The following is a 288,358-nucleotide window of genomic DNA, read 5'->3' on the forward strand; positions in this document are numbered from 1 at the left end:
GGCTGCCTGGAGTTGAGACGCCACAATGATCTCCAACACCTTGCCCAAGAAGGGGAGGTTTGTAACTGGACAAAAATTATTTAAGTCATCTGGGTCCAATGAGGACTTTTTAAAGAGGGGCCTAATAACTGCCTCCTTCAGGCATGGGGGCACCACCCCCTGCTCTAAAGAGGCATTCACCATCCCCACCACCCATGGACCCAGTCCCTCCCTATAAGCCATCATCAACCATGAAGGCAAGTGTCAAGGACACACGTGGTAGGCCTCGACCTTCCAAGCAGCCTGTCCACCTCCTCAGGCAACATAGTCCAAAAACCATCCAATATAACAAGACCAGATGGTGCGTTGGCAACATCCAGTTCCAGTGCAGCAAAAATCTTGGCATCCCAAAAATCTTGGCTCCGTATTGTCTCCAATGTTGTTTAATATCTACATGAAACCACTGGGAGAGATCATCAGGAGATTTGGTGCTGGGTGCTATCAGTATGCTGATGACACCCAAATCTTTTTCTCCATGTTGGCATCATCAGGAGAGGGCATAACCTCCCTAAATGCCTGTCTGGAGGCAGTAATGGGCTGGATGAGGGATAACAAACTGAGACTGAATCCAGATAAGACAGAGGGTACTCATTGTGTGGGGTCGAAACTCGAGAGACAATTTTGATCTGCCTGTTCTGGATGGAGTCACACTTCCCCAGAAGGAACAGGTATGCAGTCCTGGGGTGCTTCTGGATCCAAGTCTCTCTCTGGCGTCCCAGGTTGAGGCAGTGGCCAGAAGTGCCTTCTATCAGCTTTGGCTGATACACCATCTGCACCCGTTTCTTGAGACAGACAACCTCAAAACAGTGGTACATCTGCTGGTAACCTCCAGATTGGTTTACTGCATTGTGTTCTATGTGGGGCTGCCCTTGTACATAGTCCGGAAACTACAGCTGGTCCAGAATGCGGCAGCCAGGCTCGTCTCTGGGTCATCTAGGAGAGACCATATTACTCCCATATTGAAGGAGTTACACTGCCTGCTGATAAATTGTGAGGAGAAACCTAAGTATGTAGTACACCGCTCTGGGCCCCTTGGAGGAAGAGCGGAATATAAAATGTAATAAAATAAATAAATAAATAAATTTATCCCATATAGGGAAATGTGTGTTTTGCTGTTCTTTATTGCTGTTTTGATAGCTTCTGTCTAACAAAGGACTGAGAGAGACTGAGGATATCTGAGACTGAATGTCTTAACTTTTTAATTGTTTGTGTGTTTGGGGCATGTAAAGGTTGTAAAGGCAGGGGGGGAATGCAAACCTGAGTTAGACACTGGCATTCTCCTCACCCCATCCAAGTCAGTGAACCTATTGGTTATAGAACATTGGTTAAGTGGAGGGACTGGGACAGGTCAATTAAGGCAAGGAAGTTCTAACCTGTATGAAAACAGTGAAAATGGACACTGGGATGGCCTTCAGATTTGTTTGTCTTCAAGGAAATAAGCATATAGTGGGACAATGACTTGGTATAAAGATGAACACATTGCCTTTTTGTTTTATTAGTAGTGATGTAAATAGGCATTTGTCTAGATCAGGAGTAGGCAACCTTGGCTCTCTAAGCTGACGTTGAACTACAACTCCCATTATCCCTAGCCACAATAAATTGTGCCAGAGATGATGGCAGTTGTAATTCAACAACAGTTGGAGAGTCAGAGAGAGATGCAACCGGCAAGGCCAGTTATCTAGGCCTATTAGGACATGTGGAGTGGGGGTCAAACAGGCCCCTTTGTTGTTCAGTATCTATGTTAACTCTTTAATCAAGTGGCCTGCAGGGCTTAGATATACAGTTGTCCCTCGCCAATCGCGAAGGTTCAATTCCTGGAAACACTCGTGGCTGGTTAATTCGCAGTAGGTGAGACATTGAATTGCATGGGAAACGGGGTTAGGGGAATAGTGATCAGGAAAGTAGCTGAAAATACAGAAAAAATAAAGAAACCACCCCCTGACCCCCAGAAATGACCCTGGGAAACCCATGATAGGCAAGAGATGACTGTACACTCCCTGAAGTTGGCAGACAGTTGGCTTCCTGTTCTTTTATATGCAGATGACGTGGTCATTTTGTCCCAGTCACAAGTGGGGATGAAAAGAGCTCTTAAGGTCTTAGCCATCTATTGCAAGGAAGAGCAATTTGACATTATCAGAAAACTAAAATCTTGGCCTTCTCCAATAGGAGAAAAAAAAATACACAAATTGAGGATTGACAGTCATAATATAGAGCAGATTAAATGTTTTAAGTATTTGGGGGTCGTATTTCAGGATTCTGGGAGGAATACCATCCAAATTAGATATGCTGCTGCTGCTCAGGCACAGAGAAGTGTGTCAGCAACTCTCAACTTTCATAGGTGGCAAGGAAGGATGTTCATTCCAGCTGCCATCAACTTATTCAAGACAAAGTCGATGGCTCAAATGTTATATGGGGCACAGCTGAAACCCTATGTTAAATATTTCCTCCTGGAGCAGGTCCAAGCCAGGTTCTTAAGAACATTATTTCTGACCCCCAAATGTATTTCTAATGCCACTCCGAGACTGGAAGCAGGCATTATCTTGATAGAGGCCAGAGCTTGATATTTAATACTAATAAACTGGACAAGAATCACAAGAAACCTTGTGGTTATTGGATAGTCACTGCTTGAGTTGGTGGGAGAACTCTGTTCAGAAACTCTGCATACCTATGGTATTTCACCTGAGGCAATCCTCTCTGTGGGATTGGTCAGGGCCAAATAACTTATTAAATGAAAGATTGGGGATATTGAGTTTCAGAATGACCTGTCCAGAACATCTAGGTCATTCCACCTGCTCAGCGGTGGGATGAGAACTCGCCCAACAGATTATCTATACTTCCTCACCTTCCCTAAACATAGATTGGCTTTCTTGAGGGCCCATATGAATGCCCTCCCCTCGGAACTACTGGCTGGCAGACATAGCAGAATTAACCCTGAGAAGATTGAGTCAGTGGTCTTAGGTGAAGGTTAATTGACCCTGTTTTACATAACCTGCCAGGATGATCAGATGAATTCTATGTCAAATATGTGTAAACAGATGCGAATCCATTTATCACACACAGAGTTGTGAAATTCTGTTGTTCTGCAATACAAGTTTGACACACTCTGCTCGCTAACAGTTAGATCCAGTGTACAGATCGAACTTGTATTAATATAGCCAGAAGTGCACCTTAGGGACCCAGTCTGGTCCTCTAAGATCTGGGGGAGCATCCAAATAGCCGGGGAAGGTGGCCTCCGGCAACGACCCTGTGCCAGCCCCACCAAAGCTCCACTTAAAAAAAACACTCTTAGCACGGCTGAGGGTTGGGGTGCAGAGCAGTTCTTCTCCCCTCTCCCCTGGCAGCGGTGGGGTAGGAGCAGGAGCGACGCTGCTCTCATGTGTTTGGGCCAGCATCTTTAAGTAAATGTGAGGTGCACCTGTGTAGAGGAGATCACCGTCAGCCTGTGACATCACAAGCTTGCAATGATCTCTCAACTGCACAGGAACACCTCACAGTTGCTTAAAGACACTGGCGCGAATGGATGGGCATGTCGCTCCTGTTCCCACCCCACTGCTGCTGTGGGGGGGGGGTGGAGAAGGGCCGCTCTGCTCCTCCCTCCCCCGCAGCCACGGTAAGAGCTTTTTAAAAAGCAGAGCTTTGGCGGGGCAGGCCCCCCAAAGGAGGTTTGGGGAGGCCCGGACACCCAAATTACCTTGGTGCGCCCTTGAATATGGCTATGTTTAAATTTTACATTTGTTTTACATGTTTTGATATTGGCCAAAGACTGTAATAAAGACTGACTGACAGTTGGAGAACCAATGTTGCCTACTAGGGGTGTGCACTGAACTGGCTGGTCTGGTTCGGTTTGACTCCAAACCGAATCTGAACTGGACCAGGCCAGTTTGGTCCAGCACCCCCCCCCCCCGTTTTGGTTCAGTGCGGGGTTTGTGAACTAAAAAAAGTTGTTTTTTTAAAAAATTTACTCCCTCCGGGAGTGTTGTCTGAGGAGGCAGCGGGGTGTGTGTGTTTGTGTCCATTCCCCCTGCTGGGCTCCCTTCTGTTCCAAACCTGCCCGTTTGGCCATTCTTTGGCCCATTTGGGCCTCCTCCCAGCATGGTGGCCATTTTGGAGACTGCCGTGCCTGCACAATGGATCTCTACGTGGCCTGGGGCGGGGTTCAGTCTGGGGTCGGATCGAACAGGGGGTCATTCATTCTGACCCCCGACTGCCGAACCTGTATGCGCATCCCTATTGCCTACCCCTACAGGAAAACACATTTCTTGGTGATGGAGCTGCTGGTGGCTCTTAAGATACCTTTGTAAATATGACATATATCACTGCCTATGTTCTTAATTACCTGGCCATTTATTTTCCTTTCCAGGAGCAAATGCAGTTTATCTATAGAACTTGTCTGGAGACTAGATCATCTTCTGAGAAGCCGGGAATCCTGGAATCTCCAGCCTTTGAAGGTGATGTCCTCTAGTTGCCAGGAGGATCAGTGAAACAGTTTGTGACAATTTTGAATTATCTGGACTAGAAATAGTTGGAGAGGAGGTCGATGGGCCGTGGAAATCATACTGTTGATTTAGGGGATCTGATGCAATATCATTGGTTTGGGGGCTGCTTGCACTAATTAGTGACTGCAACATTAGTGGTTCTGCTGTCTTCTTATTAAGTCTATGTACTGCCACAATGTTCTTCATGTATAGTTAATAAACCAAAGCCATTAAGTATCCTTCTGTGCTACACCAAACAATGCTGCCTGTCTTTGGGCTTTTCACCATCCAGGGTGAAGCACTTAAGGTGATTGTGCCAGAGCAGGTATACAAGTATGCAAATTACAAATATACTTTCAATATATTGCTTTGCAGGGCACAGAAATGTGGCACTGTCAGGCACAGAAGACACATTTGTCTCCTGCCCAAGAGATGCTGAGGGAGGAAACCTTATTAGCCTTGGCAACCACTGCAGCAGTTGAGAAACTTGGGAATGTGAGTCACACAGATGTTCCAAGATCAAAGATGGTGGTGAAAGGCATTTTGTTTTCCTAGGGCTCCAAATATCTTAAGGCCAGCCAGCCCTGTTTTCCATAGTATAAAGGGATCAAATATCCATATAGAAAGGGGATGTTCAATTTAAGCAGAGGAGGAGAAGGGTTTGAGCAGAAATCAGGGCTGCAAATACTGTACTTAGCCTTAGACCAATGTCAGATTCAAATGGTTCAATGAAACAAAAGCTAGAGAGCATGATTAATTTAACCACTAATTCGAAATGCATCTATGTGTATTTCCACTTGTGATTTCAGGGCAGGTCAGTCACTGTATTACTGATGTTGGTAGTGGTGGGGGTGCTCATCCCTAAATATGGAGAAATAAATAAGCCAAAGTCATTGTCCCTTTTTATCAAGTTCTCAGAAGAACAGATAAATCACAAAGGGCCAGTTATTTACACAAAGCAATTAAACATAAGTCAGTTTACAGAACAGGGCTAAATGGAAGCACTGTATATTGGGAAAAGTGGATCTCTGCTCTAAATGTGCATGGGAGTATTAACATGCCAAGCAAAAGTGAGAATATTTTCAATAGGGTACAGAGAAGCACATCAAGGAGTTAAGAGAGGAAACACATAGAAAGGGCAGAATGGTCCAGTTTAGAGGAACTGGAAAAGAAAAACACAATTTTTAAAAAGTCACAACCACCTCATAGGTAATTTAATTTTATTGCATTTTATAATGCCATTGTCCATACAGATTACATGCAGCTAGATCTACTGTACAAGGGTTTACCGTCTGCCAGAGCAGACACACAGAAGTCCAGAGTACAAATACACAGCAATGCTATTTCCTTTATACAGGGTGGAAATATGGCAGTGTGAAGCAGTAGAGAAGGATGGATCAAACCGTTTACAGACATCCTTCCCCCACCTCAATAACCTTTCCCTCCACACTGACTTACCACCTGCTAAAAGGATGATCACATCAAACCAACAAATGTGAGGAAGAAAAAACCCACAATATTAAGGTCACTGCATGTCTTGCCCATTTCTTGCCCCTTCCTGGGTACCAGGAGAAGGAAAAGACAGTGGACAGAGTGCTGACATGCCACATTCCCCCACCCTCCCACCATATGCTGGGTATTTGGATGAGGGAGAAGAGATCCATTTGCTATAGAGAAGGTTTAATTAGAAGATGCCCCTGAGGGCCAAAGTAAAAATATTACAAATGAACAAATCAGGTCATTTCAGGAGACATATTAACCTCCCATTTCCATTCAATGAGATCAGTGACCCCCTGGCTCATGCTGAACTGCTAAGCTTGATATGGTTTCAAAAGTCACTAGTCATTGGTTCTTGGGTGTTTTTCTGCCACCTGAGATTGTGAGAGATCTGGAAGACAAGAATGCCAAGTGGTGAAAAGCTCAGAGAAGCAGAGCCTCAACTCTTTGGGAGGGCCAACAGGAAAGCTGCTCCATACAGTATACAGTCAAGGTGATAGGCAGGGCAATGGATCCCCGGGATTTCATACCTATAGTAAAGCAGCCCCATTGCAGTGAACATCAAGAGAATTCCAAGCTGACAATTCTTCAGCACTTCGGAATGGTCTAAATTTGAACCCTCCATGCAAATTATGTGAGTGCCCACATTTCTATGCAACAGAACACCTGGAAATTCAGGGTATTGATAAAACAGGACAGGATCCTGTGGATTCTTCTGAGTGGGATTTTTGTCTCTCTCCTTGAAAAAATATCTATATTAAAAATTATGTAAACAAAATACAAAACTGAAAAACACACACCTTTGGTTTAATACAAATGTGTTTTGTTCCTGTTCTTACTTCTTGAACTCCTCTACCTCCCAGGAAGTGAGGCGGGAAGGGAAACTATTACACTGGTGTCCCCGTTTATTCTCGGCAATGGTCTCTTTACCTCCTCCCACCCTAAACATTTCTACCAGCTAATTTACAGAAAGAAAACAAACCAAAGACAACATAGAAAATTGGAACAGCATCCAAGTCAAGTCAAAGAGAGATACAAGAATGGCTTCCTAAATTCCAGAACAAGGGGGAAAAAACCCTTCCTAAAATATTCCCTGCATTAGTTCCATCACAGGATAGTTAAACAGACAACAATAAACTAATTTTAGTAGGTTTTCAACCAGCATATATAGCAATATATACATACACTATCCTGCCACAAGTTGTGTTTGGTCTTTCCCATACTACCCCTTTAAAAGCCATTTTGAGGTAACAAAAACCATAAAATATTTTAAAAATAGCTACTATATGTAGTTGAGTGAAAGTGTTGTGAAAAGTTGTTTGTGCAAAACAGATGTACCTAATGTAATAAGAACTCATGGAGGTTTGGCAGGGCAGGGTTACTTACAGCCAAAGAAAAAGTCTGGGGGTGGGGGTAGGTGTGGCGAACATACAAAACCATAAGAACATGAAGCCACAAAGAATAAATTATACTCTTCCTCCAAGGTGACATATGAAACAATAATAAATGGGCACATTTGACAAGGTGGACAAAAGCACGTGGATATCTTGGTTGCTTAAGAGAAGGTCTAGCAGGTCTAATCATTTTCTGGACAGCTCCATGTGTGTACATGCATTTGCATCCACACAATAGCCCAGAGGTTACCAGTCTGTGGAAAGGGCCAATAATGACAGAAAATAAAGTCTGCATAAGATATCATAGTTTTGGTACCCATTGCTACAGCTTTGGATAGAGTAGTCCATCAGTCTAGGGTACATAAAATTGTTATTCCTCATTTTAAAGCTCAACCTTACTGGGAAAGAGGCCAGGAGGGATCATAGGCTGTCCAAGCTTATTCTATGCTCATTAATACAGGGTAAATCAAAACCTGGCATTACTTGAAGTCCTTGTTTCCTAGCTATTTCTAATCATTAAGTCTCCCTAGGATTTGTGCCAGTGTAACTAAACCATGGCCCCCAAAACAAGGACAGGGTGAGCTGATGTGCATGTGCTCTATGGTTGCTCCCATCAGTCTTAGGTCTTCCCATTTTTTCCATCAGTTCTAAGGAGCATGCACTGCAAGGTTGGCAAGTTCTGCTTGGAATTCTCACAAAAAGGGTGAACATTGCAGAGATAGAAAATTACCTGGCAGGTAATTCAGGAAAACCAATTTACACATACAGAGAGAGAGAGAGAGAGAGAGAGAGAGAGAGAGAGAGAGAGAAAGAGAGAGAAATCCAAGACCTGAACAAAAGAACAGACCATGTAAGATAACTTGAATCAGGTCTAAACAAAAGGCAGCAGGTAAAAGCGAATGTTGCTAGCTGAAACTAACAGTTAAAAAACCAAGAAAGAAAAAGAGCAGAGCAAGTTTAACCAAGCGCAAGTAGAGGAAAAACAATCCCAGATCAAATTGCTTTAGGGAACAGCACATTAGTTCAGTATCACTAAGTCACACATTCTCGTCAGTATCCCTTTAGAGGAGTCTTAGTATTAGCCACGCAAGTTTAAAGGTCTAGGAAAGGACAAGTTGTCTGAGATAACTGCTGGGAAGATCTTGATCTACTTCTGGCAAAGTCAGTGAGAAGCCTACTATTCATAAGTTTGGGATTCACTTCTCTATATTTTTATAAATGCAGATCGTGTGTGTGTATGTGTACAGACCTGAGTACATGTGGAAACCTAATAACATCAAAAGAGCTCTTGCATAAAGCATGCAGAACTTAAAACAAAACAAACAAAAACAAAAGAACCCAAACATCAGAACCACTCTTGCTCTGTGGTACACTTATTTCATGAAGGCAGTGCAGTACCACTGCATACTGCTAAAGCTGTAGAAATGAGCAAGATAGAAATCAGAGCTTAGCTGTCCAGAAGTCCTTTCTGGGAAAGACAACATGAGAAAAACAAAACATGGTGCAAAAAATGGTTTTGCATCCAGCCACAGAAATGCCTCTAGAATATACACAAGTTGGAGGATTGGATCCCACCCTTCAAAAGCTTATCTATCTTATATTATCCAACTCTCAGGTACTGGCTGGTTCCCATCGAGGCTAGGAGTGGATTCAAAGTCCAAAGAGATTCTAAACAAAGCCAACCACAGAATGACAAATCTACACCATCCCATACTGAAAAAGGTCTGTAGCAAAATCTGAGCTTTAACATGCAAGACAGTGATAACCGAAGATACTACATCCAATCTTTAAAGCTGGTAGGTTGCAAACTAGGAGAAAATTGATCATCTGGGATTTTGAGGGGGAAGGGATTACTTACTTGAGAAACTGAATATTGTAAGAGTGTCTGAACATACAGTTTCCCATCTATGTTTATTTATGCTAAAGCTATGTTTAAGCTGTACCTCTTCAGGAGGGGCCTGGCATAACAAATTCTCTCTCTTTCTTCTTCGCTCCTATACAGTATATAAATTCCTCCACATAGAAAACTAGGTGTTGGGAAGAACACTTCTCCCTGACACCTAGCTTTCTACATGGAGATAACTTTATACAGAAGAGCACTTAAGTCAAATGAGCCTCCACCTGTATACTGAAATAGTGCCATTCAGTTTTACCAGCTCAATGAGACTTAGGCTTAAAACTATCCTCTGAACATTAATATGTCACATGAAGGCCCAAGAAGTTATAATTGGCAGAAATGGCGAACAGGGTCTTATGGTCTGGGAGAGGAGACATTCTGGGTCAAAATTAATTTCACATATGGGCCTGGGAGCCCTACATAGGCAGTATCTTTTGTACTTACAATATGACAAAAGTGTCCAAAAGCCACAATATGGCTTCCACTGGAGCCATAATTATGCCTAATCCTAGGAGAGATTACATAATCTCACTGGAAAGTACCCCACGAAATTCAACGAGGTTCTGTATAAAGATAGGTTTCTAATACAATGGCAATGCAAGCTACTGAATCCATTATGGCTTCAGTTCCAGAACTCAGGGCCAGTTCATTCATTCAGTGAAATTATAGTAAAGCTTTTTCTGGACTCCACTTCAGAATGCAAGTGTATGTTGAGACTCACTGACATTGTATATCTGCTTGGCTCCCCCCATGGGGTGGAGGGAAATCTGCTCAGGAAAAGAAAGTAGCATGTCAAGGAGAATGGTTCTGCCTAGCCATCTCCCTGATTAGGTCTTCCCCCACCAAACATGAAGCATTAAATAATGTAATTCCTCACCTACATACTGAAGTTGCAGCCCAAGAGGGTACACTAGCATTTTAGCATTTAATTCTACTGAACACAAACTGGCTCTTATATGTCCAAGACTACAGCAACAATTCAGCACTGGTTATCTCTCTCCCAATTGATTTAGGACATATTACCCACAAGCACCATGGTTCCTTTTCTTGGGCCTCTCCATTTAAGCAGGTCAAGGCGAACAAACCCAAACAGTGAGGCAGAGGTTTTGGTTTAAACAGAGAGTTATATTTCTAAAGAGAATCTTCCCACAAGTGAGGATGGTTACAGTTCAGATCTCAGCTGTACAGTACCAGGAAACACCACTTTAATACTGGTAGAACAACATATACAATGGACACCTCAGGACCAGCTGCAGGTGCCCAACACACAAAACGGATATTGTACCAGGCAGGAGCAATACAGACTGAGGTCAGTGAGTCAGGATGGTGGTATCTTTGAAGATTTCAAACTGAAAGCAGCTGCCTTAGTAGGAACTGAAAGAAAATAAAGGCTTGGATAAAAGAAAATAGTTCTATGGTATAACCGCTCAGTTCTGGAGTGATTTGCAGAGTAACCCAGAGCAATATAGCAGTGCATGGTGAAGAGTACTGGATTATGATGCAGCAAGATAAAGTTCTAATAAACATCTTGCAGCATGAACAACAGAGTCAATCTATACACTACAAAATAAGATGGTAGAACTCCAGAATGAACCATTTCAGAGTGCAAGGTTCATGTTTTCTTAGTGCTCCTCCATGTTGGAAGAAAGCTCCCTTCATATAGTAAGGTAGTGTATCAGGGAAGAAAACTATGTGCCCTGATGCACTAAAGCCCTACTTTACTATATTCAAGGAATTATTTACATGGGGAAGCATTCCAAAATATAACCACTGCCCCCTCCCACCCCCCATACACACACCTGCAGTCTGAAGTGGTTTAATCCAGAATTCTATCATCTCATTTTATGTGATGTCTAGATTGGCTCACTACTTTGAGAGGCTACAATGAATCTGCTATGAACTTTTCAGCAATACCTGCTGCTCATACAGTGCCTCAAAGAACAGTTAAGGTTCCAAATAATTTTGGAGGATGAAGAGGAATAAGGACAATAACCCCCTTTGGAAATTAAAAAATAAGGACAACAGTTGTTGAAAACAAGAGAAGCATCTCAAAACTGTGTAGCAAACAATAGCGAAGAAGTTAATAGTTAAAATGAAGGAAAACAAAAATGAAATGGAAGCAGGTTCAGAAGAGATCCATGGAATGCAACTCCTTGGTAAGCTCCACAGCGTACCCTTGGTTAAGAACAAACAGCAAACAAAGCAGCAATCCATGATTCTGGTCTATCTTCATTAGAGACATACAACAGCACCTGTAAACTTTGGTTTAAATAATAACTTAAAATCAAAAGAAAGTGACAAAAGGGCTAAGGGGGTGCAGGATCTTTGAGAATTTCTGTTTTTGGACGATGCCGGTTGGAATAAATCAAAATAAAACACCAAACAAAATGAAAATAAAAAAGTGTTTTGGTTTATGCTTCTTGCCTATGAAAGGTCTTTGGTCAATGGTTAAGCCAATTGTAAAGCGTTCTGTAGAGGGCCCTAGGGAGGCATTTATACATGGTCCCAAGAGGAAAAGTGAGGTGGGATGTGTGTTTGCTCAAACTAAGGATGGGAACATTTTCCCAAGCTGCTTCTGGAGTTGAGTTGGGCCCTGAGGGATGGACAGAGAGTAAAAAAGGATTATGAGGTATTCTCAGCTTCTGCACTCTAATCTTGGCCATCTTTATGGGACTTTAAGATGAAGCCACTTGCTGGCAGCAGTTTCTCCGGAGGTTTCCTAAAAGCAACTGTAATTTGATTCACATCCCTTTAGGCACGATCACTTCCAGTTTAGTGCAGCATAGAGACCATCTCTCTTTCTTTCAATTAGGCACACAGCTCACTTCCCTTCAAATTGGAGCCACTGCCTCAATTCTTCTAGGTAAAATCTCCAATTTTGCTCTGCCTGTTGTAGAAACCAGAAAGCCGAGCAGGGAAATGCATGATTAGTGGAGACCTCTAGTGTAGAATCCAGGAAATTGAATCTCCAAGCATTGGTAATTTTCAGAGTGAGGATTGTGGCTATTCTTTCTGCTGTGGTTCAGGAAAGGGAGAGTATTTTTTATTCCCACAGCTTTGAACTTTGTCTAAATTGGATACGATCTGGCATACTTATGCACACTATTTAGAAAATTGAGTCAGAAGGAACATTTCAGAAGAAAGTATAATTGCTATGTGTGCTTAATACAATTGAGCATAGATAAAATTGTCTCTCAAGCCATACAGAGAGTGGGGCAAGAGCAATCTCTCTTGACTTGAGGAGTAAGCTCATCTTTCACCAGCAAATCCTTTTTAAAAAGTGTGTGTGTGTGGCGGGGGTGGGAGAATGGCCAAGGAGGTGGCTGGAGATCACAGTGTGTAACATTCCAGAATTTAATAAAAAGCAAGAATTAACTGGTGTGACCCACCAGGGAGCCTTCTGGGCGCTACCTCCATTGCAAGAATGGAGCAATGGAGTGAGAGGTGGTTCAGAGATGCTGCAAAGATTAATTAAGGATCCTCTCTTTTTTTGACAGATAGGATTTGATCTTGGTGAATAGAGATTTGATCCCATTCACCTTTCATCTACAATCATAATTGTGGGATTGTATGGGGGAAAGAGTGCCATCTCATATACTTGAGGAGGTAAAATAGAAGTTAAAAAGGCATAAGAACTGCCAGTTGCTTTAATGAAACCCTCTGTGCTAAGCTTAAGATTGGGGTGGGTGGGGAGGGGAAACTGTTATCATGGCAAAAGGCAACTTTAAGTAGAAGTCTTAACACCATTAGAATGCACTGTGCTGGGGATAGAGAGATCAATCGTTTTGCAGGAGACGTAGACATTTTGGGGAGGTTAACTTCCTCCTTACCAAAAAGGCATCAACTCTCACCTTACCAAATGCCCTGAATTGCAGATGCTTGGAGCTATGAAAAAGCATTATCTAACCCTGAAATGCAGAATGGTGCAAGGAATCATAAGACCTTAATCAGAAATATATTGACATAATGGCCTTGGGGCCAGGGGCGTAGCTATAATTGAACGAAAGGGTTCAAAGAACACGGGCCCCCAGCTCCTGAGGGCCCTCCAGTTCCATCCCTCCCTATTTTCTTCATTGTCTCCCTCACTCTGGGGGGCTGCCTGAGAGAGGGATGAACACGGGACCCCTGTCTCCACTAGCTACGCCCCTGCTTGGGGCCTTAGTCTCAGGAAGATATCCAGCAACCTGGTCTGTGACAAGCTTTGGTGTTCAAACATGGTTGTGGTAGTTTTCTCTCCTGACGCAAAGGACTAGGTACATAAGAGAAGATCACTCACTGGTTTAGGAATTATCCAAGTTGCCAAGTGCCAGCTTGTCTTCCAAAAAAAGTGGCAAGTGTTCTCAGCCAGGCCTTAAATGAAAGTTGCAGAGATTGATGGGGATGGGGGGCACAAATGAGCCTGCTTTAGAAACAGACTCCTCAGAAGCATAGAATTCATCTTCCTTTAACTCACTGTACCCCAGTCTCACAACGTCCAAAACAATTTACCTCCAGCAAATGCAAAGTCACGGATGTACCAAGGAGGAGCTTTGGGTTGCTCTCTCACATAGGAAGGGCAAAGGACCTTTGGAAACCTGTTTTCTGTGATGAGGAAAGACACTGGGAATACACGTCTTCCTTTTTTCTGTAGTGTAATGTGAGGCAAGAGACAATAAGGAGACAATATAAAAGAATGCTGGAAGGGTTTTTGGTTAACACTGTTCACCTGAATGATGTACTTCATCCCGATTATAACATTTTGGAAACATCTTGTTCCCCCTCAAAATTAGCTTGTGTCTAGGTACTAATGGCTAGTACACCAGTTGTGGAGTGGAATATATTTCCACTAGACGCACTAATGAGTGCTTCATAACTTTGCTGCATACAACTGTCAACTCTTTCTAGCCATTAGCTTCTCTACTGGAAATATATGCTACCTCACAACTGGTGTGCTGGCCATTATAGATCTACATATATATTATATTCTATTGCTTTGAGTTTTGCATGGTCAACCAGCTCTTGGTTTGATTTCTAGAGCTGCACACATTGGACTGCCCCCTTCCCCCAGCCTCAAGTGCTTCAGATTTTGCTGGCTTTGCCAAGTCACTCACCTCCTACTAGGCCTCCCCACCTCTTCTCCCCAACCCCATATAATTGAGCAAATGACATGTTTTCTGGCCTCATCCCCAGAGAAGTGTTAGTTAAAATGGGACAAAATGGAAACTGGGAGGAGCAAGCAAAAACTTCATTTCGCAGAAGTCAAAAGTCTTTCCCTGAATTCAGTCTCATGCTGGGCCCCCATCGACTTGCTCTCCAATTGCCCAGGTGTTGGCTTCTGGTAAAGTTTCACAGTATGTGATGGTACAGAATAGACATTCATCCCTGGGTTTTGTGGCAAGTAAAGCTTTGTGGACTGAAGACTGGCTGTTGAGCATGACTGGTTAAAGAAGGCTGCTTCTTGAACTTGCAGGGGTGCAAACACAGGTTGGAGAAAGAATAACCAAGTGGTTTTATGTGTGGCAGTGAGAGACCCTTTGGCTGCACGCTGACCTACAGTGTATTCATTACACTCAGCTGGGTTTTTCATTTCTCTCTCTCAGTCAGGAAATGAACAGATGTTGGGACAACATCATGGCCACCGTAGGGGTCTTGTTTTCCACTGATGTTCCAGTATGTATAGATGGTGTTAAAAGGGTGAGAGGGGACTGTGTGAAAAGATTCCTCCTAGTGCAAAGTTCTCAGTGGGATTAACTGGCAGGCTGTTGCAATGCTTTCCATGGGAAAGTGGGGGACATTCACAGAGGCCCATGGCTTGGATGCTGTCCCCTGTTGGACTGGATGCTTCCAAAATCTTGATTTGTGGAAACAACACGGCATATGAGCTGAAAATGACAAAACACAGAGCAGACAATACGAGACACCTTCTTTTTTATCCCCATGAAGGTGGGGTGATGGAAGGGGGAGGGGGAGACAAAGAAGTCTTCGGACAGAAACAATCTACCATCCTCGTTTACCAATTACAAATTTAAAAAAAAAAGAAAAAGAAAAAAAGAGGAAATGCTCAACTCTGGTTTTTGTTTCTTTGCACATCCCCCTCTGTGAATGTCTGTTAAGAGTCACTGGGATGTAAAGGAGGGGTACAAAGAGTGTGCCTTCAGCAAGGGTAGACCCACGGAACCCTTTTGCTTTGCAGAAGTGCCTTAAACAAGATAACGCTGAAGGTCACCTTGAGGAGGTGGGAGCCATTGCTTTGTCTCTGGGGAAGTGCTGGGCCCTAGCTGAGAAGGGAGAGCCCCTTAAGACAAGTCTTCCACTGGCAGCTCCTCCTCCAGGTCTCTGTCATCAGGAATCGTCACATTCTGATTGGTTGTGGCCATGAGAGAAACAGGTCTGCTGTCATCTTCGGTCTCAGCTGGTTCTTCCTTCACATGGACTTGATGGCTGAACAACAGGAGGTTGGAGAAAATAAGCAGAATCAGAACAAAGCTTTGCAAAGGAAAACATGATTGTTTAGCAGACTGGATTTACTTAACAGAAGCAGCAAGACAGAAACTGGATATTTGGCTGATGGGCATTAATCTTCTTACTTCCTTCAAGATCCCCCAATACTGAACACCTAAATATACTTCCCATGGCTGTTAACAGAACTGATACATCTGTGAAAAGAAATTGTAAATGGGAAGGATTTGCTACTGAGATTAGCTACCACCTTGAGCATTTTACAGGAACAATCACTATGTATTCTAAACTGGAAAAGCGTTTTATTTTTGATGATGAATGATTTTATAATATTGAATACAGTGTGAAATAATATGTTCCTCATAGAAAGTAAGCAATCTCCCCACCTACCCTACAGTGGTGCTCAGGCACCACAGCAGGACAGCATAACTAAGTTATTCTACTCTGTGCTGAAGGAATGTTCTGATATACCGTATTTTATGGACTATAAGACTCACTTTTTTCCTCGAAAAATATCCGCCAAAATTCAGGAGCGTCTTATATGTTTTAACAGTTTAATATGTTAAAACTCTGAAAAACTGGATTAAAATTAAGGTGCGTCTTATAGTCCGTAGCGTCTTATAGTCCGTAAAATACGGTATATAAACAGAAAGTCTGATTACCTTGAATTGTAAATCTGAAAATATTCATCAGCATTACTAAGAAGCCTGTTTAACACACCAGGGTCATGTTTACTCATTTGACATAGAAGCAGGCCCAAACTCCAGCTGTAGATCTTCTTATACATTGAACGTGTCCATCAAAAGCCCAAAGTCATGTTTTGTGACACAGCCTGATCAACATTCGCAGCTCTTTGCCAAACCTATCTGTTTGGCCTGGCCTTCCAGCAGGGGCGTAACTACTATCAGGCAAGGGGAGGTGGCTTCCTGGGGGCCCCCACGCCTCGAGGGGCCCCCCAGAGGCATGTCACATGACGATATACTGTGAAGTGTGTGTGCGTGTGTGTATCAGCGAGGGGCCCATTTCAAAATTTTGTCTCCAGGACCACTCCAGCCTTGTTACGCCCCTGCCTTCCAGGGTTTTTAAATAGTTGTAAATGGTTTTAACATTGTAACCTGGTTTTTCAGGGTTTTAAACTGTTTTGATTTTTTAATTGTTGTTTTATGGTGTTTTATAATCTCTGTTTTAACTGTTAATTGACTTCAATGGTTTTGTTTTAATAGTAAATTGTCCCGAGTCATTTTGGAAGGGTGGTATAAAAATTAAATGAATGAATGAATGAATGAATAAATAAAGTCCTCTGGTTCTGGCCTTTTTGCTTCTTCTACGTGGATCCTTATGCCTCCATTTATTTCTTCCTGTATGTGCCAATATTTCTCAACATAGCAGCAGGAAGGAAGGAAGATAACTGGAGAGAGGTCCATTTAGACTTACCTGTACTGCTGTGGTGAAAGCCGGGGGCTATTACTGCCATTGCTGTTGACTTGCTCCACAGTGCTGCTCACATCGTCATGGCCAACATGTAGCATGCCACTAGTGGAGCTTGTGTTGATCATAGTGGGGCTGTTCAGAAGAGGGAAGTTACTCTCAGCCAGGGCTGCCTGAAAACAGACAGAATTCAACTGATAAGCTAACTGTGGCATAGTACATTCTCCAATGACAAATGACCATTCCCCAATGACAAAGAAAAAAATTATGGCTCCTATCTGGCCAGAGGTTTCTTAAGTACCTTTCAGCAAGTTGCTGAATACAGGTTGGCAAGACTACTCAGGTTCCATTGAGACACTAAAAAATACATTAAAAAAAATAATTCCATGTCATTCAAGCCCCTATGCCTATATTTTCTAGAAGAGCTTGATAAAATAGAGAAATAGAAACTAAGCTCTTCTGAAAATCTTGTCACTAGACCCCCTTGCCCTCAGTTTTATTGCATTAACAAATACTGAGACTATACACTTGGTTTCAGGCACAGGTCACACATGTGAGCTTTGTGTGAGTGATGATGAAGCTCAGAGTCTCAATTTCACTGGCTCAGAGTAACCAAAACTCCAATTTACGACATTCATTAAATAGTTCTAGGTCAGCTAAATAAACCACCAACCTCCTAGAGTTTGTCAGCTGTAACCATGGCCATAACTCCTGCCCCACTGTCCCAAACCTGGACCATCTCCCAATCCATGACCCTACACTTCTCTGCCTGTTATTCTTATGTGGGCGGGGACTAAAAGGGCGATCACATAAATAACCCTGGAAAGCACTCAGCTGTGGTAAGGGGGTGGAGGCAGAGAGGCTATCTAGATAGTCTGCTATTGGTCACCTGTTCCTCTTTCCCAACTCCTGTAAGAACTGCATTGTTGCTTCAACAAGCAGGACAGTGAGATTCAGGCTATTTGGAGTCAGGGCGCCTAGGTTATTGTAGGAAATGGGTTTGTTTGGGTTCTCCAGTAAGGTGTGGGAAAACCAGCATTGAATATTCTGTACTGAAGTTAAAAAATAGAATACCATGAAATCACTGAATGGGTTCCAAAGTTACAGAACAAATTTTGAATATTCATCCTCTCCAGGAAGACTAAAAACCAAAAGCCAAACCAAGCCCTGTCCCTGATTTATACAAATGTAGATCTCAATGCAATCATGGTGAATGGAGAAAATAGGATTTTTAATGTATGTAAAAAGAAGCTCCTCTTCCATGTTAAGTAGCTGAGCATTAGCCAAAGACACTATATGAGTGGAAAGATACAAATTGTTCCTTCATTTGATCTTCTAAGTTGACAATCCTGTATGCAGAATAAATTGGGGGTCACTAGCAGTCATCGTGTTACACATATAAACTCTTATTCAATATTGGTATCTTACCTGGTAGCTGGCATTAAGTGCTCCATAACTAAGGCCAGAAATCATGTTTTTGACTAAAGTTGGACTCCTGTAAACAAAAGAAACAGCTGTTAGCATTCATATCCAAGCACAAAGCAGGATAACAGAGGCATAATGAAAGGAGGGCAGCTGCAAAAGCCAGGGTTGTACTCTTTCCAAAGTTTGGAATCAGGGATGTGCAAACCAGCTTGAGGTCGAGCCAGTTTTCCGTCAAACCAGTCCAGCTTGACCTCGAACCAACTCCCCCCCCCGCCTCAGAGCTTATTCAGGGGTTCTAAAATAAAATAAAATAAAATAAAAAAGAATACTCACCACCAGGGTCTGGCAGTCTCTGCCATTTCCCCCTCCCCTCCGACCTCCCCCTGCTCTTCCAAGGGCCATTCTGGCCCTTTCTCCGGTGGCAGCAGTCATTTTGGAGTCTGCCGCACATGTGCCTTGGCCATTTGCGTTGCCAGGTCATGACCCAGACCATGCAAATGGCCAGAGAAAGGGCTGAAATGTCCCCAAAAGGCCCTTGGAAGAGCGGGGGGGGCAGAGGGGAAGGGGGAAACAGCAGAGACCCTTCCACGGCTTCAGCAGCATCCCCTGAGACCGCCAGACCCAGTGGTGAGTGTTTAAAAAATATTTTTACTTTAGAACCCATTCAAGCTGAGCCGGGGGTCTGTTTGTGGGGGACAAAACTGAACATGCCCAGTTCATTTCGAGTCTTGTTTGGACTTGACCTGAATCAGGCAAACCAGTTTTGTGCACACCCTTATGCACTACTGCAGGTGCAAGATGGCAATTAGTCCCATGTTTTCTTTCTGTCTACTACTACCTAAACCTTTAGATCATTCCAACTGTGTACTAAGCTCTGTTGCCATTTGTCCTGTGCCATTTTACACACGTCCCCATAACTGATGCGAAACAGTTATGAAAATTGAAAATCTTGTCTTCTCCTAAGTTCCAGACTTCTGGTAGAAGTTTGGTAGAGATTTAAGCCTCCAGCTCAACAGTTGAAAAATATTTCTCTTTCATTTCTCCTCTCCCCACAACCCCCATAGTGTACATAAACACAGTCACACCTATCTAGTGAAGAAAACAACATTTGTTTTTGTTTTTTAACGAAACTTGTTGGTTATCTGAATGTTTAGAGCAACAGGTTTTCTGTCAACAGAACATTACCAGTGGTGCCCTGTTGTCTGTGCAACAACCACTTATACTACTGGCTAAAGAAATACACTTCTCATGCACTTTTCATACCACTGCTAGTTACTGCTTGGTCTTGTAAACCTACAAGGATTAATACCATGGGTGTACCAAAGGCATCTATAAATATTAATTATTATAGTATATACAAGAGGCTCTCTTGTCAGTTTATGCCTCTCCTTTCTGCCTCCGATATTTCCCTAAGGTTTGCTTCCAACTCATCAAGAACATCCTCTACTTATAAAAGCCAGTTACCTTGGAAGGTGAGTGAGAGTTCCATATAAGTGGTCCCACAATGAAACTCTTATAAAAACCAGGGGAAATCTGTCTCTGAAACACATTTACTGACAAAAGGATTGTATATAGCTGCAGGCAGAGAAAATGAATCCACATTTGTGTGTTATGCTCCTAAATGTACATTTGTGAGAACACAAGTACTTGTTAGCAATATGCAATAAGTTCACTCCAGGAAACTGGCACAGGCAATTGAAACATTAACAGATGAAGCAAAATCTAACACATGGTTCAGAAAAGCCTAAATCCTTGATCTAAAGATAAAGGATAAATCTAAAAGCCTTGAAATAATTCCAAGTCTCCCACAACAACAACAGATGAGCGTCTACCTCAATTATTTAAGGAGAATCATTTACTCCTTCACACAACATATAATTCACCACAAGATGTGCTGACTGCCATTAACTTTAGCTTTAAGGAAAGATTAAACAAATTCATGAAGAATATCCATGATAGCTATGTTCAGATACCATATACATGTTGAATGTCTAATATATGTTTTACCAATATGCTGGTAACACCCAAATCTATTTCTCCTTGTCATCAATATCAGGAAATGGCATTAACCCCTTAAATGCCTGCCTACAGGCAGTAATGGGCTGGATGAGGGATAATAAATTGAAGCTGAATCCAAGCAAGATGGGATAGAACCTCCTGTTCTGGGTGAGGTTTCACTCCCCCAGAAAGAAAAGGTTCATAGCTTGGAAGTGCTCTTGGACTCAGGTCTCACTCTTGTGCCACAGGCTGAGACTGTGGCCAGGAGCGCTTTTTACCAGCTGCGATTGATTTGGCAACTCCACCCATTCCTTGCAGAGAATTACCTGAAAACAGTGGTACACCAGCTGGTAACCTCTAGTTTGGACTACTATAATGCGCTCTATGTAGAGCTGCCTTTGTACACAGTTCGGAAACTTCAGTTAGTTCAAAATGCGGCAGCCAGATTGGTCTCTGGCTAACTAGCACTTTGTACTTTGCCCGGAAACATATCAGCAACCAGTGCAACTGTTTAAGGACAGGCATAATGTGGTCTCTGCGATACCCCAGAGACTCTCTGGGGTATACCAAAGAGACCACATTATGCCTGTCAAACAGTTGCACTGGCTGCTGATATGTTTCTGGGCAAAGTACAAAGTGCTAGTTATGACCTTTAAAGCCCTGATTAGCTTAGGCTCAGGTTACCTGAGAGAACGCCCTTCTCTAAAAGATCCCCACCACTCATTAAGATAATCAGGGGCAGTTCATCTGATGGTGACCTGGGATTGGGCCTTCTCAGTTGTTGCCCCTACGTTGTGGAATGCACTCCCCATGGATATAAGATTATCTTCCTTGGAGGCCTTCAGGAGAGCCTTAAAGACCCATCTTTTTAGCCTGGCTTTTAATATCTAGTTTTAATTTTAATTCTAATTAGTTTGAAACTGGTTTAAATGTGTTTTGATGTGGATGTATACTGCCCTGAGCCACTTTAGGAAGGGTGGTATATAAACTGAATTAATGAATAAATAATTTTTTAAAAAAACCACAAAGGGCAGGAGAGAAGGGCTGTTGCCGCTAAGCCCTGCTAGTGGATTTCCCAAAAGGATCTGGCAGGTCAGAATTACCAACATGATGCTCAGCTTTCGTCTTATCCAGCAGGTCTGTTCTTGCATAATCCAGATAGGTCAGTTATTGGTCAAGGATTTGCTGGTCAGACTCCACAGCTCTCATTTACTTCTCTCCTCCCCATGCTTTGTACCCAGCCTGATACTGAACTCCACTACAACCCTTCTCAAGGCTGCCTGGCAAGCTGTCAGACATACCCTGTCATCTTTGGTGGCCTTCTCTTTTGGTACTCGAGTTCATCTACAGTCCAGACAGCGCCCTTGACATTCTCCACTCGGACAAAGCACTTGTGCAGGCTCAGGTTGTGGCGTACAGCATTCTGCAAGCGTGACAGAAGGAAGAAAAAGATCATCATCAAAATCAGTGGTGGTCTTACACTGGACAGTTCCCCTTTCCACAAAACTCCTCTGCTGGCAACCATTTCCCTCCCAATCTCCTAAAGAGCAACAGTCATTAATACTGCCATTAATACAATCTGTCTCTCAACATGACACGTTATAAGGAGGGGATGCTTCAAGACTATCGTATGCTCAAGACAACATGTTGTTTATTGTAATATGTGAATTATTGTCATATTCTTCTCACCATACATTATCTTACAATATTATTCAGTTACATTCTAGGCTGGTCAGAAGCACCTCCTGTTTAGCTGCTTGGATGCTGTCCCCCCTGCTGTACAGCTGCTGCTCCTCCTAGTCATTACATCTTCTTACGATAGCAGGTGCTCAAGGAGCTTCCAATGGACTATCCTAAAGTAGGACAGCAGAAGGATGTCCTCAAGCTACTGTTAGTAGCAAAAAAAAAAAAAAAAGGTGTAGAGATAACAAGACAGGAGGAAGAGCCCATCTCCTCCCAGACCATCTATGGAAGTCCACAAATGCCAGCAGCAACTGAGAAAAGACCGTTGCTCAGACAAGGGGGGAACTACTATGTAACATTCCTGCAGAGTGTGTTGTGGAGAGAACTTTAGATTCAGTTATACTGAAAGCCAGGAGGAGGAGACAACTACGCCCTGAGCTCTGGGACACCCCTTAACAAAGAACTACTTCATGAGCACATGTCTTGGTTTCATCTCCTGCCCAAGTCAACTGAGAATGGTTGGCTGATCTTCTACAAGAGAGTCTACGTAATCTCTCATTATTGGCTAAATGCAGAGAAGAGGGAAGGAGAGAGAAAGCAAGCTAAATAATGAGGGACAGTGAATTGCCCACACCCTCTCCAGCTTCGAAATTCTCAGAATTCCACCCCCGGCCACTCCCTCTTCTTTATTCTGTGTTGTCCATCTTTACATTTCTAAATGTAAAATAAAGAAAGCACACGTACACAGGCAGTGTTGCCCCAAGAGATACCAGCTCCCTTTCCCCCCTTCCAGCTCCCTGCCATTTGCTACTGCCCCTATTTCATTACCAATTTTAATTTGCCTCTAATTAAATCCTGTGTATTTTTCCGACTCACTTGCTAATCCATGAGGGAGGCAGGAGGCTGGAGTGGAATCTCTCCGAGCTATAATTACAAAGGGCCTAATCACGTCGGGGCTCTGCCTTTGAATAAATTTCCTTGCATTAAGGTTCTCAGATTCTCTGCCTTGCAAATGAGAATGACCCCAATTTCAGGATGTTGGCCTCGGAGGGTTTTTTTTTTTTTATTTCGAGTCCTGATTCGTGATGAGAGACTAATTCGTTACGCTAAAACATTAACAGCAATTTAAAAGGTCGAACGGGGGCCGTATAAACAAAAGAGCTGGCCAAGACAACAAGGCAAGAGAGAGAGATGGTGAATAAAACCCCCACCTTAGAAAGTGTTACCATTCTTGGAAGCTCAACAAATTGGACTGTTGCCTCCAATTTTGGATACTGTTCATTTTTCAAATTCATCCTTTCCTCTTCTCCTTATTACTTACCCAACTGAATATTTGTGATGATGCAATTGTCCATCTCTATTGCTCCTGTTCTCTAAAACAGGGGAGCAGAGGCCTTACTACGCATTTTTTTCAGCAGCTCCATCTGGAACTATGTAGGAGCTTGATGTTTGCATACATCCCTCTTTATATTTAAATGGCATTAGCCGCTAGCATCCTGTTGTCAGGAAAGAATGTTTACATGCAAAGGAAGCTTCTCTCTTTCAATTCATGACAACAATATAGACAATGAGCCTAAAGGCCTTCACAAACGGGGCATGCCTATGAATGGTAGAAACACTAGTGGTTGCACTTTGCTTGGTCTTGCCACATCTGTGAAACAAGACCTATCTGCACTTCAAACAGCAAAGGACTACCTATGGCAATGGCCCCTGAGCACCTGCATCCAACACTTCTAAGGCAAAGGCACCTTCATGTGGTCCTGTTTTCTTGAGGCAGTTTTGCCTAGGCTTTGCAAGCACTCCAGGGAATCCACATAATACAATGGCTTGGACATGGTGACATCAAGGAGCCAAACAGCAGTCTGATGAAATGGCTCATACCATTGATCTGCGACTATCAGTCCAGGAGACCACTTTTCCCATGACATATGAAGTACCTCACAGCCCACTCTCAGAGTTTCTGTACTGGTGCTGCTTCAGTATAGGGTGCAGATAAGCCACAACGTTCTGTGGAGAACAATCTGTGAGCAGAAGATCTGCCTCAGGGCTTATCTGAGACACACGTGTGTGTCTGTATGCGTACGTAGCCTAAGTGACTTACTGAGTTCCAAAAGGGAAGTCTCAGGTAAGAAGTGAATTTCTCTCTTTACAGACAATCCTGATACAAGTCTATATACGTTTTTCTCTGTAAAAATGCTATGGACGCTTGTGTTGTTTTTGGCTCAGAAAATCTTATATGGGATTGATAACTGTTGAAAATGCCACAGTTGATTCTGTTGCAAACAGCAGCCTTCTCTCCAGGGGTGTACACAAACTACAGTTGGCGCACCGGTTTGGCACTGCAGGGAGGGGAGAGGGAGCTTTAAGAAAGAGGAAGCAGGTCCTTACCTGCTCTCTGCCGCCCCATGCAGCTTTCTAATAGGGTGGCGCTTGTCCCAAGTACCTCTGTGTGGTGCCAGTATGCACATGATGTTTGCGCATGCACAGGCACCATTTGTCTGGTCAGCAACACCATGCTGACCACGCAAATGGCACCTGCGCATGCGCAGATGCCATGTGTGTACTGGCACTGCACAGCAGTACTTGGGGTGAGCGCTGCCCCAGCAGGAAGCTGCATGGGGTGGCAGGGAGCAGGTAAGGACTTCCTTAAAGCTCCCGCTCCCTGCAGTGCTGAACCAGTGCGCGTACCACCGTTCATGCACACAGCCCTATTTCTCTCTTTGGTTCTGTCCTGAAACTGCTTTGAAAGGAGATATTTTCTGGCAATGAAATCAGCAGGACAAGAGGTAAGTAAAGTTTCTACCAGAAACCCACACTGGAGAGAATTTTGTCTGTGCTTCATTAGCACAGCCTTGTTGCTCTTGGCCAGATGACACTGACAGAGTTTAGGCTTTTTGCTGTTTTCTTTCTTCATTTGGCTCATGAAGGGCTTAACAAATCCCACCCCCATCCCATAGCAGCAATGCATTTTGGTTGCAAGAGTTGCTTCACATGTTACATGGATCGAACAGAGAACTAGCCTACTTGCTCTTCTGATCAGAGCCTCAGGTCTAATTTCAGTCTTGCTTAGCATCAAACTGGTATCTATGAGTGCACCACCTATAACTGACCGAGGGAGCCTATCTTACTATATGCACAAGAAGTGGAGGCTAGAAGGCCAAGGCACACATCTCTCCTGAAAATTCCACACGATTTTTCATTTCAAACAAATGGTATAGGGCTCACGTCATATAGCAATCCCATGGAAGAAAATGTCACTTTAAAACCAGCCCTCAGTTCCACATGGCCATTCTCGCTTCCTAGCACGTTGTGGGGTTTCTTTACAAGGCATATGGCCACCCCACGGGCTGATAGCAGGGTGCTGCTAAGCATGTCCCTGCTCTCGCCTCAGTGATGTGGCCGCTTGCTCCACAGAGGCCTTTTTGCTCAATTTTAATGCTGCCTTTGTATTGTGACGGAGTATTTGTTTAATGCCAGGCTCGGCTGCTCTGTTTGCTTCTTATCTTTGTCTTTTCTAATGATGTTTGCTTTATGCCCCTGGCCCAGCCTCTCTCCCCAGCTCCTGCCCCAACCATCCAGCATCTCTTGCAGCTCCCTGCTACGTGTGTGCTGCTGTCATATCAACAAAATCCTCCTCCCACCTCTCTCTTTAGAGGCACTTCTCGCTTTACCTCTTGGCACCTGTTTACTTTGCACTCACCCAGCTCCTACTACCCGAGTACCTCAAAGTGCTCTAGAAGGGAAGCTAAAGATTAAACCATCATACAAAATGAAAATGGTTTCTTTGTGAGACAACCAAGTTAATATAGTATACACTTTCACTGCAACATGTCTCAATGCGGGGATTTCTGTTCCTTCCCTTAGCAGTTTTATAATGACATCATTTTTCTTTAATTTTTCCAAAGAGGACAAAAGAAATCACATCTGGATTTTCTTGTTAAGAGAGCAAAAGGCCATTCTGAAAGAAAAATATTTTAAAGCCAGTTTTCACAGTACGGTGCTTTTGAGTAGCGGTTTTCAACATGCATTAGAGAGTTAACATTTCTGCTTTATAAGCACAAGCAATATGTGCAAAACATCAGTAACAAATGCCAAGGTAGGTATTATTCAGCTATTGCACTTCTCCTCTCCTCTCAAGCTAGAAACAGCCCAAACATCAGGCTTCACTGTCTCTGTTCTAACCATCATTTTATGCATAGCATCTTTATGGTTCTAAATAAGAGTACAGGAACCAACTTGGCATTCTTCCAAGTCTCTTCCCCCAGTTCTTCCCATGGGACCCCACTTGCAATATGCACTGGATGCTGTCTGCACTGTTATTTGTGACTTGAATAGGCATAGTGTATTTACCTGTAATATTCCACCTGAACCATTAGGGGGACTCAATGATTGGCACACAAGCTCACAGAGCTGTTGAAGGCAGTCTTCCTCAGTTTGTTTAAAATTACCTCTTCACAGACACCCATGTTGATTAACATAGTTGCTTTTACTCCATGTTTAGGGGAGAAAACACCACTCAGTCTCCTCTCCCTACCCTAAAACAAAATTGTCCCCATAGCACTTGTATTCTGACTGTTAAATGCAAGTCTTTGAGCAAGGAACGAAATAGAAGAAAGATAATTAGCCTTAGAATTGTCCACATTTAAGGTTGAGCAGATTCTGCTTTTGTCTTATGGGCATGCATAATCTTTTCAGTTGCAACCACCTTCATACCTAGGTTTTTAGGACACAAAGCTTAAGTTTCCGTGCCAAGCAGCATGCAACTTAAAAATGTGCCAAGATTAGCACAAATATCATTTTTTATAAAATGCCAGAGAAAGAGGACATACATGCTGCCATTCATTCATGCCAGGCACACACTTTCACAACTCTAGTCTTTCAGAAGGTTGTAAAGGGTTAAGTAAGCGAGATGAAGGTGGTGAAGCCAGAGAGAAAAATCCATTGGTGCAAAACACTGGGGTGAGAAAAGGTGAGACATTTGAAGAACAAAGGTTCAGAAAGAGAATGACATTAATGAAAGTATTTAAGGGTTATATCAGTCTTGCATATGCCTTTGACCGGGGAGCAGGGAAATTGCAGAGACACGTTGATACTCCATACCATGGAACAAAAACCAGCTAAGGAGAGCTGTGAGGATGAGCCTAGTTTGGAACCTCTACACCCTACAAAATTAAAATATAAGCAAAGCAACAGACTGCAAGGGCAAATGATGTTTCTCATCCTGGTGACGGCCAAGTTACATATATCTCTTCCACAGCACCATTATTCATGGTCAGTCATTCAGGCACAGCATGCCAGCCACAGAACGACTAATTTAGGAAATAGGATACAGGGCTATAACCAGGCTTCCTCACAAGATGGGGCTGCCACATTTCTAAGCAGGGCTTTGGAGAAATTAATTTAGGATTAGTGATTTCCTTATAGCTAACAGAAACTTGTATAATCCTGTTGTCCAATTATCTGTGTGTACTTTAATGTCTATGAAACATATATGTTGAATGTAAACTCTTTGCATTCACATGCAAACACACACACACACACACACACACACAGAGCAAGTTTCATGCAAAAACACTCATACAAAAAAGGCTGATTTACAGAGAGGTCATGCACGCTATAAGAAGTCAAGAACAATGGAAAATACCTTGAACTGAAACAACTAGTATATCTTTTTTTGTTGTTTCATAAGAATTAAGGATGTTAATAGTACATTATGAGCAAGTGATACCAAAAGGTGTAAAACACACACACACACACAAAATCTTATGCTATACTTAGGAAGTGAGAAATAGCTGCAGATTTTTTTCTTGATTTTATTCTTAAGTTCCACACCAATACAAAAAACAGGTCAAGAAACAAAAGTCAGAGCACAATCCAGCCAGAGTTAAGTAATTCCAGATCTCATTGTTTCCAGGAGGAGAGTGGTAATGAGCACCTGTGCAGCTTTTCTACTTAAACCAATGAGTCTTTGGAGGGGGGGGGTGCAGGGCTGGCCACCCAGAAAATGCCTCATGCCACGGTGTGCACATTCAGGATGACAAATAGAGACAACAGGGCAAGTGGTGCATGTCTTAAGTGAAGCAAGCAAATGTACAGCCCTGCTATTTGCCCTACATGCAGACTCCCTATTTTTCTCCTCAGGGCTCCTCCCTCCCTCCCTTTTACTAAGGGGTGGAAAGCGAACAGCACAATTGTCCAGCCCTGGAAAAGGGAAGAGCTGCTATGCATCTGTTTAGAAGAGAGGTGCACACGTTATTCTGAGGGTCCCTTTCACGTGTTTAGTTATTTAGCGAATAATTAGAAAAATGTATTTGTCATGTTTTAAAATTAAATATTTCATTGAAGAGGAGTAGAGATAAGGGATGCAGAAATGAAGCAAAAGAAGAAGAAAAGAAAAGGGGACAACAATGCAGGTGCAGAGGGACCTGTGAGACGGGGGTACAAAACAGATGCATGGACAGAGAAGAGGATAAGGATGTGGCGAGAGAGAGTACAATCAGTTACAGAGAGAAGGGCGAGCTAACAGAGATGGTGCTGCAGAGGAAAAAATGGAGGGGGGCAATGGAGATGCGAGTTCAGAGTCTTTCAGAACAAGTTGACATGATGAAGAGACCAGAAGTGATGCCAAGAAAGAAGCAAGTGCGCAGTATGAGGTACGGTGGGAGGGGCATTAGCAGAGCAATTGGTTCAAAAGAAAACAATGGTTTACACCTTTCATTCTCCTAGCAATTCATATATCAAGGGAGCTCCAGATGCAAATGGAACACATAGCATAGCTGGTTGGCTACAACAAGATGGAAAAAGTGGGGCCAATTCAGCATCAATTACTGCTGAATCCTCAGAGAGGAGGGGAGGGGGAGCAAACCTAAGCTAGTGGGCCTATAGGAGGTACAGCTGACCCCAGAGGATGTGTGAAATGAGCTGCAAAGAACTGGTGTATAGCATCCTTTTCTGTAGCTTCTTCTGCGGTGGTGGCATACATTATGGGATACCTTCCCCCAAGGAGATCATCCAGGCTTGCTTTCAGATGGCAATGAAGACCTACTAGTTTCAGTAGGCTTGCAACCTGTGAAAGTTGCTGCAGTTAATAATTGTCTACTATTTTCTGGTGCTGCTAGGTGGTTATGTGCCATGATGTTTTAATGTGATGTCGTAATCAAGTTTATTATTATTTTTAATCATCTAGATTAAGTTGCTAACTGAGTATGTCACATATGAAACACAAATGTATTAAAGCAAACATTTCCCCCAGTGGACCTTAGTCGGTGAAGGGTGTAGTGGTTAGAGTGCTGGACTAGGACCGGGGAGACCCGAGTTCAAATCCCCATTCAGCCATGATACTTGCTGGGTGACTCTGGGCCAGTCACTTCTCTCTCAGCCTAACCTACTTCACAGGAGTGTTGTGAGGAGAAACTTAAGTATGTAGTACATTGCTCTGGGCTCCTTGGAGGAAACGCGGGATATAAAAAGTTTTTTTAAAAAAACTGTCCGTCCAGACCAGGTGTACACAATAAGGTTAATGTTTTTGGGAGAGAGGTCTCTTTGGCTCTCTTAGTGCATCTGTGTGTGTTTGTGTTGGGATTATTTATGCATTTGAAGAGCTGCATCTACATGTTTGTGTATGTTTTCACCCTATGCCATCCTTAAGAAATTCTGAAGGTGCTTAAAGGTGGTAAAGGACGAGGAGTAACTTTAAATGGTAGACATTTTTCAGGGTTATTAAATTACTTCTTACCATCACCACCCTTTTAACATCTTGCTGTGCTCATAAGCATAGTGAGGGAAGGGTTTAGAAGACTGCTTAAAAATATGAAAAAGGTAATAATAATAAAGTCTGAGATCACTCTTGAATGAACTGGGGAAAATTACTCTACCCTTTAGCCACTTACTCTCCACAAGCGTGGCAGGATGCTTAAATGAGTTTTTTTTTTAAAAAAAAAACTCCACCCTGTCACACTCATAGCCATAGTAGCTAAAGGGCAATTTCTTTTTTCAGGACAATTTAAGCATGATAGGAGTGACAGCAATCTTGAAAAACCCTGAACTAGGGGGACTCTAAGCTGGGCAGGTCCAGAACACCACCTGGCATCATGATGTGTTTAAAACCAGAAATTTTTATTCTAAAAATTAACTCCTATGTTTTAAATGGAAGCTACCATGTCACATGTTCATCTTTTAAAAAATCCTTGGTGGGGTTTAACCAGTGGGACAGTACACTATCCCCACCCTAGTTATAGCCCTGATAGAATGTCTGTCAACTGGTGTGTCAATACTTAAAAAAAAATTAAAATAGTAGAGAAGGGAAAGCAGCATGTATGTTCATTTGTTTAAAGTGCTGATGGCTGGAGGGGCTGAGAGAGAAATTGTTTACATGTAGGGAAATGGATGTGTAACACTGTTTGGAGAGTTCATATTATATTACAAGGCATTTCCATGATGTAATACACTCTACTAATGTACTGTTCTAATGTATGGTGCTCCTGATATTGTTGGAAACACATCTCAGTATACAATAATTTGTTTTATGTTATATATTTTAAACATTTATATCCTGTCTTTCCCCTCCAATCAGGAAGCAGCTAACAATCGCATAATAAAAACATTAATTACAGATTACTAAAGACAGCCTAAAAGAGCAAGAGTGTACATGTGAGTCCACCATTCATTAAACTCAGCAACTAAAAGGAGAATCACAGACAACATTAAGAAAAAACCCAAAGAACCTAAAAATATGTTGTCAACTGGTCACAAAAACAGAATCAAGAGTTACTGGGGCACCCTACTCACTTTTGGCCTTCTGTCTGTAGATGGCTCATCCTGAAAGACATTTTTGGGGTTCAGTGGCTATATGAAGGAAGTCATCAAAGATACTCATTGAAATTACAGAGACAGAGTAGGAAATAAAAAGGCTTGATGTCCTCTGGACAGGAATATTCTAGGAGTATCCCATCTCCAGAGTAATCAGCATCCCTCTTGTCTATAAGTGTCCCTGCTCTTCTGTACTATGTAAGCAGCATAGCAACTGTGGAGAACTGGCAGCGATTTCACTTTGTTCACAGCAGATTTTGTTTTCAAATATATTTACAGAGATACTTTTATGTTTTGGTTTTTTATAGCTGTAATTTGCTCTCAGCACTAGGGGAAAGGGCAGGACAGAAATCCAAGCACTGGAGAGAACACTACATTAATATATCTGCATAGATACCTTAAAGTACAGTGAAAAACAAGGACTCTCTTAAACCTGTACTCTAAACTGTAAGCAAAACACAAAAGCACAAGGCTATATGCTGTTAGTAGCGTAGCTAAAGATATCACATACTGCTTGAAAATTTCACAGTGCTTGTATTCCCTGAAGCACTTTCATATCTGGTGTTCCGAGAATGTGATTATAGCATAGCATAAGCTATTATAGCTGAAATTTGTTGTATTGTAAATACAACAAATTTCCTACATAGTAGGAAAAATCCCTCCTCTGGCAGATGAATTGAATAGGTGTCAGCTAATAATTGCTTTCTGACTCTAGTGACTAAGATTTATATAATTCTTGAACAAGCCAGAGTGAAAATTCTTTCAAGTCTCTCATTTTGCACTCGAGTAGGTTAAATATCCACTTCTATGTTCTATCTATGGGTGAAGTTCAGTGAGTTGGTAAGTAATCCCACCCCCATAACCCACCCCCAGTATCCAAGCTTCCAGCAATTATTTACCTAAGCACAACACTTTATGGGGAGCCCATGCTAACTGGAAATGCAGGGACCTTTTTCCTTGGCTGACAAAGTAAGAAGAGAAATCCCATACATGGTTAGCCAGAAAGATCCAGGTCATTTATGAACAGTGAGCCACACCACATAACTTATGTTAGGACAGGCCTGCACAACATAAGGTCTATGGGCAGATAGCAGTGCCCTGCACTGTGGCCCATTCCCACTTCTCTGTGGGAACAGCTGTGGCCCACAAACCATTTTTAGCCTACTTTCTAGTAGGCTTACAAGATCACCTGGCATTCCATATGTGTGCCCGTCCCCCACTGCCAACTTCGCAATGCCTGGACCAATATGAACCAAATCAGGTACAGTTGTAGAAGGGACACATAGGGACACCTCAACAGCATAGTTTGTGACTATGTCATCCACCCCAATTCAAGATGGCAGATGCATCTGCCTAACCAATTTGAACCAAATTTGCTACAGGTGTAGGGATACATAGGGATGCCTCAATGGCATGGTTTGTGATGATGTCATCCACTCTGAACCAAGATGGCAGACACGTGAACATTTGAAGCGCAAATGTGGACCACCTAACTGATTTGAACCAAATTTGTTACAGTTGTAGTGAGTGACACGCAGGAACACCTCAACTGCATGGTTCATGATGTCACTCACCCCAATTCAAGATGGTGGACATGTGAATATTTGAGGCACAATTGGGCTAACTTGTGAACTGCTGGATTGATTTGAACCAAATTTGCTACAGAAGTAGGGACATATAGGGATGGCTCAAGGGCGTAGTTTGTGATGTCATCCACCCTGATTCAAGATGGATGACATGTGGACATTTGGGGTGCGTGTAGAAACTGATTTGGACCAAATGTGGTAAAGTTGTAGGGACACCTCAAACACACAGTTTGTGACGATGTCATCCACCCCAATTCAAGATGGCCAACATATGCATGTTTAACACTAAACTGGGCTAACTTGTGAAGCACCTCAGCGATTTTGGACCAAATTTAGTCCAGTTGTAGGGATAATGGAAGGAAATAGGCAGATGGTTCTTACTAGAATAACTTGTCTTATAACTATTTACTAAGTAAAATGCTTTGAGATTTTTTAAAAATTGAAAACTGGTATGACAGCTACTGCAGCCCACATTCTCCAAGAGCTTTGCCCTTGCAGGGAGACAGGGCACTAGCTGTGCTGAAGGTTTGCCATACAGCCCAGCATGCATGGAGGGAAATGGAAAAGTGATTTTTGTTTCTCTCCTCTCCCTGAAAAAGCCCTTTTTGCTACCAGAAATATTTCCCTGAGAGTCATGCAAGATTCAGAGAAAAAGTGAAGGTTAACTGAATATGGGCTAAAAAGAACACATTGGGTTAGAATATGATCAAAATGGTTTTCCACAGCTGATGTAAACAGTACCGTTCTTCTCAGTTAATAAAAATGTGGAAGTGGCCTTCAGGTTGATTTTGAGTTGTGCAGCCTTCTGTAGGAGGAAGCATCAGGGATAGAGAAGAGGTCACACAAAATGAGAGAATACCCATTTTAAAGAAGTCAAGCCAAGCTGAGAATGAGATAGAGGACTACCAGGAAAGGAGAGCTGGTCTTGCAGTAGCAAACATGACTTGTCCCCTTAGCTAAGCAGGATCTGCCTTGGTTGCATATTATCATTATCATTATTATTACTACTACTACTACTACTATTACATTTATATCCCGCTCTTCCTCCAGGAAGCCCAAAGCGGTGTACTACATACTTAAGTTTCCTCTCAGAATACCCCTGTGAAGTAGGTTAGGCTGAGAGAGAAGTGACTGGCCCAGAGTCACCCAGCAAGTATTATGGCTGAATGGGGATTTGAACTTGGGTCTTCCCAGTCCTAGTCCAGCACTCTAACCACTACACCACACTGGCTGAACAGGAGACTACATGTTTGAGCACTGTAAGATATTTCCTTCAAGGATGGGGCCACTCTGCGAAGAGCAGAAGGTTTCAAGTTCCCTCCCTAGCTTCTCCAAGTTAGGGCTGAGAGAGATTCCTGCCTGCAGCCTTGGAGAAGCTGCTGCCAGTCTGTGTAGACAATACTGAGCTTGACAGACCAATGGTCTGACTCAGTATATGGCAGCTTCCTATGTTTTTTGGAGAGGAAAGCTGTTCTTGTGGTAGCAAGCATGACTTGTCCCCTTAGCTAAGCAGGTTTGCATATGAATGGGAGACTAGAAGTGTGAGCACTGTCAGATATTCTCCTCAGGGGGTGGAGCCGCTCTGGGAAGAGCAGAAGGTTACAAGTTCCCTCTCTGGCTTCTCCAAGATAGGGCTGAGAGAGATTCCTGCCGGCAACCTTGGAGAAGCTGCTGCCAGTCTGTGAAGACAATACTGAGCTAGATAGACCAATGGTCTGACTCAGTATACAGCAGCGTCCTAGGTTCCTACCAAAGTGACAGGAGCTTTCCATGCTCCTGATTCAGTGCCTTAGCACATAACCAAAAGTGGAGGAAATGCGAACAGAAAAAATAGGTCCTTATTTCCTCTGTGGGATTCCAGCTCCCACAGTAATTACACTGTTCCCTCAGTGTGTTATGCACACTAGGGGTCAGCTCAGGTGCAGCATCCTCTGCTAACTGAACAAAGAGGAGCCTTTTAAAATGGTGATTCTCTTTATTGAGCGGGGGAGAGCAACTGGCCCTATCCATCCCCAGCATAGCATTCCTCCAGCGGCAGCCTGTTGCTGGTGTCTATCTTATGTTGTTGTTGTTTTAAGATTGTGAGCCCTTTGGGGACAGGGAAAAGTGGTATATAAATATTTGTTGTATTCGTATGGGTTTCAGGGACCAGATGCATTGAAATAATGTTCATTAGTATTATTATCAACCACCATCCATGTGGACATGCTGTAAGTGCATAGTGTTAGGAGAAACCTATTACATTTAACATGCTTACATATGCACCAAGGATTCTGCCTGAGTTGCAGATCAGCCAATCCTCCATCTAGTACTATCATCATTATAACACACACACAAACACACACACACCATAATGCTAACCTCAAACCAAACAGATCAGTGGCTGTGATATCTGGCCAAAGAACCACACAGAGGGTCCTGCTCCTGTTCATTTGGTCTCTGGTGTTGGAGATCAGGAAGGATGGCAACAAAAATAAGAGTTAACCCCCCCCACTTTCCCCCAATATTTTGAGACTCATTCTATAAAACCACAGCTAGTTCATAAACTTTGCAGACATGCCAAGATTTTACATATTAAACTGGGGATCTGCTGCTCTTACCATCCAGAAAAATGGGCATGCTACCCATGAGGGAGATGTTAGAGCATCACGAGGAGCTACAGAAGTTAGTCCCAAGAATCTTAAAGGAGCAGGTGCACTCCAATTAGTATGAACGAACAGAGGATCACAACAAGGATTAGTAGTTTTATATGGCCCACCTAGCACTCAGGCACTTTCAGATACTCTCAGTGGCTGACAGTTCTCTACAGGGCTATGAAAATGGAAGTAGTCCTGTGGAGATGCAAAAAGACTTGAGCTCAACTGCTATATTTTCCATGCAGCCCCAACAGTGTCAGGAGGGAGAGGAGCTATTTTGGATGCTTTTCTCTTCCCTTCAAGTGAAGTTTTTAAACTCCAGAAATCTGTCCCTGAGGGCTGTGCAATTCCTGGAGTTAACTCCAGCGGAAGGAGAAAGAGAACAATAAAAATTGTGCCCTCCCACTCCTCTGGAGCTGCGAGGAAAGACTGTAGAGCAGTTAAGTGTGACTCTTTCCGTCTCTGCAGTGCTACTTCCATTTTTGTAGTGCTGTGGAGGATTTCAGCCACTGAGTTTGCTTCCCAGTAGCTGAAGCTGTAGAGGTACCAGCTGTTCCCTAGTCTGATATATGGAATAATCACAAGCAGCAGTGAACAGCCAGCCCTGGGAAGCAGCTCATCAGAATCATGGAAAGAGATCTTTTTCTGCCCTGCTCCCAGAGTTATCTTAACAGGATTCAACCTGGGGCCTTACTCTTGCAAATTATTTTGTCATGTACTATGACAAAGCAACAGCCCTTTCCCAAGGACTTACAGGCAAGTTAGGATTTTGAACATTCATCTTAGAATGGATCCATATCTGTTCACTCACTTTCCACATCTGTCTGATGCCATGACATCCCCTCTCCATTCTCTTTTTCTTTAAATTTTCTTTTTATTTAGTAACTCGCTCATCTCAGACTTGCGTTCACTTAATGGGCAGCGAGTTCTGCTTGGCTGTTATCGGAGTTTGACGGCTACACAATGACTCTAGCTTCCTGTCTGAGGGAGTGATTGTATCAGGGCCCATGTGTGACACTGGCAGAATTATGTCATGTCTGGAGGATGGAATCTTATCGGAGCTCAGACTGTAAGGCAGAGATGCCCAGCTGCAGGAACATGACACAACCCCTTGAGGCTGCAGATAGCCCACCCCTCCCCATTGCTCTTGCATTCCAAGAAGGATCCCTCACTTCTGCTCTCCAGATCCAACTGAACATGCAACAGAAGCAAGGAATGGGCAAACACACAGATTCAGAGTAAAGGGGGGGGGGCTGCTCCAGGCTGCTTCAAATGATCCCTAACACACATGCACCACTTAACATATTAAGGAATACATAGAGGCTGTTCACATGAGCTGTCGTAGGGTGATTGGGGCTGATCCCAGTGCTGCCTCGCCTGGTAGCCTGAGGTCCTCCCCACCCCCGGGCTATTTATTGAACACATTTATATACCGCCCAGAACACGTCTAACTCGAGGAGAGCTGGTCTTGTGGCAGCAAGCATGACTTGTCACCTTCGCTAAGCAGGGACTGCCCTGGGTGCATATGAAAGGGAGACCAGAAGTGTGAGCACTGTAAGATATTCCCCCTCAGGGGACAGAGCCGCTCTGGGAAGAGCAGAAGGTTCCAAGTTCCCTCCCTGGCATCTCCAAGAGAGAGCTGAGGGAAACTCCTGCCTGCAACCTTGGAGAAGCCACTGCCAGTCTGTGCAGACAATAATGAGCTAGATAGAGCAATGGTTTGACTCAGTATATGGCAACTTCCTATGTCCCTAACTATTAACTAGGTGGAAGGGCATGAGTGCAGTTTTCTGCCCAGGCAGACACAGAGCCAGGCGCCTAGAGCACCCAGCTTGCGGGGGATTCCCCCCAAGGCACTGCACTCCTCATGTGGTGCCTTGTGGGATTTCTGGAGGCTGGGCGGTGTTTCCCTGGCCTCCAGATCACTGCCCTTTCCCAGCAGTGCCGCTCATGTGGTCACGGAAGCGGTGCTGCCAGAATCCTACATGGATCATCTGGTGCGGAGGTGGCAGGAGATAATATCACTCCTGCCTCCCCCTCGCCAGCCTAGGTCATGAGAAATACCTTACTTTTTCTAACATGGACATTCATTAGAAAACAACACCACACAGAGGGGTTTTCCATGAGTAGTCTGCTGAGTTTGCTGGAGCTGCACTATTTTATACCAAGAGCAAGCCCAGGCACCTGCATTTCTAGACTTCATTTCTCCCACACACAAAGCTTGCTCTCTTCCTAGCAGTGGGAAAGAGCTCGTGGCCTGGTTTCCCACACAATGCCTTCAAACTTGTCATTCCAAATCCTCCTCGGATTGCAACTGCCAAGACAGTTACAAATAAGGTGAAAAGGAGAGCAAGAGAGAGACATACACATCATTAGGATTATTATAGCAGCACTCAATGTCCCAATTGTGACTAGAGACCTACAGTGCTACAACATGATATGCAAGTGTGTGTTAGTCAGGCAATAGGCCCCTTCCTATTGTCCCATTCTACAGATAGAAACTACCAATTGAGTCTCAGCTAACATCCCATAGTTTTGAGCAGGACAGAGGATTGAGCTAGGTTCCATGAGATCTGCTTCAAGTACATGGCTGCTTTCTGCTGCGAACACTGATTCCCTTGTCATGTTCTTCTCCCCAAGGTTGTAAGCTGAGCAGTGGCAACTCTCATACACATTCTCTTCTACCTGGAGACAATCTGCATCCTAGGGAGGCCTCCCCATGCTGTGGAAGTCAGCCTGAATGGTTTCTGCTCTAGCTTAGCTAAGGTATCTTCTATTTGTTACATGCAGTGAGATGCCAGCCCCCGGGTTATCATTAACCTTATTTTCTATTTCTAGCATCTCTAACTCCCCTTCTGCTTTTCCTGTAGCCAAGCCACATGCATGCAACTACAGACCTATTTCTGCAGCCTTACAACGGAACAGATTGGTCACATGCTGTTGTCACCCACCCACACATCACTGCCCCCATCTCAGAGGCCTGAAACTGAGAACTATATTCCAGCTCCTAGACCATTTTTTTTAATTAATTATGATTATGATTATTTAAGAGTCATCCATGCAGTTTGACACACTTTAAGCTAAATTATCAGTATGTGAATTGTGCTGGGACCAATGCTGCTCTCACCGACACGAGCTATAATGACAGAGCCTAGAAAGAAAGCTATGGAAAGAGAGGGGTGTTAGTTACAGCTTTTCTACTGATACCCCCACCCCCACCCCTTGCATTCAGAAAAGAGGCATCTATCAACACCAGCTTCTTCCCTGACTGAATCTGGCTGTTTCACATGAACTGGATGCAGCACAAAACAGATGCTGAGTAGCTTATCCATCTGCTTTTACCACGTCTGGTAATGTTTGAAGAGAAAATGCTCATCTCACCTATGGGAAGTTCCAGGTGCCACTTGTAAATCCCACAGCAGGAGAGATAAGCAATCTCCCCCTTCAGGTATTACAGCGGAGACAGCAAAAGGAGATTTGCGAGGCAATCACACATTCCTTTCCTTGCTTCACTTTAACTTCCGAAGCCACCCTCAGGCACAATGAACCACACCCTATGTTAAGACCAGCTTAAAATGGGATGAGTCTCCTTTTTTCTTACACAAAAAGCAGGACTGGGGGACAGGGATAATGGGGATCAGGACTGTGGCATATTAGGAAAGGGTGCGTTTTAACACTTTCTCCCTGTGCCAAAAATAATCACCCCTCCAAAGCAGCTATGTGCAGCAAATAGCCACAGGGTGTGTTTTTTAGAGGGGAAATGACATGGAGGAGAAATGTTAATCTCCTTCTGCAGGGTCCTGATTCGCCTTGTCCCTCCCCCCATGCTGATTTTTGTGAAATCAAAATCAAAATCAGATGACACTCTGGTGTAAGTCCATCTGTCAATGACAAGCTTACCACAATGCATAATTTGGCCGTGTATTTCAGAGGACTGTATACCCTTTTTGACTATTCATCCGTTTTTATAGTGTGTGAGCACTTCACCATATGCTTTGGGTAAAGCTAAGTAGAATAGGGAACTGAACCTGGAATAGTTTGGCACCACATAAAGGCTACTACTAAATAATCCTTCTTCCAGAACAAAATCTTTTGCAGCCTGTTAACAGAGTGAATGTCTGGATATGCCAACATGCATCAACTTCTGTGTAATTCCCACTAGCAGGTCCCCAACTAGGATGTAGCCAAAATACAGCTCAGACTGCGACATATGTGGCTGGTGGCAACACCTCCCCCTTTGGAGCCTCTTTTATAACAAAAGCATCAGTCCGGTTTTATGTCCTCCAAGTCTAGCATTGTTGTTTGACACTAGGGAAAGCAGCATTGTAGAAAAGAAATGTGTGTGTCCTAAGACTGTATTAAAACCTCAGGTCAAGCATTACCTTCCAGGTAGCTGTGTTTCTCCTGAAGTAGGCAAACATCCGCGTGAACCAGTTGTAGATTTCATTCAATGTTAGCTGCCTGTCCGGTGTCTCGAGGATAGCCTGCATTTAAAGGTGAGGAAAAGTTACTCCCAAAGCATCACACCAGCACTTTCACACACCAGCAATCCTAGGTGAACAATAAAAAAGAAATGCCCGAAGATACAGCAGTATTTTGCAGGATGTTCAGCCCCCTTTTAACAACACACTTTGAAGAGCTGAAGGCAAGTTTACAAATCCATGTTTCAATGTACAATGAAAGATCCTTGCTGATCCTAAGCAGATCCAGGTCAGTTTCTGGGTGACCACCTGGAAATGCTATGTATACCACCTTCAGTTCCATGATGGAAGAAAGCAGGATATAAATGTAATAAAATAAAATAAAAACTCATGTTTTGCATTTGATGACTGCAGCATCAAGGGAGGATGTGCATGGGTGAATGGGCCACCTAATGCCACAAAAAGGTTTCATGTTGCATGACACCACCTCAAACAGACAGTTTCAATAAATGCAGGTGAGAAACAACTGACTGAACAATAAGGCTCTAAGTAATGAGTGTGCATGTGTGAATCAGCCTAAATACAGCCTCCTTTAAAAGATACAGGACCACTCAGATATGTTGCAAGGAAAACTTGCCCCAAGATTACAGACTGAAGCTGTATAAATCACAATTCATACTATTATGGCCAAATTTGCAGATGACACTACATTACTGAGGGTAGTGAAATCCAAAAGAGATTGTGAGGAGCTCCAAAAGGGTCTCTCCAAACGGCAACAAAATGCAAAAGGCAACAAAATAGCAAATGCAGTTCAAGGTAAGTGAGTGTAAAGTGATGCACACTGGGGCAAAAAAACCCCAACTTCACATATGCACTGATGGGGACTGAGCTGTCAGTGACTGACCAGAAGATGGATCTTGGGATCGTGGTGGACAACACGTTGAAAGTGTCGACTCAGTGTGCGGCAGCTGTGAAAAAGGCAAATTTCTATGCTTGGGATCATTAGGAAGGGGACTGAAAAATAAGACTGCTTAAACCATAATGCCCTTATACAAATCTATGGTGTGGCCACATTTGAAGAACTGGAAAAGGTGCAGAAGAGGGAAACCAAGATGATCAGGGGCCTAGAGCATCTTCCTTATGAGGCAAGGCTACAACAAGTGTTCCCTCTAACAGAGCTTCCCAGATGTTGTTGACTACAACTCCCATAATCCCCAAGCAAAAGCTATTGCAGCTGGAGATTCTGGAAGTTGTAGTCAACATTATCCAGCAATCCCTGTTAGAGAGAACACTGGCTACAACATCTGGGGCTTTTTAGTTTAGAAAAAAGGTGACTAAGAGGAGACATGATAGAGGTCTACTCTCAGAAATGGAGAATAGATAGAAAGAATTTTTTCTCCCTCTCTCACAACAGCAGAACAAAGGGTTATCCCATGAAACTGATTGCCAGGAAATTTAAGACTGAAAAAAGGAGGCACACAGCACATAATAAATAGATGGAATTCTCTGACACAGGATGTGGTGATGGTCACCAGCCTGGATGGCTTTAAAAGGAGCTTAGACAAATTAATGTAGGACAGATCTATTAATGGCTACTAGACTTGATGACTATAGGCTACCTCCAGGCTCAGAGGTAGGATGCTTCTGAATACCAGTTGCAGGGCAGCAACAGCAGGAGAGAGGGCATGCCTTCACCTCTTGCCTGTGGACTTCACAGAAGCATCTGGTGGGTTTCTGTAGGAAACTGATTGCTGGACTAGATGGGCCATGAGCCTGATGACTAAGACATCCATATACATTAGGGATCTTGGTACTTTAAAAACATGCTAATGTGGCTGGGATATTATTATTTAGTAGGAGATACTCTTACGAAAGTGCATACTTTATTTCACATACTGTCAGTGTAGGCCTTAAATCTTAGATTAAGCTCTGCAGAGTACTAGCTTAAACTGAATCCAACGAGTCAGACCATTCTGTCCAGCTTTCAGCTAACTGGAAAGAAGCTCCAGGCTACCATGAAGAGTGAGTGAAAGTAAGTGGTTAATGCCTCCCTTGCATGTTGCAAGGAAATGGAATTGATTGGTTGGATGGAGTAGCAACTATTACTGAAAACTAGGAATTATACCAAACAAATCTGGGCAAGTGATGCAAGAAAGCACTCTCATACTCTTACACAGAACTAGACTTGAATCTTAAGATCCTGATCTCAATTACAGAGATCAAGAGCAGCAACTTGAACTGGGTCATTCATTCCTCCTTTCATCTTTCTGTGACATGGACAACTGAGAGCAGATAACAGGTTGGTCCCCATGTTTGCTAACCTAACTCAAGAAACACAGGCACCTGGTGCCACTCATAACTGAAAACAATCCCCTCAATACTTAGTAAATATCATTTTATGATTAAAATGACCAAGGTTAAAAAGAAACAATATTGATGGTTATAAAATTATACCTAGTACTTGTGAGAGAGAATAGAGAATTTGTCTCTCTCAGAACAGGGAGTAGTCCAATGAAGTGGATAGGTAGTAGATTCAGTGGGGGGGGGAAACACCCCAACATTTATTTGTGCAATGAATACAAACTTATAGAATTCAATGCCACAGAATGTAGCAGTGGCCATTACCTTAGCTTAAAAAGGATTAGCCAGATTCATGAAGGATAGGTCTAGCAATGGCCTCTGGCCATAGTAGCCAAAGACAAACTTCAAATTCATAGGTAGAACTTTTGATTATGCAGTGCTGGGGACAATCAACAGGGGGATAATACTCCATCATGCCCCCACTCCCCATGAGCATTCCAGGGGCATCAGCCTGGTCCCTGCTGGGTACTGATCAAATCTGGACATTTGGGCTGATCCAACATTCTTATGTTCTTACACAGATCACCATGCACACCAGTGTGTCTAATGCTGAGTGTGGGGAAAGAGTTGAGCAGGAAGCATAAAGGCAACTCTTTGGCCCAATTAATCAAGGTGAAATATTTATGTATGGAAAATACCACTGACTGCTTGCTCTTGGAAGGATTTGCCAGCTCCCAGCTATCCTAAAGAGGTGGATTTCAAAGAAATTGAAATAGCAGAAATCTGTCTTTTTGCATGGGCTTTAGATGACCCCTTTGTGCCAGTAAACAGGGAATGTAAGGATTATCTCAGAATTTCCTCATATGCATATTTGTAGATGCAAACTGAAGGTATAGATTTGACCAGAGGAAAATAATGTGGTTGGTGTCATAGCCACTGGAGAGTACCAGAGCCTACCCTCTGCTACAGAATTTATTCCAATGCAGGAGATGCCTGCACAGCACAGCACCACCAGGGAAGAATATAAGGCATTTTACCCAGGGCAATTTAGCTTTTGTCACAAATGTGCTGTTGTGCACTTGTGCTGTTGGTAACTCTAGACAGAAGGTTGCAGTTCGTTCAGGCACAGTGAAGATCTACCTGCTGTACTTGAAAGCAGATGCTAAACTGAAATTTCGTTTGATATGGACCACTAAGATAAACAGATGCTTTTGCTTGCTCTCTGACGCAACAGGGAGCATGAGAAGGATTCTTATACTGTACCTTGAAAACCAACAGCTTTGTAGAGCAGGATGGCCTTCTGTAGACATTGCTCCCCACCTCATACAAATGGAACACTGTGTCCAAGTAGCAAGCGTAGCAGCCTGCATCCTGTGCCTCAGTTATGTCTACTTACAGATCTGCACTAATATCTACATCAGTGGTTCCCAAACTGGGAGCCTCCAGATGTTGCTGAACAACAACTCCCATCAGCCCCAGCTACAATTCATTGATTGTAGCTGATCTACATGACTGGTCTACATGACTATTTTTCTCTCAGCAAATGTGGCTAACTAGATCAGATATTGGTCAAATAGGCCACATTTTAATAGAAATTTCTATTATTAAGCAGATGGTGAGTGATTCTGCAGAAATGACTTCAAAATTATTTATTTTGCTGCCTAAGGTTTGGAAATCACCAAAGACAGTGAAGTGGCAGTTTCTAACTGGTGGAAGTTGAGCCTATCACTACTGCCTTTTCTGCTTCTGAAAAATCTCCCCACCTCCACTCCTTGCAGCTGAAGCTGAAGCATCTTTCACCCAGGGAACTACAAAAATACCAGGCCAGACCCACTACAATAGAACTTAGCTGATTTACAAAGTGGTGTTAACCTGATCATGCAAAGAAAAACAAAGAGGCATTGATGTCACAAGATAAGGTAGTGATGGCTGGAGATGGAGCCCCTGATTCCCAGACTCCTGATCTCTCCACAAAACAAACCACAAAAGACAACATCTAACTATTCTCTTAGCTGCAGTACCGGAATGCCAGTGTTTACTGTAAAAGGCAAAGTTGGGTGAAGCGTTCATGCCCATGCACACACACGTGCCATCTAACTGTTCAAAGTCATCAAGAGGTTCTGGAGTAGAGTGGAGAAACAAACCCACATTTCATAACAGCCAGCTTTTCACCCCATCCACTGACCTAAATTCCACTTCCCAAAGTCAGGACTTAAGCAGAATTCTAGCATAAAAACACTGGCAACTTCAACCACTTGTCATGAGTAACATTCATATTGCTAAAAGGGTGGCTGCTTGTTCTGGCACATTTGTACTTTTATCCAAAACAAATAGTTTCTCACCTGCCGGATAAGTGACGCATATGTGAAGGGGGGGCGGACATCTGCATTTTTGTAAAATTCATGATTCTGTGCAAGTTCTAGGGGAAAGAAAGAAATTTATAAAGATAAAAAGCATTAGGCAGACAGCTATTGGATAATTTAAATAAAGCACCCAGATGCAGCTTTGACTTTCTCTGGCTGCTCTCACCTGAGGAGATGGGCGTGCAGAACTTCTCCGAGTTCCTCCTGCGAATGGGCCCTACGCTGTGTAAAGTGGATGAGCTGATGACAGAAGGACCCTGCCGCAATGGAGTAATGGGCGCGGTTGCAGAGGTGGGGGGATGAGGTAATCCATCTGGGAAAGTATCGGAAGTGCTCTTGGAGAGGGTGGCACTGGAAACCAGGTTCAGCTGTTCAGATAGGATGGAGGGGAAAAAGACCACAGTTAGAACCCATTCAGGAGGCAGATGCTTATGAATAGATGGTAGTTTTCATTTTGACAAAGCAGAAGCGCTTCCATGGCTTCCATCCATCAGGTTAAGCAGATGGATGGAAGTGGGGGAGGGCCAGACATCACTGGGGCCCCATTAATTAAGTCAGTTGCAGAAGATTTATATAAACATTTCAACTAAGCAACTCAAGACCCATCAACTACAGATCCCAGTGGAAAAGACAGATTATGCTTGGATGGGAACCGGACTAATGTCTGCAATTTTGAACCCTGAAACACTTTACTAGCTACAAAGAGTCAGGTGTTAGAAGTACAAAGGAAGATCTGGAGATATGCATATACATGCAAGAGAAACCAAACATTAGGAAGGAGGAAAAGATTTAAGTGATGGTCACTTCATTTTTTACCCAATCCGAATTTGCAACTGTAAATGTACCACTAGTCTAAAAATATAGCATGGCAGTTACATAATAAATTGAGGTATTTTCAGAAGGAAATGAAGAATACAACAGAGTTTAGTAGGCCTGTGCAATACTGGATCGGGAATATCAGATCCAGTCTCATATCCCAGTTATCAGATTCTATCAGACATAATTCTGATCCAATATAGGAAAGCCTATATCAGATCAGAACTATCTGATCCGGATTAGGGAATATTGGTGAAAATATCTGCAAAAAAGTTGAAGACACAAAGACAAAGTATCTCCAAGTACACTCCCATCCTAGTTTTTAAGCATTGCACCTACAAAATCAGAGAGGTGGGGTGTGGGGCAGGGTAACCTCCCAACAAGCACCAACTGGGTCAACAGGTGCTTCCTGGGGGGCGGGGGTCACCTTGGCCACCCCACACCCGATTTTGCAGGCACCGCATTTAAAAACCGAGTCAGCAGCCGGCTTGGAGACAAAGTGTCTCTGAGACTTCTCCAACCTGGTTAATTAAATACTGGATTTCTGGTTGGAAAATCCAATTCTGATATTTTGAAGGGGTCTAAAAACCAGGATCTGACTCTTTTTTTGTATCAGATCAGATCCAATATTTTTGTTTGTGCACAAACTTGCTGTTTAGAGCAACAGGCATTTCTTGACAGAAACAAGACGATGGCAGTTTAGAATGTTCACACATTCCAATGTTGGATTATCTCAGTAAACCTTGGGCTAGTCCAGGGTAGGCAACCTTGGCACTTTAGCTGTTGTTGAACTACCACTCCCATCATTCCCAGTTACAATTTATTGAGACTGGGGATGATAGGAGTTGTAGTTCAACAGCACCTAATGTGCCAAGATTGCCTACCCCTGGGCTGCTAGTTTTACCTCTCAGCCTGAGCTAAACATCTGTAATATAGGATTAACAATAACAAAGTGATGGGGTTGGTGGTTGTAGAGAATATTTATTTATTGTGGCTGGCATCCCAATGCTGTGTGCATTGCAGCTAATGGATGCAGACCTGCACTTTCACTTTGTGCAGCAGCTACGCAACTTTCAGGGACGTATTTGTGGGTTGTAGAGAGCGCTTCTGGGAGTAGGGGAGATTGTTGAAAATTGCAATCCTGCACACAACCTCCCACAGTGCTGAAGCAGATGCACAGTTGCTGGGATGCTCACTGTTAGCTGTATGTGCACAAGAAGTCAGGAATGTGTGTATGTGTTAGGAAGTCAGCCACAATAAATAAATGTATTTTCCATACAACTACCCTCCTGTAATTGTTAGCCCTACATTACAAATGGGGGTCCAAGACAAAAAGACAGTGGTTTCTGTAAGTCGATGCACAATCCAATCCTATGCAGGTAGTAGGCCTAAACAGGAGCGAAGCCATTTTGAGTTCATGGTGAGATGAGATTTGAACCAAGGACCTTCTGGCCCATACAGTAGCTCATACAAGTCCCTAAGGACAGCAGCCAACTGCTTTTCTTACATCTCGTTTACCTTTTCCCAGCAGCATAGCTTTGTATAATTTACTGGAAGCTGCCATGGGGATGTTTTAGATCAAAAGGCTGGGAAAAGGCAGGGTAAAAATATTAACAACAAATGTAATTTAAAAAATAAAATAAAAACTTTTCACCACTGTACCACACCTCTTCCTGAAGTGAAACTGCCCAAACTGCAACTTGACTGGGTCAAATAACTTCCTAATCAAGCCTGTTGCAGGAAGATAATCAGGCCACTGCTTGTGGATTTCATTTTAAAAATAGAATTTATGCCATTGCCCCAAATGTCTCAGCAGAATATTAGAACAATGCTGTCACAGTAGAGCACAACACCCAGTATTTCAGTACCATTATTCATAGCTATATTTTAACACTGGCAGATCAGAATAATCTTTTGGATCGCCACAGCATCCACATGCAATTTCATCTTTTGCTAGAGCCAAGAGAGAAGATTGCAGTACCGTATTAAAGCATTTCAAGGAAAGGTAGGAAAATTTGAGTTAAATATCTAACCCAACATTCAATTTACTGAGTTCCTTAGGAATATCGTTCTAAGGCAGTGACGGGCATAGATTTGTTTGCTTCCTTCCTCAGATTGGTACTGCAGTTGCCTCCCTTCTCAAGAACAGGAAGGGCTTTCATAAACAAAAGGAAAACACAGTGGGAGAATAAGTGAGAAAAATTAAACATTTTTGTTAATCATATAAGCTCTTCCAGCAGGGTCAATTTGTATCATTCTTCTAGAAGGGTCACACACTTCTGTGAACAAGGGCCTCCAGGGAGCAGACATTTGGCATGTCAGCAAGCTCTCCCTCCCCTGCTGCCCATCCCCACCCGCTAGAGGTGTGTCTCAAATGCCTTGGAACAGCTGATAAGACAGCAAAAGAGACAATGGATTAGGAAGGAGCCAGAGGCACACCCTATAGGGCGGAGGCATGTTTGTATCAGCTTTGACTTCAGGATTGAGTGTCCTTTTTCAGCACTTCCAAACCCCAGCACAAAGTGCTTCAGCTCTTGCTGGTACCCCATCCGTCCAGGTAGCTTGCAGTTCTGAAAGAAAAGCAGTGGAGTCTATCTGCATGGCTGGTTTTCCAGCATGAGCTAGAGCATTACCTGGGCAATGGCATGGCCTGCTTATCCCTAGGCAGTCTTCTATGCACCTTGGTGCTTTATAACAACCTTGACTATCTAGATATGCTTTCTCAGCTATATTACCTCAAAGCTGCCTCGATCTGGCATGGTGTCAAGGTGGTTAGTTATTCTACCTGAATGGATGCAAGACCAGCACAGGGACCTGGCCTATACAGCTTGAGCCATACACACCCCTGTGAAATGCCACATGGAGATAGAAGCATGAGGCCCAGAAGAATATTTGGAAACAACAGCTAGACGAAGGGTATTGCTCTCATAAAGTAGGGATGGCTATCTGATAGCCTGGAGGCAATATCCCATTGACATGATTTTATTTGACTCTCCACAAGCATATCTGCAGAGAGAGATCACTGAATGTGCATAAAAGATGTCTGGCCTATTGTAGAGGCAAGGATGTTGGAAGGGTAGAAGTAGAGCCAAGGCTGGCAGTATTGACCTTGGCTTCCTCACATCATCATGCCCTCTATGCCAAGTCTGGAGGCTCATATGTACTCTTGGGAATTGTTTGTTCTACTCTGAATGTCACAGCCAGGATTGGCTCACCCTTCAACCACTGGGCTAAGGCAGTTTGGCCCAGGAAGTCAGCAATCTCTGCTATAACGGAAAGAAAGTCAAAGAACGATGGGTGACAACAAATACAGCAAAGAACGATGGGTGACAACGAGCCAGACCATCACTTACAGGCTGGCTGAAGGGCTTTGGCTCTGAAGGTCTCATATGGAGGTGGGCCATCATCGCCTGGAGACGCTCGCTCTCTTTAGCTAGCTGTGGAGAGAACCAAACAGAAAATTATTTGCTTTGAGGAAGTATATCCTCTTCAATGGCCAATGCACACAGTCCACATATTTAGAAAAGTGACATGGTTAACAATCCACTGAATGGCTCCCTTGCTGTCTGCATGGTCATCCACATCTCCTTTTGCTCGCTCCATCCAGCCCAAGTGTGCACATGTTGTCCTCTTGTCTTGCCTAATGCTTCCTACATGCACTAATGTGACAGCACAGGGCTGTTCCCTTTAGCTCTTGCTGTGCTCGCTTCCTAGAGCATTCCTGGAAGGGAAAAGCTGCCATCTACCCTAATTCCCCAGTAACACTGAATATTCCTGAGAGCTGTGAACCTGGCTGTGGTATCGTATTTCCAGGCCTCTAAAGAGCTGCCTTTTTCTATTGGATATCAAGATCAGGATGTGTGATGGTGTTTGCTGCTCTAGTGCGTCTGTCATCAGAGGTATGCTGTGCAACAACACAGCAGTGTGGGTGACCTCACTGTAAGGGAACCAGCTACCTAGTGCACAGACAGAGAAAAAGCTACTGGCAAATGTAGCTATATGCTATGTACAGAACTCAGTCGCCCAAAACATGCTTCATCCATTATCTTTTCACTCAGCTCTTCTTTTTCCTCTATCATGGAGTTAGTTTCCACACATCCCAGCTATCAGGATCCTTATTCTCCCCCATCTGAGCTGCTGGATCACTTCTCCTATCTTTCCTTCTGGCAGTCATTCATGTCAGTCATCCACCTCCTTCCTTCCTATGCCCCTGTGTTTCCCCTCACCTTGTCACTTGTCCAGGTTTTGAATCTCGTCTCCCTCCACACCACTTCCTTTCACTCATCTATCACTCCCATCATGCCTTTCTCAACCCACCCACTCACCTGCCCATCCATCTTTCCAGATGTGCAACATTGCTTTAATTGCATGCTCCTGGGGTGTATGTTTATTTCTCAGTGTGCAGAGAAGGGTGAAATATTCGCTGTGGCACGGGGAGAGAGTTTGAGTGCCTCAGAAGCAATGGGATCTGACACCATCTCCCTTTGTGTCACCTTCCTTTTCTGAGTGCTCCCCTCAAGCTTTGCCTCAGTTGCTCCTTGACCTGATGGGCCCCTATGCAGAATCTAGGACACACCCAAAAGGGTATTTCTCCTCTCCACTCCCCCTGCTCTGAATCCCTCCCCACAACAAAAGGAGAGGGGAGGTAAGGCATGAGCTAAAGGCAGCAGTCAGAGTGGAGTTTGCTGAAAGTTTGAGAGGCTCCGACGCAAGGACGCTCTGGCACTGTCGTGGCTCTCATTAGAGTTGACAGATCCACTCTCGTAATGCAGACACTCTTGCTGCCGACACAGCAGGAGCTCTGCAGTGAAAACTTTATAATTGGGAGCTCTGGTGGCAGCTTCTCCTCTTCACGCACGGAGCTTTCTGCTCTCTTCAAGGATTCTCTCTCCCACGTTCCCTCCTTTAAGCTCCAGTAATTGCTTTCAACCTTTTGCTTTAGTGAGTGTTTGATTCAGGCTGCGTAATAATCTTAACTCTACTTTTACAATGTTGCACTCCTTTCTATTCCACCCCCCCTTGCATGTCTGCTGCATTATCTTCTAGGCCCCGCCATTTGCAACCACTGGGTGAATTGAGTTTCCAACAGAGGCTGCTTGCACTCTGTGTTGTAGCTGGCTGCCGACTTGGCACTCTCCTTCCTCTGCCACTAATCCTGATGCTGCAGAAAGTCATGTTCTAGAAAATGCTCCTTCTTTCATCCCTGCCCTGCTTCGCACATATGTGATCTAGCAGCATGGATTTAAAAAAAGCTTCCTTCCTCTATCTATAGTTATATCAGTGCTGGCGGTTTCTGAGAAAGAGCTAGAAGGAAAGGAATGGAAAGCATTTCCCATTTATTTCCCACCTCCTGCAATTATTAGGTACCCAGGCGATTATCTGCTTTGTCTGGTCCTACACAGGTACATATAGGTACATAAGATGCAAAATCAAGGCCTTCTCACATTATGCCTTGCAATGAAACTGAAGGTTGGGAAATTTAGGACTAACAAGAGGAAGTACTTTTTCATACAGTGCGTAATTAATCTATGGAATTCTTTGCCATGGGATGTGGTGATGGCCACAGTTCTGTAATAACAGAATAAAGGTTCTGGGTTATGCAAGAAAGTTTGTTTGTTTACACACACACACACACACACACACACACACACACACACACTGGCTTTATACTCTTCACAATGCCTGCACATTTCAGCAGGCAACATTTAAACAGTTTATGGTTTTTCCACATGTCCAAATGTTCTTTGCACAACCTTGAGGAGTGAAAATAAATGTTTATAAATGTATTGGAATGGAAGACAGAAGCCATTAAATCTTCTTGACCAGTCTCTGCTCCTTAGGCTACAATATCCCTGTGCAAATATACTATGGCTTGCAAGGTTCAAGGATACTAAACAAGCCGTCCACCATTGTTTTCAGTTTCTGTATATTAGCCTTCCAAAGACAATCTCATCATCATTGGCCCATCTTTGATTTTACACATGAGCAGACAGTAAGAAAACTTGTTGCAAACTGAACAGATAATGGAAGCCTTAGACCACCGTTCACTAAGAATATTTTCCCCTCTGTGTGCACAGTCCTAACCCATGATCAGGTACACACCCACTGTCTGTGGAAAAATGAAATGTGAACAGGTGGTGTACAGAAAGCTGTGGTGATTTTCATAACTGCACTACTAAAAAAGTTTTTTTCTGCTGAGATTGTGCCAATTGCTGCTGACTGATTTCAAACTTTCATTTCTCCATGCAGTCATGGGCCACTGCCTGCAGGAAAAGATAGCCTGGAAAACATAAGCAAAAGCAGCCCTTGGATAATCCTTAAACCAGCATAAAAGGACTCTGATTTAGTCCCTTCAACACACAAGAATGCAAATACAGCCGCTCTCTGATCTTTGCATTTTCAAAATCTTGGCTTGGCTTGAACTCAGATTGAGCCATTAGATTGCATACACCCACCTGTATTTCCAGCTGCTGTACCACTTGCATTTGAACTCGACACTGAGCCGTACTCCGGTCATCAAGTGCATGTTCTGTATTGAGGTGTCTAAAATCAGAAAACATATATTTTTTAAAAAATTCATGTGAGTAGTGCTTGCACAACCAGAACTCTTTTCACACCTTTGACTCATTTGTGAGGATTCTTCATTGTGCTGGTTTAGGGCTGCAACCTAGAACTTGTTGTGCTATGCAAAGCTTTTTGTTTTATCCTTATCTATCATGTTTGCATACTGCCCTTCCTGCAAACAACTCAGGGTAGCATACATGGCATTACCTATTTCATCATCACAATAACCCTATGAGGTAGGCTAGATTAAGAAAGGGTGATTTGCCCTTAAGCACATGAGCCAGTGAGCAACATGGCTGAAAAGGGATGTGAGCCCCAGGCTCCCCGATTCAAGCGTAATACCCTCTGCACCACACCATATTGGTTTTACATATACATAGCAAGGCAGAATGGATGTTCTAGAGTTCAAGTTCTTTACTGCTTAAAGCTGAAGTCATCACAATATAAAATGGAAAGTATGTTTACAAACATTAAATCTTCTAGAATATTTATAGTATGTAGAGACAAGTCAATCAAAAGGATTAAGTGAAGATGCTGAGCCCCAGAAAGACTAAGTGCCAGGCATACAAGAGGTCAGAAAAAGAATTCAGGGTTTCCACATTCTAACTCACCCACTGTTTTTACTGCAAACTGGGCAGATGCATTATATGGATACAAAAGGCATTTTCCCTTATGCAGTTTTTCTGCTGTCAGCTCACCACTTTAAAACTCACCACTCTCCTCTCCAGAGCAAACTCTTCTACTGCCAAGCTCAGGTTCCTGACTAAAGCATCACAACCTTTTTTCTATACTGAGTTTAACAAAGCCAAAGCAAAGTCTAGACTTTAAATCCCATTTCAAGGTTTGCAGCTTTAAGCTCTGAATTCAAGCTTCCCTGATGCCAGTCAATGAACTGTAGGCAGTGCAGGGAAGAAAACTTACTTTATTCCAAGATGCTTGAGTTTAGCTATTAAGCAGCATTCCATGCGATGTTACCTTACTCTTAAGTTCTGTCAAGGCATCCCAGTTGGGGATAACAGGATGTAGCTGTCTAATGTTGGAAGGTGCCTTTTGGACTAGTCTGTTGCATATGGTAGCACAGGTGGGAGCAATTCTGCTTTTGGGCCTTCTCATACTCACAAGCAAAGGGTAGAATAGGCTTTGAAGAAGCACACACGTCTCCTGTCTATCTGCACTCAAGTCTGTTGCAGTTAGCACCTGTTGGTTAGTAACCGTGACCTCTTGGTAGTAAAAGGCAGGTGGAGGGGGCTGGCAGGATTTGCTGAAATGCTCAGTTTGCAGAATAAATCTATGAAAACACTGATTAGGCACACAGGCTGGGCTTCCTAACATCTCCAGCCCTTCCAAATGTCATTTTCAACCCCCACAACATTCTGTTCAAAGGCAGTGGGGTGGGAGCTGGGGGAGGGGGGAGAGAACCAAGTGAGGTGTATGTGTGCGGGTGAGTGCGTGTGGGGAACATGTAGTGGGAAAGCATAGAAGGGGGGGAAACTGAATAGGCAAGAAAAGAAAACCCGTCAGTTTCATCTGATGTCTTTGCTAAAAATCCTGGCTACAAAGAGATCTAATTGCAAATGAACTAATTAAGTAAACCTCTGACGAAGCGTGAAAACAATTTGTTTGACCCTGACGCTAGCAGAGGGCTCTTAGACAGCGGAGTTAATCAGTCAGTGACAGAGCCCACAAGCGGTGTCAGCAGGCTGCCGGGCTGCCATCTGTTTCTCTCTAGTTTCCACCCCCCGCCCCAGACACTTTCCCCCCCTGCTTTCCTAACATGGACGAACTATAAACTTTACCGGTCTGTCTTCTCTCTCCTCCAAAAGCCTTGTCATTTCTCTAGGTCCCGCTCAGCCTTCTCTCCTCTAGCACATTCTTTCCTGCAACCTCCACTCTTATTCTTCCCATATGCCTCATGGTGCCTGACAGCTTTTTGACATCCTCCCGAGCTCTAACTCAAAGAATGGGAGAGGAACTTAGCTCCATTTTACAGAATGGGAATAGAGGCACAAGTGCTGGGAACAAATTTTCTAAATGTCACAAGGCCAGAAATGTCTTAACTCCAGTTCTAGCAGGGCTGGGGGGCACTTTTTCCCTCTAAGAGGGATTATCAGATGCTGTTGACTACAGCTACCAGAATCCCCAGCTGCAATGGCTTTTCCTTGGGGATTATGGGAGTTGTAGTCAACAACATCTGGGAATCCCTCTTAGAGGGAACACTGCTGGGAGGGTCTAGGCCTGGAAAATAATTGCCAGGCATCTACTCCACAGAGATCAAGTCTATTTTCTGAAGTACCAAGATACCCAAACCTATTTACTGTTGTCCTTTGACAGATTGTATGGATTTCCTGCACAAATTCAAATAATCTAAGGACATGTAAAGGGGTGTGAGTGTATGTGAGAGAGAATGTGAGGTCTCCAGTGTGACTTTCAGTGAGGAAGCAAAAGGAAAAAAGTATAGTTTGAGCCAAAAAGAATGTAGCAGCTTTATGCAGAATGGGGTCACTTACTTGACAAACTGTCCCAAGTCCTCACAGAGGGTTTCACAACCAGGCCACTTGCACTCTCCATGTCCATACAGAGGGTGGGAGCCAGAGGTCTCCTCATGAGAAGAGCTGTGAAAAGGGATAGGCAGGGGGGACACAAAAAATTACAATAGAGCTGTTGAAAGGCAGACCTAGTCCTGCCTGCTAAAGCTACCAAGGAAAGCCCTGGATCAGTTACACATTATATAGTACATTTACTCATGGTCAAAAGGCTCACCCACATGGCGTACTGGATATGCTCACGTGTCATCCAGTCACCATAAGACTTAACTGAGCCATTTTGCTCCCACCTGCATCCATCTAGTATGGTTAGCATGGGCTTCATGACTCCAAGATGCTAGAACCAAAATTGCACATAGAGGCCAACAGAATGATCTTGCTCGTATTGGTTCATCTCTTAGATGTAGTTTTGCAGATGAATGCCCAAGGATCAGCAGTGACACAATGCATCTTTAACCAAGTTTAGTTGATATGCCAGCTGAAGTCCTTCTTGGGAAAATGTGATCTGACAACATGCAGGTTAGATTACTGCAATGCTGTATATGGAAAGTTGGCTATGAAGATTGATCAGAAACTTCAACTGTTTTAGCTCATAGCTGTAAGGCTCTTGATTGGTATTGATAGGATGGGATATATCTGGTCAGTAATTCAAAGTACAGGCAGACACACTAGGCAGAGTCCCACTGATGGAAGTGCAGGGCCTGTGCATTGACTCTGTCCTTCTCCAAACTGTGTCTGCGCTATGATACTGAGCACAGACAGGGCGTGTGGCTGCTAAAAATAGCATCCGCACTGAAGTGACACTCTGCCACTATTCTTATTATACTTTAATATTAATGGCATTGTCTTTAATTGTTGTGAATTATGATTGAAAGGTAGAGGATAAATATTTTAAACAAATATTTTCACCATACAATGCTGTAAATAAATCCCAGTTTAATATGAAAGACACACTGAGTTACACTCAAAATTGGAGTCATAACAGTAACTACTGAGGAATAACAAAGACACTTTCATGTTTTTAATATCAATTTTTGAGAAGCAATATTTTAGGGCCAATTTTAATTCAGAGTGCTTTCATGGACATGCCAACCATACTGTTTCCTTCAAGCAAATGGTAAACACATGAAGATTGCCTCCAAAGTAGCTGGATTTCTACTTACAGCAGCTAAAATGTGGGGCAAGCTTTTGCACACACTCCAAGCCAAAGCTTGCAAATCCTAAAGTCTTTTGAAAGTGATTGAATCGACTACTCTCAAAGTCTTGAATGCACTGGCCCTGCTGCTGCCTAGGGTCTCAGGGACATCTTTCCCCACTCCTGGCCTTCCTGGTGTGAAACTGATACAATATGCATCACTTTTGCCAGGGAAAAGCCCAAAGCCAAAGCCTTTCCCCTGGAAGAAAAGACATAAATCTCCATCTCTGGTAACTTTTAAAAAGGCACTGAAGACATATTTATTCACACAGGCTTTTAGTTAGATTTATAGTTTTAATATTTTAATATTGGGTTTTAAATGATTTTAATGTTAATGATTTTAATAGTTTAATTGATTTAATGTTTAAATGATTTTAATTGTATACCACCCAGAGATGTAAGTTTTGGGCAGTATAGAAATATGTTAAATACATACATACATACATACATACATACCAGTTTCTCATCAGGGATGCTGGAAATGATAGTCTCAGTCCCCATTTTCCCTTTGGAAAAAAGATGCTGCTGAAGGCCTGGAAATGCACATGGCTCTCATCTTCCCTTTTCAAGAACCAAAAAGCAAGCATTTTGCCTTTGGCAAAGCGAAATGGAGAGGTGGTGGCAGCAGCACCTTATTGGAGCCTTTGAGAGTGGTTGATCTAAGAAGCGCGCAGGTCTTCCTTGCTTGCTTGAAGCAAGCCTGTATTTACAAGCATTCAAATTTCCCTGGCCAAATGCTCTCAACATCTCTGCAACCCATACATGATTAACAGCAAAGCTGTCAACTAACGGTGAATGGTTGTTGTCCTTTTTACTTTGATAGAAATGTGAATTAGAGACGTGCACAAACTGAGGTTCGTGCACTGATTCAGCACTGTAGGGAGAGAAATGTTGAGTGGGATCTTAAACAAAACATTTTTTTTAAGGAGAGCAGGTCCTTACCTGCTCTCTGCTACTGCATGCAGCTTCCTGCTGAGATGGCACTGCCCCCAAGAACCTGCACGCAACACTGACATGAACATGGCATCCACACATATGCAGGTGCCATGTTCTCGAGGGCAGTGCTGATGAAACAGGAAGCTGCATGCAGCAGGAAGCTGCACGAATCGAGGTTCGTGCACATCCCTCATGTGAATAAATGAGATTCTGAAGTTTTACTTCAGTTTAAACAATAAAGTGATAGCGATACATGACACAATGGTACATGACACAATCATGGCACAGAATTCTTCTGTACTACATTGTAGCTGCTTTTTAAAAATAGAACTTTCCCGACTTCCACCTGGCGTAAAACTATCAAAAAGAGAGAAGAAGAAGTTCCTGTGCAGATGTGCTCTAACAGTACTCCCAAGTGGCTCTAACTTCTCATATTGGAGTCATTGATGCAGTGCTTCCTACCTCTGCAGTCTAGATCTATGTGAGGTTTCTTGCTTGTTTCTGCTAGTCCACAAGGCTAGCAGGAACCTACTGATTGTGCTCTTAGCACAGCTGCCTTCATCACGAGTGTGGGACTCATGACAAGGGAAAAGATCTCAACCTTTCTGCAGTATCTTTAGTTTCCTATCTATGTGCTAGAATGTCTAAATAGAAATGAATAGCATTAGTCTGGACACTACCCACAAATACAGCATTTAAGTCTTTCCCCTGTAGCTGGTGAGAGGTGGGTAAACTGAAAAATGAAGGCTGTGTCCATACTACTGTACCAATAAAAGAAGAAGGTGGTGAGCCAATGTGGTCAATGTAATCACAATACAAGGAGAGCCATCTATCTATATTATTAATTCCTGTAGACAGACCGGGGGATGCGTGGGGGATGCATGGGGATGTGGCAAGCCATGCCCCTGCTGAAGCACCTGATTGGGCAGTGGAGATTCCATATGCAGATAGGGAGAAGGAGCCTGTGGCACCATGGTGATTGGGCAGTGGGGATTCCATATGCAGATAAGGAGGAGGAGCCTGTGATGGTCAGTTGGAATGCAACTGTTACTGGTTGGAAGATGTTCCGTCAGGAGCCTGAATGGAATGAGTGGCCATGGCAGCACTGGCAGCAAGGAAGGGCCCAGTCAACCACTGCTGCTGTTTGGGGCTACTGAGGCCATTGTCAGAGGGAGGAATGCAGGCAAGGGGTGGGCCCAGGCCTGTCAGAGGCCTGAGGGGAATGAGTGGCCATGGTGGTGGCAGCAGCAAGGAATGGCCCAGTCAACCACTTCTGCTGCTCCTGTGGGGAGGAGCAGAGCTTGGGTGAGGGTGGGGAGGTCTCTGGAGCTGCAGCTTGGCCAATAGGTAGCAGCAATGGAATGGAGGAGGAGGAGTGCAGCTCAGGTAAGGGTGGGGAGATCTCTGAGGTGAGGGCAGGTGGTGAGGGGAGCAATCAAGTACTAGCGCAAGAGAGTTCCTGCACTGAAGCAGAGAGAAATAATGGTGGTGGCCAGGAGGTGGAGGGCTGGCAGGTGAAGCCCTACTGGCTGGAAGAGGTGGGCAGATGGCGGGCGATGCCCCGCCAGCCGGGAAGAGGAGGTGGGAGGCGGTGGCAGGACAGCCTGGTCCTGGCTCGCCCGCCAGGGTGAGGCAGCAGCAGGCCCTGGCCCAGCCACATGGAGGAAGCAGCGGCGGGACAGCCTAGCCTGGCCGGCAGCAGTGGGACAGTCTGGCCCGGGGGGATGGTGGCGGGCGGGGGGAGCAGCCGCTCAGTCAGCCAGAAAGCCGGGCATGGCAGTGTTGGGTGGGGGAATGGCTGGGCCCAACTAGAGGCACAGATGCTCTGCACCCAGGCCCACTAATTTTACACTAAAATGTGGAAAGACATCCATATGGTTCAATTTTCCAATGGCTACCATGTAATAACACATAACTTATTAACTGGGCCCTATGTTGTAATTCATTGGGCCTAAGTAAGAGGGGGCAAATTTCCCCACTGCCACTTCCTTGTAGTCTAATCAACTCCAACTGAAAGCAGGTTCCCATCACACATTTGACCCCACACCTCGTATGATGACCCAGTGCCAAACTGCAGCACAAACCAAGTACAAGGCCATAAATACTGTATGAACAAAAGATGTAGGAGAAGACTCTAAGACAATCTCAGCCATCATGTTCAATTCTACACAGTGGACCACAAGGCCTCATGTAAGTTAAGTTATACATCTTTACAAAATTATCCATTCTATATTTACAAGGTGCAAATAAAGGCCCATCAGCTTCTACCTGTCCCTCCTTTGTGCAAGCATGGCGTTCTGTCCATTGGGGAGGGGGTGATGGGAAATTGGAGGAGAGACCTTGGCGGCCGAAAACGAGGTAGAATTGGATGTGTTGGTGGTGAGGTCAAGTCCCTCTTGCTTGATACTGTCTTCTACAGGCTGAGTAGCAGTAACCTCTTTCCACAGCTGCTGAAGGTCTGAGGGACAAACAGCTTCACATGTGTTGTAGGGAGAGAGCAGGATGGAGAAGTGGAAAAGAAAAAAAAAATTCAAGAATCACAAATTCTCAAAGTTTGTGAAAGAGTAATCAGTTAAGCTATGAAAAAGAGACAATTTATATTAGTCTCCAACCAACGGATATATCACCTCATGAATATTTGCATAATGGCACCTGCACAGCTCACAGGGCTTAATACCTTCCTGCGACACAGAGCAGTCATACGCTGGCTTTGGTTGTGCCTTTAGTATATTCCCCTCACCACACACATGCTTTTAAAGCTAGAACCTCCGTAGTCTACTAATGGCTTTTACATCTACAATGCAAAAGTGCACACTAAGCATCTCTTAGCAATTAATACTTACCGGTAACTAATATGAGTTAAGAGGTCTTGAATATGCATTATTGCTTAAGAGGTGCCAGCTGGATCAAACCAAACCTTATCTACCCCAGCATTCTCTGCAAGCATCCCAACACTAGGTGGCCTCCCAGAAACTGGCCAGCAGCCCTTCAGTGCACCACCATCTATCTTCTATCCTTCTCTGATGCAGAGGCTAGTTACTGCACCACTTCTACATAAAGTAGGTGGGATACTAAGTCAGAGATATGTAATCAAACATTTAGAATGAACATCACAAGTGACTCTCTAGTTATCTCACTTACTAAATTTGTTTGGTTTGACATTTTTTTTACCTGCCTAGAACATCTGGGATGTGACAGGCTAATCAGCAGTATGGTTCTCTGCTGCATCCATGACCCTGTATAAGACTGAGAAAAACTACTACTGTCAGCTGTAACATGTGCAAGTGGCCTGGGATCTTTTAAATCTAAGTCTTGCTGTGCAACTAGAAAGGATGTCAGGTTATCCATAATAGGATCTCCCATGTATTGTTTTGTTTTTAATTAAAAGCATTTGGGGTGGGAGGAGAACTGGAATGGGATCATGGTGATGGGATAGACGGGCATTAAACCTTTCCCTGCACCATTTCCCCAATCAAAATTACTCTTCCCCCAAAGCTGCTGTGGTAACGTTCAGGCTCAGTTACTGCAATGTCTTGTACAAGAGGCTGCCCTTGAAAAATATTTGGAAGCTTCAACCAGTTCAGAATATGGAAGACATCCTGCTGACTGGAGGCTGCCAGAATGGTCAAATTTCTGCAATTGTGAAAGAGCTTCTTTGGCTGCCAGTTTGTTTCCAGGGACCATTCAAGGTACTGATTCTTACATTTAAACTCTAAACAGTCTGGAACAAGGGTACCTAAGAGGACAGCATTTTCCTTGTTCTGACTGGTACTGCAGCACACAGGAAGGGGAGGACTAGCCCTCGCCTCTCACACTGTTTTTCCACATAAAATTGCCCCTCTGAAGCTGAGCAGCAACTTGGGGCACAATTTTAAGTAGTAACATATAGACGGAGAGGGCTATCTTTCCATTTTCCAGTCCCAACCATAATTTGGTCTCTGTGGTTATATTTGATAGAGAGGAGGGGCTGGTTAAACTTATTTCTTATTATAAAGCAGTCCACCTCATCTGCAGTTTGACTCTAAGAGCATCCTATTTACTTGTGGTTTTAATGGGCATCACAGCTTTTACAAGTTCCTGGTTTCATTTTTGTGCTGCTGTTTCATCTGTTTTAGTACATATATTATTATTTTATTATTATCCTGCAATGTTTTATTATTGGATTGTAAGGCACTTCATGGATTCTGCAAAAAGTAAGGGAGGACTAAAACATCCTGAATTAGTTAAAGAAATGAGTTTGCCCCATCTAGTTTGGACCTCAATTCCTCAATTCCAAACTAATTTAGAATTTGTGCACCTTACTGAATGTCTTTTGGGGGCGGGTGGGGGCGGCGTATGTGGAAATCATATACCAGCATACAGTACATCTGTAATGGTCATTTAGGGAAGTACACACAGAAAATCAAAATGCCTCTGAGCCTGTTCAAAACCATTTGACCCATGAAGTTACTAGTCATACCCAACACTAGGAGCATTCTTATGAAGACTGTCAGTTTGTTTCTTAGGCAGAAGCAATTTGGAATCCGCTTGCCAGATGTGTGAGAAAGGGGATCTGTTTTGTTTTCTGACAGTATGTTAAATGCCATTCTGCAACAGGGTTTGCAACTTTTGAAGGACTCTGGCAACTATAGATGTTATTTCTTTTTATTATTATTATTATTTATTATTTATTAGATTATATACCGCCCTTCCAAAATGGCTCAGGGTTTCACATGGTAGGCTGAAAAATACACGCATGCAGCATCACCACATGCAATCTACTTTACTTTTAGAAAAGGTATTGTTTTATCTATCTGTCTGTCACATTTTTTTATGCAATAAACATACTACTTACTACCCCATATGTAAGTCCCTGGGTGGTTTACAATCCGAAAACACAATTAAAATATCAACACAATTATAGATCTTCAAATATGTTCTGTGTTATAATCTGTCTGATTTGAATCAAGTCTTTCTCCAATCGCGCTCTGGCCATTTGCCAGAACCAGTGTGGTGTAGTGGTTAGAGTGCTGGACTAGGACCGGGGAAACCCGAGTTTAAATCCCCATTCAGCCATGATGCTAGCTGGGTGACTCTGGGCCAGTCACTTCTCTCTCAGCCTAGCCTACTTCACAGGGCTGTTGTGAAAGAAAAACTTAAGTATGTAGTACACCGCTCTGGGCTCCTTGGAGGAAGAGTGGGATATAAATGTGATAATAATAATAATTTACCTTGCCGCTTCAGCCCCCGTAGTTCTTCTATATAAAGTAAAGTGTGCTGTCAAGTCGATTTTGACTCCTGGCACCCACAGAGCCCTGTGGTTTTCTTTTGGTAGAATACAGGAGGGGCTTACAATTGCTTCCTCCCGTGCAGTATCAGATGATGCCTTTCAACATCTTCCTATATCGCTGCTGCCTGATATAGTACCAGTGATAATTTGAACCTGCAACCTTCTGCTTGTTAGTCAAGCATTTCCCCGCTGTGCCATTAGATGTCTTTTCTTACATATACCAAGGGGATAATTTAGAAATGAGCTGCGGAGGGTCCTTAGGGGCATTTTTGTCTATCTCCCTAGTATGTTCATTATTCCAGGTCTGAACCAGAACATCAACATAATCACTGGCAGAACCAACCTTAAAGTCTTCCAAGCCTTCTTGGAATCCTATTGGATCCAATTGCCTTTTCAGGCAGACCATCCTAATAGGTCTTTCAACCCTGTGGTTAGGACCTAACCCTAACCCCGCTGAGGAGGCTTGTGGCTGTGAATCCAACAACCAGATGGTGGCCTGTCCATGACAATGGGGAAATCACAGGAGTCCCCACCCATGGAACACCATCCTGATCAGAGCAAAAACCAAATGAGGAGCGTGACCAGCAATGTGTGTTGGTCCCAAGGTCACTTGGGATACGCTCATTGTTGTCATGGCTACTATGAACTCTTGAGCTGATTCTGACATGTTGGTTCAAAGTGAACAATAAAGTTCCCCAGAACAATCAGTCTAGGAGACTCTGACACCAACTATGCAATCAAGTCAGTCAGCTCATTTAGGGGCTCTGTTGGGCAGCAGGGTGAATGGTACACCAACAGAAGACCCAGCATGCAGCATGAAATGGGCCTAAGAAATTGTCCTGACTCAGCACTTTCCACTTTTTGCTAGGTTGGAATTTTAACCAAATTAGCATGCTGGCTTTTCTCATATATTGATTTAATTGTTTGTCCCCACAAATTGGAATACAATATTCCTGAGGGGGGAACTGTGAGGCTGGAAAGACCCATGTGTTAAGTAAGAGATGTACAGACCAGTTCCAGTATTGCTTGTCCTCTTTTTTTGTGCTAATCAGATACATCTACCTGATTGAATATACTGTAATTATGCATTTCATGCTAGCCAATGCATAATACATGCATTCTGCTCTTGATTTACCTAGTGAGATGATCGCACTGCTTTTCAGGAGGCAAATGACAACTCTTAAAAATTAACTATCCGTTCCATATATGCATTCAGCCAGTCCTTCCCCAGAGGAGAAGACTGGCTAGATTTTGATCATCAGGGTCAGATGAATCCAGATGTTGCATTCAAATCCCAATGGAGAGAGTTTTTCTGGTTTTCTATACTAAATATAGAGTCCAAGAGTATTTCAGTACAGAACCAAACAGGCTTGGACAGGTGGTGGAAGCAGGAGGGACAAAAGCAGTACTCAGCCACTTTTTCTGTGGTAAGCAAGGTAGAGGGAAGGAGATAAACAACAGGAGTGTCCAAGTACTGCTTTCAGACTGCTACCCACCCCCACAAGCACTATCACAGCTGGATTTACACATTCATGATAGTGGACCTCAAAATGCTGAAGAACCTCATTTAGCATGATCTATGCTCAGTGTCTGAGCTGTTTCTGCTGCATTTCTTGCCTCTTTGCCAGAGAGGGGGCATAAGATTTCTCCATACATCCAAACTACTTCGTGTGTACCACCCTCCTTCAGGAAAAAAAAAGACAGAGAGAGTGCTGCAGCAGCAGAAGCATACAGGAGCCTCTGCTGATCAACAATTACTCTGTTCAGTATCAAAAGCAAATATGCAATATTAGGCCCCAGCCCTCTTCCATTAACATCGGCAGCTCAGCTCCAGGCATTCCCTGAATGGACACTAGATCAGATACAGTACATTCTGGATGAATAATGCCTAACTGATGCCTGTTCTACAGCAAAAACCAGAAGCATGCCAAATGTTAGGCCCAAATTGCACAGAAAACAACAAGCCTTTAAAATTAACATCAAACTGGCTACGCCAATTGCTGCTCTGGGTGGATGGATTACCCCCTACAGCACTTAAAGAGCAAGGAAGCGTATGTGCATTACCTTGTGGAAGGGTCTGCAGAGGAACGGTGCCTTGTCCTGGCTGTAAACTGACCAGCCCTTGTCGCTGGAGGTTTAACAGGTGCTGCTGCTGCAGCTGCTGCATCTGCAGTAGCTGTTGTTGGAATGCCAGCTGCTTATTCCCTAATGGCTGCTGGAAGACAAAATGAAAAAATCAAAACACATTATTTTCAACCCTGTAGCACAGGCCTTCCGGGATTCTCTAGGGTCTTGCATAAGCAGCCCAATCCCAGCTTTAGCCTTGCTTGCAGCCAGCACAGCTCACAGTCCTGATCTCTTGTCCTCAGTGGCCACACAGCATATAACCAAGACAGAGAGCCTTTGATCTATCAGAGCAGTCGAATGAAGGTGGGGGGGAGGAAGAGAAGAGAGTGAGCGTGCTTAGTAGAGCCCTGAAAATGCTGAGTCTCTGTCAGTTGAGCATTTCCACAGAGTCTGTGTATCTGAATTGTGCATAAAGATACAGAAGCTCTGTTCCTCAGCAGAAGCTGCCTATCCTAAACATATGCACCAATGAGAATGGACTGAGCTCCTACAAGCAACACAAAGGGCTTGCCCTCATGAGAAGAGTAACCTGAGAGACTTTTATAACAATTCCAAATGCATGCAGTAACACATGGCCACTTCATTGTATAGGCCACGTCTAATCCTGAAACTGGGATACCCAAGATTACGCTCGCTCACTCTCTGCCACAAGTATACATTTTGTGGAATTAGCAAAATGGCAGATACTCTGATATGAACTTCTTTTATGCCCTGTTCTTTCACAAGGATTGACAAATAGAAATCTGGTGGTTTATTCAGGGTTCGGAAGACAGGGAAAGTAGCACAAGTACAAGCCACAATGTTTAGCAAAGGTTTTGCAGTGTGTCACAAATGCTCATCATCAGCTATGTAGCACAGGCAGGAAATGGGATAAAACTATCAGACCAGTGTGAAAGAAAAAGAAATATTAAGTTGGAAGATTTGGATATAATCAATTTCAGTTCTACAAAAAATTATATGAAATTAAATTATCTCAAAATTCAGGTACGCTACATTGACTGATTTGTTGATGGCCAGCTATCAAGTTAGTTAGTTAGTTAGTTTATTAATTCGATTTCTATACCACCCTTCCAAAAATGGCTCAGGGCGGTTTGCATAGAGAAATAACAAATAAATAAGATGGATCCCTGTCCCCAAAGGGCTCACAATCTAAAAAGAAACATAAGATAGACACCAGCAACAGTCACTGGAGGTACTGTGCTATGGGTGGAGAGGGCCAGTTACTCTCCTCCCGCTAAAGAGAATCACCACAAAGTTGATTTGTTTCCATTTTTAAAATAGGAATAGTTAAACAATTTCTGCTTTGAAAGAGTTTTCTACAAAACTAAAATGGAACATTTTTAACTTCCAATAATTGATGTCTTAATCCAATTAATTTGATCCTAAAGGGTAGTAGAAAATCTCATCATTTTGCACCAATCACAAAGAATGCAATTGTAATTAACATACACAAACATCTCATCTTCCATTAAAACTTGCCCTGGTTTAAGACCTGCCTTAATAACCCTGACTTCCACCCTCCCAAATTGGCCAAAAGAATAATCTCTATCCTACTCTATGCTGACGATGAGGCAATCCTTTCGAGGACCCCTATAGGCCCTAAGGGCGCTGCCAACACTGTCACAATACTGCAAGAGTGAACAACTTGAAATAAACTACCCAAAAAATAAGGTCATGGCCTTCACCAGAAGACCTAGGACCCGACACTGGAATATTGACGGACACAGAATTGAGCAGGTCACCTGTTTTACATACCTGGGGGTGGTCCTTCATGCCTCTGGCTCAAGAAAGGCCCACTGTGACCACATTGCCCTAGCAGCACAGAGGAGCTTGAGGTTCCTTCGGACTAGAGGCAGCCATTACATACCTGCAGTGCTCAAACTATAGGAGGCCAAGCCGCTGGCACAATTACTCTATGGCGCCCACCCAGGATCCCCTTCCAATCTTGTTTAGGAATCTAAATTCCGAAGAGCGGCCCTACAAGTGCCTTGCTGTATCTCCAATGCCACTCTACGTTTGGAAACTGGTATGATAAAAGTTGAGGCCAACGTTTGGATGACTCACTGTTATCAACCACTGGCTCAACCTAGCCCTTTGCCCATGGGGCCTGGCCCCGCTAACTCTGCAGGACAATTTCCAATCCTCTTGGGAACAGGCAGTTTACAACGAAGTGGTGCTACTGGGCTTCTCCCCATCCCTCCTGCTTGCTATGGGCTGTGACAAGGTGAAAAGGGCCATCAAATAAAGGACCCTGGACATGGAACGCTGGGCAAATCTAAGTAGGGTCCCTGGCTTTGAACAGTCTTAGATTCACTATCTCCCCCACTGCATATTTGACATAGTTGGAAATACCAAACCACAGAAGGACATTCAGCCTTGCCTGTTGTCATGCCCTCCCTTCTGCTGTTCTGGAAGGCAAATACAGGAAGATCACATTCACAGAATGACTTTGCCCCTGTAACTCTGGGGAGGGGGAAACCATTGAACATGTACTCCTCTTTTGCCCCTTTTATAAAGACAGCCAAGACAAGCTCATACTCCCCCTACTTCTCCAATACCCTGGTCACTCTAGTCAAGACACACCAAGATGCTGCTCTCAGATGAAAATCGGACCTTCACGTACAATGCTGCCAGGTTCTGTGTGGAATGTGTGCAAGATCCGCCAGACCCTGACTGCCAGCCCATAACCTGAGTAGCAGATTTTACTACTGACTATTTTACATGTTTGCTCTGTTTCAGTTAGTTGCGTTACTTCACAGCTAGCTATATATTTAATTCTCTAAGGCATACCCATGGCTAATCCCATGTGTGGCAGCTCTCATGAAAGTTCGGCGGCAGTGGCAGTGGCGAGCTGGAGGGGTGGGGTGTGGCGCCGTGAAAACAGCAGAGGCGATGGGTAGGAGGCGGCGGCGGGGATGGACAGGGACGGGGAAAAGGAGGCAGCAACAGGCGGGCAGGGGAAGAAGGAGGCTGCAATGGGCGGGTGACAAAACGGTGACAGCATGGGTGGGGCAGCGATAGGTGCTGTGCGCCCGGCCCAGCTAGTTTTAGCTATTTTGCCTTATATTTTATACCTTTTAAGTGTTTTACTTCTATAGATAGTTGTATGTAATTAAGAATACCTATATATTTACCCTTGCTTTATCTCTATTTTATTTTATTAGTCTCCCCACAATTTTTAGAGTTGTATTTTATAATGTATAAATTATAACTTTATAGTCTGCAGCATATTAATTTTTAGTAATTTAGTTGTAGCTATTTCATGATAATTCAGATTATAACAATTTTAATGTAATATGATTTTATTGTCATATGATCTTTTATTTTACTGTATCTGTATTATATTCTGTGCTGGTCTTTGACAGTAATAAAGTTGATTGATTGCCTTAGTTTAAAAACAACAACCGCCCTTACTGCAGGCAGAGATGTGGAGTAGAAGGTTTTCCAGAAAAAAATTCCCAAACTTTATTATTCCCATTAGAAAAATTTCCATTTCTAAAACATCATTGGCTGACATCTGGACTAGCATTGTGCACATGCAGTAGTGTATTCTCTAGAACTACCGCTATGCAGTTGCATGAGCAGGGGAAGGGGAAACATTTGCCAATCTTCCCTTCCATCTCAAGCCTCAGGGACATAATTTGGTGATGCACAGTGGGCTCGAGAGGGAAGGGAAGACTGGCAAAAATGACCCCTTCTTCCCCCTGCTCAAGCAACAGCGCAGCAGTTGTCTGGAATGCACACAGCTGCACATCTGTAATGTTAGTCTTGATGTCTAGCATTGTTTCATAAAATTCATTAGTAACAATGAATTGCATGGGTGCCAATGGAATATTAGGCAAGCTCAGCTATTCAAAGTTGTAATTAATGCTTTTCAGGTTATTATACCTAGGAAGTGTGTGAGAGAGTATGTAAGTTTTACTGATTTACTGAGCCTTCCAATAAAAAAAAATTCTTTCCACAAAGTTTTGACTTTGTTTCAGTATAAAAAGTAAAGCACATGAAGTGTCTTATTGATTCTCCCCTGCATCAAATATTTCAGTCCAGCTACTAGACTACTTGAAAAACCTTTGAGATACTGTGTAGGAAATTAATAGGTGGTAGGGTGCGTGTGCATGCACACATGCTGTATAAAAGACAGCAGGTCAACTAGAATGCCAAATCAGATCATAATTTAGGGCATCAGGAAAATTTGTTTCTTTTTAAAAGGGAAAAATGCAAGTTTTATGCAAATGAGGGGAAATTTACATGGGGGGATCCCCCCCCCCCCGCTAAGAAAACCCACATCTCTGACTGTGGTGGAGATGGGGTAACCACCAGCAAAGGGCTCCCAGTTGCAAATAATATTCTGTGCAACCTTGGGGAAGTTCCACAGAGACTTTTCTGTTGGGTTAGGAATCTTCTGTTACCCTCTCATGCAACATAAGAATCTTTTGGTTTGGGAATGAGTAAGGGGCAATAGAAGATGGATATGACCTCCAGTTCAAGTCAGGCCAAGCCTGAAGGGGGTTGTACTCAGAATTGTGGCTGAGTTATTGGGACTGAGTAATTCAATGAAAGGAGGGAGCTTGCATTTCATACATACCCCACCTTGAAAACTTGTCCCATCCCTATCTGCAGGGCTAACCTCTACTTCCTGCACTTTAGTTCTATCCAAGCTTCTTCTTTTGGATTCTATTCAATATAGCACCTCCTTTTCTGTAGTCCAGTCACATACACTTCCAGTCCCCATCAAAGCGTAGCCAAGCTTCACTTAGAAGACCCTATTCTATGAGCAGCAAAAACAATAGAACTTCTGCCTTTAATTCAATATTTAGCAAGCAGCACAATAATACTTTGATGCTTTTTAAGAAAAAGTGTGGACCCTTTCCCCGCCATAACATTTTCCTCATTAACATTCTTCACAGACCTATGAGGGCAGAGCAAAAACAATTTTTGCTAATCTCCTTTGCCCATAAAAACCCTTATTGTTGCTAGGAATATGTCTCTGAGGGCTGCACAATCCTCCCTGGCAACAAAAAGAAGTTTCTGGAGAAATGAAATAAGCAAAAAGCATGTCCTCTCTTCCCCCTTTCCTGTGTGCTGCAACACAAGCCTTGATTACAGCTAGTTTACTAGCTCTTCTAGCTCTGTCCTCATAAGGCTGCAGAGAATATCAACCAATGGAGCTCTACACACAATCTCTGTGTAGAGCCTAACTGGGCTCTGCGGGGAAAGCAGGCTTAGCCCACTCTCCCTGCAGATGAGCAGGGAGCTCGCCTTGGGCAGCCGCCCACACAAGTACTGGCTCTGTCATGGCGCCGGTAAGGGTGGCGGGGATCATGAGGCATTCCAGGGAGACTCCTGAGACCGGAAGGCTTGTTGGAGCCTCCTGAGTGGGGGTCTCCTCATGAGTTGCCACGGCACAGCGCAGTGACATCTCATAATCAGGGAAACAGGGTTAGTGGAGCACTCGCTCTGCTAACCTCGTTTAATGGGAAGGGTATTTAGTGGGGTTTGCTGCCGGGAGCCACACGGCTCCTGTTGCAGTACACAACCTCAGGAAAGTGGGCTGGGCTCCCTTAGCCCACTTTCCTGCGGTTGTTGGAATAGCCTCACTGTCTCTGTGAGATCGTAGCCCTATTCAGGCACTATGCAGTACATGCATATTTATTATTATTATTATTATTATTATTATTTTTTTACATTTATATCCCGCTCTTCCTCCAAGGAGCCCAGAGCGGTGTACTACATACTTGAGTTTCTCTTTCACAACAACCCTGTGAAGTAGGTTAGGCTGAGAGAGAAGTGACTGGCCCAGAGTCACCCAGCTAGTTTTATGGATGAATGGGGATTTGAACTCGGGTCTCCCTGGTCCTAGTCCAGCACTCTAACCACTACACCACGCTGGCTCTCATATATGGATATGGATATCTGTATGCATGTATGTGTTTGTGTGTGAATGACTGGACATACATTCAGTTTAAATCCTCTTCCCCCCCCCCTCCAAAAAAAGCAGGGTACAGATACAAAGTGTACTACAGTATGTCTGGAGCATGAAGTGTGAATAGGGCTCATGTAATTGGCAAGTAGAGATCCAAAGCAGCTTGAGTCAAAAGGGGACCCTGCAAAGCAAGAACTGGTTACACTAAAGCAGGAGATTCAGAATCCAAAGCATTAATCTTGCCCTTCATCTAATATCTGAATCACTAACATGAAAACTCTTTGAAAAGCAGAACAGAATATAATACATTATCCAAGAATATGACTGTATTAAGGCAAGTCCATTCATTTTGGATCTGGATAGAATTCCTAAGTAATGAATCACCAGGGACTCTGGCTCAGCCAAGGGGCATCAAAACTGGGAGGAAGCATCTTCTACAGACTGCAATGTAGGCAGAACAGCAGGGAGGGTTAGTCATTCATATAAAAGCATTTTTATGGGTGTGAGAGATGCACTCAGAGTGGCCTAGAGGGGAAGGAGGGAGGGAGAACCTAGAGCTCTCTCTCTTATTAGAGTCTACAGCAGCCACTGCACTGCTTGGAATTTGGCTTGTCCCCTCCCCTGATTCCTCCCTTCCTAGTAGGCCTTTCTACAAGCACAGGTTTCTGCCTGTTACATCAGGGTGGTTGAACACTGCCCCATTCACTCAACTTCCAGACTGTAAAACAGAAGGAAATTGGGAACAGATTAAGTCATTCGAATCCCCAGGGCATTTTTGCTTTCACCTCATAACTCAACAGTACGCTGTATCTTTTCTCATCTGCTTGTCACTGAGCCCTGGCATCTCTGCTGACGGCCAATGGCTGCTTTAATAGCTTCTGGGAGTCCGAAACACAAAAAAATGAAGAAAGGGGAACAATGTGTGACATCTACCATTTCACCTGTTTCTAGAACCAGCCCTCTGCTTCTCTAGAATGCACTGTAATGGGATCTCATAGCACTGAAAGCGGAATTATTTTCTGAGAAACTTAACCATGTTATATAGATAACTGACAGGTACGATGGCCAAATAAAGGTCATATACACGGTAGAGTCAGAACAGAATCCAAGAGTCTTCTGTCCCTCTCTTAGAAAATGAATTGAGACATGTTTCCTATGCAACATAGTAGTTATGCAAGAGCATAGCTTTTTGAAAATCCTGTAAATTTACACAGGCACACGAGTGCCTGTGCATTATGGGTGGAGAGGTAAAACAGCATTCTATCATGCTATTTCATTCGATCTCTCTGACCTTCTGTGATTTCTCAAAGCTTTCCCTTTGAACAGGCATTTTGCAGCTCAGAATCGGCTACTGCACAAGTGTGTCCATTTTTTAAATGTATCCATGGGAAAATGACTAGGCAATGAGGAGCAGAAGTTGAAAAGCAACACCACAGCTGGGTCCTTTCCCCCACTATATTTACAATGGGAGGTTTTGCTAACCAATAGAGAAGCCCAGTTCAACTTAAAAAAAATTGGGGGGGGGGAGAGGTCTCTTTTGATGGTCTATCTTCCATATGAGACCTTTCATGGGTTTGTCGAAATAAATGTTTTAAATGTCTACAATTTAAGAAAATGGCTCTTATTACGTTATATGAGAACATCAGATCTGCACGTGCCCAGTATAGAAGGTTTGCAAGGAGGAGAGAGGAAGGGGGTCGGGCTTATGATTTATCAAAGGTAATTCAGGACATCTGCCTTTTGTAGATTCCTGCACGATAGCATGTTTCTTTGCTGGCAATATAGATTGCATAGGACTAAAGATAAGGCGAGTATAGACCACAGAGTTGGTATCAGAGCTGGTTTTATAACTCAAAAAAACCCTCCCCTCCACCCGATTTTATGGCATGCCAGAATTGGGGGAAAAGTTTTTTTTATTATTTGCTCCCTCCCTTTTTAAAAAAAATAAAGGGGGCAACTTGTGGGCGGGGGAGCAAACAGTTACTGCTCAGTGTCCTCTGCCTTTAGCCCTGGAAACAGCTGAGAAGGGACTAGTTAATCTGTCAGGACTAGTTAATTTGGTTTGACCCCCTACCCCCACCCCACCCCTAGGAAAGGAGAAGTGTCTTGAAAATAGGCAACCATCACACCTGAATGGTTTAACTCGTGTCTCTGAGGTAGATTGGGCCTATTCCCCTATCACAGAGGCCTCAGCTACTCAGCAGTAGTAGTGTGTCTGTTTCTACCTGACAGTGGCCTCCTCTATTTTGTTTCATTTTATCTCAGAGCAGCTCGGCCTCTGTGCTCCTATTCGGTGTTTATTGCCTTCCAACATTGTACCTCATAAGGAGAAATGGCTGTTGGGATCCTTGAAAGGGCCAGAGGGCCCAGGACTTGACAGCTGCATGACAGGGAGACATTCAAGAGGTGCAACTTTGCCAAGTCGGAGAATGCAAGCAGCACCTGTTGATATTCTGCCTGCACTTCAGCTGCTTGACAGTCAGAACTTCAATGGGTGCAGTTCCAATCTCCAAATCATCACACCTTCCTTTTCCACGTGGAAAGGAACCAGGTGAATGAATATTAAATAGCTATTTTTATTTATTTGATTGATTGATTGATTGATTGATTTCTACACAGCCCTTCCAAAAATGGCTTAGGGTGGTTTACACAGAGAAATAATGAATGCATGAATGAATAAATAAATAAAGATGGATCCCTGTCCCCAAAGGGCTCACAATCTAAAAAGAAACATGATAGACACCAGCAACAGTCACTGGAAGTACTGTGCTAGGGGTGGATAGGGCCAGTTACTCTCCCTTTGCTAAATAAAAGAGAATCACCACGTTAAAAGGTGCCTCTTTGCCAAGTTAGCAGGGATTTGATTGCGTAGAAAATATACCACAAAATATTGTGTAGATCACTAGTGTTTGATTGTGTAGAAAATATACCAGTGTTGGCCTCCTCTCATATTCCCTATTACAGCATCCGAGATCCACTGAAGATGCCCTCTTAATGATATCATCTATGTTTCAGGCTCAGATGCAAGGGCATCAGCCACAAAGGCATTTTTAGTGACTGCCCCACAATTATGGAATTCCACTTCAGACCTGACAAAGTCCAAGTCTGAGAACTTTATGGTACTGCTGTAATACTTTCCTGTTTGGGCTAGCCTTTGAGGCTCAGGTTAAGTTGGGAAAGGTTAGGAAAACTGCAGTAAATCTTGTTAAATTTTATTCTTATGTGTTGGGGTTTTGTCTGCTTTTGCCATCCATCTTGAGCCTTTGGGGAGAGGTGAGCTATAGATTTTAAATATTCACTTTCCTCTTTTCTGTAATATCCATATCTGAATTCACCTCAAATGACAGACAAATTTGCATCACCACTTTTTATACAGGTAAGCGCCTCACAAGTTGACTTGTGATGGGTGATGAGATTTTCTGAATACTCAAACATTGTCATAACATTGCATCCTGACTCATCCCACAGCAAGAAAAAAGTTGTAATCTCACTATCTCTCAGTGAACGAGATCACTTCATTATAACCGAAGTTAAAGGACAAAGTTGGTGAATCTTGTGAAACAGCCCTAATAGTAGATCCTTCCAAACAAAACTACTGAAAGTGAGGCAAAATAATGCAAGATAGTACGTGTGTCATGCAATGAAATTATTTTGTTTAAGGGAGGACACTTAAAGATTTAGTCAAGTCAGTTTGCCCTTAAAGATTTGCAAGATTTGGTAGTTTACCAGGTCTAGTAACACATGCTGTGTCTGTAAAAGTGCAGAATCCATTAGATAAACTTCTTTCCTTCCTTCTTTCAAACTACCTCTAAGAAGTCACATTCCTTAAAAGATCTCTCCCAGATCACCAGATACTAAAATAATAAAGTTTCCATCTGCGGGTGCCTAGTAGTTCCCTCACATCCTCTCCTGCTGTGCTGCTGCCAGAGTCTGTGAGTTTCTCTGGACACTTTCACTTTTGGAGGTCATCCACTGTGTACTTTTGATAGAACCAATGAAGTATGAAGCTTATCTGCCCACAGATAAACATCTTAAACACAAAGAAAGTAATTACTAAACCTTGCTCTGCCAGTCACTAGTGCCCACTGGGCCTCTCAAATCTTTCCCTCTCTCAGAGGTGGGGGCACATAGGGAAGGTTTCCTACCAGGGTGCATCCCCCAAATCCCTCCCTCCCTCCTCTTGCTCCAACCCTCAACTCCCTTGATCCCTGATCTTCTCCCTAGCGATGGGGTTTGAGTTCCTTAATGCATTTTGTCTGCACTCTGTTTACATTAGACGCAGCTGAGCGGGTGCAGCTACTGGGGTAACAGGCGCCGTCACTTTGATTTATGAGCACATCAAGAGGAGTTTCAGCGTGACACTCTGGACTGACAGGAGCACTTCATTAATCTGACGCTTAGGTTACTCTCTGGCCAATCCTCGTGTGTTGCCCCCCTCCCAGATTAACCATGCAATATCAGCTGGTACACTGGGGCAACAGCCAAAGAGGATATTCTATCTGAAACACTCTCTCTCTCTCTCATATATTTCTGGAAGTGCAAAAGGAACTAGGTTTGTAAGAACAAGGAAGACTGACTTGGCAGTCCAGAGACATTAGAAAAGACAGCAGCAAGGTAGCATTACTGGCCTGGGCACAATGCTCTGAAAAGGTTATTGGTAGTGATAGGACTTGTTCCCCAGTGACAGATAGTAGCTGCACTTCTTCAGGAGATTCTACAACAATAAGTACAGCGATAATTCAGAAGTGTTAAGCTACTATGGTAACCAGGGGTAGCTCCCCCACTGAAGCAAGATGAAGCCAAGGCCTTGGGCAGCAAGTTCATCATGAGGTGGCAAATTCAGGTGACCCACCCTAAACCAGGCATCACCCACCAGACTGGGGTTACTGCCCCACCTCACCTCCACTGCTGCCTTTTCTGTTTTTCATGTAAACCCTCTCCCAGCCCTGTCCTGCTGGCCCTGCCTTCTCAAGCTGGCATTGATGCTGCCCATCTTTCCCCGCCATTCCTGGGTGCTATGGATGCTTTGTCCAGGGACTGGCATGCACTGGCAGCCTGCCTGCATGCATGCATCCATCCAGAGCTTCCTGCCCCCCAATTCCATTTCAGCTCTGTGGCATCCTAGTGGAAACAAAGATATTAACTTTCAAAAGGGCGGGCAACATGATCTGCAGCCCTCCAGTGACAGGGAGAGGACTGCAGGCTCACAAGAAGTCTTCAGCACTCCTGTGTTGTAGGCTTCTTTGAGAAGCGATCTGGGCACAGCAGGAAAGAGGGAAGTGATTTTCACATCTCTCCCAAAGCCCTTCACACTAGTATAAATCTGTTCCTGAGGGCTACACAACCCACAGGAACAGATGTATACCAGTGGAAAGGGCTTTTGGAGGAAGGGAAGACCTGCAAAAATCATTCCCCCTCCACGCCTAGACAGCTGGAGGGTTGCTGGAGGGCTATGGATCATGCCAGCTGGAGTGAAGCTGGTGACTTCACTGGTGGAGTGAAGGCCTTGACTCCTGCTGCTGGCACTCTGCTAACAACTAGCTTGCTCTGGAAGGCAGAGAGTGAGTCAAGTGCTGATGTTAGTGGAGTGCCGGCAGTAAGAGCCAGTGCTGTGATCACCCTTTTGAAAGTTATTACCCTTGCTTCCATTAGACTAAGAAGTGGCTGGTGGTTCCCGGGACTGCTGGATGGGGGCAGCACTAGGAACATAGGAAACTGCCATATACTGAGTCAGACCATTGGTCTATCTAGCTCAGTATTGTCTTCACAGACTGGCAGCGGCTTCTCCAAGGTTGTAGGCAGGAATCTCACTCAGCCCTATCTTGGAGAAGCCAGGGAGGGGAACTTGAAACCTTCTGCTCTTCCCAGAGCGGCTTCATCCCCTGAGGGGAATATCTTGCAGTGCTCACACATCAAGTCTCCCATCCAGATGCAACCAGGGCAGACTCTGCTTAGCTATGGGGACAAGTCATGGTTGCTACCACAAGACCAGCTCTCCAGCCCTAGGCAGGGCACAAGTGCAGAGGTGGAGCCAGGACTAGGCTCATGCCTGAGCATTAACTTGCAAAGTGCATATTTGTCGCTAACAAGTGTGATCCAAATGCAAACACACACAAATCTCAATTGTTCATCAGCAGAGATACACAAAAATATGGAAAATATTAGTTGCTTTGTAGGGCTTTAATAGGACTACAGTAGTATGTAGATTTGTATCTAATACGGTAGGATCAAAACAAGCACACACACACACAACTCTACAACTCTGCACACACAACTCTACAAGTAAAGCACAGACGAGCTACAAAAGGCTGCATCTGTGGAGAATAAGTGCATTCTGAAGCCACCAGGCAGCTCTGTCTGCCTGATTATTTAAAAAATGAATATTACTACTACTACTACTAAACAACAACAAGAAAGAACTCTGAGCCAGAGTAGTACAGTGGTTAGTGTGCTGGACTAGACTGGGGAAATCCAAGGTCAAATCCCCATTGAGCAACTCACTGGGTGACTCTGGGACAGTCACTTATCTCTCAGCATAACCTTCCTCAAAGGGCTGTTGGGAGGATAAATGTAGCTATGTGCACCACTCTAGGCTTCTTGGAGGAAGCACAGGCTATACATGTAGAAATAAATGAATCTATATAAGCCACAAGTAAAGCAGAGGCCATCTACAAAAGTAGAGAACAAATGCATTCTGAAGTTACAAGGACAGCTTATCTGCCTATTTCAAAAATGCATACATTTCCTTTTCAATGATGCTTGCTGCAGCTATGAACCATCTCCTGTAACTCTGAGCACACCATGGGAAGCAAAGGTGCATGAGGGCACCCTCTCCCTACTCCATGCCTGCTGAACAGCTGGGTGTCACTCTGCCAGCCTTGGGTGCCCACCACTTAGCCTGGGTGTCCATTCTAGGAAACATAGCAACCCAAGTGTTTTTAGAGAGATCACTTCCTTAATGCTTGCCCAATGAACCATAAACCCAAGTGGACATATTAATGTTACAGACACTGGTCACAATCCAGATAAAAACTGGTTAGCTCTCTGCATAGCAAATAGATTTTAAAAATTATTTTCCTTCCAACAGAATCCATTCCTCCTTTACATACACCATACCCAGATGGAAAGCCACTTCTGCAATTATTTGAAAAGCAGTTTGGACTCAGATATCCATGTATATGCCCTTAAAAAAACAAACAACTTTCTGGCTTCTCATGCCAGTTTCTAATCTAATTAGTCCAGTCTTACTGTTTGCTGTTCCTTTGAATGTTTTACAGCATGCAATTTTGGGAATGGTCCATAATGCTTTGCATACAGATCAGATCAGAGAGCAAAGGAGAGAAAGCAGAGGTTGCATTCCTCCTCTCCAAACACACACAAAAGCCAGCAAAAGATCAGATGTGCCATCAGCCAGTCTACCTGCTCTCTAACCAAAATGGTGATTGAATTCTTCTGAGTAGCTAAAAGAAAAAGACTTCCTCACCCTCTGGGCACTCGGATTGGCTGCATGAGGAGTCAATCAGCCTAGTCCCTCTCTTGATTGATTTATGCTTTGCAAAAACAAGCATGAGCATGCTTATTGGCTTCTGCCTTATTAATATCAATATTTTAAAAGATTTGGGGCTTTTCATTAGTTCTGTGCTACCGTCACCCACCCTCACAACTCTTAAAGATTTTATTATCAAGCAGGGAGGTTGTTGGAGAAGGCCTGGTCATAAATGCTTCTCTGAGGGAAGGTAGGATGTCTGCCTCCTTGTTTAAAGGAGACAATTATTAGACTTCTTTTAAAGAAGCCTACACTTGATCCATAAGAGTAAGGCAATTATCATCCTGTCTCCAATCTCCTGTGGTTGGCCAAGGTGATTGAGAAGGTGGTGGTCTCTCAACTCTGGGCAGTCTTGGATGAAACAGGTTATCTAGACCAGTGTTTCTCAACCACCAATCTGCAGACCGGTGCTGGTCCACGAGGCATTAGCTACTGGTCCATCACCCCCCAAAAAACAATTTCGGGCTGGCAGGGACCACCAGTGGGAGCTCTCCAAAGCCCATTTTCAGGCAGCTCTTGCTACTGGATAATGTTCATTTCAAGGAAGCGAAATGAACATTATCCAGCAACGAGGGCTGCCTGCCTAGAAATGAGCTCTGGAGAGTTTGCCTGGGTTCCATGGACCCTGGGCCCTGCCCACTTTGTGCATGACATCACTAGGGGAAGGGGTGGTGGTGAGGGAGGTGACCCCTTTACTAACAGCTGGTCTGGGAAATTGTACACAAAGAATGTACTGGTCCATGACTCCAAAATAGTTGAAAAACACTGATCTAGACCACTGGTGGATTAAAGGAGAGGCAGTAGAGGTGACTGTCTATGGCAGCAAAATTCCCCCAGTGGCAAATTTTGGTCAATGAAATATTTTTTAAAAATGTTTAAAACAGCCACCATGCAGGAGCGCAGCAGCAAGAGCTCCCTCGCACCTGCCCGCCTCCCAAATTATGATGGCGGCGGGTCAAAGGGGCAAAACAAATTTGTAGGTTGTGCGGAGAGAGTGGCAATAGCCCTCCTAACCCAAGCCCACCCACCTCCCAAATGACAGCAATAGCCCAGTTTGGGGCTTTTCTGCACACACACATACTGTCATAATTTGGGAGGCAGGCGGGGAGTTCTTGCTGCCACGCTCCTGTGCAGCAGCAGTTTTAAACATTTTAAAAATAGATTTAAACTCTCCCCTCCTTCCTCCCTTGTTGCTAGGGTGGCAAAGAGCTTAATCCACCCCTGCTGCCTAGACCAATTTCAAACTGGATTTCAGGCATGTTATCAGGTGGAGACTGCCTTGGTCGACTTGATGGAATATCTCCAAAGACGAGTTGACAGAAGGAGTGTGACTCTGTTGGTCCTTTTGGATCTCTCAGTGGCTTTTGATACCATCAACCATAGTTTACTTCTGTATCATCTGGGGGGACTGAGCATATGGGGTAGTCCTACGCCCAGTGCTTTGCAGTGGTTCCATTCATACCTCTTGGGTAGATTTCAGAAGGTATTACTTGGAGACTGCTGCTCCACGAAGCAAGATATTTTATATGAAACCCTCAGGGCCCTATCTTGTCTCCAATGGTTTTTAACATCTACATGAAACTGGGAGATTTGGTGCAGGTTATCAGTACGCTGATGACACCCATATCTATTTCTTCATGTCAGCTTCATCAGGCAACGACATAACTTCCCTAAACGCCCACCTTGAAGCAGTAGTGGGCTGGATGAGGTATAACAAACCGAGACTGAATCCAGACAAGGAGGAGGTGCTCATTGGAGGACGCTGCAGCTTGGTAAATGGGATAGTTCTGGATGGGGATACACTCTCCCAAAAGGAACAGGTTCGCAATTTGGGAGTATTTCTGGACCCAACTTTTTCTCTGAAACTTTAGGTGCTTTCTTAGGTCCAAGCAGAGGCCAATTGCGCAGGTATGGCAGCCTCCAAAATGGCCACCGCGCTGGAGGGGGAAGGCCCGAACAGGCTGAAGAGCCATCTGAACAGGCCGGTTTGGGAGGCAAGGAGGCCAGTGTGGGGAGGGGGAACCCCGCGGACACCCCACCACCACCTAGAGCAAGTCCTCCAGGGGGTAGTTCTAAAAAAAATTAAATTAAGTTTTAAAAAATTCACGAACCCCGCCCCACCTGGGCTGCACCAAACTGGGGGGCGGGGTCCGAAGGGGGTACCAAACTGAACTGGCCCTGTTCAGGTCCGGTTCGGACTTGAACTGAACCAGCCAGTTCTGTGCACACCCCTAGTGCCAGCCCCAGGACACAGCTTGCATTGTATCTGTAAGGTGAGGGGGAAGTTGGGCATAGGCAGTGCCCATAATCCAAGGAGGCAGGACCAACGTGGTGGGGGTGGAGCAGCACATTTTACTCTGAATGGTGAGTTGCTTCAAGTTAAAGCTGAAGCAAACATACACAATAACAGTGTTAAGAAGTAGTATGCTATAATAGATAGATATAGGATAGATTTAAGTCATAGAGCAGGGTTTCTTAACCTTGGGTCCCCAGATGTTGTTGGACTACAACTCCCAGAATCCCCAGACATGGCCTTTCTAGCTGAGGATTCTGGGAGTTGTAGTCCAACAACATCTGGGGGCCCAAGGTTAAGAAACCTTGTCATAGAGTGTTTCACCCTTGTTTCAAAAAAGAAAAAGGCCAATTGGACAATGGTCTATGAGCAGGGCAATGTTTTCCATGAACGCATCATGCAAGTTTAGAAATTCAACACTCTATGAGAAATTCTAGGCCACATAGTTGCAAAGATAGGCTTGAAAGTATTTGGGCGATTCCTGGTAATATTTAGTAAGCTGGGGACTTTTTACACCAACCATATAAGATAACATATCATATTTATGAGAACAATCCAGCCATTATCAATCATTTTAAGGTCCCATTAATTTCAAGCATGTGCTTAACTCTTCAAATAAAATAAGTGAGACTTAAGGGTGCTTAACACTGACTGAATTATGCCCTAAATATATATTTCTCCTCATGGCATCAGGGCCAAGCTACATGTGATGCTCAGTCAGTCGCTGCCCACTTCTTCAGACAAAATGCAGTCTCAGTGGCTGCAATCTGCACCAGAAGATCCATGTGGGATAGACTTTCTAACTATTTCTGCTCCAGCACTATTTCTACTGAAAATGGTCCTTTTCCCAAATTGCTTTTTTTTTTTTTTTTGCTGAAGAAAAGATAGAAAGCTTAGGGGGGAAAGCCACTGGAGGAAAAAGGACCAGAAAGACTGCCCCTTCAACTGATATTTCATGACAGATAGCAGCTTCCATGGCTGAATGGGGGGGTGGGGAGATCCGCAGGAAAAAGCTACATGCAACTCAGCATTCCATGAGGTTAGGCATTGAATTCCCACCCTAAACCTTTAGTATAAGGTGGACTATCAGGTGAAGTCAATGTGTATGCAATCAGTCAATCAATCAATCAATCAATCAATCAATCAGAAATACATTCCTATATCTGCTTTTTTGCCAATATGATGATTAGTATGATGCTTTCAAACAAGCATTCTAACCAGTCATTACATTATGTAGAACTATCCCAGAGTGCAGTGCTTTAGAACGAAGGTTTCCTGTTTAAAGCCTGACAGTAAACCATGAGTAACCGACCACTGGCAGGCCAGAAGTTGTCCCTTGCTGCTCAATTAAATCAAAATCAAACAGAACTTTGAGACAATCTGTGAAGCCATAAGCTGCTGTGGTTTAATGCATAGCTGATGCTACTTCAACATTATATGGAAGAAAATTCTACCCCCTCATATATCAAAGACAAAGCTAGGGTTAGAACTGGCTACTAGACCAACATTTTGCAGAGGTCAGTCCATTTCTATATTATAGCCACTATGTGGGAAAAACATTAAATCATAGGGAGGTGTGCCCCTCTTCTCTTCAGCATGACTGAAAGTCAGGAAAACCCATTAATCAAAGAGGGGGATGGTGCCTTTCACTCATTACAGAGCTCTAGAATTTTCTGTGACTCGCCCACAGATGCAGAGTTTTCAATGTGGGCCTTATACAAGGCCACAAAGATGAATATGTATTTTTGGCCATCTGCAGTGCTGTAGCAAAACTTGCATGATTCATTCTAGAGAGATGCTCAACAAAACAGTTCACAACACAATTCTAAAAAATCACCACAGGGTACGTTAAAACAGCTACTACATGGTAACAAGCAAAGCAGTCCTTAGCAACGTTTACCAAATGCAGACCAAACTGATCTGAGTTGCTGGCAATGTCAGCTGCGTGAGATGGTTTTGTGATGGGGGCTATTTTAACAGACCATAGAACAAAGTAGAACACAAAGAGATTAAAAGCAGCACCCACAATTTACTAAGTGACAGGAACTACCAAAATCTGTTTTAAGGCGTAAACAGAACAGCATTGCTATACTAGTACTGGCTCAATAGAGGCACTAACTGGAGAACTTGATAAACTTATCTTTAATATAAGCAGTGTCTAAGAGAATTTAACCATAATAATGCATCACAAGTTTGACATGAAGAGAATGGTGCAAGTATTTCAGAGAGTTATTTGGCATTCAGGGTCCCTCAGTGGGTAGAGGGTGAAATTACCTCCATCTCATATTTTAATAGGGTTCATGGAACCATTTTGCTTACCCTGAAAAGTCTGCACTCAATACATTTCTGATTCAGTTTCAACCCAATCTTATACAAACCTGTGTGGAACATGCTAAAATTATTTAGAGCAGACACAATTCTAATTATCTGGCCCAACTGCCAGGCAATTAACTACATAAATACATTGTTTTTAAAAAATCCACTCAGGGACAGGGAGAAAGGAAGGGTACTTTGAATAAGTCCTGGAAACTTTATTATTCTCTGAATCTAACAGGTAGTTCATAAATATTTCCTGCCTGTTGTGCTATTGTGACAAGCCTATCAGATTTTCCAGATTATCATAGTGCTACAACATGTGCTTTCAAGTCAGCAGTACAACTGCGAAAGAATGCTTTCGCAGCACTCTGTATTGTGATGTTGATTCTGGCAGGAGTGCTAATAGTAGGGATGCCGCAAATATCTATGTTTTTCTATTCCTGATGTGAAAATCATATATTTGCAGTTGCAGATAAGTATCCTGAACAACAGGTTTTCAAACAATTATTACTGAGGATCCATGAAGAAAGAAAGTTTAAAAAGCGGTGATTTGTTAACATGAGATCTGTGAAATAAAGCCTATTGTACTGTATATGACAGGATTGCCTGGTTTTAGCATCTTCTTTCAAATGGGGAAGGATGCACTGGTACTGTCTGTTCTTTTGAATGGGAAAGCATCCTCCTGACATAACAAGAAGTCTTCTCAAGTTTTGTTTTTAAACATGGATATGTTTGTTTTATTTATTTATTTAACTAACTAACTAACTAACTAACTAACTAACTAACTAACTAACTAACTAACTAACTAACTAACTTACTTCCAGGGGTTTATGTGCAAATAAATTACAATGTATTTCTGTACCTATTAGCCAGACATCCATGAGGCCAAGCTCACCTCTTTGGCTTGCTGCTTTCCAGCTTGCTGTTGAGTCAGTAGCTGCAGATGAAGCTGCTCCTGTTGCTTCTTGTAATATTCCTGCAACTGAGGAAGAGACGAGAAGAATACAGAAAGTGGATGAGACATTCAGTTTTCACTATTTCTCTAACCACTTTTAACTATTTATCTGGGCCTTCTGACTCTTGACTATTGGGAGAGTTCTCAAGTCTTTGACAGGATTGAGAAGCAGCTGTAAAAGTACCTGAGCTGAACAGAGTAAAAAAGCAAGTCTATGGAAGAAACCTGCTAATTCCTTTTGCATGTTGAACAAGGGGGAAAAAATCTTTACAGTTCATTTCTCTTTTCAATTAACCTCATTTGAAGGCCATTCACACTCCCATTATACAGATGGGTAACTGAGGCTGAGGTATCAACTTGTTCAAGAAGGAATCTGAAACTCACTCTCCTAGGACCCTCTGCCCCCTCTCCTGTTCAACTCATTGAATCACACTGACTCCCTGAGAACTATCAACCACTGCTCCCTCCCCAGTTTCCTTTGCAGTTCTTACTAGTTTAGTGTCAGGTGAATAAGTATTGTGAAATTATTTACAAGTATTGCATTGGAATGCTTCCAGCTTCCTCACAAGCAAACTACTGAGCTCTGTGGTTTGGACAGTGTACACCAATTAAATTACACTCTCCTTTCCATGCCTCTTTGCACCTGCTCCTTTCACCCCAAATTAGGTATGTTCAACTCCTTAAAGTTCAGCTGTATCATTGGAGCAGCATCTGAAAGTTTTGTGGGTCACCTCCCCACTTACAGAGAGACAGAAAAGCAGTTGTAAATCCTTTATTTATAAGAGAAGAATCCAAGGGAGATGAACAGGGAGAAATGGTTTTCTCCAAATTACAGAACTCGAAAGACCTTTGCAGTGGAAGCAAATAGCCAAATGTAATGCTTTTCTAGAGGGTGTGGCAAATACATGTAAACAAATTTAAAGATTCAGTCAAAAGGAGAATTCCTGGAACTGAAGCAATATGACTCATTAACATCATATTGAATTACATAAGACTCAGGCCATAGCCTCCTCCAGACCATCACTAGGCTTTTTAGGAGCTAAAGAAAAGGGAAAAGCGAGAGATGGAAAACTGTGCTGTCTCTCTGTGTGTGTGTGTGTGTGTGTGTGTGTGTGTCTTCCCAATATAATCATAGATGCGTTTAGGGTGGAACAAGCTTTTGCATAGCCTATTTCATCAGAAGCCTCAAGTGGACTCTCATTATACTTTAAAAAAAGATTACACATGGTACTCCCACTGCATTACATAATTGTTGTCTTTGGCTATGCACTGTATTAATGCTTAGCACTCTAGCTATATGGATTTTCCCTTCTCATTCTCATTATCTATAATTCTCACCTTGCTTGCTTGGCTCATCCTCATGTGTTAATACCGTCTTAGGACATTTTCACACATGACACTAGCAGTGCCTCTGAGCACCTCTTGCACTACTTGTGTGTGAATATTATTAATGCTAGATAAAAACCACAGACAAAACCAAATTTTAAGTCAAATATGCATCTAGTCTAAATAAGTTTTACATTCACAAAACAGATACAGAGAGATAACACATTATCATGTATTAAAACTTTTGTGTTCCGTCTTTCAGTCTAAGAGATCTACAAGGCAGTCCACAAAATAGAAAAATCCATAATGCAAAAGCAAATAATCAGAATCAAGATAAAACACACAATAAAATAAAGAGCAGAACACAACAGAAAACTGATAACTAATTAAATTCCACAGCAAAAAACCACCAATGGGAACAGCAAACCAAGAAAATGCCAAACTTAGTGAGTCTTTAAAAGCTCTCTGAAAATGCACTGCCTTTGCTCAGTGTCTGAAGATCAGAAGAGAGGTGGCAGTGCAACTGATACAGTGCCATAAGGGTGGTGACAGGGGCGTAGCTAGGGGAGGGGGGGTCCGTGTTCATCCCTCTCTTGGGCAGCCCCCCAGAGTAAGGGATAATGAAGAAAATAGGAAGGGATGGATCTGGAGGGCCCTCAGGAGCTGGGGCCCCGTGTTCTTTGAACCCTTTCGTTCAATTATAGCTACGCCCCTGGGTGGAGAGAATGTTACTGAGCTTTATCAGCAAAGAGAGACAGGTCCCACCCTGCAAGGAGCTAACAATCTGAGTTTTTGGCAATGGAACATAGGAAGCTGCCATATACTGAGTCAGACCATTGGTCCATCTAGCTCAGTATTGTCTACATAGACTGGCAGCAGCTCCTCCAAGGTTGCAGGCAGGAGTCTCTCTCAGCCCTATCTTGGAGATGCCAGGGAGGGAACTTGGAACCTAAATGCTCTTTCCAGAGCGGCTCCATCCCGTAAGAGGAATATCTTACAGTGCTCACACATCAAGTCTCCCATTCAAATACAACCAGGGTGGACCCTGCTTAGCTAAGAGGACAAGTCATGCTTGCTACCACAAGACCAGGCAACAGAAGTGGGCAAGGGCGGTGAGGGAAGATAAATGTGAACAGATGCAATTATGAGTTCTAAGACTTAGTTATAGATGAATATGAGAATTAAAGGGTTAAGTCAAAAGCTTTTAAAGGGTAAATTACACTTTGCATTCAGCTGACAGCCCCTTCTCCCTTGGGAAGTGCCCTTGAGAGGGAGCAATTTGCATAGGATAAGGGAATGGAGTGCTTTACCATCCCCCTGCCAGTAGCTCCTCCTGAAATTTCCTTCCTAGTTGATTTTATCTCAGTTAGCATTCCAGACCCATATATGTCTGAGGTAAAAGTGGATCCAGAACACCTGTGGAGTTAAAGTTATTTGAAGGGGGGAGTTTCAAGAAGAAAGCGAGAGGCAGAGGACTGGTGAAGCACCCCTCCTCCAATGCAACCTGTCCTCTCTTGAGGACACTTTGCAAGGGAGAAGGACACTTTGCAAGGGCTGTTAAGTGCCCCCCCTCCTGATGGAGAGGGTGAGGATGGAGCGTGAGATGGAGGCCCCCTGGCTGAGCTTTGTTCCCCGGCCACCAGGCTATGCCCCTGAGCCCAAGGTGGATTGGTTTAAATCAAGAAGTTTAAATCTCCAAGAAAAAAGGCAGATTGAAATTACTTGGCAAGTAAACATTTCCTGTTGGTATTTCATATACCTCCTAAACAATGATGCCTACCAATTAGTTAATTCAACCACTAAAACATGTTAGCTTTCAGCTAAGGTTTGCAGTACTTAGGAAGGGGTGTGCATGCGTGCATGTGATTGCATGTGTGTATATATTTTGATTTTAGCTGCACAAAGCAGCTAACAATCCAAACATGCTTATTGTTCCTAATGTGTGTTTGTTTAGGTGGAGACAACTAAGAGACCAGAAGTTTACAATGCACTGGTTGTTCATGGACAGGGCAGTTTATTTTTTTCATAAGATGTCAAGGAAAAATGTTTTTGTCTGTTTAGAGTAAATATTCATAATTTGAAAATTGGACAAATTCTAGAACTCCAGGTTAAATTCTAGAAAGTGGTTAAAATGCTCAAAAGCAGTAATATACACAGAAGGGTTCAGTTGCAGATTCTTCTAGCAAAGGTTTTTAAAGTATATGTTCAGATGTATTTTTATTTTGAGAGAAAAAATTGACTTCAAAAAAATTAAAACAATAATCTTATTTAGATTTTAAAAATCTAATATTTTAAAATCATTGATTGTTATCTATCCTGCTCCTGCCTCTCTTCCCTCCACTCTGAGAAAATACTTGAAAATAAGAGTGTGACATTTAACTGGTGCACTGGGACTCAGGATACCCTGTGGAACCACAAGTCACTTCTGCTTAGTACCTCAGTTATGTTATCTGCAGAAGCGACATGCCACTATATACTGCCCAGAAAACACTTAAAACTCTGTAATGTGATACAAGATCCTTTGATAAAGGTCACTGCTCACTGCGTGTTAAGCTGCACTATACTGGAATTTTTCAAGGGAATGCCAATTTTAGTTTCATATGCTGTGCCCTTCCAAATCAAATGATTTACAGATTTGATTTGTTTTCCACAGGAGGGGGCCAGAACTACAGGAGAGATCAGCACAGACTTCCACAACCCTAGGAAAAACCTGGCTCCTGAGGAATGCCCCTGGGGATTCTGGGAAAGTCCTTATCAGCTTGTAGTTGACAGTGCTGATAGCAGAAACTTTTCTCTTTATGTCTGCTGAACAGGTTTGGAAAGCCTCCCTGTTTACCCAAAAGCCAATCAAAACCAGGTCTCTGTATAGGATTCTGAGAACATTGGGTCAAGAGGTGAGAGGTGTGATGTTTGGTTTTCTTCTTGTGGAGAATGCCAGCTATTCCGGACTAGGCTGTTTAATTTGCAGTCAAACGTGTTTCTCTATCTGGTTGTAAAGAGGCTCCGAGAAGGAAGGACCCCACCCAAGTTAGTGTTTACCCTTTGTTCTTTCCCTGGGGCCAACCTTGACTCCTTATCAGCATGTTTGAAGTAAACAGGTACTGAAGGCAGGAGGAAGGGTGTGGAGGATGCTGTAGATTTTCATGTTCGCTCCCCCTCCATGGAGCAAGTGTTTGTCCAAACAGTTGAATTTTGTTGGGGAATTTTATTATCTCCTCCCTTGTTCTTACTAGTTCACATCTGAGAGAGAGAGAAAGAAAGCATTCACCTTCTGCCAAATAGACATTTGATTTGTGAAAGAGCCAAATCAAGCTGCTAAGCTTGGATTTTTATCCAAACACTCAGTCCCAAGTTAGAGGACAAGGAGATGCAGTTCAGAGCCACGAAAGAGCGAGAGCACAAACAAGAGAACAGTGAAGCACAGAATTAGGCAAAGGAATATTTATAGTGAAGTCTGTCCAATTATGTGCAGCCATAATGAAAGGGAAATTCCCTAGGGAAAAAATTATTTGCTTGAAAACAAAGCTTTACTGCCCTTAGACGCTAAGGCTTAATTAATCAGTTAGACTAATCAATTAAAACTTTTAAAATACACTAAAAAGGGATTCCCAATTAATCAGGCAACAATTTAAAATATATTAATTATTTTCTATATAACAACAGCTAGCAAGCAGCATCTTAGCAGCAGCATTTCACTCCCACTGAGGAGGAAACTCCTTTTTAGGATGGTGCTTGCTGCAATATGCAAACATACAAGCACCATCTAATAAACAAAGAAAGTTTTTCCTTCAGAATTACAGCTTTAGTCACATGCAGGTTTAATCAATTAATTGCATGAATATTAATTAATTAAAACTCATCTGATTTATTAACTAAGATTTCTTTAACTGACAGCCACACTACACACATTTCAGGATCAACTGACAATGTTGTTCACTGGTTCACAACCCAGATGAGATACTAGATCCAGAACTCAATTTTCAGGGAAATTCCTCCCTATCTTATATTTACCACATTTTCAGAAAGTTGACTGTCACAGGACAGAAGTTTCATTTGCAGGGCACTATCACTTGTGGTTTCAGCACCAAGCCTTTCAGGAGAATGGCCAAAGCAAGGAGACGAGGCAGAAATGGAACACAGGCCCTTATAGACTCTAATTTTATTACTTAGTGAAGGTAGTTGTTACAACTACTCAGTTGTAATAAGAGATCTAGACATTTCCAAAGTCAATGCCTGCTGCAGCACTAGCATTTTCCTAATAGTCAAATCACATTAAAAACAAACAGGGAAAATACAATACCCTCCCCACACCAGCACCCCCATATTCCATCACTCTACCGAAGTCTAACTCTCCCCAATGTATATTTTGTGGGGACAGACTTTTCACTTCAGTGCACTAAAGTGCAAAGTCTGTCACCACAAAAAAGTTTGGGGAGAGTGAGACTTCTGTAGGGTGATGAGATATGAGAATGATCCGTGGAGATTAGTTCTCGCCCTGGAAGACATTGCACTTCATAGTCCAGGATTCACATCCCCAACTAAACCACAGTATAGTAAATGGCCTTGGGCAAGTCAGTATTGCTTAGCCTTAGTCCCCCAGTGATTAAAGTCAAAATAATAGTGTTCCACCTCAGCATTTACAAACAAGGAACATACCACACGTACATGTGAGAAATGCAGGCACAAAGGTCAAATGGACTCAAATGAAATGTCTGTCTCAACGAGGATGCTCAAAAGGCAGGCAGCCTTACCTGTTGCAGCATAATTGCTTGTTGCTGCTGCAGCAGGGCCTGGAGCTGGGGTGGAGAAAGGATCTGCTGCATCTGCTGTGGGGTGATCATCTGAGGAGACATCATGGCCACAGACACTGGGACCTACAGAAAGAAAGAGAGTGCGCTGCAGGCATTACAATGTGTATCAAGTGAATCACTAGCTACCGCTCACTATTTAGTGAATACCCACATGGGAGCATCTTGTTATGGCCTTGACACATAACTAGAAGTATTGAAAGCAGTTCCCAGGAAAAAAACCCGTTTCTTCCAAGATGACTTGGAGCTGATTAGCCACCATCTTCTTGATCAGCTTGCCCAACCACAGGTGGTCAAGCTACTAGTTATTAGGGGTGTAGGGGTGTGCACCAAACCGGCTGGCCCAGTTCAGTTTGAGTCCAAACTGGATCTGAACCAGACTGGGCCAGTTCGGTCCTGCGCCCCCTTGAGCCCCCCCCGGCTTGGTTTGGTTCAGGGGGGTCCACAAATAAAAATTAAACAAAACTTAGGCACATATCCCCTCCAGGAGTCACTAGCACAGCCACAGGGGGACCCTCTGGAGGTGCCTGCCGGCACCCGAAATTACACCCCCCCCGCCCAGTTCAGGTGCTGTTTGGCTCATTCTGGGCCTCACTCCTGTCACAGTGCCCATTTTGGAGGCCACTGCACATGCCTGATGGGCCTCTGCGCAGCCATGCAGAGCCCCATTAGGCATGTGTGGTGGCCGCCAAAATGGGGGTGAGGCCCAGAATGGGCTGAAGAGCACCTGGAAGGGCCGAAGAGTGCTCAAACCTGCTCAAACCGAGCAGGGGGGGCAATTTCGGAAGCCGGCAGGGGTAGGAGGCGCCTCTGGAGGCCCCCTGTGGCTTTGCTAGTGACTCTGGGAGGGGGACTAAATTTTTTTAAATTCATGAACACCCCCAAACAGCCAGGGCTATTCGGGCCAGCGCCAAACTGAACCGGGGTGGGGGTGGGGGGTGTTCAGTCCAGCACCAGACCATTGAACTTGTTTGACCTCGAACCTGTTCGCACACCCCCACTAGTTATTTCCCCAGCTTAGACACATGGGTTCCCCCCCCCACTAGGCATGGGGGCAGGATTTGAAGAGCAAGTGTGTTATCATGAGGGATGTCACAGGCACTATTCAACAAGTACCAACAACAGCTGCACATATATCTCATGCAACATTACTGGTTGCACCTCCAAGGGCTAGGTTTGGCTTTCCCATTCTACACCTGGAAATGCTCAAAATGTTGTACAATTCATGTGTACAAATACTGTGACTACATTGAGAACAAACATGTGTACATCAGTCAATGATGGCTCCATAATACTGCCTCCATGCCTCTGAAAAAAATGTATTGTCTGTACACAGCTGCCTGCAAGCCACCTACCCTGGCAGGTCCTACCAAGGCCAGAAAATGGGAAGAGTTTCTAAAAGCCCTGAAGGTCATTATTGCTGGGACCTACATTGTTATCAAAACAGAACAAGCAAAACTTCAGAACAGGGTCACCATAACTCACTGGGACTTGCAAGTGGGTCAGGAGTTACATATGAACTTCAATGAATTCTCTTATTGGAGGACGGAACCAGGGATGATTCACATAATCACTCGGTGGTTGACCACTATTTCCGCTCTGTTCACTTTCAACAATGTTTCCAGTAAACAGGCCATCTGAAGCCTTTCTCACAAGTCAAACATTTGTACACAACTGCCCATTCTGCATTTATAAGGTTTCCAGTGGGCAGTGGCATACAAAATTGTACCTCTGCTCATACCAAACAAATCAAACAAATTGTTCACCATTGGAAGGGGAGGAGAGGGGAGAAAATTCCAACTGTTAATTGAGCAGTCTGTGAACCAGCTCTCAGACCCAGATGCATTGATTAGGAGAGAAGATGAGACCTCACAGACATAGCAACAGATTAGAGTCACATAGTAATGGTTCCGGGGAGAGGGAGTAGATAAACGCCCTTAACACTCTCTTTTTTTTTTAAGTGGCAAGAGAAAATAGGTCTTTACATGTGGAATGACTAAAAAGGAACCCCACAATAATCAAATGACCAACACTACACCATTTTTGGTTCTTTCTAGAAAAGCAAGTAACCAAACTCAGAAATCTAGTGTACAGCAATAATCTCAACTCTAATATTATCAAGGAGATTTTTCCTCCAGGTGATGTTATGGCAATCTTAAATCAATAACCTGCTATCTTTTCCTACAGGTATAACATGAAAAATATTGTTTCATTGTCCCCCACTCATCTGCTATCAGCAGTGATTTGGACTTATCACTCCTTCCCATTTTCATACTGCACCCCTCACAACAAATGAGGGAGGGAGGGAGGGAGGGAGGGAGGGAGGGGGAGAGAATGTGTGTGTATATATTATATTTTACTAGTAAAATGGCTTGCACTTTCTAAGCCTTTCACCGGTGACGGCAGTTCCAAGCAGGAGTAGCAAAGGCAGAGGAAAATACCTGTAAACGCTGGTGAATGTCACTGCTGGTGGCACCTGCCATCCTGCAGGAAGCCCAGGAGGCTGTTTCTATGCATGCGCAGCGACCATCTGAGTGGTCAGCATGGGAGTAGAGTTCCATGCTACATACCCAAATGGCTACCAGACATCTGCAGAGGGTGGCTGGGGTGCAGCAGCCTCCCCACAGGATCCTGTTAGCCTCCCATGCTACCTGCAGGATCCTGGGTACCAGCAGTGGCAACGTTTACTGAGTTTTCAAGGTATTTTCTCTACGCCCCTGCCCCGGAACCGTCACTACATGACTCTAATCTGCTGCCAAGTTTGTGAGGTCTCATTCCCCATGCTTTCTCATGGGAGAGTTTTCCTGCATTTTGGGGGGCATTGATTAAATGTTTCATGGGTTTTGCTTCTTCTTCTTCTTCTTCTTCTTTTTTGGAAGCCTGGGCGAGGTCTGGAACCTGCCTGTGAAAAGAGCGTGTTTCTGTCATTTGTGGTTTGGTCTGGGAGTTTCATGTCAGTCCAAGCATCTTTATATTATAGATATACACACATACACATGTTCTGTGAGAATGCTGGGGATCTCAAAAATTCTCAGCATCCTTACAAAATCTCTTATTTCAGAGGCCCTTGTGGCTTCAAATAGTATACAGTATATTGATAGTACTCTACAGCAACTGTGCATACAGTTTAAATAACAACTGCAGTAGATGCTCTTAATCTGTGCCATCCTTTTCAAACAAGACTGAAAATGGAAAGTAGAAATACTCAGAACCACCATAGAAGTGGCCTGTTCTCTGCAAACAACCACTATTAAACTATCCACAGACCACAAACCACTGTTCTAGCTATTCTCCTACAGCTTAGGGGAAAGCTCTGTGTAGTAGATGTTGTTTGATAAACCTAAGCACCGGTATCAAGCTATTTATATTTAACACATTTATACCCAGCCTTTCCTCAAGGCAGCACGCAGCATTATAAAAACAATTTAAAACCCCCAAACCTATTAATAATTATTATTAAACAGCACAACTGCTTCCTCCTTATACTCCAAACCACTTCACAGTCTTTCTGCCTGCTATTTAAAGAGATTTACATAACTGCCTGAAATGCAGGGAAAAAAGAAGCAAACACTCATCCAGGGGAAAGATGTTCCAAAAAACTGGGGCAGCCACTTTGTTCCATACTGCAGACAATTCACCTCTAGGAGTGAGCATTGACCAGAGTCCTCAGCTATGATCTTAAGTAGTGAGTTGGCTGACACATAAAGCTAATCAGGGAGAGAGGAGTAAGCTGGTTCTGGATGAGGTAGCACTCCTTCCAAAAGAAGAGGTGTGCAGCTTGGGGGACCCTGCATTGTTCCTGAATGCTCAGGTGGCTGCTGTGGTCAAGAGTGACTTTGCACAGTTTTGTTTTTAGTGTACTATCCATGTGCTTTTCTTGAGAAGACAGATCTGGAAATAACCACCTATGCCTTGATCATGTCTAATTTGGATTATTGCAACGTGCTCTACACAGGGCTGCCCTTGATAAGTATTGGGAAGCTTCAGTTAGTACAAAATGCAGTTGTCAGGGTATTATCTGGGGCAGGTTAGTGATGGGAACATAATACTCCTGTCTTGGAAGAACTGCACTGATTACTGATTGGTTCCTGGTCCAATTTCAGGTGCTGGTTATTACCTTTAGAAATGGCCAGGACCCTAATTATCTTAAGACTACCTACTCTCAAGTGTTTCTGCCTACCCTACAAGGTCATTCCAGACTCTGGAATGCTCTCCTAGTGGCCATCCGCTCCTCAGTTTCCATCACAGTTTTTAGAAAGCATGTGAACCCTTGGCTTTTTGCCCAGACTTTTATATGATTGTTCCTATTGCTGATTCTTTGTATTTTGTATGGTTATATTGTGCTTGTTTTAATTTTTTAATCAGATCTGTATTTTTATATTCTAGCTGATATTTTAATTGTGTAATTTTTGTAGTCTTGTTTTAACTTCTGTGTGAACCGCCTTAAGATTGTTTTAATGAAAGACGGTATAGAAATTTAATAATAAATTAAAAAAATAAATCTATTTGTGTGTAAATAAATAGCTTTATACCACTGATCTTCACTATTTTTCAAACAGGGCGAGTTGTAGGGGGGAAGTTAAGGCGAGAGCCATTTCTCACCACACTGAGGCTATTCCCACGATCAACGGAAAGCAGGCTAAGCAACCTTAGCCTGTTCTCCATTGATTGTGGGAACTACCAGGTCTCGCATGAACCCAGTGCTCCCAAGGCGGCTAGCCCACCTAAAACACCCTCCCCTTAAATGAGGTTAACGGAGCATGCGCTCCATTAACCTCATTTTGTTGCTCGTGTGTCACCGCAGCACATCGTGACACAGGAATAGACCCCCAGCTGGGAGGCTGCAAGCAGCCTCCCGGGCTCGGGGGTCTCTCCAGGATGCCCCACATGCTTGTGCAGGGCATCCTGGGACCTCTGGGGGCCATGTGGCCCCCAATCTCCACAGACCCCGCCGGCTCAGTGACGGAGCCAGCAGTCGTGTGGGTGGGCGATCCAGCCTCCCAAGGCTACGAGCTCGATCATCTAAGCCCGCTCTCCCCACAGACCCGGCAGAAGCTTTTCTCACAGATCGTGAGAAGAGCTTCACTGACTTCTGTGCAGTGCTGTGCTGGAGACAGGGGCGTAACTACCATTAGGCAAGGGGAGGCAGTCATCTTGGGGCCCCACTGCCTCGAGGGGCCCCCCAGAGGCACATCACATGACTCCCCACCTGCCCATGTTGCACCCCCTATGAATTATGTTGAGTCTCTTGGAGATCGGCAGGAGCAGAGAGTAAAAAAACTAGATTTAATGTGTACTAGATTTTCACCGTATTCATAATGGGGATGTGAGTGTGAGTGCACTATATATTGTGAAGTGTGTTTGTGTGTGTATATCAGCGAGGGGCCCATTTTAAAATCTTGTCTCTGGGCCCCCTCCAACCTTGCTACGCCCCTGGCTGGAGAGGTGGAGGCTTTAAAAGAAACAGACCTCTGTCAAGCTCCACTGATGTCTAGAAAGCTGCTCAAGGAGCACTGAAACTTAGTCAGGGTGCTGCACTGGCTCCCAGTCTTGCAGTGAAGAACTCTGCCCTAGATTATGGATGCTCTCCCTGAGGAAGTCTGTTCTCTGTTCTAATTCCAGAGGTACCTGAAGACCATACTGTTTACACAGGCCTTTGGATAATGGAGGGATATTGCAATGACTGTTGTCCAATCTCACCTTTGTGAATGCCGTTGTTTTTCAAGTTGCTGCTCGATCTATTCGATTTGCCTTGCTGCTTGTCCTGTTGTTTTTATTATTGTTCTACAGAAGGCCTGCACAACATAAGGCCCGGGGGCCAGATGTGGCCTGTGGAGACTTTTTTTTACCAGCCCCAGAGGTGGCCCAATGTATTGTGGTGTCTGGGGTGAGGTGCAAAATGCCACCTTGCCCCATGGACCTGGAGGGGGTCAGCTCCCTTTCAAAATTGACCTTTGCAAGTGTTGAAAGTGCATGGGGGACAGGGAAGAGGAAAGGTTGCTTGCTAGGAGCCTCCTCTTACCTCTTCATGCTGTGGGTAATTGCTTTAATTAATATTTTTAATGAAAAATAATGAAATAATTCTAATTAATATAATTGCTTTCATTAATATTTTTAATAATTGTAATGTATTCATTAATGTGCTGAAAATTTACCTCAGCTCCTGCATACTAAGTCATGGTTGGTTCTAGCCCATAAGGGTATTTGACTTGTGCACCCCTGTTACAGACTGTATATACTGTATTTTTAGGTTTTTACACTCTGTACACCACAAGGTTATTTTTAAAATTGAAGTAACTAAATACAGGGGGAATTGCTTCCGAGATGCAGGTGCCAGGCCATGAAGGGCTTTAAGGTCAATACCAGCACTTTGAACTGGGCCTGGAAGCTGACTAGCAGCCAGTGAAACTGGCACAAAACAGTTGTTATATATTCTCACTTGCTTTTGCCTGCCAACAATCAAGCTAAGACATGCTGCACTTCCTGCAGATTCCAGAACTGTTGTAAAGGTTCTTACTGTCCAGGAAGGAACTCCACCAGTATATTAAAATATAAGTGCAAGGCAGCACTCCTGGCTTCTGTCATCACCTACTTATGCAGCAATAGTGACTGATCCAGGCACATGCTTGCCTACTCCAGAAGTCTGTCTGCCTCCAGGACAAACAGGTAAATCCTCCACTCCCAAGAGAACAGCCTCTCAATAAACATCACGTCTGTCTTGTCTGGATAAGCCGAGATTGAATCAAGACAAGGCAAAAAAGATGAAGCTGAATAGACCTCATCCATCTTATCACAGTCTCCCAGCACTAGCTCAGGGCAAAAGTCACCACTTCTGTCTTCCTAGGTAACAAAATATAAAGCTGGGCATCACTGGTATATTGTGACACTCCACCAAGTTCTGCCCTGCAGCTTTGGTGTAACACACAAAGTGCAAGAGTATATCCTGCATTCAGGGTTCTGTACACAGAACGTGGTGACTACACCAATTGCAGTTTCTTTGGTCTGTACGCAGACTGGGGTTCACCTATATCTCACAGAGTAGGGTGGAGAGCAAGTTAGCATGTATGCAACCAATACTTTCAGTATTAAGTGGAAGAGTAAGGAAAGAAGTAGATATGAGCAGGTTATTCCCCCCCAGAATCCATCCAGTGTGTTTATTTGCCTATCATTTCTCCAGAGTGGTGGAGGAGGGAAGTCTTCCAGGGCAGGAATCATTTTGGTTGTTTACTAATCGACTCAGCAGTCTCACAACATGGGTCTACTGTAGGGTTGCCATGTCCCCTGGAATTTAGGGTTGCCCCCAGATTTTGGCTCCTCCACCCAGCTGCTAAATTCTGCCCAGATTTTACTCTGGATCCAATCACATGGAAGGGCAGAGAAGGAGGGGAAAGTATACAAATCTGGAAAATAAATAAATAAATTGCAAGTTAGTTGCCACATACTTTGCATAATATGCAAATTAGGCCACCTGGATTTGGGAAGCTTGAATATGGCAACCCAAGTCTACTGAGGAGCTCTCCTACTAGAAAAGGGTGGGGATAGATAAAGTCTAAGATAGATACAGGAGCTATTCCTTGAAAGAAATCCTACAGAGGAATTCATGTGGGCAGAGGGAATTATAGTCTGTGTATGGGGCAAGCAGGTTTTGAAAGTAAAGGGTTAGAAACTCATAAAAAGTCTATCAAAGAGATGGACTCAACTTGAATTGGAATGGCTGCCAGCAATACAACGATAAAACAGTTTTTAAATGGCTAGCTGAGGGAACAGTTAGCGGGCGCTAAGAAACACCACTCTCCAAGCTACTAATTCCTTAGGGACAAGGGAGAGATGGCAGATATACCATGCAATGCATTTTGTGCCACATGGGTACTGCTGTGACTTCCTAATACAAGTTGAGAAATCACACACTTATGGAAATGCCAAAATTGTACAAGCGACTTGTACAATCACACAGCCATTATTTCCAATGGCCATGTTCCTTTGTGCAATTCTTCAAGTTGCATTAGGAAGATGCAGCAGCACTCGCATTGGGCTAAATGCACACAGAACACTGCATGGTATGTCGGTCACTATATTCCCCAAAGTGAAAGTTGCTTAAAGTGTTACAGAGTTTCCCCCCAAGAAAGCACTTAGTGCAAGTTAAAAACATAATCAGGGAGCCACATGGGACAAAAGTACGTGTGTCTTTTTCACCATACAATACATCCTGGGAAACTGCAAACATCTGTGGGTGCATACAGTGGGGTTTTCTTTAAATACATCAGAAGCAGGAGATCAGGTAGAGAAGCACTTGGAAATGTTAGATGGAAAAAAGATGTAAGGGGATCTCTGAAGCAGATAAAGTGTGAAAAAAATCTGTTCAGTTCCTTTGCAAATGTTCTTTGCAGTGAAGGACATAAGAACAGCCCTGCTGGATCAGGCCTGAGGCCCATCTAGTCCTGCATCCTGTTTTGCACAGTGGCCTACCAGATGCCGCTGGAAGCCACAGGCAGGAGTTGAGGGCATGCCCTCTTTCCTGCTGTTACTCCCCGGCAACTGTCAATGAAAGATACCCACACCTAAGTACTGATCTCCTACTCCTTGTGCTGTTGACATCTGTGTCAAGTAATGCTGGCAAGAGGATAAAGTATTTAGAACCAATTGACAAAAATTACTAAGCAACAAGTTACCATGAGAACGAAACCTGTGTGTGCTCAGAGGCAGTGCTCCTCCAGTTACCAGGACTAGGGAGAAACATGACTATTTGTATTTGAGTTTTGATTGGCTGGTCACTGCCAGAAATAAAGTGTTAACCTAGACAGACTTTTGATCCAATTCATCAGGATAATTCCTTTTGATGAACTGAAGAGGAGAAATGTGGTTTACAGGGTAGGGAGAATCCAGTAATAATGTGGTGGTGCAGAAAGATTTGGAAGGAACAGGCATGCTTATAGGCATATCCAACAGTCCAACTTCAGCCCTCCAGCTGTTTTTGGAGGGTTTTACAACTTCCATCATCCCCGACTACTGCCACTGTGACTGGGAATAATGGGAACAGTAGGACAAAAACAGCTGGAGGGCCACAGTTAGTGGTGAAGTCTAAAAACTGTGGAGGGCCACAGCTGGACACCGCTGCAATAGGCAGTTTTTGGACCCCGCCAGGTATTGTGCATCATGGAGCTGCCACTATATATTGAACATTAAATCATGAAACAAGAAGTCTTGTAGTTTGGGGACCTGGTTTAGAGAAATTAAAATGAGGATTGACCAGTCCTCAGATTATCTAAAATGGCCACATTGTCAGGGGATTGTGGATACGATTCCTTAAGGGTAAGAGAAACAGGGAACAACTGAAACTATATCAACTTGTACCATCTCCTACACTGTATATGACCCTTCCCCATGTACCTTCAGCTTTGTGAAGTAAAAACAATAACTGACATCCTGTATAATGAAGTACTGGCATAGCACCAGTACTTCAAAAGAGTTCCAGATTAACACTGCACCAGTGCTAGTGCTAGTATATACATACACACACACCTCACTTTCAGTGACCTCCCCTTCTCCAGAAAGCACTCTGTGTGACCCCAAAATATGTGACCCTCAGAGACATATTTTGGGGTGACACAGAGCACTTCCTGTGGTGACACAGAGCACTTCCTGGGGAAGAGCACTTCAGTGGGGTCATTGAAATTTGACCCCACTGCTGAGCAAGCAGTGCAGCTGTGTTAGTTGAACTTTTCAGAAGCACTATTGCTTCTCCCCTTGCACAAATGCTTTGTAGTCAGGATGCCCGCCATTGGTTACTAGAAGCAGGGCCTCAAATTGCCCCAAGGCTATGAGATCACTTCCCAGTTGAGATCAGGTGGTGTTCCTCCCTTTCTGTCTTCCATACAGCTGCTTCATTTGGCTGCTACTTCCTGGCCTTGAATTATTTTTAGAATATTGTTTTAGATCATTTAAAACATTCAAAATAAAAACCACCATTTATACCGCAAGCCACTAGGAAAGTGGAACATGACTGAAACACAGAGTACAAGTGACTACACCATTTCAGTCATGACTTTCTCCAAGCAGACAGAGCAAAATGACCAGTTATTATTTGCATTCTGTTGGGATGCTGTGAAGAACAAACCTACTGTGTCTAGAACAGAAATCTGGAGTGCTTCAAGTAGTTGCTCTCCCATATTTATTTATTTTATTTATTTATTTAATACATTTCTATACTGTCCGAAACGTATATGACTATCAGTTACTATAATCTCCACTGTATATACTACATCATCATCATCAGAGATCCACTGCCTTTCTTTCCTTGGAAAGCAAGTATTTTATTGAAGGCAATATAAGGAACACTGCTCCTTTCCTTTGTGGATCTACTCACACAGAAAAAGACTGTAGCTTGCCACATGAACTAGTTCAACTCCACATCAGCCCAGCAAGTGTGAAGACCCAGAGGACATTCTTACCTTAAATTTTTACTAAGAGTTTAATACCTCATTTGAGGGGCAGACTGAGTTCTTGAAGCAGAAGGAATTCCACCCCTTTCTATCCTGCCTGTTCAAACAAGCAGGAGCTTGCTGACCTTTGGGCCATGTTGCAAGGCTTATCTGTTTACTCAGGTTGCTGGTTTGAAGGAGGTGCCCAAAATTTCATTTGTCATTCCAGAAGTCACTCCAAGTTAAACTTCTGAAGTTATTTATTAACTGCCGTGGGCTTGCTCAGAGACATCATCAACCAGAATCAGTCAATGAATCAAGGCTACAGGACCCTTGGTCTATCCTGACAAAATCCAGACTGCTTAACCTTCCTCACACTAGAAGGAGATCCTAATCCAACAATGCAAATAGCTATAAAGTTTTTTCTTAACAGTCACCTGAAAGCAGCTTGTACAAGGCCAAATATATCTCTGGGACAGCAACAGGAAAGAGTCCTTGGTGTGGTATTTCACTTAATTATAGTGGACTAATCATCATCAATCATCATCATCATCATCAGTATTTATACACTGCTTTTCACACAAAAAAAAGGTTCAGAAAGTGATTTACATAGCAAAAAGAAAATGATGGCTCCCTGTCCCAAAGGGGCTCACAAAAAGAAACACAGGGGAGACAGAGGGATGTAATGCTGGGATGAATAGGGACAGTTGCTAACCCCTTGCTAAATATAAGAAAGCCATCACTTTAAGAAGCATCTCTGCCCAGTTAGCAGGGGAGATTAATAGAAAGCCCTGTGATCATAAGAAAATCATGGCCTCTGTCAACCATATTTCATTGACGTACATTACTGCTAATATTTTGTACTTTGTCTGTCCAACTGAGTAGGTATTCTAGTACTCAAGAAGCAATGAAATCAACAGAAAGAAATTCAGGCAGCAGCACCAGGAGAACGAGAAACAACAGAGTTGATGCCCACTCACTAGGAGACAAGCATCACGCTAATTTCCCTTTGCTGTTCATCAGCCTGCAATGTGCTCTGAATGAGAGCCTGTAATTAATTGCTCATCTGCATCCCCCATCTGAACTCCCTCCCCACCAACCCCCACTACTACACCGTGCATCCAGCTTGATACACGTTGGCTGGCATTTTCAAAATCGGAGGCATTCTAATTACCGGAGAGTTATAACACCTTCCATTTCGCGCCCGTCGGACTGACACCCTGTCAAGAGCAAAGAGACTTGCCAGAGGTTTTGACAACACTAATTGCCCCTATAATCTAAAAACACAAAGGAGAGGCGATTAGTCGTGAGGGCCGCAGTTCTCGATCCGACATGAGGTTTTCACAACGTTACAAGAAAACAAAAGCGGCGCCTTTTAGAGTGTGATGGCTGCTAACAAAGCAGAATTATATTTTCATACAAACCTTTGTCTACATCAAATGGCTTTCCCCTTCTCTTAAAATGCTACGCTGACTCTGAGAATGGTGGGGGCTCCTTGGAAAGGGGACAGAAGGAAGATAAAGATATATGTGAGATATGGTTCTTACAGGATGAAGTATTATTGGGAGAATTCTAGGTTTCTTTTTTTGTCCTAGTTTATGATGGGTTGGTGAAAAAGGTAAAGCAACTAATCACAGTTCCAGTGGTACTGCTAGAGCTGGGGAATCCATCTCCCTTAAGACCTTCTGCTCAATACTATTATTAGAACTGTCAACACAAAGTCTGCATCTCATTACAGGAAGCATTTGTCCTCAAAATGTATTGTTAGAAGTAATCCCCCTTTCAGTCCAAACTATATACAATTGTCCCTTGCCAACCGCGAGGGTTCCGTTCCGGAAAACCCTTGTGGTTGGCAAATTCATGGTTGGGAAGCAATAGAGAATCATTGAAAACGGGGGTTAGGGGAATCGCGGTAGCAAAATGACCAAAAAACAAGGTAAAAACCAGAAAAAATCCCCCTGGATCCCCGGAAATAACACCCCAAAACAATTTAAAAACAAACTTGCCAAACCGTGGATACTCAGGTTTCGGTTGGCAAGGGCCGTCACAATTTCCCAGTCTCGGATACACAATCCGCTATTGGGGGAAATATGATTGATGAGGGACAACTGTACTTATGGGTCTCCAAGGCAGTACCACATTGGCATTACCAGAGACCAAACAACACCACATTTGACAATGGAAGGCAAGAGAAGGTTTGGCAGAAATGGCCTTCTCCCCATGCTTGATAACAACAAAAGGGCTGAACAAGTCTCTGAGTAACCCAGATGACTTGGGAAGACCTTACATGGAAAACAACTACTGTAGGTTTGGTATGCATATCCTTTGATGTTTCCTCAGGAAATTAAAGGTGATCACCCATAAAGAAATTCCTCCACAGACCAATCTCCCTACCTAAGCATAAAACACATTTCCCCATGAACTGATTAAATTCCTATTTGAGGACCAAGCCTCATTATTAGATCAACCCCAAAGGTTGAGTCTCACACCCATAGTGAGCTCTCCCCTTAAGCCATTTAGTCTATCTGAATGCCAGACCTCATCAGTACTCATGAGGATTCACAATTTAAAAAGGTGCTCAGCCCAGCCACCCAGAAGGACACAAAAAACCCTCTCCTTCAAACTAGTTTTGTTAACTGTTTTACTTGCAAAGTACAGCACCATTCAGACAGTTCAGCACAGTCTATAGATCCAGGATCCACCCAGCTTCACCTCACTGTTTCCAAGGACTGAGGCTGCCCACCTCCACTAACTCAACCATCCTCCCTACTGATAACAGAGAGAGAGAGAGGGAGGGAGTGTGAGCGCTCATTCTGTGGATCAGTCCTAGAGATTCTCAAGCCAAGAATCATTGAACAAGTGAGAATCTCTAAGCAAAGTCACTATATTTGGGCTCCTCGATTCCTTGCAAGCCAAGAAGCAAGCTGCCCAAAGTTTCCCTTTGCCAGGTGAATCTCCCATCTGATCACTCCAACTTAAGGCAAAGCTGCAAGACAGGTAAATCCAAATCGCCCACTTTAGAGCAGGGATTTCTCTCCCTTTCCCTTTTCTATCTTTTAACCAGTAAAGCAGGGCCCCCGGGATCCCCTTTGGTCATCTGTCTCTGACCTACACATTGGTGGACAGTGGGTGTCCAGGCATATCAGCCCTGACCCCAGGGAAAGCTCATCCATGTGTTTTCTCTTTTTAATAAACAAAGGAATAGTAGATTGACTTAATCCTCCATTGTCAACCTACATTATAGTGAAACCGGGAGCCTAGCCTTCTCATGTTTATCTTCTTGCAAGGTCCAGCCTGCCCTGTGCTTTTTATAGGGTGTGCAGCCACTGCTAAGAAGCTCAGCTACATTGAATTAATATATTTTGCCTATTTCCCCCTTTTTCTAACCCATTTATTTCGCTGATTTGTTGTTCCCCCATGTCAATTAACCTTCCTCCCATCTCAGAAACCATCCCTACATAGTGTTGCCACATTAAGCAGAGAACTTGCATTTTGGGCGGTATAGAAATATATTTTTAAAACAAACAAACAAATAAGCAAGCAGCTAGTTTAACACCAAGGGTTCACTAGGAACCACATATTTAAGAATGCTATGGTGTTTCCATTCATTTCAATGAGTGTACTTCTCTACATTATACATGCAAGCGAGTTTAGTCTCTTGAAATTTCCCATGTTAATCTGGTTTGCTGGCATTACGATTATAAACCCATTCTACTAATTCCCCAAATGAGAATTTATATTTTGCTTGTCATTCAATAAATGTATAGTATTTTTTTTTTAATCTAACATTTATATACCGCCTCAAACCTATTTTGCATTAGATGAGTTGTCTCCTTTCTGCATCATCCCCATATTTTCACTCAGGTTAGTCCTCACTATAAAGTTCCCACAGCGTACACATGTCTTGCACAACATGAGATAGAAGTACTTGAAAGATGATTTAATTCATAAGCCCCACAAAACCAAAAAGACAAACATGCATGGTGGCTATCAGCACAACAAAAGATGCAAAATTCTAGCCTGGTTCACACAATCATTTGAATCTAGATTTAATGTGGGTTACTGACAGTGTGATTTTGTGAACCCACACTAAGGTAAGAATCTCAGATTTATCTTGGGCCATATACTACCTTGCACGTGGGTTCACACAATCATACTTTAAACCTAGATTAGAATTAGAACTGTGTGAACCAGGCCTCTATCTGGGAAGCTTAGAAAGAAGCTAGGAATTTAGAACTTCCCTTTCTGCTCAGAAAGCTAACTGTGCTAAGCTGCATGAACTTATGTTTGCCTTATACAGCGAAGTAGGGATTTTGAAGGTCATTAATATGGTTGATATTGGTTGTCACAAAGACATTCAAAGAAGCAAGTGGTGGATGAAAGTCAGTGGGATCTTTGAAATGGTTAGGTATAGGTCTCATTTGTTGCAGAAAATCCCAAGGAAATGTTCTGTCTGCTCTCCTAGAGGGGTATACCTATTGTCAAGAGATTAAGAAAGAGGTGGATTAACTGCTCTGCAGGTTTACAATTCATCTTAAGCAAGTGAAGCACCCTTCCCAACAACACAGTTTTTATAATGTGCTTGGTTATCAAGTTGAATGGTAATCTGTGAATTGGCTCGATCAAGAATGGGAAGCTAGCTTCCTGAGTAATTTCCTATGACCATCCAACATACAGAGTCTGGAAGAGCAAAACTGAAAAAAACAAAAGCATGCTAACAAGATTCTATGATAATGCAAGCAATCCAGACTTAAAATCTGCTAAAGCGGTCCCTCAGTGCCAACACATATGTACAGCCTTCAAAACATGAGATAGCTGTAACTGGGGGTGTGCATGGAATGGCTGGTCCGGTTCAATTCGAGTCCAGACCCATTCCGGACTGGGCCAGTTCAGTCCGGCACCCCCTCGAACCCCCCATTTCAGTTTGGGGGCATTCACAAACATTATTATTATTATTATTATTATTATTATTAATTTTTTTTAAAAAAAATTAACTTACTCCCTTTGGGGGAGTTGTTGGAGGCGGCGGGGGTGTGTGTGTCCACAGAGGTTCCCCCTCCCCCAGCTGGCCTCCCTTCATGCCTATAACGTTGGCCTCCCTTCATGCCTATACCAGCCTCCAAAATGGCTGCTACGCCAGAAGCGGAAGGCCCGAATTGGCCAAAGAGCCAGCCAAATGACCAGTATAGGCATGAAGGGAGGCCAGTGGGGAGCCTCCATGGACCGCCCCCCCCCCCCGCCGTACCTCCAACAACTTCCCTGAAGGGAGTAAATATATATTTAAGTCCACGAACCCTGTGAACAGTCGGGGGGTGTTCGGTCTGGGGTCAGACCGAACAAGAGATGGTTCGGCTCGACTCCAAACAGTCAAACCTGTTTGCACATCCCTAGCTGTAACTGCTATAACCATCCATTTCTCCTGCTTCTATCTTCTAGTAATGTGAATGAAGCTAAATAAGCTGGAAGCTGGCAGAGCAGAGGGACAATATTAAGCCAAACAAAGAAAATATATGGCTTCAACTCATTTCTTGGGGGCTTTGAGTCTACTTGCACATTCGGCTAATTGCAAATCTAAGGTTGCCAAAGGGACCATCAGGTGCACTAAGAGAAGCAAGTATTATTGTTGACTGCAAAAAATAGCAACTGAGTAGTCTATTCCCCCTAAAAAGGGCCTTAAGTAGTAATGCCTAAAGCAGGGCTGCACGACTTCAACCCTAATGCAGAAGTTGGGCCACAGCTCCCATCATCCCTGACTACTAGTCACTGTGGCTGGGGATGATGGGAGGGTTGAAGTTGTGCAGCCTTGGTCTACAGCTATAGCAGGCAGTGTGGTATACCAAAAGAGTAGTGGAAGCAGTAGAGCCCAATTTTGATGGGAAAATCTGTCAGGAGAATACTCCCCTTGCTGATGGCTTGAGGTCAAACCGAACCCCCACCCCAAGTTCTGTGCGGACTGAAATCGAACCCCCTCGCGCATTAGTGATTTATTTATTTTTGATTTTTTTTTAGGATTTACAAGCAAACCTTGCTATCTTCAGATTCGCCATCTGTGGTTCCGCGCATCCACAGTTGGGTAATTGTAGTATTGGATAATTGGCACCCAACACTCAGCAGTGTGTGTGTGTGTGTGTGTGTGTGTGTGTGTGTGTGTGTGAAGACTCCCTTTGGGGGGTTTCATCTAAGCCACAGGGGGGTCCACAAAGGTTTCCCTTCCCCCCGCCAGCCTCCATCATCACCACTGCGGCCCCACTGGCCGCTTTTTCTGGCCCGTTTGGGCCTCCGTTTCTTGGTGTGGTGGCCATTTTGGATGCCGCCACGCATGCACAGATGGCCTCTGCAAGGCCTTGGGCAATGCCAGGCCTCGCAGAGGACATTTGAGGTTGGGATTAATGAAATTTATGAAATAATGGGATTAACCGCCTTGGGATTGTTTTTAATGAAAGGTAGTATATAGATTTAACAACCAACCAATCAATCAATTTGTGCACGTGCAACAGAGTCCAAAATGGCCGACACACCAAGAAACGGAGGCCCAGACGGGTCAGAAAAAGCAGCCAGATGGGCCACGGTGGTGATGATGGAGGCCAGCGGGGGAAGGGGGAACCTTTGCGGACACACAAACACCCTGCAGCCTAGACAAAGCCCCCTGAAGGGGCTAAAAGGTTTTTAAATTTTTTTAAAAAAATTGTGAACCCCGCCAGACTGGACCAAACCGCAGGGTGGGGTGTGTGTGCTCATGGTTATGTGGAAAAGAACTTGGCCAGTCAAGTTCGAGTCCAGTTCAGACTCGAACCGAACCGGGCCAACCGGTTCCATGCACACCCCTAATCCTTGGAGGGTATTAGCAGGGCTGTGGAAGGACAAGTGGCTTGTGGATTTGTATGCTGGGTCTCTTCTTTTGCCTCCAAGCACCAGGCAGGTTGTATATACCACAGCCTTGTGTGTGGAAATGAGATACTGATCACTGACTGCCCAGGACCCCCTAATCAACTTCATAGTTTAGGAAAGTACACCTGAGTGGAAGGAGACACATAGCTGCATTGCTTCGTATATACAGCTGATGTGCCTTTGGGTTATTTTTTGGAAGTAGTGACAGTTGGTGTCAATATGCTGGTGTGTTTTTAGGCAAATCAAACGGCCCCAAATGACTCCCTGGCTCATCCTACAGGTGAGCTGGGGGGGCTTTCCCTAGTGGAGTGGTCCCCAACCCAAAGTCTCACCTATGGTGGAGTTCCTGCCTCACTTGTTGGTCTGAATCCACCCCTTGTGTTTATGGGAGGAGATCTGGGCCAGTCACTTCTCCCTCAGCCTAACCTTCTTCACAGGGTTGTTGTGAAAGTGAAACTCAAGTATGTAGTATACCGCTCTGGGCTCCTTGGAGGAAGAGCGGGATATAAATGTAAAAATAAAAATAAAATAAAAATAAATAAATCTGATCTTGTGGTAGCAAGCATCAATTCCCCCCTTTGGTAAGCAGGGTCTGCCCTGGTTTGCATTTGAATGGAAGACGTGTGCGCACTGTAAGATATTCCCCTCAGGGATGGGGCTGCTCTGGGAAGAGCATTTGCATGCAGAAGGTTCCAAGTTCCCTCCCTGGTATCTCCAAGATAGCGCTGAGAGAGTCTCCTGCCTGCAACCTTGGAGAAGCCACTGCCAGTCTGTGTAGACTGGCAGTGAGCTAGATGGACCGATGGTCTGACATGGTATAAGGCAGCTAGCTTCCTATGACGACTCACACAGCCACAGCAATACCAATCTAATCTGCATCAGCAAGAGAAAGATTGAGTTTACTAGCCAACCCCGCACAGAGCATCTGTGCGGCGCTTGGAGGCTGGCTGTTTCCCCCTCCCCCTTCTTCCTGCCCCAGTCTCTCCTCTCTTCCCCTTCCCTCCGTCCTGGTGCTCTCCAGCCCTCCTCCCCTCCCATTCTTCCCCCCACGGCAGGCAGCCAAGACAGGGCCACGCCACCGTTTTTCCTCTCCCCCGTCCGCCTGCCGCTGCAGCAGCTTTTCTCTCCCCACACCCACTGCCCGCCACCACCTTTCTCTCCCCCCACCCGCGGCAGAGACCTTTCTCTCCCCCCTCCTCCGCCCGCCAGCACTTTCCTCCCCCTCTCCTCCTCAGTCCTCACTTTGGAACTCTCGCAGCGTGTCGTGAGAGTTCTGCCGCCAACTCCTGGGCACGGATGGTCCCAAGAGAATTAAATATATAGATAGATGTAACTTCTGTTAAACAGATGGGAAGTTTAGATTTGCCACATTAGCCTTTAGGTAGATGACAAAACCCCCAAAGCTATTCTTGTTTAATTATGGTTCAGAGTTTGGATTGAAGATAACACCCAGCACACTAAAAAAATCCAACAAGACTGAATTAATGGCCAATGTTAACATGAAGTTAAGTGCAAATGAATGAATTACCAGGGAAGTGTATGCAACAAATGACTACATGTCCACAGCCTGTTTCTTGACTTTCACAATAACTGCAGAATCTTCTTCACTCTCTGTTACTGGGATTAAACTTCCAATAACAGAAGCATTGTACTTGTAGACAGAGAGACTGAAGTTCTCTCTCCAAAAGTGGTGTGTGGTGGGAGGGGGGAGTGTGCGCGCGAACTGGCATCTGGCAGACAGTGAGCTAAGGCAGGCAATGACTCACTTGCTGGCCTGTTGCCATTCCACAAAACTGCTTACTAACAGCACTGGCCTCCTAAGAAAGCTTTGACAATGCATCTGACTGGAGAACAGAATCTCTCAGGGATGTTTTTACAAGATGCCTTAGCTGGAATCCCGCCATTCCAGTGTTAGAGGTGGTGCATAAAAGGGACAGCTAGTCTCTGGGAAGAAAATAATTCTCTTATTAAAAGAAAAGCATCTTTCCTGGTGAGAGCCTAGTTCACCAGACTCAGTGAAGTTATCTGAGATTTACCAAAAAAAGAAGCAGCAGCAGCAAAATTTGGTGGCACAGATTCTTGGGACAAGAACACTGCAGTGCTGAAGGAGCATCGTGGGTGAAGGGGAACAAACCTCTTGGTGCCCGTAAGGGAATGCTCTTTCTACATCAGGGTGAGATTTATTAATGCATAGCACTGTATGGCCATCAGCAGAATAGCCTTGCTAGATGAAATCCCCTACTGCTTGGATCTGGGTAAATTACCCCCATACTCAAAGATGTTGTTATACCCTCAAGGTAGAGCTGATTCCACACCCAATATTTCAATATGTCTTTGAGGAGCACAGGAGGGAAGTGTCACATGACTCAACGAACATGACTGGAATGCAGAACACTGCTGCTGCTCATATTCTGGTTTGAAGCCAGTTTGAAATATTACATTTTGTTTTGTACATCTTCTGTGCAAAGGTAAAACAATTATCACCATTTTGAAATGACTCGAGTGAAGTGAGCAAGCTGCAGCAGATGCAAGAATGACAGCCGCAGTTAATGCAACGAAGGATAAGTGTGGGCAACCAACTGCTCGTTCTAAGCTACCTCTGGTTTCATATACCTTGCTCTAGTTTGGGGGTTTTCAACAGCTTCAGTTCAGTACTACACACACACACACACACACACACACACACACACACACACACCATGAGTCTACTATGGTCATTGGCTCACCTACAGAGTACATTACTCATGAGTAGGTGCAAAATAATATGCAAGCAGCCAAGAATTGTGACATCTATAGCAAAATTTTGCTCAGGTTTCCACAGTATACCCTGGCCTTCCCCCCACCTGCCTCTTCTTCTTACTGGCTGGCTCAGGGGTGTAAGTACCATTTGGCAAGGGGAGACAAATGTCTCCAGGCCCACAGGGCCTGGAGCGTCTCCCAAGGCCCCTTAGCTAGTCCCCCTTGCCTTGCCTGCTGGTCCCCTCTCCTGCTAGTTCTGGCCAGGGGAGTGAAGCAGCCTGCCAGCGGCTGCAGTCCCTTCAGTCTCTACCTCTCAGCTGTTTGGCGGGGCTTCCAGAGGAGCTTCCGTGCAGGTCTCCCTGAAGCCTGAGCTCGAGTGCCGGCAGGCAGGCAGGAAGGAAGGAGGGAGGCAGGGTGGCCTGTGCTGGCTGCCCTTGCCCACCACAGCTCTGCCCAGCTTTTGACTCCTCAGGCTTAGTAATGGAGGTAGGATGTGATTTCCTTTTTGTGGTTATTCCCCACCCCCATCCCCACCCCCATATTTAGGGATTGTTTGCCATAGAGCTTTAATATAAGGGGAGGGAGGATGTAGGGCAGATTGAAATGACTCTGAATATTTAATTCAGAGATTGAGGAATTTGCTGGTTTAAAATATATTTTTTTAATTAAAAAAACCCTATTTTTTAAAAAAGTAGTTCCACCCCGATATGGAAGAATCTGCCCTTTCCCTTCATTAAAAAAACAACCACCCCTTTTCAGCCCCTGCCTTTCGATCACTTGGAATGACTGGGCATAGCGCTTTGGTTTTGAGCAGAGAGATGTGGGAGAAATATGTATATGAAGTGGATTGGACAAATTATTTTTTAAATATTTTTTTTAAAAAATTTTTTTAAATACTTTTAAAATTAAAAAACCATCATAAAGTCCTATAAGTGGCTTGTTTTGTGACAAAAAATTACAAAGTCCCTTAGGTTTCAGTGAAATGTACTTTCAGCTAAACGTGGTTAGATTTGCTGCCTGAGGCTGAAATTCTTTACACACTTCTCTGGAAGCAAATTGTACTGAATTTATTAGGATTTATGAGAAAACATACATAGGATCCCATTGCATGGTTGAAAGTCTCCTTTGTTAGTCCAGCAGTGAGGGGCCCATTTTAAAATCTTGTCTCCAGGCCCACTCCAACCTTGCTACACCCCTGGGCTGGCTAGGTTAGTACTCAGGCTCATAGCTCCCTCTCCAAGCCCAACTGACAGGCTCAGCAGGAAGGGAAGCACTGAAGTCAGTGACACAGCTGCAAATTCAGAAATGCAGGCACTCTCCATGACAGCCCCCATGGCCATGCCCACCCCGACAGCCAGAGAAGCCAAGAAGTACCAGTGCTCCGTCCCTGTGCATCCCCCTCCACGACACCCCTGACTGTAGTTGAGCATCAGCCAGCATTTCCTTAGCTGCTAACTTATTAGTAAGGCTGAGGGAAGAGGGAGGTGTGAGCTGAGCCTGAACATCTAGTCAGCCATTCATGAGGAAGGGAAAGAGGGAGGAATGCTGTCTGGCACTCTTCCCCCCTCTCCCCTTCCCCTACTGGAAAGGACTCATCACCTTTGCTCATGAGAAGTTCTCTGACCGGGAAACAATGGCATGGCTTCACTTACCCCCAGAGAAGCTTCATGTATTTCTAGATGAGAATCCCTGCTTGAGTCTAGTACAGTGCTTCCCAACCTGGGTTCCTTCAAATGTTGCTGAACTACAACTTCCATCATTCCCAGCTCCAATTTATTGTGGCTGGGTATGATGGACTTTGTAGTTCAGCAACATCTGGAGGAACCCAGGTTGGGAAGCACTGGTTTAGTACATATGTAGTATAATAGATATATACAAATGCCCACTACACATATGCACAATTTTTGAGTTAGTCCTACATTATAACCCCATGTAAGATATCTAGAAAAGTAAAGATGTGCCCTCAAGTCAATGTCGACTCCTGGTGACCACAGAGCCATGTGGATTTCTTTGGTAGAATACATAAATGGCTTACCATTGCCTCCCCCACGCAGTATGAGATGATACCTTTGAGTACCTTCCTATATCGCTGCCGCCCGATCTAGGTATTTCCTATATTCTGCGAAACATACTAATACTCACTCCTATTTTTCATAAAACATTCAACCTGTATATGTTGTGTACTACAACCAGAGGTCCTGTATTATTTGGGGTTGTATGGGGAGGGGAGAAGAGAGCAAGGCAAAGGTATTAAAATTTATAGCTCACTTGTGAGGAAGCACAGCTCTATGAGCATGACAAAAAAACAACAACAAAGCCCTTAACTTTCCAAGGGAACAAGTCACATTTATATCCATACACTCTCACACACATTATAAAGGCAGAAAGTCAGCAGAGATATAGGAGCTATTCAGTGTATTGCACCAAGTGTCACATATATAATTGTTTGAGAACAGTAACATCGTGGTCAAAAGGAGTCTCTCCTTTAGGAAACAGATAGAATAAGATCTGCCCCAGCCCTCAGTCCAACCCACAAAAGCCGGCTTGCTTCGGCAGCTGCCTGCTGGAAGCTGTCCCCAAGCACTGCCCACCTTGATATAGGGCCAAAGGTTTAGCCAGTCCAACAGGTGTGCCTCTCATTCACCCTATCAGACAAATTTGGTCCAGCTGCAGTAGCAGTGAGAAGGGAGGATTGATAAAATCCCAACCACATCCCAAGTCCCTCTCCCAAGCCAGAAGGGTGGAGTGGGGTGGGGTGGGGGAGAAGCCAGATGGAAATAAAACTAGAAACCTAATGGCCGTTTCTCCTTCCACCTGGCCTGCCAGCTCTTTGACTTTGGAGAGCAGTGCCACTCACCCACATAATTTCACCTTGCTATTTTGTAATGTCAGATCGGTCCAAAATAGTGTTCCGGTCTGCTCCCAGTAGGATACTGAATGGTGAAGCAAGTGAGAGGATGTGGGCAAGGAGGTGGTATGGCTGTGATCTACAAGAATACCATCTCAATTAATAAGAACCCTGTCAAGTAATTGGCCTATATTGCATATGTGTACCTAAGCCTAGGCACCAAGGATAGACTTGGACATCTGTTGGTGTACAATCACCCCTATGCCCAACACAGTCTGTAACTGAGCTGATGGAACTGGTAGCAGAGTTGGCACCGGAGTCACCCAGACTCTTGGTAGTGAGGGACTTCAACATTGTTCACTTTGGGATTAGGTTTTCTGGAGCGGCTCAGGAGTTCATAGGGGCCATGATAACTATTGGCCTATCCTAAGCGGCCTTGGGGCCTATGCATGATGCCGATCACATGCTCGATTTGATATTTTATTCTGATCAGGGTGGTGTTCTGTGGGACTCCCGTTTCCCCATCATCATGGATGGACCACATCTGGTTAAGGAAGGATTTGTAGCCACAACCCACCTCTGCAGGAGGGAAGGACCTATTAGGTTGGTCCACCTGAGAAGGTTACATAAGAACAACTCTGCTGGATAAGCCCCAAGGCCCATCTAGTCCAGCATCCTGTTTCACACAGTGGCCCACCAGATGCCTAAAAAGAGCCTGCAGACAAGAGGTGAGGGCATGCCCCCTCTCCTGTTGCTCCCCTCCCTGCAACTGGCATTTAGAGGCATCTTGCCTCTTAGGCTGGAGGTGGCCTATAGCCACCAGACTAGTAGCCATGGATAGATCTGTCCTCCATGAATTTGTCTAAGCCCCTTTTAAAGGCATCCAAGCTAGTGGTCATCACCACATACCACTGCAGAGAATTCCATAGATTAAGAATGTGCTGTGTGGAAAAAAATACTTCCTTTTGTCGGTCCTAAATTTCCCAACCTTCAGTTTTGTGGGATGACCCCTGGTTCTAGTGTTGTGAGAGAGGGAGAAAAAGTTCTCTGTCCACTCTCTCTATTCCATGCATAACTGTATGCACCTCTATCATGTCTCCCTGTAGTCACCTCTTTTCCAAAGTAAAGAGCCCCAGATGCTGTAGCCTTGCCTCAGAAGGAAGGTGTTCCAGGCTCCTAATCATCTTGATAGCCCTCTTCTGCACCTTTTCCTGTTCTACAATATCCTTCTTCACATACGGTGACCAGAACTGTATGCAATACTCCAAATGTGGCTGCCTCAACCTGAGAAACCAGAGAGAATTTTGGATCCAGGAGCACTCCCAACGTAAGCAATTGTTCTTTTGGGGAAGTATAACTCCATCTAGAACAGGCAGTTCTAAACCATCTCTAGGGTTTTGGCACCCCACAGTCAATACCGCTGTTTTATTTTGATTCAATTTCAGTTTGTTATCCCTCACTCAGCCCATTACTGCCTCCAGACATTTAGGGAAGTTATGCATTACCTGATGAAGTTGATATGGAGAAACAGATTTGGGTCTCATCAGCATATTGATAACACCCTGCACCAAATCTCCTGATGATTCGGTATAAGACAGCTTCCTATGTTCTTATGATCTCTCCCAGAGATTTCATGTAGATCTTAAAAAACTTTGAAGATAGTACGGAGCCTTGTGGAACTTCATACACTAACTCTTGCTTTGCAGAACAACAGTCTGCAATGACATCACCTGTAATCTGCCAGAGAGATAGGAATGGAACCACTGTAAAACAGTGCCAGCCAATCACAGCTCCCTTAGGATACCATGGTTGATGGTATTGAAAGCTGCTGAGGAATCAAAAAGCATCTACAGAATCACACTTCCTCTGCCAATGAGTGATCATCCATCAGGCCAACCAAGGCAGTCTCAACTCCATAGCCCACCCACAAGCCAGTCTGAAATGGGTCTGGATAATCTCTTTCCTCCAAGACTGCCTGGAGCTGAAAGGCCAACAACCTCTCAGTCACCTTGCACAACCATGGAAGATTGGAGACAGGTCTATGATTGGCTAATTCTGAGAGATAAAGTGCAAATTTCTTTCAATATGGTCTAATGATAGCCTCTTTAAGGCAAGGGGACATCCTGCCCTCCCTCAGAGAAGCATTTAAAATATTTACCAGACCCTCTCTGATAGTACTGTTGGCCGATGAAATAAGCCAAGTTGGGCAAAGATCAAGAGTACAGGTGGTAGGTGGTAGATCTTCAAATATGCTCTGTGTTGTAATCTATCGGATTTGCAGTCTTTCTCCACTTGCATTATACTTGTCTACCTTGCTGCTTCAGCTTCCGTAATTCTTCCAAATACCATAGCGCTAATTTTGAAGCAGGTCAGAGAGGACACTTAGGAGTGATTGTGTCAACTGCTCTAGTGAGTTTGTTGTTCCATGTTTGCACCAGAATATCAACACAATATTTGACAGAGCCACCTCAAAATCCTCCTAAGGCTTCTTGGAATCCTACTGGATCCAATAACCTTGGATCCAATATTGGATCCAGTTTCAGTTGTGTTTGAGAGCTTGAGAGCTAGTGGTGAGGATTAGCTGCAGGTGAGTCTCATAGCTTGTGGGAGGGGCCACATTCCTGAGTTTCGCTCAGTTTGGAAGGAGCTCTTCTGAAGTTGAGGCGCACCAGGGAAGATTTGAGAACAGGGGTTTGCAAAAAGATATCGAAGGGGTTTTGCAGGAGTATAGCAGGAGATTGGCGGGGAACTTGCAGCAGTACAGCAGGGAGACATGCAGCACGAGCAGAAGGTGAGCACAGGGGCAGAGCCACCATTGTGAATGGGTTCAAATAACCCGGGCCACCAATGAAAAGGGCTGCCAAAGCCCATGGGGGGCATGGCTCGGGATCCAGAGGAGCCCCGCATGAACACACACACACACACACACACACACACACACACACACACGCTCCCGAGAGCTCTGAGCAATCTCTCAGCTTGTCATTTCAGGCATCCCTGGCTGCCTGATAGGACATATTTCCCTTTCTCTCCCTCTCTGGAGAATGAGAAAGGGAAATATGTGCTGTCAGGCAGCAAGTGCTTCCTGAAACAACAAGCAGAGAGTTCACTCAGGGCTCTTGGGAGCCCAGGCATGGGAGGGGGAGTTTGCTCGGGGGGCCCCTGGAGCCTGAGCCATGCCCCTGTGTGTGTGACATCACGCACACAGGGCATAACTGGAACAGGGCCAGACCCAGGCTGCCATTCGGCTGGCTCCGTGACTGGGTGAGCACTACCCACTTTAGTAATTTTCTTGGAGACCAGAGATTAGAACCTTTATTCAGCTGACAAGCGCCCCCAATATGTAGCTTCAAGTGAAAAAGCTTTATATATTCTAAATAGCAAATCAAACCAGTTATGAAGCTAGAATGCCAGCAGGGGAGGTGGTGCTTCCCAGTGTATTGCACAGAGTGTTTAATGTATGACTGTCTGCCTGGGGGAAGAGGTTCTGGATGTATGCTCGGTGCAAAGAGCTCCTGGCTCTCAGGGAACAAGTTCATTCCTTCAAAGCCAAGGAGGTTGACCTGGAGAAGCAGAGAGGTGTGTGGGTGAGACTCTCAGGGATGTGATAGAGGCATCCCACTCCCAAGTGGACAGCTCCTCTGCTATCATGGAGAATGAAGGTCTCAAGGAATGAGGCCATCAGGCTGAGGAAGAGGTAAAAGCTCCTTTAGAAGTGACCCCTTCTTTGGGTGATGTGCCCATATCCTCTTGCACAGAGGATACTCCTCTGCGGGGTGGGGGCCTCCTAGTAGTGGGCGATTTAATCATTAGGGGCACAGAGACATGGATTTGTAACTTGTGTGTAGAGCACATGGTGACTTGTCTGCCTGGTGCAAAGGTTGCAGATGTCACGGTGGGTTTATATAGGCTGTTAGGCAGTGGTGAGGAGGAATCAGCTGTTGTGGTGCATGTTGGCACCAGCGATGTTGGGAAATGCAGTCAGGTAGGCCTGGAAGATGAATTTAGGCTGCTAGGTAGCAAGGACCCCCAGGGTAGCATTCTCTGAAGTGTTACCTGTTCCATGCGCAGGGCCAGCGAGACAGGCAGAGCTGAGGGGTCTCGCTGCGTGGATGAGATTGTGGTGCTTGGAGAAGGGGTTTAAATCTGTTAGGCACTAGGATACATTTTGGGGCAAGTGAAGTTTGTACAGAAGGGATGGAATCCACTTGAACCAAGATGGAATCAGACTGCTGGTGCTTAAATTCAAAAAGGTCGCAGAACTGCTTTTAAAATGATGCCTGGAGGATTGACAACAGGAACTGGGTGGTATCTGGTTCAGCAAGCAAAATCGCCTAAGGTGTGAGGGTGAAAACATTTCGGATAAACCAGAAGGGGACAGAGCAGAACCAGGAATAGAGCAGAAGGAAACACATGGTCAAAAAGGTCAAACAATAAGGGAGACACTACACGCCAACATCAGGTCAGAGACTTGGCATATAGATGTCTATATACCAATGCCAGAAGTCTCAGAACAAGCTGGGCAAGCTGGAGTGCTTCATTACTAATGAAAACATAGATATAGTGGGCATATCAACAACCTGGTTTAATGGTGAGAACCAGTGGGACACTGTTATTCCTAGATACAAACTCTATAGAAAGGACAGGGAAGGGAGAATTGGGGTGGCACAGCACTGTATGTTAAAAAAGGGATAGAATCCAACAAGACAGAAAACTTAGGAGGACTGGAGCATTCAACAGAACCATTATGGGTGACAATATGAAGACTGAAAGGAAATGTGTTACTAGGAACATGCTATCACCCTCCAGATCAAAATGCTGAGAGTGACCTGGAGTTGGAGAAGCAAGTCAGAGGCATCAGAGAGAGACAGAGTGATAATAATGGGTGACTTCAATTACCCACACATCGACTGGGCAAATTCATATTCAGGTAATGACAGAAAGGCCAAATTTCTAGACATGCTAAATGACTGTGCCTTAGAACAGTTGGTCATGGAACCAACCAGGGAGAAGGTGACCTTGGACTTCATTTTGAGTGGTACCCAGGACCAGGTGCAAGAGGTCAGAATTGCAGAACCATTGGGGAATAGTGACCATAGTATAATTCACTACAGCTTATATGCAAGTGGAACATTGCCAAAGGCGTCCAACACAGATGGTGTTGAACTTCAGAAGAGGAAACTTCTCAAAAGTGAGAGGACTGGTAAAAAGGAAGTTGGAAGGGAAAGTCAGGAGGGTCAAATCACTCCAGAAAGCCTAGAACTTATTTAAACACACAATAATAGAAGCTCAGCTGGAATGTATACCAAGAAGGAAGAAAGGTACCCCCAGAATAACTAATAAGTAGTGTCAGGGCACCTATAAAAAGGAAGAAGATTTCCTTCAGAAAATGGAAGTTCTTCTCAAATGAAAAGAACAGAAAAGAACATGAACTCTGGCAAAAGAAATGCAATAAGGGATGCAAAAAGAGAGTTTGACGAGCCTATAGCCAGAAGTGTCAAGGGGAACAAAAACTTCTTTAAAGATATCAGAAGCAGAAAACCTGCCAGGGAGGCGGTTGGACCCTTAAATGATGTGGGTCTGAAAGGGATTATTAAAGAGAATAAGGAGATTGCAGAGAAACTGAATAAATTCTTTGCATCTGTCTTCACAGCTGAGGATACTGACCATATCCCCATTCTGGAACTGAACTTCTCAAGCTTGGCGGCTGAAAACCTGGGCCAATTTGAGATGACGAGGGAAAATGTTCTAAATGAAACATTTGAAAAACTAAAAATTAACAAATCACCAGGGCCAGATGGCATCTACCCAGGAGTTCTGAAGGAAGCCAAATGTGAAATTGCTGATCTCCTAGCAAAAATATGTAATTTGTCCCTACAACCAGGCTCTGTACCAGAGGATTGGAAAGTAGTTAATGGAACTCCCATTTTAAAAAAGGAATCCAGGGGCATCCGGGAAATTACAGGGCGGTTAGCTTAACTTCTGTGCCAGGTAAATTGATGGAAAGCATACTTCAGACAAAATAGTTAAACACACAGAAGAACAAGTCTTGCTGAAGGAGAAGCAACATGGCTTCTGCAAGGGCAAGTCTTGCTTCACTAACCTTTTGGAGTTCTTTGAGAGTGTCAACAGGCATGTGGATAAAGGTGATCTGGTTGACATAGTATACTTGGTCTTCCAAAATGCTTTAACAAAGTTCCCCACCAAAGGCCCTTTAGTAAACTTAGTCATTGGATAAGGGGATGGATTTATGTATGGATGGGTAACTGGTTGAAGGACAGGAAAAAGAGGATAGGAATAAATGGACATTTCTCTAAATTGAGGGAAGTAAGAAGTGGGGTCCAGGGAGAAATGTAATGGGAACCATGCTCTTTAACTTGTTCTTTCTTTCTTTCTTTCTTTCTTTACACAGTCAGACAGGTGTTATTGACTGGTTTGTTTTATCCAGACATCAAGTCCTTCCCAAGGACCTGGGATGGCTGAATTTTATAATCAATACTGTTGGTTATTATAGTTATCGTCGCAAAATATAGGCTGTTCCCAGTAAAGCTGCTTTTTGTAATTGGCTGATGGTGATTTCTGTGGCCCCTTGGTGTTGAGGTGCTCTTCAAGGTCTTTTGGGACTGCACCCAGGGCGCCAATTACCACTGGGATTATTTTGGTCTTTTTCTGCCACAGCCTTTCAATTTCAATTTTTAGATCTTTGTATTTGGTGATTTTTTCTATTTCTTTTTCTTCTATTCTGCTATCCCCTGGTATTGCTATGTCGATTATTTTGACTTGTTTTTCTTTCTTCTCGACTACAGTTATATCTGGTGTATTGTGTGGCAGATGTTTGTCTGTTTGTAGTCGGAAGTCCCATAATATTTTTACATCTTCATTTTCTTGTTGTTATTGTTATTATTATTATTATTATTTACATTTATAAACCGCCCCATCCAGAGGCTCTGGGCGGTGTACAACAACTTTTAAAAAGAGATAAAACCCACAATTAAAACAATGCTAAAAACAATATAAAAACAATTCAAAAATGATTAGAACTATTTAAAACCCAATTAAAGCATATTTAAAATCAGCAACACTTTACAAGAAGGCCAGGCCAAATAAATAGGTTTTTAGGGGTCTCTTAAAGGCCGACAGCGAGCCTAAACTCTGGATATCTGCTGGGACTGCATTACATAGACCAGGCGCAGCTACAGAAAAGGCCCGGTTCTGAGTTGCCACCAGACATACTGGTGGTAACTGGAGACTGACCTCTCCAGATGACCTCAACAAGCAATGGGGATCATATCGAAAAGGCGCTCTCTAAGGTAACCCGGACCCAAGCCGTTCAGAGCTTTAAAGGTAATAACCAGCACTTTGTATTTCGCCCGGAAACATATCGGCAGCCAGTGCAGCTGTTTTACGACAGTCATAATATGGTCTCTTCGGGTTACCCCAGAGACCAATCTAGCTGCCGCATTTTAGACTAACTGAAGTTTCCAAACTACGTACAAAGGCAGCCCCACGTAGAGTGCATTGCAGTAGTCCAGCCTGGAGGCTCCCAGCTGATGCACCACTGTTTTGAGATTGTTCTTTTCATAAATGATCTAGAAGTTGGGGTAAGCAGCGAAGTGGCCAAATTTGCAGATGACACTAAACTATTTAAGGTAGCTAAATCCAAAAGAGATTGTGAGGAGCTCCAAAAAGATCTCTCCAAAGTGGGTGAGTGGGCAAAAAAATGGCAAATGCGGTTTAGTGTAAGCATGGGTATAGTCAGGGGCGGAGCCACCATTGAGCAAACAGGTTCAAAGAACCTGGGCCACCACCAATCAGGGGCTCCATCTTGCACCCCAGACACACCACCCATCAGATGTGTGATTGCGCTCCTAAAAGGCCCAGGGAGAGCCACTCCTCACAACACTGCAAACGCAGCGCTGGCCAATTTTACTTCGTTTGGAAGTGAAACCACACCCCACGTCTGACATTGGCAGCAGGGTGTGTGGCTAAATGCTGAGTCTGACATCAGATGCATGGGGCGGAGCGGGGGAGGGATGCAGTTGAGGTGGCACCCGGGCCGCCACTTGGCTCCCTCTGCGGCTGTGTATAGTGATGCATCTTGGGGCAAAACTCCAGCTTCACATATACACTGATGGGATCTGGAGAGAGATCTTGGGATCATGGTGGACAGCTCGTTGAAAGTGTCGATTCAGTATGTGGCAGCTGTGAAAAAGGCCAATGCCATGCTAGGGATCATTAGGAAGGTGACTGAACATAAGAATGTCAGTATTATAATACCCTTATACAAATCTATGGTGCAGCCACATTTGGAGTACTGCGTGTAGTTCTCATCACCATACCTTAGAAAGTTATTGTAGAATCAGAAAAGGTGCAGAAGAGGGCAACCAAGATGATTAGGAGCCTGGAGCACCCTCCTTATGAGGCAAGGCTACAAAATCTGGGGCTCTTTACTTTGGAAAAGAGGTGACTACATGATAGAGGTGCATAAAATCATGGAGTAGAGAGAGTGGACAGAGAAATTGTTTTCCCTCTCTCACAACACTAGAACCAGAGGTCAACCCATGAAACAAAGTTAGGAAATTTAGGACCGACAAAAGGATTCTCCCTCCTGCCACACACAGTGCATAATCTATAGAATTCTCTGCCATGAGATGTGGTGATGGCCACTAGCTTTTTATCAGCTTTGGCCAATATGTCAACCTTGCCCATTTATGGAGTGGTACATATGCTGGTAACTTCCAGGCTTGACTACTCTAATGCACGTGGGGCTGCCTTTGTATGTGGTCCAGAAACTACAGTTGGTGCAGAATGCAGCAGCCAGACTGGCCTCCGCAATGACCCAAGGAGACCATATAACACCCATCTTAAAATAACTGCACTGGATGCCGATATGTTTCCGAGCAAAACACAAAGCACCTCCTTTGTCATGAACCCTCCCATCCAATTAAGGGAAGGTTCATCTGGGGTGGTCCAGTTATGGCTTCATTTGGTGGTGACTCAGGACCGGGCCTTCTCTGTGGCTGCCCCAGGGGCTCTGGAATGCATTCCCTGTTAAAATTAGTTTCTCCATCTCTGACTGTTTTTAAAAAATATCCTCAATACCTCTTTTCGCAGGCATTTAATTGATTTTATATCATAATTGTGTTAATTATTGTATCCTGTTTTTATATTTGTTGTATTTTAACTTATGTACACTGCCTAGGGATGCATGTCATCCAGCGTAGAAATATGATAGATAAAGAGAGAGAGATCTGTCTACTGAGCGGAAGTTGTGTGTGCACGCTCCTGACTGTCAGGAAACAAGTTTATTCCTTTGGGCCCAAAGTAGCTGACCAGGAGAAGCTGGGAAAGTCAGACTGAGATATGTGGGTAAGAACTTCAGGGACAGGATAGAGGAGTCCCACTCCTGGGCTGATAGCTCCTCTGCTGTCATGGAGAACAAGGGTCTTAGGGGAAGCTGTTCTGAGGAAAATGGAAATTATCCTTTCCTTGGGTGATGAATTCAAATCCTCCCATTGAAGATACACCTCCAGGGATAGGGGCTCCTAGCAGTAGTCAAGCTGATCATTAGGAAGACAGAACCAGATTTGTGATAGTTATGCAGACCACATGGCGGCTTGCCTGGTTGGGGAGGAGATGTTTGATAGTGCACATCAACACCAATTATGTTAGAAAATGTAGTTGTGAAGTGCTGGAAATAGAATTTAGGTTACTAGGTAGGATGTTGAATTCCAGGACCTCCACAATAGCATTCTCAGAAATTCTACCTGTCCACTTACAGAGCTAGCTAGACAGGCAGAGCCGAGTAGTCTCAATGTGTAAATGAGACAAACTTATCTGGGTGTGTGCGCGCACACACATGGAAATCTGGTGAAATGCAGAGAACCATTAGGACATGATTGTCCCTGGATAGAAACTCGAACAATGATAGGCGGGTGTATGGGAGTGGTATAGTTCTGTGTGTCAAAGAGGGCATAAACGAGAACACACAAGAGGACAACAACAAAGAGTAATTCAGTACTGGGGACATACTATTAGGACCCTGACCAAATTGCTAAGGGGAATCCTGAGTTGGAGAAAGATCAGGGAACCATTCAAATTTTATAATAATGGGTAACTTTAATCATCCTCATATAAACTGGGCAAATACATGTTGCAGTCACACACAGAGAAATCTAGAAACCATACATGACTACAGCTTAGAACATTTGATGCAAGATATACATTGTTGTTGTCCACCGCCTAGAGTCTTTGGAGGAGGCGGTATATAAGGACATTTAAACAAACAAACAAAGTGTTGTTGAACCAACTACGGACAGTGACCACAGTGCTATCAAAGACAGCATATAAGTCAGTAAAACATTGCCAAAGAAGTCCAATATGGGTATATTAGACTTCAAAAAAAAAGTGTATCAAAAGAGAGATGGGACCAGTGTCCCCTCTATTTCCCACCCCCCCCAGCTAAGCGCAGAATGCGTTTTCTTCTGGGCAGCAGTATCAAGACAGTGAATGCACACATACATTCAGAGTGGGGCCTTCCTGATTCAACCAGAGTGGGATCTGAAACAAACTGAGTGGAAATTTTAAAAACTGGTAAGCATGCATACATGCACATGCCTTAGAGGGAACACAGGAGGGGACAAATAAAAAGGAAGATGGAAAGGAAAGCCAAGACGGTCCAATCTCTCCAAAATGGATGGGCTGTTTAAAGACATAATAAAAGAAGCTCAGCTAGAATATACATCACAAAATTGGCCACTTCTTCATACAGCATATACTTCATTTATGGAATTCATTGTCATGAGATGTGGCAATTGACAGCCTTTAAGCACAGACGGCTGCAAAAGGAGAGGGACAAATTCATGGAGTCTATGTCCACCAATGGCTGCTAGTCATGGTGGTAATATGCTATCAACAGTGCAGAGGCAGTATGCTTCGGAATACTAATAGCAGGCAGCAACAGCGGGAGAAGGCTATTGCCTGAGGTATCTGATTGGCTACTGTGAGAAACAGAATGCTGGACTTTGGCATGATCCAGCAGGGATCATATACTTCATACATATACACTTGTGCAAAACTTGTTCATAAATACTTGTGCAAAACTTGTTATTAACTGTTGCCATTTGAAATCAAGGTTCAGTACATAAAACATTACTGAAAGTTTGTTGGAAATAGCTTTCTTGTAAAAAACTGTTACCAGAAAACCTTCCCTCCATCTTGGATTTCTAGCTTTGACCCCGAGCAAGACTCTGCAGAGACACCGGTGCCTGGAAATCAGCCCTCATTTTGGCCAAAGCACCCTGAATTGTGGTGAATTGCCTGGAGAGGCAAAGTACCCACTAACCCTGAATTCTTAATGAAGCTAAACTCAAAATGGATCAATCAGAGGCCTTAGACAAAAGATAAGAACCTAAGAAACTGAATAACCACTTCTTAAAATGAAATCAAGACAAGTTCTAAGATGGTTGATTAAAATCAACACATCAGAGCCCTTTCGTCAATCCATTTGAATAGTGACTTCATCCACAGGATTTCCCCCTCCTGACCTTGTACTAAACATTTTTAATTGTCTCCTCCGATTCTTGAACCTGTCCACCTTTGCAGGCCCTGCTAGAAAACCCTTTTTAGACACATGTGCACTCCATGTGTCTAAAACCCCTTCTAAAATAGTGGTAACATGGTGGCATGCTCTGCCCTCTACTGCTCTGAAGCCTTTCTCAGCTGAGTGCCTGCATTTTCACTCAATCATTGTCCTTGGATAATTCTCATGTGGGGTTTTTTTGTTTGTTTTGCAGAGAAACCTGCATAAGACTGCCTTGGATATTCCTCTGGGCCTTGGAACAGAACTGCTAGTGCTTGGCCATTCCCTTTGTTGCCTTGCTACAGGCTAACTCCTATACCTGACTGCCTTATGCTCTCAACTAGCTGCTGGTACATGGAATACCTTAGCCCCTTGAAGCCAAGCCTGTTGTTTCTAACTGCCTACCATTCTTTAACTTCTTCCTTCCTGCCACCCATATTTCATCCCTGCCAACTGTTAGGCTATCTAAGCTACACATGTGCAGGATATACAGGTTTGAGCAAGCATGATAAAGCACCATATACAGATGACACAATGATGATAGGCTGCAAGGAAAGCACATGCCATCACTCCAAATGAGATACACATGCATTAGGTCACTTGCAGTGTTGCAGTCCATAGAACACTGAAATTCTAAGAAAGGGATGAAGAAAAGCCTTTTTAGAGTATACATGAGTACTCTGCATGAGAAGGAAGCAAGCACACAAGACAAGAACCTGTTTGATGTTGTGTGTTCCCTTACAATTGGCCAAACCTAATGCTGTATCTGCAATTGCTTATCTCCCTAAGGTCAGCATCAGTAAGGATGTGTATCAGAGTTGTACCATGGTTTGTTATCCTGAGATGACCCACTTCTACCCTGTGTGCAGTGTTCTCTCTCATTTTTTTTCATCTATTTGTGGAATGAGTTTTGTTCTGGGCAGTAGTATCAAGGCAGTATGCACGCACATGCATTCAGAGTGGGACCTTCCTGACTGAGCAGGATTTAAATTAACTGAGTGGACAACAAAAAAGGTGTGAGCATGCGCACACGTGCATGCCTTAGAGGGAACACAGCCTGTATGCAGGCTATACCCTGGGGCATAGTGTTTACCTCATAGTACTTTTTCAAACCAGTACACATTTCCTTTATAGCAGCCACCCAAAAAAGAGCAAGAAGTGGGGAAATACCCAACTGTGGACAGAACTTTGCAGACAGGAACATGGATGAGACAGGAAGAGAGTAAAATAACCTATGGCAGTAAGACCAAGTGGAAAACATTTCTATGCTGCAGCAGAGACCTAGGCAGCTCTCTTTTTCCTTGAGTGAGGGGATGCAGAGGGGCCAGTATTGATCCGTCTTCATTACCCATTTCACTCAAGTTCAAATCAACAAAATACACTTTTCCACACCAGTGCCCTCCCTGCCACAGCAGACAAAAGAAAAGCAATTCCCTGCAGTTTGCTCCAAACTGGCTACTCTTTCCTTGTAGTATTCTTTCCTCTCCTGTTAGAAACATGTCTTAGGATGGCAGATTTCCCCTTCAATCTTCCTTTAGAAACAGACAAAGTCCCAAGGAGAAAGGCATATAGGAATTTATTGTTGCTTTCGCATAACCAGAAGTTCTAGAAATCTTCATGGCTGTGATCTTAAAGCAAGTTCAGTCTAATGAAGAACCTGAAGTTCCTGTAGAATATGGAATCTAGTCCATACAGTTGTGAGGAAAGAGTCTGAAAGTACAGCAGTTTTAAGTTTTGGGGCAACTTCACTCAAGATTAAATTCCAGCACAAGAGATGATTCAATGTATAAAACAACAGGAAACAGTTTAAATAATCTTATTTGACAAATGCACATTTATTACAGTGCACATATATATACTGGAAACCTGTGGTCAGTACAGCATTCCAGTGCATCCACATGCAATCCAATTAGATTACTATAATATATTACGTGTGGATGCCTTTGAAAAAGAGTGTTTGAAAACTGCAATGGGTTCAAAATGTACCAACCAAGTTAACGGGTACATGCCACATAGGAACATAGGAAACTGCCATATACTGAGTCAGACCATTGGTCTATCTAGCTCAGTATTGTCTTCACAGACTGGCAGCGACTTCTCCAAGGTTGCAGGCAGGACTCTCTCTCAGCCCTAACTTGGAGACATTTAACATTTCTTAAAAGAGTGTGTGGTAGCCAAAAGAGTGTGGCAGTGAGTAAGCAAGCTGTTAGAGTGGCCTGATTTGGAAAAACAGACTTGGGAAGAACTAACATCGGGTTTGAGCGATAGAACCTCTTTTCGAGGTCCCAGAAAGAAACCTTCAAGGAAACGGGACAGAACAGGTGCCCTCATACTAGGGAATTGGAATGTTCCCCTCCTCATAATCAGGTTAGTAAACCTGTATGTCATTTATGCAATGCTCCTGCATAGGAATAGGGAGGGAAGACGCGACCAAGAGGTTCACGCAGATGAGACAGTAAATCTCTTCTGGAAAAGTTTGTATGGTTATGTGCAAAAAGACAAGAGTATCTCTTCTAAACAGCAATGGGACAAATTGTGGAAATGGACGTCGGATGTAACCCCCCCAATTACCTGATGTGCCTTGAAATCCCCCACCCCTGAGTTACAGTACTACCTGCATATACTTCATAACCTTGTGGGTTTCCAAATCCTTGTGTGTAAATCTTTGTAGATATATGATGTACAAACAACCACTTTGTATATAATTGTGCTTTGGCAACGTACTGTATGCTTTGGTAGTTTGTTGGTTCAATTAAAAAATCTTGTCCTATTAAAAAAAAAATCTTGTCCTAACTTGGAGAAGCCAGGGAGGGAACTTTGAAACCTTCTGCTCTTCCCAGACCGGCTCCATCCCCTGAGGGGAATATCTTTCAGTGCTCGCACCTCTAGTCTACCTTTCATATGCAACCAGGGTGGACCCTGCTTAGCTAAGGGGACAAGTCATGCTTGCTACCACAAGACCAGCTGTCCTCTCCAAAGGAGCATAGAACATACAATGCTACATAGAGCATACAAGGAACATAGAGGAGCATACAACACTAACATTCACTTGTTGCCAGTTTCACTGGTTGCCTATTTGTTTCTGGGCCCAATTGCATGTGCTGGTTTTGATCTTTAAAGCCCTGAACAGCGCTGGACTGAGAAATTCTGAAGGTCAGGCCACCTTTTCCCCCACATCAGGCTACCCATACACTCAGATCAACATCAGAAACCATGTTCAGTGTCCCTCTGCACTATCTGAGGTGTAGTAGGTGATCACAAAGACAAAGCCTTTTTTATTGTGGCACTGACATACCCTTTTAAGGGAAGCCTACCTGGCTTTCTTGGTGCCTGCAAGCAGCAGACACCTGGCTGTTTCAGGATGTTCTTAGCTTATATTAAAATTGATCAGTATACTTATTTGCTTCTTGGTGGCTTTTTTATTCTTGTCATGGTTGTATTGTTGTTTCCTTTAAAACTGTTGTAATTGTTTTATGATTATATTGCTAGCTGCCTTGATTATATTGCTAGCTCCCCCGCTAACTTGGCAAAGAAGCACCTTTTAATGTGGTGATTCTCCCCAGCACAGTACTGCCAGTGACTGCTGCTCGTGTCTATCTTGTGTCTTTTTAGATTGTGAGCCCTTTGGGGACAGGGATCCATCTTATTTATTTATTATTTCTCTGTGTAAACTGCCCTGAGCCATTTTTGGAAGGGCGGTACAGAAATCGAATAAATAAAATAAAATAAATTATCTTCAGGGCAAAAGGCAAGATAGAAATAAAGTATGCAACGTGGTAATTTGTATACAGATTACCCATTATATCCTGCATGCAAGTGCCTTCTGTGTAGGAATTTTGTCTTTTGTGAAATAGCCATTAGAGCCTAGATGTAGAAGAAAGTATGGATTCCCCTCTGAAGCTGGAATGTTTTCACTTAACACAAGTCTCTATCTTCCCCATGGCACAACAGTTTCTATCCTTCAGTCAGTACACATACTGCCCTCTCCTTCCAAGCCTCACTCAACATTACAAATGGTTTTTAAAACGTGGCCAAGTAAACCAGGGTAAAGCATTACAGTTAAGTAACAAAGCAGGTGCTTAATTTGCATGATTTATGACCACTGCAGAATTTGAATATTCCAGTTATAGATTAGCAGCTGGGGGTATAGAGCATGTCATGTAAGATCTCTACACTTCCACTCTACACTTCCACAGCTGACCACTAGTACAGAGGCATCTGCCTCAATGCAAGGGAAAGACAGACCCTGGGAAGAAAAAGCAGACTATAAGGCTATTCACACAACTGGGAGGCAGGGAGGGCGGGCAGGCTGCGCAAAACTTACCTTCCCCCCAGATGATCCTCCCATGGTGGTGGGAAGTATGGACAGTGCTACCACATGATCTGCACTGCTGCACTCAGCTCCAGAGGCTAGGACAATGCATTACACTGCAGGTGTGCTGACCTCTGCATTTCCTCAAATGCAGAAACCTCGACTGCATAAACTCATGTATCCTACAATGCACCACACGATGAGCATGCTGCAATGTGGGATGCACCCATCTCTGTGTCTGCTCAGGCTGCAAGCAGCGCAAGCACACACACAAACCCAGCACTTGGGTTAAGGGTGCACTCGAGCCCTTAACCTTGGCTAAAGGCCGGGCTAAAAAGCTGGGTCAGGCAAGCGGGTGGGCAGGCGGGCAGTGCTGGGATCCATGCAAATCCCAGCACTTCACAGACGCAGCCTAACCCAGGCTGGGCTGCCCTAGCCTGGGTTAGGCTGCTTGTGTGAATAGCCTTTGAATCTGCTATTAGATGAGGTCTTCAACTGCAACAAACCTGAGGCTGATGGCTTGTGCTTATCTAGCCAAACATGCACAAGCAGTATTCCAGATCAGCTTATTTTTATTTATTTATTTAACATATTTTTATACCACCCAAAACTTACGTCTATGGGCAGTTTACAAAAAACAAAATAAATGACAACATAAAAGGTTGTCAAAAAAGCTGACAAAGTTAGAACAATTTATAAATTTAAAATAATATTTTAAAACAATGTTAACACTATTAAAACAATATTTAATTAAAAGCTTGGGTGAACAGATGCATCTTTTAAAAAAAAAAATTAAAAATGGTCAGAGATGCGGAGGCTCTTATTTCAGCAGGGAGTACATTCCAGAACTTTGGGGCAGCAGAGGATAAGGCCCGTTCTCGAGTAGCCAGACAAACCGATGGCAACTGCAGACAGACCTCTCCTGATGATCTCAATGCGCGGTTGGGTTCATGACAAAGATGATGTTCTCAAATACCCAGGGCCCAAGCCGTTTAGGGCTTTATAGGTTATAACTAGCACCTTATATTTTGCCCAGAAACTTATCAGCAGACAGTGTAGCTCTTTCAATAAAAGAGTAATATGGTCTCTCCAAGATGACCCAGAGACCAAACTGGCTGCCGCATTCTGGACCAACTGTAGCTTCCGGACTACATACAAAGGCAGCCCCACATAGAGTGCATTGCAATAATCCAGTCTGGAGGTTACCAGCATATGTACCACTGTTCTGAGGTCATTTATCTCAAGAAACAGACAGAGCTGGTAAGTCTGTCAAAGCTGATAGTAGGCACTTCTGGCCACTGCCTCAACCTGGGACACCAGGGAGAGGCTTAGGTCCAGAAGCACCCCCAGACTGCATACCTGTTCCTTCCAAGGAAGTGTGACCCCATCCAGAACAGGCAGATCCAAGTCATCTCCCGAGTTTCAACCCAACACAATGAGTACCTCTCTCTTATCTGGATTCAGTCTCAGTTTGTTATCCCTCATCCAGCCCATCACCACCTCCAGGCAGGCATCCAAAAGGACCAACAGAATCACACTTTCTCTGTCAATTCCCAATTGGAGATCATCCATCAGGCCAACCAAGGCAATCTCTACCCCATAGCCCACCCGAAATCCAGTCTGAAATGGGCCTAAATAATTGGTTTCCTCCCAAACTGGGCAGATGGATTCCAGGGAAACTGCCGAATCACTGCCCAGGCCCCAGGCCTGTAAAGAGTCCCCACAGCTCAGCAGCCAGCAAACAGTGGGGGGCACAAGCAGGAAGGCAGCCACCCAGACTCTCACCTAGAGTCTGCACCCTGGGAGCTTACCATCCTCTCTTCTAAATAAGTTGAATTATTCTACTACAGAGTAGATGGGAAGTCATTAAATCATCATTCAGTTTCAAAAAATAAAAAGGGACAGTGCAGAAACTTAAGATGGTAAGAAGCTAATTATGATGTGCTAATTATGATATGATCTTCAAAAAACTCCCTTAAGAACCATACCATATCACCACTGGAGCTTCTTGGGAACCTTTGTATATAGTCAGCCCCGAAGTGGGAATATCTTCTCCTGTCATACAGGTGTTTTCTCCAAAAATGAGTAGTTAAGTCACTAAGGGCTTCAACTGCAATTATTCTATAGATACAAACATTACCTTCTCAAATCAAGTGGTTGTAGCCTTCCTGGGTGGAATTCAGTTTTTAAAAGAAATCAACAGAGGTTTTCTTCAAGTCCTCTGATGTCACAATACTGGCATCTAGAATCAAGAACCTCCGGTTCACTTTATAGTGAACCACTGAATGGTATGAAGATGACCATATATCTAAATATTTTATTATCCTTAACCACAGCTAAGGATATATTTTCATACGTTATGTGTGTCCCTTTCTCAAGAAGGCAGATGGTTAACCATGCCTTACTCTTGTCACATCTGAATTACTGCAGTGTACTTTACATGGGGCTGCCCTTGAAGAATATTCAGAAACTTAAATTGTTGCAGAATGCAGCACTCAGAGCATGCTTTCTGGAACTGCTCACTTGTAGCCTATTGCACCTATTTTGAAAGGGCTGCACTGGAGGCCAGTTTGTTTCTGGATCCAATTCAAGGTGCTGGTTATCACCTTTAAAGTCCTTAATGGTTTGAGCCCTATTTGAAGGATCACCTGCTACACAAAAGGTTTCTACTGGAACAAGGTCATCAAAAGGGGCTTTGCTCTATGTGCTGACATTGAGGGAGGCTCAATTGTCATGCACACAGGACAAAGGCCCTCTCTTTTGTTGCTCCCAGGCTCCGGAATGCTCTCCTGGTATGTGTCTGTTCTTTGCTGTCTGTGGCTGCTTTAAGAAAAACTGGAAACTTTTTTATTTGTTAAGAATATTAGCCCCTTAGGTTGCCAGTCTTTCTGTTCTTTTGCTGCTCTGTCTTTGTCTTAGCATGGCTAGAAATCACTTACTGGGAAATGGCTTAATTTTAATATAGGCCGTATATGCTTTACTTGGAGCATTACATATATCACATTAAATTCTGGGTTTACCTCTCGAATCATAACTTTACCCTCACCAACAGCAAATGGGATAGTCCTGTCAAGAGGAGCGGCATGTAGGAAATTCTGCCAGTCAAGGAGTTAGACAAACTTTTGACTTCCAAGTGGGAAAAAAAGGATTTAATTTAAAAATTAAAAAAAAAAAAAAAACAGACAAGGTAACTTTCAGATTTCTTGAGGCCCTTCCTAGGTAGGCATTAGTTTCAACTAATCATCAAAGCAGATGCCAAAATTCAGGACCATTCTGGATGTTGCACTAAGGCCAATGGAACTATGAGAACATTCTTAAATATAGGCACACACTTCACTTAGATAATTCAGACACATTTATCCATATGGTTATAAGCTGGATGACTGGGTGCACTACTTGAACACGTCTGGCACATGTAGCCCAGACATGCAGGATGACATGCGCTGGGCTCCCTTCTAGTCTGCACAGCTGACAAGGCCACAGCTAGTTTTCACGGTTTCACAGGACACTACCTGAACTCTAGCTGTGCACCACAAAGACCAGCCACAAGTCTAAAAAATCACCATCTGGATGTGCTTTCAGAAACAGAGACAAACTGTGAATTAGGGTCTAGCCCTGAATCCAATAGGGGACAGAGGCCCCTGAAGTCAAGTGGCAGACAGCCAACTTGGTTCTGTTTATCAAAATTCATTACATGACCAAATTAGGACAAAAACAAAACAAGAATTCCTCAAGAGAGGTGAAAGTAGCTGAATGTATTTGACTGAGCTTTCTGTTTTGAAATGGGGAAAATGTCGATATTTTACATTGTGCCAGTCATTAAGATCAACCGTCAAAACAAAGCATTTTGGCATCCCTCAGTATTCATGATGTGTATACTGTACTAGGGTGTAACGCAGTGCTAAAAAAAGCCTGGCAGAGGATGACTCTGCCTACCAGCCATTACCCTGGCTCTAACCTTCCAACTTGCGGCACAGCACAGCCCCCAAGTTTTTGTTTTAAACCTTGACAAGATTAACCCTGGACAACTGTTGTGCTGCCATCGTCATCTCTAGTTACTAAGGAGAAAATTCATCATTCATTGCTGAGCCAAGAGATGCTATTGCTCTCTTTCCAAACTTAGAAACTGCAACTTTCCTAAAATAAAAAAGTTTCAAAAGCTACTGGTGCGCGTGGGGGGGGGGGCTCAGTTCTGTTTTGTTTTTTTAATGTGGGTTGGAAGAAAGCTTAGGAGACAGCCACTGCAGTGCTGGCAAGCAAGTGGGAAAAGTGAAGTACATGGTTTGCTTCCCCTGAAGTTGGGGAAGCAAGTCATTCTTGCTCCACTTTGGCCCTGCTGTGGTATAACTACACACTTAAATTCAGGTTACTTTACTAAACTTTATAAAATTCCCTCAACATACTCCATCATGAAGCCCAGACTCAGGTTTAGGAATTTTGTTCTATACCTTCGTCTCTCACCAATAAAGGGGTGTAGCTATAATTGAGTGGATGGGTTCAAAGAACCCAGGCCCCACAGCTCCTGAGGGCCCCCTCCCAGATCCACCCCTCCCTATTATCTCCCTCACTCTGCCAGGGCTGCCACCTGCTGGGGAGAGGAGTGAACATGGGCCCCCTCTCCCCTAGCTACGCCCTTCCACCAATATATTCTCTGCCTGCACCCCTGTGCCTGGAGAAACTCTTCTGGTCAATCTCATCCACACCATTCCATGGTTAGATAAACTTCCTTTCAATGAGTGTCTGATAAATCCAGTATCTCCCCTCATTCAGATCCTCCTCCATCTGTAAAGCAGAGGCATGAGGAGGGGAGAGAGATTGCCGAGTTGAGCTGTTCCTGACTCATGTCTACAACTTCCACAAGTTATTTTGCAACACAAAAGGTGGGGATAAAGACTGAGGAAGCCAGTGGGACAGAGGGGAGGCTAGGAAAGGGTGGAGAGGGGATGCAGTGGGAGGGGTACATAAGGGGGGGAAGAGAACGGGGACTGAAAAACAAAGTGTAAGATGAGTGAAGGTGAAAGGGAAGATAAAACAGGCAAATGACAAAATAAGACAAGTATAGGTTAGAAAGACACAGTCTCTCTCTCTCTCTCTCACACACACACACACACACACACACACACACACACACGGAGGGATGGGAAGAGAAAGATGGGCATGCACAAACACATAATAAGGAGAGACACTCACAGATTACAGGAATCTGACTTCACCCATTACTGCCTTTGTTCTTTCAAGATATTTTCCATTCAGTGACCGCATTTCCTTCCTGAAAACGCTATTGGAAAAAGCTGACTGCTGGCTCAAAAAGAAGCCCTGATGAATTATTGCTGTTAATATCAGCAGTGATTTTGCCTTCTTCACTTTCAGTTAAACTCATTAATGGGGATTGCGGCATCTGCCTACCTCACAAGGGCTACTCCTTTCAGGCAGGTGTGATGGAAGCCTGTGGGAAAGAGAAGGTGGTGTGGAAGAGAAGGGAAAATGTTTCAGGAGAGGTCTGGATTCCATCATGTCCCACAAACTCCCTGAAGAGATGGCATTTTTATGGTGCATTTTCAAAACTGGAAAAGACCCATTAGTACATAAAGACAGTCTTACTGCCAATACAGGATTTTCCCCTATAGCCATCTGCCCTGTCTAAATTTAAAGCATTTCAAGTAATTGGCTTCCACAACCACTGTTCCAATATATGAGGCACTTGGGCCCAAACCAAAGCTTGCAGAGAACAACAACGATGGAAAACTCTCGAAAGGCTTTCTTCATGTGTAACTTCTTGGAATAAAGCAAAGTCACCCCACACACTGCAGGAAAGTTCAAATCACTCCTGATGAAAACAAGTAAAGCTAAGCCGTTGCGTGGAATGGATAACTGAACACTAAGGGCAAGTTCGGGTGTTACTTTTCCTTGCTCATGTCTGGAAAGTGGAGGGAAAGTCCAAAGACACTAGCCTTCATTATGCTGAAATGGTCCAAGATGCCAAATCTGACATGTGTCAGCATGGTGTAGCGGTCAGAGTGCTGGACTAGGACTGGGGAGACCCAAGTTCAAATCCCCATTCAGCCATGATACTAGCTGGGTGACTCTGGGCCAGTCACTTCTCTCTCAGCCTAAACTACTTCACAGGGTTGTTGTGAAAGAGAAACTCAAGTATGTAGTACACCGCTCTGGGCTCCTTGGAGGAAGAGCGGGATATAGATGTAAAATAATAATAATAATAATAATAGTTATTATTGTTGTTATTATTATTATCTGGAATAATAGCAGATGAAGTGATGCAACACTTATTAACTAACAAACAGCTTCCAGTTGAACAGAAAGGAAATTGCCCGAACACCAGAGGCGCAAAAGACCAGCTGCTGATAGACAAAATGATTTTAGAAAACTGCAAGAGAAGAAAAACAAATCTAAGTGTTGCATGGATTGACTACAAGAAAGCCTTCGATTCATTGCCTCACACATGGATACTAAACTGTTTAGAAACAACTGGTGTCAGCAAAAACATTCAGATATTTATTTAAAAAGCAGTGAGCATGTGGAGTACACACTTAACAATCAACGGTGAGACACTTGGACAGGTTAGCATTAGAAGAGGCATTTTCCAAGGGGACTCACTATCTCCTCCGTTGTTTGTAATCGCCATGACCCCACTTTCACAAATACTCAACAAAACAGGCCTCGGATACCAAACATCTAAAACATCAAGTAAAATCAACCATCTGCTGTACATGGACGATCTGAAGTTGTATGGAAAGTCCCAGTCAGAAATTGAATCACTGTCTGTATATTCAGTAGCGATATAGCAATGGAGTTTGGACTAGACATGTGTGCTGCATTAATAATGTACAGAGGAAATATAACAAAAACAGAAGGAATAGAACTGCCCAATGGAAGCAACATCAAGAACCTGGAAGAGAAAGAACATGACAAATACTTGGGCATTCTCCAGGCTGATAACATTGCACACACTGAAGTTAAAAGAAAAATGGGAAGTGAATACATCAGGAGAGTTAGAAAAATCCTAAAATCCAAATTCAATGGTGGGAACACCATACAAGCCATAAACACCTGGGCTATACTTGTTATCAGATACACTGCAGGAATAATAGACTGGACCCAAGCAGAGCTAGAGACGCTGGATCGTAAGACCAGGAAAATAATAACCATCAATCATGCTCTGCACCCCCGCAGTGATGTACATAGGCTATACCTCCCTCGCAGCTCAGGTGGAAGAGGAATGCTGCAAGTCCATCAAACAGTAGTGGAGGAGAAAAGAGGCCTTGAAGAATATATCAAGGACAGTGAAGAAGATGCACTTCAGATGGTCAATAACACGAAACTATTCAACACCAATGAAAGAAAGCAGGCCTACAAGAAAGAACAAGTCAAGAACCGAGCAGAAAAATGGAAAAATAAGCCACTGCATGGTCAATATTTGCACATTATCAGTGGAAAATCAGACATCACCAAGACCTGGCAATGGCTTAAGAATGGTTACTTGAAGTAAGAAACAGAGGGTTTAATACTGGCTGCGCAAGAACAGGCACTAAGAACAAATGCAACAAGAGCAAAAGTAGAAAAATCCACAACAAACAGCAAGTGCTGCCTTTGTAAGGAAGCAGATGAAACAGTGGGCCACCTAATCAGCTGTTGTAAAAAGATCGCACAGACTGACTACAAACAAAGGCATGACAAGGTAGCAGGGATGATACACTGGAACATCTGCAAAAAATACAAGCTACCTGAGGCCAAAAATTGGTGGGACCATAAAATTGAAAAAGTTGAAGAAAATGAAGATGTAAAAATATTATGGGACTTCCGACTACAAACAGACAAACATCTGCCACACAATACACCAGATATAACTGTAGTCGAGAAGAAAGAAAAACAAGTCAAAATAATCAACATAGCAATACCAGGGGATAGCAGAATAGAAGAAAAAGAAATAGAAAAAATCACAAAATATAAAGCTCTACAAATTGAAATTGAAAGGCTGTGGCAGAAAAAGACCCAAATAATCCCAGTGGTCATTGGCGCCCTGGGTGCAGTTCCAAAAGACCTTGAAGAGCACCTCAACACCATAGGGGCCACAGAAATCACCATCAGCCAATTACAAAAAGCAGCTTTACTGGGAACAGCCTATATTCTGCGACGATATCTATAACAATTGACAATAAAATTCAGCCATCCCAGGTCCTTGGGAAGGACTCGATGTCTGGATAAAACAAACCAGTCAATAACACTTTTCTGACTATGTAAACAAGAAATAATAATAATGTGGATTTCTCAAAACTGTTTGTGAAGGATTGTACTCTCATCTGGCTGTTCTGAAGACCATGTCTTAAACCAACTTTAAGACATGAATGGGGGCGGGATGGTGCTCAATATGACCCTTAGGGTACTGACCATCAGAAAACAAAATACCCTTGAAATCTTCAAAGTAACACTATCCAGGTTCAGTTCTGTAGGTTTAGAGATAGCCAGTCAAGCGAGAAATAAATGGGACAGACCTGGTTGAGGGAGAAGACAGCTTATACACTTGAGATCAGGCTGAAGCAACGCTGTTCCAAACAAAACATGGGAAGTGAAGGGGCGGGGAACAACAGCAATATAATCCCCTTGTTTTATTCCAGACATATTTCAACAGGCAGCAAATGAGAACAAACAGTGCTGAGACCGTCCCATGGATTTTGCTCTCTGGGGCGTCCGGATAAGCAGAAGGCAGCCAGCCTTCCCCATCCACACCCTTATCCACTGGATTGCCAGCCTCCATTTCCAGCAGGCTTTGGAAGCAGTTCAGTCTGGTATAGGCGGGACCTTCAGCTTCGGGAGAGCACATGCTAATTACTTTCCTTTGTTAATTAAACCCACGTGGCTCTAATAAGGTAACCTGCTGTTCTCCGATAAATTTAATTAGCCTGAAGGGAGAGCCCCTCCACACAGCTATTTAAATTGTCACTTTCCATTCACTTGGGCTTTCCCCCCCCCACCTTCCCTTTCTGTTCTTCCTTTAGACCTGAATTTATGCTCATTTTGCAGCCCTTTTCATGTCCCAAACCTGCTGCCCTTGCTGGCATTACATGCACAATGACCTCCATCTTGGCAACATCTCTGGGGATATTCAAAGCTGAAAGCAGGACACTTTCGTTATTTTCAGCTGAAGAGCAGGCTTTGTACCTAGACTGAAACTGACTCAAGGCTGAACCACAACCATTAGGAAAGAGAGGTGCTGCCTTTCTGGGTCTCTTTCATCTGGGATTGTTTTAATGAAAGGCGGTATACAAATTTAACAAAAATAATAAATAAATAAAGGGGGGAAAGTTGAACAAGATGTGTGATGTGATGTCATCATGCTGTGTTTTGCTCCATTCCAGCCTCACATTATTGGCCATCCCTGGTGGAGGTGGGGCAGTATGACACCATGCCACACACTGTATTAATCTAGATATCATGAGGAGAAGTGTGGAAGAGACATGGAGCAGCAACAGCTCTCCACCTCTGCTAATGTCTGTAACTAGTTCCACCTTCATACACATTATAATGAAAGTGGGATTACATGGAACATCATCCTTTCGTCTGGTGAAACAAAAAATGCCTCCTATGGAATCCATGAGGATAATCAAAGTGTGGATTCTACCCCATTATAAAATGTGATTCCCATGTGAACCCACCAACCAGTGTGAGCTCAGGTTTCTTTAATGGAGTCCTACTCTGTGACTGTGAAACACATCTGAAGTGTTATTTCTCAAGTTTTGAGCATTATTGTTGGCAATGGTTGGGGAAAGATTCCAGGGGATTTGGTAGGGAAAAGTGCCATGGATATCCAAAAAGTTCCAATTCCTAAATATAAGCATCATTTCGGTAAATAACACATTAGTTGATTGGCAAAACTTCTCCTAACAATGTCTGAGGCAGATCAATAATTTATTCTGGTTAATAACAGCACAAGATGCTCATTTTCTGAACCCATCTTAGTTGTACTGTAAGTTTTAAGTATCCTAAACCTGAAGGCAGCAACCCATTAGCACCCTACCCAATAGCTATATTTGTGCTTCTCAACCAATTTGTCTAATGGACTTTTACAAATGCAATATCAGCTGCCTACTATTCAGCTTATAGATGGGGGGAAGTCACTAACAGTTTCCCACTATGCTGGGCAGGTAAGTGCTAACAGACCCTCTAGTGAGCAGGTGAATCACCATCAAAGTGTAAGCCTTGGAACCTCTAGTGGCTGGTCAGAAGCTATTAAAAAACCATCCTAGATGTCTGTGCATGAGTTTGCCTGCCCACCTTATTCTTCTTCTTCAACACCATGAACACAGGAAAAAGAGGTGCATAACTGCAACTGTAGTTCAAGTGGACATTTTGTGCAATCATATATAGAAAGGCCACAGGCAGGATCCTCAACGTTGGGTCCTCAGATATTATTGGACTTCAACTCCCATAATCCCCAACCAAAGATCTCTGGGCCTGGGAATTATGGGAGTTGAAGACCAATAACATCTGGGGACCCAATGTTGAGAATCCCTGCTCTAGAAAGCGGGGGGAAACTGACTCTCTTTTCCTTGCCTATGCATAGGAGCTCTCCCTGGACAGGAAATAAGGAGGCAGAACCACTAAATTTTCACCTTGGTTTTTTTTCCTTTTCCCCTAACTGCAGAGGACAGAAGGGGGCTCTCCTCAGTTAGAGAGTTCTATAGAAAAACCATTCTTCTCTTCCAGTCCTCTCACTCCCATGAAAAGTAAAGCACTCTTCAAGAAGGGTTGCAGCTGTCCCAAGAAGATTCCTGACTCTTCACAATTTCTGCTGTGTGTGCTTGGATTTATTCAATAGTGTGTAAACTATGTTAACATCTCACTAAGATCTTGGGAGTGTAGAGAACAGTGTCTTCAGTCTCTCATGTGGAAATATGCTCTTGCCATCAAATATTCATTCAATTCGAATATGTCATCTACCCATCCTTAACTTATCCTTTGGATATCTCTCTAGCTTTGGAAATTTGGTTTTGGGTACCTCTTTCTACTGCATTGACCCCAGAGACGATTATAAACATCTAATGCATCTGATCAGTTTGAGCCGTACAGCTGCATCTTTGGAGCCTTCTAGTCCAGCTTCAGATTCCAAACACTCACTGCAAATTACCCTATTTCTAAACACCCAGTCTCCAAAACCTTCATCACCCTCAAGGTTCTTGGTTTCTAACTTGCCCATTTCTAAGTCCATGGCCTTGGAGCTCAGAGTCTTTTCAGGGTCACTCATCTGCCAAACTGTCTTCACACCATAGTTAGTCAAAGCATTCCTACAATTCCAAGCCTTTGCTAGTTCCAAAAAAATGAAGAAAATCCTCCCCCCTCATTGGGAACTTGCAGTTAGCCCTGTTCTACTGAGAGAATTTCTGTTGGCCCTCTTCAGATCACTATGTCTCACATGGTGGCAGAGAAGTTGCCTACAAATAAGAAAAAAAACAATGAGCTGTTCTTCCAGAGAGCCTATTGAGGAATCCAGTCTAAATGGGTGCAATATGTGGTTTTGATGCCCCATATCCTGTTACCTGACCTTACCCATCATGATTCTGATGTAGAGTTTGTCAGCAAGAAGATCTCACCAACATGAAAGCTACAATGGCTTTTAGCGAGGAGGATGCCAGGCCCAAGAGGCTGTTTCCCTCACTCAAGAGGATCAAGTCTTCATGTCCTCATTCCAGAACCAGCTTCAGCATTAGCCTTACAATTCAGGTGGTTATGAACAATGTTGTGACAAAGCTAAATCTGAACAAGCAAGAGGTACCTTATCCTCCTCCTCATGCCATCTTGCCATGCACTTTTGAGACTGGGACATCTACAAGAGATATTCAGTTGGTGCCAATTCATGTGGCAGGTACTGCAAACATTTGGCTAGACTTCCTCAGAAGATCTGTCTGCTTTCTCCATGAGTGGTCTCTTGACAGATTACAAAAAGATATTTTCAGTTATGGGAGTCCCGGGGGGGCACAAGATACCCTGCGTACCTTTTCTCTCTCGCTTGTGCTCAAATTCAGCATCAGTTGAATTCTCTGGTAGGCACCTTCACCATGGAGGTTTCCCATAAGCAATGACCCATTCCAGTTCCTCCACTTCCAAGGGTTCTCATAAAAGTAATAGTTGACCAAGCTACATGCATTCTCATGTATGTAGCTACATGCATTCTTCACTGCCCAAACCAAAGCTCGTACACAAGGCCAGAAATTGTACAACAGCTTCTCATCATTCCAGACTGCTCACACAAAGCATAAAATCCAATTTTGCACCTCAACCTCTAGTTTCTCCATTTGTGTGCCTGGTTCCTACTATTCTCCTATGAGTAGAGGACACTGAACATTCATCTTACTGCATGCAAATCTTCAAACCGTTAAGTAGAATAATTTTGCTGTTTGCACAGAATTGTGCTGCACAGAATTATGCAGATTCAACTTGCCGATTCAGATTATCAGCTTTTCACCTTTCAATGGAGAGATTTGGGGATTTTTGGTCACATGTTGTTTAAGAGGTTTAGTCAACATGCTTCCTTCCAGTCTTCTTAGTGCTCACCATTGGGTTCTCTCCTTGATACTGACTAGTCAAAGAAATCATTTGAGCCTTTTATGACTTACCATTTCCATTGGCTATCCTATAAAGTTGCCATCTTGGGGGCTCTTACATCAGCTTGTCATGTTAGCGAACTGGCTGCCCTATGTGTGGATCCACTTTCTCTACAGTTCTTTAATGACAAATAGCTTTGTTTCCCATTTAAAACTCAGGATAGTTTCTCACTTTCACATTCTTCAATGGCTACTCTTATCAGTGTTTGTTCCTTCCCCAGCCATAGGTGAAGAGCAAGAATTACAATTCCTAAATTTCAGGGTTGATTAAAAACTGATTTTTTTTTTCAAAATTGATTTTTTATTTAAATCATATTTTTTACAAAAATTAAATTGGATTTTATTTTTTAAAAGCAAGTCATAAAAAAGAACCTAGGTCAAAGATATTATCATGAATGTTTATCATAACTCCTAATTATATTATGTGAACGTTAACAGCAGTATATGGGGATGAGAGATAACAGACCTGATCAATCACCACACAAGCATACACACACACACACCCTTGCCCCTCCTGCAAAGTATAAAGACATTAGGCCCATTCACACTTTATGTTCAACACTTTATGTTCAACAAATCTGTGCACACGTTATGTTGATCACAGGTATAGCAGTATACTTCCTATCTGTACCATGCATTTGAAGGGTCTGTATCCAGGTTCACTGTTTAAATAAACACAGGTACAGTATTTCACACAAACAGATGTGTGAGTATACAGAAATCTGTACACTCGTACAGCATACTTCTGAATCAGGCTAAAGGAGGCCAATGGATAAAGGATTTGTGGGGATGGAATAGATCTGAGCAAGGAGGAAGAGTCTGGATGTAAATGCAAGAGATAGGGGAGGGGAATAGAAAGTGAAACCAAAAGTGAACAGAACTATTCATGCAGTCCTGAGGAAAAATTTTCCAAGTATATCCTCCATTTTAGAAGGGAAACACCTATCACGGCAGGAGGTTGCAAAAGTGACCCCACAGGAATATTTTACTGAAGTTCCTGTACCTGTGGGTAAGTCAGGCATGTGTGCAAAATGCAAACAGTGCAACAAAGAAATGCAAGAACAACCAAATGGACAACCAAATATAACAGCATTATGAGAAGTGTGTACCTATTATGGTGTGTACCTACCTTTTAAAAATGAAATCCACATCTCTGAATATGTATTAAGGTTATATTAGACTAGTAGAATTTACTTTTACTAGAAAATGATGATTAAGTAGGATCTTCATGATCAGTGATTTAAATCATTAGAATTTGTGTCCTCCTGTGAAGTGATTTAAATCAAATCAACAATCATGCTCTAGCCTTCCAGGTGGACAGGTTTTTTGTACACCCAATTCTCTTTATGGCCTACAGGGACCCTACCAATAGGAGCTCCCATTTCTGCTCAGTGCCTCTCTCACTGGCAATTTTGCACTGATATGTCAGACAAAAAGTTGCCGGTCCAGATATACTTTTCACAAATGTTACCAGATCTTTGATAACTCTGCAGCAATCAGAGGCCTGTTGCTGGAATCTGCAGTGCGGCAATTTGGTCTACACCTCTGGATTTTGTCAAACAGGCGGCTAGAAATAAAGTGAGCTTCAGGGGAGCTGTCCTGAATGGACTCTACACATGACTATTGCTTACTTCCTCCTCCAAGTCAGTGACCTTCCTTACTATTTCCTCCTATGCAAGAACCCATTAAGAACAAAACAGAGCAGCTTATTTGTAACTGCTCTTTCACTGGGTGTTCTGTGCCATCATATATCCACCCTCTATCCCAGCAGTACAAGATTGTCCAGAGAATCACAACTTCTGTTAGTCATGTCCTACATCATGGATGGGATGGAACAGAGTCAGGGGATGGAACAGAGTGGGAAGCTGCTAGCTCCACTTCCTACACCCATGCAGAGACTACCATGGATGGATGAAGGAGCTATCACCCTTTCTTTTCAAAGCTTTTTAGAAGATCCTACCTGTGGTCTGCACAGGACATTTCCATAAACAGGACTAGAAAAATCAATGAAGAAGAATCTACTGAATATGGAGAAACTGACCTTCAAGCTGGGGGGAGAGGGAAAGAGAGATCCAAATTCCCTCTGTAGTAAGAAACAAGCTTTCATTACAGAATGAGCAACAGTTATGACATCACCAAATACCCCTAACTGCCCTACTTGCATGTTTAGACAGATATGACATCAGCACAGTACAACAAATCTTTCCCTCTACATTTTCAAATGCAATGAATTAAGACATATTCAAGAAACAGAGCCAGGAAGGGGCAATGCAGATAGGAGCATATGAAGCTGCCATATGGAATTAGACTACTGGTCCATTCAGTATTGTCTTCTTTGGCAACAGCTCCCAAACGTCTTACTCAGAGGTATTTTCTGGGCCTGCTACCTAAAATGGTTTATAGCAGGAGATGGTGGGAACTGAATCTAGGATGTTATGCATGCAAAGCCTGAGCTCTGTGGTTTAGCTATGCAGATTTCACTGACAAGGCCACAGGAATGGGAAATAACTGAACAGGACTGAAGGAAAGAGGGGAAGATGGCACAGGTGAAAGTACAGATAGGGCAGTGGACAGAGATCCACTCTCTCCAAAGTGATGGAGAGAAGAAGCAGCTGATGGTAAAGGAAAAGGAAAGTTGGTGCTGACCCAGCCATTTAGCTCTGGCTCATCTTTATAGCAAGACTTCTACTTATATTCCAACATTTTGTGGGCATTTCACTTTCATGACCACATCTCAAATATAAAGCATCCCATACAGAACTGATGCACATGAGCACTATGTAGTGGCCACCAATTTTCTTTTGATCTGTGACATAAAGAGGTGAGTCCACATCAGTTTGGCACTCTACTAACTTTAAGTGACTTGAGTAGTGACATCTAAATTGCTACCTAAGCCCCTGTCAAATGCTGCAGAGGACTATTTTCCCACGAAGCACTTCAATCCCACCTCAAATAGAGACATGCATGGCCCAGGTGCTCACTAGTTAACTACTCTAGTTTCAGTCTTTAAGGGACCAAGCTCAAAACCTTAATCCTGGAATGAGAGCACTGGAAACCAGCACCTCAATTTCTTATAGGTGAAAACTGTGTGTAGAAACTGAGACTAGTGCTACTGATTCTGTCTTGTCCAGAGTACCATAGAAATCACCTCTTCTGGCACCTTTCCCAGTACAAATGCCCTTCTGCAGTTTCTGAATCCTAACAACACTTCTAATTAAAAAAAAAAAAGCACTTCTACACTTCTGTGCCTCACCATCCAATCCACTGCTCTGAATCAAATGCTTAAAATAGTACAACAGAGGGAACCAAATGGATAAGTGTCTTATCTAAACTCTAGCTGGAAGTCTCTATCAGCAAAAGTAAATGCAAAGCTACATGCAAACAATATGAATGCCAGCCTCAGTTCAAGATGATGCAGATGTTTTTGCCTTCTTCCTTGATAGGAAGTCTCAGTGTGTTCATTTCTGCAGGATTCTGCAAAACACCACAACAAGTGCAGAGATCTAGAAAATGGCATTCTATTTGCTATACTTTTAAAAGCAGAGCTATATGAGGAGAGAGAGAGAGAGAGAGAGAGAGAGAGAGAGAGAGAGAGAGAGAGAGAAGCATGTATCACATGATTTTAAAAAAACTATGAAAAAAGACATTCAGGAGCATAAGGCCCATCAATCATTGACCAAAAAAAGAAAAAGCAATAGGCAAGTGCTAGCTTGGAACATGAAATATAAATTAAATTCTCAACTTTGCCACAGGCTCTGGCATCTTAGGCAAAGCATCTGCTTCCACCTTCATAGTGTCTCTGTTCCTTATCTGTGTAATGGGAACAGCAGCAGGGTCCTACCTCATAATGACAATGCAATGACAGAATTTCTAGGGATACTAGAAATACAAGTCCACTGTAAGTCAGAAGTACTGGTACACGTCTGTTACTACTTTATCTAAAAGACCAACATGGTCCATTCAAAGGATCAGTGGCACCTTTGGAAACCAGACAGAGAGCATAGCTGCATCTTTGCAGGAAAATTCTCATCCTCACACCTATTAGAATCAGAAAAGGAGCACCCAATTTATTGCTGCCCCTCACCTGGACGGCTGGCTGCTTATTTTCATTGCTGCTGGGAGAGGTCAGCCCTGTTGCCTGCTGCAGAAGGAACTGTCGTGCCACTTGGAGAGCCTGGAGTGAAGAGATATGGAACAAGAGGAAGGGGAAGGGGAAAAAAGTTAGTGTCTCTTTTTCAGACTCCTATATTTACACACGAAGCAGCCTTATACTGAGCAGACTGTTGGTCTACCTAAGTCAGAACTGTCTATACCAGGGTTTCTTAACCTTGGGCCCCCAGATGTTGTTGGACTAACACTCCCAGAATCCCCAGCCACAAAGGCCATGTCTGGGGATTCTGGGAGTTGTAGTCAACAACATCTGGGGGCCCAAGGTTAAGAAACCCTGGTCTATACTGTCTGGCAGTGGCTCCCCAGGGTTTCAACAGGTGTCCTTGACAGACAACTGCTACCTGGAGATGCCAGGGATCTAACCTGAGATCTTCAGCATGCAAAGCACTTGTTCTGCCACTGAGTTACAGCCCCTCCCCCAATGCAAGTTGCTGGCAATCTTATACGCCATCAACTTTGAAAAGCAATTATTGCTCACATGTTATCTGACCTGTCGGTAATACTTGCCAAAGTGCTACATTTTAAACCATACGACTGGCAAAGCAACACCACAAATAGCAGGATCCCCTGTGAAGCCATGCATTTCTGTTAGCATTACTCTTCCACTTGTGCTAGAGGAGGAAAGAATATATCCTCAACACTGGTAAGGTCAGGGTCCAGTGAATGGTCTGGAAATCTCAAATGCTACAACCTTCACAAAAGCAAAGCAGGCGGAGACATTATCAGCAACCTGGATGGAAGACCACTGGGAGCCCCATGTACGAGCAGACTATATCAGAATAAATTTTTAAAACAATTTAAAAAAACCCAGAAGGATCCCAAGAAACCAAACTAAATTTCCTGCTTTGATAGACTCAGTGATGTTTTCTTTGTGCCCATTTTCTATTCAAATCCCTTAGCAACATTGGGATGATGTAGAGTTAGGGGTTAAAGCAGTCATCAATGGTTTCAACAGAGTAGTGAGTAAAAGTCAATAAGGCTATTCTCACAAATAGCCCTACCTGGGCTTGAACAGCCCTATCTGGGTCAGGCTGCTCATGTTAAGTGCTGGGATCAGGCCCAATCCTGGTGCTGCTTTGCCGGGCAGTCCAGGTTTTTAACCTGGCCTAAAAGGGAAGAGGGCACAGACATGCCCTCTTACCCCAGGACGTGGTCGTGTGGCAGCACGACCACCCCATTCGGGCTGCTGGCAGCCCAATATACCATAAAGGCCAGGGGAAGGAGCACTCTAGCCTCTAGAATGTCTTCAGTGCACCATGTGAGCAGCATAGTGCATTGTGGGCTTTCCGGAGGCCGGATGTCCTTCCCCGGCCTCTCTTGCTGTGCCGCTCACCGCAGCAGTGCCCATGTAGGAGCACGGTGTAGCAAGCAGGGTGGGAGTGGTGAGCATGTAGGGGAAGGCAGGAGCTATCCTGCCCTCAGGAAAGAAGGTTGTGTGTACACCTTCAGTGTAATCAGACTAACTTTCAGTCTTAAAAGAACTGGGAATTGCTTCATCTAGTCTAAGTCTTCCTCTGCTTGATGGAGTGAAGGCATCCCAGAAATCTAGTCTGCATATGAATGCAAACTGTGACCCAGGCCCTCCATGTGTCACAATTCAGCATTCTGGCCACTATTCCTGTAATTACAGTACTAAAAAACATACTGCTGTATTGTGGAAATTGCCAGGAAGCTGCAACTGGAGGACCGAGTTATACACAGGTCTTTCACAGATGGGCTTAGTATGTACGGCAGGTTGACAGCATATGGCTATGGATCAAAGTCTGTTGATTGTCCAGGACAAAATGAAGCTATTAAATTAATAAGCAGCTTTTATCTGAATAAAGAGAAGCAAAGTTGACCTTCAATCTACTGATGAGAGCAGTTTAAAGAAGAAGTCATGAGTCCCCATGGTTAGTTCTTAAAACGAACAGGTATTGGTTTGGAATATTCTGCAACCCTGAAACAAAAATCCACAGACCTGGTCATCTGTGGAGAGTGAAATTACCTCCCAGGGCCTAAACAGAAAAATCCATTTTTCAAGTGTAGGTCTAGTCAGGCTAGTATGCTTTGTAGACTTATCGGCAAAGCTAATACAGGGAGTCCCCAGCTTACAAAGGGGTGGTGTTCCAAATGTCTGTTTGTAAGTTGGATGTTCATAACTTGGAATGCATATAGTTCCTATGAGGGACAGCTTGTTTGTGTGTGCAGATTGGCATTTGTAAATTGGGGGCTTCATTAATTTAATATGGTATAGAGCTTTGTTTGTAAGTATGGGTCATTTGTAAGCTGGGTGTTTGTAAATCGGGGACTGCCTATATTCTGGGTATAGCATTTTCATTATCCTCCTGTTCAATTTGAGTTCTTGACAGAACCTAAAAGTTAAGTTTGCGTAACACATCAAGCGGCTAGTGCATCTACTGCCCTCAAGTAGGAGTGGACTAGATTATCCAAGTCTCTTGAACATGTACACAAATTAATTGTAACATCTCCTAACATTTCAAGTGACTAAGGAACACCAAAATAAAAGTGAACACAATTATGCCCCTGAGCCTTAGCTCAATATCACCTGCATAAACATGACTATAAAATGTGGAGCAGGGAGGAAAGAAGTGGAGAAAAAGAAAGGTGTGCATGAAGACATAAAACTCATAAAAGTACATGAGAAAGAAAAAAAAATGCACTCCAGTGTGTCAGATCAGAGAGGCTGCACCCCAGAGGGGGGACAAAAAACAACAACAACCCTGTGCTTCCATGGAGGAGAGGGGTTTCATTCAGGAGCCAAGAACAGGCAGCAAGCAGAGAATAACCTCTAATACAAACAATCCTGTGGTATCAAAAGCGGCTGCTCCCAAAGCCCCGCTTCCTCATACGTTCCTTATTTTTGCTTTGAGAAGAATTTCAATTTTTTTTGGGTACATTTCTGAACAACAAAGTCATTGTAGCCCTGCCTGCAAGACAGGTTTTTATTACAGCACAGAGACAGGAGGAGGGAGCACAGGGGTAGAGGTCGACGGGTCATAGCCCAGCTTGGCGGTGCTGCAAACAGCATGTGGGTTCCACTGAGCTGTCAACACCGCAGCCGTAAATCAAGGCTCTGGCTTCCAAAGGGCGGCTGTGCTCTCCCCAGTCAGCAGAGGCACTTGCAGGGTGTGTCCCAGAGAAAGAGCCGCTTGTTAATTTTCCACATTTCCAGCTATAAAGAACAAAGTTACTTTCCGTCAGGCATTTAAACCTTACATACTGTACCGTACTCTCTCTGTTTAGAGGAGCAGCTGATTTTCTACACATGGATCAGATTAGTCTGTGCACACTTAGCCGTATGCAGCATAACTGCATACATCGCCACATGTAAATGCAAGACAGAGATCACATTGTTGTAGCTATGAATAAGACTGGTGCACAACTTTAAAAGAGTGCACAATAAAGTTTTGTAATTTAAATATACATGAGTGTAATGCAGAATTGAATACACTAGTGCAAAGATATCTACAGGAGTTTCACACCAATCACACCTCTGAATGTGTCTCATACCTAGACCCCATCTAAGATCATAGTAAGAATCAGATCTCTACAAATACAGTAACTTCACCATACACAGAATAATTACAAACAAGAATGTATGCACTACACTACATAAGTAAAAAGTATATGCAATACTTAAAGCATATTTTAATGTTTGTAATGTTCAATATAATCTGTGAAGAATGCTGCTTATAGGTCACAGATATACTGTGTATTTAAATATAATTACATATTGAAAGTACAGTGTGTGCATGTATACATTTTTCGGATGGACATTAAACATATCTCATTTTAAGTTAAGTCAGTGCACAGATGTCAAAATGAGGCACGTTTCACTAAACACTAAAAAGTGCAACTTTTAACCTGTTACATACAGGTTCAGAAGCAGCTCACTGCTAAAAAGCAGACAAGATGCTGATACTTTCCCCATCACACAAGCATTCCTAAAAGCTTTCCAATAGCACTATTAGACACACAATGTAACTACACATCTTGCATTAAGAAATGCAGCACACAGCCAATATTAAAGAAAAACTCAAGATTGAGCTTAAAATACATACAGGGCAGGTAACCACCAGAATTGCATTTAATTGATATTTGTGTGTGTGTGTGTGTGTCTGTGTCTGTGTCTGTGTGTGTACGTACACACACACACACACACGATCAAAAATACCAGAGGTTCAAAATTTAAAATACTAAAAGCTAAAAAAAAAGTCACATGGAAACATGAAAAAAGATCAGTAGCCAATTTTTGCATTGCTCTGAAAGTAAAGTTCCCTTGGATTTGTCTACTAGACAGGCATCAGGCAACATGACAAAAGAAAATAGTCACAATGAAATCCCATTCAAAATTCAACAGGTTTAAAGTTTCCGTTGCATCATCTGGCTTCTAAATACCTGTGGCAGCAGCTCAGACAGACTTTTACCCACTTCCAAATGTGTACAGAACAGCCTGCTGCCCTTTAACAGCTTCCATTTTGCAGCAACTTTTGCCCAAGGACTGTGTTTCCCCAAGGAACAGTAGATTTGATTGCAATTCAAAAGGGTTGGATTTTATTCATGACACCGTTGTACTGACCTGCTGTGTGACCTGGATTGAATCCATTCAGCTCTGTGGCCTCATTGACTAAACTGTGGGCTCCTATAATATTACTGACCTCACAAGGAAAAACACAAAAATGCAAAAGGTAGGTTCAAGGATCATTGTGAAGTACTTCAGACAATTTGACAAATGAAGAAACACAAGCTCAGGAAGAGGTGGCAACTTCTCTCGGAACACAGAGTAAGCATCAAGCTGTAGTCTTACAGGAGTCTTATTTCACCAAACGCTCTGACAGGAGCCTCCCAAAGTCTCCAGCACTTTATAAAGCCACTTCCGAGTGTTGTTGTGGATGAGGATGGTGAGTGGGGATACTATTTTTATTAAATTACAATTTTTTGCCAAAGTTTGCCAAGAGGTGTCCAAGGCAAACTCAGGAGAAAAAAAAGAGCTGTGCTACAGGACAAATGCCTCACTGAATGGAAGGACAGCTTGCCAGATGAGATGGCGATGCCGCAGCTAGCTGTATGAAGTCTCCAATAGACCCCATTTTAATTGCATTAGCTACACAACAGGAGCTTTGTTCACAAGGGGACAGTAGGGACAGCCCTCTGTTTTATGGGCTTTGGGAACCCTGTAAAGTCTGTGTGAGTTTATTAAGCTGGTAGTGGCTTGTGCAAGAAGAATACGGCTCGTGACGGGTGCCGGAACATGTCAAGAGGGCACCAAGCCAGGCTGGTACGCAGGAGGCAGCATGAGGCCCGCTGCTCGATTAAGGGGATGCACAGCATGGTGCATGAGAGCCAAGGGAACTGCAGACCGAATGTAAGAGGCCCACCCCATATGAGCTCTCAGGGGGAATTTCATTCACTCCCTGCTGACTCTCTCACTTTGTTGTGCTCTGAAGCACGAAATTACAAGATTTACAGGGAGAAAATGACATGGCCTTACAGTCTCACACTGGGGCCTCCCTGAGACAACTATGCAGCTCACCCACAGAAGCCTGCACTCCCCCCTGCACCTCAACAAGGCTACAATCAGGCATGGGAGAGAGAGAAATACTCGCTGCAAGGAGGCAGCAACATGGGTGGCGGTTAGTGTTTTTCCAAGACAGTCAAACTTTTTGTAAGCCACTTCCAACACAGTAGCAACACTTCCCCACAATTATTACAAATAAAACACAAAACCAATCAAAGATTTACATTCTTATGGACAGCACTCTCTTTTCTAACCACTTGACAATAAGGAAACTGGTTGATCACTTCCAGTCAATTTAGAAAGAAAGCCTTCCCCCGCCCCACCCCCACAGTGTGAAGCAGGCAGAAACACGTAAGCATGATTAGGAACCTTTCATTTCAGTTAGGCAGTTGCAATATCGATGAGAATCAGCACCCTAATAGCATCAACCTATAGTTCAGAATAGGTAAGCTGTTAATTTCCTGCCCCGTTAGGTATATAGAACAAACAAGATGCTTTCTTCTCAAGAGTACACAGATAACAGCAATACCCTGACATGGAGGTAGAGATTAGGGATGTGCACGGAACCGGTTGTTCTGCCGGTTCGAAAGTGGCAGGGGTCTCCCTTTAAGAGCAGGGGAAGGGTGCACTTACCTCTCCCACCACTTCCCCCCTGCTGGCATCAGTTTTTTAAAAAGCCCATCGGAGCAGCAGCATACCTCCCTGCCACCCCATTGCCCTCGGAAGTCGCTTCTGGTCCTATCTGGAAGACGAGGGCAACAGGACGGCAGGGAGGTATGCTGCTGCCCCAATGGGCTTTTTAAAAAACCTGATGCTGATGGGGGGAAGAGGCGGGAGGGGTAAGTGCACCCTCCCCTTGCTCTTAAAGGGAGACCCCCGCTGCCTTCAAATCGCCCTGCCACGGTTCCGTGCACATCCCTAGTAGAGACTGCCAGGTACTTGAAGTGCTGTTCCAGAAAACTGTTGTATCACACAGCAAATATATACATAGCCATTACTAAGTAGCCGCGTCAATGATTTCATAGGAAGGCAGTGTAGAAATGTTAGAAATAGTGGCTGACATCCCACACAGCAGAATATCGGCATTAGGGAGCCACTGTAGGGGTGTGCACAAAACTGGGATGGCTGGTTTGGTTCGAGTTTGAACCAGACATGAACAGAACCTGGCATGTTCGGTTATGCCCCCCCCCCCCCCAGCTGGGCTCGCATTTGACCTAATAGGGGTGTGCACAAAACTGGAGAGGTTATGCCCCTCCCCCTAACAGACCCCCCCCCTCGGCTTGGCTCACATTCAAGCTGATCCAGAGGTTCTAACGAGAATAATTTTTTTAAAGAACTCACCACCTCTGGAAGACACTGCTGCTGGCGGGTGGAGGGTCCTCCAGCGGTTCCCCTCCCCCCACCGGCCTCCCCCAGTCTCAAAATGGCCCAGTTCTGGTGGTTTTTGGCCCATTTTTGGCCATCTTCATGCTTACAAGGGCCATTTGGGAGGACGCCATGCAAGCGCACTGGCCATCTGTATGACAGGGTCATGCAGATGGCCAGTGTGCATGCATGGCGGCCCCCAAAGTGGCCACGGCCAGCCTGAAGAGGTCAAGAATGGGGCAGAAACAACCCCAAACTGGCCCAAGACTACCTGAACTGGGCTGTTTAAGACTGGGGCTAGGCTGGCATGGGGAGTGGGAATGTCTGAGAATGTCCCACAGCTACAGCAACATCCCCCGGAGACAGTGAGTAGTTAAAGTTGTTTTCATTAGAACCCCTGGTCTGGCTGGGGGATGGAGGAGCGAGTTCAGCTTGATGGCGAGCACTTGAGGCAGCCAGGTTCACTGCCAAACTGGCTTGAGGTTGAGCCAATTCCCACATCCCTAACCCACTAGGGCTACTGCACAATGTGAAAGGCAGTCCTGATGGCCTTGCATAACAGAACAGGTGTGGAATCACTTTCACAGCTTCTGTGACCGCCCTGTCGAGATTCTGTGACCATCCCCTACTAACTGAGCAGTCCCCTGCTAACTGAGCAAAGAGGCACCTTTTAAAAGTGGCAATTCTCTTTATTTAGCAGGGGGAGAGCAACTGGCCCTATACAACCCCAGCACAGCATCCCTCCAGTGGCTCATGTCTTTTTAACATTTCTTTTTTAGACTGTGAGCCCTTTGGGGACAGGGATCCATTTTATTTATTTATTTATTTCAAACAAACAAATTTATTTCTGTCTGTAAACCACTTTGGGAATTTTGATTGAAAAGCAGTATATAAATATTTGCTGTATTTGTTGCACCACACCTTCAGGGCTGCCTTTCATGTTGCACAGCAGCCCCAGTGGGTCCCTAATATCAAATTTCTGCTGCACAAAAAGTTAGCCACTAAAAAACAAATAAATAATAGTTGCTGGGGATACAAGCACTTTGTCAGTAACTAGTCCACCACTCATGAGGCAAGCCCACTTTCCCTAGGACTACTTTGCTATGCAGGGAAAATGCAATGTCACCACCAATAACATCTCCAGCACGTATTATCCTGTCTTGAAGATTGTTGTGCAAACATTACTGGCACTGATGCTTGCAATGTCACTGGCGACCAGCCACACACTCCTCTCGGTCCAGTCACTGCATAATATTTTGCAATGACTGACAAGATTAGATTTTCTCTAAAAGCAACACACTTTACACTAAATCAGTACACAACTACCTTGTGCACATCCTCTCCAAGAAGTGCCAGACACTAGCAACTCTCCACTTTATCAGAGCAATGCTCCTGCCACTTATTTATTTCAATATTTATTCGTTTTAGCAAGCAAGCACACAAAGACAGCCAGCATAAGACAACAGATCAATACAAAATAGAAGACAAAGGTTACTCAGCACAACAATGAGCTAACTGAGCAAAGAGGCACCTTTTTAAAGTGGTGATTCTCTTTATTTAACATAGGGAGAGCAATTGGCCCTATCCACCCTCCAGTGGCTGTTGCTGGTGTCTATCTTATGTTTCTTTTTTATATTGTGAACTGTTTGGGGACAGGGAGTCATTTTTTAAATTCATATCTATGCAAAAGTTCACTTTGAGAACTTTTGTTGAATATTTATTTTATTTTATATAAATAGTCATCATATTCGTAACAATAATGAAAAAAGGAAGGGACAGACAATTAACTCCCCAGTCATTATTTACCAAACAAAATGAACCCAAAAACCATCATAAAAAGTTTTTACAGAGATGGGAAAATTTAAAAAAATGTAGTTAGCCTAACAATTATTTTTTAAATTTAAAAAAAAAAATCAATAATCCATGAACTAGGTGTGTGCACGGAACTGGTTCAGGCAGTTCAGTTCGAATTCTAACCAAATCTTAACTGAACCGCCAGTCCACAAGCCAGTTTGATCCAACTGGCCGATGGTCCAGGCACTTCAAACTGGTATGACCCAGTTCGAAGGCTATGTTTGTAAAGAGGAATCTGGTGATTCCTCTTTACAAGTGAAGGGGTGAGGGAACCCTTTCAAAGTGTTCTAAGGGTGGCTGGAGGGGCAGCGAGAAGGCACCTTGCCAGCTTCATCATTGTAAACGGTGGTGGCAACTCCTCTAAACCCCACAGGTACTCCCCTCCAGCATTGCGGGCTGGCAGCAGCCCGCTATCAGCCTCCAGGGATGCTGGAACCAGGCCACTGCCAGCCCACACCGCTGGGGGGGAGACGCCAGTGGGGTTGGGGGGAGACGCCACCACACAGCCAGTAAGGTGCCCTCTCGTCATTGCTGCCCCCACAAGGCCACCCTTAGAATACTTTTAAAGGATTCCCCAATCCCTTTGCATGTAAAGAAGAATCCTCACTGGATTCCCCTTTAGAAGTATAGCTCTTCAACCGGGTTGAACTAGTCTATATTGGACCATGCCTGGTCAAGTTTGAACTCGACTACCTTTTTTCTTTCCTTTCCTTTTCCTTTTTATTTTTGAGGCTGGTCCAGTAAAGAGTTTGAAACAATCGAACTGGTTCTGCACACCCCTCAAGTGAACACAAAACAAGCCTGCCAGTTTTTCAATTTTTCAACTATTTAATTATTTATTTAACTCTCTGTGCTATCTACAGCAAACAACTCCCCTCATACTGAGGGAGGGGAGGGAGAGTGTGTGCGCACGCAGACATACAAGTGTATGAATGTTGTATTTCTTCAATTTCCCTTTCTGACGTTAAACTGGCAAAGCTCTACAGCAGCAAGAAACTCCCCATCCTGTTACATGGGAAACTGATATAATGCTATGAGGCATTTGGGAAGGATCACATAAAGACAATACAATTTGGTACAGGATTGCAGGACTATCCCTACAATTTGTCTAAAAGTGTAAAATTTGGAAGGACATGGCCTAGTTAAGCCCCAGTACTAAAAGCAAGTGAACTTTTTAAGTACCTTAGAATCACTTTCTACACTATGTGTATAGCCAAGACAAGTGGTCAACTCTGGTTATTTCAAATACAATCAGGCACATTACAGCAGCTTTTAGATTATTGGCCTTGCAACTTAAGATCATAGGAACCACAATCATGATTTGACATTCACTCATGTAACAAAATCAGGTAGTCATAAATAAGTTCAATTAATACATACAAGCCACATAAAAGGACAGAACCTGTCCAATAGTCTTAAAATCAAATTTAGATAGAAATAAAACTTTTTTTAAAAGTGAACTGAAGGAAACAGCCAAACAAATTTCAATATAGACAAGTAAAAAAAAGATTGCAATACTAATAACACTTTTTAGGGAATAGTACCCACTGACATTCCTTTGAGCTTTTGAGGGGCTGGTTTATCTTTAAGGGATAAGTCTGTGTACGCATGTGTGTTATTTGCCAGGGCTAGCAAACCCCAGTGTTTTTGTTTGTCCCTGCCTGGAGGGGGTGTCAGCTAGGGCTGTAGGAGGCCCCACATTCCTTTGACATTCCTTTGACCCACAACCTGCGTCTCAGTTGGAAGCCTACTCTCTACATAAGAGGTGAAGGACCGAGAGCATAGCGAACAGGGATAGCAAACAGGATGTTGGAGTTTTGCAGGAATTTAGCAGGAAGTGTGCGGGGGAGCCTGGAACAAGCCCCTGTGATCACAAGGAGTCTGGTGGAGAAGAGAACGCAAGTACAAATCCCTCCCTCATATTCTTGAGAAAGGCTGTTTGGACAGTTAAATAGCTGATCATTACAGTTAAGACCTATCCTTCTAATAAACTATCTCTAAATACTGTAAACAGCCAACAAAATCAGTATGAAGATAGAAAGTCAGCAGGCGACGGGGCACTTCCCAATGTATTGCACAGAGTGCCACATGTATGACTATTTGCCCCATGGGCAGAAGTCATGGATGTGTGCTCAATGTAATGAGCTCCTGGCTCTCAGGGAACACATTTGTTCCCTTGAGACCAAGGTGGTGGATCTGGAGAAGCTCAGAGAGACAGAGGCATGTGGATGAGACCTTCAGGGACATGGTAGAGACTTTCAGGGACATAAATATGCATACAATTGCACTGTCAAGGGAATTCTTTGTAATTGGAGTAAGAATACATTTGAAAGTAAATAATGAAGTCTTAAACAGAATGCAAGAGGAGAAAGGTAACAGAACTTTGAACAACCCTAATAGGCTGGGAGGAAGAAGAGGCAGAGGAGAATTGAAAGAACCAGTGATGGAAGAAAAAGAGTATGGTTAGAAATAAGAGAAAAATCCCATATACCAAAAAAAAAATATTATTCTTTCCTTTGTATGATTCTTGGTTTTCCTCTTGATGGAAGCAGAGGATAGATCAAGGAGAATATGAACAGAATACTGCTACTATCAGTTAGACAAAGAAAATAAGAAAGTAAACTAGTTTCTGCTGAGTGGTAAAAACAGAAACCAGATTGGTAAAGATAAAAAAGAGAGTTAAATATGATATTGAGAGAGAATATATTGCAGTTTACAAATGAACTAAAACTTCATGATACCTTCTTCTTCCTTTGTTAGCTTTATAATAATTTGTTTAAGAAGAAGAAAGAGTAGGACCAATAGCACAAACACAAGTCTTAAATGAAAAGAAACAAGACAGAGAAAAGAGGAAAAACAAGAAACAGAATGTGCCAGAGATGACCTACTATCAGAAATAGGCCCAGTTCAGACATACAAGTTAACTGGAGTTAAGAATGGCTGAGGTTTCAGTTCTTAACTCCAAATTGTGCCACAGGCATTCACCAAACCGTGGCCAGCCAAACTCCAGGTGAAGGAGAGGGGAGCCCCTCCTTGCTGCCCGGCCACCAAGGTACATCCCCTGCCACCTCTATGATTGGAGTTCGCAATAGGCACCTGGGATAGAAGATCCCCGCATACTGGGAGATGCCACGGGGACCGTGTAGACAGGTTGTCTATGCCGGAAAAACATGGCCTCCTGGGCCAATGAGGGGTCACCAGGATCAGGTGGGCCTGCTCTCGGATCAGCTTTCTGATGACCATGTTGTTGATCATGGCCATCAAAGGATAGGAGAAGAGGAGACATTTGGGCCAATTGGTGTTGAGGGTGTTGATAACTTCTGCCATTGGAGAGTGGTATCTTGAGAAAAAGTACGGGAGCTCGTGATTTAGAGGAGAGGTGAAGAGATCCACTAGAGCAGGGGTAGGGAACCTTGACCCTCCAGCTGTTTTTGAACTACAAGGCTGGGGGTGATGGTAGTTGTAGTTCAACAACAGCTGGAGGGCCAAGGTTCCCTACCCCTGCACTAGAGGCTCACGCAGGCATGCTGAGATAATCAAGAAGTCTTCCAACTGGAGGGCCCATTCTGCCGAGTCCATCATCCTTCAACTGAGCCAGTTGGCTTGATCATTCTCTGTCCCGCTTAGGTGTTCTGATGTGATGGACAGCAAGTGAAGTTCCACCCACTGGAAAAGGTGGTTTGTTTGTTTAGATTTATATACCGCCCTTCCAAAATAACTCAGGTTTCCTCCATCAGTGCTCTGACCTCGTGCCCCCTTGGCAGTTGATGTGAGCCTTGGTGATGATGTTGTCTGTCCAGAGGAGCACATGCCGTCCTTGAAGATGATGTTGGAATTCTAACAGGGCAAGTCTTGCTGCTTTGAGTTCCAAGTAGTATATGTTCCTGTTTGCCTCTACCGTGACCAAGAGCCCTGGGCCAGAATGCCTAGGCAGTGAGAGCCCCCATCCCTTCAAACTGGCATCCATGGTTCACTGTGATCCGTTGTGGAACGGTTAGTGGTAGGACATTGCTCATAGCCAGAGATATTCTTAAGGTAGGAGCCGCACGTCCTGTCCTCAGGAGATCTTAATTGATTGTGCCCCTAAGTAGTTAGAATCACCCCTGACACCATCTGGGTGACCAGGGCGTCAATGCAGGGTACTGCCAGGAGGGAAGTCACATCCTGGGGCAGGGAATAGTGGTTTCTGGGATAGCTGCCTACTGGCGGTTGCTGCCATTCTGCCAGCATGAAAGCTGCTGGGGAAAGGGACCGTGGGAGATGGGGAGTCAGCAGCAGGGAATACATTTTGAGCCAGATTGGTAGCCTCTTGTACTGATTCTGCCAGGGCCACATCATTGATGGCTCTTTTAGCTTTCGCTAATAGAATATCAAAATCAGAGGACAAAAGAAGGTGAGCAGATATTGTAGATGGCTGAGCTACCTCCCCCTGATACTTCCCCTTCTTCCTTGTCAGACCTGTCTGGAAGGTGGGGGTGGGTGGGGTTTGAATCAGTGTCAGACTCTGGTTCAGATGTGGGCTTGACAGGCACCTGGTCTCTAGGCTTGGCTGGTAGCAGGGGAAGCACTATAGGTAGGCTAAGTTGTGGTAGAGGGGGAGGTGGTGCAGGGTGGGCTAAGTTGGGTGTGCAAGGATTAGATAGAAGAGGGTGGGATGTTTGGGAAGGGAGGGGGAATCAGAAGAGGAATAATGATGTGTTTTTCTTTTTTGTTTGCCCCCACCAATTTTTGCTGTAGGAAAAGGCCATGCTCAGATGGTGGAATAGCTTCCATCTGTGGACTAGGGTCAGGAAAGGAAGACGACAAGTGTTTTCTGGGTAGTCTAGGTCTCATGGGTACAGTGGGTGCTCCTGGGTCTTGAGGTGGCATCGCAGGTGACATGTTTAAGGCACTGCACAAGGCTGAGCCACCCACCCTCCTCCTTAAATAGTCTTAGTCAATTGGCTACATCAGGTGGCACAGTCAATACTGGCCCTGGAACACAGATTGCAGGGTTACTTACTGGGATCTGTAGTTTGATGCTCAGGCCTGATGATGGAATGTCCAGTGGGATTCCCAGAAAAGCCTCCATAGGTGGAGCTGAGATTTGGTCACTAGCAGGCTGATTTGGCTTGTCTGGCCCAGTTGGAGTTGAGGCCAAGCCATCCTTCTCATGGAGCATTGGATTTTGGTGCGGGGGGGGGGGGCAGCATGAACCAGCCAGTTCCCCCTCAACACCAATCACCCCAGAGGTGATGTTACTGGACACCAGGGAATTGCCCACATGGCCCTGGCAGTCCACCCGTTTTTTGCTGCTCTACGCTGTGCCACTTTTCAGGGGCGGTTTGGTGCACCTGCATAAATCTTTAATAAGACACTCAGAAATGGGCAATCTTGTCTTTTTCAGCAGCTAAGCATCCTCCTTAAGGTGCTTGGATTTTTTGGAGGCTTTTTGCAGACTCACGGCTGCTTCATCTCCACGTATGGAGGGGGACCGGTGAGAGCAATTTTGCTCTAAAAGGCTGCTGGGGAGTGGGCTTTGTGGTCACAGAGGGACCTTCAGAAAGGACCCCCCCCCCCAGAGATACTCAGCTTGTGTTCTTTCCATGAGTGGAGAAAAGGGAAACCAAAAGTAAAAAGACTCAAACAAAGGGCTATGCCAAATTAGTCAAACTGGAAAAGAAAAAAAGATTTGAGGGATCCCCCCCCCCATTAAAAATGGGCTTAGGCCGCTCCTTTCCCACCCTGGCACAATCCAAGGGGAATGGGGGCAGGGGGAGAGATAAGAGCAGAAGAAAAGAAGAGACTAGATTTGAAGGCCTAAATTTGTAAGAGCCCTTTCCATATGCTGTGTTCCAAGTTATTACTTCACATATGGACTTATATACATTTGCAGTTTGTCCATGTGTTTGTTTATATGTATATTCACTCTTTGCTATAATCATTTATTTACTACTAGAGTTCAAATATTTGGGTATGTGAATGCGTTGAATTGTTGTCAGACCATTGGTACTCGTTCCAGTTTACTGGATTATTGATTCTAATATAGCATCTTGAACTTGTTTCACAGATATTATTGCCTTTTTTCCTCCATATGAATTTCTGGTTATTTTTCCAGTATTAGTAGAGGTTCCGCTACCAATAGTCATTTTCTGGTCCCTGAACATTACCTTTGCATGGTGTTTTTTCACCCTATTTCCCCTATTTGGCATGCATCCCGCTTTTTTGCCATGTTCCAAGTGAAGACAGGACTGGAACTTGGGTCTAGGCACCTCCTGGCAGCAGGAAGTTAAAACTACAATGATGTCAAGCATGCACTTAACCCATAATGATGAGCTCCAGCACAGGAGGGAAATGCCAGCCACTTCAACTAAGAACTGGAAGAAGTGACTTGAGGCCAGGTTGAAGACCTAGTGTTTGGCACTGTCCGAAAAAAGCTGGAGCACTTTGTGAAGACATACACAGGTAAGACAGGTATTAAAATAAGGTGGTCTTCCTTTGCTTCTAGTCTCTGGCTTTGTAAAGCGTCTGGAAAAAGCCACAGAAGTTTCCAATGAATCATCTCTACAAATCTTTATCATATGCACATAATATATTGAGAGCAGCACCAAACGTTTCTCTTCATCCAAGAGTTGTACTTGTTCTCTTGGTCCTACTCTTAATTTTTCTTAAGACAAATTGCTATAAAACATCTGACCACATCAACCATGACAGGGGAGGAAGTTGTCCAGGACCCAATAACTTATTACCTTTAACATTTAAAGCTAGAAACTAGAATCATTTCTGGATAACTATGGTAAGCTGGAGTGCTAACAAATCTGATTATGGTGGCCCACCATAATCAGAAGATAAACTTGAAAGAATGTAGGTGGCTTTAATTTATTAGTCTGTTCAGATGTAATGGGAAACCATGGTTTTTCATTACATGAATGCTAATTCACCAGAAGATGTACGCTCCCTCTTTCACCTCTATTGCAGTGCTGCAATATGAACATCCTGGTTTGTTTCAATCATGCCTCCACAGCTCACATGAAGCTAGGAACTGTGGTTTAAATCTGGCTTCCAGACCAGGATGCAAAACCAGAGTTTGAAGTTGGCTTCGTACCCTGGTTTGGATACTAGAGTTGTAACCACTCTCATGGTGTAAACAAACCAGGATGTTGATTGGAGCAAGCCAAGGAGGTAAGGAAGAAGACGAAAGAGCATGCAGGCTCACGAATGTTAGAAGCTACTTCACATAATAGGAAACCATGATTTCCCATTACATTGACAAATTCTTGCAGGAAAAATAAGATGAACAGTTACATATAGGTATTAATAAAAATCAAAGCACACATACACAAAATATAAACTATTCACCAAAATGAAATACATTCATATTGAAAAGACGACTCCTCCCACCCTCTGCCATCCTCCTCTCTCTTCAGATGTTTCAGACAGTGAAAGAATGATAACCAGACAGTAAGAAAATATATGAGCTCTCAGTATCTCTTTGTTCAAGAGTTTGGGAAGCAAGTTTGGTTATAATCAGTTTCCCAAATTTCATTAACCAAGTTTCTGTAAGATGATGAAACTGAGTTCTTCCAATTTTGAGAAAACCTCACAGAGCACTCTATATTGCTCTAGTCTCAAGGTTCTGATCAGCATATTAACAGTGGCTAGTTTTCTAAGTGACTCAGAAAAAAAGTTCAAGACTCTCCCTATATGATGGTTAATGTTCCTAGCCATAACTGCTATTTGTTTGTCCATATAAAGCAATGGATTAGGCTGCAAACCTCACTAATTCCTTTTACAGATTACCATAGACTATGATCAATATCTCCATCTTGTTTAAATATACTTGCAATCTCCACATTTTAGGTATGTCATTTACTGAACTGAGGCCTCAAACGGTGAACTGTCCCTCCATCCAAACATTGGTAGAACAGTAGAAAATTTCAGATTCTGTTAATGATGTTCCAAGTAGTAAAAATCAACCTTTTGTGTAAAGCATGTGTGTCGTATCAGTCTGATACAATGAATCCTATCTCTCTCTCATTGTATCTCATATACCTTTCTGAGATCACCCAGTTACCTTCTGACCAAATCTAAAGCAACTAGGAGCAATAGCAGATTAGGGTGCATTGCAAAGTAGCGGATGAAGAAATAGCAGACCTTTTGAAGTTTAAAAGTTTTGACAAAATCTTGTGATAATTTTCAACAGTGTATAGCAAAAAACAAAAAAAGAGAGAGCCAACTTCTACTGGAAGTTTAGCTAAGAAAAGTTTTATATTATGCCTATTCAGCATACACGCACCAAGAACCAAGAGCTATGACTATTTTATAAAAATTATGTTTCCATTTCAAAAATCCTTAACCTACGATTAGAGATATTTTCAAGATCTGCTGCCTCTGCCCTCACTCCTCATTTTTAATCCACACCAATCACTGCATTTCTGGAGAAGGAATTGGAGCTTTGAGAACATATTGAATTCGTCAAAGTGAATTTCAGTTCCGACTTATGCTCTGGATTCCAAGTCAGTATAGTATGGATCCAAGTCTCTGGCTCAAGAGCTTGTTTCTGTCTGTAGTTTTTTCATCTCTGATTTTCAGCTACTACTTTATGGCATAGCTGCAAATATCCAGAACAACAAAAAATGCTAAAAGGTTTGTGTGCACACATATAGCAACCAAGTCAGTCTACAATTAATCCCAGGTGTGTCTGGGCACATAAAAAAGTCTTGCCAGTATCAGATCACAATAAGAAATAAGAGCCGCAGCTGTGAAGAATCCTACACTTCAAAAGTTTGAAGATCACCACTCTGCTAGGCAATTAATCTGTAGGAACTGCTGTAATCCAATTTTAAAAGTTACAGGAGGATAGCTGAAAGAGGATATATTCTCCCTTAAAATTTCAAATTCACACACACACATACACGCACACACACACAAAACCAAGGGAAGAGATATGGCCTTCCAGATTCCCCCCCACCACCACCACCACCACCACATGGTAAGTGTGTGCAGCTGCTTGCTGTTCAGGGAATCCAGACTTCTTCCTTCAGAGAAGTACTGCATTTCCCCAGCCTTTATAATGCAATATTTTGTCACTGGGAAAATGCAATCTTTTCTACAGCTGTGAATGCTTTGTAGTTTGAGGGATAGCCTATCGATTAGTACTCCAAATATCACTGGTTATGAGTAACTGACATCGAAGCCTTCCCTGTGGTATGTGCCATTGTGTGATCTTTCTAAAATGAAGTACTTTCTTTTTAAAATGTCTTTACAGGTCAATATCTCCCCTGCTGTACAAAGAGAGGTACTCAAGACCAGCAAGGTTACTTCTCCCCAAAACAGTGCCAGCGTGGTGTAGTGGTTAGAGTGCTGGACTAGGACCGGAGAGACCCGAGTTCAAATCCCCATTCAGCCATGAAACTAGCTGGGTGACTCTGGGCCAGTCATTTCTCTCTCAGCCTAACCTACTTCACAGGGTTGTTGTGAAAGAGAAACTCAAGTATGTAGTACACCGCTCTGGGCTCCTTGGAGGAAGAGCGGGATATAAATGTAAAAATAATAATAATGATAATAATAATAATTTCATGAACCTCCCCATTTCTAGCACAGCAGAGCACATGAGCCCCCTTCTTGAAAAAGCAACCAAATTAAGACTTCTTCCATCAGGGAGGACCCTGGAATGAGGGGAAACCTCCAGTGCCTAAAGGCTTATATTATATTATATTATAATATTATATTATATTATAATATTCATTCATTTATTTATTTAACTTATATACCACTCAAACCTTCATCTCTGGGAGGTTAACAATGACATAAAAACAATTAAAACAAATATAAAAGGTTAAAACAGTTTTAAAATTTAAAACAGCAAATTAAAACCTACAAATTTAAAAAGCTGAAAAAGCTTGGGTGAAGAGATGGGTCTTCAGATGTTTTTTAAAAATAGTCAGAGATGGGGAGGATCGTATCTCAGCAGGGAGCGCATTCTACAATCTCAGGGCAGCAACTGAGAAGGCTCGTCTCTGTGTGGCCACCAGATGAGCTGGCGGTAACTGGAGATGGACCTCCTCAAGTGACCTCAATGGGAAGTGGGGCACATAACGAAGAAGACGTTCTCTTAAATACCCAGGGCCTAAACCATCAAGGGCTTTATAAGTTATAACTAGCACTTTGTATTCTGCCTGGAAACCTATTGGCAGCCAGTGTAGCTCCATCAACAAGGGAGTAATGTGGTCTCTCCGAGATGACCCGGAGACCAACCTGGCTGCCGCATTCTGAAACAACTGAAGTTTCTGGACTACGTACAAAGGTAACGTAGAGCGCATTACAGAAGTCCAGTCTGGAAGTTACCAATAAATGTACCACTGTTTTGAGGTCATTGATCTTGAGAAACGGACTCAGCTGATGTATCAGACGGAGCTGATAGAAAGCACCCCTGGCCACCGCCTCAACCTGAGAAACCAGGGAGAGGTGTGGATCCAGAAGTACTCCCAGACTGCAAACCTGTTCCTTTTGAGGAAGTGTGACCCCATCTAAAACAGGTAGATCAAAATCGTCTCTGGAGTTCTGACCCCGCACAATAAGTACCTCCATTTTATCTGGATTCAGCTTCAGTTTATTCTCCCTCATCCAGCCCATTACTGCTTCCAGGCAGGCATTCAAGGAGGATATGCCATCTCCTGAAGAAGTTGACACAGAGAAATAAATTTGGGTGTCATCAGCATACTGATAACATCCCACTCCAAATCCCCTGATGATCTCTCCCAGCGGTTTCATGTAGATGTTGAAAAGCATTGGAGAGAGTACGGAGCCTTGAGGGACACCATACTTAAGCTCAGATTTTGAAAAGCAACACTCTCCAATCGACACCATCTGCAATTTGTCCGAGAGGCAGGAGCAGAACCACTGTAAAACAGTGCCTCCCACCCCCAACACCCTCAGACGTTCCAGAAGGATACTATGGTCAATACTATCGAAAGCTGCTGAGAGGTCCAAAAGGACCAACAGTGTCACACTTCCTCTGTCAATTCCCAACTGAAGATCATCCATCAGACCAACCAAGGCAGTCTCCACCCCATAGCCCGCTCAGAAGCCAGTTTGAAATGGGTCTGGATAATCAGTTTCCTCCAAGACCGCCTGGAGCTGAGAGGCCACCACCCTCTCAATTTCCATGTCCAGCCATGGGAGGTTGGAGACAGGCCTATAGTTGCTCTCAACTCTGAGGGATCTAATGTAGGCTTCTTTAAAAGAGATGTAATGATTGCCTGCTTGAGACAATATTATTATTATAACATAAACATAACATAAACACAATACAACACAACACTTCTCCAGGAAGGCCTGCTGGAAGAGCAAAGTGAATCCACTTAAAATATGAATTAACCTGGTGATGTACCATGTAGGATCACCTTGATATCCCTCAGTATCAGGCTTTTTAGTTTAGGGGGGAAAGTGAACTAAGAGGAGATATGACAGAGGTTTATAAAATGATGCATGGTGTGGAGCAAGTGGATAGAGATATTTCTCCCTATCTCACAACAATAGAACCAGGGGTCATTGCATGAAACTGACTGCCAGGAAATGTAGGACTGACAAAAAGTACTTTCCTATACAGCAAATAATAGATCTATGGAGTTCTAGAACATAGGACATGGTGATGGCCACTAGCTTGGATGACTTTAAAAAGGAGACAAATTCATGGCTATCAATGGCTATTAGGTCTTGATAGGTATAGGCTATCTCCAGGCTCAGAAGCAGGATGCTTCTGAATACCAGTTGCAGGGGTGTGACAGCAGGAGAGAGGACATGCCTTCATCTTTGGGCTTCCTAGAGGCACCTGGTAGGCCACTGTGGGAAACAGAATATTGGATAAGGTAGACTTTGGGCCTGTTCTTATGTTCTGTTCCCTACAAGGCAATTTATGTGTCTCTAACACACACACCCCTTGTCCAGCCATTCAATACCCACCATAAAAGTCAGGCATTCTTCAGCCAAAGGTGACAGAGTAAAGAGGACAGCCTAATTTAGAGCATCTCATCCTAGTCTAAACATCAAGCCCACATGACTCTTCCAAACCCCATGTGGACATTGCTAAAAGGGGCTAGTATATAACAGTTCCACGTTTCCTTGAGCAGGACCCCCCCCCCAAAAAAACTAGTATTCAGCAAGTAACTAACTACTCAATATTTTGTGGGAAACTTATATCTATATATATAATTCTCCTGGGTGTGCCTTGGAATGTGTGTCCCAGCGCCCAGCTGATTGGCTGGGCAGCGGACGCGCCTGATTGGCTGAGGTGCACCCAGGAGAATTGGTTGCCGTCACGGCAGGCCTGGCCATGGAGGCCAGAGGTGGCAGCGGGCCTGGCCCAGAAAGGGAGGCAAGGCCCGGGGGGGGGGAGAAAGGGGGGGCAGAAGTGGCAGGAAAGGTGGCTGGGCCTGGAAGCGGAGACTGGGGCGGGGGGGGGGGAGGTAACCGCCGGCCCGAAAGAGCACACAGATGCTCTGTGCAGGGTCGGCTAGTAATCAATTATTTTGCATCTATATATGTTCCAACAGGACCATTTAGTACCATTAAGTACTAAATGATACCTCCAAATAGGCCTTTTCTTATAGCTGGTAGATGCATTTCCCAATGCAGTGCTTTTTAAAAAATGGCCAAAATTATTTTCTATTTCTTTATTCAGCAATATAACTGTGTGTAATATTAAAATAAGTACTACAACAGATTCTAAAAGTCAGCTGAACCCTGAAAAGAAAAGAAAAAGAGTGAGGATTTTACACTCTTCTTCCTTTGAAGATTTCAAAATGAACTTCCCACCTGGATGAGATCAAGGTTTTAATGGTTTACACAACTATAAAAAAATTAATCCAGAGGAAAGCTGAAGAAAATCATACACAGAAATGTTCTGCCTTTTCCTCTCCTTCATTTTACCCAAAAAGACTTTTTTGAAAAGTCTGCCTATTATTTTATATTAGCCTCATAAGAGTAACATTATCACATTCCAGATTGAGAAGTATTAAAGCACTTGCAAACATATTTTGGACTGGCTATTATCAATACACAATGGACAGTGAAAGGCACATTTACCTACCTACTTTTATATTATCAGAACCAAATGGTTTCAGAAACTTACACTATCATATGGCCAGATTCTTCAAATTATGATGTTTTTTCTTCAAGCAAAAAAAAAAAAATCCTTTTGGAGTCTCAGTCTAAACTGACCACCTTTTAGGCATAATACTATCTCTGCATGTGTGTCGGGACTCTTGTCATGAATCTGTCATTCTTCTGGGTTAGTAACATCCCTTCTACTAGTGAAGAGCAGAAGAAACAGGTTCAGTTGGAACTAGACAGCTCCTTTCCACCCCATCTTTCAAAAAAAAAATTATGTTCAAATATTAAATATAAATTAGGCACAGCCAGAGAGATGAGGTTGACTTAAGTGCTTTGCCTTTCATTTTTATCTTAAACACTCCAATAATAATATATCACACAGTTTCATTGAACAAAGCTTTACAAACTCAAGTTACTGTACCACCATCAGCACATGGACCTTAACTTTCCTATCTATTTATACACACACACCCCTTTCCATTTTGGAGACTCACTTTCATTTAACTTCTTAACATTTATGCAACATATGTCTGTTTCATATTTTTCAACATTTTATGACAAACATTATAGTGTATAGATGAAATGACTTTTCCAGATGGGCCATTATTATATTGCTATTTGGAAAGACAGCTACCAGGAATCAACAAGATAATAGAGAGAAAAGTTGTCAATTTCTAAAAATGGGACAAGATAGTTTTGCGGGCTTTCTTTGGGTACTTAAAACAACAGGGTGTCCAACCACTACCAATTGATTTTTGAATGCTAGGTGACCACTTCCTTTGAAAATCTTCAGCTATTACACCTGAACAAGAGCCAGAAGATTTCCAAAATTTCTCCCTCTGCTTCAAGCCCTAAATTTCAAATGCAATAAATCCTATGCTTGCAAAAGCAAATGCTATTTTGGAATCTGGATGGAAGGAAATATCTCAAATATTCCCCTTTGGGGCTTTTAACATTTATTTTTTGAGACTTTAGGTGACATTTCAGCAGCATTTTCAAAATGTTCTCAGTAATAGAAAAGGCTAGACAACTTGTATTGTTTTTTTTTTTTTAAACTGACTTCTTTTAAAGTCCAAAACTTTAAAAAGAGTATAGCAAGACTAGGAAATAAGTTACAAGAGCCAAAATAATTGTTTTAGTACCAATTCCACTACTACATTAGTAAGCTCTTGAACTATTTGTACAGTTGTATGGAATCCCTTTAGAAGTAGATTTGCTGTGTTTCATACAGAATTGGGAGGTTGGGGGTGAAAGCAAGAACATAAAAAAGAAAGTTCCTAATTCAGATACAAGTAGATTTTTGTAAAGCACTGCATAAAAGGCCAACACATATTATTGTAAATCTCCCAACCATTAGTCAGTCACCGCCATATTCACCCTTCTTCATCCCCTCTCTCCCCCACACTCTAGATTAAACCTCTGTTCTGGGGATCAAGCATTCCACCTGCATTTCAGCATCCCTCTTTAAATGCAGTTCTTCCCCATGGTTAGCATGTTCATTGCTCTGTAACTGCATCATGGAAAGGTAGCTGTGCAACCATTATTGGCACTTAAGAGATAGTGTTGATGGCATTACTGTTGACACTAGACCTCTCCACACTCATATATCATGCCCATGCTATTTCAAAACAGTTGAGATAGTATTTTCTTCACTTTAAAAAATTGAATTGAGTACTTTCCAGTGCGAGCGCTTCATGCAGTACATTTCTCTTCCATACAGCAGGGCACACTCATTCATTTAATCTAGTCACTTACACCACTATCATTCTGGGTAGGGAAGTGCACAAACTGTGGTTTGAACCCCAGTTCAAACACCTTTTGGGCAGGGGGACCAGGAACTTTAAGAAAAAGGAGAGCAGATCCTTACCTGTTCGCCATCACCCCATGCAGCTTCTTGCTAGGGTGGCGAAAATCCCAATAACCCCTGCATGGTGCCAGCACACACATGGCATCCACACATGTGCAGGCACCATTTGCATGGGGAGCAACTCAGTGCTGACCATGCAAATGGCACCTGCGCATACACAGATACCATGTGTTTGCTGGTGCCATGTGGGGCTTATTGAAATATGGGCCTAGCCAGCAGGAAGCTGCATGGGGTGGCTGCAAATCAGGTAAGGGTCTGCTCTTTTTCTTAAAGTTCCTACTCCCCCTCCCTCAAAAGTGCTCAAACCATGGTTCGTGCACATCCCTAATTCTGGGTGCTCTGAGGGAGAGGACGTTCTCATGGATCTTAATTTTTTAAAAAAAGTATACAAAGGCCAACAGGAATTGGCCTCACTAGTTTCTAGCAGTCCACAGTTGGAGCTAGAGCCCAACAAAAATAGGCAGAATTCATGTTAAACTAGATCTGATGCATAATTAACAGAACCTAGCTATTATCAAACCTGTTTTCACATGTCGGACATGCCCAATACAAGAGCTACTATCCTAAAAATACAGGATCCAGTATAATTCAGATCAGCAGTGACCAAATTCTTCACCCAGGGTATGTGTTGTAGGAAGGTTGGTCCTCTGAGCTTCACAAAAGCAAGAATCAGCAAGACGGAAGCTCTTCCTCAGAAGATATTCTGATATCTGGCAGTGCTGTTACAGTGCTACACTTGGAACTTCAAATTTGTGTGAACATGTTTCACAAGTCACTTTATTTAAAAACAACTCACTGTAACAATGTGCTTACCCCTACACCATCACGAGCTGCCCAAAATGTTGGCACAGATGTTTTTGAATACATCTAGTCAAGACCCTCACAATGAGAAAATGGGCCATAGAAACTGTTCCAAGCAGATCAAACATAACTCCTGATCTCAAAGTCCATTGAGATTTAAATGTTGGTTTTTAGAACAAGACTCAGCTAGCCCACTTTATCTTCCTTCCAGCTAGTTAGGGGAATTTGGTAGCTATAGCTTTGACACATGACAGCTAACACAATCAAGCAATATTGCCTCTGAAGGGTTAATCTCTTCTCCAGATGTTCTCAACGGTGTCTCCCAGGGAAGTCAAGAGCAGTCAATGGGCAGTATGGTTCAGTCCACAGCACAAGCCTATTGCCCTGGGTTTTGGAGGATTCTTCCTCCTCCCCTTCCCCATCCTGTTGTACTAAGTAGGGTGGAGGTTATTTTTCACCACACCGCCTTGGTCTCCACTCTGCAATGCTCCTCATTTCGAAGGATTAAAGAGGATCTGTATTTGGTAAGGTGGTATTCTGGAGGGGAAGACTTAGCCCCCAACTTAAAAACTCATTAATGTGCAAAGACTGGAGCTCTTTTGAATCTCGTTACAGGATGTTAGCACACTGGAGGTCTCTTGATGTTCCCACAGCAACCACTGTGGGAGTTCCCAGACGCTAGGCAACCCTCCCATGACCCTGGCTGACCTTTCCCCTCCCATGACCCTTGCCACAATGTAAGCGCGCGCTATTGAATTCCAGGACTTTCTGAGCTAGGCCCCACTATTGAAACATAAGGATTTCCCCCCAAAAAAACCATCAAATTTGCTAGAGAAAGCTGAGAAGTGATTCCTCCATTCTTTCCACTCTCTTCAGAAAGGGTCTGCGGAAGCCTTGCTGGAAATTGCTTCTAATACTCTACTCCGTGTAGAGTGGGAGTTGCTCTCCCAGTTCCCTAGGGCACATTCAGAGCAGCCAGATTACAATACAACAACTGTATGTTTACTGTAAGCTAAAGCAGTCTTCAGTCTAGAAATATACAGACTCTTCTGGCATAAGACACTAGGCAGGAATATAAATAGACACTCCAGAATTACTTTAAAACTGAACACATTTCAGAATTAATATGGCATACACTACATATTGTTAGAGCCACATTTCCAGATCCGGGTTGACTAGAATCAAGGGCTCACCCCTAGTCCTCTAAATTATGAATGGAAATCACAAAACATGTATACTATAAATGCTATTTTACTGGATCATACCAGGCTCATCAAGGAGTACAAGTGGATCCAAATGGAAATACACTTTTGATTTAAACACAGCCACAGAACACATGCCTGTATTCAGTGCGCTAGTCATAGATGTAAATTTCCTATAGAGGTAATCTTTTCTAAGAGTGCTCTATGAAGAAGAATTGTACCCAGAATCATCATCTCCCCCCCCCTTTTTTTAGTGACCACAATCAGGACAGAAACACATTTGACTCCTAGACAGATGGTCTGGCAACTTTTAGGAAGGTGAATAGTTACCAAGGCTGTAGTCACTTTTAATCCATCTGATTCATTACTGAAATTTGGGGTATCATTGCCTGAGTTTCTCCTTCCATAAGCAGTTTACTAAGGGCCAAACAGATCTGTTTGCTTTTGCAGGCCACTGAAAAAGCTGCAATTCATGGTAGAGCTATATGAGGAAATCATATAAAACTCTATCTACACACACTTATTTATATTTGGAATGTGCTCCCTATATAAATATATACACACATATATTTGGAACGCACTCCCTACTGAAATAAAAGCATCTCCTTCTCTCTTCTTTGTTTTTAGGAGAACCTTGAAGACATACCTATTTTCCCAGGCCATCAACTGAGACCAAATTTTAAACTGTAATGTGATTTTATCTATTATGATTTTTATCTTTTCACGAATTTTAAATGTGTTATATTTTATATTATGTTTTAATTTTGTACAGCGCCTAGAGATTTCTATACTAGGCGGTATATAAATTTTTTTATATATATATATATATATATATATATATATATATATATATATAAACGCTTCTCTTTGAAATAATCTGGTATCAATTTTAATTCGAACTTAATGCAAACACAATAATTGAAAACTGAATTTTATGACCTCCTTTTAAAAGACTGCTTTTCCTTGTAAAGAGAACTATGGAGGAAAATGTCACTTTCCACTGCCATACAGGAAAAAAAATCATGTAGGAGAATCCTGCTTCTATCATGGCTTGATACTGGGGGCCAGAAACTACTGACAAGTCACCACAGGTGTCATCCACTTATCCATCTGGGTGATGTTTCCCTCCTATTTTATGCCTAGTAACTACTTCATCTCTTTTATTAGCTCAGTCAGTATTCCCATTATAAATATTTATGCCTTTACTTACTAAAGAATAAGGACATTTACCTTCCATTTCATGGAGAACGCTAATTTTCCCACTAACCACCACCAGCCCTTGCTTCTGGTTGCAAAATATTGATTTACATCAATTGCATAAAATTGGTTCCCCTGCCCTCACCTGGAGATATATAAGAGGGACTTAAAATCACCTTGATTTAAGTCACTCTGCCTCAACACCACTCCTTACCACATGCAGATAATTGTAAAGTGTGCATGCAAGACCACTATTGCTAGTTCGGGTGCTAGTATACATTCTCTGCACAGTTGTGAACATGAGTAGTAAGGAGCATTTAAACATTACTGCTTCCACATTCAACAGCACCACAGACCTTTTATCACAGCACGCATGGTCACAAAGTGATGTCATATGTGTTCTTCAAAGCAATGGTTTCAACATGATTGTAGAAGCAGAAGTAAAAAACCAACAACATTATAAAACAACAACTAAGTGCCTAAAACTGAGTACTGTAGAATGAGACAGGCTCACAATCTAATTAAAGACTGGACACATTACAGAGAAAAAGAATGGCAATTTAAAAAGGAAATCATACTATGGCTATACTGTGTTCCTAACAACAGCAGGCAGTGTTTTGTTTTAGAGTCTGCCTTGTATCAAATTGGAAGGGTAGGACAGGGCAGGCTTCATAGGAGAAAGATTCCTTGATGGTAGGAAAAGAGGTGAGAACCTACGAGTTTCAGCACCCACAAGCACTGTTACTATGAGGCTGGAAGGAACTGACCAGCTTCCAGAGACACCAAAGTATGTCTGACCTTTTATAGAAAGATAGTGTTTTCAGTGTGATTCCATTTTGCATTGGCTAACAAGGTTCCAGAAAAGACAATATAATCTACTGGAGTTAAACATGATCAGTAAAAAAAACCCTAGGAGATGAAATCTTAGGCTCACAAATTCTTTCCTAAGCCATATAACAGCAATGGAGTCTGTCAGTCAGAGGTCACAATGGATACTTGGTTGTCAAATCAGATGTTGGAACCTCTACTTTACCCTTGGATAAATGGATGTCTTTTTGCAAACCAAAAATTAAGCACCCCCAAGAATAGCTGAACTTCCCAACATCGGCACTGAGCACTCAAGGTTCCCACTTGCCCTTCCTAGATTTCTTTCTTCAGCCATCCTTCAGCAACTTCCTTCTTCCCTTTTCTATCTCACCCACCCCTTTCTCTAGCCTCAGGACCAAACGCTAGCTGCAGGTCACACAGCCTCCTTGTTCCTTTCATCTCTATTTAAACAAGCTCTTCAGCTCTGCCCGTTGCATGGAAACAGACACTCCGTCTTGTTCAAAAGTGACGTGTGCTCTCTTGCCGGTGCTGTTTGTTTCAGTCTAAACTCCTGTCAGATGCCTGACTTCTGACTCTCTCTGTTTATCTCTCTCTCCTTCTGTCACCTCATTACTCCACAGCCCAGCTCACGTTTCCAGGCCTTGTTTACCATAAGCTCAGGAGTTGGGTACTCTGTCTGCCTGGAAAGAGGTGGAGAGAACATGTTATACCTGCACAACAGCTGGAATGACCACAACAAAATCCTCTAGTGTGATCTTCAAAATGTACCCTAAAATATATGCCTTGAATAGCTCTCTTCAATGAAGCAACGCTCTCATCAGCAGGCTCATAGCCGTAACTTCTTTATGAATCCATAAAGAATAATTAAAACCGAGGCATCTTCTAACAGGTCATGCAGAGGCCTGCAAGTCAATGAATTGTCAGTTATAAACCCTGCTCTGTGTCTCACATTGTCTCTGTGGAAAGATGGTTAATACACTTCCTTCCCACATAGAGTGTAGTTAGCAAATGTTTGTAATGTTCTAGGTGTTACATCATCTTATGTTAACTCAATGGCACTTGTATGGGAATCACATTTAAGACCATTTCCTCCTCTGGAGAAGGGACAGGGTGCAGTACTGAATAGCCACCTCTAAAAGGCAACTCAGCACATTGTGCAAGCCAAAGGCTATGTATCTTGGGTGGGAGAGTGTTTCAATAAGTATATTTAATAAGTATACCATAAGTATTCAGGATAGAGCTGTGGAGAAGCTTCATATGCTCCTGACTGAGCACTGTAGCATACAACCAGAAGTATTCCAGAAGAAGGTAGACACATTTTGGCCCAGGACATGCCCACACCAAATATGCCAGCTGGTCATGTGGATGAACTGCATTCTGTAAACAAACAGCATCCAATCCTAGAAACAAGCACTGTGTGGGTACACTTACCAGATTCTGCCCATTAGCTTGGATAAAGGCACTGTGCCTCTCAAACACGATCAGATCCAGAATGTTCAATAAAGTCCAATACTCAAATTTCAGGAGACGACTCAGGTAAACAAAGGAGTGCTGTGTCAGCCAAGGCAGACTAGATGTTTGGTCTAGCTCCTGTCAGAATCAGCTGTTTTTCATTTGCATATGTATGTGCAACACCACATATAGAAACACATTTATAATCAGAACAGTTCCAGTGAATTCTTATAACACTAGCTGAACCAGCACACAGCATCTGCGCTGCTAGTCTCTCCTCGCCGCTTCCCCCCCTTCCGCCCCAATCTATTCCCAGTCATTTTCGCCCGCTGGCCGTCTCCTTTGCCAAGGCCCGCCTCCGCCTCCACCACTCTCCCGCCTTCCAGCCCGCATGCCTGCCACAACAGCCCCAGTTGCTGCGCCAGCCTCCGCCTGGCCATTTTCGGGAGCCTGCCGCCGCCCACCTGCCCAGCGGGGCTCTTCTTGGAGGCGCGGCTCAGCCGCTCACTGCCTCTTCTCTCGCCGCCCCTCGCTAGCTGCCCCCAGCCACCAGAGCAGCACCCCTTCAGCTTCCTCCAACCCCCAACTGACGTTTCCCTCAGTCTTGAACTCTTGCAGCGTGTCACGAGAGTTCCGCCACCAAATCCTGGGCACACATGGTCCCAAGAGAATTAAATATATAGATGGTAAAGGGGAGGAGCCATATGCACACTTGTATGTGTGGTATTGCACACTGTGCATACATAAATGGCTTAACATAGAAATGGTATGTCCAGAGCTTCCCTAACACAGATTAGCTTTAAGCAGAAGATTTTAATATCTCTTCCCAAATTTGGGGGCCTTCACTATTCTTCCTCTGGAAGAAGTAATCATTAGTGACTAGTATTTTCTAGAGTCTTGTAACATCCAGGACCTTAATTCTTCTTGTAGCTTGTAACTCTTGAGGTAACAAAGGGTTTTGTCAGCATAACATGTGAACAAACCTTTCCCTTCTAACCTCTCCTTTATATTATACTTGCTGTATTGCTAGTTCTCCTCTTCTTGGGAATTAGGGTGGCCTTCAAATGAGAGACAGAGAAAAAGGCACATTTGGGATCTGAAGTTCAAGAAAGAGACAGGAGTTGTCAGACAGGAACAGACCAATGGCTCAATATCCTCTTTAAACAGGGGCAGACATAGGATGCTACTGAAAAAGGTGTAAATCCTTCATGAAGCACCTAATTGTGCAAAACTCTATATATGGGGACATTTATTACTGACCCCAGCTGCTGCTCAGTTTGTTCCCTGAAGCATGAAGATTGATGGCACCAATGGCTCTCATCCAAGCTACTGTCACTGCAGATACCATCTGTGTTCAGAATTTTCCTTTGCCTTTAAGTATTGTCTCACACCAGTGAGTTCCACAGGTTAATTATATGCAACATCAGGGGAAAAGTTCGAGTAAAAGCAAAAATTATTTGGGATGATTATCTCCCCCCCAAATTATCTTCCTTTATAGTTAAGCTACATATTTGGGAGGAGTAGTTGTGGGAAACTAATTCTTACTCAATCTTAGCTTTCTCATTGCTGAGAGAGAAGAAAGCACAAATAGTATTGCTTACTTTCCCTTTCATGTTCAGTGCTATATCCCACTCCACAGAGACCCAAGCAGAAGGTGCCTGGGAAGCTGGGTGGAGGTGAGAAGGAATGAGAAGTTACACTCAATGGCAACATTTGTATGAAGATATGTAATTTGGAGCAATCCCCTAATACGCTTGAAACAGTTTAGCTGTTCCCATTTATTCTTAGGAGAGAGAGAGAGCGAGAGAGAGTGTGCGCACATGCACACACACACACACGCATGTGTATTAGAATTATTAATAAATATAAGCACTCACACATATATATACTCCTAGGACAGATAAATGGGAGCAGTTAAGATATTTCAAGTACTCCTATGGGACTGCCCAAAATGACATATCTTCACTCAAGTATTGCAACTGAAAGAAACTCCCTTCCCTGCTCCTCCCTGGGCAACATCTACTAAAAGTTAAAAAGCATATCTGAGTATCAGAATATAGCCATGAACATTGATTATACAGCAAATAACACAGAAGGAAAGGGAACCAAACATATCTAAAAGTACATTATAGATCAATCTGAAAGGGATGGCTGCAGGGTACATATTAGCAGATTCTGCACTTAGTTTGGTAAGGCAGAACAAACAAAACAATAAGAGACTGGCGTTATTACCCATGATTTCCTTTCCTTTACCTTGGAATGGTAGAGAGCTGGTTCCCAATTAATGTTTGCCTTCCCTTGAGTGATCTTGGAAAGATTCCCACAGACTGACAAATGTGAAAACATCCTGTAAGAACTCATTATCCATGAGGCTATTTAAGAAGTATCTGCAAGCAGGAGAATACTCGAGTCCTGCTCAAGAGCATTCCAGAAAAATTCACATGGCTGCCTAATTCTGAAAGGACATTTTTCGCATGCACTTCTTCAAGAGAATTGGTCCATAGATCAAGAAACGATAGACTTGTGTGTGTGACCTTGTCCCAGTTCCCGCCCTAAAAAAAATGTGAGCATAGCATGAGACATTTCAGTAGCATGGGGCAAGTCTCTACAACAGTGGCATACACACACTATTGTGTCAAGCCAAACCACACGGTAAGCTGCTCACAAGTGTTACAACACTGAAACATACAAGAAATTCTAGCAGTCTTCCACATGAGAGGGGGACAAAACATGACAACTGACACCAAGCACACCACACACATTATATGAGGAAACTCTGTGTCCTGACCAATTACTGGCATTAAATCATGACCAACACAGCAGCGCAGACCCAAAAGCATCAGGCTCAACAGGGGAGCTTTTTCTCACTAAGCACTCCGATGCACTTTACTTGGGCCACAAGTGAACACACATCTGGTTACCACAGCTGGGACAGCCCTTCACCCACACTGCTATTACATTAATTGCACTGCCAAACCCCAAGGCACCACGAAGACAGCCTTATTACAGCCACACACACACACACACACACACACACCTCTGAAGGAGGGGAGAACTGCGTCTCTTTCATTCAGCAGGGGTGACTCCGAGAAGCATGACACGCATGATTACCCTTCAGATCAGGGGAACAGTGGCTTAACTGCGTGAGAAACGGCTGTTATTCAGGTAATGGATTTACAGTGCTCGCTACTAAACTATCAGACACAGCAATTTTTTACAGCTTTCACGCTGGAATTTATGGCTTAGGGAGGCGATCTCTGTATGAGGTTGGGCTCATTGCCTTATTTAGTATCCAACAAAGAAAATTTATGTTTTCCCTAAAGTTTGTTTTGAAAGCTAACTTGCAAGTATTTACATATACTTGCAGGGACCTTGTAGAAACCATATGCATACATATTCTTAAATATAAATACATGTATATGTGGGTATTGAGTAGCCCTTTTTTGTTTTTGTCTTTCTCCAAAATATTTTCAGAGCCACACCACACAGATACACACATGTAATGTATATAAGCATGACTAATCGATATTAATTATGACAGATGCAAGAAAAAGAAAGAATATATGTGGGGATCAAACACTGCTCACAAGTATGTATGTTGGGGTGTTGATTTAAGGACCACATAATGAAGACCTAAATTATTCACATTTCCCATGGAATACTTCCATGGAAAATATTCACCACAGTTAAAATGTGATGAAAGAATCTCTATGGAGGCAAGGTACCACATGTGGCTGAAGGACTGACCGCAACAGATTACCCATAACTGATCTGACCAACCAGCCCATCCTGTGCAGGATTTATTCTCTTTCCAGTTATCTTCTCTGCAACCATTCTCTGTTGCCATCAGAATGCAACAGAGGGTAAAAGAAGAATGAGGGTCCACTTTAAAATAACTCACTCCTCAAGAAGTTCTGAGAGAAGCACTCAATAGCTAGGAGACCTAAAGAGATAAGGAGTAACTAATAACCAAGTACGTGCTACCTGTTGCTGCTGAAAATGCAGAAGTTCCACTGGGCTCATCTCTCCATTGGTTTCTCCACTGGCTCCTCCCTCTCTTCCACATCCTCCTCCTCCACCACCACCGCCACCTCCACCTCCATCAGTTGGATTGTTTAGACTGCTGACCCCATTCTGACTGGAGGGAGCGGAACGTATTGTCTCCGAAGCAGATTCAACCATCATGACTTGCTAGCAGCACCTGCAGCGTGGAAAGAAGCAACAAGACCTCTGAGCAAAGTTATGCGCTGAAGCTATACAAGAGAGACATCACCCTCCTGAATGCTGCTGTGACTTAACTAAGAGAGACATCCTTCTTTTTAAGGGTTCTCAAACTACCACCAGAAACTCCTAATGCATATATGCCATAACGTAACTGATGAGATATTTGCCAGTGAGCAGCTGTGCCCCACAAAGTTCTTAACACAGCTAGTAGAAACAGCAGCTTCTTCTTTTTACTTGGTGAAACTTTTATAGGAACATAACTGCTTAGCTGTTACGAGCACTTCCCCTATCAAACTAACCTTGAGCCTGCTTGCTTCAGCTCATACAGCATTTATTTATGTATTTGTTTGTTTGATTTCTAGACCGCCCTTACAGAATAGCTCAGGGCAAATAAAACTATTCAAAACATTATTAAAAACCCTCTAAAACAAATTTAAAACCCTGGAAGGCCAGGCCGAAAAGATAGGTCTTTAGGGCTCTCCTAAATGCCAATAAAGAATTCAAATTACAGATTTCTGCAGGAAGTGCATTCCACAGTCCAGGAGTGGCTACAGAGAAGTCCTGCCTCTGAGTCACCACCAAACAAACTGGTGACAACTGGAGCCAGACCTCCCCAGATGATCTTGCATGCGGTGGGGATCAGACCAAAGAAGGCACTCTCTAAGGTAACCTGGACCTAAGCCATTCAGGGCTTTAAAGGTAATAACCAGCACTTTGTATTTTGCCCGGAAACATATCGGCAGCCAGTGCAGCTGTTTCAGAACAGGCATAATATGGTTTCTCCAAGTTGTCCCAGAGATCAGCTTGGCTGTCACATTTTGAACTAACTGAAGTTTCCAAACTACATACAAAGGCAGCCCCACATAGAGCACATTACAGTAGTCAAGGCTGGAAGTTAAAAACTGGTGCACCACTGTTCTGAGGTCATCTTCCTCTAGGAATGGACGCAGCTGTCGAATCAGCCGAAGCTGATAAAAAGCACTCCTGGCCACAGCCTCCACCTGAGATACCAGGGTGAGGTCTGGATCCAGGAGTACCCCCAAGCTGCATACCTGCTCCTTCTGGGGGAGTATGACTCCATACAGCACAGGAAGATCTAACTCATCCCTCAGATTCTGAGCCCCTACAATGAGCACCTCCGTCTTGCTTGGATTCAGCTTCAATTTGTTATCTCTCATCCAGCCCATTACTGCCTGTAGGCAGCCATTTAGGGAATGAACGCCATCTCCTGTTGATGCAAATAAAAGAGAGAAGTAGATTTGGGTGTAATCAGCATACTGATAACACCCAGCACCAAATCTCCTGACCTCACCCAGTGATTTCATGTAGATATTGAAAAGCATTGGTGACAGAATGGCGCCCTGAGGGACTCCATAGAACAGCTCTCGTTTAGAAGAGCAACTGTCACCAAGCTCCATCATCTGGAATCTGCCCAAGAGATAGGAGCGAAACCACTGCAAAGCAGTGCCTCCTATCCCCAACTCCCCCAGGTGACCCAGAAGGATACCATTGATGGTATCAAACGCCACCAAGAGATCCAAGAGAACCTACAGAGTCACACTCCCTCTGTCGATTCCCCACTATAGGTCATCCATCAGGCCAACCAAGGCTGACTCAACCCCACAGCCTACTCTAAATCCAGTTTGAAATGGGTCTAGATAATCAGTTTCCTCCAATACCGCCTGAAGCGGGTCGGCTACCACCCTCTTGATCACCTTGCCCAACCAGGGGAGATTATATATTGGCCTATAAGTATTCATCGCTGAGGGATCCAGAGAAGGCGTCTTAAGAAAAGCTCTAATTATTGCATCCTTCAAACATGGAGGCACCTTACCCTCCCTCAGCGATGCATTGATGATATTCACCAGGCCACCTCGAATGATCTCCCTGCTAGATCGAAGCAGCCAAGTTGGGCAAGGGTTCAGAGAACAAGTGGTGGGCCGCACCGCTCCAAGCAGCTTGTCCACATCCTCAGGAATCACAGATTGAAACTGATCCAACCTAACACTGCAAGAAGGATTGCTGGACATCTCCTCCGTAGACCCTGCAGAAAAAGTCGAATCCAAGTCGGCCTGAATACAGGAGATTTTATCTGTAAAAAACCCACTAAGGGCATCACAGCAGAGCACCTCTGGGATGCCTACAAGTATGCCTACAATTTAAGCCTAGTCTGAATAAAGGAGGAATTCCCCATATTTATTTGATATGATTTTTTTTAATCTCTCCTTTCCACCCAGAAATTGCCCAGGGGAGCTTACAATTAGAGTCAAAATATAATTAAACAAGAAAACCAACAAAACAGAATGTTCCATCGTTCTCCTCTCTGGACTCCCTCACCTCACCATGACAGTATTAGAGAAATAGGGACTAGAACGCTAAGAGTCTCTTCTGCTCTTCAGTTCTCCCATCTACTATGGGCTGGATCTGCTGCCTGTGGTGTAATATTTCCCAGCCCCAGAAATGTCCACTGAAGTGGGCAGGTGTCAGTTGCTCTAGAGGGCAGAGTCAACTGACCAGGAGCAAGATATTCTATTGGCTCCTTCTCCTGGCTCTTGGTTGGCTGCCTTCATCGCACTATGGTAGCATTGAAGGAGCAGGGACTAGATGGCAAAAGATCTCAAGAGAAAAGATTTCTAACTATGAAGCACAAGGTGGGTGGGTGTGTGCACGCGCACACACACGCACACACATCTAGGTTATAGATTGTGAAGTGTTCTAAGGGCTGGTAAATAATCTGCTAGGGTGCATCCCTGAAGAGAAAATTTCACACCATTAACCAATTCGAACCCATCAACACACAATTTCAGAAATATGGCACTACTTAGGCAATCAAAAGACTTCCTATGTGAAAGAGTTAGAGCTATCAGTTTAATCACAATATTGTTGAGTCTCCTACCTAACCCATGCATTCAGTTCAAACACTTCTGAAGAAACTACTGAAATGTCATCAGAAAGTAAGAAAATCGTCAGATTATGTTGACCTGTGCTGCTTTTAAAATCCAAAACATTTCACCATGATACGTAAAAAGCAGTATTGTTGTATATGAACACTTTCATATATGTGGCCCCTGTTATCCGTGTGGATTCTGTTCTTGGCTACAATCAGGGATAACAAAAACGTGGATAATGCGACCTTAAGTCAATGACAATTTGGAGGGGTTAGGGCCCTGGAGGACAAAAAAAGCAAATAAAAAGCAGAAATAAGTGAAATAAAGTACTGTGTTATGCTTCCCAGGTGTCCAGCAATGCCCCCCAAACCACAAATTCTGTCAATTTTCTGTGAAAAATTGCTGGAATTGTTTTAAAACTAATAGCCACAAAATGGCTTCTTTAAGCAAACTAGTGGCTGGAAATGACCTCAGAGATCATTTACGGCCAGCCAGGAACTATGGATAGGCAAATTTAAACCCCTTTTGTATCTGTGAATAATGAGGTGGAGTCTCCATAACCCAACCAGGGCCACAGATGACAAGGGCCACCTGTTTTGTATAGTCTGTCTTATTCCAGATTTATGCTTACACAGAGAAACTGGTTAGAGAGAGAGTGCGCGCACGCACAGGCACACACACATGCACATGACTATAAGGTTATCAGTTCGTGCAGGAGTAGGAAGTTAGTACATTCTAGGGTAGGACATACTTAACATTATTTATTCATTTTATTGCTAAGAAACGGAACCTTCCATTTTCAAACCAGTTGTCGCTTACCATCACCTTAACTGCAGCACAGAAGTACATAATTTATGTACTGGGCCGCCAGCAAAATAAGTGGAGAGCAACTCCATCAAGCTCCCTCCTACTAGGATTCTGCCATGAAACCAGCAGTCTCCGAGAAGATCTGTGTGGCAAGAGCACCAGCTCTACCACTGTCATCTACAAGGGAGGACAACAACTCCATCTAGCCCTCTCCAGTGAGGAGTGACCATCCAGATAGTCCTTGCATCATACTATAGCTAAGCTTAAGTACATAAACACAGAACAACCATATCTTCTTTCCTGCTTATCCTTACTTCCCTCCCCTTTCATTATTATCTCACTTGTTCTGGTTTTATATTCTGAGCTCACTGGGAGAGGGACCTGTCTTCCCATTACTTGTAAAGGGTCATGTTACACTTAACAATAATACAACACCTATTCTTATTATTATTACTGTTCGTACTGCTACTTCACTGGGGAATGAATTATTGTTTGCTCTCTGTTTTGTCCCAAGGCTCAACAGAGAAGTAGTAACTATTCCGTATCTCCTTGCTTTATGTAATGGAGTATGTATGTCATTTCTTTCAAGCAGCCAATGGGAAACAACAGCAACACAGCCATGAACTTTGGCTAGCCAAGTACAAATTGTGCTTCCTAGGGCAATTTCTGCAGTAAACTGTAAAAATGGCATGGTAAAGAAACCTTCAGACAAGCTAAAGTTGTATTGTTAAAAAAAAAAACCTTTGCAAATTAGAACAAAATCTGTTTTGAAAGAAGATACTTCGTTAAGGAACCACTAGAGAGGCGGGCTCAGATTTGAAACCCACCTACATATCTGAGGTTAGTACTGCACAATAACATTTTGCTATAGAAGATGCTGGGGTGCAGTGTTCCCTCTAAGGCGTGCGCACGTGCGTGCACGCACTCACACATTTTTTAATGTCTGCTCAGTTAATTTTAGATCCCACTCAGGTTGAATCAGGAAGGCCCAACTGAATGCAAGGGCACATAAACTGCCTTGAAAGTGCTGCCCAGAACAAAACTATTCCGCACGAAGATGGGGAAAAATGAATGAAACAATGCTGGGGTGTACAACAGAAGTGGGCAAGACCATCCTAAAGAGCACCATGACTGCCTATGCTGTCTGAATCAGAAACTACCACCAAAGTAGTAATAGTATGTGACAGTTAATGTTTCATTTCTCTTTAAAACGAAACGGTTGGGGGTGGGGGCAAGAGAGAATCTGCCACTGCTCTAAAAAGTACATGCTTGAACTACAAGGGCCATAGTTCTTCCAGCACCAGAAATATGCCTGTGAGGAAGCTGGGTGAGAAGGAAAGGACAGTCCAAAACGGACTGTGGGGGAAAGAAGTAGGCCATGTTACAGGCAACTGACAAACCCTCCCTATTAAAATGAGTTCTAAGGCAGGGAATGGCAAACTTCAGGCTTCCAGGGGCTGCTTCCTTTTGCTTTGGGAACCTTGAGAGCTACCAGCACACAATAGCAGGTTGGGCAGGTGGAGCCAGTCACAAAATGGCAGATTGTACCAAAAAAATTACAACAGAATTTTAATATTAAAACTGCTGAATTTCAAGAGAAATTTGCTGCGGGGCAAGGGAAGCAAAAGGGGAGAATGGAGAAAAATGCGAGAGAAAATGAATGAAAGCATGAAATGAATGAAAGCAATGAAGCAACCGTGAGCACCTGAAGAGGGAGAAATTAAAATAGCATGGCCGTATCCCCACTCAGGTAGCCAATCAGGTTTGTAGCATTGGCTGGAAGGGAAGGGGGGGGATGGGAGAAGGGAAGCTACTTCAGATAAACATTAAATAACTCAGGGTCTATCAGTAGACTCGGAACGGGCATGTTCAGTCTTGCATACTCCCAAACACCCCCCGGCTCGGCTAGAGTTCAAGCTGGTTCGGGGTTCTAAATGGGGGGGGGTTAACTCACTGCCGGATCCAAGTCATCCAGCGGCCTCCAGGGGTGCTGTCGCGGCTGTGGGAGGGTCTCAGAAGTTTCCCCCTCCCCCGGGCATCCCTGTGGCCTTCTTCAGGGCATTAAGGCCCATTTTCAGGCCTTTCCAGCCCCACATTTTGAACCCCCAAAGCAGCCCAAGGGGCTCTGCTTGAAGTCGAGCCAAACTGGGCCCATTTTGGCTCGAGGGCAAGCCATCTAACAGGCCTAGTTTGATGGGAAACCGGCTCGACCTTGAGCCAGTTCTCATATCCCTAGCTACCCCATGCCTGCTCTTTCCTTCCTCCTGCTTTCATCTAAGTGTATCCGCTATCTTTAAAGCAGAGGGATGGTGGTCAAAACAAGAAGACTGTAAAGAAAAAATATCATCTATGCCTCCACTTCTTTCCTCAACACTTTTACCCACGCACCTTTTATTACTCTAACTGAACTCTGGTGCCTAGAATAAACGAATGAAAAGCCCTCACACAATTTGAAATGAGGAAAGTTGTTTGTTTATTTGTTTAATTTATTTTTTATTACTACTACTACTATAGTCAGACAGGTGTTATTGACTGGTTTGTTTTATCCAGACATCGAGTCATTCCCAAGGACCTGGGATGGCTGAATTTTATTGTCAATGTTGTTGCTGTTATAGATATTGCCGCAGAATATAGGCTTTCCCAGTAAAGCAGCTTTTTGTAAATGGCTGATGGTGATTTCTATGGCCCCTATGGTGTTGAGGTGCTCTTCAAGTTGTTTTGGATATGCACCTAGGGTGCCAATTACCACTGGGATTATTTTGGTCTTTTTCTGCCACAGCCTTTCAATTTCCATTTGTAGATCTTTGTATTTGGTGATTTTTTTCTATTTCTTTTTCTTCTATTCTGCTATCCCCTGGTATCGCTGTGTCGATTATTTTAACTTGTTTTTCTTTCTTCTCGACTACAGCTATATCTGGTGTATTGTGTGGCAGATGTTTGTCTGTTTGTAGTCTGAAGTCCCATAATATTTTTGCATCTTCATTTTCTACAACTTTTTCAATTTTATGGTCCCACTAATTTTTGGCTACAGGTAGCTTGTATTTTTTGCAGATGTTCCAGTGTATCATCCCTGCTACCTTGTCATGCCTTTGTTTGTAGTCAGTCTGTGCGATCTTCTTACAACAGCTGATTAGGTGGTCCACTGTTTCATCTGCTTCTTTACAAAGGCGTCACTTGCTGTTTGTTGTTGATTTTTTGACTTTTGCTTTCATTGCATTTGTTCTTAGTGCCTGTTCTTCTGCAGCCAATATTAGACCCTCTGTTTCTTTCTTCAAGTTGCCATTCTTAAGCCATTGCCAGGTCTTCGTTTTGTCTGATTTTCCACTTATATTGTACAAATATTGACCATGCAGGGGCTTATTTTTCCATTTTTCTGCTCTGTTCTTGACTTGTTCTTTCTTGTAGGCCTGCTTTGTTTCATTGGTGTTGAATAGTTTCTTGTTACTGACCATTTGAAGTGCATCTTCTTCACTGTCCTTGATATATTCTTCAAGGCCTCTTTTCTCCTCTTCTACTGTTTGATGGACATGCAGCATTCCTCTTCCACCTGAGCTGCGAGGGAAGTATAGCCTATCTACATCACTGCGGGGGTGCAGAGCATGATTGATGGTCATTTTCCTGGTCTTACGATCTAGCGTCTCTAGCTCTGCCTGGGTCCAGTCTATTATTCCTGCAGTGTATCTGATCTATAGCCCAGGTATATATGGCTTGTATGGTGTTCCCGCCATTGAGTTTGGACTTAAGGATTTTTCTAACTCTCCTGATGTATTCACTTCCAATTTTTCTTTTAACTTCAATGTGTGCAATGTTATCAGCCTGGAGAATGCCCAAGTATTTGTAATGTTCTTTCTCTTCCAGTTTCTTGATGATGCTTCCATTGGGCAGTTCTATTCCTTCTGTTTTTGTTATTTTTTCTCTGTACATTATTAATGCAGCACACTTGTCTCGTCCAAACTCCATTGCTATATCACTACTGAATATACGGACAGTGTTTAGCAGTGATTCGATTTCTGACTGGGACTTTCCATACAACTTCAGATCGCCTATGTACAGCAGATGGTTTATTTTACTTGATGTTTGGTATCTGAGGCTTGTTCTGTTTAGTATTTGTGAAAGTGGAGTCATGGCGATTACAAACAACAGAAGGGATAGTGAGTCCCCTTGGAAAATACCTCTTCTAATGCTAACCTGTCCAAGTGTCTCACCATTGATTGTTAACTGTGTACTCCATATGCTCATTGCTTTTTAAAAAAATATCGGAATGTTTTTGCTGACACCAGTTGTTTCTAAACAGTTTAGTATCCATGTGTGAGGCAATGAGTCGAAGGCCTTCTTGTAGTCAATCCATGCAACACTTAGATTGGTTTTTCTTCTCTTGCAATTTTCTAAAATCATTTTGTCAATCAGCAGCTGGTCTTTTGTTCCTCTGGTGTTCGGGCAATTTCCTTTCTGTTCAACTGGAAGCTATTTGTTAGTTAATAAGTGTTGCATTACTTCATCTGCTATTATTACAGTTAATAATTTGAACATGGTTGGCAGGTAGGTTATCAGTCTATAATTACTTGGAACCGCACCTTTTGCTGGGTCTTTCATTATGAGATGAGTTTTCCCAGTTGTTAGCCATTGTTCAATATCACCTCCTTGCAAAATATGATTGAACTGTTTTGATAGTTGTTTATGGAGGCTTGTTAGGTGTTTAAGCCAAAAGCCATGCAGTTCATCATCGCCTGATGCAGTCCAATTTTTAATTTTCTTTGCTCTTTCACTTGTTAATCCTGGTGTTATTATTAGATCTTGCATTTGTTGGTTACATTTTTCAACCTCTTTCACACAGCTTGCTTTTTTATTATAATCTATTGGATTGTCCCATAGTTTCCCTCATAATTGCACTGTTTCTTCTTTATTTGGTGTTTCTATGTTTCTTGCAGTTTCTCCTTCTATGCTTTGGTAGAAACGTCTCTGATTCAACTGGAATTGGAGATTCTGCCTGTGTTGTGTAATTCTAGCTTCATATCTGCGAATCTTCTTTGACACTGCTGTTATTTGCTGCTTTATTATTTCCAGGACTTCTCTAATTTTCCTTGAATCTAGGTGGTATTTTTGGATGAGATACTGTTTGGTGTTTTCATTCTTCAGCTTCTTGTCTTTCATATCTTTCAATTTACTAGCATCCGATCTAAGCCTGGCGATTTTATTTTCTAATCTAATCTTCCATTTAGGTGATGTACTACTTTCTTTTTTTACAGGTCCACTGATCTTATATCCGAGCTCTTGTGTTATTGTTGCTGCACTGTACATTAGTTGGTTTGTTTCTTGCAAATTATTGGTTGTTATTTCTGCAAGTGCAGCATTGACATCTTTTAATGCCTGAGCAAGTTGTTTTTTGGCAACTGTTTTTAGAGCTGGAAGTCGAACCCTGGTGGTTGTTTGGTTCATGTGCTCAGTTATTTTTTCCTTTAGTTCCTGTTGCTTTTCTGTTAAATGGCATTCAGGTTTTTGAGGTGAAGGCAAAGGGGAGGTTGCCTGGTTTTGATTTTGAAACAGTTCAGCAACATTGGCATCCTCTATTTCCAACACCTCCCCCACCTGCGCCTGAGCAACTTCTTCAGTTGGTGGTAATTCTTCTTCCATATCTTGAGCCTGTGTTGCTCTTTGCAGTTCTTCCAGCTCAACTTCTGTGAATACTTTGTTTCTTATTATGAATCTTCTCTGGTCTGCTAGCCTTTGTTGTGTTATTTCTGTATCTGGATGCTTCTCTTTCCAAATTTGGTACATTCTTTTTAAATAACCTCTTCTAGTTGGACTAGACTTGTAATAGCAGATCATTATTTCCTTGTTGGCACTTTTTATATATTTTTTCTGGTTAAGCGATGTTTCTTCCAGTAACCCTGCAGTCTCCAGCCCTGGTTGCTCAACTGAAGATCCTGAGTCCTGTAGCCCACTTGCCACCAGATGTTCAGGGACTCCAGCACTTGGCATGGTCCTTGTTGACCCGGGCGACGACCGATCCGGTATAGATTTATTCAAGTTACGTCTCACCATACTATTGATGGGAGAGGCACTCTTTGTCTGGCTCCTCTGGTGAGACCTGTCCAGTATGGTTGGACCTCTGGCATAGCTCTCACCTTCCTCAGAGCACGCAAGTCCCACAACCACGCCAAGGTAGTGCCTCACTGGGGGATTGTTGTTGTTGTTTACATAGTCAGACAGGTGTTATTGACTGGTTTGTTTTATCCAGACATCGAGTCCTTCCCAAGGACCTGAGATGCCAGAATTTTATTGTCAATGTTGTTGCTTTTGTTACAGATATCGTTGCAGAATATAGGCTGTTCCTAGTAAAGTTGCTTTTTGTAACTGGCTGATGGTGATTTCTGTGGCCCCTATGGTGTTGAGGTGCTCTTCAAGGTCTTTTGGAATTGCACCTAGGGTGCCAATTACGACTGGGATTATTTTGGTCTTCTTCTGCCACAGCCTTTCAATTTCAATTTGTAGATCTTTGTATTTGGTGATTTTTTTTATTTTTATTTTTTCTTCTATTCTGCTATCTCCTGGTATTGCTATGTTGATTATTTTAACTTGTTTTTCTTTCTTCTCAACTACAGTTATATATGGCGTACTGTGTGGCAGATGTTTGTCTGTTTGTAGTTGGAAGTCCCATATTATTATTATTATTATTATTAGTAGTAGTAGTAGTAGTAGTAGTAGTAAGCCGCCTCATAACAAATTGTTCTCTGGGCAGCTCACAACAGAGGCTTAAGACATATAATAAAAGCACATTAAATCATAACAGACAAAAGAGGTGAAAAGAAAATACAAAATACAATACAAAGCAGCTTTTTTAAAAAAATAGTTTTGTAGCTCTGCATGGCGGGCTCCCTGAAACTGGGAGCCCTCAGCAAACTGCATTCCTATAGGGGGGGCTCCAAGACAGTTGCTCTGCTACAACCACACAAAGACTATGGGCAAAGAAGTGATTTCAAAGATCAGCAATAGGCCCTAGGCAGCTGCTCAATTACGTCAACCTGACGCCAGTCCTGTTGCTCTTTAAACATTAGTGAGTACTTCAAAAAAAACTGCTACTAAAAAGGTACAAAATGTTCACCAGTATTAAAATAGTTTAAAATATACCAATCCCTTCAAAATAAATCTCTTCTACTAGTTACAGGGGTAAACAGTGGTACAAGATAATATCAGCTACTAAGCTTTTGAAAAAGTGAAGCTCTCTTGTACTGCACATAATGAGGATATTCTCATGATTGGCCGAAATTGGGCTAAGGGAGCCTAGCCCAATTTTGGCCAATCATGTGCTGCAATGGGAGCCATGTGGCTCCTGGAAGCAAACCTCCCAAAGTACCCCTCTCCTTAGTCAAGGTTAACTGAGCAAGCGCTCCGTTAACCTCATATTTTTGACCGTCTGTTGCCACAAGGCGTGGCGGCACATGAGTAGACCCCCGAGCGGGAGGCTACAAGCAGCCTCCCAGGCTTGGGGGTCTCTCTAGGATGCCCCACGCAAATGCACGGAGCATCCTGGAACTTCCGGGGGCCATGTGGCCCCCGATCCCTGCAGCCCCCACCGGCTCTGTGATGGAGACAGCAGTCATGTGGGTGGCCAATCTGGTCGCCCAGGGCTCTATGGGGAATCGTCTGCGGGGAGAGCGGGCTAAGCCCGCTCTCCCAGCAGACCTCATTTCAGCGAGTCTCACTGATCGTGAGACTCGCCTCAATAGGCTTTTAAGGACTGTATAAAAATGCCTGAGACGTTGGCAAAGAGATAGTGAGAAAATTTCTCTCTCCTCCCCCACATGCTGTAGCACTCAGGTTCAGTCCTGAGGCAGCCATCTTTGCACCTTCCAATATAGCACATAACTCCTCACACCGTATGGAAGAGTTTAGGGGGAAATTAGAGTTAGATACACACTTAATATTGGGTATGCACACCAGAATGCACACCCAATGGTATGCACCCTCTAACCCCAAGTTTCACCACTCTCCAGGATTCCTTAAACTGGTAGGAGGTGTACTCCCTTCACAGCTTGAGTCAAAGCAGGGTGTAGTTACAACTGAACAAGGCAGTAGGGGAGGTGTCCCTGGGCCCCTGAGGGAGGGGAGCCCATCAGATAGGTGACAACTTGCACTTTGCTCTCCAACTCACACCTCTCCAAAAAGGGGGCGAGAGGGCTCATATTTGCTTTTTGGCCCAAGGCCCACCCAACTTTGCTATATTCCTGAGTCAGAATGTTAATTTGGAGCAGAAATCACACTTTTCCTTCCAATCCCAAAGGGGCTTTTTAAACAGTAAAGGGGGAAGACCTTCCCAGACAGCTTAAAGGTCCTCAGTGGCCAGGTGCAGTGAAGAATTGAGGTAGGAAGACTACATGCCATCAGGCCTGCATCCCCCCAAGCTCAATTTTCTCTATCCATGCTAGATCCTAGGATGGTGGCCATTCGGTACACTGAGAGCTTGAACTTATGTGCTGCCATCATGTTGCTAGAGTACCATGGCAGTGTGATGCCAGCCCTTGGTCTTTCCATTTTTTTTTTTGGTTTAATTTTTAAAAGTGTATTTTTCTGCATACCTGGAGCAATTCACTGCCCTAATGGTTGGCATGGAGTCAACTACATTTTAATGTATTATTTTTTAATTTAAGATATTTTTATACTGCCCAAAACTTACGTCTCTGGGTAGTTTACAACAAAGCAAAATAAAGGACAACAGAAAAGGTCAAAACATTAGATTTTTTTAAAAAAGTTAACACATTACAACAATTTAAAATTTTAAAACAATATTTTAAAACAATGTAAAAACTATTAAAACAGTATTTAACTAAAAGCCTCTATCCATGAGGCTTTTAAATAAATACAGATGCATCTTTAAAGACTTTTTTAAAAAGTTGTCAGAGATGGGGAGGCTCTCATTTCAGCAGGGAACACATTCCAAAGCTTTCGGGCAGCAGACAAGCTGGTGGCAACTGCAGATGGACCTCTCCTGATGATCTCAATGGGTGGTGGGGTTTGTGACAAAGAACATGTTCTTTTAAATACCCAGGGCCCAAGCCGTTTAGGGCTTTATAGGTTACTAGTTGGGCCAGGCGCAAAGCATCTGTGCCTCTCGTTTTCCCCGCCCACCCCTGCCGATGTAGATTTTTTCCCCCGACAGCCCTCCCACCCCCACCCCCACCGTCATTTAATTCCACCACTGCTGCTGCTTTCTCCATCCACCCAGCCATCGTCACCGTTTTCTCCCACCTAATCACCTGCCCCACTGTTTTGTGCCCCCTGTTGCCATTTTGTTTCCCTTCATGCCTCTGACGCAGCTGCATTCCTCTTCCCCTGCCGGCAGCTTGCTCATTGTCTTGCATGAGAGCTGCCATGCAGGGCCGGATTAAGCTAGTGCGGGGCCTGTAGCATATGTAATAAAGGGGCCCAAATTTAAAAAAATGCACATAAATATTAAAACATAAATTATTTACTTGCATAGTAGAGTAATCCAATTTTTTTCATTTGCTGTATTTTGGAGTATGGGAGACCGAGCCACAAACTCACACTTACTACAACAGTGAGCATTTATATCCCATTTTTCAATCAAAACTCTCAAAGTGGTTTACATAGAAAAATAAAGAGTGGATCGATGATTCTCTGGCTCCAAAGGGCTCACACTCTAAAAAGAAAAACGTGGTAGGCACCAGCAATAACCACTGGACAGATGCTGTTCTGGGCCTTCTCTTAAAAGGCACATTTAGCAGGAAAGGGATATTTATTGGAAGCCAGACATGCAGGGCCCTCGAAAATGTGGGGCCCATAGCAAATGCTACATTTGCTACTACGTTAATCTGCCATAGCTGCCATGCATGGGATTAACAATGGGTACGTCTAAGAGAAATCTAGATAGATAACCAGCACCTTTTTGCCTGGAAACTTATCGGCAGCCAGTGTAGCTCTTTCAATACGGGAGTAATATGGTTTCTCTGAGATGACCCAGAGATAAATCTGGTTGCCACATTCTGGACCAACTGTAGTTTCCAGACTACATACAAAGGCAGCCCCACATACAGTGCATTGCAGTAATCCAGTCTGGAGGTTACCAACACATGTACCACTGTTTTGAGGTTGTTCAACTCAAGAAACAGACGAAGGGAGAGGACTGGATTCAGGAACATCCCCAGACTGCATACCTATTCCTTCCAGGGAAGTGTGACCCCATTCAGAACATGCAGATCCAACTCAACTCCTGAGTTTCAACCCCACACAATGAGTACTCCGTCTTATCTGGATTCAGTCTCAGTTTGTTATACCTTTGTTGTTATACCTTTGGGATAACAAACTGATTTGTTATTTAATCAAAGCATTTGATTTGAGCATTAAAATTAAATTTGAGCATTAAAATGGACAATTGGAACCCTTGACAAAGCATCACATCAGATCTGAAATCTCATGTGCTATATTGGTGAGAAAAGGGCAAAACAGAGCATTGATGGACAGCAGGAAGGTGAAATGTAGGGTTAGGAGTGTCTTGTCAAAACATAATTTTATCTATCTGTCCTCCCCATACACTTACAAATGTTATGGGTAGTTTCCTATTGATTGATAGGAATAGAAGAACCTCCTTTCAGAACCTTCGTTCAAGCAGGCTGTGGCTGTAAAGCATATATGCTTTCTGTTTTGTGGGGGATGGTCTTTGATACTGGGGGAGATCCAGGCTTCCCTCCCAACTAGTATTTTGGGCATGCCTTGGGGTCCTACCCAACACACCTAAAATGGTCCCCTTAATGGAAGCTTGAAGAAGGTATGCACTTATCCACATGCTCCATTTGCAGTGAGCATTATATTTGATGATGATATCATCCTCATCCTAAAGGGCTGGTAATGACAGTTAACCCACCCACCCTAGTTCTACCCACAATCAGTAACTCGCCCAATGAGAGATGCTCTAGAATCTTTAAAAACAAATAAATACTGAGTACACTGACAGAAGGAATTATTTGTTCTAAGAGTTGACACTGGAGAGTCCCAACAGTTGGCATCTGCTTTAAAAGACAAAACACAAAACAAACAAAATGAAACCCCTGGCATTTAAAATAAAGAAGTCAGAAGATCCTTTCAAAATGCAGCTGGGATTCCCTTTTCTTCTGGTTTGAGAGTCTTGAGAGCTCACTATGGTCACGTTATTGAGCTTTCCTCAGCAACCACAGAAGCTGCAGTCACGTTCTCAAGCTCTCTTCAGCAAACCACAGAAGTTTGCTTTATATATAAAGTGAAAACAGATTCCAATATGTATTCATATGACTTCAGTAACATAGCAAATGGTTACGCAAAATGTAAAGGAGGAAACACCAATTTTATTAAATTGACAACACCAATTCTGTTAAGATCAGTGGGCAAAGTTATGCTATCCTGATTCTATATGGGGCTGCCATTTCACTCTAATAAAGCTATCTACAATCAATCTACCCATAAAACAAACTGCTAACATGCAACAGACGCACTGGGGTGTCTCATTTTAATTTTGTGTCTCAACAAAAATCAATAGCAGTCATGCCTTCTTCAAGGCAACTCCTTCCCAGAGCAAAAGAACTGAAGCACAAAACCTTTAACTGGGGCAGATCAGACAGGAGGTCAGTAAGTTTGAAAATGGAAGGGGGGCAGGGGAAGAGGGGATGTTTCTTTTTTCTACCTTTTCTTTCCTCTGTATAGGTTTTTCCCCCTTCTTTTTTGGCACGATAGACCGACAAACTGGGAACAACATAATTGCTGAAATGTGGCGTGTAATAATAGCTATTCAGAAGCTGATCATTCATATTAAACAGGGTGAAGCAAGCTTCTCATTTGCATGTTTGAGATTATATGCATTTCAAAAGTCATTTCCGCAGGGTGTATGAATGACATTAATTCCCATGTGGAGTTGTCGACTCCCTCCTGTAGTCCCTCACACTATCAAACACACACACTTGCATGCGTGCGCATACACACTTGCGCGCACACACCGAATGACATACTTGTAGCTGCAGGATAATTCAAGGGCATAGAGATTACTGCATTTTGGGTTTTACTGGAAAAAATATGCTTCAAACTGGTGATACTGAGGCACAATATAGGAGGGCATCAAAGGGAACAATGTAATGAGCCACCGATTGAAAGGTTTGGGCTGCAGGCATGAAAAGTTACTAGGAAAGGTGGTAAACAATCCCATGTTCAGAGTTGCACATTACTGTAATTATAAAAAGGTATACATACAACAGAGTACTCCTATTTTGTGGGTCCCAGAAAACACAAGCCCCCTTTTCTCAGAAGAATTGGTTTAAAGCCAGTTGCCAGAAAGATAATTTGGCTCTCAGAATCACAAGCATATACACACCAGGAACTTTGCTTCAAAGTCTATAACCAGCCCTAATTCACCACTTTTATAAGGTCCATGCTTTCTTCTCCCCTATTTTCTTACATTATCTTTTCTCCCAATTTATCACAGCCCTTCCTCTGTCTAAACACGAAGAATATTTTCACTCATTTATTTGGAAGCATGTATGTATGGTGGCTTTTAGCATAGGATTGAAAGCAGGTGAGCCATTTTAATGCATACACATGTTCTAGTCAGTGTAGGTTTATACTATTACAAGTGCGAGAAATGCAAAAGAAGATTTAAGGTTCATATGTTAAAGTACGTGAAGACCTTGAATGAAAGATACACAGACATGCACATACTCCATTACATCTTTTTTTCAGCTGACAACTCATAGCTTTTCTCCACTAGCATATGAACTAGCAGCTATAAGGCAGCCAAACCAAATCAGCTATGAGGCTGGTTTGGGGCAGTTAAAGCAATCATTAGGATTAGGGTCTCGTTTACACATTACTTTTATAAGTACACAAAAGGTTTTGCATGTACCTTTAAACATTTAACATGGATGGACAAACATGTGTACATAAATTATGCAGTTATAAACTGCTTGCCACTTAGAAGAGGTATTCTTCAGTCAAGAGGGAATGCCTCTTCTAAAATGGTGCTGGCTGTGATGAATGCATACATCATTTTTTAAAAAGCAGGCTTTTTCTCCTTTAAAATTGTTTATTCATATGCAGATTTAATCAACTGAATAAGTCTCAGACAATCAGCCAACTAAGACTTCTTTAATCAGGCAACAGCCCTACTTTTCGCACAAGACATTAAGGACTGCTTCATGTATTACTGATGCAGTGTAGCTGAATCTCACAGCACACCAGTAACATTTGAATGAAAGACTAATTTGGGATGGATGGAGCATGTGGAAAGTAACCTCACCAGCACAGATTTTATCATCCAAACATTACTTGTGCGGTGTGGGATCAAGGCATGAGGAACTGGTAACCAACAACAGAAGAATCAGGCCTTGAAGGGTTTTTTATGCATTTCTTGTTTGTAATGCAAATGTAAAAGCTATGTTGGCCACAATGCACGCTCTGTTTAAGATTTGTTCTCTTCCACTCTCTATCCCACATTCTACAGCTTTTACAGTGTGCACACATGTTGTACAAGGCAAGCTCAAAGGCACTTTCGGTGTCATGTATGAAAATGCCTTAATTGTGAGAGTTGTCTAGGCTGGATTTAGGGGCTTAAGGGTTTGTGGTAGTGTCCAAATTAAGAACAAGCCAGACTTCTCCCCCCCCACCCCCAACAATGGCTGCACAATGACATTCTACCCTTGTCTTTCCAGCGCTTCCCTATGATGCTTGAAGCACATCTACTTTTTCCTCTTTGCATGCTAATTTGATTCAATTCCTGCCTGTCTGAAGACTTTCTTTTGTGTCTCCTGCAGCAGCAAATAATCCTAAGAGTCTAAGAAATAACACTCACACTAGTAGTTGAACCATGGATAACCCCTGCTAACTTGGCAAAGAGGAACCTTTTAATGTGGTAATTCTCTTTATTTAACAGGGGGAGAGTAACTGGCCCAATCCACCCCAGCACAGTCCCTCCAGTGACTATTGCTGGTGTTTATCTTAGGTTTCTTTTTAGATTGTGAGCCCTTTGGGGACAGGGATCCATGTATTATTTCTCTGCGTAAACTGCCCTGAGCCAGTTTTGGAAGGGTGGTATAGAAATCGAATTAATAATAATAATTAATTCTACTACTACTACTACTACTACTACTACTACTACTACTACTACTACTGTAGATCTGTCAGAGAGCCATACTACTACTACTACTACTGCTGCTGCTGCTGTAGATCTGTCAGAGAGCCATACTGCCAATATATAATTGTATAGAGGTGTGGTCCTACGTAGAGGTATGGTCCTACAAAGTTCCAAAGCTTTCACAGCCTGGACCAAGAACTACTATGTAGGAGATTTTAATTAAGAGAAAATTGCCCCAAAGCTAAATAGATAATAGTCTAATACAAGCTTAACTTTTTAAACAACAAAAAACTATTAGATGTTCAAAAGCCTGGAGACTATGTGAACTTCCAGGAATTTTTGGAAAAATATTTGTTGTCCATAAACAGTTCTTATATCCCAATAAAGAACCCTGGAAATTTTGAAGCAGGAAACATTCGTTTTTCATAATGGATCCAAAAGTGTACCCTGATGATCCCAGGACATAGGACGCTCGTCACTGTACTAAGATTCCTGCCTCTTGCCAGCATGGATATTCATTTAAGTTCCAACAAGCTAAGCAGTATACAGAAAATTAAAATTGAAATGATCACACCAATCGTGCTTACAATTTTAAGACTGACAGTGGCTAAATATTTATCTGGTCTGGGGAAAAGTAAATAGTAACCAGGCTGAGTCCATTCTACATTTATGCCACCCAACATTCCTCTGCTCCCCATCTTGCATACCAACGGTACACGGTAAGAGCAAGTGATTCAATTGAAATAAAACTAATTGTGTTAGTTTACACAACTAACAACCTATCCTATATATTTGCCTTTCCTTCCTTGTTAAAGCAGATTTTTTTTCCCCGTTTACAGTTATTGCCAACTCTTAATTCCAGTCATCAAATATTCAGTTTTTTGGCAGGTTTCTTTAAACACATATATTTTTTTTGTGAGAAAATTGATTTTAAAATAAAGGCAGGGGGCGGAGGGAGTTCTAAGCCAAGTAAAGGAATATTCCACAAAACATTTGAGAGAAAATACTGATTACAGTTGAAGATAATATCAGCAACATTAAAATATACTGCTAAGGAAAACAAAGGAAAGACCATCCTTATTCCAATGTCTGATGTTTGTGGATGGGGCGGGGGGAGGCAGAACCTTGTCATACAACCCTAAAGGTTGTAACAAAAACTCTTAAGTTACTGCTTTTTAATACACTGGTGTGTCTTTTTGCAGGTGGGGAGAGTGTTAAATTATGACTATTGAAAACAAACCATCAGGTTCCCTTCCCAGTGCCATTTTTACTACTATAGCACACAGAGGACTTAGTAAGAAATTAATTCATTATATGAATGTATGGCTCCTGCCCTAATGAACCTAAGGACTACTTCATATGCTAGTTTAAGAGCGTGCACAATACAGTGCATGAAGTCTAAACTGCCATATTTGAAACAGATACATACATCTGAATGGCAAGGAGCTGCAACTGCCCATGGTTCCCCAGCAGATACACAATGTATACATTGTGAGAGATTACATAACTGACTTTCTTCCATGGAGCCCATGGATCCTTGGAATACAGGATTTCAAGGCAGACCTCCATCTAAGCAATTATTAGACCTAAGCCTGCTTTACTTCAGCAAGGTTACTGCTATGTGCCTTCAGACCTCAGCTAAATTCATTCCAAATCATAAGGATCATGCCACCAGTTCACATGCTCCGTCCTCCCCCATTAGACACCAATTATCCTTGTTCATTTCCCGAGTTGTTCACAACAGTTTGCTGTGCCACCCAAAGAGTGGTTTGAAGGAATCCTGTTTAAACTATGGTTACCATGAGGTTTGAAGGAATCCTGTTTAACATTAGCTGTAGTTTAGCGATTTGGATGTTCTGGAAAAATGATAGAACGCACCAATTCCTCAAGAACACATTGGGGGGGGCACATGAGGTCTGGGCTAGTCCATGGTGAAATATGCACATAGAATTTCAGAAGATAAGCAAGACCTCACAAGACTATGAGGAACAGAAATTATACCAGTGGATGACACACCAATGGCAGTATCCCAATTCAAATCACAGCTTGAGACACAGACTTTGAGTGAAGCCAAATAACTTTTGAGTGAAGCCAAATAACTCATATACAGTAAATGATAGTACTACTCCACTTCAAAGAATATTACATTACCAGTACTCCTTGCTCAATGTGCTTACATCGTTATCAGTAAAAAGCAGTAGAATGACACATACAGGACTGTCAGATATTTGCCTCTATACCACTGCTGCCCTCTTACAAAACTTGAGGTTCTGAGCCTGAGTCATTTGCCCAATTTCCTAATGTGTGCAATGGGTACAATATTCTAATTATATCTTTCAGAGATGAACTAGACTACAACTAAGTAAAGGATGTCGTGAGCTAGAAGAACTATCAACGTTGATACCAATTTATCCAGAACTTCACAGGACTTATTCCTAACTATTTAGGAGCCTTAAGAAGAGACATAAAAACATAATAACAGCCCTGCTCGATCAGGCCCAAGGCCTATCTAGTTTCACCCAGTGGCCCCACCAGATGCCTCTGGGGAGCCCACAGGTAAGAGGTGAGGGCATGCCCTCTCTCTTGCTGTTGCTCTCCTGCAACTGGTATTTAGAGGCATTGTGCCTCTGGGACTTGGAGATGGGGTTGGAATCACTTGGTGCTACAACTACCACCTGCTCTTATAGTGTGTGTACACACACTCACACATTCCTAAGTGGCTGCTATGATAACCTATAACATTTTGTTGAGAGAAAGACAATCTTCTAGATTAGGGTACAATCTAGAAGCAGATGAAGACATAGTGAAGTCATTCACACAACAGAAAACTGTGTCCTACCCAAGTTTGGGAGCAGTGCTCCCTCTAATTTTTTAAATCAGTGAGCAGAATGATTTTTTTTTTCTGGGCAGCAGTAGCTAGGCAGTGTGCACACATGTGCATTATGATGTGCTACTATAGATACCACACACACCCCATAAATATGGAAGGAAAGAAGTGTACTTTACAATTCTAATCTATGTATCTGTCTTCCATTTTGATAGCAATTGTATTTGACATTAGTGGTTAAAAGTAGCCTATAAAATAATTTTTTTTTAAAACTCCCTGTTGTCTAAGTTTTGTTTATTTAAATTTAAATTCATCCTTGCTTTCTTACTCTTATCCTGTAAAATGTTGATTGCCTGGGTGTTAGTTGCCCCTTTAATTGGATAGTCAGTCACAGTAGGCTTCCAATTTTCTTCCAAATATTCTGGAGACTGGAGCTAACACATGCCTTAGGTTAACCAACTAGCTGATTGCCAAAGTCAGAGTGTTAAATAAGTGTAGATTGATTAATTTGTAGTCAGTCAGTCATATTTGTTCCATCATTTGGAGTGGATTAGAACCTTCAAGGCAGGTAATAACACCAGAAATTTAAAGACAGATAAACACAGGGAACTGCCTTTTACCGAGTCAGACCACTGGTCCATCTAGCTCAGTATTGTCTACAATACTACAGTCACTATATGGTGGCATCTGATAACATAAATGAAAGAATGTCAAAACAGCATGTTTAAAAACTAGCCAATAATTAATGTGACATTGATATTATAAATATTGCATAACTCATGGAATATTATGTTAGACACAGTCTGGAAGCCCACCTTACTTTTTAATACAGGTTGAGTATCCCTTATCCAAACTGCTTGGGACCAGAAGTGTTCCGGATTTTGGACTTTTCCAGATTTTGGAATATATGCATACTGTAATGAGATATCTTGGGCATGGGATCCAAGTCTAATCACAAAAGGTTACTGTACACTGTATTTTGGTTTTTTAGGTCTTATTTAAACTATAAAAACAAATAAACATTGAATTTAAGATAACTACAGGTAGCTCTAAATGTAATGAAAACTAATTGCGAGAAAATTTTCAACGCAGTAATGTTGCTGGTCATGTTAGATTCAAACATGGCATTTTAGGAGGAGATGAAATTCAGATTTCATGTGAAAATAATGTTTTGTTGGTGCTGCGGAAGCACGCAGTGGTGGTTTACGTATTTCAGATGTCCAGATTAGGGATACTCAACCTGTATAACTCTGGACTTCCGCTCTTCCTTTGACTGGGCAGGCTTTCTCCTGAACTTTTAGCTTCTGACTGTTAAAAAAATCAATGCATGCACTGCACTTCTTAAGTTTTATTTTTTCTCCTCCCCCTCACCCCAATTTTTGGGCAGTTTCTTTCTGATAGATTAGGTAAGTCAACTGTGCTGTATGTATATATAGCAAGAAAGAGTATTTAGCAGTTGTGGCATTTATGTATAGTTGTAGTTGTGTACTGCTGAAAAAGCAGGCTTTTGTAACAATGTGATCGTTAATGATGCACAAGTACCCAGTGTATTTTAGCTCTTTTAATAGAATTTGCTCAATAAATATGCAAGCTCTAAGAATAACTACAAGTGTGTGTGTGTTTCTTACCCCACATGGAATCCTTTATTTTATGTATGTGTGTGTTTATTTTATTTAACACATTTTAGGCTGCTTTTTCCCCACACACCCAAAGTGGCTCAGACTAAGCTCACACAAATACATTTTAAAAACACTAATAAAATCAGTATCCACAGCACTCATAGAAGTTACTTGGCAGTTATATTCCTACAAACTCTCATGTGGTGGTGATGGTGGTGGTGAAGAAATTATGACAAAGAGTCATCATCATCACACCTTTAACTATACGCGCGCGGGTGGGAGGGCAGCGTTGAGGGTGTTCACCACAAGTGAGAAAACAAGCAAGATAAGCGCAAGTGAGAGAACAACCGATTCTCCCACCGCCGTGCAGTCTCTCCTTGTGCTGCAATGGCTGCTTCAAGTACTGCCTCTTTCCTTCCCTTCCCCAGTGCTGCCTTTGCCACTGCCACGTTGGCTCTTGCCACAGCTGGAGCAGGGAAAGTTTGTTCTCTCCTGCAAGCAAGAGAATAAGTTCTACCACTCCAACTGAGGCAAGAGCCTATTGGAAACGTGCACCTGTCACAATGATCAAGGCGTACATGCACCTGTTGCCATTTTCAGTAGAGTCTCCCGCCAGAGCGGGATATTCTGTTCTCTTGCTTGCATGCGAGAGCCGCTTTTCCTGCTCAGGCCACAGCAAGAGCCAATGTGGCATTGGGGGTGGGGGGACACAGCACTGGGGAAGGAAAAGGGGAAAGGTGGCACTTGTGACAGCCATGGGAGCACAGTCTGAGACTGCACAGCTGCTAGAATCAGCTAAGCAGGGGGAAGATGTTTGTGCCCTGAGCGGGGGCCTAGACTAAGGGGCACAGCTCCACACCTTAGAGGGAACACAGTTTGGGAGCTGTGTGCACTCCAGTGGTCCCTCTAGTTATTTTCATCTCTGTGCGGAATGAGTTTTGTTCTGGGTGGCAGTATCAAGGCAGTGTGTGCGCACCTGCATTCAGAATGGGGCCTTCCTGATTCAACCTGAGTGGGATCTAAAATGAACTGAGCAGACATCCAAAAACTTGTGAGCATGTGCACATTTGTATGCTTTAGAGGGATCAGTGGTGCACTCCCAATTTTCTGTTCTGTGGGTACAAACAGCTAGGTAGGAGGAGGGAGAAGTTATTGTGTGGAATCAAGGTAGGAGGGAAAGCTCCCAAAGCTGGGTAGGACACAGTTTTCAGTTGTGTGAATGACCTCACTATATTGCAAAGTCTCTCATTCTCCCCCTCTCCCCCCACTCTTAATCACAGCCAGGCTCTCGCAACAGTATATTAGTATCCACACACCTCTGCCAACCCTGAAACACAGAGCATGTATGGGGTAATACCAAAATGGCAGCCAAATAAAGAGGATTGCCGACTGGATGGATATGAGGATAGCCTATAAGAGTTTGTTTCCCTGTAAAAGCCTAACCTCAGAGCTAAGCAGTTTTAAAACTTATACACATTTAAAGGAATAAATGAGCAGTAAGGATGTAAATGAGCAATGGCAAGTTTTCAGTCTTTGTGGGAAAGGTAATCCCATATAACACCACAGCTTGGAGAAGGGGAAAACCCACTCATCCTTCAATGATTAATTGAAGCTTTGCGATTGGATCACTAATTGCTGCTCTTCAAAACAATTTCATTCAACAATTGCATTTCCATTTCACTTCCCATGTTTGTTTATTTCAAAGTACACCTTTCATTTGATAATGAAAGACTGGAATACGGAGAGAGAAGAAGAAAAAGAAAAAGGACAGGCTACAGGAGAGGAGAGAGAGACCTAATACCATATGGCAGAGAGACATATTAATTATCGCTGCTTTTTAATTAACAGTTGCTTAATCTGAGCAGTAACATTTGCCTTGACATCTTTTGACTCTATGCTAACCTGTGAAGTGCGCATGCCATGCCAAGTCATCAATTAATTTTTATTGACGTTTTCTTCCCCTAAACAGGCACAATACCAGGGTTTTCCAATTAACACCTCCACACTCTCTAATTAGTGCAATTAACAGACTGATGGATGCCCGGAGTTTCCCTGGGAGAGAGAGCACAGAGATCAGCTGGGTTTGCTATGTGGACAGATCTCCCACCGAGAGCAAGCGCACATTAATAGCATCAACATGTTATCCCCTAGAATTTTAAAATTGAGCATCTACAGATCAGGAGTATGTTACAAATGTTTATTCTTTATACTGGGGTGAGGACATGTGTAGTCACGCATGTGCACACATATGCACGTGTGCACACATTATCTTCTTAATGCAGTATAAAAAACTTATCAAAATGCTCAGTAACAATGCATTGCCTCTAAGAAATTATATTATGGCAATGATCTGAAGTTCCCATTATGACTAATATCTTACTGTATACAAAAACAATCTAAGCTAAATATCAAGATATTTCTTTTACAGCTTCCTTCTGCCAGGATAAACTCACCATCTTACACCCTCACACTCCGTATTTTTGACTGTAAGATAAAAAACTTTTCTTGCCAAGTATGTTTTTGTCACCAAGGGCAACCAGAATAACCAGCTTCAAATCTTCCTCCAATGGACACTTCCCTAACTGCCACGGAACCTTCTGCTATCAAAGGTTCTCCCCTCACCATCTGCACACGTGATTGCTAGTATAAGCCATGGCAGAAAGATAGCCACATGTATCATCTCTTTACATCCTCTTCTTTCTTGCAGCACAGCCAAGTAACCTTGAGTAAAGAGAAGAAAGCAAGAGCCTGCTGGAACAATCACCGGCCTCCAGGAGACAAAAGAAAGCTCTTTTCTTTGCTCTGTTTTCTATTTGTAACCCAGGAATCATGGAATGTTCACTTTTCTTAGCATACCAAGGTATCTAGGGACCAAAGATTGTGTGAAGCATTATAGGCAAAGGGCAAAAGCCAATCCAGGTACCTGAACTGTACAATCTACGTTTAAAGTGGGGGGAGGGGTCGGGGAAAAGAGGCCAGTAGCAGAAAAGAAGAATCTTTTCTTTGGATGCATGATGTGTTAAAAGGGAACAATAATCAAATCAGTCCAAATATATATGGTCAAAGGAAAGACCATGCACTCAATAGCCTCCCACCTCTTTCCACAACCAACCTTCAGAGTCCAACAAGCAAGAGATGCATAGGGAAGAAAGATGCCTGCATAGCAAGTCATTCCAGATGACCCAAGTACATGACCAAATCATACACACACGAGTAAGACACCAAGCACAAACACACATATATACACCACCACCACCCACAATTCAGAGCCCCTAACCAGAAAACTGGATGGAAAGTGACTTCGGTACTAAAACATGGTGACCAGTCTGGAAATTTCTTCTTATTAATTTTGTAACTTATTATTTGTTACATTTATAGGGCGCCCCAATCAAAGGCTCTGTACAGTGCACAAAAAGTTTAGAAAGACATAAAACACCATCTAACACACATTACTTAAAACAATATAAAAACAATTCTAAAACAATTAAAAACCATTTACAAACAATTAAAATACCCCAAACAATTTTAAAACCTTGCAAGTCCAGGCTTAACAAATAGGTTGTTGTGGGGCACAATTAAATACCAGTCAGCAACCTGCTTAATTGCAGCAACATCTATTCTCTGAGATTTTCCTCCTAACCCCAGATAATTTACACATCCAGTTTTCTGAATGCTTCTCCAGGTTTTCTGTACTTTCCTTCACAGTTTTGCTGGAGGAGGAGAATGAACGAGCTTTTAAGATACTGGCACTGAGCTGGGCAAGAGTTTGTTTCTGACTAGAAGCAGGAAAACACACTTGTCATATTTTAACAACCATAACCTCAGAAATCCAAATTCACACAGCTCTAGGGCAATTCTCATTCTGTTCCCAACTGTTCCCTGTTTCAACCCCTCCCAATGTTTCAGCCAAACCGGTTTGCCCAAGTCATCTTTTTTTTCAGACTCCAGACATACCAAGACAGGAAGAGACTGAGGCCAGACACAGTCCTGGATTTACTACCCCAAGCCAAATGTTGAAAGGTCTCCCCTCAAAGTTGCAAGTGCCAGGGATAAAACACACCAGTGCACAGTTATCTGGGGCAATTTAAGCCATTGCACAGACACCCTTTCGCAACTGTTAGTGGAGCTAGCTGAATGGGACACTTCTACCTTCTCATTTGAGCCTCATCTTATAGGGATGCACATTTGTTTCAAAATAGTAGATACAACAGGTTCAGCGTCTTGCATAGTCAAAGATACAATAGCCAATTGTCTGGCGAGGGATAGTCAAGTTGTCACAGGAAGCTTTCCTAGAGCCAACTGTTTAGTCCTCGTAAAAGATAGCTAAACCTGAACTAAGAGTTCACTGCTGCCCTTTGTTGGATACAAGCAAGTCACAAGAAAATGAAGGAAGTGTTTTAGTATTTCAGGAGGATGCTATGCAAACAAGAAGCATAGGAGGAACAAAGTTGTCCCAAACTATTCTCACTACCAACACAGAGATATTGTGAGACATCTCTTCATATATCAGGATTAAGGATATGCACAGAATGGGATTTGTGTTCCATTCTGAGCTCAGAACAGAATGCAAATACCCGGAACATTCCATCAGAACAACCAGTTGAGCCGCTTGTTCTGACAGAATGAGCTTGGAACATTTCAAATGTTTGGGCGCCATTTTGGAGACGTGTTTTTCCCTTGCTGATCAGTTTTGGCACTGGCTTGTGACTGGCTTGAGATCTCCTTGCTTGGCTTGTTAGCACAGAATTCAAGTTTGTATCTTATCTTAGCATAATGAACAGTAATTTAATCAACCACTTGTAAAAGCCATTTCATACAGGATTCTTTTCTACTTAGCTGGGTTGGTGGGGAGATAGAGCAGTAGACACTGTCATAGGCAAGCATCCCACAAGTGCCTATTTTACTGATTTTTGACATGTTTGGAAGACCATTAGCAAAACAGATACAATGTCCTGCCATGATAGCATGCATCATGATAGCATGATAGCATTACACCTGTGCAGAGGAAGTGTGTGTGAAGCTGCCTCAAGCTTAATGGCTGAACAGGGATTTTAACCCAAGCTAGCCATTTTCAAGCCCAACAGTCTACATACCATATTTTCTGGTAGAAAGGAAGTGGCGCATAAGTTTTAAGAAGTTAAGGTGCCTGCGGCCTTTACACTGATGCGGCCTTTACACCAGAATTAAGGCATGAAAGAAGGAGGTGTGGCAGCAGCTCAGCAGGACCCTATGACCAACAATAGACTCCAGGTGGTTGAGAGGGCCTGGAAGGAACAGAGGCTTTGAAAGAGGAGCAGTGACAGTGCAGTTGGGCCTTCTTGGCCCTGGGTTTGCATGCTCCCCCGCTTTCCATTTCCTATGGAGCAATGTTTGTGCTCCATGTGGAGTTATTTTGGCCCCTTGCTCTCCCCCCCCCCCCGCCCAAAGTTGCTTTAGCTGCGGACTTTACGCCAATGTGGCATTTCTGATCTGATTTTTTAACTGTTTTTCAATGGTGCAGCCTTTACACTGATGCGGCCTTTCTACCAGAAAATACAGTACTACTGTTACTACATACTACAGAATACTAGCTGCTATTTCACTGTTTCAAAGTAGTAGCCAAAGCTTAACCATGCCAATTCTAGGAAAAGTACAGAGTGTCACACTAGATATTAGAAAGGAATCTGTGTTTCCACAGTCAACCAAATCTCCCTGTGACCATTTCAGACTATTATAGTCTGAAATGTAGAGGACTTACTTGAAAGCAATCCCAGAGCCACCAAGAATGCACTAACATTTACAGACAACTGAACGAAGGACCTCACAAGAATGGCAACTTTTCTCCCACAAACTTTACTCATTCTCAGCTTTTGCTTCAAGATGTGGAGAGCAGAATAGTATTCCTCCCCAGATCTGGGCACTAGAAGATCTTCCAAAAACAGCTCCTTAATCTTAAAACACTTTGAGTTCAGGAGAAGAAGAACCTGGGATTGCTCAGAGTGGCTTTTTACCCTTTAATTAACGCACAAACACATGGAAATGTGGAAAGGGATTAGAAAATAAAATCTGCAAGAGCTAAAATGAATTTAAAGCATTACTGTAAATTAGAAGAGATTTAAAGCAGCAAGGATTGGCTTAGTCCAGGCACCCCCTTTAATGGGATCACACCTATAGATGCTTTCATCTATTACTTTCATCTCACTAACAGCAAGTTTTATTTTGGAAGGAGTCACCTTTGAGCCCCTTGTACCAATGCAGCAGTTAACAGAACATGGCAAAATTCCTTCCCCAAGTCCTGTGCACCCCCTCTTCTTCTAGTCCAGTGTAGATCCCAATGAAGATTTTCATTATAAGTTTCACAAAACAACACATATGAAACTGTATCTAGGTATCATTCTTGTCCAAATTTTATTATTTTCCAAATCTGCGAATCCAAGTATGTATTGAAAATAATTCCATAGAAACTAGGGCTGGGAATGATAGATTGCATAGATTTACACTTCATGCAGGATTCTTTATTTGAGCGGGGGTGGGGGAGATATGAAAGTCTAGTCCAGAAGGCTGAAGGAATTATGAGCCAGTCAAGACCATGCAGCTAGAATAATAGTTACGAATTAATGAGAATTTTTACAGAGTAGTGCAAGGAGTAGAATGGAGACATATTAGGAAACAACTCCTGTTATCTTAAGTCAGCATAGAAGAATTGTCTCAGCTTTTCCAACAATTTAAAGCAAAGTTTTAGGATACCAGCAGGGGACAATCCAGGTACTGGAAAAAATCTTCAAAAGGCTCTAAAGGTAGAGTTGTAACCTCGAGTTGGGGTGTTGACTCCTGGCGACCACAGAGCCATGTGGTTTTTCTTTAGTAGAATACTACCAGTCCACAAATCCATGACCTTGCAGAATATTTGTGTTTGAAGCCTGTGTCCCATTCCTACTCCAGCGCATCTTGCCATTTTGTTACTATTACACAGGATCCTCATGGAACCTTGTTACAGGAAAGCTCACTGGGCCTTTAAAACCCTCACAAAGCTCAACTCTTTGATGCCATCAGAACAGGATATACCATCATGCAGATGTAAATATGGGAAATCCTAGAGGAAGGAACGAACTGAAGAGCCATCTTGGCCAATCCCCTGTGCCTGTGAGAGTAGATCTTGCATCCACCAGCCCCATTTGGATAAAAAGTTAGCAATGACCAATAATTTGATTGTCCAATACACTTGCTTGGTTTCTTTTTCTTCCATCAGCAAGATGAGGTGATAGCACAGTAACTATAGCTACTCTTGCTATATGAAATACTCAGGCTGGAATTGGGAGCCTCACTCCCTCTCTCAAGCACAACTGACTAAAAGCAACTGGCCTGCTTTTTGCTGCCTGCAGTGGCTGAAAAGGTGCCAGGCATTGGCATCCTGGCTTCACCCACTGCTTGCTTTCTGCTGAGCTCTTGAAAAGATTAAAAAAAGAGCCCCACTCCATCTCATTAAGAAAGTAAACACAAGAGCCATCTAAGTGTCTAATTAAGCTTCTAATTAGTCCCTGCTTGTTACTAATGCAAATTAGATTACGCCGCTTAACTACAGCATGTCCACAACACCCTTGTTAATTGCGGCCTTTTGAAATTAAATTACTCCCTAATTAGCATATCAAAGCCATTGATTCGAAGCCAGGAAAGATGAGGGCAGAAGGAAGCTGAACGCCAAGTTTTGTTAATCAGGGACGACTAATTAAATAGTGACGTTGCACACAGGGGCTCCAGCTTCACTGTTTGGGAGACTTAGGAAACTGTACATGTGTATGACTGGGAAGAAGGCTAGGTCTGAGTGGAGGGTAACAGAGCCTTCCACAGGGTGTCATCCCACAGGGCAAGGGGACAAGACTGCTTGATGCCCCCATTTGTCTGTTTAAAGAGGCCTGCGCTAAGCTTCCTAAGGTATTTTTTGGTTGCAGACAACCTAATGGTGACTGCATACCATAATAAAGCTGCATCCTCTCCAATCCAACTGCTATCATGAAAGCATCCTCTAGCTATGAATGCATATGCAACAGTTCTATCAACAATGTGTCTGACCTTTCATACGTGCTGGCACCCTAACTTCAGTTCCAATCATGACTCAGACTAATCCTTGTCAAAAGACGACCAGCACATCACACTTAAGAACCATTTCACACATCAGGCAATGGCAAACCCAGCTTTGCCACTGTGTGTACACTAGGAAGATGCAGCCAATCACAGCTCCCAGATTACAATTTATAGATTATACTCTTTTGCTACTTTCACACTTTTTCTTTAAAGCTGTACACCTAAGGTGTTTTAAGTGTATACCTAAAAATATAATGTGAATTTAAATGTTCCTCTGCCCTTTTTAAGAGTTCAAACCTAAGTATTTCCAGCTTCCTACCAGACTTTTTTTTACAGCTCTGCTAATGTTTATCAAACTGTACATAAAAAAGGAATCCCATGCCAAATAAGATTTGCTTTAATTAATAATGTTACAAGGCCACAGTGAGGAGAGAAAACCAGATTTCACTTTTAAGCGGTGTTGTTGTACTTTAAGAACATAAGAACAGCCCTGCTGGATCAGACACAAGGCCCATCTAGTCCAGCATCCTGTTTCACACAGTGACCCACCAGATGCCTCTGGCAAGCCCACAGACAAAAGGTATGTGCATGCCTTCTCTCCAGCGGTTGCTCCCCTGCAATTGGTATTGAGAGGCATCGTGCATCTGAGGCTGGAGGTGGCACACAGCCACCAGACTAGAAGCCATTGATAGACCTTTCCACCGTGAATTTATCTTTTAGACAGTGGTGTTGTACTTTCAAAGGCTGACAGAATGCTCCTGTCCCTGTATAGTGACATATGCTTTCGTGGACTAGAATCTATTGCCTCAAATACCTGTATGTGTTATTCTCTGGGCAGGTATGATGGAACAGTCTCCCTCCTCAGTCATTAACTAGAAAATTTGCTTGTTAGGGTTTTCTGGCTTTTATGCAGAGCAGAAGCCCTATTCAAACACTGAGGCTGCTCACATGAACAGCCCTACCCAGGCTTGCACCACCCTACCCGGGTAGGACTGCTCATGTGGAGAAACAGGACTGGGGCTGATCCCAGTGCTGCCCCATCTAGTAGCATGAGGTAGAAGGGCACGAGCACATCCTTCTACCTAGAAGCTCAGTCATGTGTCTGCTTGGGCTGCCTGCAGCCTGAGCAGATACAGAGTTGGGCGCCTAGACCTGCCAGCTTGCAGGGAAGTCCCTCAATGCACCACATTCCTCATGCAGTGCATTGAAGGATATCTGGACTGGAGGTCGGCCTGCACTTCCCCAGCCTCCAGAACACCGCAGTGCCAGGAGCAGCGTGGCCCACGGAAGAGCAATGATCATCTGGTGGGAAAGCAAGGTTGATCCTGCTTCTCCCCACCAGCACCCTCCCCACCCCGCTCACAGGTTGTGAGAACGACCTTATTATGTTGTACCTATGTTCAGATGTTTGTACATTTGTACTTGTTTTTGTGAGAATACCTGCACCCGTGTTCATTTTAAGTGAACTTGGTCCCTCAAGTGATTTCTACAGATAGGAATTATACTGCTGTACCTGTGTTCAGCATAACATGTGAATAACTGTACCTGTGTACAGATCTGTGCCTGAGTACACTGTACATAGATTATATGAAAATAATGTGTGAAGAGGGCTAGAAAAGAGCGACATTCTAGATTGTATACAATGAGCCACTTTTGTACATATTTTGGCCCTTTTAATAAAACTTATGTTCAGTAATTTGTCCAAGATGGCTGGCATCAGCCCCACTTCAACAGAGCTACACCAGCAATTCTGAAGGAATGAAAGAATTCTTGAATATTGTATTAAAACTGAAAGGGGAGAACAGAGCTGCGTTTCTGAAGGACAGTCATCCAGACACTGTTTTCTTGTTAACATTTTTCTTCCACTGTCTGTCACACAACTATTATTCACTATTAATACCAGTATATGCACAATAAAGTTCTTTAATACTAGATACTTTCTCCATTTCTTTGGCAGACTTAAGTGATAAAGGTCCCAATCGTCACTGCAGGGGCCCCATAAGACCTTAACACAGCCCTGTAAATTACACTGCTGTGTAGCGTACTGAGTAATAATAAAGATATTCCTTGTGGCTAAAAAGTCAACAAAAGAAGCCAGTTCAGTAGCCTAATGTTCAAGTCAGGCTTATAAGAAAAGTAGTGTGAAACCAAATAACTGTTTTTTTCTATTTTGAATTTTTAAAATAATTTTAGCTATTTCCTTTTTTACAAATGTGTATCACTTTATATCAACTAAGACAGCCCTCCTATGTACGTTTATATGGAAATGAGTCTCACTGAACACTCACAGGACTGGGCTACAGTATAATGCTTCTCCCCCACCCCCATGACAAAGATGTTGTTGTTGTTTTTTAATGAAAACGTATTCCATACCTACATCCCAATGACAATGGAGCTTGCTACCTAGTCAGCATGCATAGGATTGCAACCTTCATTTTTCATCTTTGTTATGCAAGAGAAAAACCTACACTGGCTGGAACCTATGATGCGGCTGTCTTCTGCATGATATTCCTCATTCACAACACTTGCAGGCATAAATAGCTATATATACACACATACATATATTGTTGATTAACCAACAGAAATATAATGGGTAGACATTTAGGCTTCTGTAATGTAATAATAATAACTAGCCGACCCCGCACAGAGCATCTGTGCACTCTTTGGGGCCGGCGGTTACCTCTCCCCGCCCCACCTTCTGCCCCAGTCTCCGCTGCCGGGCCCAGCCACCTCTCCTCCCCACTGTCACTTCTGCCCCCCCCCCAACTTTCTTTCCCCGCTCCTGGGCCTTGCCTCTGCGGCTGGGCCGGACCTGCCACCTCTGGCCTCCACGGCCGGGCTGCCGCCGTGGCAACCAATCTTCCTGAGTGCACCTCAGCCAATCAGGCGCGTCTGCCACCAAGCCAATCAGCTGGGCTCTGGGATGCACATTCCAAGGCACACCCAGGAGAATTAATATAATAGATAATAATTCTGCCTTCTTCGGTTGCTCTGATGTTACTGCAGCTACTGTATCTTGCATATAACAGTTATACAATGTGCGTGAAACAAATACGGATTAAAGATTTCTAAGATGTCAGAGAATGCTTTGAAAAGCAAGGAAACTACTTTAAATAAAAGGGAGGGAACAGGTATACTATAAAATCTCATCCCTACCCACTGTAGGATCTCTCTCTCTCTCTCTCTCTCTCTCTCTCTCTCTCTCTCTCTCATGACCACTTAACTACACAGAAATAGAAGAAACAAACATAGGACGAATCTAGAACATAATATTGCAACCTTATTGCAGCTGAAGTCAGGGGCATAGCTAGGGGAGAGGGGGCCCTGTTAATCCCTCTCTCTGGCGGCCACCCAGAGTGAGGGAGACAATGAAGAAAATAGGGAGGGATGGAGCTGGAGGGCCCTCAGGAGCTGGGGGCCCATGTTCTTTGAATCCTTTCGCTCAATTATAGCTACGCCCCTGGCTAAAGTGTTTATCCAATGCTGACTCTAGCACCAGTTCATTGCTGTGTGTCACTTGAAGCAAATAGGAATAAGCTGTCTTATCCCTATTTGCTGGCCCCACCCCCAAGTAGGAGCCACACACGCCTTTGCCAGCCCAACCGCCACTCACTCCTTTTTCCCCTCACTGCCATCCTCAGTTGCTAGGACATGTTGCCCCTGTTGGCTGTTTACACAATACAAGCCACATAGAGCATGCCTCCAGAAGTGCTGGCTAGCTGCTTCTCTGCACTGCTGCGTGAAACTTTTCCAGAGACAAAGCAGGCAAATTTGCTGTTTGGAGGGAACAGAAAGCAACACAGTGGTAAAGAGGAGAAGCCAGCACTAGTTTGCTAGCTCTCCCCCACTCCTCCAGCCAAGGGCGTAGCAAGGTTGGAGTGAGCCCAGAGACAAGATTTTAAAATGGGCCCCCCTTAACTGAAGCTCAGCTCATGAGTAAAGACCTATGTGCCACGACAGAACATCATCCTAAATTATTTTTAAAAGGTTTTGTAAATGCTGTTCTGGTAGCTCTAGGTCTTAACACTCACATCAGTTTCGGAGGATGAATACAACTGAAGGAAGCTGGGGCGGTTGCGCGACTGGGGGAATCAGTCATGTGACCTGCCTCGGGGGGGGGGCCCAAGGCAGTGGGCCCCCAGACAACTGTCTCCCCTTGCCCTATGATAGTTACACCCCTGCCTCCAGCCAAGCACAATTGTCCACTTTGTCTCTGGACAAGTTTAGTGCTGGTAGGAAGAGAGTTGGGGGTCAACATAGCTGCTCAGAGAGGAGATGCCAGCCAGCACTGCAAGAGACACACTTCACAATGTCTTGCCCTGTGTAAACAGCGGCTTGCTCCAGCAGCGAGCAGGGAAAGAGAGGTGGGTGGCACCTGCGACAACAAAGGAGGCAGAACCAATTGGGGTTGGAGACTGGAGATGGGGCAGAGGCAGAACTGAGGTAGACGCAGCTGCAGCAAGCAGGTGAAGTGACACCTGTGACAGGGTGCATGTACTCACTGCTAAGGTCATCACTTCGGCTAGCCTAATGGGGAGAGCATTCCTTTCTTAATCTATCAAGCAAATATAGGATATGCTTAAAAACATAAGAACAGCCCTGCTGGATCAGGCCCAAGGCCCATCTAGTCCAGCATCCTGTTTCACACAGTGGCCCACCAGATGCCACTAGAAGCCTACAGGCAGGAGTTGAGGGCATGCCCTCCCTCCTGCTGTTACTCCCCTGCAACTGGTACTCAGAGGCATCCTGCCTTTGAGGCTGGAGGTGGCCTATAGCCCTCCAACTAGTAGCCGTTGAAAGACCATGAAGTTATCCAAACCCTTCTTAAAGCCTTGGAAAGCAATATGCTGTTGTAAACAGAGATATGGACTGCAAGTGAAGAGATGCCACCAAAATCCTACATCAGCCATCAGGTTCACTGAATGGTCTTGCAGGAGCTACTGCCTGCCAACCCAACCCTACAGGGCTACTGAGAGACAGAAATGGGGCAATCCCTTGGAGAAAGAGTGGGATACATATTGGGGTACAAGACAGCCATTGAATTGTAGTGGTTAAGGAGTGAGACTAGAACTTGGGAGACTTAAGTTCAAATTCCCACACAGCCATAAAACTCACTGGGTGACCTTGGGCCAATCACACTCAGTCTAATCTACCTCACAGAGTTGTTGTGAGGATAAAATAAAATACATGTCAACATACTGACCCCAAGAGAAAGCAATGTGACCAATGTTTCGCGAGTTACAATCACACTGAAATGAGCTAAAAAATGAGGACATGACCAGTGATTTGCTCTGAGCAGTCCATATCAATCAGTGATTATGAAGGTCTGAAAGAATATATGCCCCCACCAAAAATCCCTTTTTCCTTGCATAATTAGTGCATAAGAACCTCCTTTCTTAGGAGAAGAACCTTCATTGCAAGTTTACCAAATCAGGCACTCTGCATGCATACAAAGGAATTGTTCAGAATCACCCTTTCCCCTTGCTTGAACACACCAAACTAGAAAGCTGATAAACACTTTATATCCAACTTTGCACCCAACTGCTGCATGATCCTGGCTAAACCAATCTGTATTGGCATTTCCCTGGTTATTTAGACCGGCAAAGTGGCAAAATGCAGTCTATGGGCCAAATTTGATCTCCATATATTATTTTGCAACCTTTGTAGAAACAAGTTTGAAAACATGACAAAATGTGCTGCAGGCTCAGAAACTGGGGATAGGTGGGAAGCCCCAAATTATTATGATTTCTCATTATTCCAGGCCATTTTATTTTTGCAGTTCTACTTCCAGTCTTCCATATTTGGACCCTTCTTTTCTTTTTTAAAGAATAATCAATAATACTTTCTTCAGTTCAGGTTTTTAGAGCACTTTCATCTACTTGATTTTTCAACCAGTTTTGTTTTTTAAGTTTTATATTAATGCTAGCTGGCTAGTGTGTTGACACAGTTTGAAATCTGCCTATATTTAAATATATTCATACAAAGAATAAGTTGCCCACTCACATTCTTAGCAAGGCTGACAACAGTAAGTTTGCGTTACTGTATTCATGCAAATGGTAAGCATCATGCCAATTACACATAGCTGAAATATGCAACTTGGATGCAGCAATATGCACCTTGAATAAACTGTCCAGTCTCTAGGGGAGAACTCTTTCAGATTCCTAGAAGTACCAAGTTTCCAGTTTCTTGGGCAGCTAAGGTTATACACACACACACACACAAGTTTATCTACCTAGCAGGGTCCAGATTTCAATACCTGTTTTTGCAAAACAAGTGTATTGTGCCTAGAGTTGCCATGCCCCCCCCACCCGTCGAATTTTGAGTTTCACCCAGATTTTAAGCATCTCACCCAGATTGCTTAGCCCACCCAGATTTGCCCGGATTTCAGTTTTCTTTAAAAAAAAATAATAAAAAAAATTAAGCTAAGCTCTAGCCCTTGTAGAAGTGCAGTTATAGAGCAAAATGTGCTATCACTATTCTGCTCGAAAATTATTTTCAAGCCAATTTAGATAATATGCAAATTAGGCACCCGGATTTGGAGAGTCAGAATATGGCAACTCTAATTGTGCCCTACTCACAACTGAAGCCATCATAAGTCAGAAAAGTATCCACATTTCAACAGGAGTTGCATTTAAAAAAATAGTGGAAAGACCAAAACCAAAGAGAGCAAAGCACACTCAGGTGATATATTTGTTATTCTGAATTGCCAATAAACTTGTTCCTGATACTGGATAGCTTCTATCCGTCACTCCATGTTTGTTTGAAAATCATGCAAATATCCTTTCCCCAGCATCCTTTTTTTTTTTTTTAACCTAAAGGCAAGGTTCCTTAAACTGTGTTTAAGTTTTATATCTATACACTATATGTTTTTGCATAGTCGGGTCAGCAGAGAAATGAGCCTTCCTGCAGGATTAGTTGCTACTGTACGTGAACAGTACATATAAGTTTATACCTTGAGTGGGACTGGCATTCCCAAAGCAAGGGGGACCCATATAGAAAAATAAAGGAAGAGAGAATACACTCTCTGCTGATGCGGATCTGTTTCAGTCTAAAACTTCCTCCATCCACCTGTTCATGAATGCATACTATTAAACAGGGATGTTATAGAACTGGGGAGATCCAGAGTTTGAATAATTTTATGGTTTCACAGTAATACGGAGGAGAAAAAGAGGGAAACATGTTTCAAGTGGATTGATTTTTCTTTTAAAAAAACATTTAAATAGGCTTGTGCGAAGAAGTCAGTACCTTTGATTTCCAGCTTTTTGTTTAAGGAAGCAGAAAAGGGGGCAAAATTGAGAAGTTGATAAAGTGGGAAAAGGAGTCTATTCATGTCAAGAGAACCTGTCTCGTGGGAAGAATCAAAATTTACAACAAAAAAATTACTTCTGCAGAAAAAAGGAACAAGTTTAAAAGAAGGTACAGTACATTTTTAATTGAAAAGGAGTTTCAAATAAAATATCCAATATCCCCATTTGAAAGAGAATGAAAACCCAGCTGCTTTGCCAAGAAATTGCTACACACTATCCCCCCACCACCACACTCAAAGTCCTCTTAGGAAACGGGGTAGGGGGAAGAGAAGGTTTCCTTTCTATATGAAGATACCCCAAGAAAGGGTGGAGGGAAGGAGGAACAAGTCTTATTCATTTATTTTACCAGAAGAGTAAAAATAATAAAAGAAAGTTTTATAATGTTGCAGTGTTTGGAAGAAGCTGTAAGAAGAGGAGGGAAGAGTGAATTAAAAAAAAAAAGAGCACTAAGAACAGAAGGACCAGCTCCAACCACCCGCCGTACAAGCCTCCTTCCCAACGAGATTCAATTAATTGATAACAAGAGGCATCAAATTAATTTTTCAAGGATGTTAGATTTTGATGAAGGAAAAAATCTCTCTGATTTTAATCGGGGCGGCGTTTAAAAGGCATAAATGAATATCCCTTTCTAATCATCTGAGGCGCTGAGGAAGCGCCAAGCGGTTAACGTGCAAATTCAAACCGTTTAATTAGGGGGGGCGGGGAGGTGGCAGCATGGGGAAGGAAAACAGTTCCTCTTTTGAGGAGCTTTTACGAAGAAATCATTATTATTATTTTTTTTAAAAAATATTCCTCTCGTCATTATGTACTCTCTCAACACAAAATTTCAGCCTGGGCCAAAGTCAGGGGTTTTACTATTGAATAGAGATAATTTCCCATCACAATCTAATTAAATAAAAAATACAAAGAATGATGAAAATTAAAGTATAGGGGTAAAAAAATCAATGAGAAATATGCCCCTACGCACAGTATACTTTCTATGTTTCCTGCTGCAGGAAAGCTGTCCTTCACATTTGCAAACAGATACAAATGCATACTGAGGCTCAGGAAATTAAGGAACCATACACAGCCTCCCATCAAATTACTCAAACTAATTAGAAGTCTCCTCTCCCATCTCAGGGTGTGTGTTTACATTTGGCAGGGATAGGAAGACTATGAATTATTTTGCTGCTTAGGAAGGAAACGTTAGTATGGATGCATCAGTAAAGGAGTCAAATACAGCCAGTTTGAAGTGTCCCTTATTCATAGCTAATACACTGTCCGTCATTACCAGCAACAGGATGAATTTACCCCTTGACAGGATCTTTGATTCACAGCAGCCTTCGGAACACAACTTTTTTTTTTTTTTGCTAAACATCTTCACACTTGGCCTCACTCAGTAAAATACTTCATCTGCAAATTAAAACCTACCAGCCCATCACTTAAGAAGAATGTCAAATTTGTGTGTTTTTTTAAGTCGTCATCTCAAGCATTAGCTAGAACTAATGGCTTAATCACCACAAGACAAAGGGATTTCTGCCTCTGCTAAGCATAGAATCAGGCCACAATCATCTTAGATGTCAATATACATTTTTTATGAAACAGAGTTTGAAAACATTTTTGCCTCGAGAAATGGTCCCATGCTTGTTATCTACCCAGCCCCCTGAAGCTTGCCAGTCCTGGCTCACTATACATGCCCGTAGGTACATTAGCAGTATTCTCACCAATAATGAAAAAGGGTGAGAATCACAATGTAGGCTGCATAAGTGAGCCAGTCCCCTCCCCTTCAGCCCGTGCTGTTGCCCAATGGCTCCAAACATCAGACAGGAGGCCACCTTGCACTACACCAGGAAACCCAAGTAACAAGCACTGATAGTGAGCCCTACTACTGCAAATATGCTTTCTGTGGGAATTAAGGATCAGCATTCTTAAAATTGAAATTCTGGTTTCTAATTAAGAGTACAGTAAGTTTTATTTGCTAGCCATTCTTTGAATCCAAGGATTCCCCCACCCCAAAATGAGAGCTTGGGTTCTCATGGCTTAAGTGCCAGTTTATCTTGGTTTGACCAAAGAAAACCACAGAGCTCTGTGGTCACCAGGAGTCGACACCGACTCAACGGCACAACATTACCTTTTTGCACCACGGAATCTAAGAATAGAGGAAAGGTCTACTACTAACAATTTGATAGTAGCTATCAATAGCATGAATCCACTTCCCCAATTCAAATTCTGCTTTGTGTTACGGGGAGTGGGGGCGGGGGATCTCTCAGTCATAGTACCAAGCCTATACCTGAACACTTCAGAGTGTCACTTTAGACAACTAAAAAATTCAAAGTAATGGGAGATTCAGCATAACAGATACTCTGCCTAAAACTTCATATGCTGGAAATCTAGCCAGTAGTTTGCAACACTGTCCAAATCCACGGTCAGTAGTTTGCAACCCTGCCCAATTTTACAGGGATACAAATTAAGGTAATAAAAGGTGGTCTGAGAAAAAAGCAATGCCCGATGGAATTGCTGTGCATAACTTCATTGGTGTGCATAACTTCATTGCTGTGCATAACTTAACCCAATGGATCATTGCTATGCAGGCCTTGGGGCAGTCAGCAAAGGGCCAATTGTCCCAGGCCCCACACATGGAGGGGCCCTCATCTAAAGTATGGTTCAGTATTTGAAACGATCAAACCAATTTTTTTCATTCAAGGCAGTATAACTAGTCAGTTAAAATATAACCCCAGGGTCAAGAGTTATTTCAGTATTTTGGATAATTATATTGACACAGGATGCAGCGGCTAACATACTGTGCAACATTACACACATGGTGGAATACAACATTGTGCTGTTGCACAAGCACAGAAATGTCATAAATGGAGTTGCAGTGCAGTCATATGTAATGGTCACACAACTCCATTTGTGCCACTTATGCACTTGCACACCAGCATTTTGCACAACTGCACAAATGTTATGTTCCACTATGTACATAATGTTGTGTGGTATGTCAGCTATGGATGTGCAAATAGGTTTGACCTTCAACGAACTGACTTGGTTCAACTGTTTGGGGTTGAACTGAACCACCCCCTGTTCGGTCTGACCCCGGACTGAATCCCCCCAGCCGTTCGGGGGGGGGAGTTGCAATTTTTTAAATTTAATCTTTTTTAAGTTACCTGCTCCAGGAGAGTTGCTTGAGGCAGTGGGGGGGAAGGTGTCCATGGAGGCTCCCCCTCCCAGCTGCTGAACGGACCAGTCTGGGCAGTAAGGAAGACCGGCGGTGAGAGGGGGAACCTCCACAGACCCCCACTACCACCTCGAGCAACTCCCCTGGAGGGAGTAAGCTAAAAAAAATCAAGTTTTTTAAAAATTGTGAAGCCCCCAAACCGGACCAAACTGGGGGGGGGGGTCGAAGGGGTGCCCAGTCTGGGTCCAGTTTGGATTCAAACCAAACTAGACCAGCCAGTTCTGTGCACAGCCCTAATATCTGCCAGAAGGTTGGGGGGAACCAAAAGAAAATTCTGCCTCCGGAACTCTTAAAGTCTGGAAAAGGCCCTGTTGCTATGCAGTGAAGACTACAATCCCAAGCATATTTACCCACAAGCAAGTTCCTTCGGTGGACTTAATGACTAGATAAATGAGTCAGCCATGTGGTCATAGCACCACCTTCCTCCCCACCCTCACACACATACAACTTTCTTTTCAAATCCCCAATATTTTCAGTGTCCAGGAGAGCAGAATTTCACCCATGTCTATAGTATTCATAACAGAAAGTGGACTGAAATGTAAAAAGTTATAAGGATTTGGGTAACTGCCACACAATAGCCAAGAATTTACAGATACAAACGGTTCTTCAAATTTTTGCAGTTTTAGGTCTTCAACCCTGGCTTTCCCTACCAACAATCAGCAACTAGTCATAATAGTATAAACAAGGGAAAGTGTATCCATCTTGGAGTTCTACTGAAGAATTCAGCCTCCTGTGCTTGTTGGATCGGCCTCTTCTTAAGGGGTGCTTAATACTTAGTGTTCTCTTGCACTATATTTGAACATCTTCTGTCATATATTATGCTTGTGGTGGTAGAAACCTCATCACAAAGCAACACATGCCAGTACAAGGAGAGGGAAGGAAAAAGTAATGGGAATAGTGATAAGAGAAAGACAGTAAGAGACAGCATACAGCAAGAAAGGGCAGAGAAAGATTTTCTTATGCAGGCTGGCTGAGTAGTTAGATATCAAGGAGACAAGGCAGGGGTTTGTGTGCATTGGAATTTTCCAACCAAGTCAGCCAGAGGTGTCTATATTTTAAACTTAAGATTCCCACAGTATTAGCAACACACACAATACACAGTTAGAGGCAACATAAAACAACCTGATCGTTGTCATGCACATCTGCACCAGAGAACATTGCCGATACTGACTCAGTTTAGACACCACATTCCCATCTCCAGACCATGGTTTAAAATGGGTTTTGCAAACCACACTTTACTTTTTTGGAGATCTAACACTAAACTTTTGTTGCAGATATAATGCTAAACGATGGTTACAACAAATCATGGAAAGCAGTGGGGAGGAAGGAGGAAACATGAGCACGTGGCATATTCCCAATCTCCAAACCACAATTACAAGGATTCAAATCAGCTACTTCATTCAGCAAGTAGGAAACAACTACGAAAACTAGTTTCTTCACAGACTAGTAAGTAAATAACTGAACTCACATCACTAGGGGATTACATATATGCATATTAAACCTGACCGATAATCTTAGTGCTCTTTTTTCCTTAAAAAAAAAAAAAATCAAAGCTCTTTTGGCATACTGGCTTTACCAAAGACCAAACACCACAGTGGCGGCAGAAGCAACAGTACTAGTTTCTGCCTAGAACAGCTTCCAAAATCAGTATGCAAGGCTCAGAAATCATTTTATCATTGCATAGATTGAAGGGGGAAAGAGAGAGAGAGAAAATAGAGCAAAGATCACTGAATGAGCAATGTCCAGTTCACTTTAACTCTAGGAACCGAGTCTTCTTATGCTAGCACAAGACAGTATGTGGCCCAGTGTCTTAAGTGCCTCCCGAACATCACATTTGTCCAAGGAGGACAAACTATACATTGCATAGCACAAAACAGTTCCAAGTCATGCTGCCTTCTTCAGCAGAGCCAGGCAATTTTCTTACCATTTCACAGAATCATTTAAACTGAACCTACAGCTCTGAACAACACTGAACATGCCTAACCACAGGATGGGCACAGAAGTGAGCAGGAAAAGAACAGCTTTTCTCCCATACATTCAACTGGCAACATGTCCTAATGCTACCTCTGTAGCATAAAGCAAGTCACCCTGGCCATTTGATCTCTAAACCAGAAGAGCAAAACTAGTAGAAAAGGCTCTAAATGATAGCAAATGAAGCACCAATTGTGTTGCTGTCTTTTATGACAGGGCTATCATTCCCACTGGGAACTGCAATACACTCACAATCCAGTTCATAGCTAGGTGCCATCCACACCCATGGTTTATGCTGGAACCTCTTCTCCATCATCTCCTTCCCTGTTGTCTTCTGTTATGTTAATCTTGAACTGTTTTCCAAATTCTACTTTTTGCAACTTACTGAACATAGCGCTTAACGACAACAGATTCTGGCCCGAGTGCTGTGCTAACCCAAGACTTTAAGCAAATTATTTATTTTCACACCTTAGTGTCTCCCCTCTCAAACTGGGACAAAGTACCAGAACTGCTCTGCCACTGTGTAGAATTGCAAGGATAAACACATCTACATTTGCCAGGCACAAAGATTCTGCACATGCTTGTATAATATATAGCATGTCAACATTCTCAAGTGTTAAACATTAACATTTTTCTCCAGTTTGAAACCTGGAATTGCATGTGTACAAAACCCAGAACTGGCTGCATTTGAATGCCTGAGAGGAGCAATATTCCACAGCAGCAGATCAGACAATGCTACCATCCATTCACTTCCTAAGACATCCCTCTAAGAACTAAAGCACAGCTTATCACAACTATTAAGGTTGTGTGAAGCTTTGGTAGTCAATTTATTTTATTTTATTTCATTACATTTTATATCCCGCTCTTCCTCCAAGGAGCACAGAGCGGTGTACTACATACTTAAGTTTCTCCTCACAACAAAGCTTCAATTCAGATCTAAACTGATTGACCACTAGTTCTGTCTAGACTGAAATAGCCCTGAGTAGTTTGCTTCTGGAACAATTTGGCTGTTTTGGCCCCCTTCCTGACTCCTGTAAATATTCACCAGTATGGACAGCAGAGAGGCTCATTCTACTCATCCCCAGAGTGAGTGAGGGATCGCCACCTTCCATGACGTGTTAAAAAACAAAGCCATGAAAGATGCTGCTCTGTCGCTGTGCTCTGGGAAAAATTAAAGCAGAGCCAGCTTGTACTCATAGGTACCTACAGGGGTCAGAGGAGCGGCAAGGTGTGGGGAGGAGTAAAACTTCAGTCTTGAATCTAAGCAACTGTACCAAATCAAATCTGGGGAGCCTCCAAGTGCCGAGGTGGCCACTGAATCAGGGGATAGCTCTGTCACCGGAGGAATCCCATTAATGCTTAAAGGACTTGAAGATTTTCTGAAGCAAGAAGGGGAGTTTAAGGAGTGGAGTTTAACTTCATCGCAGGGGCGGAGCCACCATTGGGCAAACGGGTTCAAAGAACCCGGGCCATGCCCAATCAGGGGCTGCAAGTGCGGCCCCAGACACGCCCCCTGCATCTGACATCAGATGTAGGGGTGTTATTTTGGTCCCAAATGGGGCTGCGCAGCCCCATTTTGAGCCGAAATCGGCCTGCGCTGCGTTGCGAGCATGGCCGGAGCGACTCTCCCTGCCTTAGCAGTGTGGCCAGAGTGGCTCTCCCTTCCTTTAAGGCAGGGAGAGTCGTCCTGCCCCGTGCTGCTCAAAGCAGCATGGGCCAATTTCCTTTCCAAAGGGAGCCGCACGGCCCCGTTTGAAAGGGAGACCACGCCCCCACATCTGACGTCAGACGCGGTGGCATGGCTAGCCGAGCGCGTCTGATGTCAGACGCAGGGGCGGGGCCAGGGGCCACCGCTGCAGCCGCACATGGGCCGCCGCCAGCCTGGCTCCACTCCTGCTTCGTCAAGATGAGTTATGTTATTGCAAAAAGTAAGCTATAAACTCCATCCACAGAAGGCAGTTTATAAAAGTGGAGAAATCTGAAACAAATGCTTATGAAGGAATGTTGAAAGGAAATAGGCATCAATCAACAATGAAGACTGTCCTTGGCTACCGCTTCTCTTGATCAGAGGGCTTCGGCAAAGACAATCTGAAGACCAGGCAGTTTGACATTCCAAGTTCTAGTATAAGTATCGTTCCCTGCAAGTCACCCCCAACCAAACCAACCTGTCAAAATGCATTCGTTTCTGGACAATATTTGGTGTATTTCAGCATCAAATTGCTCCAAACTAGATATTTGGCAAAGTGGCAGCATATGCAAGAATGGGGGTGGGATTTTTCCCAGGTCAGATTGAGCTATAGTTACTTAGATGATGAAATTATCCTGAGAAAGAACTTGGGTGAGAGAAGCTCTTTTTATCAACACTGTGTCACAGTTACTGCTTGATCTGGTCTGTATGCAGCACAATCGCTCAACTTCTAAAGAAGTTGTCACACTGAATATCTCGAACCAAAGCCAAGAAGTAACTTGTACAAGTGCTTGGGGCCTGATTACATAATTTAATCATACAGCACAACTTTTCTTGCATAATGCTAACTTTTCTGCAAGTTAGCCCCTGCTAACTTGGCAAAGAGGCACCTTTTTAACATGGTGATTCTCTTTATTTAGCAGGGGGAGAGTAATTGGCTCTATCCACCCCCAGCACAGTACTTGCAGTGACTGTTGCTGGTGTCAATCTTATGTTTCTTTTTAGATTGTGAGCCCTTTGGGGACAGGGTTCCATCTTATTTATTATTTCTCTACGTAAACCACTTTGGACACTATTATTGAAAAGTGGTATATAAATATATGTTGTTGATATGGCAATTCAGGGTGTAGGTGGGGTAGTCTGTTGCATATTTGAATGTTTCCCGGGGCGGGGGGGGCGGGTATCTAACCTCAGGTAGGAGTGTTCAGCCTGCCCTGAAGAGCACTCCCCACACTAGGGGCAAGGATCAAAATAATAATTCACCACCTGCAATTTGAACTGACACAGTTCAAGAAAAGCTCTACCATTTGATTCCAGAAAATTAACTGCACCCCAAATGTCCACACTGTTTAGCTAATATAATCAACCCCACATTCCAGCCAGCTAAGGCATATAAATATCACAAGGAGATGACATTCTAACATGCTGCTGTAACACCCCCTGATAGGGCTCACTGCTTTATTTCCAAAGTGCAGGAAAGTATTTATTTACATATCATTTCAAGAACAAGACACCAGGCATGAATCCATTGTCAGTGCCCCTCTAGTCATTCACTTGCATAACCAAAATACTGAAGACATCATTCCCAAATAATTCCCCTATTCAATTAATTTATTGCACTATACTTTGAACAGACTGTTTTTTTCAACACAGTGAACATATGCTCCTTTTGAAAAAAATCAATGGCTGTATCAGCAAGCAAAATCAAATGCTTTATTTTGTGAAACACTGCATCAGGTTTGGGATAACAGATTCATCCAGTGAGGAATGGGGTGGAGGAAGAGCGAAGTTCTAGTTATTCCAAAGCAGAACAAGACCAGTGCAGTGAGAATTAAAAATTCATAATGGGAGTTGTGACCATCTTAACTCTGAACTGTCAAAACATAGTGGAAAGCCTAAAAATCTTCCACTGACATTAGAAGGCCAAAACCTTTAAAATAAAGACAGGTGTGTACTTATCAAGAAACACACACTTTAGAGGAATGTGTGCTTCTCATTCTTAGATTACCAGCAATAAAGTTGGGAAGGAAAGAACAGTCATGTCTTTTTCCCCCCTTGTCCTCTGTGAAAAATATAGAAAGGTCTAATATACTCTTTGGGGTCTAAATCTCACACTGCAAGGAGAAATGCATCGATCATCAAAACACTGTGTATGATTATTCCAGATGATTACAGACGGCCAAAATCAACGCACCACCCCACACAGAGCCTGGAAACCCAGGTTACTCTGAAAATCAACATTTCACAGAATTCAGTGGAAGTACAGTACATGCATACAAAAAGAAGTTAAATTTGGAGTTACTCTGTAATATAACATGTTAAAAGGCCTTTTATATTAAAGGTAAACTTGTGCCGTCGAGTCTGTGTCGTCTTCTGGCGACCACAGAGCCATGTGGTTGTCTTTGGTAGAATACAGGAGTTTACCATTGCCATGTTCCACACAGTATGAGATGATGCCTTTCAGCATCTTCCTATATTGCTGCTGCCAGATATAGGTGTTTCCCATAGTCTGGGAAACATAAGTATGTTTTATTCCTGCTCTGTTACATCAGAATTGTTATATCTATAAGGTGATAGTCTAACACCAATCAACTCCCTTCTGCCCTCTCTTGGGAAAGTCCTTCCTGAGTGCACAAGAGATTGTACTACTACGGTTTCCTGCTGGAGAGAGACTAAAGCAGGAACAGAAGTAATCCAGAAGTCCCTATTTATCTCCATTCAAAAAAGTACATTAAGATGGTATAATCCATCTGGTGCAAAACAACTAGCACTCCACCTGGAAATATAGTTCAATAAGGAACAAGTAAGAAGGAGGATATGTAAAGATCTTTTGCAGTCCCCACAACAGAGCCTTTGAACATCATCACATCACTTCCAAGGCAGCCAACTAAGTTTCAAGCAAACCAAGAAACTGAGACTTATCAAGATCTCATCATTGTCTCCTCTGTGACACAGTAACAGAAGTCACAATGATATACAGTTATCACAAAAACAGAAGTGTCATGCAGCATGACTTAGCACCAGTTCTGTTCCAAACTCCATGCCAACACTTCTTGGTTGCACATTTGTAGAGCAAAATATGTAGCCAGTTGATCGCAATATAACCAACATGTAAGAGTCACGGACCTCAAAAGGATAGTCTTATTATAAGTCCCAAACATCTCTGGCCAATAGTCACCCATATCAGCAATCCAGCACTTACAGATCAGCTGCTCTGCTTTGAGCAGTCTACAGTGCTGAGGAAAGAGGTACTATGGAGCATTTCTACTTAAGAACACAACACTAAGAACAACAACAACCACCCATTTTGATGAAAAAGTTCTCCAAATGGTTTACATAAAACAATGTGATTACCTCGCCCCAAAAGGTTCACAATCTAAGAAGAAACACAAGGGAGACATCAGTGGCAGCCACTGGAGGAATGCTGCACTGAGGATCAGTCAGGCCAATTGTTCTCCCCCTGCTAAATATAAAAGAATCACCACAACAAATGCCCCTCTGCAAATTTTCACTACAGCCCAATGTTTTATAGCTACTTCCCTCAAACACAGAAGGAAATCTTATGCAGATTTAACTAAACGCTTATTCAGCAACAACTCCATTTTCTCCTTCTCCTTTCCCTCCATTTTTATTTCTGATTCATTCCCCGCACTCTCTATCAGATCCTCCCTGGGACAAATGACCAAACTGCAAAGGATTATTGGATAGAATACATCACCCAACAAATCCTATCTGAGTATCCTGTGGCAGGAAAGATCCCAATTACCATAGCTGCTTTTTAAACATCAAGCAAAAATCCTACAAAGATCTAATAGCAGATATATGGGTTGAGAGCATCTGAAACAAGAGGAGCTCTTTTCTAGATTGTGTCCAAGGTGATGGAATCAAATATCTATCTATCATCAGCCACTTTGCTTTTCCTTAGTAGAACCAAGTATTCTGCTTAGCAAAAAGTTAGGGATAGACATTTTTCATCACTGGGGTTATGCCCAACAATAAACCAAATTAAATGATGGTTTAAATTCACTGAGTAGTTTTGGGCAAATCCCTCCCTACCTCAGCCTTTGACCAGCAACTGCAGGATGGGAACAACAGTGACTTGCCACAGAAGATGGTGATACTACTCACTAAGCATCACTAAGGTAATGCTTACTGTACATGGTTTTTAAGAGCGCTATAGAAAGTAATACTACACAAACCTAATCTAAACTCTGCATATTTCATTCAAACATTTTAATGCATAAACCAAATATGAAGATTTCCACCAACAAGGAGGACGTGTGTGTGTGTGTGTGTGTGTGTGTGTGTGTGTGTGTGTGTGTGTGAGAGAGAGAGAGAGAGAGAGAGAGAGAGAGAGAGAGAGAGAGAGAGCCAGAGCCAGCGTGGTGTAGTAGTTAGAGCGTTGGACTAGGACCAGGGAGACCCAAGTTCAAATCCCCATTCAGCCGTGATACTTGCTGAGTGACTCGTCATCAGCCAGTCGCTTCTCTCTCAGCCTAACCTACTTCACAGGATTGTTGTGAGGAGAAACCTAAGTATGTAATACACCGCACTGGGCTCCTTGGAGGAATAGCGGGATATAAAATGTTAAATAAATAAATAAATAAATAAATAAAATATATCACTTTCTCAATAGCTGAAGCATTTCTTGAAGTCAGCACACATTTAAAGAGGTCTGCAAGGACATGTCTGGGGCCTGCATGCAACTCTCTCAGTCCCCCTACAAAATGCCGTTGTACAAGTAGTTGAAACTGTCTACTCTGCCTGCACTAGTCTGGAAGAGAGGAAACACTTTGTCAAGGCAGAAACACGCTATTTTCCCCCTTCCAGAGTGCAGACAGAACAGGTACATTTCACTTGCGTACGTAACAGTACATGCGTAGAGGCGCTAAGGAAATTGCACGTGGGCCTCAGTTGTTTACCCACAGTTTCCGTTTACACATGCACTTCATTAGTCATCCTTTATTTATCAACCAGTGCAAGACAAAGCAAGTTTTTGCCCCCAATGATTGGAAAAGAATGCTGGTTCTGTCCTTCCACTATGTCAAATGTTGCTCTCCGATGTGCATAGCACAAAAGATGAAGTGCAATAAAACCAGAAAGTTTGCCATGTACAACAGTAAGTTTTAGTTTGTTGATCATGAACATCCTGTGAGAAAATAAAGAGAAAATCCTCTGATTGAAAGATAACAATATTGCTGCTTGGAAAGAAACATTATTTTTAAGTTGCAAGCCAACACTCTTTTCAAGATTTCACTGAGTGAGTTCGCTTTCTCTACACTCTCCACCCATTCTGATTAAAGTGTCACTTTAAAAATAGATAAGAAAAATGTGATGTTTATGCCGAGGAATTTAATTCTTGTAACTTAAAATCTTTAAAACCTTGCTCCCTTCTCCACCTGTAAGTTCTACCTTTTTGTGTGTGGGGTGTTTGTGATGGCTGTCTTAATAATATATTTTAAAATTTTTATCACTCACATTATTTGTACTTCTTTAACCAGGCCAAATTATCTAGAGGGTATAATAAAACACACTTTTTAATGTTGTAGCCACATTTTTTCTTGTTGTTTCCCCCCACCCCGGTCCTCCACCCTGTAATGCCAACCTCTCCCTTATACTTTACTAAGAAATCAGGCAGCAATTTTTTTTAAATTATTTTTTTTAGGAAGAGGAAAGAATCCATTAAACTTTACTTGCTAAAGAAAATATCTTGGCATTATAAACTACCACCCCCTTCAGATTAATGCACACACCCCAGTAAATAAACAAAGGCAGAAGAAAACCTGCCAGATTGTTGCCAAATTCTCAAGCCAACAGAGCTGCTTTTGGAAGAGGGATACAGAACTTGAACAATTAAATATTTAATGCTACTGTACTCTTTTTAGCCACTCTTTGGTCTTCCACTAGCTGCCAAACCCTACTACGCAGAAAATTAAGGTAGCTTAACAAACAAGAGCAGAATAGTTTCAAGAATAGTTTCAAGAGAGAAAGGCAGAATACATACTAAAAATTGAACCAAGGGCAATACATAGAACACAGTATGTGCAAGAACTGTATCAAGATGAATGCCGCAAGGAGTAACAAGTCTCTACATTAACCCCTAATTTCCCATTGGCAGATGCCATGAAACGGTCAGGAAACCTCAAGAATAGCCACAGCTGGGATGTCAAAATAGTCAGTGCACAGCGGATGAGTCAGGAAGCTCATATCACATCTTTAGCATCCCTTTCTCCACCTCCTTGAGACAATTCTCAGCCAAATAACTGGTTCTGCAGCCCAAGTGATAGATACTTAACTAGATTTTCTCTGTCTGTTTAGGTCTGCATCCATGGCTGACCGAAGTCTTTATTGAGTGCCCTAAGAATTCCCCACACAATATGAACAGGAAGAGAAAGAGATCTTAGTGGTACTAGTACCACAGCCTTGACCAAGCAAAGTCTAGTTGCTTCAGCCAAAACTAGCATGAGGTATTAGTCAACTCCAACATACTGTTCCTTGAGAAGGGAAGGGGACATACCAGTAGGACTTTAGCATACTAGTAGGACTACAAACAATCCAGTTGCTTTTCAGTCAGCTGATATTTACTGTTCACCACCTTTAATACCACATCTCACAAACCAACATTCTTTCAATTAGAGCTTTGCAGATCTGGAAATCTATCAATGATAACCCTAAAAAAGCTTTCAGACCAGCAAAATTGATTGAACAAAGGCTGAACCATAGCATGTTAAAGTAGCGCTTCCTATTTTAAACCAACAATATACTGGCTTGAGTTTAAATACTTAAAATGAAGAGGCAAGCCAAGCATTATTTGCAGACACTGTAGAGTTAATGAAAATTGAATAGCTAGTATACAAGAAAACATGACCATCCAATAGGGTATCACCAGGAAGATTAGGATATAAGTATTTCGATTACTGTATATCAAATTCCTTTTGTTCCGTCACATCCATATAGGTGCTTTCCTGCATCTAAACATAGCCCTTCCCCACCACAATGGGTGAAATCCCACTATTTCACTATGCAGGCACCAAGACAGGCTCTACTACAGTCTCCCTCCCCCATTACACTCTCTCAATTAAGTTTGTGGTTGCTGCAAGAGAAAGATGTTACTTCCACCCTGCCTCAGTTCTTTAGACACACACTACAATGCTAGACTTCCCTCACCCTACTCATGGGTCAAGAACCCTACTCAACAGCAACTTTGTTCTAAGATGCCCTGTACCAAGCAGCATATTCAATCTGACTTCATTGCAATTCTGTCCACAAGAACCAGGGGTGCCACCTCCTTCAGTTAAACACAATGTTGCAAAATCCTTAGATTCCAAGTCTAAGCAAGGGAAATGTTTTTGAAGCAGAGGAGAGATGACCTACCTGAGGCCACATGGGTTGGGCATAACAGAGCCAAAATCTGAACTCAGACTGTTGCGGCATCCAGGACTTTGGTCATCAGTTTAGACCATCTAGTTACATCATTAATGGATAAGTATTAAGCATTAGTACGTTTTATTTAAATATACAAGGATTTCACTTAGCCTTCTACAGCCTAAGCTTTAGAGGTTGTATGAAAGAGAAAGGTAAATAGTTTACACCATATGCCACAGAAAAAGAAAAAGCAAGCAAGACTGAGAGGTGCACATGCATATAATCAAGTCTCATTTCCCGCTTCATTGTGAACAGATCTACCCCCAACGAGCTCATGATTCCTTACGTGATACAATTTGGGAAGTGACGTGCTTAAATAAGGACCAAATCACAGGTCCACATTTGGAGTTTGTTCTCCAGAGGCGATTTCGTTTGGTCAGCTTCAAAATGACAGCTTGCAGGGGCCAGCAAAATTCCAGTCTGGCACAAAGTGGACCACTCGGACAACTATTTTGCCACATCCACATTCAACCCAAGCTGAAAAAACAGTCACCACAGATGACAAGTCAGCTTCAAAAGTTCTTGTGCAAATCAGCCTATATTGTTTCAGTACTGCCTGCAAATATGCAAGTAATTCATCCACACTCTTCTTTGCAGCCTCCCTGTTTTTCTTGTTTAGATAGGACCACGGGGGATGAGAGAACAGTTTTAAGACCCTGGCCAGTCTTCCTGGACTTTTAAAGGGGAACGATCAGCTCCTAAATGAAGTAACTGCTTCTGCAGGGATGGGATAAATTCCCTAAAATTGCTTTGTTCACTCCCGCATGTGTGAGTCATTACACAAACAGTTTCCGTTTGAAAGAATCAAATACTGCCAGATAAATCCAGAAGCATGTTAGTTCCTATCCTGCCCTTAAGGAACACATTATGCACATGCTCTGTTGCCTAACACCATATATGTGTTTTGGCCATTTCACCTTGTTATATTTGTTCCTTGTACAATGTCATATTTGTTCTTTAGACATTCTTCATAATACATAGTAAGAATACAGGTCCATCCTTCTCACACTCTTAGAAGCAAATAGGGCTTCATTCTTATCTAAACTACACCAACATAAACCCAGACTAATGTTAAAACAATTTGACTCCATGGGCATACAGATTTTGCTGCTATAACAAATAGGCGACACAGTTAACAATTCTTTGTAAATATTCGAACTTCTCTTTCATCATGGATTTGCGTAGCTCCCCCTTACCAATCTTTTGCAGAGTAGTGAAATAAAGCTAGATTTCACACAGAGAATCACATAAGGGAAGGACCTGGGACAGAATCTTGATTTCTCTACCTGGAAGTCTGGCTGTTTAGCTGCTAGGGACACGTCGATTTCCATCCTTCTGGCATCATGTGACACAGTTATGACAGTGAAGCAGAATGAAAAGCTTACCAGTTGCATGGTCAGTGGGGCACAAGGTCTGCATTTCTTCCACATCTCTAATAATCTTAACAGTTTGCATTTTCATAGATGCCTACATATTTTTAGGTGTATCGCTTATGAAGTTTGCATACAAGTTTTTGAATTTGGAACAAACCGGGAAGGATGACAGAAATTCTCATATATTTTCTCACATGCTCTTGCAAGCACTGCAAGTCTTACACCCAAGGAAAAGGGAGTAAAATGATCAGGTTTTGTCTCCTAGCAAGTACACGAAGACTGGGGAACAAGGGCCGCTAGAGTAGATGATGGATGCTAATGCTGACATAAACACCAACTCAGAAGAGCACGATGTAGGATACAGAATTTGTAAGAGCCAGACTCACATTGCTAACACCTCATCTAAGCAACTCTACAGACCTGAAGTAATACTTACATTGCAAGTCTTCAACAACTATCCTTCCATATGGACTATCTCTGTTCATCAGACAGAGCAGGATCTTGATAAAACAAGAGTCCATGTTTGCCCAAGGAATCCTCACACTGTGAATCTTAGATCAAATCACATTATACGCACAATTCTGCTCATAGGTGCTTAGGCTTTTTAATGTTTCCATCTTCCTAACCATGGCTTTTTAACCCTTTCCATGGAGATGCTGATTTTAGACGGAAATTCACTAATCAGCTGAACTATTGCTTCAACAAACACATACACATCCTGTGCTTTAAATCAAACTGAAACTGATTTCTGTAACTATCCTACCTGCTGAGTGACCTTGTAGTTCTTCAGAATCTTTTTCACATAGACAATAAATGTAAGCATTGTTTTAAAAATTTTGTGCAAACTGCATATTTTCCCTGGAATAGGGTCAAATATGAAAATAACTTTCTAAGTTAAAAACCAGAACAAAAATCTCAAAAGCTTTCCTTTACTTTTGACAATAAGGAAAAGCATGTTTGTGTCTAGTTAATGAGAGATTCCAAGAATCACAAAATGTTAAGAGAAATACATTAGTGCCCATATGTGTAACTTAGGAACAAAACTGAAATAAACGAATACAAGTGAATGAAACCTAATTTTATGGCACTGATATAAACTGCAAACTTCTGCCTAACCTTACATCCTCTATACATTGGTAAGACTGTATGCAAAAATTGGGAATAGTTGTATTTTAAAATCATACCTCTTTCTGTTATGTATATTTCCCAAGTATAGATTCCATCACATTACTTCAAGGCATCACTCTTTCCTATCAACAACAATTCTGGAGGTGTGTTTTAACCTGCCGTATGGCAATTACTCCCAGTGTAAGGAGGAAATCACTCAGCCTGGAGGCAAGTGAATGAGCCAAGTTCTTGAGAGGTGGCATCCTGTTCTATGCAAGAACACAACAATGCCAGGTAGAAATAATTAAATCAAACAGGGCATCACTGGGATTTGTATTGAAGTAGTTGTATTTAAATCATGTTAAAGATCTTTTATTGCCCCTCTCAAGACAACTGGGATAACACAATATATATTTTGCAGGCAAAAGTTAGTTCCTCCATAACAAAGCAATAAGAGTCTATTTCTACCCTGAAGGCCGAAGCTCACAGGCAGAGTTTAATTATAACAGCTGATAACGAATTTCTTACAGGATCTCCATGCCAAGTACCTATGTTACAATAGGTTGTCAAAGAACAAGGCAACGATGAGTAACTATATATGATGTTATCCCCTAACTTTAAAAAAAAAAATGGAATGCCTTCACTAGAAACTCAAACACCTGCTATCAGTGGGAAAAGGATTTAGGGAAAGAAACTCTGTCTCTGTGCCAGCTTTGGGGTAAAACAGCCATTTGTTTAAAAATAATTTGTTTACAAAATTCCATTCTATCAAGAGAGGTGAACTCACAGAAACCACAAGCATATGAGCAATTTCTCTTCCCCCTACTCCCTTATCTTTAAGATTTAACATAAAAACTTGTCCACTCCATTGAGTTCTCACACATACAAAGACTTTATGTCCCTTTAAAGGCAAAATACAACAGCATCTTTTCCTCCTCTGATCTCCCCCTCCCCAATATGCAATAGAAAGAAAAATTTCAGCCACCAGCCCCTCCTTCCCCATTCCAGCCCCACAGCGAGACACACAAACATTATCAGATTCAAAAGCATCCCCTCTGCCATGAGAAAAGAAAAGCTCTTAGGCTTCTCTGGGCAAAAACTTCACAACTGACTGCACATAGTTCCCGGCTTGGTTATTAGAAAAGAAAAAGAGAAAGCGCCTGAAGTGGTTATTTTATTTGCTCTTTGTTTTATAGATTTTTTTCCCCTTCTTAAAGAAACCCTCCTTTCTATAGGGGGAATCTGAATTAGGAATCTATCAGATTTCTTTTGTGTCCTTGATTTTAATCTTCTTTAGTAAAGCAGAAGGAAAAAATTGATAATTGTAATATATCAAGACCAAGTACATCCAGCGGCATTTTAAAAAAAATTATCCCAAACTATATTTTCAATTATGATGAACGAACAACTTTTCTTATTCTAATTCTAAATTGTATCTTGAGAATATCAGATGTGGTGGACAACTTTGTGATCTTGATAGTTATCAGTCTGGGAAGAATGAAATCCCATGCCTATTTATCCAGCTTTCCTTACAATATTACACAATGGAACTGTAAAAAGGCAGTCTACTGTATGCATCTTACTTTGCAAGAAGGTTTTCGCCTAACGTCAGTGCTCAGTACCTATGGTATGGCACTTCGGAAGCTCTGGCAGAATAGAACTCAAGAACAGATGAGAGAGATTATAGAGGCTTTTTATCACATTCTCCCCCCATGCAAAAACACTCTCAAAATCATATGAAAAAGGATTTTACTGGAGATATATACATTTTCTTCCAATCCTCTTTGCTTTTAAAATATAATTATTTGCATCAATTTTTAACTAAAAGGTACCCTACCCATTCGAGATTTACATGTTAAAAATGCAAGACCAAGAAAAATACATTCACTAATTTTTAAAGATTTGCTTGCACTTTCAAGAACTTTTGCAGAAACCAGCTCAAAATTCAAGGATTGTAGAGGTTCAGTGATCTATACTAGCTTTCTAACATACCCAATCCTGGGGTGGCCGGGGTGGTGGTGAAAAATGTTTAGAATCAGAACTATCCGACCACTTTCCCAATCTTTCTGACTTGGTTTGCTCAATAAAATTATGCCTCCAGTTCTTATTGTCTTTTTTCTCAGTTTCAAAGTTAGTTGGTTTTTCTAAAAAACAAAACAAAACACACCACAAAACTTTATAAAAGGGGAAAGGATTAACAATTTTAAGTATAAATTATCCAAGAATTACTCACCTGCAAGAGCTACTCTCAGTATAAAGTACAATTAATAGAAGTTAAGGAAAGTTACATTTGTGTAATCACTAAATAATTTTGAAACCTGAATGATTTTGTAGATAATCACTGTAACTCATGGGGCCCATTGCCTATGGAAGGAACACAATGTGTCAATTTGACACAAAATGGCCTATTGGCGGCAGAAGCCCCTTCTTGTGTAAATGTTTTAACATGGACTAACACATTTGAAAAGTATTATATTTCTGATGTGGGTTAAAAACCATTTTTTAAGCACAAAGGGTTTGGGTTTTTTTTAATTGCACATCCCATAGCTCTTTTTAAAAGCAGTAGAGTGAAGTTATGCTAAAAACCGATGCTAAAAACTGGGATAGACCTGTGGTACACAGCTGTGTTACATACATTTTGCTCTCCAAAAAAACAGTATCGTGAACTGAGCATTTGATTGAAGACAGCAATGGACCCTGGAATGGGATCTGAAGCGAAATTCCTTAGGGCAAAATTATTAAGAGACAAATTTCACTATGAGTGTGTCAAATATGTTATTTTTAATACTGTGCTTTGGAAAAAAATAATTCTAACTGGTCTCAAATAAAATGTTATGCCTCTTCTAACCCATTCAAAATGTACTTTGAACTTGAGGAAAAAGAGGTGGTTAAACAGTTTCATTTCACAAATGACAAATTCAGGGGGAAGGTTTTTCTTCCAGATCACATTCTGTTTCCTTGAAATCTTCCTGAAAATCCAGTTTGTCAACACAAAACACATTTCCTATTAAAGAAAAAGTTTCTTCCCTATTATATCTGGAGTCATCTGCCTTACACAGCAGTTTCAGAACTTTGCACAGGAGTTATATAAAAACATTTCTAGACCAACTGAAAACCACAACTTTATCAATGGTTGGACTGGGAATTTGTCTCATAACTATTTGTTGCGGGGGGGGGGAGTTTGATTAGAATACTTTACATATCCCATGCTAACCAAAAGTTTTAAGATTATTTTGCTTCAAACTTCCCAACTGCCCCCAAAAACTTGATAATGAGTTTGTTCTCTTTGTTGCAAGGATTATTATTAGCTAATGCTCAGAGGACTACAAGCATATTAAAGCAACTAGTTCCCAAGAAGCATAGTAAAAGTCATGATTGTGTCCAAATTTTAAAAAGAGACATTTTAAAAGATTTTATTTTGCTATTGTTAAAGTTTTCCCTGTGTTGAGAAGTCTATTCAAATGCAATAAGTAGTACATGATTTTGGAGCATCATGTGTTAATATAATTATTTCCCCCTTTTATGTTATAATCACTCATTGAATTTAAAATATATGTATTTATGCTTTTATGCATTTATATAGCCCCCCCCTTCTTTTTAGAGATATTGAGATTGGCCTCACATTAGGTTAGAGGTAGTGACACATGTGAAAATATTTCTGTTTTAGTTCAGAACTGCTGCTTCCAGGGGTGTTGAAAGTGTTTTTAAATAATAGGTAGCATTAAAAAGAGGGAGCTGAAGATAAGCTGATGAGACGCTGACTAGAAGACTGATCAGGCCATAACCACTGACAACAATAAATGCACTCTGAGCATTTATATATAAAGGATATATAAGGATATATAAAGTGAGGAAGATCAAGCTTATTTAGTAACAGCACAAAGTATGAGCTTTTGTAGCTACTGAAGAGTATTCACTGCCACTACTGTACTCCATCAAAGAAAAAAAATGCAAAATCCAATTATTTAGAATAGAACAATTACTTAAAATTCACTCCTCCTATTAAAAGGCAATAAGAAACAAACAAGAAAGGGTGAGAATTACCGGATTTGTGAAATATTTTTTCCACCGTCCCAAAGTTTTCTACCCATAAAGAATAAACCTAACCCGGAGAGCCGGTCTTTTAGCTAGGGGGGTGGGGGAGAACTTTCCTAGTCATGGTCAACTTGTTTGCCAGGAAAAAGTTGTTCCACAAAGTAGGTAGCTCAAAATTCAGCTGTACCCATTCATAACCGTCCCCCTCCAGTTGTGTACTCAAGAGGAATATAGGTGTGAATACCTTCGAGTCTACCCATCCTGTCAATCACAATAAATTGTAATTCACAGACACACTTACAGGACTGATTGATCTGCCGAAACCCCAAAGCGGTTTTGCAACATCTATTCCCCACCCCTCTTCACAATCACAAAACAGAGAAACAACGCCCCCCCCAAAAAAAATCCAGACTCGCGGTCCGCTCCTCCCGTCATTTTCCCCTATAGGCAAGAAGCTCCGATCCCTGCCTCCCATTCTCACAGCCCCCCACGCAAAACAAAGAGGGAACCTCAGAAGCATTGCAGCTCTCCAGCTAGTACCCTATGCCAAATCCCTTTGGGTTCCACACCATCCTCTGTAAAATCCCAACTGAAAAGTTGCTTCCACCAGAACCTCTCTTTGTCTTCTTTTTACGTGCGCCCCCCGGCAACTTTGATATGTCTCCTTTACTAAAAGCCACAAAGCAATTAAAAAAAAATCCCGGAGGAAGTATTCTCATCCCACCCACCAGCATATTTACATCCTTATGGGTTCTTTCTCTCTTTTTCAAAATTGCAAGGACACAGGGAGGGGGCACAGAACCAACAAAGCCTGAACCTCAGCCTCTTCCACACACCTGTTTTTCAAGACACCTGAGGGGGGGGGGGGAGAATCCCACCAGATCGGCCAGTTTAGCGACTTTAAGTACTTCCTAGGCGCAAATACAGTATGCAACTTATTTATTTTTAAAAAGCAGACAAGTCCCTTTAAAAAAAGAAGAGGAAGGAAGGAACTACAAAAGATCCTCTCCGTAGACTGAAAGTAAACCAGCAATGAAAGTTTAAAGAGGACCCGGAGGGCGGGGAGGGTTGTTGTTGCTCCTGCTGCTACTGCTACTACTGTTTTTAAAAATCCCACCAACCTGTTTTGATCTACAGCACTTGGAATCGAGTCTCAACTTTTAACACCCCCCACTTGGAGCATGTGGCTGCCTCTGTGCTGCTGCTCCTGCCGCCGCCGCCGCCGCCGCTCCTGCCGCTTCGTCCAGCTTCTTCCCTGCTTCCCTGGAGCAGAAATGCCTCCAGCTCCCGGGCAGCCCGAGGTCCCCCAAAGTTAAACACCTCGGAGACAAAGAGAGAAAGAGAGAGAGAGAGAGGAGAAGGAGAAGAAGCCGACAGAGGGAGAAGAAAGCACTAACACAGTTCAGGCATGATCATACTTTTCTCCTTCCAAAGGCTTTGCCGCTTTCTTCCCTCTTATCGTATAAAGGAGGGGGGATCTGCTTCTTCTTCCTTCAGCCCCTTCTCCTGTTCCGTTTTCCTCAATGGAAGTCTCTGGGGCGGGTGGGGGGAGGGTGGGGAGTCAATCTATTTCTTGGGTCCCTCCTCTCTCTGTCCCATTCAGATGGGGAGATCAGCCTCTAATCACAGGGGTTGTGTCTGTACTGGAGATGTGACTTGAGAGCTGGAAGGGAGGGGTGGGGGGGAGAGAGAGAGAGAGTTACTTCCAGTTCTACCATAATTCATCTAAAGCAGGTGCAGCTCGTTTCCAAGCCCACGGGTCCTGAATGGAAGAGGAAGCCACTGCGAAGGGGATAAAAGAGGGAAAGAGGTGAATGAGAGGGGAAGGGACGCTTTTGAACCAAGGGGAGTTAAAGGAAACGAGGCCTCTCGCGCGCGTACTCAGTCACTTTGTTGCCTTTTCTATTTAATATCTCTGCTCCGGTTGTGATTTTTGCACATTTTTACGTATTGGATATATACTATGGAGGCTTTATAAAAATTAAAAAAAGGAGCGGGGAGAATATAAGGGATACAAATTCTCTATCGTAGTTTTCCACGGTTTTGTTGTTCAATGGTCATGAATAGCTATTGTATTGAACTATTAAAGACCCTGATGAAAGCGCGTCCTGCCTCACTGCTGTCAGACGTTACGTTTTTAACTATAAAAAGTTCCTCAGCTGAACCTAAAAATAATAATGCTTGTCCGCAATACAGTAATGACACACACAATAAATAAATAAAATGAGGGAGCAGCACAGAAGGAGCAAAGTGCATTTATGGGTGGGCAAGTTGTGTCCCGCATATTAGAGTTCTGAAACAGAAATGGGTGGGGAGGGGGCGCTTGCCCACCCACCCCCGGGCTGCCCGTGGCAACAAATATGCATTTATGGTTGCATATATCGTACAGGTACACGTGGCAGGACTGGACGCAGCTCTACTCTTCTCTCTAGGGCAATCTTAAACCGCGAGTTTGCTGCCAGTAATGTGTGAAGCAATCCTCACAAAATTATTTTGAATGAACAAGATAGATTTTGCACTCAAGGCTCCCCCCACCTCCTTTTCATTGCTCATCATCTGTAATACCAGTGCAATGCCTATATTATATCTTTATCTATAATATTGTTCTGCTTTAAAACTACTTTCTTCAATTTTCTGTCCAGTATTGAAAACAGTCATATGGGCACACACACATAGTGAGTGAGAAGCTCAAATGTGTTTTTAATGCGCATGTGTGAAAATGTCCACTTATTTGCAAACTTATGCCTCAGATTGGGCTGCATATGCATTTTAAGATAGTAAGCACAATGAGGCTGCGATCCTAACCTTATTTACTTGAAAGTAAATTCTACTGAGACTAGATAAGTGTGAAAGCCCGCCTACAAATTTGACTAATCTTATTGATATATTTTTAACTTCCCTAAATATCTTGCAGGACTCTCCAAATTTGCCTTGCATTTTACTCTGACTGAAACCAGACTTCCAAGTAAATGTGCTTAAGACTGGCTTGTAAAAGAGTTGCAAAATTCATCCAGATGTATTATCATCTATTTAGTACTCCACAGCACTTTATCTTTTGGATGCATTGTACAGGACAATAACATACACATGTTAGCTTTTACCAGCCTCAATCTCTCAATAACTATGATCCAAGTCTACTTAAAAAGCACCATGTATTTTATGCATAAAATTTATATTTTGTTAATTTAAAAGTTATATATTCCATTTTTCTACCAGATGATATCCAAAGTAATTTAAGTACAAAATGCAACACAGCAGTACAAAGAAAACATAAAATAATTAAAGGCCAAGCTAGACATGAAGCAAGAGATCAGTGAATATTCTCTCTTGTGGGTTTTTTGTTTTAATTAAAACAGCCTTTGGGTGGGGGGGGGAGAGGGTCTGGGCTAGTAAAAGGACCAGAGGATTTCCCCATTCCCCTGCACAATTTTCCTCATTGAAATCGCCCCTATACAATAGCTGTATGAATTGCACTACAGAGTAAATAGCAGGTTCAGATGGGCAGTTTCAAACAGGATAATGGCACAGGGGAGAAAGGGTTAAACCACTCTCTCAAAGTACCAGATTTGCTCCTCCTCATGGCTGCCTTGATCATAAAAACAAACAAACACAGGATATTCTATTCACAGATCTCCTGGGTCACACCTAGATTGGCCCCAGGTCTAACTGAAAATCACATCAAATAGAAATCAGCATAATAAGCAGCATTATGAACAACTATGTACAGTTAAACCCCACCAAAGGCTAGCATAAGTAAAACAATTTTCACCTATCACCTGCATTATATTAAAGTAGGCACCGGACAGATATGTTTGGGGAGGATATTCCACAATCAGGGTACTGGAACAGTGAAGATCCTGTCTGTCAAAGCCTCCCATGTAACTTCCAGACAGGGGATCCCAGCACAGGTCCTCAGCCAAAAATTAGAGCAAATGGGTGGGTTCATATGGGAGAAGCCAATGTGCTTACAGAGCACAAGTGCTACTGTCATATTTTCAAACTCTTCACTATTTATAAGGGCTTGAATCAAGTTTTCAGAAGTATTTACTTTTTAAAAAAACCTAATAACTTGGCATACAACAGAAACATGGGACTTGTTACTAGTAAATGGCTGCTAGATGCCCTTGTTCTACCATGGCTGCAATTCTGAGCACAATTACTTGAAAGTAAGGCCTATTAAAAGAACTGAGTAGGCTGCAATCTTATGAACACTTGTTTTCCATGATACTTACTTCTAAGTGGAGCATTGGTCAGCAGTCTACAGTAAATGATACTATACACATATCATGGAACTCTTTGGCACCATTTTAAACAATTGGACAGTTCTATGATTGTCAGAAAGGAGACTTATATTATGATATATTCTTCATGAAAATGTTTAATACTGTGTATAAGAATTCCTGGATGTTATGCCTACTAAGAATCTCCTTTGCACCAAAAGCTTAGTATGCCAGCTACAAAGACTGGATAGTTAATAGTTGCAGTGTCTTTACGAATATGACAAATATTTATATACCACTTTTCAACAAAAGTTCCCAAAGCAGTTTACATAGATAGATAGATAGATAGATAGATAGATAGATAGATAGATAGATAGATATAAATATAATGGCTTCCTGTCCCCAAAGGGATCACAATCTAAAAGAGAAACATAAAATAGACACCAGCAACAGCCACTGGAGGGATGCTATGTTGGGGATGGATAGGGCCAGTTGCTCTCCCCCTGCTAAGTAAAGAGAATCACCACTAATAAAAGGTGCCTCTTTTGTTCAGTTAGCAGGAGTCAATAATAATCAGAATAATTATTAACTTTAATAACCCTGCTCTGAAGAATCTGTGTGACAGGCTTCTGTCAAGGAAGGCTTTGGCTGTATGCCTTGCCACTTGCACTATACTACTCTAACAACTCACAAAGGGACTGGGGAAAGAAAAAAGCATAGCACGGGAGTGGTACTAGTGCTGCAGAGGCAGGAGGCAATTCTGGCCTCAACAGAGTGATATGATGGCCCTTATGAAAAAGTATCTATGTGCATCAATATGTTCTTGAAGGCCACTACTCACTTTGTCCTTAAAAGCAAGCAATACAATATTTAGCTTATTCAGGGCTTGGCTGTTCAGATTGTTTACCCAACCGTCATACAACAACATTTTGCACAGCACTCACAATGTATCACCTGGGTATCATTTTTTCAGAGGTACAAAATTATTGCTGTTTGAGTGCAGGGAAATAAATACAATATCCTTGCAACAGACGTGTAGTCTTGATGAACAGTGTGCAGGCTGTGGACAACAAATGAGAAACAAATGCACACTTACGGTACTTCACAAAAACTGTTTGTATGGAAAGGCTCTCAGGCCCTAATGCTACAAATACTTGCACATTGCTAAGTGTATCAAAGAAAATGGCACTAATCATGCATTTGCCAAATTCTCAGGTTTTCAGGGGGTGGGGGAGTGGCCTTGTTGCTACAATACACTTTTCATAAAATATGACTTCCATTCTATTCTTTCTTACGTACTTACTGAAAAAAAGGGGGGGTCATGTGATAATGTTCTTGGGGTTCTTTTGAGGAGCCACAGAAGGGACTTATTCAGTCTTCCCAACAATGTAGAAATCATGAAAGTTATTTTGGTGTGTTTTTCATAGACAAAAAGAATTAATCTTTTTGAAATGGAGACGATAAAGTTATTTAGTGTTGCAGAATACCCATTTATGTAACTCTGCATGTCACTGCATCTAAATGCTACAACATCTGTCTGTCTGTCTGTCTGTCTGATTCTCTTAGACGTACCCGTCGCTAATCCCATGCGTGGCAGCTCTTGTGAGAGTTCCCAAGAGAGGGGAAGGGGAGAGGAAAGCAATGGTGGCGGGAAACATAAGGTCAGCGGACAGGCCAACAAACAGGCAGGCGGGGAAAGAAAGCAGCGGCAGTGGTGGGAGGAGAAAGTGGCGTGTGGCTGGGAAAGGTGGCTGGCCAGGTGGCCGGCCAGTGAGAAAAAAACATTGGAGGGGGGAAGAGGAGGGGGAGGGGTGAGAACGAGGGGCCAAGAACTAGGGAGGGGGGCTGAGAATGAGGGAGAACTAGAGGCACAGATGTTCTGCGCCTGGCCCAGCTAGTTTTTTAATAATACTTTAAATGTGCACATTCTTATTGGGATAATGAGCAATATTTTGCCCATTATACCAATAAGACAGACAAAGAACTCAATATGTAGATTATGACAGAGGCCACATTCCAATACACAATTTTGCATACTTTTAGACCCATTGAAAGCAAAGGGTGGGCTCTCATAATCCCTGCGATTCTGGCTAACTGGGAAATGGAGATTCCTGAGACATGCACACTTCCAATTTCTGGTCATAAGAATGCAGACATTTTAGGCAATGTCAGGGTAGCACCATGCCAGCCCAACATTTAATGGAGATTGACAACCTTAAATCAAATTCTAGATTATCAATTTCTGTTCAGTGTCAGTTTGGTGCAATGCCAACCCAACACTGTCAAATGTTTCAGGATTCTTCTTCTGATTGGAAATCAGAAGCATGCATACCTCTGGAATCTCCCATTTCCCTGTTAGCCAGCTTCACGGGAATTGAACCTACCCAATGGAGTTTAAGCATACCAATGCAGGATTGTGGCCTTTTGCTGCAATCCTGAGGACATACTATGCATTTGTAAGTCCCACTGCTTTGCATGAAATAAAAGGAAAATCTAATTTAAAACATTTCATCAGAAAGGGCTCTCAGTTCCCTTTTGTGCTTTCATTTGTAGGAGTGGAGCTTGTCCACTGAACCTTATGCATTGAACCTTATGTCCACTGAACCTTATGCATCTACCAGCCCTCATGCAAGAGCTATGCAAACAAATTGGGTTTTTTGTTTGTTTGTTTTTTGCAATAGGAGAAGTGCATTTTTTCTGGAAACACATTTTGCACCTGTTATTTTCTTTGGATTTTGATTAACTGGGTACAGTATTGTGCTACTTAATTTATGTATGTATTTATTTATTTGATTTCCATCAAATACCCTTCCAAAAATGGCTACTAATGTGGTCCAGCAATACCAAATTATCAATTTTCCTATAATATCATAATTGTTGTCATCTTAGTAGTACTCATGCTATGATCTGGTATTTCAAATGGCTACAAACTTTTAAAATAGTGGACAAAAGGAAAAGCCCTTAACCTGCAGGTGTTTATAGAACAACCTCATAGTTTGACCCTTTTCTCTCTCCTCCCCAACTTCAACCCATTTTTGTACAAACCCAGGTTGCACAGAGGTTGCAAATAAGGCTAGTTTGGGTCAATATGTTCTAAAAACATTGGCATCCCAATAATACAACAGTATTTTCTTATTTATGTTTCAGAAACAAAGGCATCATTATTTATTACATTTTTACATTCTTACAAGGAGTTCAGGACCATGTGCATGGTTCTCCACAATCACAATTTCATCTTCACAACCCTGTCTGGTGGGCAGGGTGAGTGACTAGGCAATTATTTCTAAATTAAATACAATAACCTAAACCTTGAACGGCTCTTGAAAACAAAATGAAGGAAGCAAAATATTGCTAACCCTTTCAAAATAAAATTCTGACATAATTTAATTCTCATTTTTTAATTACCTCTAGTAATAGCAACTAAGATCTGTGACATCCTTAGCAATTTGAGACTATCTGACTGGCAATGCCAATGTGACCTCATACAGAAAAGATGATGAGACACAATACTTTGTGGGCATTTCTGAATCATAATAAATACATAAATAAATTCTGGGAATGTCCTGTTGCTTTCTTAGGAGACAAGATTGCTTTTTTAAATCTACTTCCCCCAAAGTCTTCATTTTGACTACTTTGGGGTAAATGTTATGAAGCTAGAAACCTCATAACACTTATCACAAAGTAGTCAAAATAAATATTTTTGGGGAAGTAGCTTGAAAAAAGCAATCTTGCTTCCTAAGAAAGCAGCAGGACAATCTATCTAATCATTATTTCTCAAATTTGTAGACCGCCTCAAACTTCCATTTAAAACCACAGTCAAGTTAAAAAGCTTGGGTGAAAAAAATGAGTCTTTAGGGACATTTTGTTGTCGGAGATGGGGAGGCTCTTAGTTCAGCAGGGAGCGCATTCCAGAGTCTCAGGGCAGCAAGATTTGTTCATTCATCCATCCATTACAAAGGTAAACCTCTCCATCATCAAGAATATTAAGCTGATACATTTCTGGGACGATCTAGAAGCGCATGTGGTCTTACAATGCCATGGAGAAAACTATGGTTTAATTCAGACAAGATTATGATAATAACGTCTGGAGGGTTTTGCAGCTTGGTAAGGGAGAGACATTACATTGTATGTAATCCAGACATTACATTGTATGTGTATACAGATGTTTGCGCACATGTACATTTTTGTGTGAATGACTGTACATGCATTTATTTTAAAAGTAAACCTACATACACGCCCCTGTAAAAGGGTACAGATAGGAAGTGTGGTACAATACAGTTGTTGAACATGATCTGTTAATAACTGTCTGTGTGTATAGATCAGTATATGCACATACTGTATACAGATTGTACATATGTTGAACATATTAGCCCTGATCAGATGTTATCGAAAAGAAGCTTGTACACCAGTAGAAGCATTGAAAGAGGGGTTGGAAGTCCCACCCTGGCCTGTCACTCCCTGGCAGTGTGTAACTCATGGTTACAGTAACATTAATTGGAAGAGGAGAAGACCGTATCCATGTTGGTGGGCATTTCTGTGATCAGGAACCTGGAGTGCTCCAGCCTCCCCTAATCACGGAAATATCTGCCATCAGGGATATGGTGTTCACCTCTTCAAACAAATGCCACTGTAACTGTTAGTGGTGCACTGTTGGGCCAGGGCAGGGCTTCCAGCCCTCACTTTCTATGCTTGCACTGGCATACAAGTGTGTCTTCAATAATGTCCAAACAGGGCTACTATGTGGCTAGGGCCAGACACGTAGGAAGCCAGCAGCAGCATTAGTGCAACCTGGTGGCAGCCCCTAAGCACCCTAGCCAGGCTCCCTGCATCTGATGTCAGATGCAGGGGGCAGGGGCGTAACTATAATAGGGCAAGGGGAGACAGTTGTCTGGGGGCCCACTGCCTTGGGGGGCCCCCAGAGGCAAGTCACATGACTGACACCCCCAGCTTCAAACCTGCCCGGGCTTCCTTCAGTTGTATTCATCCTCCGAAATTGATGTGAGCGTTAAGACCTGGAGCTACCAGAACAGCATGTCTTTCTCTAGTACCATTAAATGACTTGCATCATCCACAATTTACAAAACCTTTTCAAAAATAATTTAGGATGATGTTCTATTGTGGCACATAGGATGGATGGATAGATAGATAGATAGATAGATAGATAGATAGATAGATAGATAAGATTAGATTTTACTATGCTTTTTGTTACCACTATTCAGTCTCATTTAAGATTTATTTACTTCATAAGCTGAGCCTCAGTGAAGGGGTCCCATTTTAAAATCTTGTCTCTGGGCCCACTACAACCTTGCTATGCCCCTAGCAGGGGGCATGGCCATATGTGGAAACAGCGCTGCACAGCCCTGTTCACAAGGCACTTCAGCCAGCCAGTCTGGCTGGGAAAGCCTTTCCCTACTTTGAAAGGCAGAGAGATGTGTTCCCAGAGGAAGTGCCTTTCCCTGTTCTCGAAAGGCAGAGAGCCATGTGGCCCTGTTTATGAGAAGCTTCAGCCAGCGCTGGTTCCCAGCCTGACTGGGAATGCATCTCTCTGCCTTTCAAGGCAGGGAAAGGTGCTCCCAGCCAGGCTGAAAACCCAGCGCTGGCTGAAGTGCCTTGCGAACAGCACTGTGTGGCCCCACTGCTGCACATGGCCACACCCCCTGCATCTGAGATGGCTAGGTTGTTTGGATCCATCCACACAATGGTGGCTCCACCCCTAGCTAGGCCAATAGAGACACCTACAGTAGGTAGTGTTCAGCTGTCCCAAATCCCTCAGGTCTGTAGCACTCAGAAACTTCTGGATTCTCAGCTTTCTCTAAAAGCCCAGGATGGCAACGAACACCTTCCATCTTTTGTCAGAAGGATATGTTCCTTCAAATCTGATCAGGACCTGCCAGTTATGTCTCCACAACTTCAGGGGTTAGTTACCATAATGTTGAGGATTGTAAACTGCCACTTACATGGTCACCTGTGCCTAATATGATGATGTAAGCTGCCCAGAGATGGAAATATAATAAATGAATAAATATAAGCATGTCCAACAGGCATATACACTTTTAGGCCACAAACTGCTAACACAGGTATGCAGAGGGTCAAGTAGAGTAGTAACAAAAGCAGCTAATTATTTGTGTGCTGTGTGAAGCTGCTATTGCTGATTGTTGAGAGACCACAAACCCCATCCTCCAAGGGACCCACTTCTATTCATATATGCCCATCTTTTTCGGGAAGAAAGGAAATTGTGGTGATTTCTGTTCTACTACTACTACCACTGATATTTATATACCACTCTTCAACAAAATTCTCAAAGCGGTTTACATAGAAAAATAAAAAATACATAAATAAGACGGCTCCCTGTCCCTAAAGGGCTCACAATGTAAAAAGAAACATAAGACAGATACCAGCAACAGCCACGGGAGGGATGCTGTGCTGGGGTTGGATAGGGCCAGTTGCTCCCCCCCAGCTAAATCTTAGAGAATCACCACTTTAAAAGATGCCTCTTTTCTCAGTTAGCAGAGGTACATAACAGTTCTTACTGTTATGTCAGGATATGCCTCAATCATGGGTCACAACCCACCAATCAAAGACTAGTATTCCTGTGAATGGGAGGTCCCATTCAACCAATGCAAGTTGCAGGATGCTGGAAGTGGCAAAGGGCTCTCTCACACGCTCTCCCAAAACACACACAAAAGTCTTTTACCTGGCACAAGCCCTTATCCAGTATACAAAATTATTAGTACTTTATTTTTGCTCCATTACCAGTTATGACAAGGAAAGAACATTAGAATGACCAACTACACCTGCAAGAAGTCTTGTGAAAAATTATAGGCCAGAGCAAAACGTGACAAAAAGATATATGCACACATACACCCTGCCCCACATTTCCATGACAGGCCCCCCATTTGGCTGAAACAACAAAAGGTCTTGATTGGTTGCTACTACTCCTTGGATCTTGCCTCCACTGACTTGGCTGGCACAAGATTGGGAAAATATGGAATGGTAGGTAGCATATATTTTGTAATTTAACAAACACATGCTATATGACAAGGTTTAAATATAATGTCACCATTTTGTGAATAAAATTGCTCTAGGTCAGGGATTCTCAAACTTGGGTCCTCTGGTGTTATTGGACTTCAACTCCCATAATCCCCAGCCTCAGTGGCCTTTGGTTGGGGATTATGGGAGTTGAAGTCCAATAACACCTGAGGACCCAAGTTTGAGAATCCCTGCTCTAGGTTGAAGGGTGTTTTATGTATGTGTTTTCCCCCCTACTTGAACAGAGGGTGTTCTGTTCTTAAAGCTTTTGCTAAGTTCTCAACAACAGAAAATAAAGCCTGCTAAATACAGTGTCTATGCTACATGTGCAGTGCACATTAAAATTACTGGTGCAAACTTATCACACTCATACTTATCAATGTTTTATTTTGCTTTGATGATTTACAAATGGAAAATTCAAATGAAATCACATTGTTTTCAACATATGTTGCTTGGTTAATAGCCCAGTTTTGAAAACAATATTCTGTTATAAACAACACTAGTTTAGAGTCAGTAAAGGTTAGCTATGGCTAAGCTCCACTTAAATAGAACCTACTCCTATGCCACTGTTTTCAATCCCATAGTTTTCCTGGGAATCCTATAGAACCTAATGGACTTACTTCTGGGTAAACTTGAATAGGATCAGGCTGTTAATCATGAGCTCGTGTACTGGATTGTTTTGGGGCATGTTTTGTGGATATGTTCCTTCTTATCTTCCATACATTTTCAGTGCCAACATAAGGGATTACTAACATGCAATGGAGATGACTACAAGCTTTCAGCCATCATTTTGTGCATTGTTTCCATATCATATTTCTCATTTTCAGGGCCAGCATGAGCAACTGGGCATTGACTGAGGGCCTAGGACCATCAGAAGGCCCATGGCCCAAACCTGAGGCCTTGCTCCATTCCCAACTTGGTTGAGAGCCTAGCCTGCATGACTTTCAGTCAGCAGTGGTCCAGAATGCTTTCTGATGGCTGTACTGGCTGCCACCAGCTTTTAAAAACAATGATAAACGCTTGTCCCATTGCTGCATAACTATGACATGGTTGGAGGCAGCCAGCACAGTCACGACAAAGCACTCCGTAATATGGCTGATCAGACTTCATTAGGTGCAGGGATGCAGCACACCACTGGGGACTCTTACTAATATTACTAATAATTTTCAACTTGGACATTACCATTTTGCCTAGGATTGGCAAGTTCTGCTTCAAAGTTCCTGCCCTTTTAATAGTGGTCTGGCAATGAATTTATATAATAATGTATTATTTCTCTGTGTAAACTGCCCTGAGCCATTTTTGGAAGGGCAGTATAGAAATTGAAATAATAATAATAATAATAATAATGATGATGATGATGATGATGATGATGATGAAATAGAAAAAATCACCAAATACAAAGATCTACAAATTGAAATTGAAAGGCTGTGGCAGAGAAAGAAAAAGAAAAAGACCAAAATAATCCCAGTGGTCATTGGTGCCCTGGGTGCAGTTCCAAAAGACCTTGAAGAGCACCTCAACACCATAGGGGCCACAGAAATCACCATCAGCCAATTACAAAAAGCAGCTTTACTGGGAACAGCCTATATTCTGCGACGATATCTATAACAACTGACAATAAAATTCAGCCATCCCAGGTTCTTGGGAAGGACTCGATGTCTGGATAAAACAAACCAGTCAATAACACCTGTCTGACTGTGTAAACAAGAAATAATAATAAATAATGAAATATTCAGACTCTCCCATCACACTGGTATTGTGACAAGGGAAATCATACGTCTCCATTGTTAGTTAATAAGACACAGCAACACTATTCCAAGGCCCTAACTAATCCACTTCCCATTCCCATTATCTCTAAGCCTTGGGCATCCAATATATATGCAACAGTTCACTTAGCTAGGGATTGGAGCTGAACAAACTATTAGCAAATATTCAAGATTTTCCAGCATTTCAAATTTTTCCATTCATTGCTTGAATACAAAATCCCATACTAGAAATGCAAATTTGAATTTTTACTATGAATTTTTCCCTACTCAATTTAAAATTTTAAAATTAAAGATTTGAAGCTGTAGATTGTTTTGATTGGACAATGCCAGATGTAAAATGCCATAATTTTTCAACCATCAAAATTAAATACCTCTGGATCTCAATAATAAAATACCAAATAATTGGTGGTGGTGGTGGTTTTATTTTGGTATATCCTACTAGTGTTTACTTCTGCTTGCACAAGTGGGGTGAGATTTCTGCTCATTTTCCCTCCACTGGCAGCCTCATACCATACCCCAAACTATTCCTTGGGGTCCCAAACTGAGGGTCAGCTTATCAGGGGGCTTTGGAGGCCCAACCATCAAATACCATAATATATTCAACACTGAGCTAAATGCTTAAGCTAAATATTTAAGCCCTATATCAATTAATGTCAAACCCAGATATCAAATATTCAGAGAATAGCTGGTGAAGATTTAGTATCACCTTCCACAGGATTTTTTAAAAAGAATTTTTGGAACTATATTCCTTTCACATCTACTGGGGTAGACTTGTCTGGGGAATCACAGAACTGAACTGGCTATGCTGTCTTTCTTTACTTCCTTCTCTTTGGTTTATGAATATGAGTGTTTTTTTGTGAGTGGATCCAACCTCAACCCCACCCTCCTCCCCACTCCACAACATTCATTTTGATCCTTCCTTGCATGCACATATTATGGGGGGGGGGGGGGATATGTGCATGGGTTACTGAGCATATCCTGCCTAACCACCCCACAAAGGGAAAGAGCCTGAGAGAGAGTAGAGCTAGCTTCATCCTGCCCACTCAAAACTGGCAGCCGCAGAAGAGGTCAAGAGATGGCTTCGACTTCCCTTGGTTTTAGCTTTAGCTTTTCTTGCCAGCTCCACTGGGGTTGAATCTTATTCCTGAGCTAGTATCCAGCTACATCACACAGAAACCAGATCCCAATCAGCCTATTTTTTACAATACATTCTTTGTATATTTATTCACATGATTTATTTTGTTGCTTTTTGATCCTTCAACCAACTATTGTGTCTTTGAAGCCTTAGCCTCCACGGAGAGGGAATTCTGCCGCATTCAGATATGTCATGAATTAGGTGCAGGATAATAGGCAAACTAGAAGATTCTGGAGGAACCATGGGTGAAATCAAAGTTAAAGCAGTTTAGAATCAGTTAAGGAGCAAAAGCAATACCCAATATTTGTATGAGTAAGGGTTAGTCTGGAATTAGTAAGATCCTAGAAAAGGTAGGTGTCTTACTTGTGCCCCATAACAGAGTAAAACAGCTAGTAGGAAAGGTCCAGCTGTGTCTTCCTCCCTGGCAAATCACTGGCACAATCTTCCTCGGTGAAATGGTTGTGAAATCCCTGCTCCAGCCTGGATCCAAACAGTCAGGTGGGTGGCCAAGGCTTTGTTACTTGGCTACTCAATTCCAGTTGCGCAAGGCAGTGAAATGATGTGATACATTTACTGTAAGTGATGAGAAACCTCCTGGCTCTGCATTTAAAAACAACATGCTCCTCTCAGCAGTGGGTCAAAAGCCAACCCACTAGACTTAGTCAACAAGAGCCTGCATCATGTTTCCCAAACAAATATCCACAAGGGAATGTGGTCCTCTTTGCTGGCTTTAAAGTTAGAGAATTGGAAGTGGAGAAAGTCATATGAGGAGCATTCATCTTGCATTCCCAGAAAATCGAGATGCACATGCAGAGAGATTTTAAAATGTTGGGAGAGTGCACCTGTAAATTACTTCAAAAGTGCCGAACACTACCAACTTTAGTCAGGCTGACAGAAGTGCTACTAGTTGTCCCATGTCCAAAGCAGAGGAATGATCTAAACAAGATTCTTCTGGGGGTTTTTTAAAGTGGGTTTCCCCACACACAATTCATGTATATTGTAATAACTGTGACATTGTCACATTCTAATAATTCTGACAATTATTGCAGAGTTTAATGTGGACGTGTCCAGCAACTCTTCTTATGTGGTTAGGCTGGATCAGTTTCAGGTTGTGACTCCTGATGATATGGATAAGCTGCTTGGAATGGTGCGGCCTACCCACTGGCGTATCCAGTAGAATGGCGGCCCATATTCTGCACTACCGCAAGTGCACTGCGAACACCAGTGATGCCCTGTGCTCGTGACGACACACACATGTGGGCACGGTCCTATCACTGGAGGGCCTGCCAAAGCCCTCCAGAGCATACTTCCAGCCAGCGTTTTCTGGCTGGATATATTTATTTACCTCCGACCATCAAGACACAACCCTTTTGTGCATGATATCATGCACAAGGAAGGCTTGCGCAGCCCTTTTAATTGGCAGCCTGGGTTCTTTGAACCTTACTGATTAATGGTGGCTTCGCCTCTAGGCCTACTACCTGTTCTCTTGACCCTTGTCCAACATGATATCTGGCAGGGGTGTTTACTTACTTATTTACTTAACATATTTAGTAAATATGTTAAGGTTGTTTTAGAAGGCCTGGTAGCTATAATAAATGCTTCTCTGAGGGGGTCACAGGATTCCTTCCTGTCTTAAGGAGGCAATCATTAGACATCTTCTGAAGAAGCCTGCATTGGATCTGTTAGAGTTAAGCAACTATAAGCCTATCTCCAACCTTCCATGGTTGGGCAAAGTAATTGAGAGAATGGTGGCCTCCCAGTTCCAGACAGTCCTGGAGGAAACTGATAATCTAGACCCATTTCAAACTGGTTTTCGGGTGGGCTATGGGTGGAGACTGCCTTGGTCATCCTGATGGATGATCTCCAACAGAGAATTGACAGAGGGAATGTGACCCTGCTAGTCCTTTTGGATCTCTCGGCAGCTTTCAATACTATCAACCATAGTATCTTTCTGGAGCATCTGAGGGGTTGGGGGTGGGAAGCACTGCTTTGCAGTGGTTCTGCTCCTACCTCTCAGGCAGATTCCAGATGGTGTTGCTTGGAGACTGTTGTTTTTCAAAACGTGAACTTTTATATGGCATCTCCCAGGGGTCCATACTGTCTTCAATGCTCTTTTAACATCTACATGGAAACCTCTGGGAGAGATCATCAGGAGAATAGGTACAGGGAGTTATCAGTAGTAATGACACCCAAATCAATTTCTCTGATTGGCTAATGACACCCAAATCAATTTCTCCATGTCAACAACATCAGGAGAAGGCATAACCTCCCTAAAAGCCTGCCTGGAGGCAGTAATGGACTGGATGAGGAATAACAAGCTGAAGCTGAATCCAAATAAGATGGAGGTACTTATAAGTAGTCTGGAAGTGCTTCTGGATCCAAACCTCTCCCTGGGACTTTTACGCACAGCACGTTTTACCGTGAGTTTACGGGGAGGCTTTACTGTGAACTCAAAGTTGTCCCCAAAAAACACAGCAAATAGTGGATTATTTTACCCCAGATATAAATCAGGCTACACTCTAACGCACATTGAAAGACCCGAATTGTGTGTTAACTGCTTCCCGATAATTCACAGAGACTTCGTGGTAAATCTGGCCAATATGTGAACGCACCCCTCCATTCCGGAGGAGATGCGAATTAAAGGACTTCAAAAGCCCTGTCTGAAAAGCTTCCTGATGTCTCAGTGGTACCAGGGGTGGAGCCACCATTGTGCAAATGAGTTCAAAGAACCCAATCCACCAATGAAAGGGGCTGCCAAAGCTCGTGGGGGGGGCATGGCTTGGGATCCAGGAGAGCCCTGAGTGAACTCCCGCCTCCCACGCCCGGGCTCCCAAGAGCCCCGAGCGGACATTCTGCTTGTTATTTCAGGCAGTGCTGGATGCCTGACTGCACATATTTCCCTTTCTCTCCCTCCAAAGAGGGAAATTGAAACATGTCTTATCAGGCAGCCAGTGCTGCCTGAAATGACAAGCTGAGAGCTCGCAAGGGGTTCTCGGGAGCCCAGGCCACGCCCCCTTTGTGCATGTTGTCACACGGAAAGGGAGCCCTTGCCGGGCACCTGAGAGCCCTGGTCAGCTCTCAGCTTGACACTTCAGGCAGCACTGTCCCTCCAGAGAGGGAGAGAAAGGGAAATAAGTGCTGTCAGGCAGCCAATGCTGCCTGAAATAACAAGCAGAGAGTTTACTTGGGGCTCTTGAGGGCCCGGGCGTGGGAGTGGGGAGGTCGCTCAGGGCTCCTCCGGAGCCTGAGCCATGCCCCATTTGCGTGACATCACACGCACAGAGCGTAACTGGAGAGGGCCACCGAGCAGGGCCAGACCCAGGCTTCCGTTCAGCTGGCTCCACAACTGAGTGGTACATATGCTGGTAACCTCCAGACTTTACTGCAATATGCTTTGTGTGTGGCTGCCTTTGTATGTAGTCCAGAAATTGCAGTTGGTACAGAATGTGGCAGCCAGGTTGGTCTCTGGATCATCTTGAAAAGACCATATTACTCCTATATTAAAAGAACTACACTGGCTACCCCTAAGTTTCCGGGCAAAATACAAGGTTCTGGTTATAACCTATAAAGCCCTAAATAGCTTGGGCCCTGGATATCTAAGAGAACATCTTCTTCACTATGAACCCCATCGCCCATTAAGACCATCTGGAGAGGTTCATCTGCAGTTGCCACCAGCTCGTCTGGTGGCTTCATAGGAACGGGCCTTCACTGTTGCTGCCCCAACACTCTGGAATATGCTCCCTGGTGAATCAAGAGCTTCCCTATTTCTGACCACTTTTTAAAAGTTGTTAAAGACACATTTTTTCACCCAAGCCTTTTAACTAGAGTTGTGGTTATAAATTGCTTTAAGGTTTTAATTTCTGTGTTTAATTTGTTTATGTTGCTGTAAACCACCCAGAGACAGAAGTTTGGGGCAGTGGACAAATATAATAAACAAGCAAACAAATACATAATTGTACATCAAGATGATACATCATTTGTGGCATGATTACATACTCTCAATACTGGGTGCATTTTATTTATATCTGGGGAAATTGGGTTTGCTCTCTAAACACTGGATCTGTTGCTATTACAAAAAGCTGTTTATGTTATGTGGTTGCCCAAATAATGGGCACCTACTGAACAGTGCCTGTGACATCACTAGAGATGAATAACACAACATACTCCATGTCTGACCCATTTTGGCAACTTACATTTCATTTCAATTTTTTAATGTCCCCTTTGGCTGAAACAATTATGCACTACTAGTTTTGAACCACTGATTCAAAAGCAGCAATGCTACTCTTTTCCATTATACTGTCCTATTCTGCCATCTCAGGAACATTTTATTTTTATTTTTTAATTTCCTTACTGGATGTGATTTCCCCTGCTGTGCAAAGTCAGCACCAGATGAGGGATGCAGCATTAGAGATGTACACAAATTGTGATTCGAAGGGCGATTTGTAACACATCCCCTGCACCTTTAAAATGGAGGAGAGCAGGTGCATACCTGCCCCCCCCCGCTGCTTACCGCAACTTCCTGAATCAGCAGTGCTCCTGCCAGCTATCTTTGTGTGCCTGTGGCACTCTCCCCAGCTGCCCCTGCACAACACCAACACATAAATGGCCTCCGCGCATGCGCAGTGGCCATTTGCATGATCAGCAACCATACTGACCACGCAAATGGCCACCACACTTATGCAGAGGCCACATGCATGCTGGCGTCACATGGGGGCAGCTGGGGGAGAGTGTCACCAGCACACAAAGATAGCTGGGAGAAGTTCCACCAATTCAGGAAGTGGTGATGAGCAGTGGGGGAGCAGGTATGCTACTGCTCGCCTCCATTGTAAAGGTGCAGGGGATGTGTTACAAATCACCCTTCGAATCATGATTCATGCACAAACATCCATATGCAGCATGGCTATTTTCCCATCCCATAGCCCAGATAACCCCTCTTCCCTTCAACAAAGCTATTCCTCCTCCCACCCCACTAAAGTTTATTCTTCAAATCACTGTGAAGAGTGAGCAAACACATTGCAGGCATAGTATCAGTGTTAGCATTACTACAGAGCTAAGGACAAAGTCTGGGTTTTTGAATAAATGGCAAAGGCTTTAATGTGCCTGTTCTACTACTGAGCATTCCCTCCTCCCCCCCCCCCCCGCCGCCCCACAAAGAACTGGCTAGCCACAGGGTATTCTCAGAAGGAAACTTGTTTTGGGGTAGGGGGTGGAACTAGGAATGTTGCTTCCTTCACCTACCTACTCTGCTCCATCCCCTGCCTTCAGACCGCCCCCCCCCCTTCACCTGGGAATCTTCAGTTCCAGATGGGGCTTACTCAGCGGGGAGTCTGCATCACGTCTCTGAAACCTCAGACCAAAAGGAGAAAAGCTGTGGGCTCAGAGGCTGTGTTTGAGCACGAGAGAACAATGTAATTCCAGACCGATGAACAGCTGACCTGTGCGTATTGCTAGCTTCATGCCAGGTGGAAAAAGACCAAGGCTGTAGTACCACCCGCCCAGAGCCATGAACACTTTACCACTCACTTCTTTAGACACAGCAGGTCTGGGTTTCATTTTTCATTTATCTGCTTTTCAAATAATGTTACTCATACAGATCAGGCTGTCTGTACACACCACTCATGGAGCTTGTCTGCATTGTTTCCTTAGATTTAGATTCTTCTCTCCTTACTACTTTAGTGTCAGCTGTGAGTAATCCTTTTGAAATCGATGGGACAACACACAGACTAAATAATGCTGCATAAGAATGTTCCTTGCTCTGAGGTTTTAAGTTTCTTCTGTTGTTTTTATTTTCCTCTTCGGGCCCAGTCTTCATTTAATCTGCTCTGGGACAAATCCTCAGGTTCTGACAATCTACATCAGCCCACATTTCATTTGCAGCAGGCAACTCTCTGATTCATTCACTTCCATGGTTTTTCTTTGAATGAATGCCCAAGCAAGTGAAGAATCGAAGCATTTGTTTTCTTTTTGTTTCTCTCACTTTGCTTATTGTTTTACCAGCTCCTCCACTTGGATCCTCCTCTCATTCTTTTCTTTGCACATATCCTTTTATTCTTTTCTTCACCTCTGTATTGCCTATCATGTTTTGTCCAACTTTCTTCCTGTTTTTGTTGCCTTGACACCAACTCGAACTACGTGTCAAGGGCCAGATCATGGGATACAAACCAAATTTTACTTATCACACCACCAGTGCAGAGCAGCTGAGTGAGTTCCATCTTCCTACACTGTCTACAACAAAAACACCACCCCCATATGAAATATATGAGTTGTCCGTTCCATTTTCTTTCTGCTTTTCCTCTCTGTGTTTCTTCCCCTCCTGGAGAGGAGCTGACTTTTGCTTTTCTCAGAAGAAGACCATATTCTGGGATGTTAAACCTCAACAATCATTAGACATTACTGATGCAACGGGGGGCAGAGGGAATCTTTGTGTCACCCAGGGGTCTTGCTTGGACTCCCTGAAGGTCGCCTGACAAGGTCTGATGTGTGAATTACCATGTTTGTAATGCTGGGACACAATCTTCTGTTTTAAGTGCGTGCTTGGAAGGACTCGACAGAAAAGCATCTGGGACACAGCCCGTTCCTTTCTCAATGCAAAACTGCAGCAGATCAATGAATATTTTAACAAAGAAATATTTCATTAAAAGGGTTGATTGCTTAATGAACTGTCCCTGTGAGCCATCAAAATGCAGTGGGCTTTTTTCCTCTCTCTTTAACGAAGGCAAAGATTCATATCACGAAGAACTGGCTTATCAAATTACCGTAATAGCCTGTGTAGAACATGCACTCCTCAAGAACAGCTTGTGATGTAAACAAGGTACTGGGAATGGCTCACATAGCAGGATGATGGGCTGTTACTTTTTCCGTCTAGAATGTTGCAGTATAACATCCTGCTGGGGTCATATCAGCATCATGGGATGAATGATATACTTGTTTGTAGAGGACTTGAAATGTAGTTTCTGAACCCGGAGTGCATTGGGTTCCTTAGCGTTTTATTCAGAAAACATAGAACAATAACTGGGAACACGTGAGGCAGTTCTGAAAGTACAATTATTTCCCAAGGCCAAAGTGCAGCAAGCAGGGTGTATGCATTTATATTAGTTTCCCCTAAATAACATTGTGAACAAGAGGTGTTATCTATTCCAAAATGCCATTGCTTATCTGTAATTTTTAATTGACAAGTATTTAATAATAATCTCTCTCTCATAATTGGCTTTCAGCTGTGTTAAATCTAATTTACACTCCCTTTCCTTGCTCCATATGATCAGAAATTGTGTGGATTATTAAGAGTGCAATCCACTAAACACTGCTGCTCTGCAATCTCATTTGTTTCAACAGTGCAGTGGAAGCTTCACACAAACTTCACTGAAATGAATGGAGGCCTTGGTAGTGACAGTGGTGGTGGCAGCAACAGCGGCAGCATTTGGTGGATTCTAAAGATTTTAGAAGTCTAATCAAATAGAGATTTTATTATGCTGCATGTTTGTGCTTACACACTCTGCAGTATGAGCAGCAAGCTCAGAAAAAATGTTTTCATAGCTTCATAAAACAAAGTTTCAGAGTACATTTTAGTAAAATATTTTTTGCTAGTCTCTCAGGACTTGGAACATCTACTCTTAGGGCTCATAACTGCACTGACAAAATGTCTTTAGATGGCAGTATGTAACATACAGTTCAGCAGCATGAAAAACTGTACAAGTATTTTATGAGTTCCCAAATCTGTGCCCTGATTGGTAGGAAATACAAGCAATTAAGGACCAGGAAATGAACAATAACCTGACAAGAAACAACCAATTTTCCATCAATTAGAATGAAGCCTGTTGTTTTTTTTGCAAAATTAAGGTTGCTGATTGGTGATTACTTTTGTCTGATGACAATTCATTAAAATTTACAGGAAGAGAATGTTAACCTTGTGACTAATAAAGAAAGAGGAGACTGCAGAAATTAGAAAGACCAGTGATAACCCCAAGCATCCTGACAAGGTGGGATTCTTAGGGCAAATACAGATCTAGCAGGCCACAGTACAATCTTAGTTGACAGCGTGCTTTGTGGCTTACCCAGAAGTTACTAGGATAAGGATATATTCCAATAGAATACAAATACTTAGTTGAAAAGCAAGAACAAACAATCAAGAGCTCATTAAACCTTCTCTGCAAAGAGAACTATTTGATTAGAACTGCAGCTTAGCAAAAATCATATAACTATTTTTCCTTGTTCAAAGAGACATGGGGAATCCATGGCCAGATAGGCAATAACCATTAAGTCTCAGGCTATCTAACAAACCTCTACAGAGCGGAAAGAGGATTTTGCTGTGCTAAGGTATACAGTAACTATGCATTAATTTCCAGTGCTCCTGGGTTTTGCACTACAGTACACAAGTGGAACTGGAAACACAGGAGCATTCCCAGAAAAGTTGAGCATCTTGTTGTCAGAGCCAGCATATGCATGTAACTTCATCTGAGCCAAGGGCCATTTAGTTGCTGCACAATCTTTTGATTTGGCAGGATGGACGAGAAAAATACTCCAAGTATGTTTGTTTTGTTTTGTTTAGGAATGTATACACCATGAAACTCCAGGCAGCTTACAAAAGTTAAAATACAGTAAAAACAATAAAACAGTAAAAGCAGCATTTCCACAGTCAATTTAATAGTATCATCACAGGTCCTCTAGGGGAGATTCCCGTTGGCCAGTGAAGAGGACAAGAAAAGGAGGAGTTGCTACATGAGCCCCTTGGCCAAGAAACTCTTGCTGTAGCTCCTTGTCCCACCTTCCCCACCAGCCAATGGGCTTTCTTCCAAAGAACCCTATGATAATACAGGGGCCTTTAGGAGAAAGTCCATTGGACAATGTGGAGGATGAGGAAAGATGGCACTGTCACTTCCAAGGGACTCAGCAGTAGCAGCAACTCCTCATCTTCCCACCTCCATCCCCCATCAGTAAATGGCAGTGAGACTCAACAGTGGCTCCTCTGCCTCATGTCCTCTGATGGAGGGAGGGGGAAGAACTGAAGATTATTCCACCACTTGCTAATGGAGAAAGTGGGAGGTGCCACCCACCAATAAGCTTGGAGGGCCCTGGAGCTCAGTGTGCCATGGGAGGACCTCTACAGGGCTTTGCTCCACAGCCCTCTTCAAGCAGGCACTGGCCTGAAGTATTCTAAATAATAAATCACCCTTGGGATAATTGACACCAGAGCCATGGACTGCTATATCAAGCTTAGGAGGACGTTTCCCCTCCCAGTTCAGGATACCAGAGGTCAGTACCTTGAATGGGAGAAATGGAGCCTCAAGTGACCAGCCAAAGACTGAAGGGCAGATTCCTAAGCTATATACTAGGCCTACCAGATCACACTGCCAATTGCAAGAGCTGTTGTTGCAGCCCTTATGCTCTTCTGCATCTGAAGGGGCTCTTGACCGCATCCCAGCCTCAGACTCTGAGGTTCCTGGTTCATGTCCAAGCCTCTGTTTTTTCTATGAGACACCTTCCACACTTGAAGTAGGAAGCCTGCTATGCATGCTGCACAACCCCAAATGATCCCTTCTATGTAGGTTACTAGGGAGCTGGTGCAGAAACAGGGACTGCCCTACCATGAAGAAGAGTGAATTGGAGCCATTTCAGGTGACAGAATAGAGAGCCTAAGAACATAATATAAGAAGAGGCTTGCTGGAGCAGGCCAAAGGTCTATCTAGTGCAGCATCCTGTTTCCCACAGTGGAACACAGATGCCTCTGGGATGCCCAAAAAAGAAGATGAAGGCATGCCCTCTCTCCTGCTGTCACATCCCTGCAACTGGCATTCAGAGGCATCCTCTCTCTGACCCTGGAGTTAGCCATCAAGACTAGTAGCCATTGATAGGCTTGTCCTCTATGAATGTCTTAATCCCATTTAAAGCCATCCAAACTGGGGGCCATCACCATGTCCCATGATCAATTCTTAGGTACATCCAGCACTCTCCCCATGGATGGCCTGCAGAGGATGGGAGGCAAAATGGCACCATGCTGCTTTTCCTTTTCCTTCCTTCTATTAGAAAGCAGGAATGATCTGAAAGAAGGAAGGGTGTGTGGTTTTAACAGGGAGAAAAAAGAAAAAATGGAAGGAAAGGGGGACACTTGGTGCTCCACTACAGGCAGCAAAATGTCATGGGATGGCTCTCTTTGTTTAGCACCATGTTGGCATATGTTTGGACTTATTCTTCCTTTCTACAACCTTTCTTTTTCTATTCATTTTTCCTACAAAACAAAAGGTTTGAGGATGTGATGTTTTACACTTCTATTTACTTTCTTTCTTACTTATTATATCTCACCTTTACCCAAGCAAGTGAAAAGGAAGCATGCGAGGATTTATACCGCTTTTACTCACAAAAAAGTGAATAATAGCAAAAGATATAAATCGAAGAGCAGGGGATAGGTGTGGGGACGGAGGAGTGGGATTGTCCTACAGCCAGCAAAGTGAGGTGAAGCACAGCAAGATAAAAAGGATAAAAGTTTCAGTACAATCAATACAATGCAATGCAAATATTTCAGCGCTGTTTTGTAATTTTTAAAGCATGACAAGCAAGATGCCCACCAAATCGTTGGGCTCTAGAAGACGGAAATGTGGCCTAGGGACGGGTGGGGCCTTAAATAAGGAGCAGGGTTGGGGGACCCTGTTCTGATCTGGCAAAACATCTGGATACATTGTCTCTGCTTCCCTAAGTCCTTCAGTGCCATTCGGATTTCATATTTGGGCAGTATCTGTATTGATAGTTGCCTTTTTCTACAGGTGAAACTCGGAAAATTAGAATATCGTGCAAAAGTCCATTAATTTCAGTAATGCAAATTCAAAGGTGAAACTGATATATGAGACAGACGCATTACATGCAAAGCGAGATAAGTCAAGCCTTAATTTGTTATAATTGTGATGATCATGGCGTACAGCTCATGAAAACCCCAAATCCACAATCCCAGAAAATTAGAATATTACATGGAACCAAGAAGACAAGGATTGTAGAATAGAACAATATCGGACCTCTGAAAAGTATAAGCATGCATATGTATTCAGTACTTGGTTTGGGCCCCTTTTGCAGCAATTACTGCCTCAATGCGGCGTGGCATGGATGCTATCAGCCTATGGCACTGATGAGGTATTATGGAAGACCAGGATGCTTCATGATGAGGTATTATGGAAGACCAGCGGCCTTCAGCAATTCTGCATTGTTTGGTCTCATGTCTCTCATCCTTCTCTTGGCAATGCGCCATAGATTCTCTATGGGGTCAGGTCAGGCGAGTTTGCTGGCCAATCAAGCACAGTACACTGTATACTTTTCAGAGGTCCGATATTGTTCTATTCTTCAATCCTTGTCTTCTTGGTTCCATGTAATATTCTAATTTTCTGAGATTGTGGATTTGGGGTTTTCATGAGCTGTACGCCATGATCATCACAATTATAACAAATTAAGGCTTGACTTATCTTGCTTTGCATGTAATGCGTCTGTCTCATATATCAGTTTCACCTTTTAATTTGCATTACTGAAATTAATGGACTTTTGCACGATATTCTGATTTTCCGAGTTTCACCTGTATATGCCCACATGTATTCCTTTCCTTGGGACCAGTTCAGAGAATGTGTCTGAACTAACCCTGCCTACATACAATAAGGAACACGAACACATACATCCTGCCCTCCTTCCCAGTATGCCATCCGGAAGATTCATAGCCATTTTTGGATGGGCAGTATATAAATGAAATAAATTATATATTATTAATTACTTTATTAATTGTTGTTGTTGTTGTTGTTGTTGTTGTTAAATTGAGTGTGAGGTGTAGTTTGGATGAATCACACATACACACAGTTATGAGTCTGTGTCATGGAGCACTGGGGATGAGGACAGTCTCACATATCTTTACATAGATGTATTGTCCCAGCCAGCCCCATGTCTCTTGTTCATGGCAATAATTGACCTTCCCCCAGGATTCTTCCAAATATGGATGTTTGTTTTTGCTTCTATCTCCCTGTACTCTCAAGCACATTGGGCTGGTCCAGATAATACTACTAAGCCAGCCCCACCTGCATACAATTAAGGACATGTACAAGAATATCTCTCTCCTTCTCTTGGCATGCCATTCCCCTTCTCCCAATTGTGTGTGGGGGCGGGGGGATCATCCAAGCCACCACCAACTGTTCAGAGTCACAAGTAAGTAACTTCCTCTGAGATGAGGACTAGTTGGTTGCTAGGCAGCCATTTGATTTAGGAGCATGGATGGGGAAGATATTTCTACCTATATCAGCCTATTCACTCTTATAAACAGCAATTCTCCAAGACTGTTTCCTGTTCAACTGGAAGCACCACAATTCTGTTAGCACCCGCAGGCTATCATCCTAAGCACATTACATTATCAACTTTCAAGGACATGATTGATAGCCATGTATGTAACAAGAATGCTCTAGACCAAGGATGGATAACTAGAGGCCTGCAAAACAACTTTATATGGGCCTTGGCAGCCCAGCCAAATTTTGATCAGGCTGTGGTAGAAACACTTTCATTCATAAGGAAAAGCAAAACTCCTTTCAGATACTGAGTCTACACATGCAGTTAAAAATGCACAGGGAAAGGACAGCATCCTGCACTATACATGGTCCATTGAATGTCTGCACCTCAGCTCTGAATGTATGAAAAGGGTTGCGTTTTATTTTTAAAAAATAAAAATTTTACACTATAATTTTGAATGGAGCCCAGTGGCCCCATTTTCGCTGCATGCTCGGCCATCCTCAGCAGCCTGCAATGGCGGCACTTCCTCCTCCTAGGTCTCTCTCCTTCCCTCCTCAGCAGCTCTCTCTCTCCATCTCCCGCCAGGGCCTGCTGCCACCTCCTCTTCTCCTGGCTGCCACCTCCCCACCATGGCCTGGCCCTCCACTGTTTTCCCCTCACCACCATGCATCCGGTGGACTGTCCTTCTCCTCAAGGCAGCAGGGCTTTGCCCACCACCCGTCCTCCTCTCACCACCCATCCTCCACAGGGTGGCGGGGCTTCACCCGCTGTCCGTCCTCCTTCTCAGGCCAGCAAGGCTTCGCCCTCCAACCGTCCTCCCCCCGCTGACCATCCTCCTCCTCAGGGAGGTGGGGCTTCACCCACCTCCCGTCCTTCTTCCCAGGGTGGTGACGATTGGTGGTGCTCTCAGGATGCGTGACTGGAACTCTTGCACGGGTCTCCCCCGCTGTCAGCCAGTCACCTCCTTTCTGCCACGTCGCCACTCATCCCGTCTTGGAGAAATAATTATATAGATATTTTTAAATCCACTTGCAAATAGTTCTCATATTTTTCACAACATAGCCATTTTCAAACGGCAATACTGATGCTGAAAAGAAGGTCACAGTTCACTTAAAGGAACTAGTTTCTATTACTTTTGCACCATCCCTCCCCACTGCCCACAAAAGCAAAACAAAAAATCCCAGACCCATCTTGCATTTTTGCAGCAAATCAAATCAAATTTTGAGCTAGTATCAGGTTTTCCAGGAAAAAATATAACCTGCTAAGATGGAAACCTAACTGCTTCTTTCTCCAGGACATAAAATATAGAAAAGAAGAGTTCAGTGTTAACATTTCAGGGGTATAGTCCATCAGGAGCTTCCACTACATAAGTCCAACATAAATTAATAGGGCTGTGAAAGTACACTGTAGTGGCCTTGTGAACTCCCATGCATTTCAATGGGGCTTGCTGAAAAGGACTTTCCAGTGGCTTGTATCCTATGAGTAGGTTTGCCAGCTTTCTCCCCAGCTCCTACTCTTAGGCCTTTTACAGCAACACGTTCTGTAGACATTAGGAGCTGATAACACTTATCTCCATGGCATGTCATTAAAAGCCTTGCATGCTTATTTCTGCAGATCAAGCTGTTATTACTAAAGAATAGTGCAGGCCATCTATTTTCCAGTCACTTGGCAATCCCACAGAGGGATGTATTCCTAACCCAACTGAATGGTGCACTGCTTGTAGGCACTTTCAGTTAGTAATTCTTCCCCGAGGGGGTTCCTTCTTCCATTGCTCTACACAAGAACATCAGTCTAGAAGTAGGGATGTGCAATTTGATTCATGTGAATCAATTCATGAAGAATTGGGGGCGATTTGCAGATTTGCCCATGAATTGAATCTTAAATGAAGGGGCTGATTTGAGGGCTAATCGATTCGCCCCCAATTCACCATGAATCGATTTGCGCAATTCAAGTGATCATTTAGATGGGCTTTTCCCCTTTGCTGATTGGTTTTCTGGCTTGAGATCTCCTTGCTTCTTGGTTGGCTCAAGTGTTTGCATGGGCAACTGTGCCCCAATTGGCTCGGGGGGGGGGGGGCGGGGGGGATTGGAGAACACTTTTGGAGGGGATTTCAAAGTGTATATTCAAAGGGACTGGGAGGCAGAGAGAGCTGTGCTGTGGCAGCTGTTGCAAGTGAGGACAGAGTCATAATGGTGTGTGAGGGAGCAACGTGTCAATGATGCTACTGCAGTATGGATTCTGTGGGTGGCAGTGGATTCTGGGTCAGTGATTCTTTTTTGGCCATCTTTGGACTATGTGTTTGGCAAAATCTGATGTTCTATTCTGTGTTGGGAGGGACTGTGTGCTTCTGTTCTGCAGTGTGGTTGTTTTTGCAAAGCAGGGTTGCAAAACATGTGCACTCTGCTTTTTTTTTTTTTTTTTTTACTCATAGGGAACAATGGGGAACTCACATGACCCCATTGTTCCCCATGGGTAGGTCCTAGGACACGAAAGTGGGTTGAGTGTTAGGGCATGACCCAACCTACTTACCACCCAACCAACCCACAAAACAATTGGGCAATCAGTTGATTTTTAATGAATTTTTAAATTTTATCTGGGTTTTAAAATTCATTTAAAATTGCTTGATTGCCCATTTGTTTTGTGGGTTGGGTGAATGGTAGGTAGGTTGGGTCATGCCCTAAAACTCACCCACTTTGGTGTCCCTAGGACCTACCCATGGGGAACAATGAGATTATTCGAGTTCCCCATTGTTCCCTATGGGTGATTTGTGAATTTTTCATGAATTTCCAATTTGATTTATCAAACCAGCCAGCTATGGCTGGCCAGCTTGACAAATCAATTCTTTTTTGGTGATTCGATTTGACCTCGAATCAAATTGCAAAATAAAATAAAAAATGATCTGTGCACATCGCTATTAGGAAACAAGCAATATTTATAGTTCCTGGCATTTTGTTTTGTTTTGAAAATTGTATTTCTGTATTCTACATTACCTTTAGAATGTCCTGTATTCTGCCCCCACCTCTGCTTATTCAAAGGCAGATGGATCATAGCATAAAAGAGTTATTTGGATGTAGCCATCTTTAGGATGTGTGAAAGGAGAAAAGGCAATGCAAGTTTGAGCGAATATAACTTTGAAACCCTTTATTTAGTCAAAGGAGATTTAAATCCTCCCTGGATGAGGGGATGCTGAAGAATTTAAAGCCCTATGAGATCCTGAGATAGTGTGTATGGGTATTTGCATTAGATTTCTCCCCATCTCTAAATGGACTATAATAATGATGAATTTATGGAAGAGAGGCATATTTAAATGAATGAGATGAAGGGTGGGGCGGGGGGAGAAAAGAAAACCATCTGGATCTGAGTCGCCTTCCAGCTCTGAACACATTTGTGCCACCAGTTCCTAAATGCACAAATTATGCAGCCATTTCACGGGACACTTAGGACTCAATTTGCAACGCGGCAGTGGGGGGAAATTGGGCACATAATTCCCCCTGAACAATAACAGGGAGTCGTGTGGTTAATTTAACTCAAAGCCTGTAGCCAGTTTGCACTCCATCAGAGAACGCTGCTGCAGGCGCATTCCAGCGCACTACCATGAAGCAAGCATCCGGCTTGAGATGCATCGCAGTATCCATGGACAGACTGGAACCAGAACAGTGTCAGAGTGGCCCATGTTTCTGTTGGGGAAACATGGTCCACTGGTTAGAGACTTTGCCTAAGATTTAAGAGCAACACATTTTGTCCCTGCTGGCCTGCAGGCTTCCTATAGGCCAGTAGTATCTCTCTTCTATGTGCTTTTTCATCAGATGCATATATGCTCTGCTTGTTCTGGAAGATTATGAAATAAATACATTATGTATTTCAAGGAGCTTGTATACCATAATGGTGGGCTTCCGGGAGAGATGAAAGATCTTCACTGAAAAGAAAAAAGTAACAGGGCCACAAAAGAAGGAGCAAGGAAGGGAAACAATAGACCTTGACAGCAGTGACTTGGAGGCAAACTGGATAGAAATTTGCTTATGTGGTCCTTGTTTATTTTCCAAGACAGTGGCTAGGTGAGGTCAGTTGCATGCATAGACACACATAGATAGAAAAATGCTCCTCACACCATTGGAATCCAGCAGCTGGGAGCACAGTGGCAGCAGGCTGTTCTCATTACAGACCAATGAGGCTGTTTACTCACCCAGCTGGAGATGGTTAGAGAGTGATAAATAATGAAAGAGAAAACATGATTTTCCCCTCTGTGGTTTCTACTTGTGTAACCATATGTCACAGCTCAATACGTCGGCATTTTTTCTAATTCTTTTTTCAGGAAACAGTTGATTTTTCCCATACAGTGGCTAATTTTTTCTTTCTTTCATTTTTTTGGTTCAGTGGCAAATGTTTATAAGGTATGGATTTCCCTAAGCACAGGATTCTGTCTGCTTCAGGAGTTTACTTGTCCCAGTGACAACAATCTTTTAGTAGGCATGTTCCTTCTTTCTTTTAAAAAGAATTCTGGTGTACTCAACAGTTCTTCAGTACCAGATCTCTCACGTGATGGACACATTATAGATAGGATAGCGCTATCTATAGATAGTTCTGTGCCTAACAGCTGCATGGCAGATGGAAATTCAACAGGTGATGCTTTCCCCAGCGTGGAGAGGTGGTGATGGGGGAGGGCTACACTTGTTGTATTCCTTCCTGTTAGCTGCACAGACCCTGTTTCAGGAAAACTGGCAACACTAAGTATAAAGAAGAGGCTTACTTCATCACAACCAGCAGATATGTGTTTTTAAGTCGTGTTGCTACTCCATATGAATATCACTGGGGAAAGGGGTTGCTACTATGCTGTTAATAGCTGCCTGACAAGCAGAAGTTTAACAGGTGAAACCTTTCCTGTTTGCAGCTGTTAAAGGTACAGATACCCTGCCAGAAAAAATATTAGTGTTGTGTAGTCCAGTCTCACAGAGGTAGAGTCCAGAGGCTGGAAAATCATGTTGCCTCTGGAATCTGCTCCCAGATTCCAAATGGGACTGCTTCGTGTTGCTTCCTGGTAATACCAGCCCTGGCTAAATTGTCCAGAAACAGCTTAATGTATCTCTGTGTCCAGGAATCCTTGAATCAGAGCTGCTGACCTGTATGTAGTTCACCTTATGCAAGGGTCCAGTTTCAGTAGCTTAATATATAATCATGTCTTGCATTTGGTATTGGATATGACACCTAATCTGTGTAACTACAATTCAGGAGCCTGCACTGTGTTTGAATTACATCCATTAAGTTTAGCAAACACACCTCCTCATAGAGTTGATCGAATTTTTAAATTTATGAAAAAAAATCTCTCTAGAGACTCCATGAACATTATTCCAGGAGTGTCTGAATGGAGTACAATCCACATCCTTCTCACTCACACAAGTACATGCACGTACAGCTAGCATTTCAATAGTATTGTTTCCTATCTGCAAAGCACTCTGCTTTCTGTTATAAATATTTCACCATTTCAAGGTAACCATCTCCTTTACTTTAAACTCACAAAATATCAGTACCATATAAACCCAGAGGCAGATCAAGTATTTGATCAGTGCAGAAGATATTCAGGTTGGAAGTCAAGCAGGGTCAAAATGATGCTAGGCTACATATGATTGTGCTGCTAAGTCTTCCTCACTCCTCATCACTCATTTCTGCTCAATTAAAGCAAAGGATAATAAATCCACTCCAATTAACATAACGTCTGGTATGTGCAACTATGTGAGACTCTGTTAAATCCAGAATAAAGTCTTACAGTACATCAGACAAAAAACTTCTGTCTGTACCATCATCCAATCCAAAGAGCAAATGTCTTTTACCTCCATCTCCAGGTCTTGTTGCTCATCAGATATGCTCACCAGATATGTACAGGAAAGGAGGGTTAATATTTGCAACATGTGGTACTCGGGAGAATGATGTGACCAATTGGTTTTCACCAGAACAACATGTATCCCACAGTACTGTGCAAATGCAGAAAATCCAGAGATTGTGGTGCACAATCTACTTTCTGAAAGATTGCATGGTTTATTTATTTTAAAAAATTAAATATATATAGGCATTTGCAGCTATAAGATAGGCTTGAAAGTGTGTGGGTAATGTGTGTTAAAAGCTCCAAAACCAAACGACTGAATTCAACAAATCAGAAGCCAAAGCAGAATAAATTATGCAAATAGCAAAATATGCATATCTACCATATTTGCATAATTTCTATATAGAATTCAGCTCGTATAGGTGCAGCTTAGGCTGCCTTGGTGCAGAAAAGGTGCGCTGTTGGCTTTTTAAAAGCACATTAGTGCCCACAATCCTGGTTATTATTCCCAATGACAGCCGCTGTTTTCCAGTGAACATTGTGCTAGAAAAGAGATCTGAGTGAAAATCTCAACTCCTGTCGAGTGCTTGTGCTTTCATAAATAACACTTCATATTTGTATAACACACTGGAGTGTTCAGAGACCTTCATGTGCATTATCTTGCTATAATAGATACAATCACCCTGTAAACTAAATGAATATTATTATCCCCATACTGCAGATGAGGGAGCGGATTAGTGTCTGAGAGGAAGTGGCTTGCCTAAGGCCGCCTAGTGAGTACATAGCAGAGGTGACACTGAACCAGACACTTTTTGATTCATAGCTCAGTTGTTTAACCAGTATAGATTGGCCATGCCAATTATTCCCACTCCAGGTAGGGGATAGCCGAGGAGAGGTTATGGAGGGAAAGTATGGGAGGTGCTCCTTGCTCCTCATTCACTCTGAGTGGCAATTGCTAGGGGACCATCTTGCATGAGTGAATGAGAAGCACAACTTCCCTCCCCCCTTTGTCCTGTGGTTGTGCTATACACCAGAAAGGATATGGGTTTGTAGCTGTGCTGCCTCTCACAACTTTTGTTTTCAACCTGGAAAAGCAGTACAACTACAGTGTAGCCAGATAATTGCCCCCAGGAGTTGAACTGAGAAAGACTGGCATGCTTGGACACTAGGAGAAATAAGAGTTGGGTCAGAGGGAGAAAGATCTAAGGTGCTGGAAGAAAAAAACTGGAGTTTTCCATTATTCCCTGACCTCCACCAGTCTAACTTGGCAAATATTTTGCTTTTTTAACAACAACAACAACAACAACAAACAAACAAACAACAGGTTCCTTTGCTTTTCCCATTCTGATGAATCATGTACCTGTCACTAGAAATGAACTAGAACTGTCTGCTTAGTTTGTCTTGGCCAGACTTTGCAGCTGGCACTTGTTGCCTTCCCTAAGTGGCTTCATACTGTTAGCTAACACGGGCATGTCAAATAAGACATATATGGACAACAAATAACCCTGCAAAGTGGACCACAAAGTGGACCATTCTGGCCATTTCATTCTTCACTGATGTTCTATTTAAAGTATTTCCATTGTGTACAAAATGATACTTTCATACTCATATGATGATATATACAATTCTCAATGAAGACTGAGGTTTAATTAGAGGATTGATTGATGTGAGCTGCTATCTTGCTGGATCTGAACCAGCGATTTGGAAAACGAAAAGCTCCACTAAACCATCACCAAAGCACTGAACTAGCCCAGTCCTAATCACATGTGCCCATAAACCTTTTTAAGGACCAGCTTCTTGGACTTGAGAAGAATGACACTGTCATTATATTACATTAGGATAAAGTTTGCCCTTTGACTGAAATGGCAAATAGCACCGAAGCAAGGAACTTACTGATGTGCCTTTTAGTTTCAACAGGAGCTCTGCATATGTATTAAGAGAAGAATAAAAAGAGGCTTTGGTGGACTGAGGTGTGGGAGCACATGGGACACTTGTCACTAGATCAAGACAAAACCATCACAATCAGAGCAAAGCAGGAGAGACAGTGTGTCTGATAATAACTGTCAGCAAGGGCTTTTGATTGTGTGTGTAGCATGTATTCCCTGCACGCTTATGCTTCACAGAAAACCTTTCAAGGTTCTATATCTCAGGGAGCAAATCCTCACCACATGCTGGGATCTATGAGCACCACTCTACTGCTGAGCTGAACATCATAACAGCCAGCTGCTTTGAGCTTTCCCACACTTGCTTCTATAATGGAGTTTGCAGGCCCTTCCAGAACATGTCACACAGAAAAGTCAGCCCAGATAATCTGGGAACAAAACGGTAAGCACCACAGTGTTTAGGTGCTTCTGAAAGTTTCACTACCATGGTTACAGAACCAGAGACTGGTCCAATTCTTCCAACATGCAACTTGCACAGAGACCCAGTCCTGGGATGGCATCTACATACATAATTGTAGGCACTAGGTTAACCAGTAGCTACCCAGGTGCCTAAATTAGGGATGCTGCCACCACCTATCCCATATTTAGATCAAGGTAGTTAGGACACCCAGTACAACAAAGTACCTGAAAGGGGCAAGAAGTGAACATAGGAAGCTGCCTTACACTGAGTCAGACCACTGGTCCATAGTTCAATACTGTCTATACTGATTGGCAGGGGCTCTCCAGGTTTACAGGCAGGAGTCTCTCCCAGTCTTACCTGGAGATTCCAGGGACTGAACCCAGGACCTTTACATGCAGATACTTTCCACTGAGCTGTAGCCCCATCACCTAAGGAATATCTTACAGCATTCACATGTAGTCTTCCATCTACATGCAAACCAAGCTGAACCCTTCTTACCAAAGGGGACAATTTATGCTTAGGGGAAGAGACCAGTTCTCCTCCCCTAAGTGTATGAACATCTTGACTTTCTGACATCTCAATCCATTCGTAAAGGTGCTGAAAACCAAGTGGCATAGGCTTGAATTCTGATTGTCAATCCCATTCCTCGCTGATAATTGTTTCTATAAACTTTGGCTGGAACAGGCCAGATAGGACATACAGACAAGATAGAAACAATTTGGTTCATGACAGAAATAAAATAGATTTCTGTATTCACTACAACACATTTTTATATCTACATCACAGTTACCAACAGGCAACCAACACTGAGAACTGAGGATCGCCACAGAAATAAATTGCAAGTTGGACAGCCACAGCTAGTCTTCATATTTAGGTATCATTTTGCAACTACAAACACAGCTAGAGATTGCTCTTCCCTCATGGCATCTGTTTGTACTGATGTGTAAGACCGAACATTTATGACCACTTAATCAAGAGCTCAGTTGCACCAGCCAGAGCCACATTTCTGAAGTAACCAGAAAACCAGTCAAGATAACAGACTGTACTCTGCTTTTACATCAGGGACAGTGTGATGCAGGGTGATCTGGCACTACTGACACAACTCTTGAAATTAAGTCGACATCTAAACTATCATAGTGTCCGTTTCCTGGGCAGTACAACTATCCCATTCATTCAGCAATGGACATAGTTGTTCACAAATGTGTGCTTCCAGAAGATAAGCTAAGGTAGGTGTATGTTGCACCAGGCTCACATGGTGATAGGTGCACCATGTTGTACCAGGCTCACATGGTGAACCTGCTGATAGGTGGAAACAATTCCACAAAAGAATATTGATGATGTTTGCCAAGCAAGATTTGTAATCCCATATAAGCCACATATTATAAAACAATGAACGTATAATGACCACAGTCATACCATGTTTTGTGAACTTCATCTGACTGTGCACCATGTGAGTATGTTTTCCAGAAAAAGAAAACAAACAAACAAACCCTGGCATATTCAGAAGTGTGATGTCCCTACTTACAAGTGGTATCTTCCAGCTGGTTAGGTTAATCAGTAACTTAACTAAGGGCATCTTCATATGCTACAGGAAAAGACATATCTCTGAGTTTCCACAGCATGTTGACTCTTTTTTCTGTGATGCTTGAAGGGGGAGATACACAGATGCAAGCACACAGGAAATATGTGCTTGGGAACCTCAGCAAACTGTGACTGTCAGGAGAACATTTAAATATGTCTCCCTTCAAAAGGTGCATAAAGACATAGTCAGCACATGACAGTAATAGTGGTGGCAATGGTTGGTGGAGGGGAAGGACCCGTATTTTCTGTAATGTGTGCAGCAGACCTAAGATCTACCCCAAAATCATGTCTCTAAAAAAAGAATAGCTTTGAAATCATGAGATGTGTTTGTTTTATTTGCTTTTTAATTAAACTTTAAAAGTTTAATGAAAGTTGAAAGTCTCAGGTTTCCAGCATAAGCCTTAAAATACTTCATAGGTCAAATGCATCACTGTAGGCCATATGTTGCTTATCCCTGATTAATACAGAACTCATTTATCTCTCTTCTGAGATCTGTACTTTTTTCCTATAAAGGATGCTACAGGTACTGTATAACCTCTACCACAATGAAATAAGAGGTCTGGAAGTCTAATTTTTGTCTTTTATATAGGCACAGTGCTTCTCACATCTACCATCAGTCAATGTTGTGTGTATGTGTGTGTGGGGTGTGTGACATGCATCTATTTTCTGCACACCCACAGATGGCCTCTTCTTCTGCACCATTTCTTTCCAGAGTGAAGCTGATTTAGAGCAGAAATTAGTCCAAAACAGAAGGGCGAGGGTGCAAAAAACTTGGGAAAGTATGTGCAAAAATATTCATTTTGTTTTAAGGCTTAGCTAGAATGTTTACTGGAGAGTTTTCATGTTCAGCTTGACTGATTTTTATTGAGAAAATCTGCTTAACCTATGAGCCTGGTACTTTTTGTAATTAGAAGGGCTTTGGACTTTCCGTTTCCAAACAAGTTGAATGTTTTCAATCCAGCAACACATTTCTCCAGGGTCTCAGAATCACCTGCTGATGTGCCATTGCAGCCCACATTTAACTGGCTACTTACATCGAACTTCACATTTCAAACATTTCAAACAACAAAGAAGCAAAACCTATGGCTTGAAGCCATTGCACAGTTATTGAAAGAGAACCTGGAACAATAGTCCCTTCACTAGCCCAGTGCCACAGATTCTGATGTGGTAGTGGCCAGATCCTGAAATCCACAGATCAGCCATCAGCACAGCTGCTACTCCATCAACCTCAATCATTGTGTATACTGCAGTAGCAACAGCACAATCCAAGAAAAAGGGGGGAAACCAGTATAATGAGGATTCCCATTGCAGTTGCTTCTTCCATAACGTTAAATTTCTCCTCTGGTGATGGTTGTAGCTCAATATGGGCAACTAGCCACTTCTGACAGGCGGTGTAGCACAGTGGCTAAGGGACTGAGCAACAAATCAGGACTTTCCTGGTCTGGATTTCATCTCTGCCATAAACTGAATAGGTGGCCTTAGGCAAGCCACCCTCATTCTCAAGTTCCCAGCAGCAATATGGTGATAAAATATGGTGATAAATATGGCAACCCCTGATAACCGAGCAAAGAGCCACCTTTCAAAGTGCTGATTCTCTTATATTTAGCAGTGGGAGAGCAACTGGCCCTCTCCAGCCCCAGCACAGCATCCCTCCAGTAGCTGTTGTTGGTGTCTGCCTTATGTTTCTTTTGAGATTGTGAGCCTTTTAGGACAGGGAATTATCTTATTTATTATTTATTTTTCTATGTAAACGACTTTGCAAACTTTTGTTGAAAAGCGGTATATAAATAGTAGAAGTAGTAGTAGTAGTAGCAGCAGCAGCAGCAGCAAGATAATACATGTGATGTACTCCCAGCACTCAAAAAAATAGCCAGCTTAAGATCGGGCCACATCTAAGGGGGTGCCTCAAGAGCTGCCACGCACACGCACACCCTCACCACTTCTTCTCTCCTCCTCCTCCTACACGCCCTGGATTTAAAGATGAAGAGGGGAACAGAGCAGGAGAAGAGAGATGGGCCAGAATGGCTTCCAGAACACGCATCTTCCTCTCTCCCCCTCTTCCTTTTCAAATTCAGGGAGTGCAGAAGGATGGATGAGAAGGATGAGCAATGGCGGAGGCAGGCAGATGTTGGGGGCAGCCCCCAACCCCTGCTAATCCACCACCTGAGGCGACTGCCTCAGTCCACCTTGTAGGTGAGTTGGTCCTGCTTAAAAGCATGATATTCTGAAAATTGCTCAGTATTACTCTAATCCAGAATAAGATGGGTTTGGAAGTATGAATCCAGGAAAATGCAGAGGAGAAAATCTAGTTTAGTAAAAACAGTAATATAAAACAAGTATTTAAAGTGAGGCCAACCAGAATGACCAGACCAAGCCTAGCCTGTGGAGAGACGGAGTCCTAACCAAAAGCTGAGCTGGAACGATTCCAGAGTCTGGTATGCTAGAACTAATAGAAAACAAGGAGTGGACTTTTAAATATCACACACCTCACATTTTAAACTAGGGAGGTGTGGGCAAAAGACAGTGGCTGACTTCCAGAGCAGCAACCACACTGAAAGGTTGCTCTTAACTCACACAGCCCCCAGGGATACATTAACGGAAAGGAACGAACACTTAAGAGGCAGGGGAGTGCGGCGAAAACCACTCCCTCCTCTGTGCATGCTCTGCTGCTCAGGAACACTCTGGCTGAGTCAAGAGCAGCAACTCTACACAAGGATGCAGCTCTGTTGCATCCCCAGACTGCTGCTCTAGATGTAAGCCAATAACTTTGGTAGGATCCTTTCAACCTCTCCTGCCCCCACACTTTTAAAAACAGGGGAGACATGTCTTCATAAACACATTGCTCACATGCCAAGGAAGTAACAGCCAATTACAGCTCATCTTCAGTGCATGTCCATTGCATGCCCTCAGGTGTCTGGGATGGGTGCATCTCCATTACACTTTACTTGTTTATCTAGGCAAACAATTACCAAGTGCTAGTATGTGGACAATGACACAGAGCAAGTGATCTTCAGTTCATTTATTTTAATTTTTGAAGTGGATTTCTATTCTGCTGTTCAGGCCCAAATTCACTATATTGATTAGGGCTGTAAACGACTGCAAATGTTGGGACTGGGCCCGACCCGATCTGGCCCGATCCCACAAATGTCAATTCAGGGTCCTTTGGACCTTTCAGAATGTTGGGATTGGGTTCAGGGTTGAGGTCAAGGGTTTTCTGACCATCAGATTACATTTTTAAAGTAACCAGGAAATACTCGGTGTGAAAACCCCCAGAAGAAAAGTAATATAACACCAGAGAATCTCAGGAGAAGTGATATACTATCAGAGAATCTCAGAGGGAAACCCAGAAATATGCCACATTTAAATTGTTGAGTTAAAAAAATGGGCTAAATTTGTTTTAAAAAAACTTTTAAAAGGGAAATAAATGCATGGATGGGCAGGCAGATGTGCAGATTGAGAGCACAAGATGGGGCTTCCCCCCACAGCCGCAATAGAGGAGGAGGAGGAGGAGGCAGATTCTAACCACCATTTGTTGCTCCAATTTCTCCTGAAGGGGGTCAGAGAAGTCCAAACCAAAATGGGCTCCCCAAGTTCAGATCAGGAACTTCTCTGACCGCCTCTAAAATGGCCCATATTAGACCATTTCCAAAGTTTCCAACTCAACACTGGATAGTCCTAACACTGATAAGATGCAATATATTCTTATTGCAATAGATTCTTCTGCCCACATTCAACAATGACAACAAAACCAGTCCATCTAAAGCAGGAGCCATGCATGATGTCCTTACCTGCTTTCTTCCATCTCCTGCTGTTTTGCTCACAAGTCTCTGTGAAGATTAGAAGGGTGGGGGGAAACAGTCAAGTTAATGCAGGAGCAGGAGTTCACAGGCGAGGTACGGAAATATTTTTTTCTCTACAAAAACAAACAAAAAATGCAAGTGAGGGGATTTTTAAGTGAAGTTCTTCAAAACATAAAGCCAATCTTTTGGCCTTTGGGTGTTTTGTTTTGTTTTTTTGCTAATGCCTGCAAACATCTCCATTTTCCATCATCACAACCATATGCTATTTGAAAACAGAAGTGATTTGGTATACTTTAAAATGAAAGAAATACACACAGCAAGGGAGAGAGAGGAACTATGTTAATTCACACAAACAAGCAAAATATCAAGGAATAACAATAGTATCACTTTGTGGTATCTGCTAAGAAAGTTCCACCTCCAATTATTATTCCAAAATGGGTCAGGACATCAATCCTGCCCCTCCCTTTTTCCCAGAAGGAGAAAGGGGCAGCCACACCAATGGGATCAGCACACAGTTACAGCTAATAGAATTGCACAAGCAAGTTCCCTCCCGTTATTCATATCATATCGGTAAGTCAGGCAGCTCTCCTATGCCATATAACCTGCATTCCCTTCTGTGGGATGGCACCGCACTGACTCTGTTCCTCTCCCTCCCCCACCCCCAAGGGAACCCCAGTACTTTGCTTGAGGGCACTGAGTGAATCATCCAGTAACACAGAAATCTCCAAGTCCTCTTTAGCAGTCCCAGGAGGAGGCAGATCTGAGGGAAGTCGGCGGAGAAGATGCCTGCAGCAATGTCAGTTCTAGAACAGTCAGGCTGACAGGATTCTGAGCGGGGATTAAGGTTGGGATCAGGGATGCAGGGAAAATGAAAAAAGATTCTGGCTTTCAGGCGTGCTTCTGTTGTGTTTGTCTTGCTGTTTGTTCTTAAGGAAGATTGACTCCCTGGACATTTGACTTTAAAAAGCCCGAGATCACCTTCATGAAAGGCCCAGTGTTTGCCTAACTACCACGTAGCTTCTGCCACAGTCAAAGGCTTGTGTTAAAAGAATATGGCTAGTGAAACTCAGAGGGTTCACAGCTAGTTCATACATGCATGTACACCACTTGATTCCTGTACACTTGATACTTGGCAGCTGAGTGAACTTACTCCACTGAAAAGCAATGTGTTTGAAGTGATGTGAAGAGGTAATGAAATACAATACCCTGCAGTGCTGTATCTGTGACGGCCCATTCACACATGTAGATTGTCACTTGATGTTGCAGCATCAAGTGATAAATATGAAGATGTGAACGATCTCGTGGTGTCAGCATCCACTATTATAGCTGCTGTCTGAAACCCTCTCATGTTTGGGGGATTCAACTGAGGGTATCTTAAAGAAAATCTTCTTTACTAGAAGAAAATCAATTAATATTGGTTGGAATTATTTGATGTCACAGACAGAGGATGCAAATATTCATTTTATTTTCTATATTTGTGTCCCAGCCTTCACCCCAGGTGTTCAGAGTAGCATGTTAGCCACAGCATATCTCTGTGAAGGAGTTAGAATAAAGTCCTTTTAACATACTATATAAATTTATTCATTCATTCATTCATTCAATTTTTATATCGCCCTTCCAGAATGGCTCAGGACAGTTTACAAATAAAACAGTTAAAATCAATCAACAATTAAAACAAAGATTTTAAAATACCATAAAACAACAGTTAAACAATAAAAACAGTTTTTAAACCCTGAAAAACCAGGTACATTAAAATCCTTTACAGCAGTTAAAAAACCCTGGAAGGCCAGGCCAAACAGATAGGTCTTAAGGGCTCTCCTAAAAGCCAATAAAGAGTTCAAATTATGGATTTGTGCAGGGAGTGCATTCCACAGTCCAGGAGCAGCTACAGAGAAGGCCCACCTCTGAGTCGCCACCAGACATACTGGTGGTAACTGGAGATGGACCTCCTCAGATGACCTTAATGTGCAGTGGGGATCATGCAGAAGAAGGCGCTCTCTAAGGTAACCTAGGCCTAAGCCGTTCAGGGCTTTAAAGGTAATAACCAGCAATTTGTATTTTGCCCAGAAACATATCGGCAGCCAGTGCAACTGTTTCAAAATAGGCATAATATGGTCTCTCCAAGTTGCCCCGGAGACCAGTCTGGCTGCCGCATTTTGAAATAACTGAAGTTTTCGAACTATATACAAAGGCAGCCCCATGTAGAGCGCATTGCAGTAGTCAAGCCTGGAGGTTGCCAGCAGGTGCACCACTGTTTTGAGGTTGTCCTCTTCAAGGAATGGACATAGCTGTCAAATCAGCTGAAGCTGATAGAAAGCACTCCTGGCCATGCCCTCCACCTGAGATACGAGGGTGAGGCCTGGGTCCAATAGTACTCCCAAGCTGCGTACCTGCTCCTTATGGGGGAGTGTGACCCCATCCAGCACAGGGAGATCTAAACTCATCCCTCAGATTCTGAGCTCCTACAATGAGCACCTCCATCTTGCTTGGATTCAGCTTCAATTTGTTATCCCTCATCCAGCCCATTACTGCCTGTAGGCAGGCATTTTAATGTACATTTTATTTTTATTTATTTCTATATTTCTAACCTGCTCTTCCTCCAAGGAGCCCAGAACAGTGTGCATGGTTATATTTATCCTTACAATAATCCTGTGACAGGCACGGGCCGTGAACGCACCTCTGGGGCGGCGGCGGGTGGTTTCTTTAAGTGTAAATGGAGCCAGTGCTCCATGCCGCCCAGCAGCCCCAGCAGCAAGGAACCGCTTCTGTGACTTACCTGGCTTCCACAGAGGCGAGCCCCTGCCAGCGGCCAGGTGAGTGGCGGAGGTGATTCCCCGCCGCGAGGGCTGCTGGGTGGCACGGAGCACCGGCTCCATTTACACTTAAAGAAGCCGCCCACCCCCCCCCCCCCCGAGGCGCATTCATGGCCCGCGCCTGTCCTGTGAGGTAGGTTAGACTCAGAGATAAGCGACTGGCCCAGAGTCACCCATTTAAACTTGGGTCTCTCCAGTCCTAGTCCAGTCACTCTAATTACTACACCTTGGCTCATGACTGTTGATCTGTGTGCATCTACAGTTATTTGCATGTTATGTTCATGTACACATGATCTGTACATCATAAATACTAAAAATTGGAAAACTAAAAATTAACAAATTGCCAGGGCCAGATGGCATCTACCCAAGAGTTCTGAAGGAACTCAAATGTGACATTGCCGATCTCCTAGCAAAAATATATAACTTGTCTCTACAATCAGGCTCTGTACCAGAGGACTGGAAAGCAGCCAATGTGACTCCAATTTTCAAGAAGGGATCCAGGGGGGATCTGGGAAATTACAGGTCGGTCAGCTTAACTTTGGTGCCGGGTAAATTGATGGAAAGCAAACTTCAGGACAAAATTGTTAAGCATATAGAAGAAAAGGCCTTACTGAAGGAGAACCAGCATGGCTTCTGCAAGAGAAAGTCTTGCCTCAATAGCTATTTGGAATTCTTTGAGAGTGTCAACATACATGTGGATAAAGGTGATCCAGTTGACATAGTATACTTGGACTTCCAAAAAGCTTTTGATAAAGTTCCTCACCAAAGGCTTTTGAGTAAATTTAGCAGTCATCGAATCAGAGGACAGGTTCATGTGTGGATTGGTAACTGGGTGAAGAACAGGAAACAGAGTGTAGGAATAAATGGACAGTGGAGGGAGGGAGGAAGTGGGTCCCTCAGGGATTGGTACTAGGACCAGTGCTCTTTAACTTGTTCATAAACAATCTAGAGTTGGGTTGACCAGCGAAGTGGCCAAATTTGCAGATGACACTAAACTATTTAGGGTAGGGAAATCCACAATGGGTTGTGAGGAGCTCCAAAAAGATCTCTCCAAACTGGGGGAGTGGGTGACAAAATGGCAAATGCAGTTCAGTGTAAGCAAGTGTAAAGTGATGCACATTGGGGCAAAAAACACCACCTTCACATATAAGCTGATGGGATCTGAGCTGTCGGTGACTGACCAGGAGAGAGATCTTGGGTTTGTGGTGGACAGCTCATTGAAAGTGTTGTCTCAGTGTGTGGCAGCTGTGAAAAAGGCTAATTCCATGCTAGGAATCATTAGGAAGGGGGATTGAAAATAAAAATGCTAATATTCTAATGCCCTTATACAAATCTATGGTACGGCCTCATCTGGAGTAAAGTGTACAGCTTTGGTCACCATATCTTAAGAAGGATATTGTAGAACTGGAAAAGGTGCAGAAGAAGGCAACCAAAATGATCAAGGGCCTGGAGCACCTTCTTTATGAGGCTAAGCTACAGCATCTGGGGCTCTTTACCTTGGAAAAGAGGTGACTAAGGGGAGACATGATCGAGGTGTATACATTTATGCATGGAGTGGAGAGGATGGACAGAGAGAAATTTCTCTTCCTCTCACACAACATTAGAATGAGGGATCACCCCATAAAATTGAAGGTCAGGAAATTTAGAACCAACAAGAGTAAGTAGTTTTTCATATAGCACATAATTAATCTATGGAATTCTTTACCATGGGATGTGGTGATGGCCACCAGCTTGGGTGGCTTTAAAAAGGGTTTAGACAGATTCATGGTGGACAGGTCTATCAATGGCTACTAATCTGGTGGCTGTGGGCCATCTCCAGCCTCAGAGGCATGAGCCTCTCAATACCAGTTGCAGGGGAGCAACAGCAGGAGAGAGGGCATGCACACATATCTCTTGCCTGTGGGCTCCCCAGAGGCATCTGGTGGGCCACTGTGTGAAACAGGATGCTGGACTAGATGGCCCTTGTGCTTGATCTAGCAGGGCTGTTCTTAGCCACTGCATTCAGCTATTGCATTTTCCATCAGGATCATTTTCAGACAGCAGGCTTTACCAAGGGTCTACTGCAAATTTACTGTGAATTTGCCCCAGAAAACTGATGCAAAAAGTGGATTTTTTCTAACCCTGGACATGAATCAGGTTACGTTCCAACACCTAATGAAAAACCCGAATCATGTGTGGAGTGCTCCTGAATAGCTTACAGGGACTTTAGGGTAAATCTGGCTGATATGTGAAGGCACACCATCCATTCCAGAGGAGAAGCAAGACCCAAGAACCAGATCCTTCAGTCTGGATCTGTCTAGATATCTTCTGAAATTATTTTATGTTATTTTACACTTTTATTTTTAGAAAGCATAGTTTCCACATTCGGTACACTGCTCAATCTTGCTATGGACTTTGTTGGTTGTCAGCCAAAACAACCATGGGTGTGTGTGTGTGTGTGTGTGTGTGTGTGTGTGTGTGTGTGTGTGTGTTGCTTTTCTCAATGACATGGGTTTTAAAAATATTTATGTATATATGTTTCCCCAAATTTTAAAACTTTATTTTTTAAAAAACATCATACAATATTACAATTTGAAGAAGGATGGGGTGGAGGCAACAAATAAAAACAAAATGTCTGATAGATGACAATCTACAACATCAAAATCATTCTTAAAGAAAGACACCCTTCCAAACTTGAATATCAATGGCATGTTTATGATCCTTTGATAGTGCTCCTTGTAGTTGGTCGAGCCAGCCTGGAGCATAGGTCTTGTAGAGCTATTTAGTACATTTATATACCACCCCATACAAAAAATGGTCCAGTTTAGAGCCAATTTCTTCTCTTTTCACCACCATTTTCCTTAAAAAACAAAACACAGATGCCTTCAATATTCCATGACTCAACTGAGAAAGGAAGGACGGAAGGAAAATGGAGGGGGAAGAGAGAATTAGCCTGCTCAGGCCCCTAACATCTTATATAGTAAGGATTTTGGAGGAAAACATTAAGGTGTGTTAGATATATGCCATGTGATCCAAAAAACAAACACACACTTTTCCTCACTGTACTATATGGGGAAGTTGCAGGAAGGAAAGGAAAAAATACACAGTTTCCCTTCCCCACTCACCAGAAACCTTTTCCCGCTTCCCATTATCTATATATTTAATTCTCCTGGGTGTGCCTTTGGAATGTGCGTCCCAGCAGCCCAGCTGATTGTTCCTGGTGCACCCAGGAGAATTGCCTGGCTGGGCGGCTGCGGAGGCAAGGCGGCGGGCCAGGCCGCGCCGGAGGCCAGGCGGCGGGCACGGTGGTGGCGGCGGCACTCGGGGCCTGGCGGCGGCACTCTCGGGCCTGGCCGCGGCGGCACTCTCGGTGGCGCAGATGCTATGTGCCCGGTCAGCTAGTTATATATATAGCTACAGCATGCTCAGGTTTGAGGCTGATTTGAATCAGGTCTTTTCCAGACAGCAATAAAGTGTGGGATTTTGTAAGCCTCCACATATGCTGCAAACATCATCTTACTCACAGTCCACATGCTCACATAGGCTTCTGTGCTCTTTCCTACCACAATCTTACTTTGGCCACATGCCAAACAGAGACTTCACATGATTTTCACAGTGCCATCTGCTGGCCAGCTCTTGCATTCTAAGGATAACCCATCCCTTTCCCCAGTTGCCACAAGAGTAGTGGGTGGGTCTTCTTGAAATGCAAGCGCTGACTGGCAGGTGGCACTGTGAAAATCACGCAAGGTGATTGGCTAGAGCAGTGGTTCCCAACCTGCTACAATTTATTGTGGCTGGGGGTGATGGGAGTTGTAGTTCAGCAACATCTGGAGGCCCCCAGGTTGGGAACCACTGGGCTAGAGAGTAAGATCACACTAGGAAGGAACACAGAAGCCTACAGGAGCGTATACTTTAGACTGTGAGTAAGATCTCATTAGGAGCTTGTACAGAAGCTTTCAAAACCCCACACTTTATTGTCATCTGGGAAAGCCCCCAGCCTTGAACCTGGGCCACTCAGTGCTATATTGCACAGCTAGGGAGATTCAAAAGTGTGGGAATGAAAAAAATGTATCCTTTTCCTTTTTCTTCTCCCTGAAATTCCCCTACCCTACACGCCATTAATAGCACTATATAAGGCTCTTATATATCAGAGAAGACTCTTGTTGCAAGTCCCCACTTTTATATTTTTATATATTTACTTTTTCCCCCTTGTCCATATGAAACACATGACATCCATCTTGTGGAGGGGCTTATTTAATTGTATCCTCTCAATGCTTCCGTTTTTATTTTGAATGTTAACCTTGTCCTCTGTAATGTTTACAACTTTCCCCAGATTTACTATTGTCTGCCGATCTGAAGAACATGTTTTCCACTTATACATCCAAGTTATTAATTAAAATGTTGAACACCTCTAGACCCCAGGCAGACATTTATAGAATAATTATTGTCCTCTAAATGCAACTTCCCAAGAAATTGTATACCAATTTTAATGCAATCAGTCCTTGGTTAATTGTATGCTCAGTGTTCTTGGTTGAACTCTAATGTTCAGCCAAGGACCATTTGCTTTTCACTATATTTATGTGCTTTTATAATAAGCCTATGACACTTGAGTGTCATAGACCACTGTTATCTTAGCAAAGAGGCACCTTTTAAAAGTGGTAATTATCTTTTTTTTAGCAGGGGGAGAGCAACTGGCCGTATCCATCTCCAGCACAGCTTCCCTCCAGTGGCTGTTATTGTGTCTATCTTATGTTTCTTTTTTAGGCTGTGAGCCCTTTGGGGACAGGGAGCCATTTAATTTAATTTAATTTAATTTAATTTAATTTAATTTAATTTAATTTATATCAATGTAAACTGCTTTGGAAACATCTGTTGAAAAGTGGTATATAAATATTTGTTGTATTTGTCATTGTTGTATTTACAAACAATGTGACTGAACAGTGTCCACAAAAACATGATTTGTCCTATGACTGGATTATCACCCTGCTTGTGCATCTACACAGATGTCGTTCCATTACATCTGGGAGAAGTCTGGAGAAATATCCAAGAGCAGTAATTTATCAGGGGCCATCGTATCTAGAGCATGCATATTTAATGATATCAGCAACATGTGGGAGCAATGTGCTTGCAGATTTCCTACCTCACAGAGAGTCAGGAAGAACGGCAGCTTTGGCAAGCCAGTTAAGATGGCTCAGTTGAGATAGCCATCAGAACTTACAGTAGTATAACTTGTTGCCATCCTACACTCTCTCTGCAGTGTTAAAAGACTAAGCCGTGACTTACATACTGTGCAGCGAGCCACCCATCCAAAAGAGATGCACACTTGCTGCTTCTAAGGCAGCCAAGAGCCTGACAATGCAGCTTTTAGAACATAAGAGCCAGCGTGGTGTAGTGGTTAGAGTGCTGGACTAGGACCAGGGAGACCCAAGTTCAAATCCTCATTCAGCCATGAGACTTGCTGGGTGACTCTGGGCCAGTCACTTCTCTCTCAGCCTAACCTACTTCACAGGGTTGTTGTGAGGAGAAACTTAAGTATGTAGTACACCACTCTGGGCTCCTTGGAGGAAGAGCGGGATATAAATGTAAAAAATAAAAACAAATAAAATAAATAAGAACACCCCTGCTGGATCAGGCCCAAGGCCTATCTTGTCCAGCATTCTGTTTTACACAGTGGCCCGCCAGATGCCTCTGGGGAGTGAACAGGCAAGAGGTGAAGGCATGCCCTCTCTCCTGCAGTTGTTCCCTTGGAACTGATATTGAGCGGCATCGTGCCTCTGAGGCTAGAAGCCAGACTAGTAGTCACTGATAGACCTGTCCTCCATGAATTTGTCTAAGCCCCTTTTAATGGCATCCAAGCTTGTGGCCATCACCACATTGCATGGCAAAGAATTCCATAGATTAACTATGCACGTGTGAAAAAGTACTTCCTCTTGTAGGTCCTAAATTTCCCATCCTTCAGTTTCAGGGGGTGACCCCTGGTTCTAGTGTTGTGAGAGAGGGAGAAACATTTCTCTCTGTCCACACTCTCCACTCCATGCATAATTTTATACACTTTGATCATGGTTCCTCTTTTCCAAGGTAAAGAGCCCCAGAAGCTGTAGCCTAGCCTCATAAGGAAGATGCTCCAGGCCCCTGATCATCTTCTGTGTTTAATTATTTTGTCCTTAAGTATGCTTTCCATCAATTTACCCAGCACCAAAGTTAATCTTTTGAAGACAAAGGTAGATCCATGCCGCCAAAGCTGTTTGTCCTCACAGCTGCAACTTCCTCTAACCATTCCCAACGGGGGTAGGTTGCAGCTGTGATGGCACACAGCTCTGGAGACATGGAGCAGCCCCTCCTTCAGAAGCTCCATGGACAGGCTCTTGGCTGGCTCAGAAGCAGGAAGTCTGCATCCTTCTTGGATGGGCAGCTCACTGAGCAATATTTAAGCCAGTATTTTATATACAGCAACAATGATGGACACTCTTACAGAGTTCCTAGCAACTTTGTCACCTCTCTCCAATTACAGCTTCATTCCCGATCTTGACAACAGCCCTATTAAGGAAGGAACCTATCAGAATGGCAGGAAGGAACATAGGAAGCTGCTTTTTACTGAGTCAGACTGTTGGTCCATCTAGCTAAGTATTACACAAACTGGCAGCGGCTTCTCCAAGGTTGCAGGCAGGAATCTCTCTCAGCCCTATCTGGAGAAGCCAGGGAGGGAACTTGGAACCTTCCCAGAGCAGCCCCATACCCTAAGGAGAATATTCCCATTCAAATGCAGACCAGGGTGGACCCTGCTTAGTCAAGGGGGCAATTCAAGTTTGCTACCACAAGACCAGTTCTCCTCCAAGTATCAACACCATGATGATATCACTTAACCCATTCCTTCCTTCCTTCCACACACAGCACAAACATGCTGTTAGGAAGAGCCCACAGCACCTACTCCAGCACTCCTAATGCCATAGCCCAGGGGTTAGGATGACAGCGAATGATACCCATAGCCATATACACCTGGGCTTTCCTCAGACAGGAAGGCTCTACACACGATTCAGTGTGCAGAGCTGAAAGGGGTTCAGCACTTGTGGGCATGACCTACTCTCCCTGCAGACGATCAATCACCCCTCCCCAGGTGGGTGGATCACCTGCCCAGAAGAGCAGTGGCTTCGCTCTGGCACTCCCGTGCCTGGCCACAGTTTGCTCCAGCGTTCCGGGGTCAGGCGAAGGGAAGTGCTGCCAACGCCCCACCCCACAAAGCCCCAGTAATGCACCATGCAAGTGTGCGGTGCATTCCTGGGATCCCCCCTCCCCTCCCCCTGAGTGTGCCACAGCAGACACACAGCTGTGAAAATGAGGTTAACGGAGCGCTCTCTCCCTTAACCTCATTTAAGGGTGAGGGTATTTAGGCGGGCTTGCCGCCATGGAGCTACCAGGCTTGCCCGTGAGCCCAGTGGTTTTCATGAGCGAGCAAAACCAGGCCGGGCTCCCTTAGCCCAGTTTTGCTTGCTCAGGAGAATCACTTCAGGGTGTGAGGAAATACACCCATGAGAATGTGTTTACTTAGGACAGCTTTTTGGTGGCATACATTTATGCCATGCAGAAGACAGGATCCATCCTGAAGGAGGATGGGATACCGACTAAGTTGGCCACTTCTCCAGTCCTTGCACATCACATCCCAGCCCCATTCTCCCCCCTGCAGTGTCTTAGTAGTTACAACAGCATAGCACATATAGTGACTTAAGGTTATGATGGCTACAATATCACTAGGCCACCACAACTTGGTTATGCTGATATTAAGAACATAGACAAAATCCTATCCTCATTTGACCAAGCATAACTTCACTTTTCTATGGTTGTTCCTTTGAAGAACAAAATGTTGTTCCTTTGAAAAAGTGTAATAAAGTCACCTTAGGTTTAATTCCTCGCATCTCCAGGTAGAATTGGGAATAATCCCTTGCTGAGATCTACTCTCTCAGTCAGGGTAGACAATAATACTGAGCTGGAGTGGCTTCATATGGCATATAGAAGTCAAGTATCAGCCTAAATGGTGCACAAGGTTAGATCATGGTTCCATGGCACTGTGGAATTATCATGGCCAAGGAATAATGATATGCAAGAATCACCAAGCCTGGAACCAACACTTCCAAGCTTTCCAAACAAAATTGGAGGTTTTATTCTAGATGGAACTAGATGGAACTCTCTCACACACACACAAACACACAAACACCACACCCCATTCCTTCATGTATGATGGTGATGTTACTCTACCTCTGGTTGCTCAATTTCCCTAAGCACTGCAAAGTTCCAGGGCCCCACAGCATGCTTTGGATTCTGATTTCCTTTGGCAGAAGACTCACTGTAGACTGACAGTGTCTTTGAAGTATTTGCTTTATATACATACGTATACAGGTTGAGCATTGGATACAGACAGAAGGTCAGAGATCACTCTCAGAAGTCAGCAACAAGTTATATCAAAGTGGCCAAACCCTGCATCCTGAGATGCAGCAGCGACCTGACTAGACTGCTCCATTCCAGGCCCGATCCCAAAAAACCAATTTTTGTCTCTCCCATCTAGCAGCTGCCTGCTCTTTTTACCCAGTCTTAAATTAATTTATTATTATTATTATTATTATTATTATTATTATTATTATTATTTACACAGTCAGAAAGGTGTTATTGACTGGTTTGTTTTATCCAGACATCGAGTCCTTCCCAAGGACCTGGGATGCCAGAATTTTATTATCAATATTGTTCTTGCTGTTATTATAGATATTGTCACAGAATATAGGCTGTTCCCAGTAACGTTGCTTTTTGTAATTGGCTGATGGTGATTTCTGTGGCCCCTATGGTGTTGAGGTGCTCTTCAAGGTCTTTTGGAATTGCACCTAGGGCACCATTTACCACTGGGATTATTTTGGTCTTCTTCTGCCACAGTCTTTCAATTTCAATTTGTAGGTCTTTGTATTTAGTGATTTTTTCTATTTCTTTTTCTTCTATTCTGCTATCCCCTGGTATTGCTATGTCAATTATATTACCTTGTTTTTCTTTCTTCTCAACTACAGTTATATCTGGTGTATTGTGTGGCAGATGTTTGTCTGTTTGTAGTCGGAAGTCCCATAATATTTTTGCATCTTTGTTTTCTACAACCTTTTCAATTTTATGGTCCCACCAATTTTTGGCTACAGGTAGCTTGTATTTTTTGCAGATATTCCAGTGTATCATCCCTGCTACTTTGTCATGCCTTT

The 288,358-nt window shown here is 43.1% G+C and overlaps 1 protein-coding gene across 6 annotated transcripts; it reads right to left on the reverse strand.

Moving 5' to 3' along the window:
- Window positions 1–15,192: 15,192 nt before the first annotated feature.
- On the reverse strand, window positions 15,193–238,081 carry FOXP4 (forkhead box P4). Of its 6 annotated transcripts, none has more exons than XM_053244009.1 (17): window positions 237,829–238,081; window positions 177,743–177,959; window positions 144,494–144,583; window positions 88,950–89,072; window positions 82,813–82,899; window positions 63,777–63,927; window positions 58,712–58,916; window positions 54,277–54,381; window positions 51,661–51,748; window positions 48,559–48,642; window positions 44,556–44,757; window positions 44,369–44,445; window positions 39,687–39,788; window positions 21,893–22,014; window positions 18,597–18,663; window positions 17,175–17,341; window positions 15,193–15,722 (listed from the first exon to the last, which is right to left on the reverse strand). In XM_053244009.1, the coding sequence occupies exons 2-17, from the start codon at window positions 177,941–177,943 to the stop codon at window positions 15,578–15,580; spliced, it is 2,016 nt and encodes a 671-aa protein (XP_053099984.1). In that variant the 5' UTR covers window positions 177,944–177,959; window positions 237,829–238,081; the 3' UTR covers window positions 15,193–15,577. The 6 variants fall into 6 exon arrangements, with proteins under 6 accessions (XP_053099984.1, XP_053099982.1, XP_053099986.1 ...); XM_053244007.1 differs by having other exon boundaries at window positions 237,532–238,081; XM_053244011.1 differs by lacking the exon at window positions 237,829–238,081 and adding an exon at window positions 211,085–211,141.
- Between the last annotated feature and the right edge of the window lie 50,277 nt (window positions 238,082–288,358).

The sequence above is a fragment of the Hemicordylus capensis genome, chromosome 4 (assembly GCF_027244095.1).
Source record: "Hemicordylus capensis ecotype Gifberg chromosome 4, rHemCap1.1.pri, whole genome shotgun sequence".
NCBI classification, from domain to species: domain Eukaryota; kingdom Metazoa; phylum Chordata; class Lepidosauria; order Squamata; family Cordylidae; genus Hemicordylus; species Hemicordylus capensis.

What these genes read in the sequence shown, in the direction of transcription:
- FOXP4 (XM_053244009.1), bottom strand. Translation starts at nt 177,943, where the DNA reads ATGATGGTTGAATCTGCTTCGGAGACAATACGTTCCGCTCCCTCCAGT. An exon ending in CTTGCACAAAGGAGGGACAG is followed by an intron (nt 54,382 to 58,711) that starts GTAGAAGCTGAT and finishes CCCTTTTCACAG; the next exon opens with CTCTTCTCATGAGGAGACCT. An exon ending in TACAGCAGCTGGAAATACAG is followed by an intron (nt 48,643 to 51,660) that starts GTGGGTGTATGC and finishes TTCTCTCCACAG; the next exon opens with CTAGCTAAAGAGAGCGAGCG.